The sequence below is a fragment of the Dioszegia hungarica genome (genome assembly GCF_025882075.1).
Source record: "Dioszegia hungarica strain PDD-24b-2 chromosome Unknown MKK02contig_5, whole genome shotgun sequence".
In the NCBI taxonomy this organism is placed as follows: domain Eukaryota; kingdom Fungi; phylum Basidiomycota; class Tremellomycetes; order Tremellales; family Bulleribasidiaceae; genus Dioszegia; species Dioszegia hungarica.
In genome coordinates this window covers 1-255,200 of record NW_026515767.1, presented here as the reverse complement: position 1 = coordinate 255,200, position 255,200 = coordinate 1, and the positions used below count along the sequence as shown (strand labels likewise).

The 255,200-nt window shown below is 57.0% G+C and overlaps 98 protein-coding genes across 98 annotated transcripts in view; 55 read left to right on the top strand and 43 right to left on the bottom strand.

Moving 5' to 3' along the window:
* The window catches only part of MKK02DRAFT_35765 (alpha-glucosidase), a gene marked incomplete at both ends in the record, with an annotated part of 2,627 nt that extends 1,812 nt beyond the window's left edge, over positions 1-815 (bottom strand). The window contains 3 exons of the mRNA XM_053089261.1: positions 1-579; positions 612-742; positions 796-815. The exon at positions 1-579 is cut by the window's left edge and continues 146 nt beyond it. Of these exons, the coding sequence (XP_052948579.1) occupies positions 1-579; positions 612-742; positions 796-815 (730 nt within the window). The remainder of the gene's footprint in view (positions 580-611; positions 743-795) is intronic.
* A 663-nt stretch (positions 816-1,478) lies between these two features.
* Positions 1,479-3,430, top strand: MKK02DRAFT_41828 (maltose permease; the record flags this gene model as incomplete). Its single annotated transcript, XM_053091720.1, has 6 exons — positions 1,479-1,642; positions 1,688-1,862; positions 1,991-2,237; positions 2,280-2,612; positions 2,658-3,011; positions 3,057-3,430. 6 exons carry the CDS (start codon positions 1,479-1,481, stop codon positions 3,428-3,430), a joined length of 1,647 nt encoding a protein of 548 aa, XP_052948578.1.
* A 121-nt stretch (positions 3,431-3,551) lies between these two features.
* Positions 3,552-5,892, bottom strand: MKK02DRAFT_41827 (KRI1-like family C-terminal-domain-containing protein; the record flags this gene model as incomplete). The annotated part of the gene is made up of 7 exons (XM_053091719.1): positions 3,552-4,049; positions 4,096-4,275; positions 4,319-4,444; positions 4,492-4,813; positions 4,859-5,083; positions 5,124-5,853; positions 5,886-5,892. 7 exons carry the CDS (start codon positions 5,890-5,892, stop codon positions 3,552-3,554), a joined length of 2,088 nt encoding a protein of 695 aa, XP_052948577.1.
* Positions 5,893-6,137: 245 nt separating this feature from the next.
* MKK02DRAFT_21860 (trans-hexaprenyltranstransferase) lies at positions 6,138-7,609 on the top strand (the record flags this gene model as incomplete). The annotated part of the gene is made up of 2 exons (XM_053086480.1): positions 6,138-7,226; positions 7,271-7,609. 2 exons carry the CDS (start codon positions 6,138-6,140, stop codon positions 7,607-7,609), a joined length of 1,428 nt encoding a protein of 475 aa, XP_052948576.1.
* A 318-nt stretch (positions 7,610-7,927) lies between these two features.
* On the top strand, positions 7,928-10,353 carry MKK02DRAFT_31116 (uncharacterized protein; the record flags this gene model as incomplete). The annotated part of the gene is made up of 4 exons (XM_053088214.1): positions 7,928-8,463; positions 8,502-9,010; positions 9,085-9,359; positions 9,424-10,353. The coding sequence occupies 4 exons, from the start codon at positions 7,928-7,930 to the stop codon at positions 10,351-10,353; spliced, it is 2,250 nt and encodes a 749-aa protein (XP_052948575.1).
* A 730-nt stretch (positions 10,354-11,083) lies between these two features.
* Positions 11,084-11,746, top strand: MKK02DRAFT_41824 (uncharacterized protein; the record flags this gene model as incomplete). The annotated part of the gene is made up of 1 exon (XM_053091718.1): positions 11,084-11,746. The coding sequence occupies one exon, from the start codon at positions 11,084-11,086 to the stop codon at positions 11,744-11,746; it is 663 nt and encodes a 220-aa protein (XP_052948574.1).
* A 415-nt stretch (positions 11,747-12,161) lies between these two features.
* On the top strand, positions 12,162-12,626 carry MKK02DRAFT_41823 (uncharacterized protein; the record flags this gene model as incomplete). Its single annotated transcript, XM_053091717.1, has 1 exon — positions 12,162-12,626. One exon carries the CDS (start codon positions 12,162-12,164, stop codon positions 12,624-12,626), a length of 465 nt encoding a protein of 154 aa, XP_052948573.1.
* A 579-nt stretch (positions 12,627-13,205) lies between these two features.
* Positions 13,206-15,193, top strand: MKK02DRAFT_21861 (Met-10+ like-protein-domain-containing protein; the record flags this gene model as incomplete). The annotated part of the gene is made up of 9 exons (XM_053086481.1): positions 13,206-13,411; positions 13,461-13,549; positions 13,596-13,691; positions 13,742-13,819; positions 13,872-13,936; positions 13,989-14,099; positions 14,199-14,435; positions 14,500-14,982; positions 15,050-15,193. 9 exons carry the CDS (start codon positions 13,206-13,208, stop codon positions 15,191-15,193), a joined length of 1,509 nt encoding a protein of 502 aa, XP_052948572.1.
* Positions 15,194-15,375: 182 nt separating this feature from the next.
* MKK02DRAFT_22107 (fungal-specific transcription factor domain-containing protein) lies at positions 15,376-19,259 on the bottom strand (the record flags this gene model as incomplete). Its single annotated transcript, XM_053086518.1, has 17 exons — positions 15,376-15,454; positions 15,529-15,867; positions 15,920-16,246; positions 16,308-16,387; positions 16,438-16,581; positions 16,633-16,738; positions 16,806-16,875; positions 16,944-17,205; positions 17,253-17,379; positions 17,426-17,596; positions 17,646-17,727; positions 17,777-17,846; positions 17,896-18,465; positions 18,519-18,647; positions 18,695-18,758; positions 18,805-18,816; positions 18,862-19,259. 17 exons carry the CDS (start codon positions 19,257-19,259, stop codon positions 15,376-15,378), a joined length of 3,030 nt encoding a protein of 1,009 aa, XP_052948571.1.
* Positions 19,260-19,974: 715 nt separating this feature from the next.
* MKK02DRAFT_41820 (putative ATP-binding cassette transporter) lies at positions 19,975-22,712 on the top strand (the record flags this gene model as incomplete). Its single annotated transcript, XM_053091716.1, has 9 exons — positions 19,975-20,491; positions 20,696-20,882; positions 20,946-21,027; positions 21,077-21,165; positions 21,236-21,323; positions 21,378-21,552; positions 21,607-21,764; positions 21,808-22,439; positions 22,496-22,712. The coding sequence occupies 9 exons, from the start codon at positions 19,975-19,977 to the stop codon at positions 22,710-22,712; spliced, it is 2,145 nt and encodes a 714-aa protein (XP_052948570.1).
* Positions 22,713-22,743: 31 nt separating this feature from the next.
* MKK02DRAFT_31111 (uncharacterized protein) lies at positions 22,744-23,529 on the bottom strand (the record flags this gene model as incomplete). The annotated part of the gene is made up of 3 exons (XM_053088213.1): positions 22,744-22,992; positions 23,113-23,279; positions 23,352-23,529. The coding sequence occupies 3 exons, from the start codon at positions 23,527-23,529 to the stop codon at positions 22,744-22,746; spliced, it is 594 nt and encodes a 197-aa protein (XP_052948569.1).
* Positions 23,530-24,029: 500 nt separating this feature from the next.
* MKK02DRAFT_22026 (DNA repair metallo-beta-lactamase-domain-containing protein) lies at positions 24,030-27,141 on the top strand (the record flags this gene model as incomplete). Its single annotated transcript, XM_053086502.1, has 10 exons — positions 24,030-24,239; positions 24,360-24,797; positions 25,007-25,353; positions 25,413-25,533; positions 25,585-25,663; positions 25,713-25,839; positions 25,885-26,369; positions 26,420-26,779; positions 26,837-26,951; positions 27,009-27,141. The coding sequence occupies 10 exons, from the start codon at positions 24,030-24,032 to the stop codon at positions 27,139-27,141; spliced, it is 2,415 nt and encodes an 804-aa protein (XP_052948568.1).
* A 707-nt stretch (positions 27,142-27,848) lies between these two features.
* On the top strand, positions 27,849-30,956 carry MKK02DRAFT_31109 (uncharacterized protein; the record flags this gene model as incomplete). The annotated part of the gene is made up of 6 exons (XM_053088212.1): positions 27,849-27,864; positions 27,909-28,951; positions 29,016-29,326; positions 29,413-29,830; positions 29,873-30,206; positions 30,631-30,956. The coding sequence occupies 6 exons, from the start codon at positions 27,849-27,851 to the stop codon at positions 30,954-30,956; spliced, it is 2,448 nt and encodes an 815-aa protein (XP_052948567.1).
* A 615-nt stretch (positions 30,957-31,571) lies between these two features.
* Positions 31,572-33,911, top strand: MKK02DRAFT_41817 (uncharacterized protein; the record flags this gene model as incomplete). The annotated part of the gene is made up of 2 exons (XM_053091715.1): positions 31,572-31,789; positions 33,053-33,911. 2 exons carry the CDS (start codon positions 31,572-31,574, stop codon positions 33,909-33,911), a joined length of 1,077 nt encoding a protein of 358 aa, XP_052948566.1.
* Positions 33,912-35,305: 1,394 nt separating this feature from the next.
* Positions 35,306-37,203, top strand: MKK02DRAFT_41816 (uncharacterized protein; the record flags this gene model as incomplete). The annotated part of the gene is made up of 2 exons (XM_053091714.1): positions 35,306-35,422; positions 35,476-37,203. The coding sequence occupies 2 exons, from the start codon at positions 35,306-35,308 to the stop codon at positions 37,201-37,203; spliced, it is 1,845 nt and encodes a 614-aa protein (XP_052948565.1).
* An 837-nt stretch (positions 37,204-38,040) lies between these two features.
* Positions 38,041-39,137, top strand: MKK02DRAFT_13311 (uncharacterized protein; the record flags this gene model as incomplete). The annotated part of the gene is made up of 6 exons (XM_053085530.1): positions 38,041-38,180; positions 38,235-38,338; positions 38,418-38,555; positions 38,697-38,789; positions 38,888-38,959; positions 39,019-39,137. Coding segments are annotated over 6 exons (666 nt in total), but the record flags the coding sequence as incomplete, so codon positions are not given.
* A 1,077-nt stretch (positions 39,138-40,214) lies between these two features.
* MKK02DRAFT_35759 (uncharacterized protein) lies at positions 40,215-42,901 on the top strand (the record flags this gene model as incomplete). The annotated part of the gene is made up of 4 exons (XM_053089260.1): positions 40,215-40,303; positions 40,504-41,808; positions 41,851-42,019; positions 42,068-42,901. The coding sequence occupies 4 exons, from the start codon at positions 40,215-40,217 to the stop codon at positions 42,899-42,901; spliced, it is 2,397 nt and encodes a 798-aa protein (XP_052948563.1).
* Positions 42,902-44,806: 1,905 nt separating this feature from the next.
* On the top strand, positions 44,807-46,670 carry MKK02DRAFT_35758 (putative exopolyphosphatase; the record flags this gene model as incomplete). Its single annotated transcript, XM_053089259.1, has 3 exons — positions 44,807-45,374; positions 45,410-46,590; positions 46,644-46,670. The coding sequence occupies 3 exons, from the start codon at positions 44,807-44,809 to the stop codon at positions 46,668-46,670; spliced, it is 1,776 nt and encodes a 591-aa protein (XP_052948562.1).
* A 98-nt stretch (positions 46,671-46,768) lies between these two features.
* On the bottom strand, positions 46,769-48,017 carry MKK02DRAFT_21690 (uncharacterized protein; the record flags this gene model as incomplete). The annotated part of the gene is made up of 5 exons (XM_053086450.1): positions 46,769-46,922; positions 46,973-47,169; positions 47,219-47,442; positions 47,476-47,839; positions 47,883-48,017. Coding segments are annotated over 5 exons (1,074 nt in total), but the record flags the coding sequence as incomplete, so codon positions are not given.
* Positions 48,018-48,645: 628 nt separating this feature from the next.
* Positions 48,646-50,880, top strand: MKK02DRAFT_21958 (dihydroxy-acid/6-phosphogluconate dehydratase; the record flags this gene model as incomplete). Its single annotated transcript, XM_053086491.1, has 8 exons — positions 48,646-48,712; positions 48,767-48,937; positions 48,983-49,265; positions 49,312-49,388; positions 49,436-49,556; positions 49,598-50,001; positions 50,047-50,492; positions 50,536-50,880. 8 exons carry the CDS (start codon positions 48,646-48,648, stop codon positions 50,878-50,880), a joined length of 1,914 nt encoding a protein of 637 aa, XP_052948560.1.
* Positions 50,881-51,365: 485 nt separating this feature from the next.
* Positions 51,366-52,725, top strand: MKK02DRAFT_41809 (voltage-dependent anion channel; the record flags this gene model as incomplete). Its single annotated transcript, XM_053091713.1, has 3 exons — positions 51,366-51,698; positions 51,743-51,864; positions 51,909-52,725. 3 exons carry the CDS (start codon positions 51,366-51,368, stop codon positions 52,723-52,725), a joined length of 1,272 nt encoding a protein of 423 aa, XP_052948559.1.
* A 147-nt stretch (positions 52,726-52,872) lies between these two features.
* On the bottom strand, positions 52,873-55,458 carry MKK02DRAFT_35754 (Aldehyde/histidinol dehydrogenase; the record flags this gene model as incomplete). Its single annotated transcript, XM_053089258.1, has 12 exons — positions 52,873-52,991; positions 53,058-53,220; positions 53,283-53,286; positions 53,343-53,820; positions 53,917-54,034; positions 54,083-54,111; positions 54,165-54,441; positions 54,504-54,582; positions 54,635-54,686; positions 54,754-54,949; positions 55,013-55,156; positions 55,216-55,458. 12 exons carry the CDS (start codon positions 55,456-55,458, stop codon positions 52,873-52,875), a joined length of 1,902 nt encoding a protein of 633 aa, XP_052948558.1.
* A 315-nt stretch (positions 55,459-55,773) lies between these two features.
* Positions 55,774-56,485, bottom strand: MKK02DRAFT_41807 (uncharacterized protein; the record flags this gene model as incomplete). Its single annotated transcript, XM_053091712.1, has 6 exons — positions 55,774-55,851; positions 55,898-55,979; positions 56,025-56,058; positions 56,121-56,178; positions 56,256-56,373; positions 56,466-56,485. The coding sequence occupies 6 exons, from the start codon at positions 56,483-56,485 to the stop codon at positions 55,774-55,776; spliced, it is 390 nt and encodes a 129-aa protein (XP_052948557.1).
* Positions 56,486-56,789: 304 nt separating this feature from the next.
* Positions 56,790-59,224, top strand: MKK02DRAFT_41806 (uncharacterized protein; the record flags this gene model as incomplete). Its single annotated transcript, XM_053091711.1, has 5 exons — positions 56,790-57,453; positions 57,499-57,842; positions 57,921-58,366; positions 58,418-59,051; positions 59,105-59,224. The coding sequence occupies 5 exons, from the start codon at positions 56,790-56,792 to the stop codon at positions 59,222-59,224; spliced, it is 2,208 nt and encodes a 735-aa protein (XP_052948556.1).
* An 85-nt stretch (positions 59,225-59,309) lies between these two features.
* On the bottom strand, positions 59,310-60,091 carry MKK02DRAFT_41805 (uncharacterized protein; the record flags this gene model as incomplete). The annotated part of the gene is made up of 3 exons (XM_053091710.1): positions 59,310-59,720; positions 59,766-59,889; positions 59,946-60,091. The coding sequence occupies 3 exons, from the start codon at positions 60,089-60,091 to the stop codon at positions 59,310-59,312; spliced, it is 681 nt and encodes a 226-aa protein (XP_052948555.1).
* A 207-nt stretch (positions 60,092-60,298) lies between these two features.
* On the top strand, positions 60,299-61,435 carry MKK02DRAFT_31098 (uncharacterized protein; the record flags this gene model as incomplete). The annotated part of the gene is made up of 3 exons (XM_053088211.1): positions 60,299-60,410; positions 60,529-61,216; positions 61,303-61,435. 3 exons carry the CDS (start codon positions 60,299-60,301, stop codon positions 61,433-61,435), a joined length of 933 nt encoding a protein of 310 aa, XP_052948554.1.
* Positions 61,436-61,746: 311 nt separating this feature from the next.
* On the top strand, positions 61,747-62,659 carry MKK02DRAFT_31097 (uncharacterized protein; the record flags this gene model as incomplete). Its single annotated transcript, XM_053088210.1, has 5 exons — positions 61,747-61,788; positions 61,844-61,952; positions 62,020-62,473; positions 62,527-62,577; positions 62,629-62,659. The coding sequence occupies 5 exons, from the start codon at positions 61,747-61,749 to the stop codon at positions 62,657-62,659; spliced, it is 687 nt and encodes a 228-aa protein (XP_052948553.1).
* Positions 62,660-63,189: 530 nt separating this feature from the next.
* MKK02DRAFT_31096 (uncharacterized protein) lies at positions 63,190-63,979 on the top strand (the record flags this gene model as incomplete). The annotated part of the gene is made up of 6 exons (XM_053088209.1): positions 63,190-63,247; positions 63,373-63,418; positions 63,471-63,500; positions 63,548-63,662; positions 63,714-63,800; positions 63,863-63,979. 6 exons carry the CDS (start codon positions 63,190-63,192, stop codon positions 63,977-63,979), a joined length of 453 nt encoding a protein of 150 aa, XP_052948552.1.
* Positions 63,980-64,169: 190 nt separating this feature from the next.
* MKK02DRAFT_41801 (uncharacterized protein) lies at positions 64,170-65,012 on the bottom strand (the record flags this gene model as incomplete). Its single annotated transcript, XM_053091709.1, has 3 exons — positions 64,170-64,188; positions 64,246-64,300; positions 64,358-65,012. 3 exons carry the CDS (start codon positions 65,010-65,012, stop codon positions 64,170-64,172), a joined length of 729 nt encoding a protein of 242 aa, XP_052948551.1.
* A 429-nt stretch (positions 65,013-65,441) lies between these two features.
* Positions 65,442-68,227, bottom strand: MKK02DRAFT_35753 (acyltransferase ChoActase/COT/CPT; the record flags this gene model as incomplete). Its single annotated transcript, XM_053089257.1, has 8 exons — positions 65,442-65,635; positions 65,779-66,043; positions 66,161-66,351; positions 66,495-67,014; positions 67,066-67,348; positions 67,413-67,472; positions 67,538-68,013; positions 68,087-68,227. 8 exons carry the CDS (start codon positions 68,225-68,227, stop codon positions 65,442-65,444), a joined length of 2,130 nt encoding a protein of 709 aa, XP_052948550.1.
* Positions 68,228-68,797: 570 nt separating this feature from the next.
* On the top strand, positions 68,798-72,721 carry MKK02DRAFT_21752 (uncharacterized protein; the record flags this gene model as incomplete). The annotated part of the gene is made up of 17 exons (XM_053086462.1): positions 68,798-68,884; positions 68,932-69,012; positions 69,097-69,226; positions 69,264-69,494; positions 69,546-69,661; positions 69,723-69,827; positions 69,885-69,986; positions 70,030-70,144; positions 70,253-70,311; positions 70,427-70,687; positions 70,814-71,136; positions 71,240-71,415; positions 71,582-71,706; positions 71,763-71,854; positions 71,918-72,107; positions 72,200-72,440; positions 72,498-72,721. The coding sequence occupies 17 exons, from the start codon at positions 68,798-68,800 to the stop codon at positions 72,719-72,721; spliced, it is 2,658 nt and encodes an 885-aa protein (XP_052948549.1).
* Positions 72,722-73,389: 668 nt separating this feature from the next.
* On the top strand, positions 73,390-75,018 carry MKK02DRAFT_41798 (uncharacterized protein; the record flags this gene model as incomplete). The annotated part of the gene is made up of 2 exons (XM_053091708.1): positions 73,390-73,523; positions 73,581-75,018. The coding sequence occupies 2 exons, from the start codon at positions 73,390-73,392 to the stop codon at positions 75,016-75,018; spliced, it is 1,572 nt and encodes a 523-aa protein (XP_052948548.1).
* Positions 75,019-75,216: 198 nt separating this feature from the next.
* MKK02DRAFT_31092 (uncharacterized protein) lies at positions 75,217-78,122 on the bottom strand (the record flags this gene model as incomplete). The annotated part of the gene is made up of 12 exons (XM_053088208.1): positions 75,217-75,348; positions 75,413-76,840; positions 76,877-77,010; positions 77,064-77,065; positions 77,117-77,158; positions 77,285-77,358; positions 77,421-77,606; positions 77,680-77,731; positions 77,792-77,811; positions 77,836-77,897; positions 77,945-78,074; positions 78,108-78,122. 12 exons carry the CDS (start codon positions 78,120-78,122, stop codon positions 75,217-75,219), a joined length of 2,277 nt encoding a protein of 758 aa, XP_052948547.1.
* A 1,497-nt stretch (positions 78,123-79,619) lies between these two features.
* On the bottom strand, positions 79,620-80,749 carry MKK02DRAFT_21857 (D-isomer-specific 2-hydroxyacid dehydrogenase family protein; the record flags this gene model as incomplete). The annotated part of the gene is made up of 2 exons (XM_053086479.1): positions 79,620-80,346; positions 80,388-80,749. 2 exons carry the CDS (start codon positions 80,747-80,749, stop codon positions 79,620-79,622), a joined length of 1,089 nt encoding a protein of 362 aa, XP_052948546.1.
* A 586-nt stretch (positions 80,750-81,335) lies between these two features.
* MKK02DRAFT_35751 (Sec1-like protein) lies at positions 81,336-84,270 on the bottom strand (the record flags this gene model as incomplete). The annotated part of the gene is made up of 14 exons (XM_053089256.1): positions 81,336-81,496; positions 81,550-81,871; positions 81,920-82,027; positions 82,080-82,236; positions 82,294-82,382; positions 82,433-82,592; positions 82,661-82,828; positions 82,886-83,022; positions 83,072-83,386; positions 83,431-83,564; positions 83,610-83,699; positions 83,747-83,896; positions 84,042-84,167; positions 84,243-84,270. 14 exons carry the CDS (start codon positions 84,268-84,270, stop codon positions 81,336-81,338), a joined length of 2,145 nt encoding a protein of 714 aa, XP_052948545.1.
* A 290-nt stretch (positions 84,271-84,560) lies between these two features.
* On the top strand, positions 84,561-88,996 carry MKK02DRAFT_21854 (armadillo-type protein; the record flags this gene model as incomplete). The annotated part of the gene is made up of 20 exons (XM_053086478.1): positions 84,561-84,663; positions 84,712-84,773; positions 84,841-84,927; positions 84,985-85,056; positions 85,108-85,329; positions 85,381-85,602; positions 85,653-85,967; positions 86,070-86,168; positions 86,222-86,328; positions 86,372-86,526; positions 86,584-86,746; positions 86,813-87,030; positions 87,106-87,401; positions 87,599-87,826; positions 87,892-88,073; positions 88,155-88,282; positions 88,347-88,480; positions 88,553-88,619; positions 88,668-88,756; positions 88,877-88,996. 20 exons carry the CDS (start codon positions 84,561-84,563, stop codon positions 88,994-88,996), a joined length of 3,069 nt encoding a protein of 1,022 aa, XP_052948544.1.
* A 353-nt stretch (positions 88,997-89,349) lies between these two features.
* Positions 89,350-90,125, bottom strand: MKK02DRAFT_41793 (tRNA intron endonuclease; the record flags this gene model as incomplete). Its single annotated transcript, XM_053091707.1, has 4 exons — positions 89,350-89,718; positions 89,812-89,891; positions 89,972-90,053; positions 90,105-90,125. The coding sequence occupies 4 exons, from the start codon at positions 90,123-90,125 to the stop codon at positions 89,350-89,352; spliced, it is 552 nt and encodes a 183-aa protein (XP_052948543.1).
* A 314-nt stretch (positions 90,126-90,439) lies between these two features.
* MKK02DRAFT_41792 (thiamine diphosphate-binding protein) lies at positions 90,440-93,326 on the top strand (the record flags this gene model as incomplete). Its single annotated transcript, XM_053091706.1, has 10 exons — positions 90,440-90,679; positions 90,971-91,075; positions 91,176-91,223; positions 91,349-91,427; positions 91,689-91,945; positions 92,319-92,539; positions 92,864-92,949; positions 93,024-93,130; positions 93,186-93,258; positions 93,316-93,326. The coding sequence occupies 10 exons, from the start codon at positions 90,440-90,442 to the stop codon at positions 93,324-93,326; spliced, it is 1,227 nt and encodes a 408-aa protein (XP_052948542.1).
* Positions 93,327-93,994: 668 nt separating this feature from the next.
* On the top strand, positions 93,995-95,907 carry MKK02DRAFT_11795 (uncharacterized protein; the record flags this gene model as incomplete). Its single annotated transcript, XM_053085515.1, has 7 exons — positions 93,995-94,084; positions 94,247-94,451; positions 94,593-94,760; positions 94,825-94,963; positions 95,026-95,115; positions 95,191-95,752; positions 95,815-95,907. Coding segments are annotated over 7 exons (1,347 nt in total), but the record flags the coding sequence as incomplete, so codon positions are not given.
* A 430-nt stretch (positions 95,908-96,337) lies between these two features.
* MKK02DRAFT_41790 (putative aldo-keto reductase) lies at positions 96,338-97,623 on the bottom strand (the record flags this gene model as incomplete). The annotated part of the gene is made up of 8 exons (XM_053091705.1): positions 96,338-96,370; positions 96,421-96,540; positions 96,611-96,724; positions 96,797-96,940; positions 96,988-97,214; positions 97,269-97,315; positions 97,368-97,492; positions 97,582-97,623. 8 exons carry the CDS (start codon positions 97,621-97,623, stop codon positions 96,338-96,340), a joined length of 852 nt encoding a protein of 283 aa, XP_052948540.1.
* Positions 97,624-97,894: 271 nt separating this feature from the next.
* On the top strand, positions 97,895-99,851 carry MKK02DRAFT_22140 (tubulin-tyrosine ligase family-domain-containing protein; the record flags this gene model as incomplete). The annotated part of the gene is made up of 8 exons (XM_053086526.1): positions 97,895-98,076; positions 98,121-98,423; positions 98,471-98,542; positions 98,589-98,802; positions 98,844-98,924; positions 98,974-99,372; positions 99,480-99,729; positions 99,790-99,851. 8 exons carry the CDS (start codon positions 97,895-97,897, stop codon positions 99,849-99,851), a joined length of 1,563 nt encoding a protein of 520 aa, XP_052948539.1.
* Positions 99,852-100,371: 520 nt separating this feature from the next.
* MKK02DRAFT_31086 (uncharacterized protein) lies at positions 100,372-101,472 on the top strand (the record flags this gene model as incomplete). The annotated part of the gene is made up of 5 exons (XM_053088207.1): positions 100,372-100,519; positions 100,567-100,637; positions 100,674-100,767; positions 101,044-101,103; positions 101,159-101,472. 5 exons carry the CDS (start codon positions 100,372-100,374, stop codon positions 101,470-101,472), a joined length of 687 nt encoding a protein of 228 aa, XP_052948538.1.
* Positions 101,473-103,057: 1,585 nt separating this feature from the next.
* On the bottom strand, positions 103,058-104,340 carry MKK02DRAFT_35746 (putative cysteine synthase; the record flags this gene model as incomplete). The annotated part of the gene is made up of 4 exons (XM_053089255.1): positions 103,058-103,154; positions 103,218-103,449; positions 103,505-103,849; positions 103,902-104,340. 4 exons carry the CDS (start codon positions 104,338-104,340, stop codon positions 103,058-103,060), a joined length of 1,113 nt encoding a protein of 370 aa, XP_052948537.1.
* Positions 104,341-104,931: 591 nt separating this feature from the next.
* On the top strand, positions 104,932-108,847 carry MKK02DRAFT_9599 (uncharacterized protein; the record flags this gene model as incomplete). Its single annotated transcript, XM_053093712.1, has 15 exons — positions 104,932-105,232; positions 105,288-105,573; positions 105,632-105,802; positions 105,855-105,889; positions 105,937-106,013; positions 106,059-106,124; positions 106,177-106,198; positions 106,244-106,325; positions 106,384-106,451; positions 106,504-106,605; positions 106,657-106,898; positions 106,947-107,046; positions 107,096-107,215; positions 107,265-107,418; positions 107,674-108,847. Coding segments are annotated over 15 exons (3,000 nt in total), but the record flags the coding sequence as incomplete, so codon positions are not given.
* Positions 108,848-112,263: 3,416 nt separating this feature from the next.
* On the bottom strand, positions 112,264-114,468 carry MKK02DRAFT_21665 (uncharacterized protein; the record flags this gene model as incomplete). Its single annotated transcript, XM_053086447.1, is given in 8 exon segments — positions 112,264-112,336; positions 112,471-112,545; positions 112,560-112,907; positions 113,000-113,104; positions 113,232-113,597; positions 113,883-114,063; positions 114,213-114,358; positions 114,419-114,468. Coding segments are annotated over 8 exon segments (1,344 nt in total), but the record flags the coding sequence as incomplete, so codon positions are not given.
* Positions 114,469-114,891: 423 nt separating this feature from the next.
* On the top strand, positions 114,892-115,906 carry MKK02DRAFT_41783 (uncharacterized protein; the record flags this gene model as incomplete). Its single annotated transcript, XM_053091704.1, has 6 exons — positions 114,892-114,913; positions 114,980-115,056; positions 115,138-115,188; positions 115,247-115,377; positions 115,469-115,701; positions 115,770-115,906. 6 exons carry the CDS (start codon positions 114,892-114,894, stop codon positions 115,904-115,906), a joined length of 651 nt encoding a protein of 216 aa, XP_052948534.1.
* A 1,317-nt stretch (positions 115,907-117,223) lies between these two features.
* On the top strand, positions 117,224-120,259 carry MKK02DRAFT_41782 (uncharacterized protein; the record flags this gene model as incomplete). The annotated part of the gene is made up of 6 exons (XM_053091703.1): positions 117,224-119,617; positions 119,681-119,737; positions 119,797-119,818; positions 119,862-119,911; positions 120,033-120,138; positions 120,210-120,259. 6 exons carry the CDS (start codon positions 117,224-117,226, stop codon positions 120,257-120,259), a joined length of 2,679 nt encoding a protein of 892 aa, XP_052948533.1.
* Positions 120,260-120,775: 516 nt separating this feature from the next.
* Positions 120,776-121,669, bottom strand: MKK02DRAFT_41781 (frataxin-like protein; the record flags this gene model as incomplete). Its single annotated transcript, XM_053091702.1, has 3 exons — positions 120,776-121,132; positions 121,232-121,349; positions 121,425-121,669. 3 exons carry the CDS (start codon positions 121,667-121,669, stop codon positions 120,776-120,778), a joined length of 720 nt encoding a protein of 239 aa, XP_052948532.1.
* Positions 121,670-122,571: 902 nt separating this feature from the next.
* On the top strand, positions 122,572-123,231 carry MKK02DRAFT_41780 (uncharacterized protein; the record flags this gene model as incomplete). Its single annotated transcript, XM_053091701.1, has 1 exon — positions 122,572-123,231. The coding sequence occupies one exon, from the start codon at positions 122,572-122,574 to the stop codon at positions 123,229-123,231; it is 660 nt and encodes a 219-aa protein (XP_052948531.1).
* A 1,488-nt stretch (positions 123,232-124,719) lies between these two features.
* On the bottom strand, positions 124,720-128,646 carry MKK02DRAFT_22063 (uncharacterized protein; the record flags this gene model as incomplete). The annotated part of the gene is made up of 13 exons (XM_053086511.1): positions 124,720-125,839; positions 126,081-126,216; positions 126,264-126,415; positions 126,463-126,530; positions 126,585-126,814; positions 126,865-126,918; positions 126,971-127,072; positions 127,125-127,143; positions 127,194-127,233; positions 127,279-127,355; positions 127,410-127,726; positions 127,780-128,086; positions 128,137-128,646. The coding sequence occupies 13 exons, from the start codon at positions 128,644-128,646 to the stop codon at positions 124,720-124,722; spliced, it is 3,132 nt and encodes a 1,043-aa protein (XP_052948530.1).
* Positions 128,647-129,432: 786 nt separating this feature from the next.
* Positions 129,433-133,317, bottom strand: MKK02DRAFT_35743 (uncharacterized protein; the record flags this gene model as incomplete). Its single annotated transcript, XM_053089254.1, has 12 exons — positions 129,433-129,503; positions 129,549-129,702; positions 129,827-129,948; positions 129,995-130,912; positions 130,962-131,707; positions 131,780-132,217; positions 132,268-132,407; positions 132,459-132,517; positions 132,572-132,800; positions 132,879-133,016; positions 133,147-133,219; positions 133,262-133,317. The coding sequence occupies 12 exons, from the start codon at positions 133,315-133,317 to the stop codon at positions 129,433-129,435; spliced, it is 3,144 nt and encodes a 1,047-aa protein (XP_052948529.1).
* A 2,768-nt stretch (positions 133,318-136,085) lies between these two features.
* MKK02DRAFT_31075 (uncharacterized protein) lies at positions 136,086-137,272 on the bottom strand (the record flags this gene model as incomplete). The annotated part of the gene is made up of 4 exons (XM_053088206.1): positions 136,086-136,261; positions 136,300-136,338; positions 136,460-136,930; positions 137,035-137,272. The coding sequence occupies 4 exons, from the start codon at positions 137,270-137,272 to the stop codon at positions 136,086-136,088; spliced, it is 924 nt and encodes a 307-aa protein (XP_052948528.1).
* An 831-nt stretch (positions 137,273-138,103) lies between these two features.
* On the bottom strand, positions 138,104-138,897 carry MKK02DRAFT_31074 (signal recognition particle, SRP9/SRP14 subunit; the record flags this gene model as incomplete). Its single annotated transcript, XM_053088205.1, has 5 exons — positions 138,104-138,199; positions 138,257-138,493; positions 138,589-138,695; positions 138,749-138,821; positions 138,868-138,897. 5 exons carry the CDS (start codon positions 138,895-138,897, stop codon positions 138,104-138,106), a joined length of 543 nt encoding a protein of 180 aa, XP_052948527.1.
* Positions 138,898-139,138: 241 nt separating this feature from the next.
* Positions 139,139-140,437, top strand: MKK02DRAFT_35742 (FRG1-like family-domain-containing protein; the record flags this gene model as incomplete). The annotated part of the gene is made up of 6 exons (XM_053089253.1): positions 139,139-139,253; positions 139,324-139,406; positions 139,481-139,662; positions 139,740-140,141; positions 140,237-140,365; positions 140,419-140,437. The coding sequence occupies 6 exons, from the start codon at positions 139,139-139,141 to the stop codon at positions 140,435-140,437; spliced, it is 930 nt and encodes a 309-aa protein (XP_052948526.1).
* A 336-nt stretch (positions 140,438-140,773) lies between these two features.
* On the bottom strand, positions 140,774-142,158 carry MKK02DRAFT_21988 (domain of Kin17 curved DNA-binding protein-domain-containing protein; the record flags this gene model as incomplete). The annotated part of the gene is made up of 5 exons (XM_053086495.1): positions 140,774-140,914; positions 140,957-141,421; positions 141,605-141,934; positions 141,983-142,050; positions 142,101-142,158. The coding sequence occupies 5 exons, from the start codon at positions 142,156-142,158 to the stop codon at positions 140,774-140,776; spliced, it is 1,062 nt and encodes a 353-aa protein (XP_052948525.1).
* A 213-nt stretch (positions 142,159-142,371) lies between these two features.
* On the top strand, positions 142,372-144,043 carry MKK02DRAFT_21846 (putative glutamate-5-semialdehyde dehydrogenase; the record flags this gene model as incomplete). Its single annotated transcript, XM_053086475.1, has 4 exons — positions 142,372-142,551; positions 142,611-142,881; positions 142,931-143,253; positions 143,450-144,043. The coding sequence occupies 4 exons, from the start codon at positions 142,372-142,374 to the stop codon at positions 144,041-144,043; spliced, it is 1,368 nt and encodes a 455-aa protein (XP_052948524.1).
* Positions 144,044-144,876: 833 nt separating this feature from the next.
* Positions 144,877-145,940, top strand: MKK02DRAFT_21926 (NmrA-like family protein; the record flags this gene model as incomplete). The annotated part of the gene is made up of 2 exons (XM_053086485.1): positions 144,877-145,147; positions 145,216-145,940. 2 exons carry the CDS (start codon positions 144,877-144,879, stop codon positions 145,938-145,940), a joined length of 996 nt encoding a protein of 331 aa, XP_052948523.1.
* Positions 145,941-147,281: 1,341 nt separating this feature from the next.
* Positions 147,282-149,271, bottom strand: MKK02DRAFT_41770 (CRAL-TRIO domain-containing protein; the record flags this gene model as incomplete). Its single annotated transcript, XM_053091700.1, has 9 exons — positions 147,282-147,704; positions 147,760-147,888; positions 147,956-148,019; positions 148,076-148,106; positions 148,159-148,243; positions 148,309-148,366; positions 148,425-148,532; positions 148,662-148,882; positions 149,086-149,271. The coding sequence occupies 9 exons, from the start codon at positions 149,269-149,271 to the stop codon at positions 147,282-147,284; spliced, it is 1,305 nt and encodes a 434-aa protein (XP_052948522.1).
* A 295-nt stretch (positions 149,272-149,566) lies between these two features.
* On the bottom strand, positions 149,567-150,170 carry MKK02DRAFT_41769 (uncharacterized protein; the record flags this gene model as incomplete). The annotated part of the gene is made up of 3 exons (XM_053091699.1): positions 149,567-149,607; positions 149,654-149,797; positions 149,852-150,170. 3 exons carry the CDS (start codon positions 150,168-150,170, stop codon positions 149,567-149,569), a joined length of 504 nt encoding a protein of 167 aa, XP_052948521.1.
* Positions 150,171-151,204: 1,034 nt separating this feature from the next.
* Positions 151,205-152,121, top strand: MKK02DRAFT_41768 (putative nascent polypeptide-associated complex subunit alpha; the record flags this gene model as incomplete). The annotated part of the gene is made up of 3 exons (XM_053091698.1): positions 151,205-151,596; positions 151,836-151,996; positions 152,102-152,121. The coding sequence occupies 3 exons, from the start codon at positions 151,205-151,207 to the stop codon at positions 152,119-152,121; spliced, it is 573 nt and encodes a 190-aa protein (XP_052948520.1).
* Positions 152,122-152,534: 413 nt separating this feature from the next.
* Positions 152,535-153,992, bottom strand: MKK02DRAFT_41767 (uncharacterized protein; the record flags this gene model as incomplete). The annotated part of the gene is made up of 5 exons (XM_053091697.1): positions 152,535-152,679; positions 152,747-152,927; positions 153,058-153,279; positions 153,431-153,610; positions 153,677-153,992. 5 exons carry the CDS (start codon positions 153,990-153,992, stop codon positions 152,535-152,537), a joined length of 1,044 nt encoding a protein of 347 aa, XP_052948519.1.
* An 860-nt stretch (positions 153,993-154,852) lies between these two features.
* On the top strand, positions 154,853-155,821 carry MKK02DRAFT_31067 (uncharacterized protein; the record flags this gene model as incomplete). Its single annotated transcript, XM_053088204.1, has 1 exon — positions 154,853-155,821. One exon carries the CDS (start codon positions 154,853-154,855, stop codon positions 155,819-155,821), a length of 969 nt encoding a protein of 322 aa, XP_052948518.1.
* An 869-nt stretch (positions 155,822-156,690) lies between these two features.
* Positions 156,691-157,584, top strand: MKK02DRAFT_41765 (uncharacterized protein; the record flags this gene model as incomplete). The annotated part of the gene is made up of 1 exon (XM_053091696.1): positions 156,691-157,584. The coding sequence occupies one exon, from the start codon at positions 156,691-156,693 to the stop codon at positions 157,582-157,584; it is 894 nt and encodes a 297-aa protein (XP_052948517.1).
* A 1,178-nt stretch (positions 157,585-158,762) lies between these two features.
* On the top strand, positions 158,763-161,402 carry MKK02DRAFT_31065 (uncharacterized protein; the record flags this gene model as incomplete). Its single annotated transcript, XM_053088203.1, has 5 exons — positions 158,763-159,626; positions 159,890-160,087; positions 160,258-160,323; positions 160,489-161,317; positions 161,359-161,402. 5 exons carry the CDS (start codon positions 158,763-158,765, stop codon positions 161,400-161,402), a joined length of 2,001 nt encoding a protein of 666 aa, XP_052948516.1.
* A 3,161-nt stretch (positions 161,403-164,563) lies between these two features.
* Positions 164,564-165,175, bottom strand: MKK02DRAFT_14584 (uncharacterized protein; the record flags this gene model as incomplete). The annotated part of the gene is made up of 5 exons (XM_053085545.1): positions 164,564-164,617; positions 164,739-164,785; positions 164,849-164,917; positions 164,991-165,059; positions 165,121-165,175. Coding segments are annotated over 5 exons (294 nt in total), but the record flags the coding sequence as incomplete, so codon positions are not given.
* Positions 165,176-165,757: 582 nt separating this feature from the next.
* Positions 165,758-167,855, top strand: MKK02DRAFT_22016 (uncharacterized protein; the record flags this gene model as incomplete). The annotated part of the gene is made up of 4 exons (XM_053086499.1): positions 165,758-166,096; positions 166,229-166,379; positions 166,441-167,033; positions 167,175-167,855. The coding sequence occupies 4 exons, from the start codon at positions 165,758-165,760 to the stop codon at positions 167,853-167,855; spliced, it is 1,764 nt and encodes a 587-aa protein (XP_052948514.1).
* Positions 167,856-168,485: 630 nt separating this feature from the next.
* Positions 168,486-169,574, top strand: MKK02DRAFT_31062 (uncharacterized protein; the record flags this gene model as incomplete). The annotated part of the gene is made up of 1 exon (XM_053088202.1): positions 168,486-169,574. One exon carries the CDS (start codon positions 168,486-168,488, stop codon positions 169,572-169,574), a length of 1,089 nt encoding a protein of 362 aa, XP_052948513.1.
* Positions 169,575-170,336: 762 nt separating this feature from the next.
* On the top strand, positions 170,337-173,996 carry MKK02DRAFT_31061 (uncharacterized protein; the record flags this gene model as incomplete). Its single annotated transcript, XM_053088201.1, has 6 exons — positions 170,337-170,961; positions 170,994-171,262; positions 171,319-171,347; positions 171,612-172,634; positions 172,672-172,924; positions 173,073-173,996. 6 exons carry the CDS (start codon positions 170,337-170,339, stop codon positions 173,994-173,996), a joined length of 3,123 nt encoding a protein of 1,040 aa, XP_052948512.1.
* Positions 173,997-174,902: 906 nt separating this feature from the next.
* On the top strand, positions 174,903-176,978 carry MKK02DRAFT_41756 (glycosyl hydrolase catalytic core-domain-containing protein; the record flags this gene model as incomplete). The annotated part of the gene is made up of 6 exons (XM_053091695.1): positions 174,903-175,280; positions 175,349-175,523; positions 175,729-175,935; positions 176,153-176,388; positions 176,630-176,771; positions 176,896-176,978. The coding sequence occupies 6 exons, from the start codon at positions 174,903-174,905 to the stop codon at positions 176,976-176,978; spliced, it is 1,221 nt and encodes a 406-aa protein (XP_052948511.1).
* A 910-nt stretch (positions 176,979-177,888) lies between these two features.
* Positions 177,889-178,801, bottom strand: MKK02DRAFT_41755 (uncharacterized protein; the record flags this gene model as incomplete). Its single annotated transcript, XM_053091694.1, has 5 exons — positions 177,889-177,921; positions 178,159-178,212; positions 178,282-178,551; positions 178,677-178,700; positions 178,769-178,801. The coding sequence occupies 5 exons, from the start codon at positions 178,799-178,801 to the stop codon at positions 177,889-177,891; spliced, it is 414 nt and encodes a 137-aa protein (XP_052948510.1).
* A 265-nt stretch (positions 178,802-179,066) lies between these two features.
* On the top strand, positions 179,067-180,997 carry MKK02DRAFT_22038 (uncharacterized protein; the record flags this gene model as incomplete). The annotated part of the gene is made up of 10 exons (XM_053086505.1): positions 179,067-179,309; positions 179,363-179,493; positions 179,557-179,694; positions 179,749-179,826; positions 179,902-179,958; positions 180,012-180,079; positions 180,183-180,296; positions 180,408-180,511; positions 180,636-180,757; positions 180,961-180,997. 10 exons carry the CDS (start codon positions 179,067-179,069, stop codon positions 180,995-180,997), a joined length of 1,092 nt encoding a protein of 363 aa, XP_052948509.1.
* A 594-nt stretch (positions 180,998-181,591) lies between these two features.
* On the top strand, positions 181,592-186,403 carry MKK02DRAFT_41753 (uncharacterized protein; the record flags this gene model as incomplete). Its single annotated transcript, XM_053091693.1, has 4 exons — positions 181,592-184,261; positions 184,309-184,545; positions 184,605-184,802; positions 184,856-186,403. 4 exons carry the CDS (start codon positions 181,592-181,594, stop codon positions 186,401-186,403), a joined length of 4,653 nt encoding a protein of 1,550 aa, XP_052948508.1.
* A 179-nt stretch (positions 186,404-186,582) lies between these two features.
* MKK02DRAFT_41752 (uncharacterized protein) lies at positions 186,583-187,893 on the bottom strand (the record flags this gene model as incomplete). Its single annotated transcript, XM_053091692.1, has 5 exons — positions 186,583-186,650; positions 186,700-187,327; positions 187,427-187,560; positions 187,723-187,763; positions 187,841-187,893. 5 exons carry the CDS (start codon positions 187,891-187,893, stop codon positions 186,583-186,585), a joined length of 924 nt encoding a protein of 307 aa, XP_052948507.1.
* Positions 187,894-188,350: 457 nt separating this feature from the next.
* MKK02DRAFT_35736 (UDP-glucose dehydrogenase) lies at positions 188,351-190,887 on the bottom strand (the record flags this gene model as incomplete). The annotated part of the gene is made up of 14 exons (XM_053089252.1): positions 188,351-188,469; positions 188,643-188,753; positions 188,806-188,831; positions 188,881-188,992; positions 189,065-189,179; positions 189,233-189,340; positions 189,394-189,722; positions 189,844-189,911; positions 189,957-190,049; positions 190,098-190,169; positions 190,230-190,397; positions 190,573-190,594; positions 190,698-190,715; positions 190,854-190,887. 14 exons carry the CDS (start codon positions 190,885-190,887, stop codon positions 188,351-188,353), a joined length of 1,395 nt encoding a protein of 464 aa, XP_052948506.1.
* A 3,188-nt stretch (positions 190,888-194,075) lies between these two features.
* On the top strand, positions 194,076-195,303 carry MKK02DRAFT_41749 (uncharacterized protein; the record flags this gene model as incomplete). Its single annotated transcript, XM_053091691.1, has 9 exons — positions 194,076-194,192; positions 194,320-194,340; positions 194,387-194,483; positions 194,581-194,683; positions 194,738-194,750; positions 194,817-194,891; positions 194,952-194,961; positions 195,067-195,205; positions 195,288-195,303. The coding sequence occupies 9 exons, from the start codon at positions 194,076-194,078 to the stop codon at positions 195,301-195,303; spliced, it is 591 nt and encodes a 196-aa protein (XP_052948505.1).
* Positions 195,304-195,605: 302 nt separating this feature from the next.
* Positions 195,606-199,884, bottom strand: MKK02DRAFT_31052 (uncharacterized protein; the record flags this gene model as incomplete). Its single annotated transcript, XM_053088200.1, has 14 exons — positions 195,606-195,608; positions 195,661-196,246; positions 196,314-196,438; positions 196,493-196,675; positions 196,736-197,146; positions 197,203-197,286; positions 197,343-197,669; positions 197,721-197,825; positions 197,881-198,289; positions 198,343-198,437; positions 198,490-198,568; positions 198,618-198,718; positions 198,766-199,448; positions 199,515-199,884. 14 exons carry the CDS (start codon positions 199,882-199,884, stop codon positions 195,606-195,608), a joined length of 3,561 nt encoding a protein of 1,186 aa, XP_052948504.1.
* An 852-nt stretch (positions 199,885-200,736) lies between these two features.
* On the top strand, positions 200,737-201,546 carry MKK02DRAFT_41747 (uncharacterized protein; the record flags this gene model as incomplete). Its single annotated transcript, XM_053091690.1, has 1 exon — positions 200,737-201,546. The coding sequence occupies one exon, from the start codon at positions 200,737-200,739 to the stop codon at positions 201,544-201,546; it is 810 nt and encodes a 269-aa protein (XP_052948503.1).
* Positions 201,547-201,752: 206 nt separating this feature from the next.
* On the bottom strand, positions 201,753-202,858 carry MKK02DRAFT_21635 (putative aldo-keto reductase; the record flags this gene model as incomplete). The annotated part of the gene is made up of 5 exons (XM_053086442.1): positions 201,753-201,909; positions 201,977-202,222; positions 202,270-202,594; positions 202,641-202,673; positions 202,723-202,858. The coding sequence occupies 5 exons, from the start codon at positions 202,856-202,858 to the stop codon at positions 201,753-201,755; spliced, it is 897 nt and encodes a 298-aa protein (XP_052948502.1).
* A 325-nt stretch (positions 202,859-203,183) lies between these two features.
* MKK02DRAFT_21843 (uncharacterized protein) lies at positions 203,184-207,577 on the top strand (the record flags this gene model as incomplete). The annotated part of the gene is made up of 9 exons (XM_053086474.1): positions 203,184-204,389; positions 204,474-204,686; positions 204,726-205,711; positions 205,758-205,781; positions 205,828-205,983; positions 206,042-206,570; positions 206,641-206,839; positions 206,906-207,243; positions 207,386-207,577. 9 exons carry the CDS (start codon positions 203,184-203,186, stop codon positions 207,575-207,577), a joined length of 3,843 nt encoding a protein of 1,280 aa, XP_052948501.1.
* Positions 207,578-207,999: 422 nt separating this feature from the next.
* Positions 208,000-209,676, bottom strand: MKK02DRAFT_41744 (uncharacterized protein; the record flags this gene model as incomplete). Its single annotated transcript, XM_053091689.1, has 6 exons — positions 208,000-208,261; positions 208,680-208,875; positions 208,930-208,978; positions 209,050-209,144; positions 209,238-209,573; positions 209,628-209,676. 6 exons carry the CDS (start codon positions 209,674-209,676, stop codon positions 208,000-208,002), a joined length of 987 nt encoding a protein of 328 aa, XP_052948500.1.
* Positions 209,677-210,548: 872 nt separating this feature from the next.
* Positions 210,549-212,620, bottom strand: MKK02DRAFT_41743 (major facilitator superfamily domain-containing protein; the record flags this gene model as incomplete). The annotated part of the gene is made up of 9 exons (XM_053091688.1): positions 210,549-210,578; positions 210,636-210,890; positions 211,010-211,054; positions 211,101-211,474; positions 211,523-211,882; positions 211,928-211,994; positions 212,050-212,104; positions 212,154-212,250; positions 212,305-212,620. The coding sequence occupies 9 exons, from the start codon at positions 212,618-212,620 to the stop codon at positions 210,549-210,551; spliced, it is 1,599 nt and encodes a 532-aa protein (XP_052948499.1).
* Positions 212,621-213,211: 591 nt separating this feature from the next.
* MKK02DRAFT_41742 (uncharacterized protein) lies at positions 213,212-214,315 on the bottom strand (the record flags this gene model as incomplete). Its single annotated transcript, XM_053091687.1, has 3 exons — positions 213,212-213,389; positions 213,458-213,739; positions 213,801-214,315. The coding sequence occupies 3 exons, from the start codon at positions 214,313-214,315 to the stop codon at positions 213,212-213,214; spliced, it is 975 nt and encodes a 324-aa protein (XP_052948498.1).
* A 576-nt stretch (positions 214,316-214,891) lies between these two features.
* Positions 214,892-216,217, bottom strand: MKK02DRAFT_41741 (aldolase; the record flags this gene model as incomplete). The annotated part of the gene is made up of 5 exons (XM_053091686.1): positions 214,892-214,955; positions 215,005-215,116; positions 215,177-215,864; positions 215,917-216,053; positions 216,100-216,217. The coding sequence occupies 5 exons, from the start codon at positions 216,215-216,217 to the stop codon at positions 214,892-214,894; spliced, it is 1,119 nt and encodes a 372-aa protein (XP_052948497.1).
* A 606-nt stretch (positions 216,218-216,823) lies between these two features.
* Positions 216,824-217,905, top strand: MKK02DRAFT_41740 (putative orotidine-5'-phosphate decarboxylase; the record flags this gene model as incomplete). The annotated part of the gene is made up of 3 exons (XM_053091685.1): positions 216,824-217,015; positions 217,103-217,214; positions 217,385-217,905. 3 exons carry the CDS (start codon positions 216,824-216,826, stop codon positions 217,903-217,905), a joined length of 825 nt encoding a protein of 274 aa, XP_052948496.1.
* A 578-nt stretch (positions 217,906-218,483) lies between these two features.
* Positions 218,484-220,372, bottom strand: MKK02DRAFT_31044 (uncharacterized protein; the record flags this gene model as incomplete). The annotated part of the gene is made up of 7 exons (XM_053088199.1): positions 218,484-218,895; positions 218,994-219,124; positions 219,168-219,449; positions 219,631-219,652; positions 219,910-219,927; positions 220,056-220,235; positions 220,269-220,372. 7 exons carry the CDS (start codon positions 220,370-220,372, stop codon positions 218,484-218,486), a joined length of 1,149 nt encoding a protein of 382 aa, XP_052948495.1.
* A 456-nt stretch (positions 220,373-220,828) lies between these two features.
* On the top strand, positions 220,829-221,431 carry MKK02DRAFT_21837 (uncharacterized protein; the record flags this gene model as incomplete). The annotated part of the gene is made up of 1 exon (XM_053086472.1): positions 220,829-221,431. A coding segment is annotated over one exon (603 nt), but the record flags the coding sequence as incomplete, so codon positions are not given.
* A 7,112-nt stretch (positions 221,432-228,543) lies between these two features.
* On the bottom strand, positions 228,544-230,602 carry MKK02DRAFT_35733 (putative ubiquitin fusion-degradation 1-like protein; the record flags this gene model as incomplete). The annotated part of the gene is made up of 8 exons (XM_053089251.1): positions 228,544-229,084; positions 229,291-229,734; positions 229,783-229,916; positions 229,974-230,101; positions 230,150-230,182; positions 230,232-230,314; positions 230,368-230,515; positions 230,572-230,602. 8 exons carry the CDS (start codon positions 230,600-230,602, stop codon positions 228,544-228,546), a joined length of 1,542 nt encoding a protein of 513 aa, XP_052948493.1.
* Positions 230,603-230,876: 274 nt separating this feature from the next.
* MKK02DRAFT_21750 (t-SNARE) lies at positions 230,877-232,145 on the top strand (the record flags this gene model as incomplete). Its single annotated transcript, XM_053086461.1, has 6 exons — positions 230,877-231,202; positions 231,264-231,304; positions 231,351-231,454; positions 231,509-231,668; positions 231,763-231,864; positions 231,904-232,145. 6 exons carry the CDS (start codon positions 230,877-230,879, stop codon positions 232,143-232,145), a joined length of 975 nt encoding a protein of 324 aa, XP_052948492.1.
* A 667-nt stretch (positions 232,146-232,812) lies between these two features.
* MKK02DRAFT_41736 (uncharacterized protein) lies at positions 232,813-233,668 on the bottom strand (the record flags this gene model as incomplete). Its single annotated transcript, XM_053091684.1, has 4 exons — positions 232,813-233,013; positions 233,060-233,066; positions 233,117-233,481; positions 233,537-233,668. 4 exons carry the CDS (start codon positions 233,666-233,668, stop codon positions 232,813-232,815), a joined length of 705 nt encoding a protein of 234 aa, XP_052948491.1.
* A 1,571-nt stretch (positions 233,669-235,239) lies between these two features.
* MKK02DRAFT_31039 (uncharacterized protein) lies at positions 235,240-236,755 on the top strand (the record flags this gene model as incomplete). Its single annotated transcript, XM_053088198.1, has 4 exons — positions 235,240-235,431; positions 235,482-236,309; positions 236,362-236,463; positions 236,519-236,755. 4 exons carry the CDS (start codon positions 235,240-235,242, stop codon positions 236,753-236,755), a joined length of 1,359 nt encoding a protein of 452 aa, XP_052948490.1.
* Positions 236,756-236,904: 149 nt separating this feature from the next.
* Positions 236,905-238,358, bottom strand: MKK02DRAFT_21954 (uncharacterized protein; the record flags this gene model as incomplete). Its single annotated transcript, XM_053086490.1, has 5 exons — positions 236,905-237,363; positions 237,431-237,545; positions 237,632-237,733; positions 237,790-237,958; positions 238,085-238,358. The coding sequence occupies 5 exons, from the start codon at positions 238,356-238,358 to the stop codon at positions 236,905-236,907; spliced, it is 1,119 nt and encodes a 372-aa protein (XP_052948489.1).
* A 590-nt stretch (positions 238,359-238,948) lies between these two features.
* MKK02DRAFT_31038 (uncharacterized protein) lies at positions 238,949-240,981 on the top strand (the record flags this gene model as incomplete). Its single annotated transcript, XM_053088197.1, has 10 exons — positions 238,949-239,066; positions 239,116-239,154; positions 239,211-239,337; positions 239,398-239,724; positions 239,772-239,858; positions 239,945-240,016; positions 240,067-240,122; positions 240,188-240,288; positions 240,344-240,895; positions 240,943-240,981. 10 exons carry the CDS (start codon positions 238,949-238,951, stop codon positions 240,979-240,981), a joined length of 1,518 nt encoding a protein of 505 aa, XP_052948488.1.
* A 1,112-nt stretch (positions 240,982-242,093) lies between these two features.
* On the bottom strand, positions 242,094-243,822 carry MKK02DRAFT_31037 (uncharacterized protein; the record flags this gene model as incomplete). Its single annotated transcript, XM_053088196.1, has 5 exons — positions 242,094-242,141; positions 242,277-242,390; positions 242,436-242,793; positions 243,088-243,228; positions 243,425-243,822. The coding sequence occupies 5 exons, from the start codon at positions 243,820-243,822 to the stop codon at positions 242,094-242,096; spliced, it is 1,059 nt and encodes a 352-aa protein (XP_052948487.1).
* A 246-nt stretch (positions 243,823-244,068) lies between these two features.
* Positions 244,069-245,928, top strand: MKK02DRAFT_41731 (Pex12 amino terminal region-domain-containing protein; the record flags this gene model as incomplete). Its single annotated transcript, XM_053091683.1, has 6 exons — positions 244,069-244,203; positions 244,266-244,374; positions 244,428-244,570; positions 244,640-244,747; positions 244,899-245,063; positions 245,161-245,928. The coding sequence occupies 6 exons, from the start codon at positions 244,069-244,071 to the stop codon at positions 245,926-245,928; spliced, it is 1,428 nt and encodes a 475-aa protein (XP_052948486.1).
* A 672-nt stretch (positions 245,929-246,600) lies between these two features.
* On the bottom strand, positions 246,601-247,441 carry MKK02DRAFT_31035 (uncharacterized protein; the record flags this gene model as incomplete). Its single annotated transcript, XM_053088195.1, has 4 exons — positions 246,601-246,666; positions 246,851-246,901; positions 247,014-247,133; positions 247,283-247,441. 4 exons carry the CDS (start codon positions 247,439-247,441, stop codon positions 246,601-246,603), a joined length of 396 nt encoding a protein of 131 aa, XP_052948485.1.
* Positions 247,442-248,870: 1,429 nt separating this feature from the next.
* On the bottom strand, positions 248,871-249,952 carry MKK02DRAFT_41729 (uncharacterized protein; the record flags this gene model as incomplete). Its single annotated transcript, XM_053091682.1, has 4 exons — positions 248,871-248,989; positions 249,577-249,770; positions 249,824-249,835; positions 249,912-249,952. 4 exons carry the CDS (start codon positions 249,950-249,952, stop codon positions 248,871-248,873), a joined length of 366 nt encoding a protein of 121 aa, XP_052948484.1.
* Positions 249,953-250,326: 374 nt separating this feature from the next.
* On the top strand, positions 250,327-252,767 carry MKK02DRAFT_31033 (zuotin; the record flags this gene model as incomplete). Its single annotated transcript, XM_053088194.1, has 5 exons — positions 250,327-250,708; positions 250,936-251,022; positions 251,253-251,544; positions 252,034-252,382; positions 252,501-252,767. 5 exons carry the CDS (start codon positions 250,327-250,329, stop codon positions 252,765-252,767), a joined length of 1,377 nt encoding a protein of 458 aa, XP_052948483.1.
* Positions 252,768-254,545: 1,778 nt separating this feature from the next.
* MKK02DRAFT_31032 (uncharacterized protein) lies at positions 254,546-255,166 on the top strand (the record flags this gene model as incomplete). Its single annotated transcript, XM_053088193.1, has 3 exons — positions 254,546-254,635; positions 254,688-254,924; positions 254,974-255,166. Coding segments are annotated over 3 exons (520 nt in total), but the record flags the coding sequence as incomplete, so codon positions are not given.
* Positions 255,167-255,200: the final 34 nt, after the last annotated feature.

Below are 255,200 nucleotides of genomic sequence, written 5' to 3'. Positions count from 1 at the left end.
GATAGAACGGAACATTCTTGTACGCCTGTTCCGAGCTCGTCCCTCCATCCGCATTCCACATCCCTACATTCTGCCCATTCTTGATGAATGGGCCGAAACGCTCGCCCAGCCCATATATCTTCTCATCTACCGCCAAGTCCATCTCATTCAGCATGAAGCGGACCCATCCTCCGCTTGTGCGCTGGCCGGGTGTTGTATTTTGGTGGAGAGGCTGAGCGGCGTGCAGTGTGGAGAGGCAGGAGGTATTCGACATGCTGGATAGGGTGTAGTGGTATGGGAGATCGACGACCGCCTGGCCTTTCGTCTCGACGGACGTAAGGTGAGGAGTGGGGTTGGCCGAGTCGGTAAAGGTCATCCCGTATGTGAAGGGCTTGGTGTTCACGCCGACGGAGAGGGTGCCAGAGGTAAAGGAGACCAGGTCGGGATTGGATACGTCCGATGTGGTCTCGAAAGAAGGAGGAGGACCATCCGGATGTAGCTCGAAATGCGGACCAGGGTCGAGCTGACCTTGATGGTGCTCCACCGTCACTTTGAGGACATCCGCTTGGGGCGAGCTGACGCGGACTGTCAAGAGAGCACCTGGGATTAGCAATGTCCTCTACTGGGCTTACTGTTGAGGGTATCACCCCGCCTGCCAACATGCCGCGGTGCTACGATGTACTCGAGCCCAGCATTGCTAGCTTCGAGAACTTCTACCACCTCGACACCACCTTGAAAATCCTCCCCAATAGGGCGGCGCCATCTGGACCATCAGCTGCGGCCTGCTTGTCGACCAAGCGCTCACGAATGACTCACAATCCGTCTGTGAACTTCATCTTGCTTTATGTCTATTTCTTGCCCTGGTTTATCGGTGGTGCAGTAGACGACTACTCAGGTATGATTTCAAGGCTCGCGATACAGCCAGGATTGAGAAGTCAGTTGATGATGGTGGTCAGAGTCGCCTCTCGGCGCATCGGCCCCGACGTGCTCTCGAGAGCGGCTCTCCAAAGCCAGCGAGCCGCTGTCAGCCCGTCAAATCTTCAGCTCACGCTCTATCGGTGGATCATCGGCGGAATGGGATCTCCGACAGAGTGGGGGAGGCATATGCATTGACAAGGAGATCATCTCAGCAAAGCCGACCACCAGCTGCGCGAGGTGGTGATCGGGTTTCGGATTCGGGGCTCCGGACCTCCGGGCTCCGTATGTCCGGATCCGGATATCGCAACAAAGATGCGCCGCGTATATCCTCTTTCATCTTTCCCGCCTTGTCCTCCTCTCTGTCGCATCGCACCACGCGGACCCATGCTAACGGTATACACGCGCTCACCATGCTCTTCAACCGGGCAAGACCAAAGCAGAAGTGGGGGACTGACCGTATACCGCCCGAGTATCGAGCGAGCGCGCAAATACCACACTGACCGTTCATCTTTGCCATTGGGTATATGGGGCACCAAGTCCCTCTCTCATGCCCCACATCTCTCGCTAATACGCCTTACACAATGGCGGCAGTATCACACAATCAAGACGCTCTCGCCGACAAGTTCGACGTCAAGGAGCTCAGCGGGGCTGCTCAGGCGGATGCCAATGAGCGAAACTCGACCGTTTGGGAGGCGTGGAGGACGCACAAGAAGGCTGTACTCTGGAGTATGGCTTTGAGCGGCGCGTGAGTCATCGACAGATCTACCCCGTGGGACCTGCTAATGCGTAGCTTGATCATGGAGGGATACGACGTGACGGTCGTCGGCTCATTCTACGGCCATCCTGCTTTCCTCAGGCGCTTCGGCGTCCCGACAACAGGGAACGACATCGGATATGCCATCCCGGCACCCTGGCAGTCGGGTCTTTCCAACGGAGCCTCAGCTGGTGGCATCATAGGATTGTTCGTAAGTCGTCTCTCAATAGGCTCGGTCCAGGCCCCTCACTTCATTTCACGAGGGGGGCCGACTTCAACGCCGAAGTCGATCGAGAGGCTTGGACCGCGCCTAGTCCGTCAAGGCTTTGCTGATGATAGATCAACGGTTGGGCGGCGGATCGGTACGGCCCTAAGATAGTTATGGGAGCGAGCACAATAATGCTCACCCTCACCATCTTCCTCCTCGTTTTTGGCGACTCGCTCGGGATGCTCGTTGCCGGCCAAGTCCTCTGCGGTATCCCTTGGGGCGTCTTCCAAACTTTGACTGTGGGGTACGCCGCAGAAGTCTGCCCTATCCAGCTTCGTGGTTACCTCACTGCTTATGTCAATATGTGCTGGGGCATAGGTACGTGTATCCCGCGTCATCTGGAGCCCGGCTGACCGACAGGTATCCTCCTTTCCAGCGGTATCGTCAAGGCCACCCTCGTCATCCCTACCGACCTCTCCTGGCGCCTCCCCTTCGTCCTCCAGTGGATCTGGGTCATCCCACTCTTCAGCATCGTCTACTTCTGTCCGCCCAGTCCGTGGTGGATGGTCCGTAAAGGCCGCCACGACGACGCCGCAGCCGCCGTTCGGCGACTCACCAACCCAAAGTACTTCTCTGAGGAGGACGTCCAGAACTCGGTGGCTATGATGATCCATACTACAGAAATGGAGGCCCAGAACCAGCACGGCACGAGCTACCTCCAATGTTTCCGCGGCTTTGATCTCAGGCGGTCCGGTAGGTCTTCTTCGCTCGTGCAGTAGCGCTCTGGCTGACGAGCAGAAATCGCGATGATGGCATTCACGATGCAGATCCTCTCTGGGCAGAGTCTATGCGGTCAGGGTATCCAATTCCTCCAACAAGCGGGCATATCGACCGACCTCTCCTTCTCGCTCAACATGGTCCTCAACTCGATGTTCATCATCGGTACCGCGACCTCTTGGGTCCTTATGGGCTTCTTTGGCCGCCGGACACTCTACACCTCGGGCATGGCCTGCATGTGCATCACTCTCATGACGATCGGTGGCCTGGCGTTCTACCCGTCCAATGAGGTCAAGATGGCCATGGGTAGTCTGTTGATCATCCTCAACTTCATCTATAACTGTACCATTGGTCCAGCAACCTATACCATCATCGGTAAGTACACACCACTCTGTAATCGAGACGAAGCTAACGAGACAGGTGAAATATCATCCACCCGCCTCCGCCAAAAAACAATCGTCCTCGCCCGAGCTTCCTACAAAGCCATCAACATCGTCGCTGGGATTCTCAACCCGCGGATGCTCTCCCCTCTCGCGTGGAACCTCGGACCCAAGACTGGTCTCGTATGGGGATCCACTGCCTTCCTCTCCCTCATCTACTGTCTCCTCCGCCTGCCCGAAGCAAAGGGCCGGTCCTACGGAGAACTCGACATTCTATTCGAGAACCGGATTCCGGCGTGGAAGTTCAAGACGACCAAGGCTGATCAGTTTGGGATGGTGCGCCGCGGCGAGGCGGTCGAGGAGGATGGCAAGTTGGCTCAGGAGGTTGCTCATGTGGAGGGGGACCGGAAATGAGCGGGTACAGGGAGGCAGAGTTAGCTTGGGAGATTGTTAGCTTGGGACTGTTGACTTGGGATGTATTGGTTCTCCCCGTCATTGATGTCCGTTACTACAAGTTCATGTGCAAGATAGCAATCTACGCTACCGCCGCGCCATGCTTGTTCTTTCTCCTCTTCTTCTTCGGCACCTCCCCACTCCCTGCTGCCACCGTCACCGCAGGAGCATTCGAAGGCGCAGCTCCCCCAACCGCACCCTCTCCTTCCCCAGCTACCGCCGCCTTCCTCTTCCTCTCATTCTTCCCCATCCTCTTCTTCTTGGGCGCCGCCTCTCCACCACCGCCAACTTTCGGCCACCCCTGATCTCTCTCCCTTCCACCGCCCACTTTCTCCTCTTTGGCAGGAGTATACTCCTCACCCCACCTCCGCTCCTTCAACTGACTCTGCAAATCCTTCACCCTCTTGCCCAGCCCCTTGCTCGCCGCGCCGAGGCCGGAGGACCGATATGGCGCGAGATGCTTGACCGACATGATTTGGTTCAACTCGGCGTCGGTCGCGAGGAGGATTTCGGCGGGTGAGAGGCCGTATGCGAGGGGTGCGGACGTGGTGTAGTGGAATCGAGTGGGGAGGTCGCCAATCTATATATGAGCTGTCTATTCACCTAGTAGGGAATCGTTAGCTCACCATATCCTCGTGGTCTAGAGCTTTGTACTCTTCCATCGCCCGCTTGAGCTTTTCCGCGCGTTGCTCGACTGTCAAGCCTTCTTCCTCATCCTGGACATCCTTGTCCTTCTTCCCCTTGCCCTTCTTGTCCTTCTTGGACCGCTTCTTGGTTTCGGGCTCGAGACCGATAAAGTCGGCATCCTGAACATCAGCTATGACCCTCAAAGTGGATAGAGTAGCTTACCATGTTGACCGGTCCATCGTCCTCCAACTCATCCTCCACCTCTTCTTCGTACCCCTCATCTTCATCCTGTTCATCTCCTCCATACTGCACATCCTCATCATCGTCATCCCACGTCGGCTTTTCATCCTGCTCATCAGCTCCATACCCTGCGTCAAAATTACACTCATACTCACATCATCGTCCCCCTCCCCGCCCAGATCCCCACTCAACAACCCGCCCACCACTCTCTCCCACGTATCCTCATCAAACTCCCCCTCTAGCACCTCTTCGACTTTCGCCCATTCCTTCTCCCCGACCTCCTTCCTCAGCGCCGCCAGCTGGGTGTCCATCTCCCTCCTCTTCTTCCCTTTGGTCTTGCGCGCCTCTTCTTCCCGCGCAGCCTCGGCGGCGGCTTTCCGTTCCGCTCGGGCTTGACGCTTGATCTTACGGGCGTCGTCCGGTCTGCGGACGAGCGAGTCGATCTGACGTGGATGGGACATGATCTCGGCTGCTCCACTGCGGGATCAGCCAGGACTTCCGACATGGGATAGACAGACGTACGGCTCTTCGAAGCGGAAATTATACTCTGTCTCAAACTCCTCAGCCTTCTCGTCAAACTCGTCCTCATCTAGCAGACCCCAGGGATGACTAGGTCCAGCCGCAGACTCCGCCTCCTCTGACTCTTCCGTCTTGGCCCGGACAGCTCGTGGCGGGTCCAGCGCCATATCCGCATAGTTGTGATCCCCTCCGTCGGCCTTGTCGACCCATCCTCGATTCAGAATGAAGCTAGCCGTCAGCTTGACCAGGATACAAAGGGAGAGCTCACTTCATCAAAAACTCATCATCCGCCTTGGCCTTCTTCTGCATTCGTTTCTGCCGCTTCTTCTCACTCTCCTTCTTGACCTTCTTCTCCCCCTCCACCTGCTCCTCTCCGGATGCCTCATCCTCGTCCGCCCTGACAAACGAAACCGCCTGATCCCCCATTCCCAGCAATCTCCTAACCTCCTCCTCTCCGCCTCCCATCTCCAAGAGGAACTGACTGTACCCATCATCCTCCTTCTCCACGTCCGCCTGATCCTTCTTTACAGGCACAAACTCCCCCTCATCCTCTTCATCGTCCGCGTGAAACGCCTCGATTGCCTCTTTGCGCAATCTCCGCTGTTCCTGCGCATACGGGATAGGCCGCCATCGATTCTCCTCTTCCTCCGCCTCTTCGTCTACTCGTCCTTCGAGGAGAGCCGCCCGGTGGTGATCTGACAGGAGGTACGGCTTGGCCTCCCACGGTCTAGACGTCGGCGCCTTGACGCCTCGACGAAGCGCCTCGGCCGTAGCCTGCTCCAGCTCTGTCTCGAGCACATTCTCGCCTTCATATACGCCCTCTCCCCGTCGGATCTTTCCTAGTGTCCGAAGGATAGCGGCGTCTAGCGCAGGCGTGAGGTCCGCGCCCTCTTCATCCTCCTCGACGTCGGTAGAGACGTCGGATTCGTCCGAGACTTCGTCGGGAACATTGGGCTTTCGGCACCAGTGCACCGTAGGGCGTTGATTACTAGGTCCAGCTGAGGTCAGCTATAACCTACCGTGAGCTTACCTTGCATAGTGATGATATGTACAGAGGGAAGGTGTATCTCGAACTTTTGTATGAGAAGAGTGGAGGGATGACGTGGTATTTTGTTCTAGTGCTCGATGACGGTGCCGGCGGTCGACCGTCTTGCTCCGATCTCTACTGAAATTTCAGTCTACACCTATAATTCATCTATACAGCCTATCTTGACTATACACACAGCTCCAACAGCCACGCAAGAGCTACTGCAGAGCCTGAAAAGCGGCAGCTGTGGCGAAAATGCTGTTTCGGTCAGGCGCACCTGCGCTGAGAGCCATCTCCCGAGCGTCCGGCTCATCCTCCACACTACCCCGATCCCTCCCTCGCTCACTCCACTTCTCTTCCCCACCTCAAGCTCCTAATCCGTCCTCCCGGTCAGAATCAGCCTGGGCGGCAGCAACGGAATCCGCCCACTCGGTCCTCACTCCCCCTCCCTCCTCAGCGGCACGGCATGACCCCCTCGCAGCCATCCACGCCGAAATAGGGTCGCTCAAAGACTCGCTCTTTCAGCTCCTGGGATCATCACATCCTGCCCTGGACACAATAGCGAAATACTACTTTCACGCCGAGGGGAAACATCTACGGCCACTCATTGTCCTGCTCATGAGTCAAGCGACAAATGGGCTGGCCGGGCCAGGATGGACGAGGGCAAGAGAAGAGGCATTGGCGCAGTCGGTGGATGATAGTCTGACGGTGGAAGGCGGGGTGCTGAACGACTGGAACCCCGAGGTGTCAGGAAGGGAAAGCGGAGCCGTGACTTTCGGAGAACCCTTCAGAATACCCAACCTCGCGCCCCTCCCCCCTCGCCTCAAACCTACCCTCCAATCCCTCCAAACATCCCTCGACGACGGCTCTCCCCAGATCCTCCCTACACAACGGCGCCTCGCAAGCATCACGGAGATGATCCACGTCGCTTCATTACTGCACGACGATGTGATCGATACATCACCATTACGGCGCGGTCAGCCGTCTGCGCCGAACGAGTTCGGCAACAAGCTCTCAATCCTCTCGGGAGACTTCCTGCTTGGCCGGGCATCGGTGGCGCTGGCGAGGCTGGGGTCGAGGGAAGTAGTGGAACTGCTGGCGACGGTGATTGCGAATCTGGTGGAGGGGGAGGTGATGCAGCTCAGGGCGACAAGCGAGCCCGAGCGGATACCCACCAAGAAGGGGTTCGAGGACTATATGCGCAAGACATACCTCAAGACGGCGAGTCTGATGGCGAAGAGCGCGAGGGCGGCGGTCATATTAGGTGGGAGTGGGCGGGGGGAGGCCGAGTGGGTCAAGGAGGTGGCATATGGGTATGGAAGGAATCTGGGGATTGCATTCCAAGTGAGCTGCTTTCTCTGGCTATATCGGTCCCGGCTGACGTCCAGCTCGTTGACGATGCGCTCGACTTCCTCCCCCCAGATCTTTCCCTCGGCAAGCCAGGAGAAGGCGCCGATCTCAAGCTAGGTCTCGCAACCGCGCCCGCCCTGTTCGCATGGGAAGAACACCCCGAGTTAGGTCCGCTCATCCTCCGGAAATTTTCAGAATCAGGCGATGTCAAGATGGCGCGAGATATAGTAGGGAGGAGTAAAGGACTGGAAAGAACGATGGATCTAGCGAGAAAGTTTGCCGGCGAGGCGAGGGGGATGGCGGAGCGTTTACCGGAGAGCGAGGCGAGGGGCGCATTGGTGGGATTGACGGAGAAGGTGGTAGATCGGGTAAAGTAGTAGATTTTCTAGATGGACAGGAGGGGTCGGTTGTCTGCTGGAGGTACTGATCGGGTATAGCTGATCCGATCGAGGGTGCGAGCGGCCGGCTAGGTCTATCCGAGTCCTTCCTTCCATCCCCTGTCTCCAGCTGACCAGCTGAAGCCAGGATCTGACATCAAAGGATAGACACCCCTTACGCGTTTCTGTCGCTGATCCCCTGCTCTCCTGACCACAAGCTGCCCATCGTGATCGTTCTGGCTTTGCCCACCCACCCACCTGCCTCGTTAGACCATATAATCACTCTTGGCATTAGCAATACCTAATAATACTTTCGACATGGCAGAGCCAGTCCCCAGTATCCCTATCCCCATCCCGCCCGTCGACCCCGTACCTACCTCCTCTATCGCCCCTCCCGCCCCGCAGCCCGAGCTCGGCAAGGAGATGACAACCATCATCGAGAATGGTCAGACGGTCGTCCTCCCCGTCCCGCGCACGAACTCCGACCACCCGGCTCAGTCTGACCATGCGGAAGGATGGGCCGGGCTCGGCAATATGGGGATGACATCGACGCCTCCAGGTGGGCCCGGGGTACCGACACCGACGAGTCTTGTTCCCGTTCCTGCGCCATCAGTGGCTGCTCCCGCGGCGCCTGCGGATCCAGGTCTGCCTCTTCCTCCTCCGGCTGCCGGGACGAGCAGCGCAGTTGTGCCAGTACCGGCCCCAGTACCGTCCTTGCCGCCAGGTCAGCTGGTGCCTGGAGCGCCCGCTGCGCCGACTTCCTCGACAGCCGACGCGGTATTGCCGCCCGTCCTGCTCAATAATGATAAGCCTAGCGTTCCCGTGACCACATCTAGCAGCAGCAGCAGTACCAAGTAAGCCGAGCCCGCTCAGTTGGTGGCTACGAGACCAGCGCTAATCGTATCAGGCCCAACATCTCACCCTTACCCCAAGCCCCAGTCTTCTCCGACCCCGTGGCGATCAAGCCTTCCTCCTCCCGTCTTCCTCCGCCCAGACCGAGCTCATCTACGCGGGACGTATCCCTTGTCCCCGGCGGACCGAGCGCTACCTCCTCCTCTGCCTCATCTACCTCAAAAGGCGCTTCGGCATCGGCATCGGCCACCTCCTCGGCAGTCGCAGATTTCCCGTTTGTTCCTGTCGCGCCCAGTTCGAGTAGCCGGACGCGGACAGTCTGGGATGCTATGGGCGGCTCATCATCTGGCGCAATCGAGAACGTAGCGGCCAAGCCGACGACGAGCAGCAGTGCCCGTGCCCCTGGCCCCGTCCCCATCCCATCTCTCTCGACCTCGGCTACGATGCTGGATGGAGTCAAGGCGGGGCAGATAGCTTCACAGAGCGCCGGGACCGGGCCGGTCACAGTTCTGGTGGATGCTCCACCTGACGTTTCTCAGGGGGACGCAGGTGCGTATCTCTACCTTTCCTTCTTTCTTTCTCTGACTCCCTTCTCCAACTGTGAGGAACTAGCTGACCCGCAGCCTCCTCATCTCAGCAACCCATCCCATCTCTCCCTCCCGCGGGCTCACCGGAAGAAGCCAAAGTCCTCGCCGTCGTATCCTCCACCATCACACTCTCCGGCTCCGCCGCCGTCGCAGCCATCAAAGCGGGCGCTACGCAATTGGGCAGCGGTGGCGGGACGACGAGCAACAGTACGACTGGAGACGACGGAGGACTAAGTGGGTTTGCGATCGCGGGCATTGTGGGTGGCGGGGTGTTGGGATTGATGATTGTCGTGGTTGTCTGGTATAGATGGGTGAGTCATTCTTCCTCTTTGGTCAGGGCGACGAAGGGACAAGGGCCGAGAGCTGATCTTACAGCGTAAGAAGAGCAAAGACAAGGACGATGAGCCCAGTCAGGACATGACGGAGGCACAACGACCCGATACGGCCTTCTCGTTCTCTGACGACCCCGTCACGGCGAGTACGGGCCGGATTCGCCGGGGTACGATGCAAGCTGCTCAGCAAGGCCAGGGACCGTTTGATGATCGGTATCAATCCCAGTATGGCGGCGGGTCGGGGTATCAGCCTCATCAAGATGGGGAGCACGACATCCACGCTCAGCGGGAATACACTCAAGGAACTGATCAGGATGGGTATCCTTTCCCTGCTCAAGGTACTCACGATTCCGCTCCTCACCCTCACGTACGTTTAGAAGGTCAAGATGACCTAAACGAGCTATACGGTTCCGCCATCGAAGAAGAACAAGCCCGTCGAGAACTGACCAACCCCTTCGCACCGCCCGTCCCGCCTCTTCCAGCGTCGGTACGCCAGTCAGGCCTTTCTCGACCAGGAACAAGCTATACCGACATCTACGGGGCATACGAGTCCCGTCCCGCCACTCAAGTATTGGAGGATCGATACTCCCACCGCGCCCACCCTCCGCGCAGGGAGGATGATGATGATGACGACGGGGATCTTCCAGCGCAAACACCAGCGACCTCGTCTCTCCTTCCTTGGCTCAAGAAGGATCCAGCACCACCGCCGCCCGTCCCGGCCTTACCTGCTCCGGCGAGACGACGGGGAAGGGAGGAGAGGGAAGAGAGGAACCTGGATGTGCCTCAAGATGTGGGTATAGGCGAAGGGGAAGGGGAAGGGGGAGGTAGGGAGTACACGAGGTATGAGTCGAATGTGGCGGGTTTGGGCGCGAGAGGGGGTCCACCCCCGAGACCGGCGAGACCTGTGATGGCGCAGACGCCGGCGTGGGCGGGGGCGAATGAGTTCAACGTGATGATACCTGGTTTCAGGTAGTGCTGTATACGTACCATATGATATCGTGCCAATGGAGTACTGATCGCTCTGCCATATATCTTGCGGGCGTTTGTGAGAATGTTCATGAGCCCAGCGCTTGTTCATGAGCCCAGCTCTACGCTGCCTCTGCCAACTTGCAGCATGCGACGCAACCGCGATGCACGGAGCCCAATCCAGGCGATTTCCCAGCTGAGATTACCATTGTGGCAATGTCGGCTCCCAGAACGAAGCCAGACACACTGAAGCGCGGTATTGAAGAAGGAGTGGCCTGCTCAGGTTCGTTGTCTTGCTTCAGGTGATGATCCGGAGATTCCCTACCCGGAGCCAGCGAGCAGACCAAAGGCGAGCCATGACTGGCCTCCTGAGGACCATCCCTGACTTCCATTACGGCGACTATCTACAAGGCGCAGGCCGCATATCTTTCCATACGACTCATCCCATGCATATTCTGCGACGAGGGCCGACACAGACATAGGCGGTGGATGGGCCATCGTTTGCGCGGGCGACAATCTGAAACATTTTGAAACCCGGAAGCAAATAACGCGCCGGGCTGGACGCGACTCTGAAATTTCACTCAACCTTGCCTTTCCTTTCGTCCATTCAGTCCACCTGACCACTACCTTGACCTTCAGCAGATCCTGCTGCTACTCACAGGCCCTTAGTCGCGCCAGCTGAGGGTACTCCCTCACCGCCCTCATAAACATTCCCGCTCTTACCGCCCCTTCCCATCATGAGCTACTCCTCCGAACGTGGCAAACGTCCCCGCCAAGACGACCTCCCCTCTCCGTCCAACCCCATCATCACAGCCCATACCATCTCCCCTCTCCCCCTCGCACAGTCTCACGCGCTCCTCCTGGAGCTCTCCACCTCCCATCCCTCCGCCGCACCCGTCATCGCCGCCTACATCAACCGCTTCACCCAAGACGAGGCAGCCCGCCGAGCCAACGCCCCCTCCGTCGACTTTGACCACTACTCCAAGTCCATCTGGAAGGCTCTCAACATCACACATGCCAGAAAGTCCGGCTCCAAGCAATACGAGGCGGCTCATGACATCGCGGGCGATATCGACGACGCTGTACGGGATATTCTCAGCCGGGTCGCCCAGTCGGATCGGTATGCTACCCGCCTCTCGGCCTTCTCCACCATGCGCAAGGTCTCCAAATCTATCATCACCTGCGGAGAGGGCGAGATCCGGAAGGTAGTGATGAACAGTCAGGCGCCTGGGAGTCTGGCAGAGGGGATGGAGCGGGTGCTGGATGCAATGGAAGCCAAGGGGGAGCTGCAGGGGTTGAAGGACGAGGGGATGGCGGAGAAGGTGGCAGAGCTGGATGTGGAGTATGGGCGGTATGGGATAGAGGAGTATAAGGTGTTGTTCGAAAAGCTGTCCGGGTAGTGTCCAAGAATTTGTTCTGATTGTAGTATAGCGGATCGGTTGTGTATGGGTGGAACACTAGTCCGGTGACATGTGGTGATCGGCAGCTCATGTCTTCCGACGATTCTGCTCACATCAGCAGGCACCCATGTGCAGTCCAGAGTGACAGACGGACGACCGGCTTCACTCTTCGCTACCCCGCCACCCGGCCAAACTCCACATTCCTCAAGCCAAAGGAGGAGTTCCGACGCGTATCTCAGCAGATCTCAGCTCAATACTCTGGCTTCTGGACACCTCCATCCACCCCCATACCCTGCTACTCCTCTGTCTGTACGAATCCGTCCTAAAGGTGAGTCACCTCATGAAAAAGGGTCAGGAAGCGGGTCAACAGTCTGGCTGACCTCCTGCAGCGTGTCTTCGGCCCGTAAAGTAAGAGATGGGCTTCTCGAGCATCACACGCCCCGTCAGTAACATCATCGGTAGTCTCGGCCAGTCCAAGAGCGCCGGATCGGTACCCGAAATCCTCGCGGCCGTCAAAAAAGCCATCAAAGAAATTCTGGAAGGATGTAAAGCCGACCCATGTTATGATACCCGGCGGTCTGCATTCCAGGCCCTCCTCGGCATGGCGGAGCAGATCCTTCTGATCAAGGACAAGGAGCGTCTTCAGGCGGTCATAGATAGCGGCCCTCCTAGGGAGATCGATGGTGCGCTGCATGAGGTGGGGGAACAGGTGGACGAGGAAGAGGGGGAAGATCAGCTGTTGCAGGGAGAGATGAGAAGCCCGGTGAAGGATTTGGCGAGGAGGTATGGGGATTTGAATGAGGATCTCTTTGAGAGCCTGGTGGCGCAGATGTCGTACGATCATAATGGGTGTATGGATGACGATGATGATTACTGGTAGGACAGCCGCTAAATATCTATGTAGATGGACGGCTCGTTGTACGTAGCCACATCAGCTACCATGAATAGACGGACCCGCTGCGCGAAGTATGTGGCGCCTGGGCGTCTCCCTGGAGCCATACTAAAGGGACCATTGACCACCAATTACACAGTACTTGGACAGAGAGATGTTGGAGGAGTAGGCGAATCATGAACACTGGGCCTCATTCGGCTAATTGTGGTAACATCCTCAAATCCTGACCCCATCGGCCATCCGTCCGGCTGATGAGTGCTGCTCCCCTTCACATGCTCGACGCACTGCCGCAGGCCTTGCAGGCTGCCGCTTGCCCTCCTCGATCAGCTCTTGATCAGCTTCTGACAGCTGAGTTACCTTTACGGCATCGTCTTGCGGAATGAGGATCAACAAATTTCCCTTGACTCGCGCTCTCCTCCTTGCCGTTGACTCTCTTGCACTCCCAGCATAGATTCACTCGCCACAGCGCAGCCTATGCGCCTTTCAGGTAGTCTGAGAGCCACTAAAAGCCTTTGCACTATCCTCAAGCTCGACACAAATCGGCCGGTCTTCGCATTTCACCGCAAGATGTCCGCCGTCGCCTCGTCCTCCAAGTCTCCGGCGCTGAAGTACCCGCCGGAATCGCCGTCGCTTCTCCCCAAAGCATGCCTCAGCGGAATCAAGGGTCTTCAGAGTCTGGATCCAGCGCGATTCGTCACGCGCATACCGATCTTGTGTGCTCGAGTCGATCCGGCAAAGGTTGCCGAGTTGAAGCGGCATCCTATGCTTCGAGGGTGAGCTCTTTCAGACCCCACTGCGACGGTTGTGTGGCTGATCATCTAGGCAGATCATCGACGTCAAGCGGATACCGTCCGTCATCCCCATACCTGGCAAGCAGGAGAAATTACTCCGGCTAAGAGTGGAATCGGAAGGTGGGCTCGTACGCTTCTCTCGTTGGGGATAGGACCTGATGTTCAGACGAGCTGCCAGCTACCGTCCGGGAATTCTTGCTTGCCAAGACGGAAGGGTTCGAGAAGGACGTGCTGGAGCTAGGATATGACTACTGGAGTGCATGTGCGCTATCTTAGGCTCGCATACGGCGGGACGCGAAGCTGACGAGGTAGCGGATGTCTTGAATGCTATTCTGCCGGACACGGCCACCGGAGACCCGCCTTCATCTTTCACCCAGACTGGACATATAGGTGAGCTCGTTTGTGGCTACGGGTGCGATGCGTGCGCTGAGCTGACTCTCAGGACATGTCAATCTCCGAGACGAATGGTTGCCCTATAAGCACCTCATTGGACAGGTCTTACTGGATGTAAGCTTCGATGCACGTGTCTTCGTGGCAGTCACAAGCTGATGTAGGATAGAAGAATCACCAGATGCGCACGATCGTCAATAAGCTGGACACGATCCACGCCGAGTATCGATATTTCGATATGGAGGTCTTAGCTGGCGAGCCAGATTTCGTAGCTACAGTGGTACGTCTACCATATTGCAACCTTCCTCCCCGCCTCTCCGAGGTCCCCTCTTCTCCTATCAGCATCAGACACGGTCTTTGAAGTAGCGCTGACTCTCAGAACGAAGGCAATTGCACCTTCACCCTCGACTTCCGCTCCGTCTACTGGAACTCTCGCCTCGGCAACGAACACGACCGCCTCGTCTCGCTCTTCGCCCCAGGGGAGGTCGTAGCGGACGTCATGGCTGGTGTCGGACCTTTCGCTATCCCAGCAGCCAAGAAGGGATGTCGGGTACTAGGGAATGATCTGAATCCGGAGGGCGTCAAGTGGATGGCTGTCAATCGGGAGAAGAACAAGGTGAGCTACTGACTTTCGATACCTGCACAAGATCGGCTGCAGAGGGGCTCAGCTGATACAGTAGGTCCAAGCGAATCTGCGCGTGTCCGAGACCGATGGCCGAGCTTTCATTCGGTCTGCGCCATTATCTATCTGGAACGACCCCTTCCCGCCTGTTCAGATCCCTACGTCCCGGAAGAAGAGGGAAAAGGCCGCTCGGCTCGCGCGTACCGGCGATTCTTCCACCTCCACGTCAGATCCAGCTTCAGCCGACGCTGTTTCCCCATCCTCATTACCACCACCACCGTCCGTAGCCGCGCCCTCCGCTTCAGTCCCCTCAGCGCCAGCGCCAGTCGAGCCGGAACGACAAGAAGTATCTCACTTCGTCATGAATCTCCCCGACTCGGCGTTGACCTTCCTCGACGCGTACCGAGGTGCCTACAACGCCCTCGCTTCGGAAGCTAAGGCGGACGGGTACGATCCCAGATCTGCCAAAATGCCTATGGTGCATGTTCACTGCTTTACGCGGGAGATGGAACGTCCCGGCGCCGAGAAGGACATCTGCCAGGTCAGTTCCCGTCGTCCTCTTGCACTCACTCTCGGAATCGGGGTCAGGATCAGAGCTGATCTCGCAGAGAGCCTCAAAGTATCTCAAGTACCCGCTCGACATGTCTGCTCCAGAGCTGAACCTCCACTTTGTCCGCTCCGTTGCGCCCAACAAGGACATGTACTGCCTATCGTTCAGATTGCCTCGGGAAGTGGCCTTTGCGCGAGATTAGCGTGCGATGCATCCTTTGGAGATAGCTCCGCTCTGCTACAAGATGGCAAGCCCGATGACCAGGTGTACAAGTCTTCCTGGTTCCACATGATCCCCAAAGAGATCCGCACACTTCCCCTCCGACACTTGGTACACGCTCCGCTTCTTTCGTTCCCTCCCTGCTTTACAGCGCGACGTTCCCTCTCAACTCGCCGGGGATGTCGCCCGACTCGCCTGCCTACTTCCCGCACGGGACTGCGAAGGCGTATGCTGTGCCGGCGTACTATACCATCAGCTCTTGTCCCTCTCCACTCCATGTCATTTTTGTCTGCCCGGGATCGACAGAGGGCAACTCACATGATCCCACTCCCAAACTGAGAATGCAACAACCCCCCACTGAGCGTGATCTGCCCCCTCCCGAACCCAGGCAACAGCATGCTTCCATCCCACCCATCAAACCCATCGCTCGACATGAATGTGGGCAGGTACTCTGCCCAGCCGGACGTATTGTTGGTCGGCGGGGGCGCGCCGGGTCCGCTGGGGCCGCCACCGCCGCCGAGCCCGTTTGCGTTCCCGTTCCCGGTAGAGTGGGGGGTGTAAGCTGACGAGGGGAGATTGTTTGTAAAGTGGGAGAGATATGCGGCCGAAGGGGAGTTGGCTATTGATTCAGAGGGTCCAGCTGCCGAAGGTAATATCCTACTTCATCAGTCAAAGCTCCGACCACATACAGAAGAAGAGGGATGCGCACATCATATCACCACCTTGAGGGATAAACGTAAAATGCCCAGGCTCATCCCCGTGCTGTCCCCAATTCGCCACATCCAAAAGCGCCGGATCGAGCCCTTCCATCCCCTCCACATCGTGATGCCCCACGCCCGGCCCAGAGCCTTTCGTGAGCGCCGGGTCAATCGTGCCGTTCATGCCCGGTGATCCGGGTCGGGACGGGTGCGCGGACGGCGGAGGCGGATTTCGGGCCTCTTTCGTCTTGCGCACAATCTCGCGGATGAAGGCCGAGTAGATGGCGGGTTGGTGTGAGGGGTCAGTGGCGCATGCTTCGAGGTTGTCTGCCATTTCCCTGGAATGTCAGCTTGGTCCTGCGAAGTAGTCGCATCGTCATCATGAGAACGAGAGCTTACGTGACGAGCTTGAAAATAGCTTCTTCGGAGTCATGATACGTCCTCAACTCGGGCTTTAGGAGCTTCAATAGCGATAGCAGCTACCTCGTCAGCTCCTTGTTCCTCCGTTCGCGGTGATAGGCGAGCTTACAGCGTAAGAACACATCACAAAGTTGGTGTCCGGGACATAACGCAAGTACCCCGAGGGGACAAACGCATCCTTAACGATCGTGCACACCCGCGTAGCCGCCTCGTACACGTTATTGAGGAAGAACGAGATGTCCATCCGGGAGCGCTGTTTGTCAGCTCGTTCACCTCCTAGAAGCTGGGGGAAGCAATAGCTCACCTCCAAGGCGTTCTCGAGACCGAACGAGTACAGCACGAGCGAGTGATACGAGTAGTAGAACTGGGCGCGGGAGTCCCATTCAAAGTGCGCCGGAAGGTCCATCTCACTGATATATCAGCTCGACTCTGGATACCCTCAAGCGCGGAAGATTTAGCTGAGGCAGGAAGACGTACCTCCGCGGAGTGTTCCACTCGACCATCCATCGCCTCAGCTCCTCATGCGCCGATCGAACAATCATCATATCTGCCCGTCAGCCTTGACCCTCTCCCGCTCTTTCCTCTATCTCCCTTCCGTGATAGAAAAAGACTCACAATCCGCATCTGTCCTCAGCCCATTAATAGTCGTCGTACTACTGTAAATACTATCGATCGCCCGACTCATAATACTCTGCAGGTACACATACCCCGCTACGGGTTTATCACTCGACAGCGAGAATCGTTGATTGTGCCACTGCCCTTCGCACGTTTTCCGGATGATATAGTCTTCTCGGACAGTGTAGGGTTTGCCCATTTGGGCAGAGATGGACCGGTCCAAGATGAAACAGTGGATCCAGGTACGTTCTCTATTGATGATCTGGGGGTCAGCATCTTCCCAATAAATGACCAAAAGGAAGGGCTGACCTCGAGATCCCTCGCTCGGCCTTCTTCTGTGTCAATATCGCACGGCACGCTCTTCCGGTGCAGGTTGAGATCGGTCGCCATCCGGATAGCCATACCCAGCATCATCCATGTCCGATCCTGCTCAAACCTGGATATCAGCCACAGTCCAGCTCCCAGCGAAAGAGCCAACTGACGTCTTCTCCGGCCCGAGCGTCCAGAGACTGAGCAGCAAATACGCCTGCACGACCTCCACAGACTTGTATCCTCTGCTAGGTACCTCGAACGCCAGGCGCTTGGCGTAGGACGAGAGCGAAGTGTGCAGCTCGGGCTTTTTGGTATAGTGCCGAGCGGCAATGGCGCAGATACTGCACATCAGCAAGAGCGGAAGGATAGGCGACAGAAGGCTTCGCTTACACGGTACAGAGGAACTGAGATCGCTGGATGACAAGTTCGGGTGTATGGAACTCTCGGTAGAGCATAGGAACGTGCACCGCCACTGTCTCGTCAGCTCGCTCCTCTACGCTTGGGAGGAGTTCTTGACTGACAATTATCGTAGTATAGCGTGAACAGATCGTTGATCTCTTCCCGCGTAACGATCGTCAGCAGCTCGGGTAACTGACCGTCAGCTACGCCCCAATGGTACCGTACGGATAGGATGGCTCACCCTGTTCCCCGGCGGTCCCACGTGCACTCCCACACCAACCGGCTTGAAGTAATTCTGACTCGCCAACCCACTCTCCTGACTGACCGCCCCCTCCCCTTCCTTCTTCCCTTCCTCCCCCTCCTTGCTCTCATCCCCCTTGACCTCCCCGCCCCTCACATCACTCAGCATCGCCCGGTTCACACTCCCCTCTCTCAGATGACTACTCCCATTCCGTCCCATACCCATCGGGGACCGTCCATACCGCCCCTGTTTCCCCTGCGTATTTTGCAGACTCGCCTCCGCGAGCAGACCGAGCGGGGACAGAACGTTATCGGGAAGCGAATGCAGCCTGGGGGAGAGTTGGGAGTGGGCCATATGTGACATAGCGCCGTTACCGGATGATTCGCCATTGTAGCCTTGGACAAAGGTGTCGGCGTGGATAAAGGCGCGGTTCATCGCGACAGCGAGGGTCGGGATGGTCGCGGGGGAGGTGTAGGAGGTGATGAGGTTGATGGTGTCGGGCTCGGTCACGGTGCCGTGGAGGGCGGTGGAGAAGGAGTTTAGGGAGGGTTGGTCGATTGCGCTAAGCGCCTGCAGTGTCAGCTGGAAGCTCAAGCACAGCTCAACAGTCAGGTGTGACATACGGATCCGATGCCCTTCAAGGCAGCTTCCATCTTGGCCATTCGAGCCGCTAGCGCTTCATTCTTCCGCGTGCTCCGCTTGCCGCGGTTGGATTCTTCAAAGATGCACTCGTGTCCGCCTGATTTGCACCGCTAGACAATCAGCAAGAAGCAACATCTCGAAAGACATCAGAACTTACCTTGCAAGGACCACCCGGACCAGACGTCGCATCCGGTATACATCTCATCTTGATCTTGCGACACCTATAAGTCAGCTTACGCTCGGACAGATCTACGGTTTGAAACTCACGCTATACACGCCCTACACAATCAGCTATGCCCATATCAATCATCAGGCGCGACTCACTTGGACCCCCTCGTCAACTTAGCCTTGACCTTCCCATCCTTCCCCTTCTTCTTCCCACCCGCCCCATCCTTCTTCCCTCCCGCCCCACCCTGCCCCTCTTCGTCCTCCTCATCCTCATCGTCCTCTTCCCCATCTTCCGCCTCGTCCCCATCCGAGCTCCCATCCAGCCCCGAGCCCGCTACTTTTGCCCGCTTGTCGCTCGATCCGGGCGCATAAGGGTCGAAGGCTGGTGGATGGACCGACTGGTGAAGCGGGGAGGGGTTCTGCGGGGTCGAGAGGTTTTGGTATGCGGATGCGTAGGGGTGAGAGGACCAGTCGTCCGGCGGTACGAAGGTTTGAGAGGTGTTGCCGGAGGAAGGCGGAGCGGGGTTGGAGGCTGACCAGGTGCGTTTGGACATGCTGGGTCTGAGGAGCGAAGGGGGCGAGGGGGCGAGTTGGTAGCCGCTATCTCGGGAGCGGCTTGTAACTCTTGGCTCAGTGAAGCGCGTAGCTTGTCACTGCCTGAGGCGGGCCTGCTGACGCTTACGGCTGGTCCAGGAGGATTCGCAGTGTTGCAGCGTCAATGAAGTATTACGACTCGCGGTATCCTTGGTAAGGTACGGTTGGTGAAGCGTGAAGGGGTGGACGCCTCGGTTAGCAATTGTGGCTATTCGTTTAGCTTTTACCGGCGTTCTAATTTCAATAGTCAGTATAATCCATTAGTAATAGGAAATCGCCGTTAATAGATCTGGAAGCGGGATTAGCAGGGGGTGTGGCACTGCCAACAGAACGGAGAGTGAGGAGAACTCCTGGCCGGGTTGCCGTAAGAGATAGCCGGTTCTTGCGACCGCGACCGCTCACGACATCGCGCATGATCGCTGCCAGTACTTGCGCAGTGTATACTGATTTTCACTGACCCATACCAGTACCCAGGCAGCTCTAGCAGCTCAGAGGCTGCTCCGAACCTCGGGCCTCGCGAACAATTAACGGTCCATCGGGCTCGCTGCGGCAATGAGCTTCCTCGCTGGCCCGAGCCGTCTTCGCCCGACGATCTCTCATCATCCTTGGTGTGAGGTATTGGCGAGCAGACCAGCTCGGTTTGCCTCTACCCACCATCATGACCGAGCCATCAAGATGTTCCACATACGACGCCAGTCGTCAGCCGTTGCCGGGCCAAGCGAGGCATACCGCTCCCTTCGACCCCGAGCGACTCCCCCACCCTCCCCCCACCTTCGATACCTACATACCTCCTCTGCCACGTCATACCGGCACCTCGCCCCTACCGACCCTCCTTCCTCCCCTCCCTCTCGCTCTCCCTCTTCTTCCTCTTCCTCGCCGTCCCTACCCTCCCGCCCCACCCCACCCCTAACAGTCTCCCCCGTCAACCCCGACGCCCCCTCCGCACCCACCTCGGACCGCTCCCAATCCGCCGCCGACTGGCGCATCATCCGCCGACTAGCCATCAATATCTGGCCCCGCGACTCCCTCGGCACAAGGGTGCGCGTCCTCGCGGCCCTGGGGCTGCTCGTTGGGGGTAAACTCCTCAATGTGCAGGTGCCGTTCTTTTTCAAGGATATTGTGGACAGTCTGAATGTGGAGATTACGGCGAATACGGGGGTGTGGGTGCTGGCGGGGGCGAGTGTGGCTGGATGTGAGTCAGGCTTGCGTTGTATAGAGCGACCTGGGTGAGGCGAGTGGAAGGAAGGAGCGAGTGCAGTTGGAACAAAAGGAGAGAGCCGGGAAGACTCGACGGGGCAAGCGAGGAAACACAAGGCGCAGACGGGGCAATGTGATCGCCGAGAGAATGGGAGCAGAAGCGAATGAGCGATCGAACGGATCCAAGCTGACATCATAGACGGAGCAGCTCGAATCCTGACGACCTTATTCGGTGAACTCCGTAATGCCCTCTTTGCATCCATAAGCCAATCGGCGATCCGTAAAGTCGCCAGGGAGACGTTCGAGCATCTCTTGAATATGGACATGAAGTTTCATCTGGAGCGGCAGACTGGTGGTCTGACGAGGGCAATCGATAGGGGAACAAAGTGAGCTCGTCGGGTACCGCGATCGGAGACTGCGTATTGGGGTGACAGGGGCTGATCGGAAAGGGGAATCTCGTTCATCCTGTCGAGTATCGTCTTTCATGTTATCCCGACTGCGCTGGAAATCACGATGGTGTGCGGTATCCTCGTGAGCTTCTCCCAGTGAGAATGGAGATGGACTTGAGCTGACAAGCCAGTCGTGGAAGTTTGGCTGGGACTTTGCGGGGATCACCGTCCTCACTATGGCGCTGTACACTTGGTATACCGTCCGGACGACCGCATGGAGGTCAGCTAAACAATCCCTTCTCCCTGATGACTTTGATGACCCAAAGAGAGGAAATGAAGCTGATGGTCAGGACGCAATTCCGTAAAGAAGCCAATGCGGCGGATAACAAAGGCGCAACAGTAGCTGTGGACTCGTTGATCAACTATGAGGCTGTCAAGGTCAGCTTTCCCTCCCGCCTAATGTATGATGCGGGGATGATAGCTGACTCTCAGGCATTCAATAACGAGCCGTTCGAGACGAAGCAATACGACAAGACGCTGGCGACGTACGAAAAAGCATCGGTCAAGATTGCTACCTCGCTCGCGACGCTCAATTCAGGGCAGAACTTTATCTTTAGTTCGGCGTTGACGTGTATGATGCTCCTCGCGGCGCAGGGTGTTGTCAAGGGTGAGTTGGATTGTTTCTGGCACTCGCAAGAGAGGGGATCGGGCTGATCGACAGGCACAATGACGGTCGGCGATCTCGTCATGGTCAATCAACTGGTCTTTCAGCTATCCCTCCCCCTGAACTTTCTCGGCACAGTCTACCGAGAACTCCGTCAGAGTTTGATCGACATGGAAGTCATGTTCAACCTCCAATCTGTTGATGCAGCTATCAAAGTGAGTTCTCCCCCATACTGCCCCCGGCTCAGCTGACAGCCAGGACACCCCCACCTCCCGTCCGCTCTCACTCAAAGGCGGACAGATCGAGTTCCGTAACGTCTCCTTCGGCTACCACCCCGACCGGCCCATCTTCCGCAACCTCAACATGACCATCCCGGCCGGCTCCAAAGTCGCCATCGTCGGTCCATCCGGGTGCGGCAAATCGACCGTCTTCCGTCTATTATTCCGATTCTACGATTCCCAATCCGGCCAGATCCTCATCGACAACCAAGACATCAAATCGCTCACCCTCTCGTCTTTACGCAAAGCGATCGGCGTCGTCCCGCAAGACACTCCCCTGTTTCACGCGGACATACTCCATAATATCCGGTATGGCCGGCTGGACGCGACCGACGAGGAGGTGTATGCGGCCGCGGCGAAAGCCAAAGTGGCGGATACGATCGAGAGGTTGCCGGATAAGTATGCGACGAAAGTGGGGGAGAGGGGATTGATGATTTCCGGCGGAGAGAAGCAGAGGTTGGCAGTTGCGAGATTATTGCTCAAAGATCCGCCGATCTTGTTTTTCGACGAGGCGACGAGCGCGCTCGATGTGTATACCGAGACGGAGTTGATGAGGAATATTAATGAGGCTTTGGTCGGTGGTGGAAAGACGAGTGTCTTCATTGCGCACAGGTGAGTTTTGCGGGGCAGTAGATGGTGTAAGGGGCGGAGGAGAGCTGATGGGCTAGATTACGAACCATCTCGGATGCGGATCTGATTATCGTGTTGCAGGAGGGACAAGTCGCGGAGCAGGGAAGCCACGAGGAGCTGTTGAAGATTGAAGGAGGGGTGTATCAGCGTTTATGGACGGCGCAGTTGAGCGAGAATACGAGTTCTTTGACGCCGGCGGGGGCTGGGACAGAGGCGGAGAAGGAAGAGATCTTGGTAGAGAGTCAGAAGAAGTAGATCATAGAGTCATGTCATCTGCTCATCACCTCTACTGTTCCCCTATTCTCACATCCTTCGCCTTCTCCTCCAACTCCTTCACTGCCTCTTCCTCCGCCCCCTTATCCCCTTCTTGCGCCTCCTCCACCTCCCCCGCTGTCATCTTGATCTCCCCTTCTCCGTCCGTCCCGTCCCCTTCCGCCTTGAAGAGGTAGCCTTCTATATAGCCCGCGATCTCTTCTTTGCCCTCCCCGTGGAAGAGCGCTTCGGTGAAGGCGTCCCGCTTGGCTCGGTTCTGCTGCTACGTGGGGTCAGCCTTATTCCTTCATCACGCTCGCCTCCCGTCTAAGCTGTCTCCGCGGCCCATGACCATCGAGCGAAGGGGGATTACTCCACTTCGCAGCTTGGGTTAAAGACTCACATGTAATAATGGTAATCCCCCGCCCTTCTCTTCTGGCAACTCCGACAACAGCTTGACAACAGCCACTTGGTTGTTCAAGATAGCCCAATGTAATGGTGGAGATCCGGCAGTATTTGTCTGCTGGAGGAACGAAGGTGGGAGATGGGGGAGGAGGGCTTGTAATATGTCTGTTGGGGTCAGCTTGGCGTCCACTCGCACCATTCAGGAAGGTGCGGAGGGCATAGCTGAGGGGGACCCACCGATATGTCCGTTGGCACAGCACATGTGCAAAGCCGTATTTCCCCTATTATCCCTAGCTTCCACGATGGCCTCCTCTCCAAACTGGCTGATATACGCCTGCACCTCCTCGAGCTCGCCATATCGGCACGAGAGGAGGAACTCGTCTGATTCTTCCGCGCTGGGCTTTGTCGAAGGCATTTTCGCTGTTATTCCGAATTCGGTTATAGTATATAGTGGGGCTTAGGACAGTGGAGGTGCTGATTGGAGGTCGGGTGCGAGGGAGAAGTAAGTCGGATGCTCAAACTTGTGCTCAAAGCGCTCAAAGTTGGCTTGCTGGCCTGAGTGAGCGGCAAAAATCTCGCTTCCGTCGGAACCCGATGAGGACCATTACGTCACTGGTTGACTGGACGCGCTCGACGATCTTCAGCGCTTCAGCCAGCGACACTTTCCGCCTTTCTGCCTGCGTACATCATCTAGCCATAGCCATGTAGACCAGCTACAATATGGTCAAAGCTACAGCACCCAAGAAGAAGCCTTCCGTAGGCTCCGGATCAGGATCCGGATCTGGCTCTTCCATCCTCAACTTCTTCGCCAAGGCTCCGGCTACACCAACTACTGCCGGTCGACAGGCCACCCCTGCGTTCGTCAAGGTCGAGGGCGGGGGTCCAGCCAAAGTACAAGGACAGGAACAGGGAGTTATGCGGACTAGCTCAGCTAGCAAGAAAGGAAAGGAGAAGGAGGTGTATGGCAATGAGGCAGATCCTGTCGTCATCAGCGATGATGAGATGACTGGTGATGCTTCTTCCGTCGTGACCCCTGCACCCAAGGCGCCGGTGGTGAGGAAAGAGAGCGGATTGAAGAGACGGAAGATGTCTCCTCCCCGCCCTTCACCACCGCTGCCCTCGGAAGTCATCGAGTTCGATGATGATGGTGGGATGTTCGAGGAGTTGGAGTCACAGCCTCAGGCTGGGCCTTCTCGTCCCCGGCCTCGGCCTCGGTCGATCTCATCACCGCCGCCACCGGTAAAGCCCCCTCCGTTCGCCAACGTACCGGACTTTCAGCCACCGCCGACCTGGCCAGAGATCATCAATACCGCCCCGGACCCTGCTGAGGAAGAGGGCGAGGACGGGGACGAGCACGATAGGGATGACGACTCTATAGCGGGACGGGATTACGATCACCTCCTCGACTCGGACGATCCTGACGAGGGGGACGAAGGAGACGGGGAGGAGGATGCTGATGGGAATCGATGCGAAACAACAATCCTGGACCTGGAAGAAGCAGAAGCGGAGGAGATCGTCCCTCTTGATCAGCCACCTGGACCGCCGGGTAGGCGTCAGCCATCCCCAACGGGCAGTATAGGTCTGAACATGGGCGGGTTGAATCTTGATATGGAGTGGGGAGAGGATATGGAGGAAGGTATGGGGATGGAGGATTTCGGAGCGGAGGAGGGGTTTGATGGCGAGGTCAGAGAGACCGAGGGGGTTATTGGGAAGAGGAAGACCAAGAGCGGCGCGGCTGTACCGGCTGGGAAGGGGAAGGGAAAGAAGGCGGAGGAGAAGGTGGATAAGTGTCCGATGTGCAGGATGAACATGAAGGGCAAGACGAACACCGTAAGTATCACCTTGCAAACTCTGCTTCCCGTATACTCTGAGCTGATTACTAGGTGGTCCAGAAACACATCAATTCGTGTCTCGACACCTCCTCCAAATCCAACTCAAAGTCTAAACCCACTTCCCGCCCCATATCATCCTTCAACGCCTTCACCCCTCGTCCCTCCGCCTCCCCCTCGCCCCCTCCCGACCCAAAAGCCGGCGCCGGTCCCAACGCCTTCTCGGTCCTCATGTCGGGCCACAAAGAGCGGGAGCAATGGAAAGACGCCGAGATTGACCTGAGTCGGAATGGGACCCGGATAGCCGGGAGGCGGAAAGCGCCGTTCTACAAGGTCATGACAGGGATGCCGGTCGCTGTGGATGCGTTCAGGTATGGGGCTGTTCCGAAAGTGACAGCTTATCTGTTATCGTAAGTCTCGACCGTTGGCACAGCAGACGAAGGGAGAGAACTTGGGGCTGATCAGGTAGACACGCGCACTCGGATCATTATACGAACCTGTCAAAGAGCTGGACGCACGGTCCGATCTATTGCTCCAAGACGACGGGGAATCTGATTATACATATGCTGGGTGTCGAGCCGCAGTGGGTGGTAAGTTGGTTGCTGCCATTGCTTGGTATGCGGAGACAGCTGACTCTCCAGCATGGTCTAGATGAAGATATCCCGTTCGAGATGCCCAATACAGGAGGAGTCAAGGTGACCGTCATCGAGGCAAATCATTGTGAGCTCCAGAGCGTGCAGCAAAGGGAACGCGTATGCTCATGTTACAGGCCCCGGCTCGTCCATCTTCCTCTTTGAAGGTCCCCAGACCGTCAACGCCGGTGATGGCGGCTTCCGCTCCCCCTACGTCGGCTCCAAGCGGATCTTCCGTTACCTTCACTGCGGTGATTTCCGAGCGTGAGCATCTTCGTTTTCACCTCGCAGCCCCAGCTCACGCTCTAGATGCCCCAAGATGGTCCTCCACCCCGATATCGCCCGCGCCAAAATCGACACGTGCTACCTCGACACCACCTACCTCAACCCCAAATACTGCTTCCCGCCCCAACCTCAAGTGATCGACGCGTGCGCTCAACTCGCCCGGAAAGTCGTCGTTGGTCTCCCTGACACTGCGCCCCCACTCGTCGACCTCAAGCCGCCCATCTTTGACCAAAAGCCCGATCTGGATGATAATGGGGATGTCAAGCCCGATCTAGGCGGCGGAGTGGGCAAATTTGAGCCGGTACTTGCTGAGCAACAGGCGGAGGAGAGGGGGAAGGCGATGATGAAGGATTGGTTGGTCAATGTCAAGGCTGAGGCGGGTGGCGGGGACACTAAGGATGGCGTGAAGACGGAAGGGGAAGAATTGGTGGAGATTGATAGGAAGCCGAAGGGGCGGACTCTGGTGGTCATGGGTACCTACTCAATCGGGAAAGAACGGATCGTCAAGGGTAAGCTATCTCTCGCCTCTTTCTCTTCAGGCATAGAGCTGATATCCCAGCCGTCGCCAAAGCCATCGGATCCAAGATCTACTGCGACCCCCGTAAAAAGGGTATCCTCCTCTGCGAGACGGATCCCGAGCTCCACTCGCTCCTCACGTCCGATCCACTCGACGCGCAAGTCCACCTCCTCCCGCTCGGCAATATCCAGCTGGACCGGATGCAGGAATACCTCGTCCGTCTCCACCCGCACTTTGATCGCATCCTCAGCTTTCGGCCGACAGGGTGGACATATTCCCCGCCGGCGGGCACGGATCTGATGCCGGATGTGAATATGGTGATTCGAAGGGATCAGAGTCGGTGGTTTACCGATGCGAGTCTGAGGCCTATGCGGGGGAGCTGCAGGCAGTTTATGATGTATGGTGAGTCGGCATATAGTGGGGATTGGGGAGGAGAGTGAGAGGATGGAGCTGATGAAGCAGGCGTACCGTACTCGGAACATTCGAGTTTCTTTGAATTGACTTGTTTTGCGTTAAGTCTGCCAGGACCGGATGTCAAGATGATCGCTACGGTCAATGTGGGGAATGAGAAGAGGTGAGCTACCCATACCACTTGCACTGAGGGCATGAGGTATAGACGCTAATTCTAAAGCCGGGCGAAAATGAAGAAATGGTTCGAAAAGTGGCAGGCGGAAAAAGCGAAGCGGAAAGAGAAGAAGTTGCCTGCGATTGTTGATTACAGGGATATCACATATGTGAGTGGGGCTCTTGCTGACTGGGAGTAAGGGAAGGCTGTGTGAGGTGGCTGACATCGCAGTGGTAATCGCTCAAGCTGGATGTTTACTCGGACAGGGCCGGAATATTGATACTGACCGTTCCTGCTACTGATACCGCTGATATCTCTGTGTATCCGGGATCCCCATTTGCTGGCTGCACGAAACGTGGCATGACCACAGCTCCATCTCCTCTGTCCTGGCCATGAGCGCGGGTCCATCTGCAAGGCCACCCTGGCTCCCTGCCTGCTTCATATGTCCGCTGTTCGCCATATATATGGCTTCACGACGTATGCGTGTCTGCGTCATGCATCGACAACGACTTGCTTTGAACGCTAGTCCTGCACCCAGTCTACCGCGTGCACTCCCCTCTGGTAGGTCATGGGCCTCATCAAACGTCGGGCGGCGGTAACGACAATGAGACGTCTCGATCTAGATTGGTGACACTAATGACGCGTATGACTGCTTCGTTGCTGCTAAATTCAAACGCGATCGGTCTGCCTCTCCTTTCTGCTGACAGATTCAAACGCGATCGACCAGCATATCCTTTGCGTCGATAAATTCAAACGCGATCGACCAGTAAATTCAGTAGTCCTTTCAAGCTACGCCCCTGCCTCCAGGCCAACCAGGTGCTCGAGGCAGGTACAAAAGGCCGCCCTCCAGCGATCGATATCTCGCCACCACTCTGTTCGATCACTCATCAAGAAGACTCCCCACAGATGAGTGCTCTACGAGGTAAGGCTGCCGGACATTGAGCACTGATGAGCACTGATGGCCAGATCAATCCGACGACAATGTCAGCACGGCGAGCGTTGAGAGCGTTGATGGCCCTCCAAAACTGACGCTGACGTACTCACAGCACGAGGGGTCAGCTGATGGTGGTGATGGTGTCTGCCAGGTCATACAATTACCATCCAACCAGGAGATCATCAACCGCATCATCTCGCGGTGCAGCATCAACGGCAGCGGGCACATGTCGATGCACCTCAGCCTCCTCACGCTCCCGGGGGAGACAATGGATTCCGCTATCAACCGGTACAATCAGAGCTCTTCCGACAATCCGGACTTCCTCAAGTTCACTACAGCTACCCATAGAGACTACTCATTATGGGAAGAGGTCGCCAAGGATCATCCACTGGTTCACAAAGACACGCAGAAACCAAACGGGGAGACGTGTGATGTGGGCATCATCGCTGTCGTACCTCTCCTGACCCTTTCAAGCTTCGGTGACGAGATCTGCGGGTCGATGATTGGCGATGTCACCGACCCGACCTCAATCCAGGTGGCAAGCAAATCCACAGCCACGGAGGAGTTTGTACGACTATGGAGGCTCAAGGGCGCTGCGCCAAACGTTGAGTTGCAACTTTACGATGTTCAACCTCTCCCTCCATTGAGTGACACCAATCTGGAGCAGCGCAGTCACGGCTTTGCCAGCCCAGGAAGCACGACGCAGGAGCAGGACGCGGACGAGCTGTCGAGGCCTCCTGCGTGCGACGCGGCATCTGGACTCTCGGATCATACACATGATACGCTCGAGAAGACTTCAACCCAAACGTGGATGTCCGAACACGCTTTCCAGGCTGGATATACTCCGCTCGCGGGGGTACGCTTCGGTGGCGAGGAATACTCCCTCCGTGGACCGATTCCTTACGACAAGGACACCTGGGTGTGCAGCCCGCCTCGAGTGTTTTTTCGACTGACCATTGGGGCCGAGGAGTGGCGGGAGGCGGTCCCTGTGCAACGCGATGATGGGCAACTTCTGATGTGGATGGTGGAGAGGGTCGCATGTAGCGGAGGGATGAGTTTATTTTGGCCGGCATTTGTTATTGTTGATGACACACTTTCAAGGATTGCTGACTTGATATCTGACCGCTGCTACTTCGTAGTTGCCCACAGCGCATTATCTGGTATCCACCTCGGTCGCAGGCGACGTGCAAAGGCACATACCCTCCCGTTCAGTCTTGAGCGGCACGTATCAGCCTTCCCAAGCACTCAAATATCGCCCAAGAAGCACCAGTGTAGGCATCTTCAGGTTTACTGATGAGGCAATATCACGCCATATGAGTGGTACCGTCACGCCGCCCTTCGAGAGGGCCAAAGCCACATGGAAACCGTCATTTAGGTCAAGGATCAAAGGAGCGCTCACTCTTGCTCACCTATTGTTCCGCCAGGTGTTGCGCATGCCGCGGTCATCGCGGTGCTAGCGTCTCTTCTACATCACTCTCCTCATTTCTGCCACCTCACACATCTGGTTCCCCTCATCTACCCCGATCATTAGCCCAGGACGCAAGAGCACCGTTACAACGCCAAGAACATGAGCCCATACGCAGCCGTCATTGAGCGAAGGGGCAGACTCCCGAGTCGGAGCGTCAGACCGCGATCGGATCGCCAACCCCTCGTCACCATCACCCAAGAGGATCATACCGCCGCAGATGTCATCGTCAGCTCATACTTCTCTGACCCTCTGCCGCCCAGCGATGATCCTTACATACAGGCGCTCTACGCAGAGCACTTCCCCGAGGAAGGACGCTTGTATGACTTCCATCCGGCACCCACTGGTCTCGACACGCACTTCGCCTTGCGAGACGTCAGTGCTCGAACCAGATCGCACATCTACCCCGTTTGCCCGACCAAGATGTTCCCGGCGAGCGATACCAGACGGACCGAAAATCTTCAAGGCTCAAATTTCCTGCTGGGAACGGTGAGAACTCTGGCAGAAGTGTCTGACGCGATGACTGCGCAGTCCTCCGATTCAGGCTCAGAAATGGCGCTCTTTGACCTGAAGATCCTCCCCGAATTCAGCAGCATCGGCTGGGATCAGTTCGGCGATGGTCTGGAACGCTTTGCCGAGTTTCCCGCGGTCAAGCGCGGTGACCCAGGGAGTCTGGCGATCGTTCTGGAACCATTCCAGTCCCACGACCAGCGTTCCATGACGCTCGCTGAAGCGTTCATGTCTGCCGATCCCACCACCGGAAAGAGGTACATGCAGACAGTCAGGGACAGCGGGAGTCTCAAGAGCGTCAAGACTGCCAGCCTGGGATCAGCGTTCGTCAATGTGGTGTACGGCCCAGGAGATGGTGAGCGAGTACGCAGCAAGCAGCCCTGCGAGATCCGGATGGGTCTTCACTTGTTTCCCAAGGAGGTGTGACAGGGTGACGAGAAGACAATCGATGGCCGTTCGAGCGGGTCGTCCACCCTTTTGGGGTCGCTGAAGAGGAAGCTCACGGGGAGATCTAGCTAGCTGCCAGATATCGCTTGAGATCGACGGCAGCTGTCAATGTATGTGTGCGACTGATCACGATGAGGTCGATATAGTGTCGCGATCACAGTACTTTCGATAATAGCGCTATCGTGGTAGATCAGATTCTATCATCTTCTAGTCTGAACGAATGCGGCAAGGCAGATCGTGAAATGCTTCATCGCGAGTAGCAGCGGAATTATACTTCAGAGTATACTCGTCGCTAGCCTAGCTGAGTGAATCGTGTATGCGTAGCGAGCCAGGCCGTGGCAATAAGGCCATAACGCCTGGAGCTGAAAAGCAGGAGAGGCAGAGGGAGATGCGTACAGACGCCAAAGTGGCAGGGTGGCCTGTCGCGTCAAATGGGACCATCCAGCTGCATTCTGATGACTCAGGGCGATGCTCCCCTCGAACGAGAGCACATATTACGGTGGCAAGCGAGTCTTTGAGTGATGCGCGGCAGCTCTCTCTGGGTCGCCAGGGTGGCGAGTCCCCCACCCTGTCCATCAACGACGATGTCTGTCTCGCTTACCAAAGACTCAAAGGAGAAACGGTCACGCCATATGGCTTCGACATGTGCAAGGTGTAGCATGAGAAGGCGCCCTCCCTCTCTTCCCCTTGTCTACGAACTCGAACTGCATCAAAGAGGGCGCGATCACGCCATATGACCTCTAGAGCTGCACATCGGCGCAGAAGAAGGCACGCTGCGCGATCTATTGGTCTTGCAGATATCCTCTATTACCTTACACACCGCTGCCATATAGGGCCACGCTTTGATCTGCTAATTTCCGCCTTCAAGAGACCCACTCATCGATCCGAATACAATCCAGCCCCCCTCGACCATCTGTTCAAACATCAACATCATGGCCGATCTTAGCAGGGAGCGAAGGGTCAGTTTTCCGGTATGTTCTCTCCCTCAATCCTCGCGGGCTCTACCCTGTATGTCCCCAGCTACATGGAGCGAGCCCATGTCCAGCCACATTCTCGGGGCGACCTGGAGCGGGCTGTTGACAAGATGCGAGACACCCTTTCCACCAGGGCTCAGGATGGTCGCGTCGGTGAGAGGACCTGGGCTCTACTGAAGACATACAACCATCGAAGCCAGAGTTTTATGCTCGAGCGTGATGACCTTGATCGCTATTTCAAGCGCTCGAGGATCGCCAAGCATTTTTCCGGCTCCTCGTTTCCCGTCATTGTCGTCGACATGTCGTCCCGCTCGGGCGGGTCCCGCGGCGTTGCCCTGGAGGTGGATCCTACGCGCGGGAGCACGCAGCTTTCCGCCGCCCTCACCGACTACCCCGTCAAGACGACAGTCTGGGAGGACGGTGCAAAGATCGAGATGGATGCTCATCTCGACTTGTACCCCGAGTTCCTACTCGACTGGGAAGACTTTGGACCTGACGCTTTTGACAAATTCGCAGCGTACGTCGCAGATCATGGCGATCCTGCTTCACTCTGCGTGAGACTCGAAGACATTGACGTCGAGGACGATCTGTCGCGATCGCATGACCTTCGGAACACCCAGACGATCTCACAAGCCTTCAGCCAGACTTCGAGGGACAGCGATGAACCGGTCATCAACGTCAACAAGAGGGGCAATGGTCTCACGAGTGACAGAACTCCGCATTTGGGGTCTGGGGTCGCCTTGCTTCACTTCGGTGACACCTTCATCCGCACGCGCTCGCTCAGGGTTCCAGTCAGCCTTACAGTACAGATCCATCCAGAGGGGCCTTCCGAGACAAGCACGAGTGAAAGCGTCAAGAGAGTGGTGAGAAGTGTGCTGGCCGAGTTGGGGAAGCTGGTGTCGTGATGGATCTGTGCTTTCGTAGGCTCTGAGGATTAATGAAATGTATATACATGTATACATATGGCGTGACGAGTACACAGCGCCAATCCGGGACAGAAGAAAGAACCTGAACCCGATGGCGTGAATCACATGACAACTAGTTGTTAGACGCGTAAAAGCTGGATCGAGTCCTGAGCATCTTACGCCACTTGAAGGCCTGGTCTTCTGCCTCGTTAAAAGCTGTCTCATACGACGCCACTCTGATCACATCATACTCCTGATAGTCCCATCTGGATATTCCAACGCCTTCAGGCCAGTCTAGTCGTCGAAGAAGACGGACGACAAGATCAAGGCTGGAGTGAGTCGTGTCTTGGGCGAATCGGCACTCTGATACATTGTGCTGCCCCGTGTGCCGTCTTCTGGCGCCTCATGCATGATGTGACATGATCGCGGTAGACGGAAGGCGCGATGTGTGACAGACGCTATCTCTGCACTAAGAAGCAAAGCAAGAGCACGTGCACTGCACAACACGACATCGATCGCGGTAGGGCTGCGAGCGCACCTTTCATCTTTCGATCTACGCCTATCGGGACGTGCGCACAATCGGCGTTCAGCCCGAGCAGCTCATGGTGTGATTTTTGATGACACATAGCCGTTCCTTTGAGTCACACCGCGACAAAGCACACCATATCGGCCAGCAGGCGAAGGGGCGAGCGGGCGTGGAATATATAAACCGCCTCTCAAATTGCAACCCTCACTCATCACTCATCCTCCGTACTTCCGTTGCAAGTCTATCAATTCCTTATGGCTCCTTCCAGCAACACCCAAGACCCTTCCGGTCGCAGCCAAGGACCAGATCGTCGAGGAGGGTTCGGGTCCACGCACCACGACCAATCCAGTCGCACCGCAGCCACACCTCTCGTGGACGGGCTATCCCCCTCTCAACTCGCGCAGCATCTCGGCGGTATGGAGCGCGAGCTGTCCTTCCCTATGCGCGACATCCCTCTCAACCGTCAGACGCCTTTACTGAGCAATTTTGGCTCGAGGGAGTCGTTCAATCTCCCTGATACTCTTCTCGACACCGAGATCGACCTGGTGAGACTGTGTCGAAGCCTGCAGCACTGGACTTACCCGGTGTGCGTGGACCGCTTGCTCATTGACGAGGGTGGGCACACGGTGTCCAGACTGGACTTGGGCCTGGATTTGTCCTGCAGCAAGGCCGAACAGAAGCAGGAAATGGGTCGGGTCAGGATCAGCGAGAAGAATTCCACAAGATCCAAGATCGAGTTCGTGCCGGAGCTTTGGCTCGATCTGTCACAGGGGCTCACCGGCTGTAGCTCGGTGGACTTTGATCCCGCCGCATACAAGGCTCTCACAGAGCATCGGCTCGCCAAAGGAGATGTCAAGTCGCTCCGAATGCGAGTGGGGGACATCGTCCCCGTGACCGAGTCGATCAAGTTCTCGGAAGCATTCAGCCAAAGTGACGCGCGCCAAGGTGGCGGGAGAACAGTCGACATGGTCAAGGACGGAAATGCTTTCACTGCTACGCGGAGAGTCCCATTGGGGTGGGTATACAAGGCTACCCTGGCGTTCGGACCGCCCCGCGAGGGTGCCACCATCTTCAAGTCCTCGAAGGATTGGACAGAGCTGGACCTTGTCCTGAAGCTGCGCCCAGTGTCGAGGGTGAGCCCCAGCAAGTACGGTGACTTGTTGAGGCAAACCAGGAGAGGCCTGCGGAGTCTGATCGAGAACATCTAGCACGATGTCAGCGGCGTGATATGCGCATCCCTTGTCCTGTGTCCATCGATATGCATGAATCTGCTCTTGCCATTATTGTACGTGTGCGCCTCGCCCTGCTTGGCCTCGTCTTTGCAGGTATGGCGCCACTCTCAGCGTGCCACAATCCTCGCTCCCTGTGTCGTAGATGACACGTGGCTTTCCGCCGAGAACTCGCCGGGCCGCACGATCGTCCGCTTCCGTGCCTCACTCGGCGATATCGGCTTTCCGGCTGATGATAACGTTCTCGTCCGGTCCGACAATCATCCGGTGTTCCCGACCCCATGATCGACGCTCGAAGCGTGGCGCTTAAACGGGTTGCCGATGCCGTTTACCGCTCCGAACGGTCCGGAGAGGCTTTGCATGTGCTTGCTGCGGCGCCGGGCCTGGTGAATGTGTGGAGCCATCGTCTGTGTGGGGTTCAGCATGCAGCTTCCTCTTGTCTTTGTCCATCCTTCATTCTGTCAACTAGCTGTATCCTCCTCTGTTGTCTCTACTCGTTGTACTACCCCATGCTTGGTTGTACTCGCCCCGAACGATAGCATTAGCCATAGCGATAACCGCCCCTACCCGCCTAATTACGCGATAAGGCTTTTTCAACCGCCTCGCGACTGCGCCTGCCTCTTGCTGCGATAGCAAAGCCCAGCAGAGGAGCGAAACTCCTGTGCATACAGGTCTCGTCTACACTGCATACACGGTTCACCGGTCCTCGCTTCACTTGGAAGGTCGTCCCATCCCCCACGTCCAGCGGCCTCGCGAGACGTGCACCGCTCGGAATATCCACGCGTCATCGCCGCACCGGTGACTTTGTATAAAGCACCTCCTTTGGTCCTTCCTACCTCGGCGGTCAATACTTGCTTTGTCGCGCTCGCCACTAATACTCATACCCACTTTCCCATTGTCGACTACATCTTCAACAGGAGGACGAAGTCAATAATCAACATTGACATCGTCATCGGTCACCACACCCAAACTGCGCATTCGCATTTTCGCCGCCTCGGTAATTTCAACCCCGTGATCGGTTTCATCCTCCCCCCTTCATCGACCAGCCCTCCAAATTTCGGTTCAGTCCCGCGCAGACTGTTCGCAACTCATCTTCCCCCTTCATTATCGCATGTCTACCATCCAGCGCTGGAGGTAGCAAGTGATACTGTGTACTGGCGTTACTAGGAGAAGGAGACGGGAATAGAACAGGGAGTTGTGTGTGTCGTCGTTGGTGTTGTGGTCTATTTGGTACGTCATAATTTCCCCCCAGCCTCGTTTTTTCGACCCGCCGCTTGCGCCCCACACACACCCAAAAGCCTCTCTTTTCTCTACTCCGCCTTCTGCCAGAAAGAGCAGCTGTCTGATACCCCAGCTCAAAGCACCTAGCCAAAATGGACAGCATGTTCTTCAATGACTACTGCATCGTGTGCGACCGGGCGATTGTCGCGCCAAAAGAGCCGGACGTGGTCGTGCCAGTCAAGAAGAAGGTCGCGGGTGGGATGATCAGGGTGAGCTTGCCCCTTCACATTCTCGTGTTGTGCTCGCAGGACTGACGCGCCAGGTCAAGAACCCAGATGGTACAGTCACCACACGTACCGCCAACGGGACAAAAACCACTCGTCCCCCACTCAAACGCGGTCCAAATTCAGCGAATCGTCTCGCCGCCGTCGCCGCTGCAAACAACACCAATGTCCCCAAGTTCCAACCTCTCACTCGGTCCAAGACCGCCGATCCTGCCCCTCCCAAACTCTCAGAGCGGGAGAGAGATCAGGCCGACTCTCCGGAATCGGCCACTCTCAAAACCCCTGCATGTCCCCCAGCCGACAAGGACACCTCCCCCTTCGTTTCCCCCATCTACTGCTCGCGCGCATGCGCCCAGCTCGAGGCGGACCGGTCGTCCGATCTTGCCCGCAAGATGTCATACGACTCGGGACTACACCTCGTAACTTCCGGTCTACCCATCTCTGGGTCCGGCTCGCGGAAATCACCATATGGTCCCCCCTCCCCTCTCTTCATCTCAGGCTCGGAGAGCTCGTCCTCGAATCTCGAAGCGGACGAGGCGAGACGCGCGGCCGAAGCTGCCAGCTCGGCGCCAAACGTGCAGTCCTTCTTCCACATGCACCGGAATGCGGATGAGGCATGGCGCGATGTCAACCGTCAACGGCGATCATCGGTCCATCCCTCTTTCCGGCCCAATACCGCCGCGGCGGTCGAGATGGCGCGGAACCGGACACGGTCCACGTCCAGTTTCTCCGCGGCCGGCCCGTCCTCGGACAGTCTGCAGATGATGTGGAACGGGGAAGAGCAGTTTGGGCGGTCAGTCAGCGGAGCGGGCAGGGCGAGGCGGACGCCCGCTACAGAAGTCGCGCAGCCCGGATGGCCGATCGCTAGCTCGCTGCACAACACTACGGCACCGGTCGCTATCCCCGCGGAATTCGGATCGGCCCCGCAACACACTCTCAACCTTTGGCATTCCTACCATAATGCTCTCGCGCGGGATAGTATCAATATCGGGACTGGTACCTCTGCGCGATCATCTATCTCCCACCCCCATCCCCACGCACTCGGCTCGACTCCCACTCCTCCCCCGCAGAACCCCGGTCTTCCCTCTCGGCGCCCTAGCCACACCACTTCTCGGCGGCCAAGCCACACCACCCCCGCAGGCTCCACGACCCTTCAGCGTCCGATGGGGGGAACGATTCGCGCCAAGTCCAAGACGGACGTCACGTGGGATTCGTTTGGCCTGGACGAGGTCAATGCGTCCAAGAGAAGGCAAGAGAGGATTTCGGGCGTGGAGCAGACGGGACGGACACCGAAGCAGACCATCCAGGTCGGGGAGAGGGGATTGACGATTCAGTACTCGTCCCCGCCCAAGATGGGTCGGAGGGAGTCTCACCAGCCTCGCACTCAGTCCACTGTCGCGGTCTCGGCGGCGGAGACCCTACACCCCGGCGCACTGGCTATTCCCCAATCGGCTCATGCGGGCTCGGCAACATCTCCCGGTCGGACACCTACCAACATGCACCCTCACCGGTCCAATACGGATATTCCGGACTTGGCGGCCCTTCGGCTCGGCGCGACCTCGTGTGCCATGTCCAGCTCTGCCAATGCCAATGGTACGGGGACTGGGACTGGGAGCACGCAAGGGACGTCGGGACCCAAGCCTACGTGGAACTGGAACAAGTGGGAACAGGCGGGCGGGAGAACGTATACTGTGCCAGAGGGGCTGGCGAGGGCTACCAAGGCGAGTGCGAGTCAGGGGAAGGCGGGGTTGTTCTTTTTCAAGTAGGGGCGAGAGTGGAGGGCAGAGAGAGGAGGCCGGGGAGAGGGGACTGAGGGATGATGAGGAGGAGGAGGATATGGCATGCGAGAGATACCACCGGTCTCGAAAATACCAGTACTACCAGCCAAACCGACAAACAACAACCTAAACGACCGACCACAACCATATCAATAGCCATCACACCCGCCACCACATCGTCATCGTCACTATGTCTATAAACACCCATAACATCATCGTATCGGTCCGGCGGGAGCCATATAGGAAGAGGGGGATGGGGAGAAGAAGCGGGAAGAGACTCAGCGAGGCAAAGCGAGAGAAAGAGAGTTGTAGTCTATAGTCATACATAGGCTCGTTGTAGTCTAAAAGCACACCATATAGCATTGTCTAGCATAGCATGTATCGTCATCATCAGATTGGGTCGTGCATGGTCTGACGTCTGCTACAGCGCTGGGTGAGAGCTGGACGAAAAGGCTCAAGATGATTGGCTGTCTTGGTGCCACATTCACGTGAGCCGGCGAAGGCCGCTGCCGCTGTCAACCTTGGTGGTCGTGGTGGTGAATCCGATCGACCATGGTTGGTCCACCCATACCTTCACCCTATATCCTCTAGCATATCCATTTAAGCCGAGCGACCTAGCGGAGACATATAGGCGTACAGCGTCTATACTCTTCTAGACTCTCCCGAGAATCCAGCTCGGATTGGACAACTCCCGCCTCTAATCCCCAGAAAACACGAGGCATCATGTCCCGCTCGATCCGCCACCTCCTCCCCCTCGCCCAGGCTCTCCGGGCACCTACCGCACCCCGCTCGCTCTCCCTCGCGACGCGTGTGTCCGTAGCCTCGCCCGCCTCATTCCGATCCCTCCACTCAACCCCCTTCCGCCTCCTCGCGACCCCGCAGACCGGACCCCAGACGGTCTCGTCCGGCCCTATAAAGACGCCCAACCCGTCCCAGACTGCTAACGCCACGGGCGCGTCGGCTGGGTCATTGGGGAACAAGGGCGGACCCGGATCGGCTACGGGTGCAGGACAGGGGAGTGCGCTGGGTACGACGGCGAAGGCCGAGTATCCGGATTACAGTAAGGGGGAGAGTGCGCTGGATAAGGCTGCGCAGTTGTTCTTCTTTACTGAGATCTTGAGGGGTGAGTTTTTTGCTTGCAGAACGAGAGAAGGAGTGGGGTCGAAGGGATTGATCGAAAGAGGGCGTCAGCTGATGGAGAGGAATGTGGATTGTGCTGGAGCAATTCTTCCGACCGCCTTATACCATCATGTACCCGTTCGAAAAGGGACCGCTGTCCCCTCGATTCCGTGGTGAACACGCACTGAGGAGGTATCCTAATGGCGAAGAGCGGTGCATTGGTGGGTTTTCCTTCTTCCGCTTCCTCTTCTTCTCCCTCCATTTACACACTCAACTCCACTGAGATGGGATGCTGCTCGCCTTTCAGCTTACTTAAACGTCCTTCCGTCATTTGGATCGTGGAGAATAGCTGATCAATCTAGCTTGCAAGCTCTGCGAAGCTATCTGCCCCGCACAGGCTATCACGATTGAGTCGGAGGCGAGGGAAGATGGGTCCAGGCGGACGACGCGATACGGTATGTTCTCCTCAATTCACCTTGACGCGCTCCGCATCTTTTCTTCCATCTCAGCTGTGGCATTCTGCGTGGAGCTCTGCCCGTAGCTGACGCTGTAGATCTGGATATGACCAAGTGTATCTACTGCGGCTTCTGCCAGGAGGCTTGCCCGGTTGACGCTATCGTCGAGAGTAAGTATCTTCTGGATAGATCATGGCAGGAAGAGGTCGTTGTGCTGATCATTCTTCAGCCCAGAACGCAGAGTACTCGACCGAGACCCGCGAGGAATTGCTGTACAACAAGGAGAGGCTGTTGAGCAATGGAGATCGGTCGGAGGCGGAGATTGCTGCAAACTTGCAGGCTGACCACGTGAGTTGATGTTTCCATCTTTCGTTCCCGAAGAAGAACCAGCAGCTGACTTTGGATAGTTCTACCGTTAAGTTCTCACTCGTGACATGAGGGAATTGGCGGATGTGCCAGAGGGAGCAGGGCGGAATGGGGTATGGGCCAGCCTTGGGGTCCTGCCGTTCATATTGTGTGAGAGCGCATGTATCCGGGGTTCCTATTTGAAGGATTGCTGGCGCCGTGACGTCGACGGCCGGTATGTGGCAGACGATAGGCAAGGACTGCTCGCAAGGCCCAAGCTGTCTGTGCCATAGCTCGCGGCTTGCGCAGCGGAGCGGTAGATCTCCAATTCGCTGGTTCCGCCGGAGGGTGGCGAAACCTTGGCACAAAATTTGCTCGGCATTCCTCGGCACGCATCACACGACCATCGGGCCCCGGCGCACGGTCAGCATCTGCCTATCTCCTGCTTACTTGCTGGACAATGTCTTTGGCAGCAGCAGGGTCAAGCGTGCACTGCAAGATAGAGCTGGAACAGCGCTCGAATGCCGTGGCGGTAGCATGCAAGAGCCGCAGAGTAAGCATGAAGAAGCCGAGAAGGAGAAGAAAGGCGGATTCAGTTGCGTCATCCCATCGACGTCGGCCGCCGGCATGGACAGTCGCGTGCACAGTAGTGTCACTTTGGGTGACATTCCATGCTGACCTTGAGGCTGAGTGCATGAAGATTTGCTAGCCCTTGCTTGACTTACCTCTTATCCCATTGCCAACCTCGCTCAGACCATCTCAGGTGACAAGTCTCGACTGGAAAAGTTGACGTCTGAAACCAGCGATCCATTTGTGCCGGAACTGTCTCGCCGCCGCTCGGGCGAAAGGGAGATTCCTTTATACTCTACGCATCTCACCTCGGTCAAACTTCGACAGCGTCATCCATCTCACAAGCGCTAGCGGTCAGCAACACTCAGCACTCCGTATCCCGAGGCGCGAGGCGACGGCCACGTAGCGCTTTCCTCACTCCGCTCCGTGCCAAGCACCTCCTGAGAGTGTCGCATCATCGCTTGGTAAAGGTACCAAGTACAGGCACCAAGGAGGATGAGCAGGAACAGCATGTCCGCGTCGCCGGAGCGGGCATCCGTCGGGAACGTCGCATCAGGTCTGGGGGAGGGCACGGAGGCCGAGGGTGCGGATGCGGTCGGGTGAGTCTGCTTACCAAGATGCTGTAGAGGAAATGTGCTGATCTATCTCTCTCGCTTCACCTCACCTGTCCCGCACGTCCACTTCCTTTGTATCCTCCGCCTCCGACCCAACCGCCTCCTTTCATCCTCATTCCCCTCGTCCGATCTCTCACTCGACAAACAACACCCCACTATTCTCTACATGGCCGTCCACCTAGCAGACCAAGCACCGTCAATACATCACCTCCATCCTCATCCTCAACTCGTCAACCCCGTCCCAATCGCCTTCGATCCCGCACCTCCACATTCTCATCCACTTTTGCCCCTCCTCTCCCCGCCCTCATGTCGCGCGAAAACTCGTCAGAGGACCTCACTATCCTCCTCTCCCCTCCCTCCGCCGACCCCTCGATGCTCTACGCCGAAACCGAGGCCGGCCCGTCCAGACCGCGGATGGCACGCCAGACGTCCAAGACGCTAGGAATGACCTCGCCCTCTCGGCCCACGGCCACACTGGCGCCTATACGGACGACCAGCTACTCTGCCACTCTGGCCCCCAGGAGCCCTGTCTCTCCCGTTGGGACGGGGCAGAACAAGCGGATAGGGCTCAAGCGGCGGATCTCCACGCCACTCGTGGCGAACCTTCAAGTCGCAGAGGAGGAAGCGGACGTTTACAATTCCATGCCAATGTCGGTCCCCGCACCCTCAAAGCCTGAAGTGCAAAGTCGGGCAAGGGCCACATCGACGAGTTTCGTCAACCCCTCCTCTATCCTGCAGAACGCGGCAGCTACTATCCCTGTTGCCACATCGCCCGTCCGCCCAAAATCGGTCCTACCCCTCCGACCACCCCATATCGCACTCCCCCAACCTGCATTCTCCATCACTCCCGCTTCGCCCGATGAGGAACCTCTCCCCCCTCCGTCTATCTCCATCCTGGAGCGCGCGTATAACACGACGGAATCCTCCCTCCGGCGCTTGACATCCATCTTCCGCCCGCATTCCGATCCGTCGTACACTCGAACTAGGCGCGGATCGGACGATGGGGACTCGGAGAAGGGGCTAGGGGACGATGAGTCTGCGGAAACCACAGCGAGCTCGTCTAGCACCCGAAGGAGCAGCGCGGAGAAGGGCGGATACTGGGGATTGTGGGCAAGCGAGGAGAAGCCTGATGGGGAGGGGTACTTTTCGCTCCCGCCTACACCGCCAGAAGACCTCTCGACGTCAGCGGCTCGGTCGACCGAGTTTGAGCTTGCCCTGCTCGAGGCGAATGGAAAGATCGCGTCGTTGCCGACACCGGCTGTGTCGGCGCATTCGCTCAGTCGGCGCCGGGGCAGTCCGGAGCGTGCGAGAATGAGGGGGAGGGCAAGCGAAGGGTGGCTGAGGGGTGTATTGACAGGATGGGTCGGTGGAGCCGGAAGGGGCAAGACGGGCGCTGTGATGCGGGAATTGGGATGGATACTGGGGGTGTTGATTCTGGGGTTTATGGCGAGCTTGGGAATGGCGTTATGGCTGTTGAAGGGGTTACCAATGTGAGTAACGTCTTGTTGCGATTAATCGTAGCTGACGGTCAGAACAACGCTCCGCCACCTCCCCAAATCCAGTACCGACCTCCAACTCCTCTCCGCCGAGATCAGGACATATATGAACTCGAGCGATGCAGGGTGGTGGCATACCGTTCTTGTCCTCACGTTCGTCGGGTGTTGGAAACACGCTTGGTCTGTACCAGGAGCTATCGTCTTGGTAAGTTCAGTCTCGTTTTGGCCGAGCGGAGCGATGACTGACGCCCAGAACATCCTTGTGGGGTCACTCCTCTCCCCTCTTCCCGCCGTCCTCCTCCTTACCATCATCACAGCCACCGGCTCGCTCGGGTCGTACCTCCTCTCCCGCCCCCTCGCGCCCCTCATCGCTGTCCTCTTCCCCAAACCCCTATCCCTCGTCCGCGCTGCCCTAGCGCCCGACTCGACACCTCCCTCATCCCTCAATCCCGCCGCTCCCACATCCACCGAGCATGTCACTCCCATCATCACAGACCCAACAAGCCCATCCAGCGGAGGGAGCGTATGGCGCCGCCTCCTCATCATGCGCGCGATGGGCTTCGTACCCTGGTCAGGCATGAATGTCGCCTGCGGCGTCGTCGGCGTCGACTGGCGGACATTCTGGTTGACTACAGCGGCAGGATCGGCCAGTTGGTCCTATACCACCGCGTCGATCGGGGACCTTCTCGCTCGGCTCGCGATCCCCTCGGCTGGCTCTACTGGGACGGAGACGGAAGGCGAGAGTCTGACGGGGATGTTGAGGGATCCGGTCCTGTTGGCGAAACTGGCGTTCTTGACGGGGTTGACGCTGGTTCCTGTGTTCCTCAAAAGGAAGAAGGGACAGGCGGATGCTGCTGCCGCGGGAGAGGGAGAGGAGAAGGTCCCGCTGGTTCTCAACTCGGAGACGCCGTTATCGCCCACCAGTCCGAGCTCAGCGCTCGCGCAGTCATTGGCGAGGTTCACGCCTACTCCCGCGGCGTTTGATATCCTGAGTTTTGGGCGGACGATTGTTAGGACCGGAGTGGGGGCGGCTGGCACGGGGATGAGGGCGGTGGGAGGTGTGTTGGGAAGAGTAGGGGGCAGATAGGACAAACATCGGGCGTATGTTGGGGATCAGGTTGTAGCTATAGTTATGCAGAGAAGGAGGATGGATCTGGATCGCAAGAATCATCTCATATGGTGCTGCGCTCGACCTGCCTTGGATGGAGGCTGGCGATCTGAAACCCGGAGGCTTTAACTTGAAACACGCTACCCCGCACTGCATGTCATCTTGTGCCTGGGGAATGCGCTCTAGTGAGACTTGTTGATAGCTTACTATGTCACGCTATAAAAACTCGACTCGAGGTTAAGGGGCGGGCGGTGCAAACAGTAGCCCCATACTGCTTATCTCCACCATTGCTCTACATTCTGACCTCTACTTCTGCTGTCTCTATAGCTTAAGCTGTCAAAAGCGTAGGTCCAGTCCAGTCTTCCGTCCTCCTCGTTGATGCTCGCGCGCGCGTATCCAGCTGATCGTGACAGCCACCCAAGTTGTCACCGCCCCATACCATCACATACCACAAACTGCCATGTCGCTCATCCTCGCATCCCTCGTCGTGGCCATAACAATCTCCCTCCTCCCTCTCTTCCCCGGAGAGGAGGACGAGGTCATCTACCTCCGAAGCTGCAAGCCCGGAGAAGGATGCCAGAAGAACAGGTCGCCCAAGGATTGTGGGTGTTGTCTGGGCAAGGCGGAGGAGGGGAAGACCAAGGAGGAGGTGAAGAAGTGAGCTCATTGACGCGCTCAGAAAATGTAAGTAGATCCAGGGAGACTGGGCGAACATACAGTACGAAGGACGAGAGCTCATGGAGCAGGTGAATACTAGATGAGATACGACCTTCATTTCGAACACCTATTGTAGCTTTACTTTCTCCAATTCTGTCGACATGCATACGCCTACGACATGTCACGACTGTGCCAAATGACAGTGACATATGCCTTTCGCCCTGTCTATACCGACTCCCCAGCTGACAACTCTTCGCCTCCCCAGTTCTCGGCCCAAGGTCTATCATCTCATTTGCCGCGGTTCCCGCAGACGGAGTCAGCCAGCTCACCATCACTGATCATCCTCGTCCGAGCTGGTTGACGTCCCACTGTCACTCTCTCCCTTCTCATCCTCCTCATCCAATTCGTCCTGTAGCCTCTCCCTCAGCTCCCCGAATTCCATCACCCCACAGTCCCTGCACCGATCGTCCAGAGCTTTCAGGTCTGCGATGACGTCCCCGATATCCTCCTTCCTGCTCCTCATATCGTCCAAGATACTCTGCATAGCCGCTTCCACCGTCTGCATCATCGCCGGTGAACCCCCTAGCGGCGGCGTACAGGTGAAAGGCGGTGGCGCCGGACACGCGCTTTCCGCTGGGGCTGCCTCGGGCGGGGCACCGGCGTCAAAGCGAAGCGATCTCAGGGTCGAGTGAGGCGGGGATGGACGAGGGAAGCAGTAGGGTAGTGGCAGCGGGACCAGCGGAGGGCATGAACGATGGTTTGACGAGTGGGCGGGTGAGGTATAGAGCGATAGATGGTGGTGTAGTGCGTGTTGAGTAGCGGGAAACGGCGTCAGCTGACCAGTTCTCTGTGCACTTTCATGCGCTCGGCGAGGAAGGGTTGAATGTCCGGATGAGCAGATGCGAGCTCGAGTAGAAGGACGTAGGCTGAAGTGGCAGATAGAGTTGAGACGGTTTCAGTATTAATTGGGAGGAGTAGTGATGTGGTTCACTCGGCGTAGATTGAGGTGTGGAGACGCTCATGGTGTGTATTGGTATGTACGCAAGCAAGATGTTTGGAGGACGACAGACAGCTTGTGTCCCAGGCTTTCAGATTGTCAGGCTTTCAGATTGTCAATTTTGATGTGAGGAATGAGGAGATTAAGCCAAAGAAGCGAAAAATTTGCACCTCCTCGTTCACCTCTGCCCATCATCTTCATTCATTACCGTATATGATGCAGTACGCCAAATGCCTCATTCGCAGGTAGCGTACACCCCACTCCAAAACTCCCGCACTCCACCTCGTTTCGGCCTGCAATTACCGCGCTTTCGACCGGCGTGTCTCGTATTTACGCTATTTTTCGGCTCAGTGCCGCTCATACTTCTCATCCTCGCCTTGGTCACCTTTATCACCCCCGGCAGTCAGCTCATGCGCCCTTGCCTCCCCTTCTCCCTCAATCGCCTATCTACCTCAGCGCGTACACGGCTCAGCTGTCCCGCTCGACTACAAGCCCCCGCCCTTCCTTTGTCCCTTACTTCAACGTTAAAGCCGATAACCCTATCTTCCACCGCTAGACCATACTCCACGATGCCGGCCCCAGATAAGGAGGTGAAGCCGCCTGTGTCTAGCGCAGACGTCAAGGCGGGCTCGAGTGGAGAGGCGGCCAAAACAGCAGGAAGGCTGCAAGCAGGGGCGGACGAGGGTACGATGGGTCGGCTGGCGGGGTTCCTCGAGAGCCAGAAGAGCGAGTTTCTGGCGGATCTGAAGGACGGCAAAGGCAAGGGATGGGTCATGGTTATGGGCAATGAAGCTGGCGGTATGTCTATATAGCATCTTAAGCTGATCGCATAGACCTCGACTCCCTCGCTTCCTCTATTGCCTTTGCTCAACTCGCGTCATCCCTGCTCGCGGTCCGCACCATCCCCCTCTCACTCACCCCTTCGTCCCTCATGTCCCTCCGCCCTGAGAACCTGCTCGCGTTCAAAAACGCCCACATTCCACTCTCGGTCCTACTCCACCCGGAGACCCTCCCTGTCCCTACAACGGACCTCGCGTCCCTCGGCGTCCGTTTCGCACTCGTGGACCATAACCGCCTCCTTCCCCAGTTCGTCCCATCGTCAGGTGATACCACGGGCCTCGTACATGCCGTCATCGACCACCACGACGATGAGGGTCTTTACGAGGACGCCGAGATCCGGATGATCAAAGTCCCAACCGGAAGCGCGTCCAGTCTGGTCACCAAGCACTTTATGCCGCAGTGGCAGGCTGCGTTGGCGGGCCCGGCGGGAGCAGCGGGCTCGCCCATCCCGAACGAACTGGCAACGCTGCTCATGTCTGCTCAACTTATCGATACGCACGGTCTTAAGATCAAGGAGGGGGGCAAGGCTACACCCGTCGACCTCGACGCGGCGGCGTTCCTCTATCCCCTCACCCCATGGGCGGCTGGCGACTCGGTCACTTCCTCATCACTCTCCACATCCACTCCCAAACCGCTCGCGGAACAGAACTCCCTGCTGTCCGAGGCCAAATTCAACGTCTCGTACCTCTCGACTCACGACCTCCTCTTACGTGACTACAAGGAGTACACCCTCCCCACCGCCTCCTCCTCTTTCCCCAACCTCCGCGTGGGTCTGTCTACCGTCCCTCTCGGCCTGAAAGATTGGCTGGAGCGGGACGGAGACTGGCCGACATACCTCGCTGCCGCAGACAAGTTTACGGTCGAGCGGAACCTTGATGTTGAGGGCGTCTTGACGACTTTCAAGAGCAAGAAGGGCAATTCGAAGCGGGAGTTGTTGCTGCTCGTGAGAGTGGGTGGGGCGCTGGATGATAAGGCAGCCAAGAGGGTCATGGCGGAGCTGGAGGAGGGACTGGCGGGTAACGAAGAGTTGGGGCTGGAGCCGTGGGAGAAGAAGGGGTGGAAGAGGTTTTTGAAGCGCGAGGAACGACACGGGCTGGATGGGGAGGGGCGATATGGTCGAGTCTGGACGCAGGGGAATGCTGGGGCCACGAGGAAGAAGGTTGCGCCTATCATGGTGAGTAGATTGTCTCCGGGAAGAAGTCCGGGATTTCGAGCTGATGGGTACAGAGAGATCTTGTTGCCAAGCTCCAGTGAGCAGTTGGAAGCGGAGCAGCCAACGGATCTGAATAATTACTGTCATATAGATGGGGATGTGTTTTACGTGCTGGGTATGCTCTAGATGTCTATATATTCTATATTAACTTAACGTCCGCCTTCTTTTCGCACTCCGCCTGATGCCCACCCTCGAACACCCAATCCGCCCTCTGACATTCCCGGGAACAATATATCCCCCAATCACACCCCGAACACCGGTACGCGGGAGAAGGCGCTTGCGGGTTCATGCACCTGATACATCAGCTGCTGGCCCTCTGCAAATCGGACACCACAGAGCTCACCATCGACATAGCACGGCACCGTCATATGTCCCCTTCATCAGCTGCTTCGCCCTGTTCAGATCCCACCAGTCCCGCCGGGTCAACTTGTGCCATACCTGCGGTTTCTGGTATGGGTTGTCTCGAGACGTGTGAGTGTACTTGAAGCCATTCCGCTCGCACAGCTTGACGGAGGCTTCGTTCCCCTGCAAAGGGTCGCACTGGGGATCAGCTGGGAACCATGGGCGTGACCATGCCTACCTGACATACCTTGACTTCCACGCAGCCGACATCCTCAATCGCAAACCTGACTACCTCTGCAAATGCCTCGCGCATGATCCCCTTGCCCCAGAGTTGCGGATGGATTTCGTAGAACATATCGGCGGTAAGCTCGGCTGAGGCAGTCTGGTCGAACGACGGGTGCGTCAAAATCTTGCGAGATTTCGGGAGGAGATTGGCTGTTTTTGAGCAAGTCAGATCAAAAGCTATATTGCCTATCCGTCAGCTACGTCTTGGTGACGACGTACCGATATAGCCCTCAGCATTGGTGATCCGATTCTCCCGTTTCAACTTGCTTCCATCTGCCACCGTCACATCCGCAGGATTTCTCAGAGTGATAGCGAAGAAGTACTGCGGCCGGCACTTTGACTGCTCGTCCGGCGCAGGTACACGAGGCATAGACGCGCGAACATAGTTCTGCAAGAACGCATCCCGGATGACCGACTCGTGTGGGGACCCGTACAGCTGCGTCCGTTGAACGATGGGCTCGGTCTTGATCCGCTTGATGGCTGCGAGGTCGGACTCGCTGACTTGGCGAAGGATGAGCCGAGGAGTGTGGAGTGTCAAGGAGGAGCATGACGGAGTCCGCAGGAGTTTGAGGCTGGACTTGAACTGCATCGTCAGCTCGGGGACCGCTTGGTAGGGATAGACGTACAGAGGCATTGAGAAGACCGTACGGTGGGATATGAGCTGTAGGCCGATTCGAACGCAGCTCCTTTGACCAGTAAGCTTGCTCCTCTGTCGTCTCGAGGGGTCGAGGTGGGAGATCAAGCTCGATAGGTCCAACCTGAAAGTGTCAGCTGCTGGTCCAGCTCTTACTGAGTAGCTTACCGCTTTTTTGGGCTTCTTCTTCTTCTTGGAACTGCTTTTTGGCTCGTCTGAATGATGGATGACAGCTGATGATATACCCGCGTGCGACACTCGCGGCTCAGCCTTAGCCTCGGCGATCAGTCCATTGGCGGGAGGGCTGTACGCGATGGCACTGAAATGACTTGCGGACCCAGCGACAACCGCCGACGTCTTTTGGCTCGTCATCTTCTATGAGATTTACAGATGATGATGCCACCCAAGAGGAAACCGCCCCCTCGTGAGTAGACATAGGTGTATCTGATGCGGTACTGTTGCAAAGGGAAAGGTAACAAAGGGAGAAGTTCGGTCGAACTTTTGATGAGGAATGTGCGCACGGACCAGGGCTTGTACGTAAATGCAATCAGCCACAGTACGTAATACACCGCTCGGGCCGAGAAAGGGCCGAGAGCCGTTTGTTGCCGCCCACGCTGACTTGGCTGCGAAGACCATCTCAGCCTATATCATTGGTCACCTGCCTCTGTACATCTCTCCCCCACCTGTGCAGCCACCTCTCGCCGCTGTCGATAGCCCCATTGGCCTCCCCTCGTACCAACACGACCGTCACCAATATGCCCTGCGAAGGCTGCACCTGCGGTCGAGCCGAAGCTGCCCCAACCGGTCGCGTCGAAGCTGGCGGTCTGGCCGGTGCCGAGCAACTCCTCAACCAGGAGCAGGCTGAGGCCGGACAAGACTTGTATGCCCTCCGTGGCTCGCGTTCATTCACTGCTCCGGCCGAATGGATCGAGCCCGTAGAGGGGATCGAGCCGGCCGTCCCGCTCAGGTCCAAGAAGTGGTTCAATGAGCCGGGAGACGATATGGTCGGATGCTATGTCGAGCGCTACCTGAACGGCGGTCTCACCTGTAAGTCTCTCATTCAAGCTCTATAGACGCATGCTGACCCGATAGCTGGTGAGATCATCGCAAGACGCAAGCCCATCATCGGTATCGCCCAGACCGGGTCAGACCTCGCTCCCTGCAACTCACACCACGTCGTTCTCGCCAAGCGGGTCCGAGATGGTATTCTCGCTGCTGGTGGGACACCTTTCGAGTTCCCTTGTCATCCCATCCAAGAGACCGGGAAGCGGCCGACAGCAAGTCTCGACCGGAACTTGGCATATCTCAGTCTGGTGGAGGTGCTTTATGGCTACCCGCTGGACGGCGTGGTCCTCTTGACTGGTTGCGACAAGACGTAAGTGCAAAGCGCGAAACTGGGAGGGCTTTGGCTTATTCAGTAGTACTCCCGCTCTCCTTATGGCGGCTGCTACTGTGAACATCCCAGCGATAGCTATGAACGTCGGGCCCATGCTGAACGGTAAGCGCCGCCTGATATCCGGATACAACCAATGAGCTGACTCTCAGGCTATGCTGGCAACAACCTCGTCGGTTCCGGCACTGTAGTATGGGACGCCCGCAAGGCGCTCTCTGAAGGGCGCATCACCGACGCCGAGATGCTCCGCTTCGTGTCTACCTCTGCCCCAAGGTACGACTCATTCTCCGTCTCATAGCACAGCTGACCATTAGTGTCGGCCACTGCAACACCATGGGTACCGCGTCCACCATGAATGCCCTCTCAGAAGCCCTCGGTATGGCTCTCCCGGGCTCCTCCTCCATTCCCGCCGTCTACCGCGAGCGTGGCGCATGCGCATACCAGACCGGAACCCGTATCGTCGACCTGGTCATGCAAGACGTCAAGCCATCCGACATCATGACTCGCGGCGCGTTCGAGAATGCTATCGCTGCGTGTACGGCTATTGGCGGATCGACCAATGCGCCCATCCACATCAATGCTATTGCCAAGCACATCGGTGTTGAGTTGGACTGCGATGATTGGCAAAAGGTCGGGCATGACTTGCCGCTGCTGGTCAACATCCAGCCGGCAGGCAAGTACCTGTGCGAGGAGTATCATCGCGCCGGAGGTCTACCAGGTCAGCTCATCCGAATCTTCGTATGGACAGAAGCTGACTATCCAGCGGTCATCGCGGAACTCCTCAAAGCGGGCAAACTTCCCGCTCCCGACGCAATGACGGTCTCTGGCAAATCCATCGGCGACAACTGCAGGGACGACTTTGCCAACGATCCGCGCGTCATCATGCCCTTCGACAAGCCCCTCATGGCCCAGGCCGGATTTGTTCACCTCAAGGGCAGTCTCTTCGACAGCGGTATCATGAAGACCTCGGTCATCTCTCCTGCCTTCCGCAAGCAGTTCCTTGAGAACCCCAATGACCCCATGGCGTTCGAGGGGCCCGTGGCGGTCTTTGAGGGGCCAGAGGACTATCATCACCGGATCGAAAACGATGAAAGTATCCACGAGGGTACGATTCTGATCATGCGGGGTGCGGGACCGATAGGATATCCGGGAGCGGCGGAGGTGGTCAACATGATCCCGCCTGGGCGGCTGATCAAGAAGGGTATCGAGGTGAGTCTTCTCGCTATTCTAATAGGACTTCATTGACGCCCAGCTCCCCTGTATCGGTGACGGCCGCCAATCTGGAACATCCGGCTCCCCCTCCATCCTCAACGCATCCCCTGAAGCAGCTACCGGCGGCATGCTCGGTTATCTCAAGGATGGCGATGTCGTCCGTATCGATCTCCTCAAGCATCGGGCGGATGTCAAGATCTCAACAGAGGAGATTGAGAAGCGAAAGAAGGAGATGGGGCCATTCAAGTTCCCGCCGAGTCAGACGCCGTGGCAGGAGATCTTTAGGAAGGAGGTGGGCGAGTTGAGTGAGGGGATGGTCTTGAATGGGGCGGTCAAGTATCAGCGGATTGCGCAGACATTTGGGGTACCGAGGAGGAACCACTAGGCGCGAGGGGGATCTTGTATCGAATATGGTATTGGCTGCTCTTGCTTCTGCCCACTACCCAGAAACTCATGTCCATGGTATAGACATACACGCGAAGCGGTGCTGCGTACCTGTACAGCTTGCTGATCTACCATACAAGATATAGAGCTCAAGCATACAGCTCAGTCAGAGGCCGTTCGCGGGAGCCTGTGACTGTACTTGTAACGTCCACATTCCTCAGACCCGATTCGGACCGAGACAATCGCCACCCAAAATAGGATTCGGAATCGCTATTCCGAACTCACTCTTCATCATCGTATTCCATCTCTCCGCTATTCGGACCTGTACTCTTTTCACCGAGGGCATCGGGAGGCATATAAGGGGAGCATCATGAGTTCCTTCATCTGCTTCCCTTATCGAAAATGTCTATATAAACAACTACCCTCCCTCCCAGCGATCAAGAGATGACCTCGCTTGACCACACTTCGACCAGTCATCTGGCCGCCATGCCTAGACCCCCACCTTGTCCCTCTAAGACTGCCCGATCCATCGGGCAGCGTCTCAATCATGCCTGCCTCCACCTCACACCCTCCTTCTTCTCCCTCAACATGGGCACCGGTATCGCCTCGATCCTGCTCTACAATTTCCCCTACCCCGCCGAATGGCTCCGCATCCTCGGCATCATCGTCTTTGTCCTCAACGTACTGGTGTTTGCCCTACTGGCGGGCGGGAACCTGGCGCGGTACCTGCGATTCAAGGGGCTGTTCAAGGCGACCGTGACTCACCCGGTTGCGGGTATGTTTTGGGGAACATTGCCGATGGGCTTTGCTACCATTGTTGTGAGTTTGCCTTGATGACTTGAGAGGACATAGCTGATCAGCAGAATATGGTCGCGTATGCGTGCGTGCCGGCCTGGGGATTCCGATGGGCCCAGCTCGCGCTTGGGCTTTGGTGGATCATGGCGCTGCTTTCTGTGCTGGTCAATCTGGGGATGCTGTTTGCCATGTACGCCTCCTCTCATCATCACCATAGCCCGGCTGACAAGACAGGTTCACTCGTCAAAAGCACACATTCGAAAGCGTCGCAGCAGTCTGGCTGCTCCCAATCGTCTCCTCGGTCGTCGCGGCCGCATCGGGCGGGGTCGTCTCCGCGGCCATTATGCCCTTTTCACCCTCCCTCGCATCGAGTACCCTCGTCGTCTCGTACATCATCTGGGGCACCGGCGTCCCCATCGCATGCTTCATCATCGCTCTCTGGCTATATCGTACCGTGATCGGCGGCGTACCAGCGACAGCCGCCCTACCCAGCATGTTCCTCCCTCTCGGACCATGCGGGCAGGGAAGTTTCGGAATCATCCTCCTCGGTCGTACAGTCCGCGAGCTTGCCTACCAGCATGATGTCGGGCTCGCCACCCCAACCTCCTCTCCTTACGCCTCCACATCGCTTCTCGGCGTCGCCGACGCCATCTATGCCGGTGGGCTCATCACCGGCCTTGTTCTCTGGGGCCTGGGCCTTTGCTGGTACCTCCTCGCGCATGCCGTCATTATCGACCATGTCCTCCAACGACCCAATCGGAACTTCTTCGCTCCTTCCCGCTTCTCGGTCGGTTTATGGGCGTTCACCTTCCCCATCGGTGTCTTTGCCACAGCTACCAATATCCTCGCGGTTGAGCTTGACTCGTCCGCCTTCAGGGTGATTGGGGCGTTCTTGTCGGTCCAGGTGGTGGTTCACTGGCTGTACGTGTCGGCATTGACGCTGTACAAGGTGGGGGATGGGAGCATCTTTGTGGCGCCCGAAGTGGCAGCGATGGAGGGGAAGGTGTCGAGGCGGTTTGGGCCGCAGCGGGAGGATCTTGAGAAGCAGTAGCGTTCCGTATCTCCGTTGTACCCCTAGTAGTGTATCACCATGAATCGACGGATCCTTCGTGTAATTGGGAACTAGGCCGTGTAGGAGTGTGTATCTATTCCTCGCTTATCGGCCATGGGAGGAGACGGCGATCTCCCAGGTAATGGCTCATGCATTGCGAATTAGCTTCCCTATTCCGCCCACCCTCCTCCACCCACTCCCATAAAACATCCCCACTAAGCCATCCAAGAACCCATACGCTTTGTCGGCATTGACAAGCGGATAGTCTACAAATGTCAGCTTGTATCTCATGCCTTGCCTGGCCAGCAAGTGTACGGCACGACCCAGCTCACCGACTGGCTTGGGGATTGGCGTGCGAATCCACGAAAAGAAGCGATCTTCCGTGATAGCTTTGACGGCGCACAAGGATCGCAGACCTTCTTCTCCGCCGAAGCGGCCGTGTCCGGACGCTTTGACGCCTCCGAATGGCATGGCTTGGTTCAGGTAGAACACGCCCTAAGTTGTCAGCTATCACGTCTAACAGCAATGGTCCGTCATCGGGGGCCGGGGAAGCTCACAAAGCTATACATATCAGCTTCAATTTCCGCATCATCTGACTGTAGCCCAGCATAGCTCACTCATTGATCGAAACCATCCCACACTCCAGCTGCTGCGCTACCCTCCTGCACTCCTCCCGATCATCCCCATACACCCCGCCCCCTAGCCCAAACCTGCTCTTCTTCATCCACCCAACAGCCTCATCCACATCATCATACGGCACCACCGTCATCACCGGCGCAAACAGCTCTTCCTTCGCCACGTCCATATCCATCGTCACGTCCGTAATCAGCGTCGGCTCAAAGTAGCTCGCATGCGGGAAATCGGGGTGAGAGTAGGGTTTCCCGCCAGTCAAGATGCGCGCGCCGCTAGATTCGGCCTGGGCGAGGATGGTCTGTAGGCGGGCGATGGGGGCGTGCGAGATGAGTGAGGAGAGATCGAGGCCTGGGCGGAGGGCGGAGATCCGGGGGAGCATGATTTCGAGGAAGGAGGGGACGAGGGAGCGGGGGACGAGGAAAAGCTCGATGCCGATGCAGTTCTGGCCGGCCTGTGTGTTAGCTCAGATGCTTAGACGTGAGGGAATGTGCTGTACAGCTTGGCTGGAAAAGTCAGCTTGCGTCGCGAAAATTGAGGTGATGCCAGCTTACAATGCACCGCGTAGCCAAGTACTGGCGAATTGCTTGAGATTGGCTGAGGGCAGCAAGAAAGCAGGATCTTTCCCGCCCAGCTCGATGCATGTTGGGACCATGATCTCCGCAGCGGCCAGGGCGACCTTTCGAAATCAGCTCGGTGGATGGGGCATAACTAACAGAAAGCTCACCTTCTTCCCGACGGGTTCACTGCCGATGACTATGGGTATCAGCTGTGCTTTCCTCCCGCGGGTCCAGGACTCTTCAACTGACAGGTGATGTGCTGGACAAGCGGGTTCCTCGTGATCGTCTCTGCGACATCCGGCAGACAGACAACCAGCTGGACGACCTCCGGGCTGATCCCGCATGCTCTGAGACACGCCTTGACCCCGCCCATATACCACAGGCTGGACCACGCGACCTGTTCGGAGCACTTGACAACGACGGCGTTTCCGGCAAAGAGGCCGGCGAGGATGGGGGAGAGCATGTTGTGGAAGGAGTAGTTCCATGAGACGAGGGCAAGAACTGTTCCGAGGGGTTGATAGTGTACCTGAGGCGTCAGCTATACTCTCATCGAACGCAATGTTGGATAGTGCGAGCGAGGCAGCTTACGTGCGAGATCTTATGGGCGAGCATGAGGTTGGTAGGGCGCTTGTTTGGCGAAAGGGTCGTTTCACCATAGCTGAGAAGCCTGAAGAGCATCAGTTTGGTCTTCCTCGAGGTGAAGGTAACGATAAACTGACCAGTCAATCTTGGACAGGACCGTCAGAATCTCCCCAAGAACCGCGTCGACGCCTGACCTGTCAGCTTCCATGTCCAATTGCACGGGACGAGCTACGCCAGCTGATGCTTGGCTACTCACGTATCTTCCCAGTGTCCCTGCAGGCTACATCGACAATTGCGTCCATATCCCGCAATATCCACGCCTTGATACTACGCAGGAAGCTTTGACGCTCCGCGAAAGTCGTTGCTGCCCATGTTGGCTGAGCGTTATCTGCGCGTTGGATCTGCTGTGCGACATCTTCGGCCGAGAGGAGCGGTAGAGTCGTCAGGTGATACTGAGCAGTCAGCGTTCGTAGACTCATCGGCCTGCACAGCGGCACCGAGAGTGGCAGACATACTGCAGTTGAGGGGTCATAGCAAGTGATATGGGACCGCTGAGCTCCGTCCTTCGAGAAAGAAGGAGGCAGCAAGGACTCATCTTCCAAGTGGGAAGATATCGACGGAGTCTCGATGACTCGGCCTGTCCACTTCCTGCTGGCTTCCTATAGCAATCAGCTATGCGTTTTGCGCCTGATGGATCCGGTCACCCGAGCCAGCTCACTTCAGGTACCGGCCAGTGATACGCTCGGATTTCCCTAGCTCGCCGATACGTATACAGCCTCCTACCCCATATCTTCCCCATATACAGCACGACCAAAGTAATCGCGAGCACATTGACCGAGCGGGGGAAGGGGTGATAGTTGACCGAAGACCAGATCTCGCCCAGTGTGATATTTGCGACGCGAGCGAGCGCGCTATCCCACGCGGAGGAAGCGCGTCCGAAGTGCTCTGTGAGCGCCAGCATGGCGGGCCAGGCAATGGTCTATGGTGTACAATATCGCAAGGATGATGTAAAGAGGTGAATGCAAAGGGAGGTTGCGAAGACAAGTTGACTTTTCGAGCTCGGACCACCTCCACTTTGGGGTTGACAGCGGTCCGGGCTACCCATTGAGTGGGGGCACTGCTGGGTCGGAAATCCAAGAGCAAAGCCCCAGGCGGTGCTCGGGCGAGGCTTGTTCTCATCTTACTAATAATATTTGTAGCTCAACACGTGAAGTACGTAGCTGATCTGGACATCACCCTCCCCTTCGGCCTTCTACCCGGCCAGGCCTGTACCGCGCTATTCCGTCTTGACAAACTCCGCTAACCTATCCTGGTCCAGTATCTCGCCCTCGACCAGCCGAGCTGTCTCCTTCCCCTGCAGAAGTCAGCGAATAGGTCCTAACCGTCAATGATAGGCTCACCTCCTCCAAGCGCAAGATGGTCGGCACGCTCTGGACGTTCCAGTGAGACCGGGCGTGATTTGTTGGCGTTCTCCATCTAGACCTAGGTCAGCCAGTAGCTCGCGATGTCGGCGTATCTGTAGCTTACTCAGCCTTCTCGCCGACCCACCAGATGACGGCTTCTGCGAGGAATCAGCTTGCTCGTTCGAGCCTTCTGGGCAGCCTGAGGTGCTGCTGTACCCACTTGGCTGCTTGGCACCCCCAAAAGTGGCCTTCACGATCCCCTCAACATCGCGGCAGTCCTATATGAGTCAGCTACAGCCGCCGGCACAGCAGAGCTGGCGCAATTGCCCGCTCATTACAGCGGGGTGTGGCTCACCGGACACCACATCTGTTTCGGCTGCCCATTTGGCCCATCTACTATGGACGAGTAGAAGATCAGGTATGTATACTTTGGTGCTGTCGGCCCGCCGAGCTGGTTCAGCACATGAGGATAGCTACCACGTCAGCACAGGCCTAGCCCGCTCCAAACAACCCAAGCCCCGAAAGTAGGGGAGGGGGTGCCGGGTCAGTGAATCAGCAAGCCCACGGAGTGTAGTCGATGGGCATCCTTGGATGTTTTCCGATGTAAGAAAGCTCTGATCAGTATCTCTGCCCAGCTACGACTGGGCGGACGCTAAGAGTCCCGTGTGAAGAAGAAAGGACGAGCGAGACAAGAGATGGTTGAAAGAGGTGGATGGAGTTCCGATCAAGCCGAATTTGCCTGAAAAGTTGTTGTTGACATCACTACCCTCACTGTTCGTCCTTTTCGCTCCCCTCTGTCAGCCTCGCGCAGTGCCTATCCTGGGCAATTGGCAAAGGCAGCGTACTGCTCTGCTTCCCTTTCCCCTCGCTTAGGCGGTCGCTAAGCACGATGTCGAACCTAGGTGAGACAGAGGCTGGGCCCTCCACCCGCTCCCTCCGTTCCCGCTCGCCCAACAAGTCCGCCCCCTCATCTCGTCCGACCCGAGCCCGGCCTGTCGAGTCCGATCCTAGCTCCTCTCGTACTAGGGACATGGACTCTCCAGTGCTCGGCAGAGGTCATAATCGTCGTCGGTCAGCCCAGAGCCCGGTGTCCGACCATACCACCTCTTCACGCACCGTCCAGTCAGGCCCGCAAGGTAATAGCCTGTCACCAGTCAAGCGACCTCGGCGGACAGACTCTCGTCGACCTGCGGCTGAAGGCTCGTCCTCCGCCTTCCCATCAGGACCGATGAGCGGACCCTCAGACTCCCCAGTCGCCAACGATGCCGTTCTGGCTGCACGCGGTTCAAGGTCCTCCAGCCCCTTGTCGAGCCCGACCAAGACGCCCATGGTACCTTCGCCTACGCCTGCTTCCTCCTCGGATCGGAAAGGCAAGGGTCGGGCTGTACCATCTGCTCCTAGACCTGGCCGAGGGAGAGGTGCTCCATCTGCAGCGGCCGCAACCACGGCCGAAAAACGGGTCCTTCCTGCCCGGATCAGACGGGCGGCAGGGGGCGGCGCAGAAGGCATAAGGGGCCTGGAGGAGATGATTGTAGACTGGCTAGAGCGCTGGGGTATGTCGTCTTCTCTTCAAGGCATCACTGCCCGCTGACTCATAGGTGAACCACTGGAAACACCCCCAGACGCGCTCGTTCTACACCTGACCACCCTCCCTTTCTCCCTCATCGAACCTCCCGTATCCACGTACACCGAGCCACAGCTAGCCATATCGGATGTCACGGTCGCCTCGGCCTCTGGTGGCCCGTCGACCGCTTCCAAGTCTGCCCAAGCGGTCGTTGACGCCCGCGAGCGAATCGAGGTGCCTTCGTGGGTATTTGTCAAGGCTGGAGAGGATGACAAGGAGGAGGCGAAGGATGAGCTGGAGACGATGCATTTTGGAGGAGTGGCTGGGAGGGGAAGTGCAAGTCCGGTGAAGCGGTTGAGACACGCTACGGCCGAAGCGGTGAGTCCAATGCATGTCCGGCCTACATCCACGACCTCTCCTAGATCTGCTGTATTGAACCGTGCGCTGATCATGCAGCCCCTCGAAGACACGTCCGATGCCTACTATATCGCCCTACACAAGAAGTACGAAGTCTTCGAGCGGCGCCAGCGCATCCGGGAAAAGGAGACGCTCCAGTTTGAGCGATATAGATTGCGTTCCCGGATAGACCTGTTGCGGGGAATGAGCAAGACGTCCTGGGCTGCCGTCGTCGGTGTCGTCTTATCGCGGTCTGCTCTGGCTCCGCGCCCCCCTCCGACCGTCGCCAAGCCTATGGGGTACGAAGAGGCAGTCGTCGCCGTCACCGCGCCGAGCGAGGCGTCGGGGTCCGAAGGAAAGCCGGCTGAGGCGCAGGTGGACCGATGGGCAAAAGGAAGGGCAAAGCTGCAAGAAGAAGGGCCGGACTGGTTGAGGGATACATTGGTGCAAGAGGGGGAGGAGTTGATGAAGCGGTATGATCAGCTATTACCCGCCGAGCATAGGAAGTAAGTTCGCATATCTTTATATTGTGGTCTGGGGCGAGAGCTGATGTGCAGAAATCGAATCACCGACAGCCCCGCCCCATCTATGACATGCTCTCCTTCCCTCTCACCTCCACCCGTCACGTCCAATCGTGTCGCAGCGCTCCGCGATCCCTCCGCTTCCCGCCGTCGAGGCCAATCACCCGCATCTACTACTTCCGTCACACCTCGGCGGCTCCGGCTCACACTCAAGGCCAAATCGGACCCTGAACGCACTGCCCAAGCGGATCTCGAGGGGGAAGGTCACGACAGCGGGCGGAAGAGGAAGCGAGCGAGTCGGGTCGTCTATGCAAATGACGGGGCGGAGGAGGAACGTCAAGAGGAAAAGGCTGTATCGACGGGGCGGAGAAGGCGGAAACCAAGTGGGTCCGGAGACTATATCCAATCGCTCGACGTTCCCGCTAGCGCCGAAAAGAAGGCGCGGCGCTCATCACTGCGCTCCTCGACGCCGCTTCAGCCGGCCATGAGCAACGAGGACGCCGGCTCTGTCCCCCCTCATCCGCCATCGTCATCTACAGTCCGGTCGAATGCCTCGCCCTCAATCAGCATCAGGATCAGCCGATCATCGCTCGCTCGTCCTGATGTCGCCCCAGCGCCAGCTAGAGCGGAGGAGACCAAGCCAGCACGGTCTCTCAGGTCATTCAGAACGGTGAGGCTGTGATTGATGCTCTCAGTTGCCGATCTCATAGCTGACGTGTACAGCTCGTTGACGATAGCCGCCAAGGGCATCCGTCCGCGGTGATCGAAAAGGAGGACATGGATATTGATATGAGCTCAGACGACCTCAAGGAGCTGAGGGAGGTAGAAGCGGCGGTGCTGTAAGACACGGTCTGGAGTCTAGAGTCATGGTCCTTGCTATGTATGTACAACGGTATTCTATGGTACTGTCTGTCCTGTCTCTATCGCTCTACTGATCCTTCCTTTCCCCTTCGCCCGCTGCCTCCGCCCCGCGATGTGTCCGTTCGAGGAGCCTGATCATGCTCGGTACACAACACGCTGCCCCGCCACCAAAGACCAAGATGAGGAGGACGGCGGGGATAGCGGTCCGGGGGAGCACGCCGAGGATGAGCGGCTCGAAGACGAGGTGGAGCGTTGTCTCCCATTCTTCTGTTCCGGTATCCGCTATCTTAGCGAGCTCGGGACGTAAATCTGGTACAGGATGAAGGAGAGACGCCAGGTGAGAGAGAACGGGATAACGGATAGGATAGATGGGTATAGGGGCGGACAGTGGACTGGCGAAGATGATGAGAAGGGCGGAGTGATCTCCGGGGATCGTGGAGTTGAGGGGCCGGAGTGAGAGGTCAAATCTGGTAGGAGACTGCCATGTCAGCTTGATGGCAAGAAGAGATATGGAGGCACTCACGGATCCGGGCCAGGAAAGGCGAATCGTCCAGTCTGTATAGTCCTCTTCGGGTCTGAGCAGCACCGACAGCTCTGGCTGACTTGATGATACGCTCAACGTGAGCTGCCGCGTCGAGCTGTCCAGCCTTGTGCATCAGTAAAGAGCACATTAGAGCAGACATCAGTCAGTGGCCAGACTCACTTATACCTTGTCCCAACATTGCCCGCAGTGAGTGAGGCGGGGGGGAGGGGGAGTCGGAAGTTACGGATCTCGGTATCGGCCAGGACCAGCTGAGTGAGGAGTGCTGCACAAAGACAGCATAGCGCCGAAGTCGAAGGTAGACGCATGGTCCTTCCACGTCTACGTGATGGGCACTAGTAAGTCTGACTGAGCTCGCGCACTAACACCGAGACTATAGGCTGAAAGTAAGAAGTGGACGAACAAGGTGGAGGAGCAAATCCACAACATTTCTTGACTTTGTACATCTTCTTCTATCTAGCCATCATCACCGTTCCCCCTCTCCCAACTACTCAAGCGATCGCGAGACGATAGAGATGGACGCACGCTCCCTCCTGCGCGCCAAGAAGGCCGAAGCGCGGATAGAGCACCCGTATGCTGCTTATTCTGCTCGGGGAGAGTTGAGGTGTTCCGTTTGCGCTGTCCCAGGTCAGTCTTTCCCTTCTAAAGCGGATGCTGTCGATCATTGTCCTCGCTGTCGCTGAGAGTCGAGGCTGGCATCCAGCCCAGTCATTTCGGGCGCGAACCATATAGCTGACACCTGCAGTGAAGCAGTGGGACGCCCATCTGTTGACAAAACAACATCGGACCTCGGCCGCGCGAGAAAAGGCCAATCAAGCAGCGGCAGCCAAGAAGGCCGCCTCATCTGCAGCACCTGCTAAGCGGGACATCTCGTCTTCTGGCGGAGACGAAGAGGGAGGGGCCGGCCCATCAGCCAAGCGTCCGAAAGCGGGTCCGGCGGGGCTGCCAGAGGGGTTCTTCTCCAAGGGGAATGCTCCCGTTGAGGAGGATGACGACGAGGAAGAGCAGGTGGAAGAGGAACACCAAGGACTGGGGTCCAGTGCCGGGGCTGGACCGTCTACTGCGACAGGGACAGGCGGAATACAGCTGTACGCGGAAACGAAAGCTACGGGTGACGGCGAGCTGGACGACTTCCTCGCTTCTCTCTCCGGACCGACCGACCCTATCTCCGAGCCTGCGGAATACGCCATAACCAAATCATCTCAGCAAACCCAGGCGCAGGCGCGTAAGAATGTACCACGGTATAAGGAGGTGGAGCCCGGTCAGGCGTCATATGAGGCTGCGCCGGTACGGAATTTGCCAGAGGGGCAGAAAGAAGCGGAGGCGGAACAAGCGGTGGAGCCGGAGGAGACGGAGAAGGAGAGGAGGGAGAGACTGGCTAGGGAGGAGAGGGAGGAGATTGTCAGGCGGCTGGAAGAGGAGGAAAGGGCCCAGTGAGTGTCTCTTGTGGCTAGATGGGACGGTGAGGCCGGCTGGGCGGGCAGATGTTGGGGGAGGGGCTGAGGGCTGACTTGTGCAGGGAAGATGCGGACTCTCGGGTGTCGTCTCTGAAGGAACGAATGGCGCTGCTGAAGAAACGGAGAGAAGCCAGAGGCGGAGCAGGGGCAGCGAAAGGGAAGGGGAAGACAGCAAATGGGGCAGATCATGCATAGTCGGGTCAAGTGGGGTCCCACTAGCTTCAGCGCATCAACTCGCGTGCTAGCTTAGATAAACCAGTCTCTGGCACCATAGCGAAGCTTTGACTGTCTGAGCTGGACAAAGGTCCAGGACATCGCAATCAAGCAGCCTGCACCAGCCTGCACCTCATTCCGCGAATTTGTTGACATCGTCATCTTGCCCTTGTCTATCATCTGTTGCCCCATCTATCTAGCTCTCTTTCCGCCTTGTACTTGCCGGATCATCTCATGTCGTCCATCTAGTCACAGCCGGACTTTCTCGCGACTCTTGGGAAGCTACCGAAGCGATGGGATCCGCCGCCTCGGCGTTCGATCAGAATACCGGCCCCGTTCGTCCATCCTGTCTAGCTGGAGCTTCCTGGCCGACCCAGCTGACTCTAGCAGACAGTGCTCGTTCCTGAAGGCTACGTAGCACCAGCATTCCCCTCGCTGTACATACCCACATTTATCCGAGGCAACGAGCAGGGCGGAATATTCCTGTACGATGCGGAAGGTTAGCCTCCACTCTTCACACATCTCCCGCATCATGACAGTCTGGGACATGACCGCTGAGCCAGTAGCTATCTGGCGCTTCACACTCTACTGGACCCTCACTACCATGTGTACGACTTTCCTCATTGCCTCCCTTATCGCCGTATTCAACCTCTCCCGCTCCATCCTGCATCGACCCCACTCTACCCCCTCAGCCGCTCAGAACGATATACCCCTCAAACCCCTTTCCTCTACTCCTCGAACTCCTTCCGCACTTGGTCCGTCCCGCTCTCCGCGTCCTGCCTCCCCTATTACGCCCTACACCCCGTCCGCCCCGCTCCTCAGTACCGGCACTACTGCCAGCACACACACCGCTCCAGCCCGCCGGACTCGCGCTCGTCGGAAACGACCACCGTTGTGGCCCCTTCTATTACTACCTATCGGCGCAGTGTGCGTGGCGGCCGTGATAGCTGTCATATCAGCGACGGTCATTGGATTTGCTTTGGCGGCTCTCTATTCTGCTGGAGGGTTTAGCATGTCTACGTGAGCTTCGACCTTCGGACCGTTTGGCGACATGGAGGGAGCTGATAGAGCAGGTGGGTACCGTTCTTGTGGGCTGTCATCCAGGTGCTTGTTCTTATCATATCGTACGTCGCCCGGATAAGACAAGCCAGAAGATCGCGAGGCTGACCCACCAGATCATACTCGACCTTGACGAAAATCTTGTAAACTCCCGGGCCTTTTGTCGCTGTACGACCGGTTGTACCTTATCTCGCTCGCCTCGGTAACTATATCGATCGATCGCCGGCTCATCAGACTCCTGGCTGACTACTGAATATTTTCGGTTCAGACACCGGCATTCTCAAAGTCGGAGTTCCTGTCATGGCTTAGCGACCGTCGTCAAGGTCTACTGAAGACCGAGCTACTCGAGTAGCTGGCTGGGATACCAATAACCAAGTCACTGATGTCATTGCGACGCTGAATTCAGCTCAGTGATAGCTACTTCTCTTAGCTGCGCGATATAGCCTACCAGATGCCGCTTGTCTCCCCCCCTCGACCTTCAATACTCGTCATCTATTTTCGATTTCGCTCATTTCGGATCTCACTCCTCGCCGCTGGTTCGGCCGCCTTGATGGCTCTTCGCTGTTCTTGATTGCTACTATTCTCTCTCAGTTCACCTATACGACCGCTATCCGCAGGTCGGACTTTGCCTCTCCACCTTCAGCTTCAGTATCTCCCAACCGCTCTCGGAGGCAAGGATGGGCAAACTGATCTGGCATCAGTGGGCCAGATTGCTGGCCATGACGGCAGCAGTCTGTACGTTCTCTTTCTCGCTTGAAACACTGTATGAACACACGCTGAGGTCCTGCAGATATGGTATGGGGTGAGCCTCACGAAACAACACCGTCCCAGACACTGCCAGAGGTCCAGCTGACGTTAAGCGTCCCTCTGGGCATTCTTCTATCGGAAGTTCTTCTGGGACTTCGTGTGAGTCATCTTAGTTTGATGGACACCTGAAGAGGCGATATTGATGATACAGAGGCGGTACCCTGGGCCCCACCGGTCTCATGTGAGTCCTGCATCTCCTTCCGTCCCATCGTCCATACTGATGTCTAGACCAAACTCGACCGCGAAGGTATTCAACAAAGTCATCATCGATGTCCCTCTATTACAGCTCATGACGCTCTTCTTATCGATGGGTACTCTGGCGCTCGAGTATCCTCTGCCTCAGGTAAGTCCTGCCTGCTCGCTCAATGTCAGGGCCGAGGGCTGAGGGCGATAGGTCAAGGGTACAGCCGCGTACCGGTCCCACCTCGTCCGTATTTCGGCGTATCTCACTGCTGCCTTTACAGGTTTCCTGGTATACCAAGTGAGTTCTGATCTTGCACGAAAACAACACTCGAAAGTTGTGTCTCTCAGCTGACGTGGCAGACGTTTGACTGCGCACTGTACTACTTGATCGCCGCGATGGCGTATACGCGCTCGATGTTGCTCAAGGAAACGATCGGCGGGGCGGACGGGGCGAAGCGAGGCGAGAGTGCAGCATAATGGTCCGGCCCACTGAGCAGATCATAATGATGTCAGGGCAGCGATATGTATACGGCAAGTCACCCTATCTCGGGTGTAGACTCGATGGGAATCTGGGGCTACTGTTACTAACGCTGACGCCGGCTACGCAACTCCAGCGTGGGTATAAAGACAAGGGGTATCTGATGTACTCATACGCGTTGGACAGCTATCAAGCTCCACATCGGAACCTACAACATCAGCATGGTCCCTCCTCACCTGAAGGTTGCACTGACCATTTCATCCACGCGTGCTTCTCGGCAGGCAGCGAGCTGCTGGAGAAGTCTCCAATCATCGGCTGATCTGTCTCTTCAGCTTGGTTCCGGGATTATCGGCTCAGACTCCGCAGCGTTCACTCACTCTTCCTCCCCATCTCCCGGCCCCAGCGATCAGTCCGCCTATCCCCGCCCACCGCAATCCCATCACCGGGTATCCCACCCTGGATCACCCCCTTCTTTACCCCAACGCCAAACCACCCCTTCTGCATCCCCAACAACCCCGCTCGGCCTTGATCCTCATCTTGCCTCCCTAGTCCTGGTGCCGTCTGGGCGCGGGCCCGATCAGACTGCATCTCCTCCCTGAGTTGCTTTTGGGTCAATGCGATGGCGGTAGGGTCTCGAGCTTTGTAGCTCGGCGGAGGGATTTCGGAGCTGGATCCAGCACTGGCAGAGCCCCAGGGGCCGAGAACGACGCCGGCGAGCCAAGAGCGATCATCTCCTCCTCCCTGGGAGACCACATTCTGGTTGCCGGGTCCCGAAGGGTTGGAGGTGGAGTGAATCGTCACCATGGGTATGGGCTTGCTCTTGACTTGTCCCTGGTCCTGCGCTAAGCCTGCAGTGGCCAAGTCGACCTGGCCTTTGCTGTTCGAGTCAGCAGCGGCCGGAGTGACAAAGCTCGAGTACGAAGGTAAGGCAGCCGTGAGTGATTCTGCGTGTTTCTGCAGTTCGGCAAGTGAGGGGACAGCCGGTAAGGTTGGAGGCGAGGGAGCCATGAGTTTGAGCATCGTGAACGACATCCTTGACTCCGGTGCACCGTAAGATCGGTCGATAATGCAGGCCCTGCCGAATGAAGTTAGAGGGGGAGCGACCACTTGAACAGCAGTTGGCAGTAGGGCTCCCTCTTTCGACTGTGGGCACTATACCGCGTCAGGAGAGAGCACAGAGGAAGTCGTATCCATCACGCACATCCTTTGATCGTTCCCCGCGCACGCAGCTTGACGCGCATTGAGCTTGAGGCACGGAGGTATAGGGACCAGGGGTGAAAGGAGTCAGTGTCAGTAAAGGCTGACTGAGGCGTGTAGGTGTGTAAGCGTGTCAACAGAAGCCACGCGGTACCTCGGCGTCAGTAGCGCGAGGTGTCACCTTCGAGCCGACTCACCAAACCTACAATGCCTACACATAACAAAGCAAAGTCCAAACCCACACCTTAGCTCCCGTGCAGCCCTCTACAATTTAGCCTTGGGTATATCCCCCTTCCCACCCGCCCCCACCCCCGCCCCCGCCCCCGCTGACGCCTCACACACCCTCCGCATATCCCTCAACGCCTGCGCAATCTGATGCTTGAACCTTGCGACCGATGTGGACGGTGCCGAGTATTTACCCTCAATCCCGAATTTTATCAAGCAGGGTCCTGCCAAGTCTGCTCGATCAGCCGAAAAGGATCCTGCCTGCATTGTCTCTCATCGATCATAGACTCATGCGCCCGTTTCCCTTTCCCGATGCACCACGTCCACCGACTCGTCCTCGACCACACCGTCAAGCACCCGAACTCCCAAAACTCACAATTTATCCCATACCCATCCGGCCACCCCGTCCCAAACCCCGTACCCATAAACTTTCCACCCGCGCTCAACCCCGACGTCGACAACTTCCACTCTTGACTCTTGGCATAACATTCATCCTCAAATAGTGCGTGCGTCTCGCCCGCGCGCAGGCGGGTCCGGAGACCCATGAGGTGCCGGTCGTACCCGTGTCCGTTGGACGAGGTTTTGGTCAGAGCGGCGTGGGTCTGGGTTGCGGTTTGGAGGAGGGCGTAGCGGGTTGCGTCCTGCTTATCAGTTTGTGTCCTACAGGGTGAACATCCGTCATATTCGTTTCAGTATCCGCAGATCACACTATGAGATGCGAACGTGGGACAGCACTGGAAGCCCAAGAGGTGACTCACATCCGCCTTATCATCCTGCATACTCTTGACCCAAGCCCGACTCTCCTCGCTCAGACTCCGAATGACGTCCGTCCGACCATGCTGCATCGCCCGTGTCGATGCCGTCTCGTACGTGGCCGTAGCGTACCCTTGGTCTCGGAACCAAGCGAGCTGCAGGGCTTGTTGTACGAACGCGTCGGGACTGAGCTTGGCTGTGATTTCAGCTGATGCACTCCGATCGCTTCCATAGTGTCTCCGTATAAGGGGATGAGAAGGAGTAAGAAGTGGAGCACACGCACACCCTCCTCGCGCCTACGCCCCCTTCGCACGCGGTCACTTGATACCTTGCACTCACCATTCTTCTTGATCCACTCCACTCCATACTCATTCCACCACAACTGACTCCCCTCGCTATCCGCCACAATAACCCTATTTCTCTCCCTACACGCCTCAATCTCCTGATCCATCGCTTCGTCAGTCACCCAATCACATCTCGCCCATCCCTTATGTCCCTTCTGTCCCTCTGCCCCCTCTCCTATCCCAAACTGAGCCGGATCGACCGGTTCCGCCAACACATACTCAATCACAATACTCGGAATCAGCGCATCGACCGGCGAATGCTCCCCCAATATCCCCGCGCGGCCATTCGTCTCTACAGGGATCGAGATGGGCTTGTCGAACCACCGGTTCCCACCGCCATTGAGGCCCGCCGAGACGTTCCGGACCTGCGCGTCGAGCGGGCCGTGTCGGAGCGGGTCGGAGGATGGGAGGGAGGGGAGGGTGTAGGTGTCGAGCGAGAGGGAGATGAGGGAGGTCGAGAGGGAGGAGAGGGTGGTTCGGTTCGAAGGGGAGAGGAGGAGGAGACGTTCTCGGTTCTACGGGTCAGCTGTCAGCTCGGGTTCTTCCGAAGAGAGATGGCTGCTCACCTTGGTCCATGTATCCCGCTCGTCAGCTGTAAGAATGCCTACAGCCTTGGCCTTCTCCCCCGCGTCGATCCGGGAACGCGCATCATCCACCGCCGCCTTGATGTTTTTCTCAATCACGCCGACGGGGAGAGGGGCGGGGATCTCCAGAGGCGAAGATACGGGCGCAAAGACGTCGATGGAGTAGATGAAGTCGTCGATCATGAGGGAGAGGTGGGTCGCGGTAGGGGCGGCGGTGGAGAAGGCGTCACATCCCGGGAGCGGGATACGAGAGAAGTTGAAGAGGCTGCGGATCAGCTACAGCTACAGCTCTCGCGGAAGCGAAGCAAAGGTAAAGATGAGAGACTTACTGTCGGTACTGTTCCATGCAGAATGGCCCGGCTTTGCTTGAATCTGGGGGGATATCCTCCCTATCGTATCAGCTGTGTATGTTGACAAAATGGGTGGAGGATACGCCAGCTGCACCCAGACTCACTTGGCCAACCTCTCCCTGAACTCTGCAAACCTTCTCGCCATCCAGCTCGCCTTTCGCACCTGCCACTCCGTCACCCACTCCCGCTTGACGACCTCCTCGTACCCCCCAATCCTCTCCGGCTTGGGATTGGCATCCAACCAGTCTTTCCCCCCCTTTTGCGCTCCCTCCGCTACCGCCGTCGTCGGGCTCGGATCTGGCGTCTCCATACCCCCGCCCCCTTCGTGGGTTGGAGGAGCGGGATCATTCGGATCCGGTGCGAAAAGCAACCACCAATTCGAATTGATCAGCAGCGGGGCTCGCCAGCTGTGGTACGCTGGCCCCAGCCATAGCGTGTCGTTCAGCCATGAATTGGGGGATATGTGGTCCAGGTCCAAAAGACGTTCTTGGAGGGTTCGACCGAGTCCGCCTGGGGCGGAGAAATCGCGCGCGAAGAGACGGCGCTTTTCGAGCTCTTTTTTGAGGCCAGAGGGGCCGTACTGCGGCTCAGCTATGGACAAATTCGACACATAGGGATACTTTGAAGTACGATCAGTACAAGACAGAACATACCTTTTGCTCAAGAACCGGCACTAAGCTCTTGAGATACCCCTCCAAGCTCTTTTCGAGCTCGGGGACGGGCAAGCGAGGGAGACTCGGCTGTAAAGAGTACGTTTTGGCCTGTCCAGGCTTGACGCGGGAGGTAGCGAACATCCTGGCTGTTGTTGGCTTTACATGAATTAGGTGTGGCGACTGTTGGAGAGCGAGTGACCGAAGAAGCGGTCGGGCAGTCGGGGTCGGGGTGGAAGCAGAGGCAGAAGCGAAAGCGTGTCTATACACAGAGGTAGCAGCTATTCTGGGGGAGGTGAAGGGGAGCATTATGACTGGGACGCCTCTACCGAGGAGCTGATGATGTATGATGAATAGATGAGCATTTGAGTAAGGTTAGATGTGTTATAGGTGTGGGGGTGTGAGACAGCTGTGGACGCGCTGAACTTTATGAAGTGGACCAAGCTCCGGTTAACTTTGTTATTGATTAGCCGGACCTTGGCTTCATTAGAAAACAGGTTTGGTTCCGCTAACTATATTAACTCGACGACAAAAACTACCAAAGGGAAAAGTTTTTGAGGGGGAGTCGGGACCCCACTCCGCTCCGCTAGAGTAGCTCCGAGCGGACGCGCCTGGACTCGCGGGGTAAAAGTTCCTTCTCCTTCTCACACCTTCTCTCACTCACCTGCTGCTGCTCACTGATACCAAGGCAACATAGCAGCCTCCGCCGCCAACATGCAGCAACTCCTAGAGATGGGGATCCCGGAAGGAAGAGCGAGAGCCGCGTTGATTAGAGCAAAGGACGACGTGATGGCGGCTGCTGTATGTCGGCAGCTAGCATACGGATGTCAGCATAGCTGATAGTATAGGAACGCGTCTTCGCTGGAGAGTTTGATGATATCCCGTCAGATGATGAAGGGGATGCCGGACCCTCTGCACCAGCACCAAAGGTATGTCTTATCCTCATCCAGGGGTGCAGAGCTGACATGCAGTCCCAAAGCCCCGTCTCGGCCTCTGCCAACCGCGTCGCCAAGAGCGTCGTCATCAACAGCGCCCACTCAGACCAGGACATGGACGAGGAGGATTCAGGAAGCGAGGCGATTCCGAGTGAAGATGAGGACGTCGACGGAGTGGAGATTTACGATGGCTTTGCGGATAGCGACGGTAAGCTTCCGTACCCCTGTCTTTGGAGGGACAATAGCTGATATCATAGATGAAGGAGGCGAGAAGCTCCGATCGGACCCGTACGCCGGCGTATTCTTCTCCAAAGACCGGTCCGAGAAGATTATCGAAAGCAAGGCCAAGCCTGTTTTTGTGAATGTGCCTAAACCGCTTGGCGTAGCCGCGGAGGGGGCGGTGACTAGACGGGCGGAGAAGGTGTCGGTCAGGATTCTGGGGAGTGGGGAGTGGATGTCTGGGTGTCCCGAGGCAGGTGAGCTCTGAGACCTCTTTTTTTGTGGGAGTGTAGGAGCTGATATCTCAGGGGAACAAAGCCATCTTTTCCAGCTGTACGATAAGCTCGCACATGACGCCGTCCCCTGCGCGCATCAATGCGGATACGAGTTCCACCGCAAGCCTCAGGACTTCTTTGCTGTCTTTGTGAGTTGCCCCCCCTCCGATGTACGACGAATCGAATGGTCGGTCCAAGCTGATCCCCAAGCCCGACTTCCCGATGTACCTCGCGCACGTCGCTTCGATCGTCAGCGCCATCTGCCCGTCCTGCGCCCAAATCACCTGTTTGGCGTGTGGCGGACGCTCGAACCACGTTGCGCCAGGTCAGGCGTTCTGGGCGGCGGCGCTCGCTTCTGGCGCGGAGACGGAGGAGGGGGAGAAGGGGAAAGGAAAGGGCAAAGGGAAAGCCAGGGGCGATGGCGAAGGAGCAGGGATCGAGGTGGAGTCTCTGCTTCATTGCTCGGATCTTCAAGTGGGCTTCCCTTTTACTCAAGAGGGTTGAAGCTGACATGAAGGGCGCAATCCTCGGTGTCGGCCTCCACATGATCGAAGAGTCCTTCTCCGAGAAGAAATCCCAGTCTTCCAACTCGACTACCGAGACCCCTCCGGCTAAACGCCGTCGAAAGTCCGGTATCCTCGCTGCAGCACAGGCGCAGGCGCAGGCCCAGTCGGACCAGGACGAAGACGACGATATCGAGGTGGATGATTATGCGGATGGAGTGGGGTTGGGAGTGGGAGGTAAAGGTGGGAGGAGGTTGGCGGCTGGGACGGGGTACTCGGGGGCTGCGTCTGAAGATGTGAGTTTGAGTTTGGACTGGGCTCGAGACTATCTTCGTGGGATCACGTGGACTACGTAGGGGGAGCTAGGAGAGCAGAGAGGAGAGGGAAAAGGGTAGAAGCTGACTCCTCTAGCGCACCGGCCAAATCAAAGCCCAAAAAGCCCAAATCGAAACTGACAAGCAAACATCCCTCCTCCTCTCCCAAGTCCAAGTCTACCTCCCGCACCCGAATCGCGCGTCGGGCCTCAAGAGCTCGGACCACCTGGTGCATCCGACGGCGCTGGCGCATCTGCGGAGACGGAGTGGGTTTGTGGGGGACCTGTTGAGAAATGATAGTTTGTTGGATATGAGTAATCGGGGGGAGTTGTATCGGTCTTTGTTTGACTGGTTGGAGGTGAGTTTGTTCTTCTGCAGAGACAAGGCGAGACAGAGGGGAAGGCCACAGAGAAGAGGCGGGGAAGGGAAGAGGGATGAAAGGAGGGTTGCAAATACTGTATGGGACACAAGCTGACGCTTACAGGTCGTATCCAGCCACGAAGCCCTCGCGTCCATGCTCGCCATGCCCCAAATGCGGCCCGTCGCTTCCGAACCCACCCCGCACCCCGAGACTGTGACTACGACCTACGAGGGCTCTCCGTCCCCGCGCGAACTGCTCGAGTATATTGTCATCCAGGCTAGAGCGGCACTCAAGGGGTTGTCGGCTACAAGCGGGGTGGAGGCCGAGGCCACCAAAGAAGTAGGGGAGGATGAGCTGAGGATGAGTGTGAGCGAGAGGAAGAAGCAGCAGGAGGAGAAGAGACGGGAAATGATGGGTGATGAGAATGAGATGTTGTTGGTCTTCTGGTGAGCTCTTGGCTCTTAGCTTTCCTGGGTCTTTACACGTGCAGGCTTCTGGCGCGGTCTTGAGAAGGGGATGAGGAACGGTGGACCAAGCTGATGACGCTAGTAATCGAATCATTGCATCCGCAGCGACAATCGACCGAAGTATTGTCGAGACCAAAGGGAAAGACTTTGTGACGCGGATGCAGGCGAGTTTGCCGAAGTTGCCAGGAAAGGAGGATGAGGCGGGGGATAGGGTGGTGGCGGAGTCAGGGGCGACGGGGGAGGCTATCATCAAGATTTGTGAGTCTTCCGGTCTTCCGGTCTCGCCAACTCCCCTTGTCCCGCTATCAGGTTGTTCGATGATTTCATGGCATCTCCCTTCCCAAGCCTCCTCCCCCGGTACAGAACCCTACTTCTGCTCCATTTTCTTGCGCATTCAGACCCAGAACTATGGCTGATCCCGCAGACGAAGAATGGGCCATGAAGACCCGATTCCAATACGCCGACCTGACCAACCCCGCCTCGACCTCGACTGACGGCGTGACGTATCGGCATGCGTATAATGCCCAGATTGTCGCTCTCGAGTCTCAGGTCAGTCGTCCACCGGTTCTTTCGGCCGTTATTGCGCGCCAAAGCTGACTTGGCAGAGCGCCCCAAAGCGATCTTTGGCCATTGCCAAAGAGCTCGCTATTCTCACTACGAGTCTTCCTGTCGCTTGGCACTCTACCATCTTTCTCCGGTAAGCTAACACCACGTGCCCTTTTTCGAGCGCTAGCAGTGAGACAGCAGCTGATACGTTCAGGGTGGACGAGTCCCGCGTCGACTGCATCAAGGCGATGATTGTCGGACCTGAAGGTACACCCTACGAGAATGGGTGTTTTATATTCGACATCTTCCTGCCTTTGCAGTACAACCAGTCGTGTCCTGTGGTGAAGAGCATGACGACGTATGGTGGGCGGTATCGATACAATCCGAATTTGTATGCGGATGGGGTGAGTCATTCTTCCCTTCTTCCTTCTTTCCCCGGCTAGCTTTAGGCTATGTGCGGGAGGAGCTGATTCCCTGGACTCGGCTGATCCCTCAGAAAGTCTGCCTGTCCCTCCTCGGAACCTGGCAGGGCCCCGGATGGATAGCCGGCCAATCAACCCTCCTCCAAGTCCTCATCTCGATCCAGAGTTTGATCATGTGTGAAGAACCCTACTGCAATGAACCGGCCTGGGCGAACGATGCGGGCACGCCCCAGGCGAAAGCGTACGATGCGAATGTGAGACGGATGGTGCTTGTGGATGCTATGGCCGGGAATATCAAGAACCCTCCTTACCCATGTAAGCTCTTCTCTTCCTTCTGTGCGTGAGAAAGGGGAGTGAGCTGATGAGCGCCAGTCGAGAATGAAATCCGGACCCACTTTCGCCTCAAAGCCCCATCGATCCGCCTCCAACTCGAGAAATGGGCGAAAATGGACGATGGGCGCAAGACCAAGGGAGACCCGGGAGAACCGGCGGAGGCAATTGCGATTGCGGAGGCTGTCAAGATGACGCCGTTCAATCACGCGGCGGAGGCGTTGAAGGTGTTGTTGGGGAAGTTGGAGAAGGGGGAGGAGATTTGAGGTGCGGGGTGAGGTGGGGTGGGGAGGCTGGGTGGGGAGAACGTGGAGGTGGGGTAAATGTGGATGACTTTTTTTGGGTGTGATTGGGACGGGGATTGAAGTAGACAAAGCATAGATTGGCTGTGTATATCTCGACCGCATCATGCAATACTATGGGTCCTTGTCTACCAACTGGCTGAGCCGTAGCTGTACTTGCAGCTGTCTGCATGAGTTCGACGCGTCCGCGTCAAAGACACGACAAAAGCGCCACATCCCTGCCGTAATATTTTTGATTTCCTTTCCTTGTCCCTGAATGCTCATCCAACGCGTCTTCGTCACTTCCTTTCCTTCGTTCTCCCGCCTTCTTCTCTTCTGCCTCTCATCCTCATATCTTGACGCTTCCCCTCAGCGCTCAACATCGGCTAAGGCTACGGCTCGTTCGGTCCCGACGTACGCGGCTTCTGGCAAGCTCGCCCCTTTTCTTTCAACCTCAACATCACCGCCGAAGACCAGCGGTCCCGGTCAGCGGCGGAATTATCACGATCGGCTGGTTGTCTCACCCACCCAGTCTCGGTTTCAATCTACCGTCACCAAACCGTGCTCCCGCCAGCATCTGCAACCATCTACACGCTCATCTTCTCTGTTTCTTGCGACGCCAACCTTTATTTCCGGGATAAACAAAGGACAGGATGTCGTCCCCTATCTCAGCGACTGGCGGCTGGTCCGCGCGTGTCAGTACTAGGGGCACCGGAGGGGCAGGAGGGATGGAGGCGCCGAGGACGGCAGAGAGGAAGAGACGCGGACGCGGGGTGGATGTTGTTGCGTGAGTATACGTCCTGCAAGGCGGACGCGTTTGATGGAAGGAAATGCTGACTAGCAGCCTTCCCACTCCCCCTCATTCTCGGTCAAACACCCAACTCCCCACGCCCGAGACGATCCGTCAACCCCGCAAGTCGCTTCCTTCCCAAAGTCAAGCGACATCCATATCGGTCTCTTTCCTCCCCACGCCGCAGACCCTTCCTCGGCATCGTAAATCCCCAACTTCGAACGTCTCGCGAGCCCTCTCCCCAAGCGGCCAAACAACCTTCATCCACTCTGCGGCGACCACAGACGTGCCCGTTGCGTCTGGACCTCGGCGCCGCCCGGGCTTGACATTCGCACAGCAGATGGGGTTGCTCAGTACGGCTGCGCCAGCGTCGAATGGGAATGGAGGCGTGTTTGGTGGAAGGCTAGGACAGGGGGTGGGGATGGGCGGGGGACACAAGTCCGGGGTGCATCGGACGGTGGATGTCATTCCTGTGCCTGTGCCTGTATCTGGAAAGGAGGGGAATCGACGGGAAGAAGGGAATCCATTCTACGTCCAACCTACCAGCCGGACCGCGGCGGGCTCGAGCTCAGTGGCGGCGGCGGCGCCGAGAAGATCCCCACGGACGGTCCTTCGTACGTCCCTCGGATCAGCGTCGGCCGGACACCTCCTCTCCCCCCCTGCCGACAGCGACGAAGAGGACGAGACCGCCGGTCCCTCTTCGCCACTCGCCAAGCGCGCCCGCCCCACTCTTTCCCCCTCCACACCTACCTCCCTTCCCCGCTCGACCCATACCCGTCTGCAAGCCCCTCCACCTCTCCTCCCCTCCCCAACCCCCCGCCGATCCCCACGCCAACTCGCCAAATCCTCGGCGCACGCCCAGATGCTCGACGAGGCACACAACCCCTTCCTCGCTCGGCCGTCGGACGTGCACCTCCCCCGCCCCAATCCATCCGGAACGGACGAGTGCGACCGGCCGTACGTCACCTACGTGTTCCGGGGGAGCAAAAAGGTTTTTGCGAACCCCTTTATGCGGCCCGATATGCCCTTCCCGCCTGCGCTCCTCCGGCCGGAAGATGAAGAGTATGAGGAACATCCGTGTCCCAAGCCTAGGCTTCTGTGGCCTACTTCGGCCAAGCCGGCGGTACGGGGTGGGGATGTAGAGATGGGAGAAGAGGAAGAAGTCGAGGTCACGCCCTCTCCGCCCAGCTCGCCCGTCATGCAAACGCCCAAAACGAACCGGAGGCGCGGGTTTGTGAATGCCGATCGGAGCCTCGAGGTGGGGACGTTCGATCCCCCCTCCGAGGTGTATAGCGACTCGGAGGATGAGCGGGAGAGGGTGCACGCCGGGAACGGGAAGAAGGGACGGGGCGGTGATGGGGACGAAGGAGGAGGGGTGAGGCGGGGGTTGCTCTTTGGGCCTGGAGCGATGAGCTCGGGTATGGGAAAGCGGGCGGGGGAGGAAGTGGTGGTGGATAGGGATGGCAAGAAGGCGAGGACGCTGAGGATGTAGATGGACCAGCAGTTCTTGGTCTTGGTGGATTAGGTGACCGCTGTCTGGGTGATAGATCCCGCTGGTGGAAGTAAAAGGTTGTGCAAAAGGAAGCCCGTCTTGTAGCTTGATGCATTATACAGATCCTAGTTCTAGTCTAACCTTCTCACAGATCGACTGACAATCCTCATGTATATTCCGGCTTAGGCTCAAGCGACCCTACTGAAGCCGCCCCGTCATCTCCGCTAGAACCTCCTCATTGACCAGATCCGCCAAATCCAAGTCATCGTCTCGACCGGGATGCAGCCGCGCATGCAGCGCTCGGAGGAGGTGTACGATGGGTTGTGCGTTCTGCGAGGTCAGCGCTCAGCTGAGCACGTATGGAAAGTGGCAAGATATCAAATATCGGACGTACCTCCACAACGAGTCGCTTGGCCAGGTCCAGATCGTCCCCTACGAGTGCTATGTCCACGCCACCACAGCCTACTCGTGCGACTCCCTCTCCATCACTTGACTCCCGCTCCTTCCCCATCGTCATCGCCGCAGTCGGCGCGCTCACGACCTGCCCCCTCAACCCATCCGCCAGACCCCCTACGACTCCTCTCAACCGCTCTATCTCCTCCCGCAGCTCCCCCAGCTCACTCCGGAACCCAGGGAGCGGGAGCGCATCGACGGCGAGCCGGCCAGCTTGCACGGGATCGGGGCGGGAGGGGTATGGGCAATAGGCAGCCTGGACGGGCGGGGTGTCCAGCTGCGGTCGGGCGCCAGGTCGTGGATACGGCTGGATCTGCTGATGCTGGGGCTGGAGCAAAGTCGGGGCGGGCTCAAACGCCTCCGACCTATCTTCATTGAAGAAGTCCGGAAACAGCGCATTAAGCTGCGTCCGGACATGGCTCATCCATTCCTCATCCGCCTCTCTCTCCGCCAGTACCTCCCCGATCCAGCCTTCCTCCTCCGATCCCTCCTCTGCTCCTTCAGCGTCGTCATCGCCCGACTGGACGTCATGCTCCGATACGCTCTGAAAGCTGCTTTCCGCATCCGGCTCGACGAGGTGATATACCAATGACTCGTCCACCTCATCCTCATCCTCCCTTCGGTCACCGGCATTCCCGCGGCTGATGTCGGTATGATATTGGGAAGAAGTGTCGCCTCGGGGAAGAGCCACGACATTGAGATCAGGGAGGGGTGTGTGAAGCTGGTCCGACCGAGGTGAGGCTGTCGAGGGGGGAGGATGATGATCTTCTGGGCCGCCGAGAGGAGGGGAGCGTACGTATACGTGACCGGCGGCGGGGTTAGTCGAGTGTGGAGGGGAGGAGGAAGGAGACGGAGGAGGCGAAGCAGGTAAGAGCGCGTACTGCATCGCTCCGCTGATGACTCGTTTCCCGGCTGGTTTGGGCGAACTGTATGTGTGGGGTTTGTATGACGAAACCGAGCGATATGGTGCGCCAAAGCTTGAAACGCGTCCAGCTGGGACGGCCCGCTCCATAGTCCTCCCTGCTGTCTCCACCTCGGTCTGGGGTCTCGCCGCATTCCCACTGCTCAGATTGTGCTGATCAACCCGCTCGCGATACTCCTCCACTTCGTCCGCCGTGCGCCCTCTGTCTCCTCCCGCAGGGCTATCCGGACCCCCAGAGACAAGTCTGCGCGATGCCATCGATGCGAACCTCGCGCTCGATAGCGTTGGCGTGACGGAGACCCATCCGGCAGGTTTCCGACTCGGGATACGCGTTTTGGGCGGAGGGGAGGGAGGAAGAGGAATGAGGAGTGGGGATGTGAATTTCTCGAGGGTCTCGAAGTGATTGAGCGACATGCTATCCGATGGGCGGTCTTTTGGGCGACAGTACTGCAGTATGGGTAGAGAGGTAGACGCAAGACTTACCTCTACGCGGTCGAGTGACGAGTTGAGTGAAAGGGGCTTACGGCATAATCTGAAACGCCAAAGGGAGGATGAAACATGCCTCGCCACCCGCTGTCGCACGCGCTCGTTGTATTGATAGATCAATCTCCTGTTAGCTTGTAAATTAGCAGCGGTACGTATTCGGATACAGCCGCGCAGAGTGACTGACGCCTGAGTCGGTCGTTGGTGGTGACAGGCAGGTCGATGGGCTTGGGTACTTACTCGCCAGTCCCCGAGAATTTAGGCCACACACGACTGCTCCAGCTACAAGATCTAGCAAGAGCGCAGATTGTCAGTGACTCTGCATGAGTTCGCATGGCTTATACGAACGCTCTTGAGTACCTGGCAGCACAAGATCTGACTTTCCGTGCATGCGATCCAGAAGCTTACATATCGCCCAAAATGTCCATATACCGGTACCAAAGACCCTGCGTCCGCTGGTCCAGCTGAACTGTCTCTACCAGCTGCCCTCATCGGCCCGCGCCTACTAACTCAATACAGAGAAGCGCCTCTTCCCCGAACGTACTGCATCCCCTACCTGTGAAGCTCGTTTGTTCCGTAAATTTGCGGGATCCAACTGACGCCGCTCCACGGCCCGTCGTCTCTGACCTTGGGTATACTGTGGAGATGCGCAGGCCGTGACCGGACAGAAGGATCTCAAGGGCGAGCTCGGATCTTCCAAGTTCCCCTGCTGCGAGACGAAATTGCCGGTCTGCAAATGTCAGATCGGGCTTTCACGCGTGAAGTATGAATGACGAGATGTATGTCTTGAAGAGGGGGCTTACCTGTACATCGTAATTACAAGTCAGCGAGGTCCCAACACTGCGCTTGATATACCTGTATATGTCAGTCTAATGTTCCTACAGGTCATAATGCATAGGACCAAACGGTACTCACTGGCACCTCTGCACGGGGTCCTGACCATTGTCATACTTACCTACAGTCTCATCAGAAAGCCGCGCGCCAGACTCGACTGTAGGGACCGGGCAATTGTATAGAAACACTGACGCCATCAGCGATTGCGCTCGATGGATGGCAGGATGTAATCACCGTAGGCTTGGACTTCCGCAGCAGACCTCCTCCTGAAACTACCACCCGCGGAAGGCTGAGGATTCCGTCCATTGTTGATAGTGGTTGCTGGACAGGATGCGGGATCACCGGTGCTCAGAGTCAATGCTGTCTGGACTGTCAGCGATGTCTGCTTTCGACGCACCCAAATGGCCGACATGTCACGCAAGGCCAATCAAGAGAAGAATACATTGGCTCACGGTACCGCTGCCCGAATAGGAACAATAACGCCCGTCGTATCTGGCAGCCGATCAGCAGCCAGCACACCCATCGAGGGCAAGAATCAAGCACATGAGATGGGAGAAGAGAGAGCATCAGTCCAACTCACTGGCAGTACATAGTCACACTGTTCTGGCCGGTCAATTTGTAAGATGTGTCCACGTAGCGCAATGTAATTTCTTTATATCCGAGTTGCGAACCCGTGTTCTGCTGGGTCACAGGACCTGAAGTCTCCGATTAGCACTAGGGATTGCAAGCTTCTTCTCAGCGAGCAAAAGAGCTTACAGAGGGCAGAGTAGGCTTGCAGAGGTTGTTCACCGGCCCGACAAGTCCACTCCGACTGGCCGAGGGCTAGTGTTGAGGTCAGTATGAAGAAGTTGATGATGTTGAGGAGCATGTTGAGCAGCTGCGACTTGCGATGTGAGTGAAGCGGGGTCGAGACATGGTGAACCGGCGATACAAGCCATACATAGAGAGGATTTGAAGAAGATTATGAACGGTACCTGTGTGTTAGCAATACTGCCCGAACCGGACTGGGCCCGCACTCCTCCGCACTCGTGCAGGAATTAGCCGATACGGCATGAAGCAAACAAGGAGAAACAGCTGGAGAACCTTGTCATGCTGCTCCCTGCTGCCCCGCACCTGCTCCGTCTCGCTCAATGGTTGCTCAATGCTCCGACGAGACGTCGACGCTCGGCGGTGCTTGGCGGCAAATCAGGGTTAGCCGGATGCGGTAATGATCATTTACGGCAACCCGAGGACCGAGGTGAGGAATGTGAACCTCTGGCCGAAGCTCCGAAGAGAGGGGAAGAGAAGTGGAGGACAAGCTCTGAGTCTCTCTGCGTCCGTCCTTCTCCTTGTCATTGTGATATGGAGATCGTTCATGTATTATTATCAGCAAGCTGTTCAGGAGGGACGTGTAGCGTGCGGCCGGAATGACTGCCGTAGCAGAGGCAGAGGCGCCAGACCTCGCCAGACCTCCTCGTCACGCGCTGGTGCACAGTGCGGTGTTGTGTCCCGCCCAGATTTCCGTCCGCCCTCCATTCAGGTCTCGATATGCCTACATCTTACAGCGGCTGACAATGAGGCCGTCGGCCGCCGAGAATCTAAAATGGTGTCAGACCCACCGCTTCACATGCCAGCGATATCGTTCGGCCTACTTAAGATCGCTGCATCCCTGCCATCGCTCCTCACCTCGAGTCTTACTATCAGCTTCCCCACCACGAGTGCCGTTAGCTACCCGTGTGTGAGGTTCACCGTCGCTGCTCGGCGGCGGACAAGACTGAGACTCTGCAGCAGGTCCTTGAGGTCCTAACGGTTGCCCCTTGCCTACATTGCCGGTCGCAAAAAGACTGTAATTGTAAGGATCATGTCTTTCATTTCTGCTGTTAAACATAGCCCCGAATACTCTGGCCGGCTTCTAGTCCGGTCGGTAGGGTTACGCTAATCTCCACTTCACCTCCTCCCCCTTGACGATCCTCCCCAATTCCTCCCTCAATCCCTCCCACATCGCCCCCAGTCCTGAGTCCCCTTCGTACGAGTAACCCGCATGCGGCGTCAAGACCACCTCGCTCCGTCCCTCCTGACCCCACTTGACCGTCCGCCATCTCGAATCCAGCGGGAGCGGCTCCTCGTCAAACACGTCGATGCCCGCTCCTCGGATCTTCCCCGCCTCCAGATGCTCCAGCAGATCCGCCTCCTTGATAATCGGTCCCCGCGCTGTGTTGACCAGCAGAGCCGTAGGCTTCATCCGCTCCAGATCCGCCTTGATGACCACCCCCCTCGTCCGCTCTGACAGCAACAGCAACACTGACAGGACGTCCGCCTGAGCAAAGACCTCTTCCTTGCTCACCGCCTCAAAGTCTCCCTTCTCCAGTCCCACCTCCACCGCTGCCGCGTCCGCCTTCTCTTGGTTGAGGTTCTCGGACCAAGCGATGACCCGCATCCCGAATGCAAGCTTGGCGATTCGGCCGGTACCTTTGCCTAGGCGGCCGAGACCGAGCAGACCGAGCGTCTTGCCAGCGAGGAAGGTGTTGAGTGGATTGGCATGGAGCCACTGCCCAGCAGGGAGGAGGGCGTTATCGCGAGGGATGTTGGAAGCGAGGGAGAGGATGAGGGACCAGGTGTGCTGGACGGTCTGGTTGAATGAGGCGGGTGTGCCAGCTCTGACAATCAGTGTTTTTCAGTGTCAGTGGTAACTACTCACGGTAAAGCTCTAGCCGGCGTTCCGGTGAGAATCACTCCTGTCTCTTTGCAGGCATCATTGTCAATCCCCAGGTTCCGCATGCCCGTCGTAAGGATAACCTTCAGATTTCCGCCCTTCCCGCTGCTCTCTGCTAGAGCCGTGATGACCTCTCGAGAAAGCCGCGTCCGTTCCCGCATGGTGATAAGGATGTCGAATGGCCGGAGTCGGGATACGAGCGGCTGTGAGCCGGCCGTTGATGCGAGCGTATCTGGGAAGGACGTGAGCTCCACGGTATCGAGGAGGTCCCCGAGGTAGCGCTTGTGAAGGCCATGATAGTCATCGAGAACCGCGACTTTCAGTTTTACGTCCACTTCGATAGACATTTTGGCTTGAGCAGGGCACTTGTCAGGGACCAATGGCTATATGTACCGTATCTGGGCCAAGATGTACACTGTAGCGAGAGGAGAACATGGTCTCATCGGTCGCAATCCCGGATATAGCCGGCGCGAGTATAGCCGAAAGATCCGATGAGGAATGAGGCGCGGCAGCTAGAGTTCTTGAACAATGACATCCTTGCATTCTATCCTGCTCTTTACAAAAGTCTACATTACCACTTCATCTTGCCCAAAAAGCTCTTCTTCTTTCCTCCCTCTTCCCCTCCCTTCCCCTCCTTCCCATCCTTCGTACTCCCCCTCAAACTGCCCAAACTCAACCTACTCTCTTTCCCCTCCTTCCCACCCAGACTCAAATTGCCCAGTTGGCTATTCAAACCCGCAGCCGAATTGAACGAGTTGGGTTGGGTGCCCATCGCTGGTCTGCCGGGCGCGAGGGATGAGCCTGACCCGGGTGCTGGGGGAGGAGGGGCGAGGGAAGGGGGTCCGACGGGTGGTTGCCAGTATTTTCTATCGATGATCCTGATCATGTCAGCTCTGCCTCTCCAGAAGAATGCCATAGAGGGAGGTTGTAAGCTCACTGTTGATATGTCACCGGTCTACCCGGTGTTCTACTCCCACGTCCTGGCGACTGGGGATGTTCCGCCACCCCATTAGGCGGATTGCATCCTATTCCCCCTCGTCCGAGACTCTTCAGATCCCGAACGTAACTTTCGGGCGTGACGACATGTGTTGATCCTGTCCCGTCAGCCCCACCTTGTCTCCGCTCATCATACCAACGGAGGACTTACCGATATAAATCTCCTTCCCCAAACTCTGCCCAACAGCGTACGCCAACCTCATCTCCGAATACGTCATCCCGCCCGCTACAAACATGATGATCCGCTGTTTTCCCTCGGTATTCATTGCTCGTGCTGAAGGTGCTTTGTGCCATGTCGGTCTGGCAGATCTGAGCGAGCCAGAAGAGCCGGGAGCCGGACCACGGGTGGCGGAAGAGGCGGGAGCCAGGCGGCCGCCCGAGCGCATAGAGGCAGGGTTGGAGGAAGAGGACGATTCGGGGGCGTCTTTGGTGTATGGGAACAGGGTCGGGTCTAGGCGATTATAGTGAGAGTCCTGGATATCAGCTGAGGCGCTCGCAAAGCCGAGGAGTGCGGAGCTCACCTCGAGAATCATCTGTACGACTGGTCTGAAGCGAGACAGTTCAAACTCCCCCTCCGAGGCGTGGTATTTCTGCTTCAGACGCGAGCCTTTCGACTTGTCTTTTGGGTCCTATCTGTCAGCTCTATCTCCTACCTGTACGCGTGGGAGACTCTTGACTCACCTTCACTACCTTCGCCCCGAGCCAGACCAGATTGTTCACCGAGTCCTGCTCCGATAGACTCAGCCTGGCGTGCTGGAACAGCCGCCGCCTATCCTCGTCCGCCACGCCTTCCCGGAAGAGGATGTACAGCGCGATGATTCGGACTTTATCTAGCGATCTACAACGTCAGCTCAAGCACACCTCTTGACTCAAGAGATGGAACAAAGAAGCTCACGCTAAGGCCCGGTCATCCAGTAATGGCACCATCTCCTCCACGAGATTCTTGGGTGTCTTGCCCTCGCTAGTGTAGCCTGTCGCACAGCACTACGTCCGTCAGCTACGCCGCGCACACAAGACGCCAGATTGTAGCTGACCTGTTCGACATTCGCAGCAATGTTGAGATGTTTCTTCTCAAACAGCCCCATACACTCTTGCGCCATCTCAAGATGCAGCGAGTACTGGTCTCGCTGAGTCTGGAACTGCGGGAGAGACGCCATCATATCTTTCAGATCGTTGATACCTACTTGACCACCACTATCAAGTCAGCTATCTGCACGACTGGTCACATGCCGATCTCTCAGAGTCAGTCAGCTGACACTCACTTGTCCGCAAACCCCGCATGTTCCTGCGCGAACCGGTTGAAATCCGTCATTAATCGATCAATCGCGTCCTTCATGTGTAGATGTCGGACCGAGACCCAAATCGGATCATCGTCCGTCAGTTCCGCTTCTCGATTTTCGGTTCCGCCGACTGTATTTGTGTACTTGTACCTGCTCGTCAGCTCTTGCACTGTGGTAACAACCGCGATCGCAATGTATGTAGCTCACTTGTACTTCACCCCTTCCTCGACCTTCAGCAGATCATTCACCATCGCCTGATACCAGAACTCATGCAGCAGCGGCGCGACGGGGTCCATAGATCGGTCCACAACGAAAAGCAGCGCTTTTGGCCGACCTGACGCGGCCTGTCCAGGTCAGCTCGTCGGCTCGTTGCTCCTTCACAGAAAAGCTTACCGGGAACTCTGGGTTATTGACCATATACTCGTCCAAATCCGCCTGCAACTTCTTTGCAATCTTCCCGCTGATATATTCCGGTTTTGACGGTCCCGCACTGCCTCCTGGAGCCTGACCGGGGCTCTGAACCCGCTGTTGACTCTGCTCGGCCATCGCAGAACGCCAGCGAAGACTTTGTGTCTGTTGTGGTGGAGGTGCGGCGAGCGAAGAGGAGCCGGCCTGCTGGTTCGCCAGTGGGCCGAGAGGGGAGTGGTGGGTTGGCTGATAGAATCGGATATGGGGGTTCTCGTTTAGGGTAGCGAGGAGGTTGAGGAGCTGATCGTCAGCTTAGTCTCAGGCAGGGAAGGGGGCAAGCTTACGGTGCGACTTGTAAACTCCACATCGTCCTCGAATGCCTCGAGCGCTAGGTCGGCGGCTGCTGCTCCGCCGATATTACCGAACATGGTGAAGAAGGACGATGGCTGTTTGAGGGAGAAAACCCTATCTTCGAGAGCTGGCTATTCAGCTATAGTCCGCGAAGAAGCTCCATTTAGCTCACCCCAGATGTTGCAGTACAGCTCTGTGAACGCGCGGAGCACATCCTGGGGTATCGAGCTCGTCAACTTCTGCGCGAGATAGTCAGATATACCTGCTTTATCAGCTAATCCATACGATCAGGTACGGGGACCAGCTTACCGTCGATGAAGAAAAGATGTGCCGCCTTGTATGTCCTCCGACCGAGGGAGAAGTCGGCGATGACTCGGTCGACATTCTGGCTCGTGGGCGTGAGGAGGTAGACCGCTTCGATACCTTGTGGATGTCGGGGAGAGTGGAGTGGTTCGACAGCTATCCGATGAGCTTCTGCCTTGTCTCTTGCATTATGCGCTGCCTTCAGGTTGCGTCCCGGTCAGGACGGCCGTTCCGCCCCGCTCAACTTCTTGCACACCGCATTCCTTGTCAGACGACCAACCGCGAGACCGGTAAGACTCACAAGTAACATTCTGCTGCAAGATCTCAATGTTCTTATACACCGTATCCAGCAGAGCTTGGGAGTGATCATCCGTAATAAGGATCTTCCACGTCCCCTTAGGTACACTGTTCAGTGCCGAGGTGAAGCCTACGCGGTGGTCAGCCGAGCTCCCTCACCGCGTCCGCCACTGGCCCATCCTCGTCTGGGCAATTATGCACTCACGAGCTTTCAATAGATCTTTGAGAGGCATCGCGATCGCGCAGCTGCTGCAGCTCGATGCTATGAGTGTAGATGTGGTATGTTGACAATGGAGAGCGGTAAGGTCGTCATCGCCTCCCCCCTCGGTCTCCCCACAATTACCCCCGGATCCGGACTCAGGTTAACAAATCCGGCAGGAACCGGATATTCCGGCTTATTTACCCCTTGTTTCAGAATTCTCACGCGAAGAGGGTTGTCAAAAGTTCAAAGTCTCGGATTCGCGTCTCCACCTCTTACCTCTTTACCTTCATCCCTCCACTCGGTCAGATATAAGCGAGCAAGATGGACCAGCAAGTCCTGCAGGTGTTAAGGGAGACTTTATCCCCTGAAGAGGCTGTCCGGCAGAACGCTGAGGTCCAGCTGAAACAGCTGTTCTTCCATCCTGGTCAGTTACCACGCAGGTTGAGCACCGGGCGAAGCTGACTTGATGTAGAAGCTGGGTTGAGCTTGTCAAGGATATTGCTCGCGCAGGATGTGAACATTGCGCAGAGGCAGGTACGTGCAGCTAGCAAGCCCATTGCATTTGCTGCGGGAAATGAGACTCATAGCTGATACCCTTCAGTCCGCTGGCGTACTCTTACAGCAGTATATCCTGAAGCACTGGTCTGGGATCTCGCACGTTTTTGAGGACCCTTCAACGCCAAATGAGGTGAGCTCGTCGACCCCCTCTGCCGTTGCGCCAGGTGGACCGAGCTCACCACTCCAGATCAAAGCTCAAATCCGACCCATCATCTTCTCTGGCCTCTCCGACCCGCAACGCAAAATCCGCATGGCCAGCGTGAGCTATCTACCCACCGTTGTCCTCAATACGTTTTAAGCTGACCTCTAGGCCTTCGCCCTATCTACCATAGCCCGCTTTGACTGGCCTGACGAATACCCCGACCTTCTCTCTTCCCTCGTTGGGCTCCTCCACACGGGTTCCCCTGTATCCGTGCATGGGTCCATGCGGGTCATTGCCGAATTCGTCAAGAATGATCTGAGCGAGGATCAGTTGCTTCCCGTCGTGAGGGACTTGCTTCCTGCTTTACTTCAGGTCTTGGGCGACTCGAACGTGAGCTTACACCTTGGATGTGTGCAGTGGAAGGGACAAGCTCATGGACAGACCCACTCATATACCACCCGCTCGGAATGCGTCGCCACGTTCCGCCAAGTCCTACGCATGCTCGAGACGGTCCGCGAAGAGCACCCCGCGGCGGTCAAGCAGGCTCTAGAGGAAATCGGGGATATCTGGTTGGGCGCTTTCCGGACTTTGTTGTCTTTGAACGCCCGAACCGAAGTAGAGGCGAGCTGGGACAGCCTTGGGCTCAGAATAGAGATATTCCGCGTGAGCTCCCTCCTTGAGTACCACTGCCAAGGCCTTCGCTGACTTTTCAGACCCTCACAACAGTCCAATCCTCCTTTCCCCGCCTCCTAACCCCCCATCTCCCCCTCTACCTCTCCACCACACTCTCAAACCTCACCTCCCTCCTCCCCACCTTCCAGACCTACTATCTCTCGTCCGCGCCCGACGCGCCTGAACCTCCCTCACCTACATCCGACGCAGGCTTTGTGGTTCCCAAGAATGACCTGGATGATATGGCTTGTGCGGCCTTCGACTTTGTAACGCCCTTGGTCAGGCTGCCAAAGATGAAGGGGGAGATGATCAGTGGGGAGAATGGAGAGCGGGCGGGAGGTTTGGCGGAGGGGCTTGTTAGGTGTATTCTGGCGTATACGCAGGTGACGCGGTCAAATGTGAGTCGCGGAACAGCAGATGAACCGAGTGCGGTGTAGATGATGAGCTGATACACGCAGGAGGAAGAATGGCTGGAAGATGCAAACGCGTTCGTCATGGACGACGATGAAGAGACGGAGCAGTATGGATTACGGACAGTCGGCATAAATCTCATCGGAGTGAGTTATTGTGAGCTTCCCTCCGAGCAATCGTACTGCAGCTGACCGCACAGGCCATGATGGACAAGTACCCGCGACCTATCGCCCTCCTCCTCCAATCCCAGACCCAGCAGATAGTCTCCGAGTCCGCTCAGCTGAGGCAGCAAGGCGTGCTGGAATGGTCAGTTGGATGCTCATGTGAAGCTGGATCAGCTGACGCCTAGGTGGAAACCCCTCGAAGCGGTCCTCGCTACCCTCGGCGGACTCTCGGACGATATCCGAGATCGCCTCGACAGCGAACGCGAATCCGGCGAGGCTGCGTCGATCGACCTCGGGTATTTGTTTGATCAGGTCATTCCTCGATTGCTGGATCAATCAGGTAAGCTATCGCCTTTTCCCCTTTTGAGATTGTGGCGGACACAGCTGATTTCCACAGACACCCCCTTCCTTCAGGGCCGAGCCTTTGTATTCGCCTCGCATTTCGCCTCTCTCCTCCCTGAACACCTGGCGACGCAGTACCTCGCCGCGGCAGTCTCGGCATTGCAGAGCGAAGCGGTCAGTATACCGGTCAAGATCTCCGCGGTGAAGACTATCAAGAAGTGAGCTCCAATCCACGGCCACGGACTAGCTTCCGCTGTTACCAGTTGACAAGCTGACACATCCAGTTTCTGCCGTTTCGTTCAGCCCTCTATCCTGCATCCCCAAACCCGGTCGATTCTGTCCCTCCTCCTCCCTTTACTCGGCCAAACCACCGGCGAGACGCTGTACCTCCTGCTTGAGACCGTCCGGGCCGTAGTCGGACTGGACCAGGAACTTCTTACGCCCGATAGTGTCCTGGAAGTGACGGATCGGATATATGAGACCTGGGAGGCCAATACTTCAGGTCAGCTACCGCCTCTCCTCCCTCCGCTCCCTCCGCAATCCCTTTGATATCAGGACAACAGCTGACACCCCACAGACCCAGTAATCACAGCAATAACCGAAGAGCTATTCGAAGCCCTCGCCTCCCGCCCCCTCCTCGTCGGAACCATCGTCACTCGTCTCTCCCCACGCCTTGCCGCTCTGATCGGGACTCGGCCGGACGAGGATTGTATTCACGTACCGGGCGAGGCGGTCCAGCTTGCGAATTCCCTGATCAGGTCCCGGGGCGGCCCGGTAGAGGTCGATTTGATAAATGGGGTGACGGGCGCGGTGGTGGGTGTTTTGGCGGGGACGGACGATATGGACGTGATCCAAGTGAGTTCCTCGTCACTCGTATACGGATGAGGGATCATCCGGACTCATGTGAGGAGGAAGAGAGCTGATGAGGTAGCATGGGATGGTACACTTGACGCTGATCATCCGGAAAGACTGTGAAAAGCTCATACAATGGTATGTCCTCCCTTGGGCGTGGGCGTCTCATCTCACCTCCCTCAGCCTTGAGGTTCATGGTAATCCACGATGGACGCAAGCTGACCCCTAGGCACGCCGCCGACGGCACACCTGGCCTCACCGCCCTATTCCACCTCCTCGCTCGCTTCCTCTCCCCCTCATTCTCCGAGTCCGGCGGGATATTCACAGGCGAGCTCATCATGCACCTGTTCCGAAAAGCGGGGGGCAGTATTGGGGATGTGTTGCCGGGGCTGTTGAGGGCTGTAGTGGGGAGGTTGGCTAGTGCGAAATTGCCTTCCTTCATCCAGGTGAGCTTGCTCGGTTTACATTGACCTGGATGTAAGGGAGGGAGTGGAGAGAGCTTACAGACCAGAGCCTTGTATTGCCGTTCGCATACCTCTTCGAGACGGAACATACCGTCTCGACCATCGACCTCTTATCGCAATTCTCGGTGCCCACGCCTGATGGGTCCGAGAGGGGCGCCTTGGACTTGGTCTTGAATGCGTGGTGTGAGACGTGCGAGACTATCAGCGGGAGCTGGAATATCCGGGTCTCGTGAGTTTCCTTCTCTTTACTACCGTCCACGCCCCGGCTCGATTCGGACCTGGAGGAACAAGGAAGAAGCTGATCCTCTAGCGATCTGGGGATGGCCAAGCTCTTCCTCCATCCTGATCCCCGCGTGAGCGCGGTGGCGGTAAGAGGGGAGATGATTGTCGATGCGAGTAATCGAGACGTGATCATGACGCGGTCTAAAGCGCGTGCTGGTGAGCTCTCACGTTTCCCGCCTTTCTATCAGGGGAAAGAGCAAGAGCTGGCGCTGATATATAGCGCCGCCAAAGTATACCCAGATCCCATTCCCCGTCAAGGCGCTCAAATTGCTTTTGAAGGACTTGCAAGCTCTGGGCGGGAAGAAGGGTAGCGCCGGTGGGAGGGACGATCCTGAGATTGAAGAGGATGATGGTGTATGTTTTACTCTCTCAGCTGTGCCGGCCCGGAAGATCGGAAGAGAATGAGAGTGAAAGCTGATAGTGCAGGATGAGGACTGGGATGACGATGATCCATTAGGCGATGCAGGGGAGGACGAGTTTCAGTATCTCTCTTGTAAGCTTTAGTACTCGCTTTGATGTGAAAGAGAGCTGACGGGAATAGCGTGGTTGGAGAATGGACAAGGGGATAGTGATACGCAGGATGATGATGAAGATCTCCGATCGGATCCTATTGCTCAAATCGACCTCAGTGTGCGTATCGTATCACCTTCTGTGTCTTGTTTGCCTTGAGCTGGCGAGGAGCGTACTATTTGAGCGCTGGCGGCTAGCGGCTAGCGGTGGACACCCCAGAGCTGATGGCTGATGGCTTAGGCGCACCTGACGGATATCCTCCGCGGATGTTATACGTCGAATGCGAATGGGATGCATGGGATGGTGGATGGGTTGACGGAGGGGGAGAAGGGGATCTTGAGGGGGGTTTTGACGCTATAGATGGATTCGATCTAGCGCAGGAAATCTTGGAGCCTCATTATAAGTAGATGCATACTATGTGATACTGCTTATACTGACCGGAAGCTCGAGCCACAGCAGGCTTCGCTACCTATCGTGATTGTATGTGCGATTTACAGTTCCGCTGTCGCGGGCGTAGAGAGCGAGCAGATCCGACGTGGTTGGCGGGTCCGAGACGCCTATCCGTCCAGCGCCGGTGAACGACGAAGGAGGGAGGAGGGGCTCCATCCCAACCTAATGGTCGCGCTCCGAGGGATGTGGCCGGCCTGTCCAGAATGTCCCCAATGCAGCTCCTTTCCTTGCCCCTGGCACTCCGCCCTGCTCTCTCTCCCCGCTCACTCATCCGGAATATCCGCCGGCTTCTTGATCCCCTTGCTCAACTTGTAGTACACGACGGTAGAGTCCGAAGTGACAATCGCGAGGTATATCGTCTCCCTGTCAATCGACTCGTTGACCTCCGCCGCCTCCTGCCCGTTGTCCTTCTCCTTCTCCGTTGAGCCCTCCCCCGTCTCCGCGTCCCCGCTTGTCACCCGCCGACTGGCCATTTCCCGCTGCACTTCCTCAATAGAAGGAACGAGGGGATCGTCCGGCACTGGTATAGCCGAAAAAGGGAGGGAAGCGAGCGTCGAGTAGATGAGTTTGAGGATGGAGGGCTTGAGGGCGGTGGTGTGCAGTGGGAGGGGGAGGACTACGCGAAGTGGGTCCTGCTTGGATCAGCTGTGGAGTTCAGGATATGCACGAAGTCAGGTCAGCTAAGTGAGAGCGAAGGTCAAGGTCAAGGTGGAACATGGACTGACCTGCCGTTTCTTGTGCCCTAGGATGACGGCCCATTCTGTGCCTGGGAGGACGAAGGCGCGGAGGTCATGCCATTCCACAGCTAACGGAGTCAGCTGAAAGGTCATGAAGCACGAGAGTGGACGGAGTTTGATCCAGCTGGAAAGCAGAATATAGGCGTACAAAGCGAGAGGTCCTTGTATGAGGTGTACAGAGAACCGGCTTGTAAAGGGCAAGCTTCAAGGACGGGGAGCAAAAGGGTTCGCTGCAAGTGTGAGCTACTGGTCAGGTCACGGAAAAAGTCGGTATAGCTCACCAGAGGGTCTGTAGGTACCATCTTGACTGTTGCGCCGCTTGTGACTGCGCTGTTATGCTCCTCGAGAGTACTGTAGCAGAGTGAATGTATATGATCAGGTCGTTGCTGCTGCGCCAAATATTGTTATTTCCCCCGGAACCATCGACAGCATTCCTCGATGATACAGTAGTCCGGATAAAATACGGAAACTCCCACTACCCGGAATAACCTGTCACCCGCCCCGTCTGATTCCGCTCCCCCACGCGACTGAGCCAGCCAGAGCCGTTCCGCAGAAAGAGATCCGCACTCAACTTTCTTGGTGTCCTATCTCTCTCCACCTACAGCCTACAGCAACCATGGCATCCCGATCCATCTCCAAGCTCATCACGCCTACAGCAGCGAGGGTACTCCGCCCAGCTTCAGCGTCCATCAGTACCTCGTCCACCGCCGCGGCGGCCAGCTCAGTCGCGAGGCTCACAGGGAGGAATGCGTTGATTTCGACCCCGATGGCGAGGGTTGGGAGGGCGGAGCCGAGGTTTTTGGTGGGTGAGGGAGGGAGGCGGGCGGCTAGTACGGAAGAGGGGGGTGGAAGTATGGTGAGTTCAGGACTGGGATTGGATAGGTATCAGGTAAAGGGGGAAGGGGGAAGGGGAAAAGGAGAGAGAGGGAGGGTGGGGAGGTAAGGTCAAAAGGGAGGGGAAGGGACCCGGAGGGACAGGGAACGGTTCGGGTTGATGAGGAAGAAGGTGTTGTCTAGTTTATGAAGGAGGGCGGCTATGGGACAGGAAATAAGCCTGTACTATCGGTTGACGAACCATCCGGCACCACCCATCTCTTCTCTCCTATGTCCCATCCCTGCCTTTACCGCACCTCGGCTAACTCTTCAGACCGTTCGTGAGGCCCTCAACCTCGCCATGGAGGAAGAAATGATCAGGGACGAGACTGTTTTCGTCATTGGAGAGGAAGTCGCACGGTACAATGGTGCTTACAAGGTGAGCTATGCCTCCTTCCTCCTTTTTCACTATGAACATCTTCTCCCCTCTCAGAAGAACAGTGGATGTTGTTTGCATACGGGGTAGGGCTAATGGGCAGATCACGAAGGGCTTGCTGGATAAATTCGGAGAGGACCGAGTGATCGACGTGAGTCTCGTCTAGATCTTGATACCACTCTCTATCATTGCCGTGCCATGCGCGCATGGAGAATGGAGGTCGGAGATTGGAGAGATATGGTGGTGGTACGGGCTTGAGCTATGCTGATCCACAAGACACCTATCACTGAGTCGGGTTTCGCAGGCATGGCTGTCGGTGCGGCCCTTGCTGGTCTTCGTCCAGTGTGCGAGTTCAGTAAGTGATATCCATTAGCCGAGTGGAAAGTTACGGTTTTCTGTTGGTCCGCCTCTTCCCTCATAGTTGGCTATCTCTTCTTCACCTTCTCTTCTCTCTTATCCTTCTTGTGCACCCCTTCTTCCGTATCGTCGGGTTTCCCTCCCCGTCCCTCTCTTCCGTTTCGTCGGACTCTCCTCGCCCCTTTCTTCCTGGCTCGCGTTCGCTCGTTCGCTCCCTTGCGCGCTCCACGCACTCCCGAACTCGCTCGCTCACGCCCAGTGACCTGGAACTTTGCCATGCAAGCCATCGACCAAATAGTCAACTCGGGCGGAAAAACCTACTACATGTCGGGCGGAAATGTTCCCTGCCCCGTCGTCTTTCGGGGCCCGAACGGCGCCGCCGCCGGTGTCGCCGCACAGCACTCGCAGGACTATTGCGCGTGGTACGGCTCCATCCCCGGTCTGAAGGTTATCAGTCCGTGGTCGGCTGCGGACTGCAAGGGGCTGTTGAAGGCGGCGATTCGGGATCCTAACCCTGTGAGTTTGGTTTGGAGTTGGAATTGGAGTTGGGTCGAAGGGCGGAGAAGGAGTTGGAGAAGGAGTTGGATCAGCATATGGACCTGATAGTTGGAAGTCGAGGAGAGGGGTGAGAAGGAGATACGTGGGGCGATCGTTATATGGAAGACAGGTGGGCGCCACGTTGGGACAGGTGGACTACTCCAGTATATCTGGCTGGCACCCCCATCCAGCTGTCTCATGCCTCCTGTCTTTCTTCTCCACCCTCTTCTCTCCTAGCTTTCAATATTTCCTATTTCCTTTTCTTCCACCGTTATCCATTCGTCAGCCCTCATCCCTCATTCGTCGCTTCGTCCCCCACCACCACAATCTGCGCCCGCTAACACGCCCACAGGTCTGTTTCCTCGAAAACGAACTCCTCTACGGTGTTTCCTTCCCGATGACCAAGGAAGAAATGTCGGCCGACTTCCTCTTGCCGATCGGGAAAGCAAAGGTCGAAAAGGAAGGGACGGACGTGACGGTCGTGGCGCACAGTAAGATGGTGACGCACAGTTTGGAGGCGGCCGAGATTTTGGAGAAGGAGCAGGGGATCAAGGTGGAGGTTATCAACTTGCGGTGAGTCTTGGGTCTTGGTGTTTTTGGGGGGTCTGGGGGAAGGAGGGGTCTGGGGGGAAGGATGGAGAAGGAGAAGGGCTAGGTGGTGGAGGAGGTGCGAGGACTAGTCTGCGGGATTGGGAGAGAAGAGTGGAAATGGAGAAGGCCGGCTGAGAGATGCGGCTGGACAGTGGACATATGGCGGGTTGTGCAACCTTCCCCTTCTCTCCTCCCCTCCTCCGTGGAAGATCTTGTCTCGACCAGACCGGACTGGACCGGGCTGGATCTGACCGCCGCGCTTATCTCACAAACATCAACACAAAGAAGCAATGCTGATTCCCACAGCTCTATCCGACCCCTCGACATCGACACCATCATCAGGTCCGTCAAGAAGACTGGCCACCTCGTGACCGTCGAGGGTGGATTCCCAGGTCAGTCATAATCTTCCTCGCTAGGCAGTATCGTATGAGATGGAATGGCCTGGGCACAGCTGACATCTCCGCAGCATTCGGTGTCGGATCGGAAATCATTGCCCAGATTTGCGAATCCCCCGCGTTTGATTTCCTCGATGCCCCGCCAGAGAGGATCACGGGTGCGGATGTGCCTACGCCTGTGAGTTTACACCCACTCTAGCAATTGTAAAAGGGGATCAAGCTGACATGGCCAGTACGCAGAGTCACTCGAGACGATGGCGTTCCCTGATACTTCCATCATCACCAAAGTCCTCAAGCGACACTTGTGTAAGTTACCTGTTCTGGTTCTGGTACTGAACGATGACGGAAAAGCTGATGTTACAGACCGTCAATAGGTGCGAGGACCGGAGACTGGAGGGTGGAGCGTGTGATTGGGATTGAGGCCGACGTTGGCGTAGGCGTCGGATTTGGGGATCAGGGCTGAGGTGAGGATGATAGACTGGGATAGATACGGATATGCATTGACTACGCACTACGCCCCGCCCCTCGTTCGTCTGCGACCGGTAATCAAGGTCGACGTGTTGAAGCTTGAAGCCAGAGTCTGGAGAGGAGAGATAGTAAGCCGGGTAACATCTGCATGCGCATATGCGATGCCGAGAGGGCGATCACCAAGCTTCCACAGCTTCCACGGCGGTCAGCGTTATCTCTTCCATATCTCGGCTTGTCTTTTATCTTCGACGACAGTATCGCCATCTCCGAAGGCCCTGCAGCGCTAAACTCAGCCCTAGCCGGCACAAGAGCCTCGCACATCGGCACATTGAACAAAATGAGGTCCACGCAATACCTCATCGAAGCGCTCTTTCTTATCCTCGCCACCGGGCCCTCCCTTTCGCTCGCGCTTCATCCGAGCATCGCTGGCGCTATCGCTGATAACACCGCGTCCACATCATCATGGAGCGTCGACGATATCTTGGGGTCATGGCTAGTGCTGGATGCTCGATCGCAAGATCCATCGCCATCGCCAGTGGAAACAGGGGCGACGGTGGAGATCCCGATTCCGGGAGTTCCTGCTGCTGCGGGAGGGAGCAGTAGGGGGTGGTTGGAGCGTTGGATGGCTTTGGGGGGAGAAGGGGAGGTGGTCGTCGAGGTAAGTGTAGGCTCTCTTTGCCTGTGTTTCTGCTCGAGAACAAGGGGACATGTACGGCTTGGATCACCAAGACCAAGACCAACGCCAGAATCCCCTATCCCCCGCCCATTATCACATTCAAACAGAGCATCTCGCACGATTCCAGACCACAGCTGATACATCTCCTAGCTATCATCCGGAAACTTGACCTACCCACACCGACCCGCCGCGTTCCCTACACACCTCCCCGCCATTTCTCGTCTGCCCAAATCAGGCCTCCTCGTCGCGTTCACCTCTCTTCCCAATTCCACTCTACCGACTTCTGCGTTCACTGCAGCCGCAGCCGCGGGCATTAGCAGCGGCTGGCTCTTCCCCGGATCGGGATCCGGATCGGGTAAGCCCCCTAAGACCCCTCCGGCAGCTATGCAGGGCTGTCTTCCTGCGGCTTGGCCACCTATCCGCTGGACCTCCCTTGCGCCGGTATATCGTCGGAGGGGAGCTGCCGGACAGGAAAGGGGAATCACGGAGAAGGGAGTCAAGGTGGTACTTGTCGAAAGGGGCGGATGTGACTTTGCGACTAAAGTCCAGGCGGCGCAAGAGAGGGGCGCGGGGGCTGTTATTGTGGGCGATAGGGCGGACGAGGGGGAGAGTGTGGAGGAAGGGAAGAAGAGGACGGGGGGTTTGATTACTATGTTTTCACCAGGTACGTCTTGCCCTCTGGTCCTGCAGTGCCCCTGGAAATGACACCCCAAGCTGACTTCGCGCAGAAGACACGGACAATATACATATCCCGTCGGTGTTCGTCTCAAGGGCGGCGTACCTCCAGCTCCTGGATGTATTGGATTCGGCGAGCGGTGATCAAGAAGGGGTCTGGATCGATATTGGCGATGGCGCGGACGAGAATGCGTAAGCTACCTCTATGCCTCATGGCGGGAATACCGTATAGAGCAGGCCAGCTGATCATACAGTACATTGGGCGGAATGCTCTCATTTGCTTTGCTCATGCCGAGCTTGTTCTTGCTCGCTACGATCGCAGTGCATCGCGTTCGAGTGGCCAGGTAAGCTATTCCTCCTATACGAAGCTTGGCCATCTGCAGGCCATTATCCGCTGTGCGACATAGCTGACACCTCAGGCAAAAGGAGCAAGACCGTGCTCCCGCCCAAGTCGTACTCTCCCTCCCAGAAAGGGTCTGGCAGCCGGATATTGTCTGGGAAAAAGAAGACGATACGCCGCTCGTCTCCCCCTCCCGCCCCGATCCTCCATCTCGCACACCTTCCCGAAAAGCCTCAACCGAAACATCTATCACATCCTCGTCCTCGCCCGCCCGCCCGTCTGCCTCCCGCACGCCATCGTCATCGTCTTCGGGCCTCGCACCCCCGCCCATCTCTTCTCGGGACATCATCACGCCTCCAGCTGTAGAAATCGCCGATCCATTCAATATCACACCTACCGCCACTCCCACTGCGTCTGGATCCGGCTCTGGCTCGACATCGAGTCGGCCGCCGGCGAAACGGACCAAAAGCAATTCGACGATCACCGCCGCGGTCAGTAAGAAACGGCGATACTTTAGTAAGGACGAGTGTGCGATCTGTATGGATGAGTTCCATGCGGGTGATATAGTCCGGATACTGCCGTGTGGGCATGTGTTCCATAAAGAGGAGTGCGATGAGTGGTTGATGAAGTGGAGGAAGCTGGTGAGTGCCGTTCCCCGACCAACCTGGACCGACTGTAGGGAAGGATTGGAGCTGACCAACAGTGTCCAACATGTCGAGCAGACGTGACTCTCCCGCCAGGCGCAACACCCCCCGCAGCCAGCCGAGGAGCCAGGCTGACCCTTGTGGACGGACTCGGACACGGAATGGCTGGTGCTGGTGCTGAAGTAGAGCAAGACGCAGATGATCGGGGAGAACGCCTGGAAGGGCCAATCTTTACGGCGGGACGATTCTTGGGCCGGTGGATTGGCCGCACGAGGGGTATGTTGTTTGGTCGAAGAGGCCAAGCGGGGGATGCGGCGATGTTGGGTGAGCGGACGGCGTTGATTCGGCGAGGGAGCGGCGTGGAGCGGCGGGGTGAGGGGAGTGTCTAGACTGAGGCCGGGCGTACTGCATGGGTGAAGGGTTGTATATACGATTAGGCAACGATATTTAGGACGTAGACTCGGATCATGTACCACCTCATCTCCTTGCACCATCGGTGGATGAGCGCGTATGTTGAATGTGCAAGACATGATTCTTAGCTCGACAATAGACAACTACTTGCATGCAGATATCCAGTCCCGCTTATTCGCAGTCGACAACGTCCCAGTCCGTCACCTGTCCAAGTCAGCGTGTCTTGGCACCTCACAGAAGAACGATGAGCTCACGAGGTACTCGTCCAGCCCATTCAGCTCATCCATCTCATCCTTGCTCAGCTCAAAGTCGAAGATCTGCGAGTTGGAGATGATACGCTTCTGCGAGACCGACTTGGGGATGATGATCGTGCCCTGGGAGTATCAGCTTACAGACCTCCCGGCTCTCAGATGAGAGGCCTAATTTGATGGAATAGAAACTGACGTGCTGCAAGCCCCATCGAAGCATGATTTGCGCCTGATCCTTTCCGTGTGCTTTGGCGATCTTCTGCACCGAGGCATGGTCGAATCGCATAGCGCGAGCCAGCGGTCCCCAGGCCTGTTGTATCAGATTTTGCTCCCAAGATCCCTTTATGCTGAGACACAGCGTCAAAGACGAAGCAGAGCTCACCTCAAGAAGAATGTTGTGCTTTTGGCAGATCTCGACGATGTCCGGGTGACGCATGAACGGGTGCAGATCCACCTGGTTGACGGTAGGAAGGGGGACACCCTGGTCGACGAACTCCTGGATGTGCTTGACGCCAAAGTTGGAGACCTACTTCGTGAATTCTTGTCCCTGTTCGTGAATAAGGACAAGCTCACCCCGATAGACTTGACGAGTCCTTCTTTCTGCGCATCCACACACGCCCGCCAGACGTTCTTGCGCATCTCCGGACCCCCAATAGCCGAGTGCATGAGGTACAAGTCAAAGTACTCCAGCCCGGCGACTTTGAGCGAGTTCCGCAGGTCACGGAGAGTCTCGTCGTAGCCGCGGTTGGTCTTGAGCTTGGAAGTGAAGAAGAGGGAGGAGCGGGGGGTGTCGCTCTCTTCTACGCAGACGTCAGCGGCAGCCGGAGGGTTTTACTGGGATAAGAAGAGCTTACCCATGTAGTCCAGCATGGCCCGAGCAGAGGGTCCTTCGTTCTCATACCTGCCTGTCAGCTATCGCTCCCTGACAGAGTCTCATGGAGAGTCCAGCTTACCATTCGGCAGTATCAACGTGCTTGTACCCCGCCTCGAAAGCCCACTTGCACGCCTGATACGTCTGCTCATCGTCCATCTCGTATACACCGAGACCGAACTGCGGGATGGTGTTCCCATCGAGCATCTAGAGTATGTTCAACACTGGACCTTATGTGAAGGGGTACAGAATGGCGATAGTAGGATCACGCCATCAGAATCTCAATATGGACTGACCTTGACTCGCCCGTCGAGCGAGGTGACAGTTTGAATCGACATGGTAAGATCGGAGCGCTCTTAGATCGTAATTTTTCGGGTAGACTGTCTACGCAGTATGCTAAACTGATACTCTGCGGGGTAGCGCCGGCTGCTGCTGCCTGCTGATGTAGATAGATGTAGAGCAAAGAGATCAGAGGACAGGGTTTGAGTTGCTCAGCTCAGCTTCCGGCGGAACGGAAAGTTTTCTCAACTCCACATTCCTCAAGCCAGCTCACCAAAGTCAAAACCAACCTCAGTCGCCCATCTACACAACCAATCTACCCCGTACACAATGGTAGAACCACCCGCCTCAGAGGGAGAGATCTCGCCCAACACGGTTCCTTTGACCGCCTTTGTCTCGTTCCCCTCGCCATATACCCAGAGCCTCATCGTGAAGGCCCTCATATCTTGCCTGTCCTCCATCTCCATCTCGCTCCTCCCGCCAGACGACGAGGATCCACCCCGGCTCCAGTGGTCGGTCTATCATTATTGTATCCGTCATATTTCTGATCATACAGGGCCGACTATGACCTCATCTCATTCGACAAGCCCCATGCCTCGCCCTCAACCCACCTCATCTCTTCCTACATCTACCGTAAAGCCCTTATCCGGAAACATCAACTTCACCTCACTATTACCGAGTATCTCGCGAAATGCGATCATCGCGGCGTAAAGAGTGTACTGAAGGATGGAGGGGTGCCAAAGGGATGGGTGGTAGACTTGCAGTTTGCGGATGAGCTGGACGAGCTTTTGATGGATGATTTGTATGAGTTGGCCGAGGGGATGCAGTCGAATGAGGAGAAGAGTGACGCGGAGAAGAGGTGGGCATCATCTCATTTTAAGCTTCTCACGGGAGCTGACCTGACAGCTGGTACATCCTGAAGCCGGGCTTTGCCGATCGTGCCCAGGGTATACGGATGTTCTCCTCGGAATATGAGCTGTAAGTGGTGAAGCCTAGCTTGAAATCTGTAGCTGAAGTATGACAGGAGAGCTATCTTTGAGTCTTTCGAGCCGCCATCATCAGACGAGGAAGATGAGGATGACGATGATGAGGAGGCGGGTGCGGAAAAAGGTGATGAGGAAGATGTCGAGGCGTTTGAGCGGAGGCTGGTTGAGAAGACCGCCAAGATGGGTGTTGAAGATGAAGAAGAAGGCGGGACGGGCGTGATGACTTCACAATTGCGACATTTCGTGATACAGGTGAGCTGACATAGTCCGTGACTGCAAATGAAGCTGACAAGCAGGAATACATGCCTCGACCAATGCTCTTTGACATACATCAAAGCGAAGCTACATCTGAAACACCCTCAAAGGGGCGTAAGGTAACTATCGTCCTGTCTGCCAGTGGATATGGATATGGCTAAAGAGCAGTTCCACCTCAGAGCCTACGTCCTCCTGACCGGCGACTACACCCTGCATCTCTCCCGCACCCTCCTAGCTCTCTTCTCTTCGGACGCCTACACCCACCCCACCTCTTCCACGGCATACGATGACGACGCTCTTCGGCCCCATCTGACCAATACCTGTCTGCAGACGGATGAGCTGGGCCAGACTATCCCGGATGAAGAGCTGGTCAAGCTCTTCTGGGAGCTGGAGGGGTTGGACGCGCTCGCTCTGGGTGCAGACGGGGAGTACGGCAGTGAAGGAAAAGTCGGGAAGGAGTGGTTGAAAAGTACGTTTGAGAAGGTGGGGGAGGTGGTGGCGGAAAGTGTGAGGGCCGGGGTGGAGTGTGGGAGCTTTGGGTTGCAATTGATGCCGAATGCGTTCGAGGTACGTGACGATAATCGCGGATGTGACAGTCATCGCGGACGTGACGATGACCGCGGACGTGACGATAATCGCAACACGACGTGGTATAGCTTGAGCTGATGAGCTAGATCTTCGGCGTCGACCTCCTCCTCTCTTTCCCACCAACATTATCTTCAGATCCTGCCGACAATCAGCTCCCAATACCGACCGTCACTTTGCTCGAGTTCAACGCTTCGCCCGACTTTGTCCAATCTGGAGACCGCCTGAAACCGTTGTTGGCGGATATGTTCAAGGGGGTCGTACACCTTGCCATCGCGCCATTCTTCGGTATACACACAAGGACTCCTGCCGATGATGAAGAAAGGGAGACCCGAAATGGTCAAGGAGATACGGGGGTTGCTGGCGTGGTGAGCGGCGGGGCTAGGCAGCAGGGTCCAGCCGGGGACGTGATGGGCTGGAGAAAGATTGGGGAGGGCCAAGTGCGTGGGCCATCAGGATGACAAGGGAGTCAAGTGAGATGCATTGCAAAGAAGAGCCGGGACCGGCTGATCCTCCTACGCTGACGGGGTCGGGATGCCAACAAGATGATCAAAATACTAATACTGATGTGCGTGATGTACAGCCGTCCTCATCAATCTCGGCTGCAAATGCCTGATGAGTGAGATGCCTCACTCATTAACAAATGCATGGCGTATAAACAATAAAAGCAAGACTCCTCGTTTCGTCATTGCGACGGGTCTGATCAAACACGATCACCATGACGCTGTGGTGAAAAAGGGTGGAAGCTAGATCGATGGCAAGCGAAAGAGAGGAGATCGAGGTGAACCAGGGAGGACTGGCGCACAGGAGAGGGGTATGAGAGGGATACGAAGAGTGTGCCGAGCCGTATAGATGTCGATGGGAGTAGCACCGAGTGTCGAATGGCCAAGCTGCAGGTGAGACAGAGCAAGAGCTACATGAACATGTATGTGGCTAGTGCTATGTACGGTGATTGACGATCTATCCAACGCTTAGCCATCCATGGCTCTCGTCAGCCTCGCCTGTGTGCTGTGCACGGACCTCCTCATTCCTCGTTGTGTGGCGGAATTGTATCAAGCCTGCGCTTTCCCCACACCGCTCTTCTCCTTGCATAAGGTCTTCAGTCCTCAAGTCCTCAATTGGTTCACAAGTGCATCACATGATACATGTCGTATAAACAAGCCGCTACCTTGGTAGTCTCATCCGTACCGGCCTATCCCCGACTCGGCCCCGAGGGCCCTGGTGAAACGGAGAACAGGATGAACTCGGTGGGTGAAGCGTTGCTCGTCAGCTGATCAACCCAGAGACCGTTGTTGATCAGTCCTGCAGTAATCAGCTCTTACCGGCCTGACTCGCGACAGATAAAAATGACACTACTCACCCTGCTGTCCTTCTTCAGTGAGTGCGTGTATCGTGCCCTTCAGGACTCCGTGAAGGACGTGAGCCTGCTTCTGGGTAATGGTTGCCTCTCGCCAGAGTTCAGGAGCCTCTGTCTCGAGCTGTTCGGCCACGAGCGTCGCGTACGCATGGAAAGCCCTGTGAAAGTCGCGGCCCGCGGTCGAACCATCAGCTGACAGGTCCCAATCGAAGTAGCGCATGGCCTGATCGTCGAGCACAGTGTCCTCTTCACCGGTGACCTGTGGGAGTTTTGACAGGAGAGTAGTTCCGAAGAAGTGGAGCTGCTTCAGCCGCTGTTTCTCCTCATCGTCTTCAGTGTTCGTCGCACGGTCCTTCGTGAGTCGTAGTGCTCGGAGAAGGGCGTTCTGAGCGGCTGTAGTGACCGACACAGGTGGCAACGTCGGCACAGGCTCGGAGATAGACATGTTGTATGTGATTATTCAGGGAGACTTGGACGATATCGGGGTAGCTAGAGGGACGAATATAGCATGTGAGGGAAATATGAGTTCTTATGTGCGCCGTCCACGCTGGGAGTGGGACAAGGACCCGAGAGGTTTGCAGGAAGGCTCATTGGCCGCCCGCCTCGCCAGTGATGCCCAAAGCGGTCGTATAGATCTCGCTTCAAAGGATACAGTCTCGTGGAGATTTCCAGCACTCCAGTATAGTCAGCTTTTTGCGTACCCTCAAGGTCAAAGTGAAAGGTAGTCCCGCGCAATTCACACGTTAGATTGAGCGGAGTCGACTGCGATTTTCAGATCTTCATTCGTGCTGAAACGCAGTCGAGCTGACCGTAGGCTGTCATCTGGTCGGCCAGACAAAGGACAGACTAAATTGCATTCAGCTTATCTGCGCGAAGTGCGCACGTGTGACGTGGGTCATAGCATCCGGCTCCAGGCTCATTCGATCCAGTAGTCATGCATTCTTGTCAACGAGCGCAATGCCCAGGCAGAGACAGCTGACGCACCAACGTCAGGTACCTAACTCATGCTTGTCCCGCTCAGTACTGGATTCAGTCACTCTGCTACTCCGACCCATCTCAAGCTTAACCAGGTTTATATCAGCTCATAACGCAGGCTTGGCGCAGTAGTCATAGGTTGCCATTTACAGCCGTAAGACATACACAAGAGAATCACATGAGTGGTATATATCAGACTTCCATGTCACGTTCAGTAGACAGCCAAAACGATCCGTCGCTCAGTGACATCAGTCCCATCGTCGGGGTGAGTAGTACGCGTGTCCCTGTCCAGGCACATTGCTTGAGACTGTCGAAATCAGCACCATACATGTCTGTCTAAGACAACTCACCCTCTTGCTGGTACGCCAGCATCTGAATCGTCTGGTCCACAATGGCAGTAAAGACCGTCGCGTCCTGTTGGTGGACAGAGGAATTGCCCCACGTGTCCCGTCCGCTGAATTTTTCAATGACCGTCCCGGCTTGTTCTCGGTAGGTTGCGCCGAATCCGCGGTCCCATTCCTCGGACTTTTCGTGATGCGCCATTATCGCGAATACTCTGTCCATCTTGCTTTTGTCGAGCCAAGTCATGTCTTCCCCAGTATCCGGGAAGACATTCAGCAACCCCTGTACCAAAGTCTCCGTGTTGTAGTCTTCCCGGCTTGCCGCTTGGCCCGTTTTCAAAGTCCGGTCGATTCTGGCTTTGACGTCTGCCAGGCCCTTGACAAGAGCCTGATACTGCTGCTTCGTGACGAAAGCATTGGGCAAGATGGGCGCGTAGGCCGCAGACATGATGATATGGATGTGAAGGTGGACCGTGCGTAGTGGAAGGAAGGGGTGGGTGTTTGAGACAAAGGACAGAGAGACAGCGGCGCCCTTTATATGTCCACCGAGCGAGGGAAAAGGGGATACCCGCGTGAGCATGTCAAAGGAGTTTCCGACCGATATGGCGAGCAGGGCTCGACACGCTGTTTGCGCAGGTGCAAAGGAAGGTCAGCAGTCAGATATGGCAATCGAGATCCAAGGTCAAGGGCGTGTTACGGGGTTGTTCACATAACGGATCAATGCGATGCTCAGCAAGGGATGATTGCGTGTCAGTACATAGGCAGATCAACGCCCACTTATTGCGAGGATGGAAAGGAAGACTTGCGATGAGGCGGTGCGGCCGAGATCTTCAGGTCAACACGCGTTTCGTCGACCCACAAGGGATGGGGTGAGGTGCTGACGAGCTCCGTGAGCATTAGTCAGCACCGCAACGATTAGCACTCCCATCACAGCATGAAGCATGAGCGGCGTCCGCAAGACACGTGAGTACCATACCCAAGCGTACACAATACATCATGGCAGCACAACGTACTTTTGCAAGTGCTCCGGGATGTGCTGGAGGAGCCCCTTGCTCTCGAGCCATACCCGCGAGAACAGACGAGCCTGGTATCTGCCTTATCAGCTCTTGGCCTCCTTTGACTCCATACTCCAACAAGCGTAGCGCATGACTCACCGATAAGCCCCATCACACAGAATCGTCACAATCGTCTTTCCCTTGCCCATCTTCCTCGCCAGCTCCGACGCCGCCCATACATTCAGCGCCGAAGACGCGCCGACATAGATCCCTTCCTCATGCAGCAGGCGGTAGACCATGTTGATAGAGGCGGAATCAGGAACGTGGATCGCTCCGGTGACGAGGGAGATGTCGCCCTTGAGGTTGTTGGTGACTCGGCCTTGTCCAATACCTGCTTCATCAGCTCCAATTCCCTAGTCGGGCCACAAAGGGCAGGTGAGACTTACCCTCAGTGATTGACCCATTCCCTTCCCTCGCAATCTTCCCATTCTCCACCAAGTGATATAGCACACTTCCTGGCGGGTCGGCCAACCACCCCTGAACCCGCCCGTTACTCTTCTCCGTGAGGTACCGCGTCACACCAGCCAGTGTCCCTCCGGTCCCGGTGGCGCAGATAAAGGCGTCCAGCTTCCCGCCGTCGGTCTGCTCCCAGATTTCCGGACCGGTAGTGAGGATGTGAGCTTCCCGGTTCGCGGTGTTGTCGAACTGGTTTGTCCAGACTGCGTTGTCCAGGGACTCGGCGTAGCGCTTGGCTTGGTGGTTGTAGTTCTGGGGGTTGTCGAATGCGACAGCTAGGGAGTCAGCGTGGTTCACCAACGATGAAGCCAGAAATGATGGACTGACCAGGAACAGGCCGTACGTCCGCACCCAGCATCCTCAAGAGATCAATCTTCTCCTGACTCTGCGTGTCCGGCATGTAGATGACACACTGATACCCTTTACTCCGACAGACATGCGCCAGCCCAATCCCCGTATTCCCCGCTGTCCCCTCAACGACCGTCCCGCCTGGCCGGATCAGCCCCTGCGCCTCTGCATCCTTAACAAGGTACAGCGCCGCCCGGTCCTTGACCGACCCCCCGGGGGACATGAATTCTGCCTTGGCAAGGATGTTGCATCCCGTCTCCTCGGACAGTCGGTTAAGCCGGATAAGCGGGGTGTTGCCGACAGCCCCGACGAATCCTTCGACTTCGCGCCCGTACCCTGTGACTGAGGTAGCGTAGGATCGGGCTGCGACTCGTGTGCGGAGCACGGCGCGGAGTGTGGAAGTGGCTCGGGCAGACATGATGGTGATGAGCAGGAGGATGAGTGAGAAGGTCAGCTGAATCAGTCAGTTTGTGTGTTTTCCGAATTCTGGAATCAATGGCCAGCGATGTCGCCATCACAAGTGGAGGTTTCCATCGGAGCCCCACACTGAGACCGGAGTTAGGGGCTATCTCCGTTGGCTCATACGAAATGTTGGCGCGAGACTGCTCGATGCTAATAAAGGGTACTTCACTTGACCATACCTATAGCAGCGCCACTAAACACCGCCTTGATCATGCTCAAGAGGAGCTGGAGAGCGGCCTCATGCTCTCGCTGCGTCGCCCAGAGTCGAATCGCAGTAGCACATTTGCCCTGTCCGCCAGCCGAGAGCTCGGCGCAGGCTGCCCGTCGGTATGCGAGTCTCGCCAGGCCGACCTCGGCATGTCCTCATCGGGTCTTCGTCCAGCCCAGCATCAGAAGCTTCTCTTCGTCTCCTACTATAAGAGCTGCGAAGATTCTGGAGGGGGACAACGGGAAGGGCAAAGCGCTCGATATGGAGGACTTTCCCCGGGACCGGATCAGGTGAGCTGTGTGCCGCTGATATCAGGACTGCAAGCGACAGCTGACCCACAGAAACATCTCCATCATCGCTCATATCGACCATGGAAAGTCGACCCTCGCCGATCGGCTACTACAGCTGACGGGCACTCTGCCCGCCTCGTCCAGCCCGCAATTCCTCGACAAGCTCAAAGTCGAAAAAGAGCGGGGTATCACCGTCAAGGCGCAGACGGTATCGCTCATACACACGCATACGGACGGGGAGCGGTATCTGATCAATTTGATTGATACCCCTGGACATGTTGATTTCAGCTATGAGGTCAGCCGGAGTCTAGGCGCGTGCGAAGGGGCGCTGTTGCTCGTGGATTGTACCCGTGAGCTTGCCAGTGCTCGTCGCGTGCATAGTCAGAGCTGAGCTGACACATTCAGAGGGTATCCAAGCTCAGACCTTATCGGTCTTCCATTATGCTGAAGAAGCAAACCTTACCTTACTACCGGTCATCAACAAGGTCGACCTACCACATGCGAGCCCAAAGGAAACGTCCGAGCAAATCGCCGCGACGCTCGGTCTGCCCATGGGCAACCACGTACATATCAGCGCGAAGAGCGGTCTGGGCGTACCGCAGGTCCTGACATCCATCATCGACGAGTTGCCGCCTCCACCTCCGTCGGAAGAGACGGACGGGCGATTGCGAGGACTGGTCTTTGATACATTGTCAGTTATTGGCAGCTCTCCGATTTTCAGAGTGAAGCAGATCCAGCTGACAAGCCAGCTACGACCATTTCCGCGGTGTCGTATCCCTCGTACGGCTTTTCTCTGGGTCCATACGGAAGGGTGACAAGGTCCGGTTCCTCCAAGCGGGCAAGAAATACGATGTGCTGGAGGTAGGGGTGCACAATCCGGAGGAGGTACCGGTTGACGTCCTCTTGGATGGTCAAGTAGGGTAAGTAGATGCCCCTACATGGATAGCAAGGCCACTAGGAGCTAACTTTCAGATACGTCGTCTGCAATATGAAGAACTCAGATGAGGGTGAGCGGGGCCGCTGAGATCGTAGAAACGCATAGCTCACTTTTCAGCACACATTGGAGATACGATCTGCCACGCAGACAAACTTGTCGATGCCTTGCCCGGTTTCAAACCGATGAAGGCTATGGTATGTCTCTCACTTCTGCTTTGCTCTACTCAGCTGATTGTCCAGGTCTACGCCGGCGTCTTCCCGGTCGACAGTGGCGATTTTTCCAAATTGGAAGAAGCAATCGAGAGGGTAAGCTTTGAATGTGTGACTCTCCTCTAGCGCCCAAGCTGACTCCAACTAGCTGACCTTGAATGATCGCAGTGGTGAGCTGACCACAGGCCTCTGGCATGGATATAGCTGACGCACAGTGTCGATACAACGTGAATCATCAGCAGCGTTGAGCCAGGGTTTCCGACTCGGCTTTTTGGGCACTCTGCACTTGGACGTCTTGTAAGTCTGGCTGACTAGCCTCTTCATGAAAAGTGGCAGAACGGGGCTGACCTCTCAGCCGACAACGCCTGGAAGACGAGTATGAGTCGAACGTCATCATCACCTCGCCGACCGTACCCTTCAAGGGTAAGCTGAGACTAGTCTATCGGTCTCCTGAGAATCATCTGACTTGTTTCAGTGGTGTATAAAGACGGCCGAGAGGAGTTCATCTCCAACCCCGCAGACTTTCCAGATATCACCGACCCCAAAGCTCGCGTGGCACACATCGAGGAACCAATGGGTTTGTCCAATCCACACCTTCTGTCTCCTCGTACCTCAGCTGAACTCGCAGTGGCCGCGACGATCTTTGTCCCCAACGAGTACATTGGCGAGATGATGACCCTCTGCGCCAAATACCGAGGTATTCAACAGGAATACCGGATCCTCGAAAACTCGTCCCGAGCTGTCTTGCGATACACCCTCCCGCTCTCAGAGATCGTCACCGACTTCTTCTCCGAGTTGAAGAGCGCAAGTTCGGGGTTTGCGAGCTTTGATTATGAGGAGGCAGGGTATCAACGGTCGGATCTCGTCAAGGTAAGCTGAACCGATCCCTGGGACTGTGTATGAAGCTTACCAGACCAGCTCAATATGATGCTCAATTCGAAACCGGTCGACGCGCTGGCTATGGTCGTACATCGGAATGCGGCGGTCGCTATCGGTCGAACGTGGACCAAGAAACTGCGTAAGCTTCCTGCCACCTATCACCTGCGTGGCAGTAGCTGACAATACAGGCGAAGTACTACCTCGGCAATTGTTCGAGCTCGCGATCCAGGCGGCTATTGGTACGAAGGTAGTCGCTCGAGAGAGTCTCTCGGCGATGCGCAAAGACGTCACTGCTGGTCTTTACGGAGGTGAGCTGACTTCCCTCTGTCCTTCGAGGGGTCCAAGCTGACTGGTGAGGGCACTACGAGCGGAAAATGAAGCACCTCGAAAAGCAAAAGAAGGGCAAACAGCGCCTCAAGCGGCTTGCGGGGAACATCGACGTTCCGCAGTCTGCCTTCTTTGATGTTCTGTCATCGCGCCCGCGAGGGTATTCGACGTGTGCCGTGCGGCGGTACAGCTCCTCCGCTATTCAGCTGGAATCAAACTCCACTGATAACGGCGATTACTTCCCTAGCCTGCACGACGAGCCCCAACATCGGTCGTACGACATTGCTACGGGATCTGTACGAACTCCCGCTGAGCCCGCTCCTCGCGTTCTCGGAAAGGCACCTACCGCTCCGGCAAGCGGCGATGCCCAGCACGTCCCTCCTTCCGCCCACCTCCCTGGTGATCTCGAGGAGTCCCATCCTACACCGCCCGTCATTAGGCCCGTCCTCCCCGCCGCTGACCTCGCCGCCTTCCTCCCGCCTCCTACGGACGAGTCAATTTCGCTCTCATCCACTCCCGCCCGCCAACTGGATCCTATTACACCGCACGAGCTCCCTCCCCAAATCCGTTCCCAACAACTCTCCAATCTCTTCGTTCTCGCTTCCAGCTCGACCGCCACCTCCACCGAGATCTACTCGGCATGGAGCAACCTCTACCTCTCCGCTCCCAATACCCGCCTCTTCACCCCTCCGGAGCTCATGACCATCCTCCGCGGGATGCACCGGGCGGACCACCGAGGCAAGCTCCGAGATCCGCACGCCGCGGCACAGCGGTCCGGGATAGTCAAGGATGTTCTGGGGGATATCTCGCCCGGTGTGGTTGGCCGGGCTGCCCGCCAGATCCTTGTGGCGGAGTTGCAAGCGGAGGCGTACAGGAAGACGGTCGGGGCAAAGACGTTGAAGGAGGCGGAACGCAAGGTGGCCGTGGCGTACCCGAAGGGCTTCCCGTCCGCTCCGTATTGGAGGGACAAACTCGTCATTATCCACTTGATCACCCAGATCTTGGCGTTGGCTGCCAAAGTACCGGATGGGGATGCCTTCGAGCGATGGATGGAGAAGCGGGAGGCGGCAGGTGGGGAGCCGGACGGACATATCTTCACCCTGCGGCTCTTGCTTCTTGCAAACCAGAAGAAGCTCGACGCGTTGATCGAGGCGTATAACGACGGGACGCGACCAGCCATGACCAATACCGGACTCATCTTTGGTGCCAACAATCACCAGATGGTCACTCTCAACCTCGTCCTCTGGCACCTCGCCATCTCCGAGAAACACTGGGACGTCATTGCCGGCGCATACCAGCAACTCCTTTCCCACACGCACGAGCCCGAGCTCGCTGATACCGACACCTCCTTCCTCTCCCCTTCCTCCCCTCCCTTGCTCGCTCTGCTCGTCCCCGCCCGCCTCCGTCCTTCGCGCGATACCTACTCCATCCTTATCCGCAGCACGGCGTACCAAGGCGACCTCGCCGCTAGCCTCGAGGTCATGCGGCATATGTTTGGGGACGGGTTCGCGCCGCACGTCCCGGAGTATATGGCGCTCTTTGAGGGGTTTGCGCGGTATGGCGTCATTTATGATGGTCCGCGCGGGAAATTATCGGCCATGTTCCCCAAGTTCGAGCATATCGCTCCTGCTGGTCTTGGCGGAAGCGGGGCTCGGGGTAAACGGGCAGATGCGGGAGGGATGGGAGGAAGGATCGGATCAATCTGGACCAAAGGTCTCTATGGCTCCGGGGATCAGATACCCCGATTCTCGCCTGACTCTGACGATGATGGGTACCCCGGGGATGGTGAATCGCTATGGACCTCGGAGGCGCTGTATCACCTATTCGAAACCTTCCTCACTCTCTCGCCGAGGGCGCAGCACAAGGCGGCGCCCTCGGCGAAGAATATGTGGAATATCGTGTTGGCGTTTGCGAGGGTGCAGGGGAGTGATGTGGATGTGATTGAGGAGGTATGGCGGAGTCTGGAGGGCAAGTTTGGGCCGCTGAAGGTTGTCGTGGGGGATAAGGGGGGATATGGGGTCGGGGATGAGGAGGGGGAGGGAGAGGATGTGGTGGATGCGGTAGTGGCGGAGTTGGCGGGCGGGTTGGAGGGTGAGGAGGTGCTGAATAGGGAAGGATGGACGGGGTGGAGGACGGACAGGAGGTTGAGGAGGCTGGAGGCTGCGCTGGAGAGGGGCTGAGACGGGTGCTGGCGATAGCCCGAGAGTGATCGAAGTCAGCTGCTCGCTCCCGCATTCGCTTCGATAGCCGAAGTCGTATCAAGACATGTATCACATTCAATATCAAATTGCACACGCAAAGTAGAGTAGAGCCAATCAGCATCTACATGGGCCGCATCACCAGGTCCAGTATAGAGCAGAAATCACACATCGAAAGCCAAAGCGCCAAAGTAACGCCCGAAGAGCCGCTACTGGAAACGCGCACCTTGCTTCTACCTCTTGTCATCAGTCAGCGGGACTCGTTCTTGGCAACTCATATTCGCTCATCCACCCGGTGATGTTTGAGCATGGCCGAAGGGGTGGACTCGAGCGCACTCACCACGAAATACTTCCCGCGCACCTCCACACGCACCATCTCACCGCCTTCTGCCTCCTCCCAGAGCTCGCCATTTCCAATCACCTCACTCATCCGCTCGATTGCCGCGTCCAAGGTCCTCAGGGTAGCTTGATGCGGGGCTCGACTGGCTTCTCGCTCTTCCTCCAGTCTCGCGATCTGGTTCTCCGTCCATTCGAGTTGGGCGCTCAACTTCGACTCCTCACTCTGGCCCGCAGTATCCGCACGAGAGTAGGTGGACATGGTTGGCGCCCGGAGGAGGGGTAGAGCTGCCGGGTAGTCCTTCAGGAGGCCACAGTAGGAGGCATTGCTCTCGGCCGGGACAAACTTACCCTCGCTGTTCTTGGTGGATGTGCTCGTCAGCTGCTGCACGAGTAGGTTGGCTGTCTCAGCGGTGGCGAGGACGTTTTGGGCCCGCTTTCGGAGCAGCCTAGAGTAGTCTGCTTTGTCTGCAGCGAGCGTCGAACAGGCAGTGTCCAGCGCGTTGTTGAGCTCTCCGACAAACCATGCAGCAGTGTCCTTCACTGTGTTGATCAGTATCTTAGTAAACCAAACATCGTGGGAAACACAGGTGAAAGTCATTCTTGGAACCCGAGTACTGTGAAGCTACGGTGGTAACTGAACATAAGTGAAGCTCACTGTTTCGCGAGTGTTGTCGGTGGATCAGGAATTGAATGGTAAGCCCGAGTATCGACGAGAGAAGGATGGGTGAATCAGAGATAATGTAGAAAAGAGAGGGGTAAGGCCTCGGCCCGTGGCTGCTCAAGCGCTCAAGTAGCGCCGCTGACCCCGAAAACCTGTAGCTCGGCAGTCGAAACACCTGTCGACGGCGAACCTTTGTCCCTACCCCCGCCTTGGGTCCTAGCCAATGCCTCGCTGGGCGGAGCCGAGTATGCCGGCGGTCCTTTGTACCGAATACTCTCGACCATAGCTACCGTCATTACGCACGTGGGTGGCAATGGCGCTGGCTGCACAAGGGAACGTCTTATCCGGCAGGCTAGGGGTCAGCAGGAAAGCAGAGCATAACTGATGTCAGGGTACGTCTCACGTAAGAGCGGTACAACGTCAGTGAGGCCGCGGCCGCGCTTCAGATCAATGACGCAGTCAACCTGAAACATATAAGCGGATGAGCCTCCCCAGTCAGTGTATGAACATTCATCAAATCCGACTCTCAGTGCACAACAGCTTCGCATGGTTCCCTGTCCTGATCAACTTCCCACTGCTCCGATCCGCCTGCGATTGACTGCTCATCAGCACCTAAAGTCTGACGGTTCGATGCAGGATCAGTAGGGAGGTCATGCGAGTATGCTTCAGATATTGGTGAACTCACAGAGTCTCGCTTGTCCACATCCTCATGTCCCAAGTCTGCGAGACCAAAGCGTCGAGGAGCGGGCCGATCGCTGACCGTCTCCAGGCCCCTGCACTGCAACAGCGCGTCGTTTAGCGCCGGACCGGATCCCCTCCAAGAGTCCCGCCGTAACTTGTACAGCGCTCGATTCGCCGCTCGTCTCTTGACCTCTTCATCAAGCTGGCGGTCAATCCACTTGAGCTTGTCCCGTCGCGCGGTAATCACATCAGCGGCCTCATCACCCAGGTAGACGGCATCCGAAGGGTCGGTAAAGCCAGTGGTGTCGGCAGTGTATTTGCGGATTAGGTCCCTGTACGAATCGGCTGAGGCGTGGGTCTCCAACTTAGTCGCCGCAGTATTGCAAGCCGCCGCCCAGCGGGTCAGGTTGTACTTTTGGCCCGCTACAGCCGCGGCCGTCTGACTCCGATCCTCCTCAAGTACTCCAGTGGAGAACGTGCATTCATCCGCCAACTGAATTCTGAGAAGCTCAGCGTCGACGTCATCCTCGGGGGTGCGATCGAGGTCTGGCTCCTCCAGCGTCAACGCGTCGAGACCTTGGACAGTTTGATCGGGTGTCTCCACTTGTACATCAGTCATACACCAGATACAGAACACCGAAGGGAACCATGACTTACTGATTTGAAAGACGAGCAGTGATGATTTGCTGGAAGTATAGGACAACGAGATACAAAGTGATCTTGGATAGAACCGTGAGGTATGAGCGGAAGTGCAGGATGATGTATGAAAGTAAGAGGTGAGGAGTCTTGTCGATCCCTTAAATAGTCTCGCAACCCGGGTGGCCACCGACTTCAGACGCTCATCCTCGCAAATCCTGTGAGTCTTAACTTCTACTAGCCTTAGACGCTACGCCGTGATAATGATACGTCAGAATGTGTGTGACACCTCGCGATCCCTTGTCATTTGCCCCTTGAGCCCCAATGGCGATACAGCCAGTCCGTGCGATGTGGCATAGGAGTTCAGTAATTGTCAGCACCATCAGCGTTGAGGATCAGCTGGAGACTCAATGGTGACATTATACTGATCGTCAGTTACCCCTGAGCCCGCCCGCCCAATACTAAGCTCCATAGTCACCCAGCAGCCGCTGGTTCGACATGCATTCTACCCTACCTACAGATCCATATCCTCCTCATCGTACGCCTCCTTGATGAGTTTATAGATATATGATGGCGCGTGATCGCCCCTGTTCCGTCAGCTCGTGCCTCTGCACTGTACAAGTACTATCTCCCGGCCGTTTCCCTCTTCCCTCGCCTCTTTCCCCTTATCCATCCCCTGCCCCTCCCTCCTTTCTTCTTCAAAAAAAAGAAAGAAACCCACTCATTCGTCACAAAGAGATCCACCAGCTCCGGCCTCACATACTCCCAATACGCACTCTCAACCTCCACCCCTTCCCTACACATCGAAACCAATTCCTGGCCCCCATCCCCTCCTCCCGCCCTCCTTCTCCTGCGCTGGCGGCGAACGCACTCCCACCCTGAAAATCCAAACTCCCATGCTCGAAATTCATATTCCAAACCGGCGCAAACTTGTACTGTCCCGTCACCACCACCACCGGCTTACTGTGCGCTCTCGCGGCAAGGACGGCGGACAGCGATCCGGAGAGACCGAATAGGCCGCCGTTGGCCAAAACCGAGTGGCAGCCAATGACGAGTTTGGTTATGCGGGGCATGAGTGCGTGGAGGGAGGAGTCGGGGATGAGGAGGGTGGGGATGCCGTTTTGGGAGAGGGAGTGGGAGAGGCGGTGGCCTAGGTGTCTGGGGGTCAGCGGGCGCGAGCGGTCACAGTCGATAAGATCCAGAGATGGAGATCAATGGTATGATAAAGGTGCGAGGGGATGAGGACTTACGAAGGTGCAGATTCCGCAACGATGACTGTAAACTTGCGATCCTTGAACGCGGTCTTCAAGAACGCCTCTACCGTCCTCGAGTATCCCAGCGTCAAGATAATCTCGCTATCGAGTCAGCTACACTATTCCTCATTTCCCCTATTCAGTCTCCTCTCGTTCCCGCCCGCTCCTTTCCTTCCACTCCAGCTCCTGACAACCCCCTCCGCCCCGCCCGCCCTCGACCCAAACTCACGAAGAATGCACATGCTCCCTCGCCCCCTTCGCCACGTCCTCATGCGTCGTCTCCAACTCCCCCATCACCTCCTCTATCGCCTGCAGGAAGACCGGCTTGAGCTTGGCCGACTGCCGCATAAACTCCTCTGGGTCCAATCGGGCCGTCATCTGGCCCGGCGTCGGCGTCTCATACCCCGTCTTCCTCAACTGCGCCGCAAAGCCCTTATTCGCACTAGCATTGGCATTCGCGCCATTGAGATCGTCGGCCGAGTTGACTCGCGAGGTCTCGGGGGAGAAGAGCGGCGTACGGCCCGAAGACGGCGATGCGGAGGTCGACATGGTCAGATTGGACATACCCAGTCCGAATCCGGCCAAGCTGCTGCTACTCTGTCCTTGGCCCTGACCCTGATTGCGAGCGGCGGCCACAGCGGCGACAGCGGTCGAATTGGCGATAGAACCGGTGCGTTCCAATTGACTCTGAGCGGCCGAATGCCGGTCGACCATGAATGTCGATAAGGACGTTTGGGTATGTGGGAGACCTGGACGAGCGCCTTGGCCCTGTCCCTGTCCCTGTCCGGCTCCGGCCGCTTGTCCAAGGATGGGCGAACGGGGATAGCCCGATCCCGAGCCGGACCGAGAAGGCGCAGGGGAGGACGAGGCGAATGCGAACCCGTCAGAAAGGAAGTGGCCTGCAGGGGCGAGGATCCCGGGCGTTTGGATACCGGTATAGGGTGTCTGAGGGGCGGAGGTGCTGGGTGTGGTAGGGATGTGGGAGGCGGCATGGGCGGCGGCGCGGTATTCTTCTCGGATGAGACGGAGGATACGGCGGATGATATTGCCGGATGCGAGTTCTGGGGGTCAGCACGGGGTTCCTTTGGGTATACTGTGTATTGAGGAGTAGGGAGAGCTTGCAGGTCGAGAGGAGCATGAGAGTTCCCGGAGCGTAGAAGATAGCCAAAGGAATGAACACGATCAGGCGAAGATATACACCAAGACATACCTTTCGGATTCGCCTCTGCCAACTGCCTCCCCACGAGCTTTATAAGCCCAATCAGATACTCGAAGTTGGCATATTTCGATGATCGGACGACCGTATGAATGAGCACCGCCGTAGCCAGTGCGACATTGAGGGAGCCGACAGTTTGCCTATTCTGGATTAGCAGGCGCCCTTGCTCAGGTCCCGTCATATCGGAAGGACAAACTCACCTTCTTCGGAGAGAAGTGACGAGCTGTTCGACGAGCTTGTAGGTTGGGTCGTTTGGAGCCTAGTGATCAGTTGACTTCGCAGTCGAGGGAGAGAGCGAGAGCAGGGACACACGAATTTGTACCCCCCTACTTCGGTACTCCTCATCCGAGAATGTTGAGCCATGATTCCAGCTGGTTCCCGACTGTCCAGGTCGTATTTTGAGTGTTGGAAAGCTGATTTGTGGAGCTTCGAGGACTGCCGCTGCTATAGATGCCTGGAACGGCAGATGTGAAGCTAGGGGAAGAGGTCAAGTTGGACATTTCACGACTCGGGCTCAGCCAAAGGCCACAGAAAGGTGCCGTAAGCAAGACGGTGATCGTTCCAATCTCCGTCCGCCATGGTGCAAGCAAGCTTCGAGCGCGATGATGGTAGCTGCGTATCGCTTCATCGTCCCAACAGCCTCCTATAGACTTGCCCGACAAGAATAGGCGGGATGGCCTCCAGCTCGAACATTGGTGAGTTGAGACTGGCTGAGAGGGAGCGGATGGCTATCAGGGAACGAGGCAGCTAACGACGCGCAGGACCTGTGTCGCAGCAGTACGCCGCGGCGGCTACTGTCCCGCTCATCAAGTCTCCGTCATTATGGCTGCCCAAGCCAGTACGTCTACCTCTAGCATCCACCTGTTTCTCGTTTTCGAAGCTATACTGTCGGCCTCGAGATAATCAGCTGATCCTCTAGATCGAGTTACCGAACGACATCCATCCCTTACCTGAGGATATCACCGCCTATGTACGCTTCACTTTGCCCCTCGCGACACCTTCGTGATTACGCCAAGCTGATCCAATAGTTCGTCTACCCCTTCGCTCTCGAATCGCACGTCCTATCCCTCCAACCTACCCCGCATGACGCGATAGCCGAAAGGAGGGCCAGGAACGCTGCGATCCTTCTGCAGCGGGAACAAGAGGAGGAGCAGAGAGAGTGAGTACACTTTTACTCTTTGACTATCACCGTCATTCTATTATTATGGAGCTTCTGGGCAGTGCGTAAGGAGGACTAAGCTGATCATCAGACGCGCCGCCCTGCACCGCATGGCCCCAGGCTATCACCCCTCGGGTCTGCTCGTACCCCTCTCAGCCTCTCCTGCAGCAGCACCCGCTCCTCCCCCCTCCTCCATCTCAGCTCAAGCCGCCACGCCGGCAGCTCAGCCGGTGAAGGTCTCTTCGCTCATGGACGACCTGGAGAGTCTGTCTTTTGCGGAGCCGGAGCCGGAGCCAGCGGCAGGGAACGACGCGACCCGGACCGGTCAGCCCTAGACCATCGTCCCTCGGTATCGGTCGCCGAGCTACCAGTCGTCCAGCTATACCAGGCAGCTATCCTCTTCATCACGATGCTCTGCGTCACCTCCCTCAAGGCGCATACGGAGATCGCCGCCCCGGTGAAAAGGCCCTACCAGGCGGCGTGCAGGGGAAAAGGGCGGAGATTGAGGTTAGCAGGAGGTGAAGCCTGAGTGTGCAGGGGACAGCAGGAGGGGAGTGTTGATCGGAGCGCAATGCATCTGTAGTCGTAGGCATGAACCTCGTTCTAGTCACTTCCCTTATAGTGCGGGTCTTAACTGGGGGGAGTGAAAACAAACCCTGTTGGCTGACGTCAGAGGAACCAAGTGAAACACGCGGAATGTTTCAGGCACCATCACCACCACCTACATCCCAAGCTCCGCCTGTGTATTCCGCCGCTCCGCATCAGGTCCTCCGATCCTCCGAAACCCTCAAAACTCCGTCTCAGTGTGTGTCGGAGCATCAGAGCATCGGAGCGTGGGATGATCGGAGCAATGCGCACAGACAGGTACTGATGCCTCCATACTCGGGTGCCTACATCAAACGACTAGCCTGTCTGAATGGCATCAAAAGCGAAAGGAGGGTTGGGCTGCTTTTGAGCCTCTTCATTCAACGCTGTAGCCTGTAGCTCGCGTGCCTGAACGACACACAATCTCGCGGAGATAGAGAATGAGGACGCGATACGGACGCGGACGCGGCGTACTCTAGGTGGAGATGACGTGATGCGATGCATGCGATACCCAGAAAGAGCGCTCTCGAATGTGTGACTGAAACACAGATCTGGCTCGGCATACCTCGGCCCCACCTATCCATGAGGATCATCGGATCCGACACGGGCGACACGGGGCCAGGTTCCCATAGCCATAGATCTGCGCGTCGGGAACGGAATTATGACCTCAGCGTTATGTGTGTGGCGAGATGCAGATGGTGAATTGGGGGGATCCCTTTGAGTTGTGTATCGTCTACTTCTTTCGGGTGTGTCGGACACGTTGACGAGAATATACCAGGTGACTTACTTTAGCTATCAGCTATCAAGCTCCAACCCCCCTCCTTTCCCTCGTTCAACGTTTAAGCCTCGCCTCTGTCTACACAAGCATCAATCACCTGATCCTCCCTCTCCTCTTCCTCCTCCGACACGTCTGTAAAGGACTCTGCCTGCTGAGGCGGGTCAGATCCCCGTCCCCCCGTCAATCTCTAATTCCAACCTTTAAACTTTTGCCTATATAGCCTATCCATCTTGCTCCTTCCCCGCCATCTCTTGCGCCACCCCACCTGTCTGCTGTATGGTAGTAGTACTACTCTGAGCCCATATCTCCTGCATCGTAAGTATTGTCCCCTTGTATATTCCTGCCACCGAAGCTTATTCTCCAGCCACCACCGTCGCCTACTCAACTAGGCTACACACCCACCCACCCAACCCATCAGCCTCGACTCGCCGGCATCCTTACATCCACCCGCCTCATCTCCCTCTTCGCCACACCAGTCATACCATGTCCCGCCAACTCCCCAACCCCGACTCCCACTGCCCCATCCTCATGCCCCAGCGTATCCGGTCCGGCGTCCACCTCCCAAATCCACTCCAATCTACCGGCTCATCCGGTATCCTCCAAGCACTCGAGAAGGACCAAGCGACGCGACAGCCCGCTCGTCAGCGCAAGACCACACCGCCCGTCATCAAGGGCTATGTCCCGCCGGATCAACGACCTCTACCGCCCGTCATGAACGCTACAGCCCCGCTAGGGCAAGCGGTATCGTCTATCGGCTCCGCAGCATCGGGCGGAATAGGTACAGGTACGAATGACAAGATGGACAAGAAGGGCTTTGAGGAGGTGTTTGGGGTATCAGTCGGGCTGGCGAAGCTGGAGGAAAATGGGTGGCTGGCAGCGCAAACTCAAGCAGGGGGCGGGATGGCGGTAGGATGGGATGGGTGGACAGGATCAGGACCAGGATCAGCACCAGGATCGGGAATGGGGTATGATCAGCCCATAATCTACGGGATCGCCCAGCCGACATATCAGCTCGACTATACCTACACCGGGTCGAGCTCAAGCGGGGTCGGGATCGCCCATACCTCTTACCCCTATCCCCCAAGTCGACCTCGGTCCTTCCCCGCCAGCGCCAGCGCACAGCCGGACGCGTACTACATTCCTCCCCCTCTCCAGCCTCCTCAGCTTCCCCAGTCTGGGGCTTACCTCTACTCGAACCATCAGTACAACCTCCAGCTCGGCATACCTCAGCCATTCTTCGTGCAATGGGACCAACTCTACCTTCCTCCTTCTCAAGCCCCCGTCCTCCCCGGTCCTGCTCCAGGTTCCTTCTCCTTCCCTGCTTCCACCCAAGCACCCACGGTCCTCCACGCCATCGTCCCCACCCAGACCGCCCCACCACTTCCTCAACACCCACCTCCGTCGACCCTCCGTCCCTCCCAGCGTACCTCATCGACGAAGCGCCATCGCGTCCCTACCCCCATCTACATACCCTCGCAATCCCAGCCATTTCCTCCGGCTCAGTACGTGCACCAGCCCCCTACGCCCGCTACAGGCCTCACAGACACTACCTTCTGCCTCACCGCGGCCCTTACCCACCCCGGTTCCGGATCGGCGAGCGGCTTCGGGATGCCCGCGCTGTCGTATGGAGGCTTTGCGCAGGTCCCAACACAGCGCCAGGAGCAGCAGCAGCAGCAGCAGCAGCTTCCGCCGCCGCCGCCGCATACCCCGTCACTCCTGACGCCGCCGGAACCGTCCTTCAACTTCCCAGCTGCGTATCCCACCGCCCCCTCGGAACAGTCCCGCCAGCACCCGCAGCCCCAGCATTCGCAGGCCCATACCGGAGGACAGCAAAGTCAGCCACTCACCTCTTCGTTCGACTTTGAAACGTTCTTCTCGCTCGACTCGACCTCGGCGCCGGCATTCGGCGATATCGGAGCCGGAATGGGAATGGGGAGCGTCAATACGGCCGAAGCGGTCCTTCAGGGCGTTCCATACCCCATCGCCATATCCATCCCCGACCGAGGGCAGGGGCAGGCCCAGGGTCAGGCTATATCGTACCCCTCCTATCCCATAACGCTCTGGGCGGACGTAGATGGGGGCGTACCCGACCTGATCCCCTCTCCGGGCGACGAGGGGTTCTTCGGGCCTGATGGGATCGCAGGCAGCGGCAGTGGTGGTGGTGACGGCGGAGGCCAGAGAGGTCTCAGCTCGGCCGTCAACGGCGGGATGGACGCGATCTTTGGTGCGGCCTACCCAGCGGGCACTGTCGTCAGCCAGGGAAACGGCATGACGGTCGACCCTGCGCATATCGCCCTCTCCTCCACCTCGGCTCCGGCTACCGCTGCCCCTGGACCCCACAAGACGACAGGGCAGGGACGTACCGCCAATCCCGGCCCCGGCCTCGCTCTGCGCGCATCTTACCTCCTCAGCCCTTCCGCATACCCCCGACTCGCAATGTCCGAGGGATGCGACCCATACTCCATCCCTCCTGGTCCCCTCTCGGATCCCGCCATCGGCCTTCCTCCTCATTCGGCCGGTCTTGCCTCGACTCTACCCCCTTCCTCTGCCTCAAATTCCAATCCGGGTCGGTACCACTCGGACCCACTTCCCAGCCCACCACCTATCCCCCGAGAACTCTTCTCCCCTCCGCCCACGGCCTCGTCCGTTACTTTGTCCAGCAAGAAGCCCAAGTCCAATCCCAAAGCGATATACACGTTCCCGAAGGAGTACGCATATGCGGACCTTATCGAACCGCTCGCGCCGCCTCTGAAGTCGAGGTATGGGCGGTCAAAGTCGAGGCGGGTCTCGACGGCGGCAGCGGCGGTAGTGGATGTTGCTGGCGGAGGTGGAGGAGGCGAGGCTGGTGGGCGAAGGTCGAGTGGGGCGGGCGTGTTGGTGAGTGTCTCTCTTTGTTTGATGTGGTTTGAAAGAGGTATATGACGGAGCTGACGAAACTAGGAAAGGTTCGGATGTGATGAGTGCGAAGATACATTCTCGAGGCCGAGCGATATGGAGGTGAGTCTTCCCGTTCCCGTCTGGATTATCGGGAGAAGGGGAGAGAGCTGATAGTGTAGCGTCATAAAGCTAGGAAACATGGTCAGTACTTGTCCTATCCATAGATCCAAGCTGATTCAGGTAGTCCCTTATGAGAAGTGGGTATACGTTTGCGAGCTCTGCAATGAGCGCTTCGTGAGTGTCCATCCCTCGATACCTACCTTCCCTCTTCCCTGTTTCTTCTCCGCTCCCTGCACCCTCACCATACTCGCATTCCTAGTTGCTTATCGCTGAGAGCTTTCCGCTGACCCCATAGTCCCGCAAAGACCACCTCATACTCCATGCCAAGCGGATCCGGTGTCCCGCCATGACCAAACCAGACGGAACGAGCGGCGGTACCCCGTTCAAGCGTCGTTCTAGCGGTATGTCCTTACCTCGCCCTGCACCCTGCTAAACGTCAAACGTCCAGTAGGAAACAAGCTGATCATTTTAGCGCCATACTCGGCTCGGTCCGATAGTTATCGGTCGCCTGGAGCTCCTTGAGCCTCGTTCACCCGCTATCCATCGATACCCTTCCCCTTCGCCATATCCCGTATTCCAGAAATCCATCAGCCGCCAGCTGCACCTCACCCAGGAGTTACCTCAGTCCCTTCCTCTCGCCGGCCACGCCTCATCTCGCCTCAGCTCTTGCTCTTCCCTCTCGCCATAGTATCGCCATCATCGCCAGACCGTGCCGACCGTACCATGTTATCATCATCACGGCTTGCCCGCGTCACACATCATCATCAACACCATCATCATGGGTCAGTAGTTCTATATTGTAGGTTTTCTTTCCGTATCATTAGCAAGTAGCCAGTAGGTCTTGGTGACAAAAAGTATTTTGGTGGCAAATCAGAGTCAGGGGATATCTATACCATCAGCTTCCTCCTCTTCTCCTAGCGATTATTGGCCCGTCATATGTAGTATGATCTTGCGAGACGTACCCATGCAGACCCCTATTATGACAGACTTCAGTACTTCCCCTAACCCTGCAGGCCTCCCTCATCACACCCTCGACGCCTACTTGATCCCCACGCCCGTCCATCCCTCACTTACATCCTTCCCCACACCCAACGTCCTCAACTCCCCCTCCACAAGCCCACCCAGCGTCACTCCCTTCTTCCTGAAATGGGTCCATGCGCCTCTAATTTCTCCTTCGTCCCCTCCGCCTAAACCTACGCCGCCGGACGAAGCCGCCCCTCGATCCGATTCTGAGCTCATCGGTCCTGTGGACGAAGGGTTGACGGGTGTGGGGGCGATATACCCGAACCGACTCGGACCGGAGATGGGGGAGGAGATCCAGATTTGTTGGTTGGGCGGTTGTTTGTTCAGGACGTAGGTGCCGTGTGGGGGGATGGAGAGGGTGAGGACGCCGGACTGGGGGTCAGCGTTAGCTCTTGCGATCATTCCCCTTCTAAGCAGTATCGGAGGAGAGAGGTGGGGAAGGCGGTCGCAGATGGATAAAGAGGCACATACACTATAATCCACCTCCCATTTCTCCCTACCCGTCTCCTCGCACAGGGCCCCCAGGTTCTCACTGAGAGTCTCCATATCCTCTTCCGAGATACGCTCGTACTCTGCCTGACTCAGTTGGCTAGGGGTCAGCTTGACCCAACCTACTTTCGGAGAAGGAGATGAGGCTACAGTGAGGGCAGAGAGGATAGCTTACCTCGGTACGGGTTCTGGCTCATTGCCTGATTGAGGCGTACTGCTACTGGACCATCTGACTGTCCCTGCCGTACTTGCTGAAGATGCGAAGGGGGAAGCAAGGGATGTCCGGCTGATCGAACGAGATGGGAGGGAGGCGATCCCGCGGGTCGATATAGCTCGAGGACGGACGGATCGAACAGTAGATTTCGAGCTGCCTTTGGAGATAGCGGATCCGAAAGCGCGTATAGAGGGTCTGGCGGACATTGTGTATACTTTTGTGTGTCTGGTAGAGAAGGCCAGAGGTAAGAGTGAGATCTCGGTGAGATCGCGAGGTATGAGGAGCTAGGTCATTACGTCACTTTGAGACATCACGTGATCAGACGAGCTGAGAATGGCCGGTGGCAAACGCAGATGTGGCACCTGCACTACTGTTAGCATGCCTAGTCTCCCGAGGTTGCTTCACGGGCAGAGGTACTGCCAGAGAGATGGATGTGTCCTAGAGTCCAACGTAAGACATATAGTCGAGCAAAGGGCTCTCAGTTTGAGGACAAGGTCGTCAGGCGCCGGCGCAAGAATCGAGTACTTGCAGCGCCTGGCGATGAATCGTGGCTGGGCAGGCGCTGAGCGGTCGCTATGGTCGGTTCAGATGCTCGCTGGCCGGCCGATAGACTCGCCGATTGGCTTGACCATATATCGGCACGTTGAGGCCTCATCTTCAACAGCCAAAGGACCAAGGTCCGGGAAACAAGCCAGTGGGACACTGGGATGGGGGATATTAGGGAAGAAACCGGGAGACCGTTTGACCCCCAAATCCTGATAGTGTCTCATACGCTGAGTCAGCGCACTGACGATCCATTGGTTGCGCTAGCTCACGGTATTCTGCGGCTAGAGATCTCCTTTCGCGTCTTACCTTTGAATCTGCGTCGATGCGTTTCGTGCTGGCAGATCCGTTTATGATATTCCTTTGTGCCTACCCCTCGTCGCGCCATAGTCCCACTCGAATCGCTCGCCTCGCGAGCTACATAAGGTGTACTTTTAGTGTACTATTCCTCTCTACTCCCTCCAACATACTTCGATCTCTCCCACTCCCGACTTCTCCGACATCCGACATCCCACATACCTTTGACCTTTGACAATCATACATACAAACCCCTTCCTATACCAGGATGTCTTCCCTTTCCGATGCCCGCTCCCGCGTTTGGCGTATGCCGCCTGTCAACATCCCCGGCCATGTCTGTCTGACTTCCCCGACTGGTCGTCGTTTGGGAAGTCATCCTGACTTTCCGGGGTCGACCGTTCAGTTGGACCACCTTTTCGTCTTCAAGAAACCGGGAAACACTGTGGATGAACTTGACATTGACACTACATTCATCGCCGGAACGGACAACAAGGGGCTGGACGAGATGACTGATGGCGAGCTGAGCAAGAGAGGATGGCCCAATACAGGCGGTCTGGATGACAAGACTGTCAGTACCAGGGCTACTGCCTTTCAGCAGATGGCTGATGTCCTACGGGACGGTTCCCCGGACCAGTACATTTCGGCGGAGCAAGCGATCATGAGTGCCCTCACTGAACTTGGCCTGACCGACGTACTCAGCCTGAAGCCGGAAGACCCCTATAGTGCAGTGCCAGCACCCAGCGGAGTCGCCATGTTCTTCCAGGGGGATGGAGGTTTCGAAGTCAAGGACGAGGAGCGCAGACTCATCGGTGTCAACGCCCGATCGTGTATCTCTTACAGTCCCGAGTCAAAGCAGTGGGAGAGCGGCGTCTGCATCCATGATTCAAGATTGGATCGTCTCGACACACAGGAACAGGACTGGCCGTGAACAAAAATTTTGTTCATGTTCATGTTCGACCGAACAATTGTTCATGTTCGAACATGAGCGTCCACTGCCCAGGTAAGACTGTTCGTGTTCATGTTCACTGTTCAATGAACAATTGTTACCACTGTTCAACAATTGTTCGACTTGTTCAAACATGCCGAACCTTTGTTCGAAAAGTTCACACTGAGCGAACAAATGTTCTATTGCGCAAACAATTGTTCTCACAGTTCGCCACCCGACTAAGGCTCTTCTGCTAAGGCGGGGCAAGGTGAGCGGGAGCTTGAGCGGGTGGGGAAGTGCGGATAATTTTGAGCTCCGGCTCCTTGACGGAGCCTGTCAGCGTCCCGAATCACACTCAGAGAGGCAGACAGCAGCACACAGCAAAGGGGTCAGGGGGGCTTAAAACTTTCTGAAACAGCCATAGCCGTGTGTTTCAGGAGCTGCTCAGACCTCCTGCTGGGCGAACATCGAACATACATGGACATTTGTTCGCTTTGGTGGACAATTGTTAGCGGGGATGAACATTCATGAACAGAGACGAACAGTGTGAACAACTGTTCAACATTTGTTCATGGGGGTCGAACAATAAGTTCATGTTCATGTTCACTCCGATGCCGCCTCTCTGGAGAAAGTTTTTGTTCATGTTTTGTTCGAACAATGAACATGTTCATTAACAATTGTTCACTTGTTCGGTTGTTCACGGCCAGTCCTGCACAGGAAGCCCGCTTTGGTCTTGCTACCGACATACTCGCGACATACCTGCAGACGAGTCCCACGCCTGGCTTTCCACCAAGTGCCGATGAGAGGTATGATGGCATTCACCCGTGGCTTCGAGATGAGTTGGTGCTACAGGATCTCAGACTTTCAAAGGAATTTGGCGACAGCACCGTAGCCGGATCCAGCTGAGGCGCCTACCGCCCTGAGACCCTTTGATCCAAATTTCTGATGGCTACGGGTGGGGCGATATTGTCTATAGATGATCTATCTTGCAGACCAACGATGTACCTGATATTCCTCATACGCCTCACGGCCGGCAAGGGCGTTGTACGAGGCACAGTAGAGGGCTCACACGTGTCACGGACAACCGCAAAGTACGAAGTCGGAAGTCAGACTGACATGCGGTGTACCCATGCCATCGCGGCGAGTGATTCATGATGTAACAGCGACTGGCCGAAACATCCTGTATATCAACTTTGGTCATCAGCCTCAGCCACACGCCCAGGAAGAACAGCTCCAAGATTGCGGCTGGAGGTCCGGCTCCTTCCTCTATCCTACTGGATCTTGCTTCGTTGATGCTACGATCATCGTACAATGCTGCTTCATCGTACAGTTATATCGGTCCACAGGATACGGGCGGCGTAGATATCAGTCAATCAATATATGGTCATCAAGGCGGGGGCATAAAGACTTCAACATAAGGCATTTATTTTGTACGATGAGTAAGCGGTCCTCAATGAGGGTGGACCATATTCAAGCTACATGAACCCTACTTCAGACGAACCGGTGACTCTCGGGCGGGCCGAGATAGCTGTACCCCCTCTGCTTGATCCCACCCATGTCCACCCAGATCCGCTCCACCACCAACCCGCTCGTCATCCCAAAGAGGCTGACCGTGTGCCTTCCCGGCCTGTCCCCATCCTTCAGATCAAAAGTCTGAGTGACATTCCTGACCTCGGTCCGGGTGACCTCCTCCCAATCCTCCGGTACCGATCCCGCATCCGGCTGAGTTCCGACGGGAGGAATGGGGTGGATCTCCCTGTTATCGCCGTCAAAGCCAAGGCCGAACGCGAGCTCCTTGCCGAGCTGGAAGTTGAAGGCCGGGCCGAGCTGGACGGTGATCTCGACGGTGTTCTGACCGGTCCCGGTGGTCCAGATGTCGTATTGCGCCGAGGGTCCGGTCCCGACCGTAAAGTTGACGTCCGACGAAGGGTACATCTCAATGCCGGAGAGAGAGCGGCCGTACCACTCGATCTCGTGGAACTTGTGGCCGTCGACCGAGGAGTCACGCGTCCAGTGAGCTGCCTCGATAGCGACGTAACCGTCTCCCTGGACGTGACCCTTGAAGTCGGACGGAGGGGGATTGGGCTTGGAGATGGGGGTGGAGACCGTGGCGTTTGACCCGTCCGACGCGGCAAAGTGGACGGTGGCATTGTCCCAGTGCGTATGGTTCCCCTCGCCGGCGCTGGGAACCTTGCTCCAGTCGATCGAGACATAGACGCGCTGGTCGGCCGAGCCGTCCTTCTTGATCTTGCCGTGGGCGGGGTGGACGACGAGCCAATCAGCCGAGGGAGTAGCGAGCCAAGTGGTATCTTTTGGTCCGGCTGCCGAGACGTCCACCCAGCGTCGAGACGCGCCGTACGGGTCCATGCGGTAGAGCTGTGGGTCGCGGCAGTCAAAGTGCTTGGGGCAATTGTAGAACCCGTGACCTGGCCAGGCGCCCATGCTGCTCTCGACCGAATAGCGGACGTATGCCGGTTGAGCAGGCTTGGTGCCGTCCCAACGAGGAAGGGATGGCTCGTTCTCCTGGATGAAGGAGAGAGGGGGGACGGTGTTGCGAGGTTTGTGGAGGATGTAGTGGGGGTCCATGTTGAGATGAGGCTGGCTCAAAATGCTGCAAGGTCAGCTCAGGCCTCGGCAACAAAAGGTGTACACGACGTCATTCTCCACCTCCTTTGAAAGTCGTGGACTCAGAGTAGGGTACGGGAGAGAATAAGGTGGAGTACAGGGCCATGTATGGGGGTCTGGGATGCAACAAGGTCACTACCCGCCAGGATCAAGAACAGAAAAAAAGGGTAATATTGCAGTGGATGACAGCAAAGAGAGCGGGGGCGATATAAAAGAAAAGAACTCACTGGTTCCACTTTCCGTGCAGCATGGTGTGGTAGACCTCAGTCAAGTTGTGGTCCTGCTGAAACTCCTTGATGGCGCGCTCGGCCATGCGGTTGGCGGAAGTCCGACCTTGGTACGCGTACAGGTTATTCCGACCGGCTACACCACTTAGCTGTGTTGGAAATGGGGAGATCTGCTCGACTTACCGGCAATGTACATCCGGTTGGCATGGGTGATAAGCGCAACGGGCGCATAGACGACCTCGAAGAAGGCGACCCGACGAGCCTTCTCGAGGCTGTGGTACACCTTCTCCGCTCGTGTAAACAGGTCGTCCCATGTACCCTGGACTCGCTCGGCCCTATTGAGTTAGCAGGTGCCAATTCCACGCCAAAGGGGTATACGTACTCTTCGTAATTGATAATGGACCAAGATGAGACATTGTACAGCTCCGGCTTGAGCGAGGCAGTGATTTGCTAGAATGTCAGCGAAAGTTCACACGAAATCGCAGGTGCGGTGTCTGAGCTTACCGAGTAGTGGCCCATGATGTCCGCAATCTCGTGGCTGTGCTCCCCTCCAAACTCCCTCGCAGCCCAAAGCCTCAAAAACTTGGTCACCGAGTTGATCGGCCAGGCGTCAAAGTCGTACGCGAGGTGCATAAAGTGCTCAGCGGGGAGCTCGTGATGCTTGACGTCGCCGACGTTGAGGATCCAGATATTGTTGGTACGGAAGGCGTTGGCAATTTGCATCTGTTCCCAGGCTGTAGGGTCAGCTTCGGATGTGTCAGTGCAGGTCGTAGAGCAGACTTACTCTTGGCCAGGTTGATGGTGTTGATCCACTTGTACTGGGTCGGCCGACCAACGTCTGCGACATCAGCTGATGATCTCCGGCCGGGAGTGGAGGGACGGCAACTCACAGTCGGCATGGTAGTAGATACCGCCACCAGCAGAGTGGGTGTGGTTGAAGGGCAGCACACCCATGATGTTTCCCCAGTTGTCGTCGGAGAAGAGGGTCGTCACTGATCCGTCAGCTCACGGTCTTCGCACGTCCATCCAGAAGCTAGAGCTGACCATCGTCGGGAATCTTCATCTGGAGGGGTCAGCTTGGATATCCACGACAACATGGGATCGGAGACTTACGCCTTGCAGATAATAGCCTTGGACCTCTTTGTAGAGCGCCCTGTACTGTCAACGTGTCACCCTGACATCAAGAGGAGCTACTCACCAAGCCTGAGGAACCGCCTCGCCATCGTACACCTTCTTCAAGATGCCCTGCTGTTTGCCAGTGACCTCTTCCAATAGCTACATCGTCAGCTCGAAGATTTGACCTTGAGACCATCCCGCCAGCTGACTCACCTCAATACTAGCTCCAGTCAAGGGCTCGTCACCATCACCCCTCAGCCCCATTGTAAACACTGTGTCCAGTCCCTTTGCCCGCTCCGCGCCATAAGTCCACCACTCGGTCAACTTCTTCTCGTTCTTCTGCCAGTCCCAGTCGCCTGTACCCTCAAGATCCCATTCGGGCTTGTTGCGAGACATGGGCTCGTGGTGCGATGTACCCATGACGACGCCCATACGGTGCGCAAGGGCCTGATTCGGACCAGCGAGGGGTTCTTTGGGAAGGCCGTTCTTCTGGGGGTTGAGGCCATCGACGGCGAACATGTTGACCCACACTATGGAGTCAGCTATCGTCCTGGAGGAAAACGATACGGGGATATAAGCTTACTAGCAGGCCACATAAAGTTCCCCTTCATCCTCAGAACCGTCTCGAACATCCGCTCGTACAGCCCAACCTGGAACGGGCTCTCGGGATAGTCGATCCCGAAGAAGTCCTTGGCCCAGTTCCACATGACCGGGAGTTCATCGTTGATGAAGAGACCGCGGAACTTGACGGTCGGCTCGCCGTGGGCGCAAACGGAGGACCGGTCAAAGGCGATAGCGGAGCGTTTGGGGATCGAGACGTCGTCCCACCAGTACCAAGGGGAAACGCCAAGTTGCTCCGAGAGATCGTAGAGACCGAAGACGACACCGCGCTAATATGTCAGCCCAGCAGCAATGGGGTAGTCATGGACAAGCCACTTACCCTGTCCGAACCGGAAATGACCAAAGCCTCCTCGAGGTTCCGCGCCTTGTCAACCACCCTGACGTCAAACGCCTCCCACTTCCCCTTCATCTCCTCGACATGCTCCAGTCCCATCCCGCCGACAAGACCGCTCCCGGCCGAGCCGACCATGATGCACCGCTTGGTACCCTTTGGCAAGGTATTGTTGTATAGGTGAGGTCGGACACCCGTGACCTTCTCGACGTCCCGCGCGAACGAGGCTGCTGCAAGATGAATCGCGTCATCATCCTTCGAGTCGAGAAGGAGGGGAAGCGCGAACTTTTGGCGTGTCGAAGCAATGAGGAGGTCATTCGAGTACGATGCAGGTTCGATGGGCGAAAAGACCGCTTGCTGCTCGGCCGTTTCGAGGTGGTGCGGGCGGGGATGACCGCCTTCTTGGGGGAAGGTGATACACTGCTTTTGGCCCAACGCGAGCGCTTGTTGCGCTCCGAGGAGGATAGAGACCCCCGCGAGGAGGTGGACAGCAACCATGGTGCTATCTATGTGCTGTAAGTGGGACAGATCGAGGGGGAAGAAGAGGGGAAAGGGAACTCCAGTTATAGCTGGGGTCGGCGAGCCGGCGCCGACGACCGACCGGGCCGGATGACGGCATGCCCGTTGCCTTGTGCTTCAGCTGACAGGATCATGATTCATCGTCCTCGCTTCCAGGCGATGGAGTCCGCGAGCCATGAACAGGTCAGTGCTCACGCGAGAAGCAAACAGAAGCAAGCGAGAGGGACAGACAGGGCATGAAAGTTGGTCCATCTAGCACAAAAAAGCGAATACAACGAAGAGGTCGGGCATGATTTAGTAGTTACACGATTGATACAATACACTGGGTGGGGTATGAAGCGAGTAGTGAGGGCGGCCGCGGGATGGAAGAGTCGGAGAGCCATCTCGAGAGCCTGACGAGTGGTGTTGTGTCGAACGTTGACCGAGAAAGCCGAAAATCCCGAAATGAGCGATGTATGATCCGCGCCGGATGAAGATGTCCGGGGAGCTAGGCGACCCGCGCGGTAGCTGGGATTGGAAGCTGGGGGATAATGTCTTGGTTGGAGTGCAGTGGAGGGGGTTGAGGATGACGGAGAGATGTGTGAAGCCCGAGTCGGCTGTACACCGCCGCGACCAGGGTGCAGTTGAGGGGGATGGTGGCAGTCAGATGGGGGGTATCGATATAGGGGGTATAGCCGATGATAGGTATATATGGGCGAGATCGTAATATGCTTCGGCCCCCGGCAGGTCACTGAGCAGCCGTTGACCAGGTGAGAGGAGGGTCTGTTATGTAGGCTTGGTGTCCGCCACCATCTTCTGACGAAGGGTGTTGAGCCTAGTACGGATAGGGTTGATAACTACTGATCAGCTCTCTATCATTCAAAAGGAGTCAAGATGCTCACCCTTCTCCACACTGATCCGATCTTCCTCCTTGATACCTCCCCCATCATACATCGCCTCATCCAGCAGCGCCATCAGCAGCCAAAGGGCATTCTCGTACCCCGCTTCAGCGACAGGCAGATCGCCCTGCAGCTCTGCAATAGCTCCCTGGCGAGACTGATGAATCAGCTGAGATCACATCGATACACCATCGAGGCACGTGCAGCTGTTCAAGGAGGCTGGAGGGGAATGGAGAAAAGTCTGGGGATGATTGCAGCAGGCAGAGCAAAAAGTGACCTACCATATCTCTCGCCTTATCATGAAGTAGGCGCTCGACAAATGGCAGCTCCTCGGCACACCTCAATTTCGCCCATTCGGCCTTTTCGTAGCACTCGTTGAATCTTGCCCGGAGCCACTGAACCACTACCGGGTCAGCTTCTTGGCCATCCCAACCATTCACGAGACTCACTCTCGTTCAGCTCCACTCCCGCCTCTCCCACAACCCCCGCCCTTTCCTCCCAATACCTCTGAATCATATTCGTCCCCTTAACAATAAACCCCAGCGCCTTGCAATACAGCACGCACGCCTCCCCAGCCGCCAGCTCCTGTTCCCTCAATCGCAACACTTCCGAGTTGGTCGATGACGAGCTGCTCTTCCTCCGAATCGGATTATCCGCGAAAGGCGAAGACGACCCTTGTACCTGTGCCTGAGCCTGCGCTTGAGCCTGCGCAGGATCCCGCGAGAGACCCGTGACGTCCCTACGGCCCTGCGCGAGGGTATTCCAATTCCCCAGCCTAACGTCACCCAGCTCGAACAGCGCAAATGCCTTCCGAGCGAGGTCCTCGACGGCCTTGAGCAGCTCTTCCTCTGCCGGGTCCACCTCGGCCGTCCCGCTCATTCTACGCCCGGACGATGTTCGAGGTCGGAAGTGGGGCCGGTTCGTAGCTCGCGCTAAAGCTATAGCGGCCGTATTTGCCCCGTGACCAATCATGCGGATAGCGGTGTTGGTGAGCGCACGAGCGAGCGCGCCAGTCTGGAGAGAGGACGGTGAAGCGCTCAGTCGAGAAACGAGGTTCTCGGGCGAGAAGCCAGGTGGGAAGACGGTCAGGCTAGGCTGGGGTGGGTGAGCGTGGGGAATTGAAGAAGGGCGAGTGAGCGCAGAGGAGGATGGGCGGCGGAGCGTGCTTGGCTGGACAGCGAAGGGAGGAGTGGACGATAGGCCGGCTGGAGGGGAGTACGAGTTCGGGATTGGGGGAGCCCGGTCCGAGCTTTGGCTAGAAGGGGCGGCGGAGGGTTTGAGAGCGGATACGGGTCGGGTGACGACGCTGATTCGGGAGCTGGGACGACGGACCAGAGCTTGATTCACTCGGGATGCTTGATCGAATTCTGTACAGTCAGCTTCTGATCCGACAAGTCGAGAAACCAGGAAGCTCACCATCCGCGAGCGCATTAACCTCGACCGTCTGCTTCTCCACCATCACATATTCCCTTCCTACCACCTCGCTCGAGTCCATGCTCTCATCCTCCACACCCCGCGTGATCGGAGGCGTAGACGCCAGCGGAGATCCCTCCGAGACCCTCGTGCGGCCAAAGGACGGCGGCTGATTTGTCGGGGGAGTGACGGGCGTGGGCTCATCCGGACTGACCCCAGCATTACTGATCCGCCGATTTGACGTTGGCTGCCGATAGTTGGTGAGCTCTGCAGCAGGAGCTTTGGGTGTTGTAGCTGTGCTTGAGCTGACGGTAGGCTGACGAGGGGGTGGATTGGGGCGAGGCGGAGCGGTGGGAGACCGAGAAGGAGGGGGAGGATCATCGCTGACGTAGTACTTGGGCTCGCTCCGCCTTACCGGTGTCTGCCGAGGTGCTTGCGCGGCCTGCCGAGGCGCGGGTGTAGGCGAGGTGATGATCGGGGTGGGAGGTGGAGATGGTCTGGCACGAGGCGTAGGTGAGGTGTGCTGGATGATTGGCGGGGATGCGGGCAGGGGCCGGGTGTAAGGTGTTGAGCTTGGCGCAGGAGGAGCAGGTCGCGTCGGGGTCAGAGCCGGCGAAGGGGCAGGTGCCGGAGCGGGGTTCAACGCCGGATCCGCCGTCGTCGGCTGCTTAACATGGTGTCCTGTCCACTCTTCAGTAGGCATCTCCTTCTCCTTCTCCTTCCTCCCGACGGCCGCATTGAACCTCGCTCTCTCCCGATCTACCGCCTCCTTCAGCCTCTGCTCGGCCTCCACCTCCCTCGACCGTCTCATATCCCTCGACCTCCGCATCCTGTCTCCCACCGAGACCGACACTTCCGAGCTGCCCTCCACGCTGAGCAAGTCCGGAGACATACTGCTCTCCCCCTCCGAGCTCATGCTCTCAGACATGAACCCGTCCCATACCCCACTCTCAAAGAAAGCAGGAAAATCCATCCTCTCCGCCGGCTTGCGCTTGAGGAGCTTGCGGATGAGCTCCTTGATGTCCTCGCACGGGGGGACGCCGACGGGTTCCTTCGGCTCTTCTCCTGGACGAGTGGACTCGTCCGGGAATTTAATGCGGTCTTCGCCTTTTTCGATCCGCCGGAGAAGCTCGACGTGGTTGTTGGCTCGGAAGGGGGGTTTGCCAACTGCCATTTCGTAGAGCACAGCACCGACCGACCAGAGATCGGCTTTGGCGTCGTAGCGCTCATATCGGAGAATCTCGGGAGCCATGTACAGACTGAATGGTAAGCTGTTATCCGCCTTACAGATTGCAGCGTTGTAACTTACGGAGAACCGCATAGTGTCTCAGCCATGGCTGCAGCAGGCAATATTCGGGCAAACCCAAAGTCGGCAACTTTGAGCACCGGTACACCCAGAGGGTGACCATCCAGGATCTCCGCGGGTGTAGGAGGCTGCATGAGCAGGTTCTGTAGGATCAGTAGCTGCACTCCAGGAAGTCGACCTTGAAGTGGCCTCACCTGAGGCTTGATATCCCGATGTATCAAGTTCTGCCGCCTCAGGAATCGCAGAGCTCCAGCTGCTTATCAGCTTGGCCCTTTGATGAAACAACGTAAAGAAGAGGAAAGCTCACCCAGCTGACCCAGGAAACACCGCGTGACGCGCTCCTCAATTCCCCCGGCAGCCGGATGAGGCCAGAACATCTTTCCGTTCTGATCGAGCGATAGCGGACCCTTTCCCGGGAACATGCCTGGACGAGGTACAAAGTCGAGGGTGTCGAGCTTGCCGCGTTGCTTGATGTAGAAGGAGAGGTCGGAGCCGGTGCAGTACTCCATGACTAGGTAGATGTGCGAGTCGGATTTCTGATGTTGTTAGCCAAGTATCTCCAGACAGGGATAGCGAGTGGACCCCGGCTGGAGATTAGGAGGACGGTAACTCACGAAACAGTCCTCCAGGCCGACGATATTGCGATGATTGATCGCCTTCAAGATGTTGATCTCGCTCTCGAGATTCTCGAGCAGCTTGGCGGTGAGTTTCTGTCGGCTGACCGCTTTGATAGCGACAAGCTGGTGCGTCTTCTGCTCGTGTACATGATGAGGAGCAATCCAGGAGTGTCAGGCGGAGTCAGTGTCGAGGAGGGTAGGGGCAAAGGAAAGAAGGCTTAGTCAGCGGATGAACCACTTTGGTATGAGGATGGGAGATGCTCACGGTTCGATACGCTCTGTGCACCGTAGCGAAGCTCCCCCGCCCAATCTCCTGGCCGATATGATAATTCCCTAGCCTTTGGGTAGGACCTGCCGATGGGTCCAAGGCGGATGCTGACGAGCTGCGGGCATGCGGTGCAGCTACCCCGCCGGGCGGTGGCTGTGATGGCAGCATAGGGGCAGGATTTGCCTAGTAGTGATAGGGACACTGAGGTAGTGTGGGGAGTTAGGGACGGGGGTGTAGGTGACTGAGTGAAAGGAGGCCGCGTCGAAGGGCCTAGAGCGAGATCGAAGCTGATGTAGGGATTGATGCGCGTTGGAATGTATGATGATCGCTCCGAGGTCTGCCGCTTGGCTACACTCGACGTGCTTATTCCCGGCCCCGATCGCGTCCACCCCGCTCAGTCGATGACCGCTTCGAAGGAGTATCGCGTTGATGGGGCCAGATAGCGCGGTGGCCGCTGAATGGAGGGAGTTGGCCGCTCCTCCTTGCTACTGTATTCGATTGTGTGGATTCGAGTCGACGGGGGAAGGGGAAGAGTAAGCTCGAAGCTCGAAGGGAATGAAGGTAAACGGAGCAGTCTGAGACAAGAGGAGAAGGAAAGGGAAGGGGAGGGAAGGATGAGGTGACGATAAGTGAGGTGCGAAGCGGAACTGCGGGGCCGCGCGGGGGGTGTCCCTATCGATGCGGGGTAAGCGATCCGATCTTTGGGCCTCTTGGGTGGTCAAGCTATATACAAGTACAAAAGAGGTACAGAGGAGAAGAGAGGATTGTGCATCGATGATACAGCAGGTCCAGCTGACTATCGAGCAGCGATTGCGCGATTGACCCGGCAGAGGGTGTACGACGTGTACGTGATGCGATCGAGCGACGCGATAAGCAGAGCTCCGCTCCGGGCGGGGGACGGGGATGAGGGTATGTTTCAGGCTGAGCTCATTGAGAGTAAAGAGGTTTGAGTGCGCTTTGTTGACCAGTCGATGGGGCGCATCTGAGATAGAGGTGATAAGGCAAGATCGCGCCATGGAAGGCGAAGGAAGGGTGGATGATCTGCCGATCACGTCAGTGTTGCGTTAGCTCGGTGGCGATAGCGTGCTGATAGCGCAGGGACTGCGCAGGGATGGTCATGGGCAGATTACCATACATTTAGTACATCTAGGCTCAACAGGGCGAGGCAAGTATATATGAGGCGACTCAAACGAAGGTCAGTAGCAACCATTGTAGCCTGGCAGTACCCATCGCCCTGGTCAAGCCTCAGCTTGCACATAAAGGAAAAGGTCTATACATCTCAAGCGACTCAAACCCAAGCGATGCTAGTAGCATATCCACAACATGACGTCAACGAAACTCGTCTCACTACGCACACCTCTGATTGCCTCATACTGTATAGCCTCATACGCGTCGCGCTGATAGCTCTGAACCACCTCGGACGTCCGTGTGATGCTCCTATTCGACGTCCATGACCCACTCATCATCATCTCCACCAGCTTCTCCATTCACGTTCACCACCGAAGGCTGCAGTCCGTTTCGATCTGGGAGCGCTGACTTCTGCCCTCCGACGTACTTGTCAGTACCTGCGTCGGATACCGCCTGTCTGCCGACGGCTCCGAGTGGCTTGACCTTGGAACTGAGTCTCCCTTTTCTCCGAGGCTGCTGTTGGTCACGGTCTTGGAGTCCCTTGCCCTTGCGATTCCCTGTTCCACGCCCTTGAGATAACAGCGAAGGTCCTCGGCACGTCTGGACAGCAACGGGCGAGCTGCCTCGAAGACATCGTTAGAGTGGCTCGCTCCGGTTCGGATGGGGTCAAGAATCGAGATGCCTTCCTTGCCACTCCATTCCTTCAAGGTATCCGCGACAGCCTTCTCTGACTCCTCATCGATAGTAGCACCAGGTGATAGCTTACCGATCACGCAGAAATGGGTCCATGTGCATGTGCAATCGTCATTCAAGAACATCGCGGGGGTCACGCGCCTACATTGGAACACGGAAGTATCGAGGGAGTACAGCACCGCATTATTCGGTAGCTGCGTGTTGTCCGTGAGCCGATCGTAGTCGGCATCGGTGTGCGAGGCGATGTTCGACTTGGTGAAGGAGACTTCCCAGGCTGGCCGGTCCAGAGCAGCGGTGGCGAGCCAGAACCGCGCGTCAGGCTCTTGGAACAGCTGATTCGACAGATCTGTTGCTTTCTTGATGGCTGCGCTGGTGTTCGGCTTGGTCTGTGCGAATCGCGAGATCCACTGCGACAGCAGCTCCCGACTGCCGAGATCAGACGCGGGACGAGATTCCAGGCCGACACGCGGCCATCAGCGTCGAAGGTGATGCGAAAACTTCGATCGAGAATCACTGGCGCTGAATTTCCCTCTCCATTCGCAGAGTCCTTAGGGGTGAAAGAGTCGACAGTGAGGGGCAGGATCTTGAGACCGATTGCATTCTTCCCCTGGTCCTCTGTGGCGGACAGGATCTCCACGTACGAGTACATGCTGTCAATGAGAAGCGATTAGGTATGTGAGGAGTAGATATGGAATGAGCTTGAAGTGCAAAATCGAGGATAAGAGACAACGCGAGGGGAATCTGGGGATTCCGCCAGGTTTGAGGCACACGAGACCAGAATGATCTCCATACTAGGCTGCACACCCAAAGGATCTACATTAAGGGAGCTGCGCAATCTACTGTATGGCGTGATTGTTATAGGCTCGCGCTATCCTTCAATGTGGCACTCGCATAGGCTTGACAGCCCTTCCTTTCAGCCCCCTACGAGGCGCGCTGGCAAGGTCCATCACCCTCTTCATATATCATCGCCGATGCTCAGATACCCAGTAAAACAGTCTCGCAGATAAAACGCAATTACCGCCCGCTCTCAGCGCCACTTTCGCATTTGCCACCGCGCGTTCCTGCCACCCTAGAGCACATCGTTCAATTTAGAAGTTGTGCCTGCCGTGGATCTACTATATGCTCAGAAACCGCTCGCTCGGAGACTCCATGAGATTCCAGCTGGGCCTGACTAGCGCAGCTCTCTTGTGCAACAGGTCTCGGCGGCTGAAATGAGTGGCCGAGCAAGCAGTCTGGCGGGTTTCATCTGCTGGTGGCGAGATAACCGAGATGAGGAATGAGGTGTTCATATCTGTCCGATATCAACCAGTCTCACATCACAAGACCCACCTGCAAACTCTCGGACTTCAGGCAGAGTGGCGCTTCTGGCTGGGAACAGCCTTGATTATAAGTTTGCGTTCACCATCGCACCTATATACATGTATCAGTACGGAATGTGATGTGAAATCGAGTAGCTATCAGTCATGAATACTCTCCCCGGTAAGCGCACATGTGTCGTCCTCTTCGGCCGCGTCGCCGAGCGAGTCGCTGCTCGACGCAACATTCTGGCCGCTCGCCACCTTCCTCTGTAAGCTCGCAAATAACGCCTCGAGTAGCTCCCCGCCCTCTTTGCCGGACACCGGGATGTATCTCCCTTCTGACATCCATTGGTGCAACGCCTCAGGGATCGGTGCGGTAGATTCCCAATCAATGGATCTGTCAGTATTGAGAGGGAGGGCGGAAGGATACCACAGCGTGTGTCGAGTATCGACAACAAGAAGCGGGGCCCACTCTCGGCCGTCGTACTTGATGGCATTGTCTGATGAGTGAGGCTTCCGGAACGCGGCAAGCACCCTCCCAGTGTTTCGTCCTGACTCTTGATCGGTCTCCTTGTGAGGTTCGGTCCAGATTCCAGCCTTGAACGTTTGTGAGAGGACATTTGCCCACAGAACCTGGTCTGCTCGGTCACTGGCTTGCCAGTCTCCCATGTCAGCCTCATCCTCAATCAGCCACCGGTCCGCGATCGTAGACGCGTGCTCAAACGGTTTGCCGGTGGTCATAAGTGGCCACCGTCTCGCAATGAACCCTGAATGCCTTTGTGCTCGTTGCCATCTTCACCTTTGAACGAGTGCTTGGCCGTCTTTCCCCCATGGATGAGGGTTCCGGTTTCTTGATCGAACTTGAACTCGAAATGGCGTTGGAGAAAGACACGTCCTCCGTCCTTCAAGTCGACGTAATCGACACCTTGGCGGCGGAACTCGAGAACACCGGTATCGTTGGATGTCGGCACTGTGCGCTTCAGGGAGTTCAGGTACTGAGCCATGGCGTAATTGGAGTTCGACTTGTGGATGATAAGAGGAGAATCGACACAATGTGGGATCCCGCTTTTGGCCTGTTTGGGCCTTGTCGGGCCTGAAGTCGAACCAGCTGTGGTGTCCAAAGGAACGCTATCAAGGGATCAGGTCACCAGCGGAAAGCATGGCGAAAATTAGGCGTGCGTTAATACTCGTGTGAGAGCCGTTAGGCTCGTCAGCACCTGTGGATGATTTGCACATGCGCCAAGGTACTTATTTAGCCAGGCAGTAAAGCAGAGTGAGGAACGTATTGAACCCAAGTCCGTAACTCGCAAGAGGTACGAGATTGAGGCCAGCATCGACTCGTCAGCTTGACCAAGATGGTGATCCACCATGAATTATACGATAGACTGATCCTGCACCAGCGTCATCAAGGCCGCGCAAGCCGCCACATCATCAATCACTCTCCCTACCATATCTCCCTGATACACCGGTCTGTGTGTAGCTGTGCGAAACCTCAGGTCTCAAGCTGATCGTACACGCTCTCGATTGATTTGTCGGCCACAGGACCTGCTTATATCGTTGTCCCTGAACGAGACATCTCCTGCCGTTCAGAGGATATGCGAGCCTGTCTTCGTTCGTAGCTTGCCTTTCCGATTGACCAATGAGTCAGCTCTGGCGAGAACGATGGTGATGCTGGCGGGTATATCGCACAGGCCGAAACTCAACAGACAGCGTCAGCTTGCAGCGAACATGGGTAGCTGGATCAGCAGTGTAGTCAGTCTCCCGACATGAAGTCATCAGCCGCCCGTTTCCATCATCCTTCCAAGCTCAGTTACCGACCGCTATCTCTTGCTTCCTCATACACCGCTTATCTTCCCCCCTTGCGCCTCCGCCCGTAATTCCACCCTCTCCCTCTCCGCCTCCTTCTTCAACTGCGCCTGCACCTTTCTTTGCTAGAAACATCAGCACCCATCCCACCGATCCCCTCCCACTCTTGGACAAAGACTCACCCTCTGCCGTCTCCCCGCTCCTCTCTTCCCCTTCACATCCCCAGTTGCCGCCCCCGCCCCAACGCCAGCCGTCGTCCCCAGCTTGACGTCCACATAAAGCTCCTTCCTCTTCCTGGTAAACAGTTCCGCCTTTGCCTTTTCCTTCTTCTTGTCCCGTTTGCGCATTTGAGGCGCCATGGATGCTTTCAGAAGGGAGCCGTATCGGGCGTGAAAAGTAGGGAGGGAGGATGAGGGGATCTGCGTGTCAGCTTGAAATCCCGCGTACAGGCTATGGCAGTGCTGTGGTCTGTGGTGGTGGCGGTAAGAGATGAGGAGGAGAGGCGATGACGTACTCGGGTGGAGTACTTGGGACCGTCTTTCTGGAAACACCGTAACAGGACTTCATATTCTGATCCGCTCGCTCCGTCCACTTCCATCTTCTCCTCCTGGCCCTGTACGTCTGATGCGTCAGCCTGATCTGGCAATGACATGCACGAGTACGACCTAGCTCACATCTCTTGTGCGTGAGCCATATACTGCCCTTTGTAGAGGGCTCAGCGAAGCATTGGGTCAGACGACCGAGGAACTGGATTGTCAGCTTGGTTTGACTCCTGGCGGGATGAGAAACGTACCTCGTCGGGCGAAAGTAATTCTGTGGGCATTGTGTGGCTTGTGCGGTGCTGCTGAGAGGTACTGAGAGGTGTTGCAGGTGATATACTAGGGAGCTAGGTGAAGTATGGTAGATAGAGCAATTGGTACATAGAGCCAATTGTAGGTGGAGGATATTTTGATTCCGCCCCCCACTTACCCACCCAACTCGACCATCTCTCCTGCCTGGGCCTCGTGCTTCAGTGCATAGCATATACTGATTCATACTCATCATCCACTTCTGGCTGTCACGACATGCCCAGCAAATTACTCTTCAAAGGCGACAAGCCAAAGAAGAAGAAGCGGACGCACAAGGAGACCGAGGATGATGGGGACGATCTGGCAATTATGGCCGCTGGGGATCCGCGGGGTGCGTCTTAGTCTCGAGATCTACAGTCTCTGGAGGAGAACTTTGGTCGAAAGCGATGCTGACTGTATAGGATGGGTTTTCCCGGAGGACATACTAGAGATCAACGGTCCGAGCTACATCATCCTTCCTACCGAACCGCTCAGCTGTCTTGCAGTACGTCTTCCACCTTGGCTTCCCCCAGCTCTGCATCTGTCCTATCTGTCCAGAAACATCGACTGATATTTCAGTGGCATCCTGCTGCTCAAAAAGTATACGCCGCACCAATAGACCTCCCTCAAGCCCCAGAAGGTCATGACGAGCTCTCCACCGCTGAGATCCTGTCAACTCTGGAACCGACCGATGTGAATACCGTATGGGTCGTCAGTCGCTTGAGCGGGAGCGAGGACGTCATCAGTTTGCGGAGTAGCTCGTGCGTACTCTTCCTAAACTCCCGCTTGATACACCGAAGAAAAGTAGGCGGGGCGGGCACCAAGCTGATATCTATAGCGGGACCTTCCTCTCTGCCCCGCCATCCGGCGTCTTATCAGCCACAACCCCCTCTCGCGGCCCACTCGAAGCTTTCGTCCCTCTCCTCACTCCCGCTTCTTCCTCCTCCGGCTCCTCATCCTCATCAAGCGCCTTCCCGACTCTCCACCTAAAAACAAATTCCCTCACGTTCCTCTCTTCCTCCTCGGCCGCCGGTCTCGGATCGAAGGTCGAATTGCGTGCCGACGCAGATACAGCCGGTGCTCAAGAAGGATTGAGGATCAAGTGTCAGCGCGAGTTTGTGCTGCGGGCGAGGTTGGAGAAGGAGGATGCGAAGGGCGGGGATGGCGGATCGGGGAAGGTTAGGCGGATGTTGGATGGGGGTGCGAAAGCTGGGAGTTTGGAAGATGAGATGAATAGGAAGTGAGTGTCCCCTTCGCTTTGATTGATGAACCTCATCCGGCGGGGAAGAGAGGGGATGGCGTGACAGCTCGACGAGGACAAAGCTAATGACATAGTCGCGATGCTCAGACATGGGGAGCTGGCCGAGTTGTGGTCTCCAAAGGGGACCGGAAAGAGGTCAAGAAGGCTCGAGCGGAGGGTAGATTGGCAGAAGCGATGCTGGACCGGAGAGCAGCGATGAAGAGGTACGTCCATCTCCCTCCCCTCAACTATAGTCGAGTAAAAGCTGACCGGACAGTGATCGATATGCCAAATAGAAGTAGGAAACGGCACATAGGTATAGATGTTGTACAACAAGATAACTGAAAAGTAATTCAAAGTCCCTCGTCTCCTCCTATCAACATAGTACAGCCCTGATACGCTTGACCGGGATGGGCCTTATCCAGCCAGACCGGCCCAATCCCTTTATCTTCTCTTGCTCGAATCCCATTCCCAACCCAAGGTCAGTAGATGGCCTACATCTCGCTCTGATCTGTACGCTATGCGGGAGATGAAATGGTATCTATGCAGATGTTGTACAACACGACAACTAATGGCCTAATGGCCCGTACAAACTACTTCCCAAGTCTTCCCCTCAGTCCACTAACCCGGACCTAGTACGTTCGACCGAGATTCGGTTTGCTCGTCCTCACCGGGCCAATGCCTCCATATCCCCCTCCCCCACTACCGTTCCCGCCTCGACCCCCCTTCCGCGCCTGATCCTCCCGCATCAACCTCTCCGCCTCACTCGTGTACTTTCTCGCACCACCTCCACTACCCATCTGCGTCCCAGCTACGGACCCATCCCGATCCCGATCCCGGTCACCATCTTCCGCTTCCGCCTTGACTTTGGCCACCTTGGCCGCCTTGAAGACGTTGACCGGTGCAGGGCGTTTGAGGGGGTTGGCTATCGACAGCGGCTTTATGTCTGCGCCGGTACCGAAGCCAGGCCGAGCGCCTCCGAATGATAGGGATGTCGATGTGGATGGTCCCGCAGCTGCTCCTGCCGAAGCTACCTCCTCCCTGGATTCCGCCTTGACCGATGGCCCAGCCCCAGCCCCCGCCTCGCTCTTTACGCCAATAGGAGCAAACGACAGGGTAATCTTCTCCCCTTCCTTCTTGACGAGGTCGGCATCCATCTTGGCGGCCTCTGCGAGCCTGACGGCTTCTTGCGCCTTGGCGCGCTCGATCTGTTCGGCTAGAGAGTGGCGTTCGCGCTCTTCGCCGTCCATTGTTGCTCGGTCGCGTTTTTGTAGGGCCGCCTGAAGGGTCAGCACTTGATCTTCACCGGTCAGAAGCCTTGGAAACACCCTGCCCTCCCTTCATTCCCCGAGCATCGGGCTATTTGCCCGCTCTGCTCGAAGCTCTCGCAACACCTGTCCCCTCCCCTCACCTTCCCTCTTATTCCCTCCTCTCAGCCCCAAAATCCCAGAAGAACAACTCACCTGCTTCGACAGTGTCTCCGGCCTATTATCCACCCAACTAATCCACAACCCCTTCTCGTCCTCTTCGACCCTAACCAGCCCCGCCTTCCCAATCGTCGCCACAAACCCCGCGAGCGTGACCCACCGCGTCGAGTTCATGTGCACATGGTGCTTATCCTGGATATACTCATTATAGACCTTGTTCGCCTGGACGCGGTTCGTAAGGTGGCGCGTGCGAAGGAGGGTCATGAATTCCGATTGGAATTGGGAGGAAAAGTCGGATATGGCTGATCCGGCTTTGGGGCCGAGGAGGAGGATTTTACGGAGGTGGGATTCGGCGCGGCAGTGGGCCTGGGTATCAGCCAAGCACAATAGGAGAGCTAGAAGGAATGGACTGACCTGGAATCCGTTCTCGTCTCGACATTGTTTCTCGCATACTTGACAATACCACCTCAATCTCCCGAGTCCTACCGAATTAGCTCTCACCTCAGCGCAGATAGGAAGATGCAGAGCTCACCTTTCGCCTTGATAGCGTTCGCTGCGGCCTTTGTGGACCCTGCTTCTGCCTTACCCATACTGACTTGGGATAGAGATATAGTATCGAGGAGACAGCTCGAGTTGGGTGGCGACAGCAGCCAAAGGGGGAGAATGGGGATTATCCAATCTCCGAGGTATATCCGTGCGTCCTTGTTGGTCGAGTACTCGAAAAGTCAGAGCCAACTTTAAAGGCAAGGCCAAGGGGGTATAGACCGCCCATCTCTCATCTATCCTATCTAGAACACAACAGTATGGCAGACCAATCGTCCAGCTCGAGCCCTGCGGAGGGTATCGCACTCGCCGCTCGCCGGGCATTCGAAGCGTCCCAGCTCGTAGACCCCTCCGAGCGGAATATCGCCCTCGAGGCGATCAGGCGGGTACTACAGGAGAAGAAGGCGGAGGTGCTCGAGGCGAACCAGAAGGACATGGAGGTGAGGCTTCCCTCATGTTCTACTGATACTACTGACCGAGTCTTTGGCTGACGACATAGGCCGCCCGGACCCAAGTCGAAGCTGGTAAACTCTCCCCGACCCTCTTATCCCGGCTAGACCTCTCCCGTCCGGGCAAGTTCGAAGCGATGTTACGGGGTATATCGGATGTCGCGGCCTTACCGCTCCCTACGGGTCAGGTGACATTTGCGAAGGAGCTGGGACCGGGATTGGAGCTGCATAGGGTGACGTGCCCTATTGGGGTGTTGTTGGTTATATTCGAGGCGAGGCCGGAGGTGGTGGTCAATATTGCCGCGTTGGCTATCAAGAGCGGTAAGCCCAATACTCGAATCGTACAACAGGGGTCCAGCTAATACCCCAGGAAACGCCGCCATCCTCAAAGGCGGCAAAGAATCCCTACACACCTCCGGCCTCCTCTCCGCCCTCATATCCTCCGCTCTCGCCCCCACCCCCATCCCCCAAACCTTCATCCAGTCCGTCTCGTCCCGCGCCGACATCCAGGGCCTGCTGTCCCAGGATCGGTATATCGATCTGGTGATGCCAAGAGGAGGGAACGAGCTGGTGACGAGTATCAAGAACTCGACAAGGATACCGGTGATGGGCCATGCGGATGGGATATGCGCGGTTTATGTGGATGAAAGCGCGAGGGAGGGGACGGCGGTGAGGGTGGTGGTGGAGAGTAAGGTGAGTAGAGATTTGATCTGCGAGGTGCGAGGTGCGCGAAGGGTGTCTCCCTTGCTCCATCCTTCTGATTTCAAGGACCGCGATACTGGCGGGATAGGAAGGAGATGGATCGGCACACAGGACAGGCGGGAGATGAGGATTTGCGGAGACTCGCAGACCGAATGGTGGTAGAGGAAGAAAGTCAGCTGATGTCCAGACCGATTACATGTCAGCTTGTAACGCCGCCGAGACGCTGCTACTACACCAATCCATCCTGCCCACTCTTTGGCCCAAAATCGCCGCGGCTCTCATCGCCGCATCCGTCACCCTCAAATGCGACCCCCCATCCCTCTCGGCCCTCTCATCCCTGTCTTCCGAGCTCATCACCCCCTCGTCGCCTGAGGACTACACGACCGAGTTCCTCGGCCCTACTCTTGCGGTCCTCACCGTCCCCTCCACCGCCGCCGCCATACAACACATCAACGCTCACTCTTCCCACCATACCGACTCGATCATTACCGAATCGGAAGCTTCGATGTCGGCCTGGGTCCGCGGGCTGGATAGCGCGAATGTGTACGTCAATGCGAGTACGCGGTTTGCGGATGGGACGAGGTATGGGCTGGGGACGGAGGTCGGAATTAGCACGGGCAAGACACATGCTCGAGGACCGGTGGGGCTGGAGGGACTGTGCATTTACAAGTACGTCCTCAGGAGTAAAGCCGAAACAGGGAGCACAATTGGCGATTATGAGGGCAAGGATGGCGCGGGATACAGCCATAAAGATCTACAATGGGGCGAAGCTCCGTTTTAGATGTATGAGGATGCTTGAGAAGCGGAGGAGGGAGGGGAAAGGATCGAGTGCTCTTGTTATTGCTTCATCTCGCGCTTCCTGTTCCGGGGACCAAAGAGCGGGAGAGGGAGAGGGAAAGGGAAAGAAAGGGGAAGGGGAACTGAAATATGTTTACCATTTTCATGTTTCGCCACTTGCTCGGCGTCTTGATGCGCCGCAAGTCGCGAGTATGGGGAACGCGATGTGACCTGCCAACCCAGAGAAGTATCCGGGACCTTGGGGGTCTGCCCACCTGCGTACGGGGACTGTTCGAAGGTCTGAACGGCACTGGCGGTTGTGTTTGCGGAATCCGGCTGGTGTGGTTTAAGCCCACCACCTGCTAGCTGACTGCAACGGAGCCGCAATATTGCATGTTGTCGTTCGTCTGGAGAGTAGGTGGGAGACTGGAGACTACCGGGTTTATCTTTTTGGGTGGCTCATCCGGATAATACGGAACCTGTCTGGATAAGCTGGACTTGCTGGAGGAGACCAAGTGGACGATGTACCATGCCTCGGCCTGTCATACTTTATTCTTTTCGGATCTGATGACCGCCGCTGGGATCGAGAGCGTCGCAGATACTACGTTACTGCCACGCGTCTCTCAGTAGTGCGGATAGGGGCGAGAACTGGGCGACCAGGATGCATGCGCATCGCAGATCACAACTCCGCATTCCTCGCTGATGACGTACGCGTGCTGCGATTGGCACGTCTCCTTTGAACCTTATGCCTCCTCTCATCTACCTGCTCATTCTCCACTATCTTCTGAGTCCCTTACATCCTACCTTTCATACTTCACACACTGCTGAGGACATAGTATGTCCTCCAAGCTCGCCATCTTCCCAGCCGCTGGCGGTCTCGGCGGCGCGACCCTGTCCCACCTGCTCGGCACTTGCAAATTCGACCCCTCCTTACTCGTCCTCGTCGCTCGATCCCCTTCCAAGCTCGAAGAAGACCGACAGCGCGGAGTCACTGTGCGCAAGGCGGACTTTGATGAGCCTGCGAGCTTTGAGGGCGTATTCGAGGGTGTACAGGTGCTAAACCTAATCTCATATCCCAGTTTCCAGCACAAGCACCGCTTCAAGGTGTGTTGTCTTTATCAAGAGTGGTTGTCGACGCCTCGATGTTGTGAGAGTCAAAGCTGATAGAGCAGGTAGCCAAAGCCGCCATTGACGCCGCAATATCGCAAGGCGTCACACACATCTTCTACTCCTCACTCGCTTTTTCCTCCTCTACATCCCCGGACAAATCGCCCGCCTTCTCCCCACACGTCATGCTCGCCCACCTGGACACTGAGGCCTGTCTCCACTCTCTCGCCAAAGCATCTACCCCAACATCCCCGTTCAGCTACACCGTCATCCGGCAAGGTCTATACAGCGAGTCCTTCCCCGTCTACACGGCCAACTTTGACCTCGGCGCCGCATCCTCCAGCTCGGAACAGGACATCCGGATCCGGATCCCGCATAACGGAGGCGGACCTGGTATACCTTGGGCGAAGAGGGATGAGCTTGGCGAAGCTACCTCTCGGCTGCTAGCGTCCTACATATCCAATCCGAAGGCATTCCCTCACATCAACGAGTCCATCACCCTCTCCGGTCCCAAGGCGTACACGCTCTCTGAGACGGCGGAGGTATTCTCGAGAGCCACGGGAAAGACGGTCAATATTGAGGAGGTGTCGGTGGACGAGTATGTGGGGAAGAAGGGAGTCGGGTATGGGAGTACGGATACGAATCAGTCGACCGAGATGGACAGGTTGTGGGCAACTGCGTTTGAGGGCGTGAAGAGGGGAGAGGCGGCGACTGTCACGGGGGATCTGCAGAAGTGGCTGGGAAGGGAGCCGGAGGCGTTCGAGGAGACAATACGGGGGATGCTATCTAGGTGATAATCAGTGGTGTCATCAACACCTGGACTAGAATGTCAACGCGGTTTAGCTCGCCCAAGCGTCTTGCAGCTGTCCTGTCCCAGCATCTCCAGTCGGTATCTGAGCAACCGAGATCCAGTATCAGGATGTAGATACGACTTGGTAAGGCATATGACGATACGATTCTGCTCATAAGATCATGAAGATCTCCCCTACAAGATTATCGCTTCTTCCCTTTCCCGCCCTTCCCCTTCTTCCCAGCCGCTGACGCAAGAGGTATCGGTACAGGTGGAGGTGGATCCGGCGCGGGCGATGTATCCGGTAGCCTAGACGGACCAGCTTCGTCTGACGTCGACGAGACCGATAAGTGCCGCATGTTGGAAGCGAGTGTCCCGAACTCCGCCTGGATATCTTCTAGAGGCTGCACCTTGGCCCGAGCCTTCCCATTGCCTATTTCTATATCATCAGCAATCTACTCCCTCCTCTCATCTATCCTGCTTGAAAGGAAGAAAGCGGCCGGACTCACCTGAGCAGTGCTCCACCTGATGCGCCGCCATAGACCCCACAGCAGCCATCATCCGCTCCATCTGCTGCATCACCATCCGATTCACCTGCCCTAGCTCCTTCACCACCTGCGACAGCTCCTGCACCATCCCGAACGTCTGCTGAGTGACGTGTGTGACGTCCACCAGGTTCTTCTCCAATAGCGATACGCGCGTGGTGAGGGCGTCGATACGGGTGTCGGTATCTGAGCGGAGCTCGGCGATGACATTGGCAGTGTACCGGTCGAGGCGGAGCGGAGCTGCGCCGGGACGCGGGGAAGGCGTGATTGGCTTGGAGGGGGCGATGTCGTCTGTATGGGCATCGGCCATTATACCTGGAGACGGAAGAGGGGGGAGAGGAGGAGGGGTAGCGCACAAGTCCTGCTCGTTCAGTCTATGCGCTTTGCTACAATACTTTCCAGCTCTCCTACAAAAGAACAGAGCGAGAAGGGCTGATACTCACAGTCTTGACCCGTATTCCTCCCCGTGAACAAGACCTGTAGATACCAGAATGATAACAGATGAGAAGGAGAAGATGAGATGAATGGGCGAGGATCTGCAGAGAGATTTCAGACTTGCTCGGACGACTTGTCGGCCCCGAAATCCACCAGTTTGTCTGTCTGACTGACTGTATCCTCAAGGCGACAGGCATAGCTGCGAGGTAGCCATGCCAGGCTGCAGGGATGTGATGATGCATCACAGTATGTAGCGAGTACAGCGTTTCACCGGCTGTATAAAAGCAATCTATCACTGTATACCCTCCCCGCGCACCTAAAATCCCTCCCCTCCCGAAGCCTCCCGCACACTGACAACCTGTTCCCTACTTCTTCTCCCCATCCATAATCGACTTCGCAATCTCCTTCTCCTTCTTGCTCGGCGGGTGATCGAATACCAGATCCCCCGCCGGCGGCCCAGGCTTCGTCGCAGCTTCCGGGATCTCCTCTCCGACCGCCAGCTTACTCGTCGCGCTCTCCAGTCCCGTCTCTCCGGCGCCACTCGCCGACCCGCCAGACAGGCCCGGAGTCTGGGGTGCCGACTTGAGCGTGTTAGCTCTCGACCGCAATTTGGACGGAAGGTTCTCCTCTCCGTGCGGAAGGGCGGCTTCTTCGGGATTTTGGGTAGTGTGTCCGGTAGTGACCGCGTCTTTGTGCGGGAGGAGTCCGTCCGAGGCGGCTTTGATACCGTTCCCGAGAGGTGGGATCCAGGCTTCGCCCTCGTCGTTGACCCGAGTTCCGTCTGAGGCCTATGGGGTCAGCTTCTGAACCACTCACGTGCTCAGCACAAGCGAGTGAGCTTACGAGGTTGCAGAATTTGGTGAGTTTTGGCCAGTACGTGGCGTAGTCGTATTCGAGGTTGTAGGTCCCGCCGAACTCAGTATCGAGATGTTCTGGGTCGACGAGCTCGAGCATGTTGGGGTTGAAGCGGATCTGCGGGATGAGCAATGTTCTCCAAGCACTTGCGTCACCATCTGCCGAAAAGAGAAGAGGGACACACCTTCTCGCGAGTAATGGGGTCCATAAGGGGTGTGATACCAGTGAAGAATGCGTTCATCCACCACCTGAAGATGTCAGCTCTTCCAAATGCAGAGAAACTCGCGAGCAGGAGAGGGCTCACGGCATGTTGGTGACAATACCCCTCCCAAGACCTGGAAGATCAGCTCAATTCCCAAGGGCGGCACTTGGGAAAGATCAGCTCACGCTCGACATAGTGGTTCTGCAGAATACCCAACACTTTCCGCCCAGTTCCGATCGAAGGTGTAGATGAAGAAGTAGCGGATTTGTACTATCCATATCAGCATTTGCCATCTTGCCCTCAATTAGCAGCCTGGAGCTGGACGTGTGACTTACATCGACGATGATGCAGACTTGTTCTTGGCCCGGAGGAGCGAGGTCAATGGCTCGTTCGCTGTCGCATCAGCTCTGGCCAGGTACCAAGCGAAACCTTCAGCGATCGGCTAGCTCACAGATTGTAGATAAGATGCCTGATCTGTCGGGGGCTCGTCTCAGTGTTCTCCCGTCCGGGACGCATGTAGATGATCGGTCGAGCGTCCTTGTCGAATCCGGAAAGAATACTGTGAGCTCAGCATGATCCTCATGATTTGCCGTGGTGATCTTGGCCTGCTCCACCATCGCCCGGCTCGTATCGATCGCCTTCCCCTTCACACTGTGCCCGAGCCTGAGGCCTGAGCAATAGAACTCACATCTTTCCCGTCTCCGCCTCCACGCCCACATCTTCCGGGCTAATCAATTCCGGCTGAAACTCCCTTCTCCACTCCATCGTCCCCTTGATCCTCCGCTTCGCTTCGTCCAACTTCCACTTCCCCGCGCGCATATACCGCGGGTGCGTCCCGGGGTCCGCGAGGAAGCGTAGCTCCCAAGGATAGTAGGCGTCCGATTCGGGAAGGATGATGGAGGTTGTGTACTGAACATCAGCTGAAGGTCTCGGATGAGGGAGCAAGCAGCGTCGTTCATCTGTACCGCAAATAGCAGAATAGGTAGAGAGGACTGGAAGAATGCCTTACTTGCTTGAGCTCCTCGATCTGCGATTATCAATCAACTACACTTTGTTTGTCATTAGACTGTACGTCGAGGTCGAATTTCCCAAATATTGAAATCAAATCTCACCTGCTTCATCTGACCCTCATCATACGCCCACTTCTTGGTCGGTTTATTCCCCTCGAGAGGAGTAAGGAATATCTCATGCGTTCCCGGTCGAGACTCGTCCCCGCGCGTAGGGCCGCCTTTCCCGTGTGCCCCTGATGTGGCTGATGAAGCAGCCGAGGACTTTTTGGAAGAGAAGAAGGAGGACATGGAGGCTGCTTGACTGGCTGTAGTAGGGGAACGTAGGTATATGTAGGAAAGCAGAAAGATAAGACGATTGAGTGGAGCGGTCCTCGGCCGAGCCTCAGCCAAGAATGCCCTTCGGATTTCGCCGAAATTCAGCCGAAAGAACCTGCAGCGAGGTCCGTGCGTCCAAAGTGGGGGAGGAGAAGGGTGTGGTGGGGAAGTGTCCGTGAATGCATAGGGGGAAGGGAGGAGCTAGGGTATGTAAGATAGATAGAGGTGAGAGAGAGTAGTCCAGTAGACACAGCGATTCACTTTCCCTTCACAAGCGGACCGGTGCGTCGCAGCAGGTCCTCGAACCGCCTGCTCATCAGCTCGAGTCAAGTAAGCGCAGGGAGTGGGAACTGACCCTTGACTGTATTGCCCGCACAGGTGACCTTGTTTGCCACTAGCTGTACACCTGGATCGCTGACGTATTGCGGTCCACCACTGCTCGCGAGATCGTAGGTGTTGCACTCTTTGGAGATGGGGTCGTAAGTGGCGGTGTCGCATGCTGAGGTAGGTAGGTCAGTGTGTGTGTGCCGAAGACATGAGCGGATCGACCTACTTTGGAGGTTACAGCAGCTCCGAATGCATGTCTCGAGGGACGACTGAGTGACCGGGCCGCTAAGGTGGACAACATTGGGCGGGACGCCGGTGTCCGCGTAGACGGCGTGGTTAGTCTGGCCCGACATGCTACAGAAACCGGAACAGCAGGTCGAGCAGGCGAGGCAAGAAGCTGTATTTTGGCGTCGGAGGGGGTTTTGCGCGCGAGAGACAATGGAGTCCCGGGTGGCTTGTTTTAGCGGGGTGGAGGTGGTAGGAGAGGCCAGAGCGGGGAGGGAGAGGGAGAGGAAGATGAGGATCGGGGTGATGATGGAGCGCATCCTGGCTGGTCGGTGTTGAAGCAGTGAGGGAGAGGCAAAGAAGGTGAGAGAGGGATGACAGGCATGGCTGCGGGTATCGAGCCACTTTATACTGTATCAGCGTCAAGGTTGTAAACAAGGAGGAAGATGGGAACCGAGGCTGAACCGAGATTGTGCCCCTGGATTACGAAATGGAGGTATGCGACTCCTGTGGCAGCGGCGTTTCGGCCCACGCGCAGCCTCGGGACTCGGGTGGACAGCCGGCATGTCTAGGACATGCCCGATGATGACTTTGCCGAACGGCAGACTGATCCATCGAGCAAGAGAGACCTTAGCACCACCGGCACCCGCGCACTTGGGCATTCGCTCCCCCAAAAAAGACATCCAGACCCTTCAGGCGAGCCCCCGGATAACGGCCGAATGACGGATTACTCGGGACCCGCAGATCCCACCCGCTGCCTAATTAGGATATAGGCCGGTTGAGAGCATGAGAAGCCCTACCGACCGACCCCAACAGCGTTCAAATTGGTTGACGCCATTCATGCTTTCGAGGGCCCCGACAGAGCCTGCAGAGCTGGCCTTCGAGATCCGGGTGGTAGTGGTGGGTGGAGGCAAAGTATGGAAGACTCGTCAGAGGCGTCTTTCGGCGTATCGCGATTGTGACGATGTGGCGAGACATGGTTGGTGTCAACATGTTTCACGGCGGCTGCTCGGCGCGGAAGCGCGCGTTAGAAGTGGGCTCCTTGCCGCCTTGGGCGATATCATATGACTTTCCGCGTCAGAACAGTACTGGACTGCCATCGCAGGCTGCGATGAGCTCGTGTGACAGCTGACTCGTGACATGGTCGCTGCATATGATGGATGAAGAAGCTGAAGAGGCCGAGAGGGCTGTTTGAGGAATGAGGTGTGATTTCTGCATGACGTGTAATTCTCCGTTGGTAACAATTTCCCTAAACTCGCCCCTGAACGTAACCACCTCGACCAGCTTCCTCCACCCACTTCACTCCCTTCACACCTACAGCCTATACCTTTCCTCACACACCCACCAGCCCACCATGTCCATCGAGAACCTCCACATCAACGACGCAGAGGACGACCTCCCCGCAGGCGCGACCGTCGAGCTGCACTCCAAGCCCGAGCGCAAAGCCCGCAAAGCCCTCGAGGGACTCGGCCTCAAGAAGGTGCCCGGAATCCAGCGCGTGACGCTCCGTCGGGCCAAGAACGTCCTCCTCGTCGTCTCGTCCCCCGAAGTCTACAAGGCCCCCGGATCGGACTGCTATATCGTGTTTGGCGAGGCCAAGCTGGAGGACCCGTCCTCGGCTGCCCAGATTAGCGCGCAGCAGCAGCTCGCGGCGAGCAGCAGTGCGGCGCAGGCCGCGACGCAGCAGGGAGGGTTCAAGGATGGCGTGCCGAAGAGTCTGGAGGAGTTGATGGAGGATGGGGATGAGTGAGTTGCGTTTCAGTCGGGAGCCTCAAGGGGGGATGTAGTCGGAGGTTGAAGGAGGATGGAGCGGACCTGCTGCGACGTCGAAGGGGAATGACTCAGGATTGCCGGAGAGACGGAAGGGGCATACTCTGACGCTTTTCCTCCCTTCATTCTCCTTCCCTTATCCCTCTCATCACCTCATCAACATCTTCCCCCACCTTCTCCTCGCCCTCACCTCTCCTCTCACTCCCACCAAGCAGCGCGCCCGACCTCGAGGCCACCGACAAGCCCTCAGCCAGCGGCAGCGGCGAAGTCAAAGTAGACGAAGAAGACGTCAAGCTCGTCGTCGCGCAGACGGGGTGCTCAGAGGCCAAGGCGAGGGAGGCGCTTCAGGCGGAGAATGGGGATTTGATCAATGCTAGTGAGTTTGGGGTTACCGGTAGGGAAATGAAGCGGGAAGAGAAGCGGGTATCGGAGACCGGACGGGATGTCAAGGGAGCTAAGGTGGATATGTGCTGATGAGCAGTCATGCGTATCGGATCGTAAACGAGCTTCGGATCTGACGGGGTCGGAGGAAAGAACAGGTGAGACCCAGCTCTCTTTACCGTCTGCTGCTTCTTTTGCGCTCGGATCCCGTGATCAGTAGCAACTCAGCTGACCCTTTAGATCAAGTGCTAGTCGCCGCACAGCATATGAAGGAAGGTGTAGAGTAGTATCAGCCATATGCAGATGCTTCCACTCAACCTCGACTGCACTTCGGGACATCTTTCCCGGAGCTCACCAGGGCTCACTGCTGTGTCCTGCCCTCATTTCACCACGTCTGCTGGTACAGATCGCGCCCTCGGCTCAGCGCCCTGGCACCGCTCAATATAGGGGCAAGCGATACTATTCATACAACAGGTAATTATAGCCTGGACCCGCCACACTCCTTTCACGACCTCCGCTCACTATCCTCTCGATCAATGATGATGATGTTTCCCCTTGCCCGACTTCTTGACTGGCTCCGCTATACTCTTCACCGCCTTGCTCTGCGCAACCCACTGCTTGAATTGCCATTGCATCGGGGCGATCTTTTCTGACTGGCCGGGGTCTCGCGCGAATGATCTAGGAGTGTCAGCACTGTGTCCAAGCCTCGATCGCCATCGCGAATGCAGGGGAAAGAAGGACTCACCCCTCATAACACGCCCTATACTGAGACCACATGGCCTCCCCAGTCGCTTCCCGATGTTCCGCCGAGTAAAAGTCTTCCTTGCTCAGGCCGAGCGTCTCCACTTGGACTTTGAAAACTTTGGCCATATCCGAAGCCATCTTAGCGACTGTTGGGCGCTCAGCGCAGATGTACATGTCCCGACCTGTACTATTAGCCCTTGTCCTGTGATGCGAAATCGGTCTTATGGCTGCGGGGCGAGATTCGATGTGGTGGAGCGGAGGCGAGGAGGACGAGCTCGCGAGGATCTGAAGCGCAAGGAGAGGTATACGTACCGATCCATTTCTTCGGCTTCTTCAGCGCAACCTTGACCCAATCTCCAATCTGCTCCACCGCATACCCTGGAATCTCACAGTCATCGGGCGCCGGGATCGAGAGGATGAGGCCATGGCCGCACGGAGCGGGCGCGAGGAGGTCCCATGCGAGGATATCGGTATAGGGATGTGAGGTGTAAAGGAGGGTGTAGGGGATGGTGGTGGCTTTGAGGTGCTCGACGACTGTGAGTCAGCAGAAAAATCAAGTTGTCCGAGACGTATTGCATGTAGAGGTGTTAGGTAGCGGCCGGATACCTTGTACCACAAAGGCAAACAGCAAGAGGGAGTTGGAAAGTTGGGAATGACGGAAGGGTGCACGAGAATGAAGACCCACCTTTCGCTTTACTGACATACGTCGGTACTACCACCTCTGGCGGCAGCTCGTCCAGAGCCGAATAGACGATATGAGGTATGCCTGCCTTATGACATGCTTCTATAGCCGCTATGGAGAGCCGTACCTCCAGCGCGATCGCAGCGGTCATATTTGGGCCGATATGGTGGAACGTATCCAAGACTGCGCATCAGTCGCCTTCCTCTCGGCCTGACTCGTTTCTCCACTATACCACAGCCTGAAACTCACAGTCCATGCTCACAAAAGCCGCACTCATCCCCTCTAGATGCCCCACATAACTCGCAGGATCTGCCATATCCCCTTCTACAATCGTCACTCCCTTATCCCGCAGACTGTGCGCCGCATCCGAGTTGGGAAACTTGGTGATGGCCGTCACTGTGAAGGCACCGTCTGTAGCCAAGGCATCAGCGACGGACCGGCCTTGGTCTCCTGAGGCGGTGAAGACGACGACGGGGATGGAGGAGGGGGAGGAACGGGCGGCGGAGGCGGCTGGGGCGAGGGGACCCAGGATGGCCCGGTCGATTCGGGACATGAGGGCTGCCATTTTTGCGCAGGAGACAAAGGGGGATGGGGGCAATAAGCTAAGGCAGGTCTAGGTCGGTTAGAGCGAGATGCAGCAGGAGAGACAAGTTGAATTGAAGATATTTTGAGCGGTCAGAGCAGACGAGGTTCAAAACAAGGATGACGTCACTCACGTGACTAACTTCAGCTGCCACTGCCTGGTCTGCTGCTGCTACCATGCGGTTCGCTGGGTGCAAGCGGGGATACCGCGATGTTGTGAGGTGAGCAGGTTCCGAGCAGCAGAGCGCTCATCAAGCGACGGACTCCATGAGCGTTGGTGCCGGTGCCCTCGCAGGTCAGCCAGAAACCGCACGACCGAAACACACCGCCACCGCTCGAATTTGCCACCCGACTTTGCCACCCGAGTGCTACACTAGCTCACCCTCTCCTCCTCACGCCTTATCGTCTGGCATGATCCGGCCCGATTATGGGCTTCCAAGCAGCCTGAATCTCGCCAGAAACGCCGTGTACGCCGAAGGGAAAGGATGGGGGACTGCTCAGATCTGCAATCTACCAGGCACTTTCGTGTTTGAATTTAGCTAAAGTACACTCTCGGCTCGCTCGCCGTGATAGGCTTATCTTTGAGCGATACAGTCAGGGGTATAATGAAGGGTTGTCGCGGGATCTTGGTGTGTCACTTCGCAAAGATAGGCTGTGAGATCGATCTCTAAGGATGGTTCGCTGTTGAGGTCCGGCCGGATTCGGAGTCCGCTGGACGACTGCATGATAACCTGGGCGAGTGGAGGGATATAAAAGCAGGTCTCGCCACCGCTGACTTCGTCTTTCGTACCTCTACCTGGATCACTAAACCGCGCTCATACTCCCTCCACACTATCGTTCACCATGTCTGAGCGATCCACATCTTCACCCGCGCCTCTTTCCCCTACGGGATCACTGCCTTCTGCTGCCCCTATCCGCAACGCGCTTCGGGTGCAGACGTCGTTCCCGTCCCTAGGACTCGAGGACCCCTCGTCAGGAGAGCATTCTCCTGCACATTCGTATCGGGAGTCGACAAGGCAATTCCCTGTTCCGGACTATGCGAGCAGGGACTTTTCCTTCGTTTCACCCCCTCGCAACCCTGACGCTACCAGGTGGCGGATGGAGCTCGTCGAGCGCGATGACGAAGAAGGAGGGGAGAGCGGAGGCATCCGCTGGACACTCACGGCGGAGCCGTCTGCCTTGTCAAAGACTCCCATCCCCCGCAGCGAGCACTTCCTCGGCACAGGGTTCGAGCTCGGCAGCGAAGAGCATCGGGCCTGCGCCGCCGCCGGGTTGGCCTGGGACTGGGCTTATCCCCACGACACCGTCTATTGGGAGATCGAGCCTGGAGTACCTGCAGTACTTGACCAAGACTCTGCAAAACAGGCACTCTGGCAGTTCTTCTTGACGGTTGGAGACACAGAGAGCGCAAAGTCGAACAAGCGTGTGCTGGTGAGGCCTTTGGCAAGGGACCACCATGAGGGGCAATACTTCCGGCATGGCCCGATTGTGATCGACTCCTTGAGGACACTCGGCTGCATCACGCAGTCTGTCGACGATGAGGGAGCAGCCACCGGCGAGCCGACAGAACACCGCGGGATCGTATTGGGTTCTTTCTATTCCTGCGCGACCACCTACTGTCCCGTACCCAGTGGTGTATTCAGTCATGAAGCGCAGATCACTGACCCGCCCACCGTTATCACTGTCCCGGGACCCATCAAGCCGCTCTTCGTCATGCTACCGCCCTCAAGATCATCTACTGGCTCGAGCGGGACCGGACCGGTTGGAGAGACCGCCACGTTCACCGGCAATGATGCTGAGGCGGAGGATTGAGCAGCATCGGCGGCGTGAGTGAGCCTGAGATTCGAGTGGTCGAGGAAACGTGTCATTCCGGACGAGATCTTGCCATGTGAATAGCGCTTATCCAATACATTTCCATGCAAACATGATATCTCCCTTGCTGTGATGTGGTATTGATGGCAGCATTATTAGTTCATGGCAGCACTGTGACCTGTACATCATCATCGCGTCATGTTGCATCTACTCGGTCGTGGCGGCCTCAAGCAGCCTCAGTCGTCGCGTAAACTTGGAAGCGAACGATCACGTAGTTGTAATCCAGGAGGGCCGTGTGCGTGGGCCAGCCAGCAGCTGAGTAGCAGCAGATCTTAGATTTGCCACCCGAGTTTGCCACCCATGTGCCACACTACTCGAGGTCACTCCTCTGCTTCACCTATTGTCGCCTGACATGATCCGACCCTGTCGGGCTCCTGAGCCTTCCTAGATCTCACTATTTGCGCCGTTCTCGCCGAACGCAAAGGATTCGAGACAGGTCGAATCTGCAATCTGAAGATCAGATCTGGCAACTTCGTGTTTGAATTTAGCTAAAGTGCAATCTCGGCTCGTTCGCCGTGATAGGCTTATCTTTGAGCGATAGAGTCAGGGTTATAGTGAAAGGACCAAGCGCCTCGCAAGTGTGTCAGCGCGCAAAGATAAGGAGTGAGATCGATTTCTAAGGATGATTTGCTGGTGAGGTCCGGCCGGATTGAGCGTCCGCTGGGTGACTTGATAACGACCTGGGCGAACTGGAGGATATAAGAGGCGCCACTTGTCTCCCAGTTCTCCTAGACATTACCTCAATTCTATCCACATACTCGTACTCAGACTACTCCCTTCGTGCACTACCCCTCACTTCACTTACTACCATGTCCACCCAACTTGGTTCTTCCGTGAACCCTGTTCCCTCTTCTCTTCCAACGTCCAGTCTGCCCGACGACTTCGCCTCTGAGCTACCTCCTCCCCCATCAGGCGGTACATGGGGGTCAGCATACTACTTCTTCGAAGGGGCATCCGATCCAGCTGTTCCGCCGCCCCCGCCCCCTGGCGCGTCGACGTCCGCGACTGAGACCTCTGTCACCATGATGGACATTGGCCCGCCGCCCCCGGATCCCATTACTCAGATCGCCGGGACCTGGTGGAGCAAGCCAGTACTTCCGACGGGCACCGAGGGCTTGCCTCCCAAAGCTGAGTACGTGGTCAGGCCGGTAGACGTCTACTGGAAGTCTCAAGAGGATATGGACCAAAACCAGCCACTGCGGAAATTCACTGCCCTCGACAAGGCCTTTCGTGATGAGTTGAGCGCCACCGTCACAGAATTCTGGAGGAGCTTCCTTCCCGACCTTCCCGAGGCATGCGAAGTCGAAGGAATCTCCGGGGCCGACTGGGCAGACCTGGCGGGGCAGATGATCTCCACGGCCGGGGCAGTGTCAACACAGGAGAGGCCCTGCTTGAGTATTCGGCCTGCAGCAAACGCGACGAACACATTGTCGAGTGACGGTACACAGCACATGGAGCTCGAGGCCGGATTCCATACCCAAAGGGTCACAGATTCTCCGGCAGAAGATACAAGATGCGTGGTCGGAACTCTGTATCTGGAGCGGGCTCCTCACACGAACGACGCGGGCGCGGAGGTTTCTGACCGCAACCGTTCCAATCCATGGGTCTTGAAGCGGATCGTGGCAGTTAACCCTTTGGCGCCCCCTGCATTCGACTCCGATGATGAGTTCACTGATATGACTGTTCAAATGACGGCGGCGTGACTGGGGGTTTTGGCACATAGGTACTTGTAGCTTACGCTTTGTGATGGACCCCGAAGATACAGTTCAGTGAGTATGAGCGCTGCTATGACTGCTTCACGACGTCCTTAGACATAAAAGGTGCCGCGGCCATCCCCACCGTCCACGCATGAAGAAGCGACTTGTGGTCTGGAATGTTCTGGAGCATTGCATCTCAGCCTGCTCACAAAACATCTCGAAGCGCCAGACCGGTGGAAATTGGCTAATCAGCCGGTAGACCTGCGATCTGCTCATCGCTTGATTGGGCTTGTCTTGGAGGAGTACGGCTGAATACGGGGCGCGGAGTCTCCCCGTTCCATGGGGATGATTGATGCCGCTTCACTTGGTCTACTGGACTGTGCGCCAAGTATCGAAGATATGAGAAGAGTATACTCCACTTATGATCGATCCGTAGCGCGCGTAGAGCCTCAGCGGGCTCGATCTCAAGCTCAATATCACAAAGGTCTTTTAGGCATGTGTTCAAAGTCTCACTTCGAACTCGCTACAGCAGGTACCACCTATCTTGCAACTTGCATCTCTACATTGGCCACCCGAGTTTTGCCATCCGCATCCCCTCGGGCCTCACTCAGATGCCGACAACCTTCCAGCTCAGGCATGTTCCGAGCCGAACCAAGACCCGACGAAGAGCAGAGACACGGAAATTCGGCGCTCTGGCCGAGCAAGGGACGCATGACTTTGACTCCTTTCAGTGGATCTATAGCGTTCGTGTTTGAATCTATAGCTTTCGTGTTTGAATTTAGCTAGAGTGCGATCTCGGTAGACGCGGCGGATCGTGATGAAAGGACAAAACGTCCGAAGGCGCCAGATCTGCTCAATCGAGATCGCGATAAGCAGGGATCCGCAATCTACTGTCTAGATGAGCGAGATCTCGCGTTTCAATCTAGCTGTTGATGATATTCGGCAGGCTCGGGGAGATCTAGGCGCTATCAGCTCGAGATCTAAGGGGGGCTTTAAAAGGATTACAGGCCATTTGGCGTTACGGCCCTACTGTGGCGCAGGAGCGGGGGGTCAGGATCCTTTGTGCTGGGGTATATAAGGGTGGATTTGCCACTGACATTCCCCCCTCGGTACTTCATTTTTCCCTTCCTCTCAGCTCCCCAGCATTCGCGCCACATTTATTCCACCTCTTACTCCACTACGCGATGGCTGAAACATCCGCAAGCAGCTCGGTCCCCCGGCCCATCCTCAGCATTGTCACAGTATCACCTGCGTCCACCCAGACTGCTCCCTCTGCCTCTGCTCCGGAATTGTACCCGAAGCTGGTGGATCTGTACCCAGTCTCCCCTCCCTTGCACACTGCCAAAGATCGTTCCACGGCCTACGTGTGGCGCAATCGACTTCTTCCGACCATTTACGCTGAACCGGTTCCCGTACTCACTGTGACTTCTGTCAACAGGGACGTAATTCGGGACGAGGCGCCTGACGAGGTCTACCTTGGTGCCGGATTCGCGGACTCAGGTCATGATGAGAACATTTTCGACGATTTCCGGGATTGGTGGGTCAGGAAGTATCCTGCGGAAAGAGTCTTCGGCGAGGACGAAGCGCAGTGCGACGCGGCATTCCAGGAGATGTGGCGCTCCAGCGCGACGGCAGCCCTCATTGCATTGGACGATGCGGAGCTCGGGCGGACCGTCGTCGTACAGCCCTGGGCCGTCACGCAAATGACGCTCTCCGAAGACGTGGACTCGTCACCGTTGATCAGAGTGAAATCGTTCGGCTGCTCCACCCAATTGCTGAACCCAGAGGAACAGACCAAGACCACCGATCCGGAGAAGCAATACCGTTTCAAAGTTCTACGCTGCCATGATCGCAATGAGTATTACTCAACAGAGGTTCCCACGGGCTGGGTCGAACCTGACGTCCCAGTCAAAGTCTTCGCAAAGATCCCTCCGATCTGGTTTGCTGTTGCTCCACTCAGGACCACGGAGGATGCTGCTCCCCAAGATACGGCTGAGGACGACGGCGAGGCGAACTCGCTGCAGATCGCGGAGATGTCGTTGGAAGAGGTGAGCGAGGGGGTTTAGCGGCTGTGCACGGCGGATCAAGTTTTGCAACCGAGGTGGATGTCATGATTCTGTACATAGCTATGCAAGGTCTCATCAGTGCAAAGCGGGCACCGTCGTGGATCATCGTGATGCTCTGAGATTCTCCTCTGCAAGCGGCTTATGACTGTACTCTCCTGGGTAGACGACCTTGATTGCCACCCAATCTGCCACCCGTTTCTTCAGGTCGAGAGCCCGTGGTCAGACGTATCCTGCGGCTGTTACAGTCTGAGGCTAAAGCTCAAAATCTATGCAATCCAACTTGCCGAGGAACACAGCGTCCTCCTTCCCTGCTACGAACGAAACGAAGGCCGAACCCGCCGCTCAAGAAGGACGCTTGCCACCCGTATCTGCAGCCTTGGTTCCGGGGAGGGACCGTCCCCGCTCGCCTACATGTTCCTGTATTACTAGATCTATCCGAGCTCGTGCGTCAACGCGAAGGCCTAGATCTCATGGTAGGCGCCGTTTAGGCCGAAGGCAAAGGATCTTATCAATGGGATCTCTCAGCTGATAAGACGGATCTGTGTATTTCGTCTTTGAATTTAGCTAGAGTACGACTTCAGCATCCTGGCGCTCGATGCTAACTTGGGTCAAGATCCCCCAGGAGGTATCTCGAAAGGAGTTCATATCGTCATGGTGTCTCAGCATACATGATAAGATTGTGAGCTCGATCGCTATCCATCCCTTGTCTGGCGAGGTCCGGCCGGGTTGAGATCCAGACATGATCGAGTAAGGTGGGGGGCGGAAATCGGGCTATATATCGTTGACCCCGCCACCACTTTCTCCTTGACCAGACTCCACCAACTTTGCTTCCTCTCCATTTCAGCCACCGGCCGACTCACGCACTATGAGTTCCACAACCGCTTCCGATGAGCAATATCCGTACGTTCTGCTTTCCGATCGCCGGGTGAGATACGAATACGCGACCTACGTCGGACAGCTTCGCCGCCCACCCCCTCCCCCACCTGAGCCCGTGCCTGAAGATCATCGCCTACCTGACGCGTCGTGCATTATGGGGCCGCCGCCAGATCCCCCCAATTACGTTGCAATCCCTGTCGATGGAGCCCGGTGGTGTCGAAGGGTGCTTTTGGACGAGAATGACCTCAGCGCCAAGCCCAAGATGGAGCTCACGGTCGAACCCTACCTCATGAGTTCGGAATGGACGCCTGTATTCCAGCGCGGGGATGCACCTCTGGTCAAGCCCAGCATCGAATTGTCTTGGGCGGAGGACCTCAAGAAGACCTGGTGGAACTCTCTGATGCCAGGAGAAGACATCGAGGGGCTGGATCGTGAGATGATTTGTGACGCACTGTGGAAGCGCATGGTCCCCTCGGCGGAAGAAAGGAGCATTTCTCTCAATCGCAACTTGAGGATTCGTGCTGTGGCTCGTCCTCCACTCACCACCACGACCCAAGATGGGAGAGTCACGACTGTGGAACTCGGATACAGCACTCAGCCCCTCGGAACCGAAGCGCCCAACACCCTGCCAGAGACGATCCTTCACCAGATCACCTTCAGATCGGGTCCGGCCAACTCTACCACGGCCAAAACGTGGAGTGTCAATCCGGCAGAGATCACCCAGGCACTCACTGAACTCATGGCTGACTTGACATCGAGAGAGGCGGGAGGTTTGGCTAAGGACGGGTCAGCGAGAAGTGATTGCGCAATTGGCACTTCTTCCGACGACGACGACAAGGGAGCTTTAGGAGGATCGACGAAGAAGGGATTCTCGGCTCCTAAACATATTAGAGCGCGACGTTGATAGTCAGTGAGAGGGGAACAGGGTCAATGTACTGATTCATGATCCGGATGAGCTTTGACGCAAGACCCTTGGTCCCGCCCCAAGTGAGCTCTTGAAGCCGCGGGTCCGACAGGATAGAATCAGCAAAAGGTGAGCGGACAGGCCATGTACGATGGATGTGAGTCAGCGTCTGGTCAGGTCGACGGGACTACTGCTTGGATCTTGCCTCAGCTGACATGAGCACATGCACGCAGACAGATATACACATACAACCTTGTTTGATTGATCATCCCTCCCCTCCCCTCCCCTCCCCTCCCCTCCCCGCTTTTCCCTCTCCCATCATTCGAAGCTGCACTCTGATAGACTATGACCCGCATCTGCTTTACAGATCTCCCCATTCCACAGCCCCTCGCCCTCCCTAACCACCCCAAAACACTTCGTTATCGCTGATATCCTTCAGTACTTCCCATCGCCGTCTTGCTGCTCGTACATATCGTTCGATTGGAAGGTACCGCCGCCACCGCCAGCGTACTGCGATCCTTGACTTGATGCGAAGCCGTCACCTATAGCATGAAGTCAGCCTCATCCCCTGCTTACCTGGCTGATAGACAATGAGGTGAACTGAGTGGAGGGCAAGATCGAGGAGAAAAGTAAGGTGAGATGAGGTGAGGTAAGGGGTATGGTAAGAAGAGTGTGGTGAGTATGAAGCCGCAACGGGAACGACGTACCGTTAGGGACAAAGCTATTCGCCCTCCCATTGACCGGTAATCCCGCCAAAGCGCTCCCCCCGGGCGCCCGAGCCAGACCGAACGGCCTCACACTCGCCGACCTGGAGCTCGAAGCCATGGCTGATGAAGGACGGGCATAGGGGTGAGAAGAGTAGGGCGTGCTTTGGCCGTGCGTGTCTGAGAGGCGGTATTTGCTGTAGGGATCAGCTATAGCCTGATAGTCCGACCCGATCTGGATTGGGTAGCTGATCTGAAGAGTGCGACTTACTCGAGATTGACCCGAGATGGCCCAGAGCGAGACAAACGACCTTCACGCCCCTCTCGACCCTCGCGTCCCGGCTCGGCCGTAGCTGGTCGGTCTGTCGGAAGGAGGGTGAGACGATTTGAGCTGGGCATGGCGCGAGGAGTGGTGAACTGGTCGTGCCCGTTCGTGCGTGTTTCGCGCCTGATATCGTCAGCTTTATATCCCTCCCCAGCCCATATCCACGAAGACGTCACGCGGTGTGATGGAGCTCACGATCGCTGGTTCGCCAACTCCATCTCCATCCTCTGGATACTCTGCGGTCCCGAATCCGAATAGCCCATATCCTCCCCTTCTTCCGCCACGGGCGTGAGCGGGTTAAAGGGCTGGTGTGAGAAGCTCGAGAGTGGAGGGGGAAAGCGAGGCTGATGTTGAGTAGAGCGGAGCTGTTCGAGATCCCTGGCGGATCAGCTAGAGCTCGACAGTACCACTCAAAAGGGCGGTAGCTGAACACTGACCTCGCCAATTCCTCATTCTTCGCTTGAGCCTCGGCCAGCTGCCCCTTGACATCCGCCAGTTCCTTCTTCATCTGCCCCATCTTCTGCAGTTCCACCTTGACGAGCTTGATGTTCTCCTATTTGATGTCAGCTATGCTATCACCTATGCTGGCGCAACCAACAGCTCACCTCTTTGCGCTCATCCGACAATCGGAGGAGCTTGACAAGCCGCATAAGCTCTTGCGTTTGGAACTGATACATGAGCTTTCATCACCAACGGAACAGGGTGAGGACATCCTAGCTCACCGAAGAAATAGCCAAACTCCCCACTTCCAGCTCCTGTACCGTCCGCTTCAGACTCGCAGCGACGACAGCGACGTTGTCGGTCGGATTGCCGAACCATGAGCGTAGGTCTGGATGGATCTGTAGTTTCAGCTCGATCTCTGTGATGTGAAATATAAAGACAAGGTAACTCACATTCTCGTCGATCAGATACACCTCTATCTCTTCCTTCTTGCACCTTGTACATCTCCCTTTTTGGTCTGAAAGGTCAGCTCGAGCCATGTCGCTGAAGTCGTCAAAGACCTTCACATGCCGTGGAAAGCTGAGGACGAGGGAGGATGTGAGGTGATGAAGAGACTCACGATTGTGTTCCCTAGCTCCACACAGCACATGCCCACAACTCGTCATCCAGAATTTCCTATCCGCCTCGCTCTTACTATAGAATGGGTGTCCGCTGTCATGTCAGCTGGCGACAGAGGATTCGCAGCAACTGACCATATACTACACGTCACATAATCCAGAAAGTGAAGCTCTTCCACCCCGCCTTCCTTCTCCTTCCCCTTGCCCCCTGCTCCACCAGCTATAGAGGGGGTCGTTGATGTGACCCCGAATTCGTCGTTTGGGTTCTCGACCTTCCTACTTGGACCTGACTTTGACATGATGAAGGCGATGAAGAAGAGTAGAGAGTAATGCTGAGGGGCCGAGGGGTCGAGGGGAGCAGAATGCGGCAGGAGGGAGGAAGCGATGGGCGATGAGCGGTTCGAAAGGGAGAAGGTGGTGCTCGAGCCCGCTTTGTCCCGCGGACGACCGAGCGAGGACCGGTGCCTGGATACTTGAGGCAGTACTGAGAGCTAGGTAGTGAGCTGTATAGAGTGAGGGGTAAGTGATATAGGTAGAAGGAAGGAAGAAGGAAGGTCAGAGTCGCGTCGAGTGAGGTGAGGGGTGGTTGACCGAGGTGGAGGTCAAAGCGGCCGCGGGTGGCAAAAATGGAGTTATCCCTCAATCTCCGCGTCCCCGCCATTCCTTGCTTGCGCCTCCTCCCTCTTCCCTCGCCGGGGTAACAGCATCATCGATGCATGCTATGTATCTGCTCATAATAAGATCAGAGCTAACTCGGGAAACGACACGATACCTCCTCCCTTTCCTCCCGCGTCCCGTCCATCGCACTCGGTGGATTCTGTGGGAAGGTCACGCCTAGCGCCTAGTCCTAGTACGCATCCCCTTCTCGGCCTTCTCGGTCGAACCCCATTGACTGGAGTATCTTATCTCGGATGAGATGGTCTCTTTCTCTCCGTTTCTGAGAGTCAGGACTGTCCTTCCATAAGCAGAAAGGGTGAATGTCGGCAGGCGGGCTGCGAAGAAAAAGTGGAGAAGAGGAGGACACGTACAGCTTCATCGGCTATTCTCCCTTCTATCTCCTCTAGCGCGACTTGCCGCAGAGGCAGCATATCCTCCGCTATCAAATCCTGGACTGTCAGCTACCTTCCCCAGCCCTGAGATCCGTGGTCCACGCGTGCCTCCCACAGTCGGCGTAGCACCTCTTCCCGCCTCTTACTCCGCCCCGCCTAAACATAGAGGAAGACTCACAACTTCTCCCAAAGCGACAACATTCTCTCCTCTTATCAATAACACCCCTGTCCAATGTCAACTTCCGCTTCTTTTTGGCTGTCCAAACCCGCAGTAGAGGCTAGACCAACCTAAATCTCGGTCCGCAAAGTCCTGTTTGTGATGTAATCTCTCCACTGTTGAGTCGATCAGGAAGTTGGCTATGGATGTCAGCTTCTCCTCCATATCCAGTCCTCAGAGTGAGGCAGGGGAAGTAAGGGATGAGCAGCTCACCGAATTGATCATAGCTCCGGAAGACGCCTATCAGTTTCCTCCCGTCTCGCAGGATGACCAGGACTTTTTCTGTCAGGTCAGCTCGAATCCCTCAGACACTGCGGCACATCTTGGTGATAGGTAGACTGACTATCGACCAAGTCCACTAATGAGCCCGAAGTCGTGAACGGGATCAAGGCATCCATGCTGGAGATGTCTCGTGAACCAGCTTCTCGATGGATACAGCTTGCTTTTTCGAGCTTTCTTTTCGCTCAGTATGATCACTGAGCACTGAAGACGCGCTGTGAGAGGTACAGAGAGGAGGTGTAAGTAAGGTAGTATGATATGCAGAGGTACAGACGACTTAGGGCATTGCGGAGAAGGGTCGGGCGGTGGGTGCATGCGTGACGTGGCATTCCTCAGCGGTATCGGCCTCCACTCCGTGTCCCTCGAGCGGCCAGCTGTCAGCGAGATCGACTCGACCCTTCCTATGTTTGATGTCCTCCATTCATAGATCATCTTCACACTCAGCACCATGCTCCTTACTATCTAAGAGCTGAGCTGTTTCTGATCGCCTAGCAATACTCATTTACCCCGCCAACCCGCTTGCTCGCGCTCCCGACCCCAAAATGATCACTCGGTTAGGAACCAAACATACCCTCGACACTATACGCCACTTATCTTTATCAAGCTACTGCGCTCCAATATCGGCTTGATTGTTCAGATCAGTCATCATTGCTCCTTCTTGAGCGGCCACCGTCTCGGTGCTTCGCAAAGCGGCGGACAAGATGAGCCCGGTCGCTCTGACTAGCCCTTCCTACTTCGGGGTATCGCCTAGCCTAGGCCAAGGGCTCAAATGCGACCCCTCCCGGCGTCCATCTCCATGGACGGACCTTGCGCACTCCTTGTCAGAGTCGATACTCCCTCCCACCCCACGCTCCACATCCACAACCACCACCACGCCCGCCGCTACCGGCCCCTCTCCCTCCCCTATCCCCTCGCGCGGATCGCCTACTCCAGACTCCACCCTCTCCTCCTCCGCCCTTCGCGAATGGGACCGGCTCCTCCTCGAGTCCTCCGGCAATGCTAAGCGACACCACCTCATCCATCCTCCCCCTCAAGCCCAGGTTCAGGCTCGGGCCTCGCCGGACTCCCGCGTCCAGCGCCCCGGAGCCCAACGGCGGGTCAGCTCGTCCCCTGCCGGCGGGAAACTGAGGCACGCCGAGAGTGACGGAAGTCTCTCGGCGTCAGCGCCGAAGCTGGCCGCGGAGAGGGATAAGGACGGGCATATCGAGTACAAGCTGAAGCTTATCGATCCGACGCCGGATCGGTTCGAGCGGCTGGTCACGCAGATGCTGTGGAGGTTGAAGCAGGGGCGGAATGAGGCTATCTATGAGATTGGGTTGGCAGGTGAGCTCGCCATTATCTTCTTGCTCTAGGCCATGAAACGAGTAGCTAGCTGACGAGACAGACGACGGAACAGTCATCGGCCTGACTAGGGCAGAGATGGACGCCTCCCTTCATACCCTCGAGCAAATGGCGGCAGAGGTGGGAGCTACCGTCCTCATTCTCAAAGAGATCGTCCTATGCTCTTCGTCCGTCCTTCCGCGCCACTCCTCAACGTTCGGCGAGACCGAGACGGGTACCTCGCCAGGTCTATCCTCTATCTCGCCCTCGGCGCTCAGCCTCTCGTCGGACGTAGACGCAGGAGGGTGGATGGTGCCCCGCCCCGACCTGGACGCGGCGGGTCAGCCGAGGAAAGGGACGAGGAGTATAAGTCATGGATCGGCGGGATGTCCGTGGAGAGATGGGAAGGTGGGAAAGAGAGGTATGGGAAAGGTGATGGTGTTTGATCAGGCGGAGTTGGGGAATGGGGGAAGTGAGGATGGATCGCCCTTCTCCCCGTTGGACTCGGACGGTGGGAAGGGGGATAATGGGGAAGGGGACGGGGACGATGATATCCCTCCTTTCCACCTCGACCTCGATATCGACCTGGAAGTCAACCTCGTCCCCGCCCCAAATCCCTCTCCTCACGCCCATCCGCGCGACCCCTCGGACCCAAACGTCAATACCCCCTCCCGACCTCCTCGGACCAAATGGAAACGATACCGCCCTCCACCCGGCTCCACTCCCAAACCTCCTCAGCCCCCACCGGACCTCTCTCCGCAGACACTCGCGGCGCGTCAAGCCAAAGCACGCACCAAGGCGCTCAAATCTGCAAAGAGGAGGGAGGCGAGGAGGTTGGAATTGTATAAAGGGGACGGGACGAATCCACTTTGGACGGAGCAGATCATCTCACACCCGCACCAGCCGGCTCGGCCCTCTACACTCCGACTGGCTACGCCTGCCTACCCGGCTTCGTCCTCTTCGTCCTCGTCGGCGCTGGCCAGTCCGGCCGATCCGGACCCGTTCCTCGTTGATCTATTACACGTCCCGCTCGATAATCTTTCGTTGTCGTTTGCGGACGTAAGGACGGTTACGGATGCTTCGTCACCTGCTTCTTCTGTCAGCGATGATGACGGGAACGACGGTAGAGACGGCGATGATGGGGATGATGGGGATGAGGGGGATGAGGGCGATGACAGTGCGGAGTCGCTCACCGAGTGCGCTACTTCCCCTCCTCTCCCCACCGGCGCACTCGGCAACACCATCCATCCAGCCACCGTGTCCGGCGTCATCGGACAACTAGGACCGACGATCATCATGCCCCGCCCGGGCTTCGAGCGCATATGTGTCGAGGCCCTTGTGGTGCGCAAGACCGCCGAGGGGGTCGCGGGCGTGACGGAGTGGTGCGAGGATGGGGATGATGCGTGGGGGTTTGGAGCAGATGGGGATGGGGAGGAGGGGGAGGTGGATCCGGATGATGGGTGGGGGTTGGAGGGGTGAGGGGCGAAATATGTTGGCTCAGCGCCGTGGGGGGAACCTCGGGGTGCGAGGGCAGGATACACAAGGGGAGGTCGAGCTGCTGGACAGGAGGAGAAGAGGGGATGGGGCAACCAGCAGGATGAGTGGGGACTGGGGAGCTGGGGCTCTGAGGAGCTGGGACGCCGGGGGAGAGGCCGGACAGATCTTGGAGGCATGATCCGGGGAGATGGGCTGTAACTTGGTTTGATACCATAGGGCATGGGTTGTACTTTGCATATTCCACATTCTGATGGTACCACTACTGACCCAAGATTAATCTGACCGCTATACTGATGGGGATGCTCCGCGAAATACATTCGGCTCAGGTGGAAGCTACTTTGACTCTCTCATGTCTCCTCGGCGATCGGGGGTTGCCACGTCCAAGTGGAGCCCCGTTCCACTAGTACTCTGAATCGCGAAAGCGACTCCTTTGTTCGGGCTCACCTTTGATGAAGCGTTTGGCGGAGTTCACAGAGGACTGGACCGCATACGACGTTGGGCTGAGGCGCAGGAAGGTCTGTCCGCCCTCTGTACTTATCACTCCTCACCTCTTCGGTACCGATTCGATCACCACCCCAACATTGAGCCAAGACTGCGCAACAAGCCGAGACTATGCCGGAGTGGAATGAAAGCGAGGACTACGATCCGACAATGCCGTTCAGTCCTACGGACTCGAATTGGGACAGAATGTTTCCAAATTCCCCTTCCGTCCCTGTCGATGCCGAAATGAAGATGCTTGATCAGTCCAAGGAACAGGCGGAGGGCATGGCAGAAAGTATGCCAGACGAGTCTGCGCTGAGCGGACAGAGCGTGGATGGCAGCGATGACGAAGGAGAAGACGACCGGGGGAACATACTTGATTGGTACAAGGAAGCGACTACGTTGCAGCTGCGACAGAAATATGATGCGCGATACATGAGACGAGCCTGTGTCACTTATCTGACGATAAACGAAGAGGCGATGGTGAGGCAGGTGGAGGGGACCATCCTGGAAGGAAGGAGGAGGGATGTGGAACCCCTCCTCACGGCCTGCGAAGAGATTTGGAAGTCCAGATCCGCGAATCCCACCGGGCGCGGGCGAGAGGAGATCACGAGGACCACCCGCGATGGATTGCAGAAGGTGTGGACGACCACCAGTACGGGAGCGTTCGTCTTCAGCAGGAATCAATTGGGCAAAATCGACTGGCCCGTTCTCACTTGGGACATCATTGATGACAAGAAGCTGCAGCTCATACCTCTCACACAGAATGCCCACCATGACCTGTTGACTCCCGACCAAATCGAGGCCCTGGTGACGCAGCAAGCAGACGGCGAGTTGAGACCCTGGATCGAGATGTACAGAACTCTACGGATACGGGCACTGCGGGCGGATCGCACTCCAGGCCAGACGGAATGGATCATGTCGCACCCGACTGCGAGTCACACCAACGACGAGAGTGAGCTTTCACGCCTATCTGGCAAAATCAGATCGGGAGCCGCCCTTTCCATCGATCACAGCCAGGTGGTCTGGAAGGACGTCCGTGACAGCAAGGTTTCGCGAGAGACACTGCGGAAGACACTCGCGCTGGCCGAAACGTACGTGGCCCAATGCTGCGCATCTGAGACCGACCACTGCCCTGACAAGCACGTACTGAAGACTTCCCGTCGGGGATTGCTGAGCCTCACGGTCAAGGACGAGCCCCAGACTGGGACGGCAGGTTAGGGTGAAAGGGGGGAAGTGGGATCTTGAGGTCGACAGGGCCGCGGTCTCACATGATAGAAAATGACGTGTCTGGTTGTGTGTATGAATTCGAGGCTGGTAGTTGATGGAATGTCATGGAGTTGGAATGCGCTACGAAGATTAATGTATCTGATAAGCTCATCGAGTATCAGCTGAAGACCCCCAGACCACTGACCGAAAGTGATGTGTATATCCGGCCCCAGATCCGCCGCTCAACCTGACCCCCACATATTCCACATTCCGCTTCCGGGCTTTACAGTTAGTGTCGCCACTCTCAGCTCCTCCACTAGTCAGCCATGAGGTGCCATACTGCTCGCTGATGTGGCGAAACACTGAAAAGCGATGTTCCTTTGGCATCCTGCGAGCACGCCATCGGCGGACTCCCAAAGCATCCCTGTTCAAGCACATTCGACAGGCCTTGCTGGTGTGGGGGATCCAGCGTCCCCTTTTCTCTACTCCAATCTCTTCTAGACTGACACATACGCCCAATCACACGAAGGATACAGCTCTGCAATATTTGGCTCAGCCTACGACTACGACCAGATGACCGAGAACAGTGCTCCAGGCCGAGAAGATCGAATCGAGTTCAATCCGGAACCGTTCACCTTCGAGGAATTCAAGAAGATCGCGAGCGGGTACCCGGATGATCCAAACTCGACTGAATTGCCCTAGCTGGCAGACACTGATGAAGACCAAGCGCTGTACGTGCCGGAGATCTACAATCTGACACAAGATGAGGAGACGATGGATGACAACGAGGTGCCTTCAGACCGAGTTCGTCCCCAGGGGAAGGCCCCTACGCTGCGCCCCGAGTCTGAGAACGCAGAATGGATGAGAAGAGCCTGTCTTCAATGTCTCGCGGCGTACGATCAATCGTGGGGCTTGTTGTCGATGGTCTTCCTGAAGGCGGGCACAAAAATCACAGCGGACGATCAGGACGTCGATTCCCTTGACAAGATGTGCAAGGAACTCTGGCGGGCAAAGGGCGAGAACCCAACCGGACTCCACCCAGGACGTGTGGTGGAGGTGACAATCGATGACGAAGGCATCGAGACTGCCACCCAGCCCCTGGACAGCACCCGGGCGTATGTCATCAAGAGGGATGAGGATGGAAAGCTGGAGTGGCCGCTCTTGGCTTGGGACGCGATCACTTTCCGGGCTGTCAAGCCCACCACGAGACCTGACTACACGCTCTTGACGCAGTCTCAGAGGGAGGACCTGGCAATGCATGGTGCAGATTCAACGATGAGGCCATGGAATCTGATGTACCAGACAATTGAGGCGGCCTCCAAGGCTCGCGCCTCCGTCAAGAAGAGCAAGGCATCTTCAGGCTCTGCCTCGACCTCGGTGGTAAAAAAATCAAGGGCAGGTGGCGAAAGGCTTCGGATCCTGACAGCGAAGTCGCGCAGCTGTGGAAAGAGATTGCAGAGGATTCAAGAGGCCTTCCAATCTTTCAGGGCTCAGTGGATTGGGACAAGGTCTGTTCAAGCAATCATTCTCTCGAGCTACTGGAGGGGTTCCTGGAGGAGACTCAGCAGCTCGCCGCGAAACAGTCTGCCGGTTCCGACCTGGACAAGGCGTACTTTCTGATGTCGCGCGCCGGGGGCACTGTATATACCATCAAAGCGCCGCGAGACTTCTTTGCGAAACAGACTGAGACGGGTGAGGCGGTGTGAGGGTGAGTTGTCTCCTTACTGCACGTAGCGAGACGGTCGCAATTGTGTAGCTCTTGGTCGGTATGGAAGTTGTCGATAGGTACGTATCCCAATGCATGGCGGAGTTGAATTGAGACCGAGGTCTGCATGTTGGGTGGCTAGACGCGGTGAATATGGTCGTCGAGGGAGCTGCAGGTATTCCTGCTGATCCTGCGTGCTGCTCTCCTTTCTTTGTCATCTCCGCGTGTCCCGCCAGAACGGTGTGCCAGATCTGTTCATCTTTTTTCATTTCGTCATCTTGGGTCTGTACATATCCTACCCAGTATCCTCGTACCTGAACAACAATACAAGCCATCATGGACAGCAACGAAGAGCGGACTACTGATCGTCCAATCCCCTCCCCTCACTCCTTCGCGTCAGATGGCCCAGGAAGCGACGTCGACTCGTTCCTACTTCCTGAAGGTGATGGTCAAGAGCTGATGCCATCTTGGGCCTTTGAGTCGGCCCCGCCTCAAAGCCCTTCAAAGAGCGCGGCCACGCTCGGCGCAATGGTGGAAGAGAGTCGGCCCTGGGAGCTTGCCGAACAAACCATTGCGGAGACAGGAGATGCCGAGTCGAGCGGAGACCCTGAGTCGGGCGTGAATGACGGACCCACGCTATGGGTGGGTCCTATGTCAAACCCGGATGTGGAGCCTGACCTGAGGGTCCAAGACACGGTGAATAGCGGGGATGGAGACACGACTTCCGGCACGATGGGCAGTGGTGAAAGGTCTGAGTCCCAGCATGAGGGCGAGACTCAAGCCACGATGCAGGCTCCCCAGCAGCTCCAGCCAGCTCTCGAGGGATTCCCGGAGAGGAAGATGACCCTGTGGGAAACCCGGGCTCACAAATCATCTTTCTTGATGTACCTTACCGAGATGGCGGTCGCCGCTACAACAGACTACAAGATCGGCGAGACGCCACAGGATCTGGACCGACTGAATGAATTGTGCAAGGATGTCGATGCGACCTATGGTAGCGACGAGACAGCTGCCTCGCGCAGAGACCATGCGAGGCTGATGTTCGTCCTGAACGCTCCACCTGGGGGCGAAATCACATGGGAGAAGCGCCAATACCGCGACGTGGACTGGACCAAAGCGAGTGTTCTGAATCACACGGGGCACCCCAAGGATGACCGACTCGAGGCGGACGAGCGTCAAGAGCTGGACACAATCCTTCAAGACACCTCTCTTCCGCGGTGGGAGCGGGTCTTCCGGGCGGCAGTATTCAGGAGAGGCGTATCGACGTCCCGAGAGAAACAGCGACGGGAGGATGCGAAGAGGAAGAGGGCAGCCAGTGACGCGCTACCTGCAACAGGGGCATCGAAGCGGACCTCAGCGAAGGGCCAGTGAGCTTGAGGGAGGCGGTGTGATATGTATCGTCAGGTTTAAGTCCTTTCTGCTCTCCTTTCCTCCATCGCCTAGGGACCATCCGAGCGAGGCCTCAAACCTGCGGGAGGAACTCGAGCGAGAAGAAGGGTGGTGCAAGTGTCCTGCCACTTCTCTCATTCTTAATATGGAGCTGTTCACATATGATCGTTCAGCCGTATCGGTTGTTTTGAAGCCCCGTCGACCTTCTGACACTAAGGCGAGGGATCGCTGCGCTCCTTTGTCAACTGTTCCCTGGAGCACGCCATCAGTACATAAAAGGAAGCAGTATCGAGCACGTTCGACGACCTTACTCGCTCAGTCGTCAGTGTTCGTGTTGGATGTTAACTTGAGAGTTCGCGAACGACCGATATCTGACGTACTCCATATCCATATCGAACGATTCGCGATCACAAGAGATGGACACCGATGCCGGCTCCTTTGAAGGGGACACCAGCTTCTTGCACGTCGCCGCAGGACGATCAACCACGCAACACGAGCCCACCGATGCTGAACTGGAGGAGCTGTTCATGGCCTACCCGGCCACTGACGTTCTGGATCGAGGTGGAGTGGGTGGTCTGGAAGAGACTGACGCCGGCGGCGATCCTGCTGAGCTGAGCGGCTGCGAGGGCATGCGCGGTGCTGAGTATGTGTCAGAGGCGGACACCGCGCTCTACGCAGGTCACGGCGAATCGTCCACGGCTATCTCCAGCAGCAATCTGTCCGAGCCGCTGAGGAGCAACACGCCGACGCATCCGCAGAAGACGGCGAGGACAAAGGCGCGGGCGTCGCGTCGCGCCATTCCGCGAGACTCAGCGGTCGTACCAAGGTCGAGGATCAACCGACCCATCCGCCTGTCCTCATATATGCGCTGGCTGACCGATATCAAGGTCTGCATTACCAAGAGCAGCAAGATCGGGCATACAGACGATGACTTTGTGAAGCTCGAGCGCCTGTGCAGAGAGGTCAAGGCGCACAGAGCAAAGGTCATCACCGACAGCGGCGGCAACAGCGACGACACCCCAAAGGATGTTATGGCTCGCGCGACAATGGAGTCATACGTTCTGGATGCTTCTCCGGAGACCACGTGGACTTGGACACGACTGGCCCGGAAGGAGATCGACTGGGACAGCATCCAAGAACTGAAGAATGTCGGCCGTCCCCAAAATGACCTTCTCACGTTGGATGAGCAGACCGAGATGGCCGGAATACAGCAGAGCGCTACATTCCAACCTTGGGAGAAGCTGTACGAAGCTACGATGCTGCGGAGGCGGTCTGCAGCGGCTCGGCGAAAGCGGAACGTACATGATGGGAACGACGAGCCAGCTCTTGGCACGGCGTGAAGGGATCGCGATGCCTGCGGATTGGGCCTACCCATTCCTCGATGGACACCGTGTCCATGATGATGTGCCTTTGCCTAATCTCGCATCTACTGTACCTTATCCAGCCTTGTCCAGCCTTGTCCCCTCTTTCCCACTCTGAAACGAGGCTCTGCCCACCCCCTTCCTTGTCCTCATGCATGAAACCTCCTCTTCTTACCGCAAGTAGGAATTCTTGGCCTACCGCCACTGACCCACCCCGCCACATTACCCTGAAAACCCAACTGACGCGTCTCGTCACGTCCAACAACAAGTGATCGACGCGTTGTGCCCGTTGCCCCTGAAAAACGGGGGTGGTGTGTCTCATCGCACAGACCTTGTTCTCGCCAAACATTACACTCTGATCAGCCCCTTGAAAAAGACGGGTCATTGCGGGACAACGACTCTCTTCCTTCTTCGTTCGTACATACTCTACACCCACCTACCCCACCTCGACTACTCGCACTCGACCACTCGACAATTCGACGGCCGACATCGACATCGACAAGGTGAGTGATTGTGATGGCTGCGATGGGAAAGGGGAGGGAATGAGGGGACCGAGCGGCGAAACTTGTTTGTGCATTGCGTGTGTGTGTGAAAGGGGGTTGGGTGGAACGGACCGCCTCGTTTAAGTTGGGGGTCGAAGAGTCTCGGGGTCTATGCTATGCTATGGAGCTGCCCCCTTTCTTCCTTTCCTTTGACATTCCTTCCCCCCTCTTGTCTCTCCTTCACAAACAAGGCCCATACACCTACCTCTCTATCACCATTCACTCACCCGTCTACGACCCCAGCGAAAAGTTGCTGATCGACTCCAGCACCCACACTCATTTATCCACGCTCTTTACCACCCCTCGACAAGACCCAACACCACCACCCACCAATCACCGCACGATGAAGACCTCGGCGCTCGTCCCCCTTCTCTGCCTCCTCGCGGGCGCAACCGCCTTCCCCGACCACTCGAACGCGGATGCTCTCGCCCGCCGCCTCAATCCCCGCAGGCACCACTCGTCCCAAGTCGAGCGCATGATTGAGAATATCAAGCGCCAGGAGGCCACCTCGTCCGACGAAAAGACACTCGCCGGGAAGCGTATCGTCAACAAGCGCGGTCAGACCTGTCGTGTCCGCCCCGCTGCGGCGTCCGCCTCGTCCTCTTCTTCCGCGGCTCCGTCGGCTACCTCGTCCGACGCCGCCGCGGCGTCCAGTGCTGGTGCGCAGGCGGATGTCAACATTGGCGGTGTCCACATTGGGGTGCAGGTCGGTGGCAATGCTGTAAGTTTGGCCTCCTTTACCATTTGGACGGTGTTGTCCTTCGTGATAGGGACTTGGCTGATTCTCAGCCCGCTTCTAGCGCCTGGTCCGCCCCGTCTGCCGCTGCCTCCCCCTCCCCGGCTCCTCAGCAGCACACCCCGTCCCCTCCCGCGTCTGGCGGTCTGACCCCCAACGGCAGGAAGGCGGGTATCTCGGCCGGTGATGCGCTCAAGGAGTTTGAGAACCAGATTGGATGGTACTACAGTGAGTTGAGCGGAACGTGAAGCGAGTGAAGCGAGTGCAGTGAGGTTGAGTTGTGCGGGTGAGGGAGAGGTGGACGAGTGAGGCCGAGCCGAGGTAGCGAAAAGGGAGCGAGTCAAGTCCAGCGCGGAGTACAGGGAGCAAGGCACAGTCGCCGAGCGAAAGGACGGGCGTTACCAGATCGACCAAGGGCAGAGCTGACTCACAGACTGGGCCCCTACCGACCCGTGGCAATCCTCCAACAAGGTCCAGTTCGTCCCTACACTCTGGGGCGGTGGATCCGCCGATTCGACGGACGCTGCGCGTTTGATCGACTTCAAGGCCATGTCGTCCACCCCGACGTGGTTGATTGGCCCCAACGAGCCGGATTGTGAGGCTGGGGGTCAGATGTCGGCCGGGATGACGATTGATGCGAGTGAGTTTGGATAGGCTGGACTTGTTGTCTCTCTACCTACTCTTCTCTTCCCCTCATCCACCCATCTCCAGAAAGCTATCAAATTCCCACTCTTCATCTCCTTTCTCTCGCTATCCTTCCCCTCTTTTACCCATCTTTCCAGGCTCAACCCCGCCCCTGCTCCCCGTTTATGCCGAGTGCTATATTCTTCATTCCGGTGGACAGGCTGACCCTCCAGCCGCCTCGCTCTGGAACGAGCTCATGGCTCCCAAGGGCAACGCTGGCGCCATGCTCCTCTCTCCGTCCATGTGCAAGCAGATGGCCGAGGACGGCTGGTTGGGTCAGTTCCAAACCAAAATCTCGCGCGATTGGGATATCACCAATGTGCACATCAACAAGAACAACATGGAGGGTGTCAAGGCGACGATTGATTATTACTACAACAAGTACAAGAAGCCGCTTTGGGTTACCGAGGTGAGTTAGCAAACGAAGCACGCGAAGCGTGCGGATTGAGCGGGGAGAAGGCCCGAGCGGAGAGAGTGCAGGTTGGGAGCAGGCGAGCGGAGCGAGCAGTCGGGGCCTTCTTGGACTATCCTCCACTATCCCTTCTTTTCTCGGCGAGCGTAGCGAGAATATCAAGAGTCGGGCGGTGTGGTTGGATGGAGCGCAGAGGGATACTCCAAGCAAAATCTCGAAAACTTAGCTGACGCCCCAGTTCGCTTGCGTCAACGACAACCCCAACTTTGTCCCCTGCACAGACCAAGGGCAGATCAACCAGTTTATCCACGATATTGTGGATGTGCTGCAGAATGATGGTCGGGTTTACGCTTATGCCTACTCGAACGGGAACGGGCTTGGTACGTTTCACGTCTTTTTCTCCGTCCCTTCTCCATCACTCTCCCTCGTTGTCCCCTCCACTTTCCTTGGCTCAGCTGGCACTTTCCCTGATGCTAGTGCATGGACGCAAGCTGACATCTGCAGGAAACGTCTGGCCCCTCTGGAACAACGGCCAGCTCTCGGAATCCGGAAAGGCGTACCGATCCGCCCTGAGCAAGTACTACTAGGCCAAACCGATCTTTGGGTTGGCCTGGTAGGAGAGGAGTGGTGGTGGGGTTGAGAGGAAGAGGAGGTGGAGGTGTTTATGCGGGAAACGAACGAGACGACCTATGGACATTCCGCCCCCTTTCCCTTTCCCTTTTCCCCTTTTCCTTTGGCTTTGTTCCGATTATATACCCCTGATATATCTCTAGTTTCGATTCGACGATTCGAATAGCCTTTGGTTGTGGATAGCTTTTGACTCTGACTTTGGCGGATAGGCGTAGCGGGCAGCGATGAGGGTGGATGGCACGCTGGTCGCGGTATGCATGCTCGTGCTGCCTTGCCTTGTCTCGCCTTACCTTGGCTCGCTTGAGTCTCTGGGCTTGAGCTTTTGGATGTGAATCCACTAGTTGGCTCGTGCGCAGACCCGAGTCTGGTCGGGCGGACAATAATTCTCAATCGTGAATTGCCGCTGGTCCAGACGCGTACTCGTACGCGCAGCCGGGAGACGATGGGTTTCAACGAGCAACGAGCAATGAGACGCAGGCAGGACAAGCGAGCGTTGGCGAGTAGAGCGTAGAGTCCTGGGCTGGTATGAGGAGGGAGACCGGGAGGAACAGCGGGAATTGCGGAGTGAGCGTGAGCAATGAGGGAGGAGGGCGAGTGAGGTCAGTATGTGCAAGCCAAGGTGGGTCAGGGGTGGAAGGGGTGAGTAGACCTGCGGCTGGGGATGCGGACGAGGACCGTGAGGAAGAGGTATGTGAGCGTTGTCTATAGCGCTTAGGGTCAGATCGAGGAGACAGGAGAGGATATTATGATGTTGATACATGCCCGATATTGTACAAGACTGTGAATCGCTGATTTAGCATGTAGCTCTAGTTTGTGAGGACGGCCGTTCAAGCCTCCGGTGGTGCATGGGCGGAGATGGGAGCTGGGTTAGGCTTGTTGTTCTCGTTGTTGGCTGTGGAACTGACCTGTCAGCTTAGGTCGAGGGGAGAGCAAAGACGTCCAGTGAGAGAAGGAGACGAGGAAGGGATGGTGAATCGGGTAGGTGGGGTATTGGGGGAGATGGTCGGTGACAGGGCGAGTATATTGGCCAGGAAGGAGGGAGAGGATCGGAGAGAGCTGACGCGAGAGGACGAAACAGAGAGGATGGCGGGAAGGAGGAAGAAGGCAGAGACGGAGACCAAGTAGAAGGGGACATACGATATCTTTCAGCTGGGTATTTGCCTCGTCGAATTGTCTCTCGAGATATTTGGCCTATTCCGTCAGCATCTCCATCCCGGCAACACTCCTTCGGATTCTGATCTTCCTCGACAATAGACTCACCTTCTTCGCCAACACCCCAATCTCCTCATTCAACTCCCTCTCCTGCTTCGCATGCCCCGCATCCACCTCCTTCCTCGGCACCACCACAAACATCTTACCTACGCCCTTGAACGTCTGTCCTTCTATCCCTGCCCCGTCCCCCTTATTCTCGCCCGACGGGGCGGGGACGGTTGATAATTGGCGGATGGTCAGTTGGAGGATTTTACGATCTTTTTCTTTGGCTTGGATTTGGGAGCGGACGAGGGCGAGGGCACGTTGGGAGGTGATGGCCTGGATGTCAGGTTTGGATCAGAAGCGCCGAGTGAAGCGATTGGCGGGTGAGAGAGTGGTTTAGTATACGCCAGCGAGGGAGGCGGAAAGGTGCAGCGAAGAGAAGAAGGAGGGGATGGACCGACCTGATTTTGGATCTGGGTGAGGATCTGGCTGATTAGCTGATACCCAATTTTTGCGAGGCTTTCAGCGGAAAGAGAAGGAGGACTCAGCTTACCTTTCTGAGTGTATCATCTGATAGATTGGACATGTTGGCTATAGCTGAAAGAGTATAGTAAATACAGTGGTGGACCAAAGCTATGGGCTGGGTCAAGTGAAACGCGTCGACCGTGGGAAAGTCTGCTTCAGCCCGGTCCAGCCAAAGACCTCCACCCGGCTCTTCTTCTCCTTTCCTCTCCTCCTTATCCACCCCCATCTTATCGTGAATATTGACTGTGTATATCGCCCTGCCCTACCCTCCCCTCCCCTCACTGCCTCATCGAGTATTCACCGACTCTTGCGCAGCTCAAGAAGATATGAACATGAACCTCCCCACCGTCTCTCTCACCGCCTTCCTCGCCGACCCAACGGGGGAAGAAGGCCTCCGCCAAGCCCGCCTAGCGGCCGAAAGTCTCATCCTGACAGGCGCGGTCATCGTAGCGGACGAACGAGCGAGTAAAGGGGCGAACGATAGGTTTTTGGACTTGTTTGAGGATTATTTTGCTTTAGGGGATGAGGAACTTAGAAGGGATGAGAGGCCAGAATATGGGTATCAGGTGGTGAGTCCGAGTCCAAGCAGCAAGGGTAGAGAGGCTATGAGCTGATAGTCTAGGGAGTGACGCTGGAGAATACCGAAAAGCCAAAATGTAGCAGTGACGATGAGTGTCAAGCGATCATTGCGCAGTTGGAAGCAGGGGAGAGACCGTTGGATCTACTGGGTCACAATGCGGACCCCAAGTGCCGGTGAGTCCGCGTAGGGGATCGCAGGAGAAGACAAGTATCGGGCTGTTGTGCTGATATCTGTAGCTTCTTCCACCGCATGTCCAAGCTCCCGCCCTATACTTCTAAATTCGACATTTCCGAAATCCCCAATGTCACGCCCAAAGCGTTCGAACAGGACTGGGCGGGCAGAGTGGACGAGTGGGGCTTGTGTATGAAGCAGGCGTGAGCGCACCGCTGTACAGCCGTGTAAAGTCGGGGCAAGAGCTGATCAGATAGGGTGGAAGGCGTAGCTCGGATGGTTGCTGCCGGTTTAGGGCTGGAGGAGGATACGTTTGTCCAAGCGGGTCAATATGGGTGAGCTGCTCTTCCATCAGAGACTCATCGGAGTGGCTGCGCTGCTGCTCGAGGGGGTATGTGGCTGATGATTAGATCTCACCTGCTCGCTCCGACGGCTACCAATCTGGATAAGTACGGCAAGCTCAACAGGTCAGTTGTCCTTCGTGCTACAGTCTGGCATGATGGGTCGCTGACGGAGATAGCATCTTTGCGGGCTTCCATACGGACCTGAACTTTCTAACAATCCACGGACAGTCCCGATATCCCGGATGTAAGCTTTTTCTCCTCACTTCCCCTCTCAATCAACCACGTTCCGCTGCCTTGGGAGCAGGGGATCGGGTGCGAGGACAAGTCGGAGTAAGCTGACGGCCTAGTGCACATTTGGGCTCGGAACAATGGGAAACGTATCCCCGTCAAGATCCCACCGGGGTGTTTACTCGTTCAGGCGGGAAAACAGATCGAGTGGATGACGGGTGGACTTATCAAGGGTGAGTCAAGATTTCCGTCTGAACCAAGCAACGAGGAAATGCAGGTCCAAGCGAGGCACGAGGAGACGAGATAGGAAAAGAAAACGATAGAACCAGAGCTGATGCGTACAGCCGGGTTCCATGAGGTCGTATGTACCCAGGCTACGCTAGATGTTATGAAGCGGAGGAAGGAGGAGAATCCAGATCGGCCTCAAATTAGGATATCGTCTACTTTTGTAAGTCACGTCCCCTTCTTTTCTCTCTCCTCTCTTTTCCGTTGGGTTCTTGATCCGTCATTTCCAGATGGCCTCGATGGCGCCGGGCGCCGAGTCAAAGGGGTCTGCCTTGCTGATCGGGCAGTTCTGGCACCTCTCGCCTGATCATCTCCTTGTGCCCGTGCCGGCGCTACAGGAGGAGGCGGAGAAGCGGTTTGGGCAACAGAAGGAGTACGGGGAGATGTTGGTGGGGGATCAAGTAAGGAAGTAGGTCTCTTCTCTCGATTGGCGGTCTCCCTCCTTACTGGTGGTCTCTGCACTTCCCTCCGATCTTGCTCTTCCCTCGAAAGACCTTCTCCTTTCGCAATACTGCCATCCAAACCACTCCCCACTCCCTCCTTCCGCCGAAATCGACAGTCCCGAGACCTTTATCAGGCAGAGTCAAGATTCACCCGCTGACGCTATGACAGAGAATTAGGTCTTATCGCATTGATGGCTCCCGAATAACCACGCGAAGCGGCATGCATTAGGATCCGCCTTCAGCCTGTCTACCCGAGACATGTCCGCTTATTCTCGCTGGAACTGACATTTAGGCGGAATGAAGCGAATGAGGTAAACGATGTTTCAGATTGCGTGTTTCAGAATCATCACCCATCATTCCGACCCCCCGGCTCTGTACTCTTGTTCGGAGGGCATGAGATCATGTCGGGATGAAACGCGAGTACTTGCTTACTGTACCGGCGGTTGCGAGGGGTTGGATTGCCGGGCCGGCAGACGGTACAGGAACAGAGATGAGGGGGGAACAAGCCGGGGGAAGAGATGATGACGCCAGGGGTAAAGCTGGATAACATTGAGACATGGACTCAGCCCCGTCTTACTAGTGTTTGGAAGGTGGGCTATGGGGGATGAGGGGGATAGATGGGTGGGATCGGCGTTGAGATCGGGTCTTACGCTTGGAGTTTGAGAGTTGGGTATAGTCCTTTCTTCCTTCTTGTCTTCGGCTCGGTACCTCTCAATCCCTTACCCTTACCCTTTCACCTGTACTTGCTCTGTCTTCGTAACACAGTACAGCAACAGCTCACCACTCAACGTAGAACCAGCATGTCTACCCAGCCGACTAGCACCCAACCCTCTCTCAACCTGGACCTGGACGACCTCCCCGCCCCGGTCCGTCCCCACTCTCGTCCCAGCTCGCGCCTCACACCCCCCAACTCCTCCTCCTCCCGCCTCGACGCCGATTCCGCCTCCTCCTCCCCTACGCCCCCGCACGGCACACCCCGGCGCCTTCCGCAGGCCTCGCCCCCGTGCGCCCGTCTTCGCCTCATCGCGCCCGCCCCCGTGAAAATACCCCCTACGCCGCCATTTAACCCGGCCGGTCGAGCGGGCACGTACAGCCGTCATACACATTCGACTAAACCCAACACCGCGGCGGGATCGCCGACCAAGCGGCAGAGGGTAGCTGGAGCTGGATCGGGAGCGGGCGCTGGAGCTGGAGCTAAAGCTGGGGAGACGGAGCTGTTCAGAGCGGTATCGGTGGGGTTGGGGATGATTGTGGCGGCGGATGCGGGACTGAATGATGGGGAGATGACGGCCGAGATGTCGGATACGGACCCTTTTGACCTAGAATACGCCTTCGCTTCGCCCCCCGTCGCCTCGCCCACTCCGTACACCCTCGGCTTCTCCTCGTGCCCTGCGCCCGCGCTCACACCCGTATCCATACCCATACCCATCGTGCTTGGCTCAAAGCAGCGCACGTCCTCTCCCCTCGACATCCCAACCTCCAATATCCGTCCGCTCGCCCACCGTCAAAGCTCCTGCGCTACCGACCGGACCGAGTCGACCCAACCCTCATTCTCCACCTCGCCAGTCTACCTCGCCGGCCCCAAACCTGCACCTGCACCAAAGCTCAAAGCCTCGGCATCGGCGTCGGCGTCGGACCGCGCCTCTCTTCCTCTCGGTAATGGACGCGGTCGGACCCGATCGAGCCGGACGGTCCCTGATGTCCCTGACGAGATTCTCGACGAGCTCTCGGACTCGCGGCACTCCGCGCAGTGGTCCGACGAGGACGCACGCGCGCCGACCCGGCGAACAGGGGATGAATTGCTTTCGCCCGGAGCGTTTCTGGCTGCTCATGTCCCCCGGCCGGTCTTGGTCCAATTCCGAGATGTCTTTGGCGCGAACGATACATTTGCGCCACACCTCCCGGCGTCCATCTACCCCTCGTCCCCTGCTCATAGCCATAGCCCCGCCAGAGCCGTCAACAACCCCAGTCCGGGCAGTACTCGTCGTCCCTCTCCACACGCACCTCGGTCCCCTGCCCCTGCTCCCGCACCGTCACTCCCCAACCCATCTCCGCGGTCCCCGCCCGTCCAGCAATGTCAAGGTCAAGGTCGACTCGGCCCGTCTCCCGGTGGAGTCAGTATCGCCGAGAGCTTCGCCACGTTCGGCGTACACCGGAGCGACAAGACCACCACGACCACGTCACGGCGGGAGAGGGAAGAATCGGGCGCGTCAGACGCAGACAGCTTTACATTCTCGGCGTACCACCTCGCCGATGATGATCCCGTCCGGGAGATCCAACAGCTGCAGCTGCCGCCCAGTCCGATCAAGATGGGGCGGACGCAGTCCGCTCGGCCCGTCTCGCGCTCGGTCGTTCCTCTCCACTCGGCGACTCCCCGGTCTGCGCGCCCCGTCCGGCCCCCGCGTCCCTCCCAGGCTGGTGTTGCTGCTCCCGCCGACGCACAAGCACTCCTTCGGCCATTCATGGGCCTAGAGGACGCAGCGGCAGACGCGCGCGCGGACTACCGGACCCGCGCTGAACAACCGGGCTGGGTCCACCCTTTTGCGCGATCGGCGACCCACAGTCCAGGATCCGGATCAAGCGATGAGGGGGGAGAAGACGAGCTTGTCACTCCGGAGCAGCAGCCGGGTGGGGCGCCTCTCAGCCTCGTAGGCCAAGGTCATAAGGAGGAGGACTTTGGCACACCCACCCCTACTCCGAGGGTACGAGACGTCATGGTGCCGAACGCCGGATTGGGGCTCGGACTCGGTCTCGGACTCAAGCTGCCCCTCGCGGAGAGCACGTATCGCCAGCATCAGCACCAGCCGCACTCGGCAGGATCGGACTTGCATCAGCCTATGCACAATTCCTCGGGTGCTCGGACAGCGGCCGATACCCGGCCCACTCCCGCGCGCGTCCCCAAGATGATGCAGGTAGACTATGAGCTCGCGCTCGCTGCTGCGCCCTCTACATCGACGGACTCGCTTCCTCCTCCCCTCCCCCTCAGCAAATCGGTCGGTCCGAAAAAGTTCAAATCGCTCGCTTCGCTCCGGAAACGTCTTCCTTCGAGCCGCGGTGCTGCCCCTCCCCCTCCCCCTCCGGTCCCGGTCGTGCCCTCCCTCACCGACTCACAATCTGCCACCTCACTCCACTCGCTCCCCTCTGCGGAGTTTGCCAGTCTTACGGGCAAGCCTACACCTTCGCGGCCGACTACAGCACAGCGGCAGCCGGCGAGCCAGGCCAGACCGGCTTTTGGGGAGATCCGAGGTGATACGCCGCCGCCAACGGGATCGAGCGCTGCGTTCTCGATCAATTCGGGCTCGGGGCTGCTGGGCTCGAGCGGACAGGCGCCGGTCGTAGCGGGCAAAGCTCTGCCGGACGTGGGCATCAAGCGGGCGGAGAATGGCTGGACTGGGGGATTGAAGAAGGATCTGGTAGTGGAAGGGATGACGGTGCGGAGGGACATGACGTTGAACCTCTGGGTGGATCAGGTGAGTTTCTTTCTGCTCGTTGATGTGGACGGTCGCTGATCATCCAGGAAAACTGCCGCGAAGTCATCTCCACACTCCATCCTATCCGGTATCATCAGCCCGACTCGACCCGTACCCGCGCCCTTGAACGGATCGCCGATATCCTCCGCGAAAAGGAGACGATGGATCACCTCGAGGAAGTCATGAATGATAGTAAGGATGAAGGGGACGTGTTTTGGGATGAGGGGTGTGTGGAGTTTGGGATGAATCCGAGGAAGAGGGATCAGTGGGCTTTTACCTATGGTGTGAGTGTAACTTTCAGCTCAGATGTCTAGCGGGTGAGAACTTTGGCTGAAGCTCTTAGGCGCTCGAGTCTTTTCCGTCCCTCCGACGGGTCACGATGGAGGGCAAGCAAAATTACGACTTCACATCCCGGATCGCTTCACTCAAGCATCGAGAACCGGGGATCTATGCGGTACACGGGGAAGAAAAGGGCGGGGCGAGGTGGAGGTTTAGGTATATGGTCTATATACCTCCTGCTGCGAAAGACCCGGGGGACAGAGTGAGTTGAAAAAGCCTCTTTCTGGGCGGTACATGGCCATCGCTGATGATCAGGTGATTGTCCCCATGTCCTTCTATGCCACCATCGCCTTCCTTCGCGGAGACCACGCCAGCAAGCTCGGTTTCGGCAACATGATCGGCAAAGCCCTTCGGTCGAATCTGCACTCTGAAAAGATGGCGACCCCCGAGCTCTCATCGTCCGCGCATGAGTCGGCCGACTACACCTTCCCTGCTCGCGCGCACGAACGGCTCCAGTCGGCCGCTTCTGCCAAAAGCAACATCTCAGACGTCAGTATCCAGCACAAGTTGATCGAGGTACAGGTCAAGGTGGAGACGTTTGTGGATGGCGGAGTGACGCCGCGTGCTGTGCCAAAAAGAGAGTATCGGCCGAATACGGCTGAAAGCGGCGGCGGCGGCGGTCGAGGAGAGATGCGGCCTTTACTGCCGAAGATGGCGACGGAGCCGGGGAGTGCGAGGTCGCCTCGGCCATCGACGGCGCAGGAGCCTAGACGGGTCATGCCTCTCACGTCGCTCGGTAGTCCGTCCAATATCGGTGCGGCTCGAGATGCCAACTCGGTCCAGACCCGCCCGCCCCTCCGCGTCCGACCAGGAACGGCAGCTCCAGCTTTCCCTGCTACGTCCCCGGGAAAAGGGGAGAAAGTCAGGGTCGCCCCTTTCCTCTCGAATGAGCCGCCCACACCGTCCACTCTCCTGCCTCCTCCGTCTGCACCGCCAGCGCACCCCGGCCGGCTATCCTCCGCCTTTGGCCGCGCTCGCGCACTCACCTCCGTTGGCTCTCGGCCCCACACACCCCTCTCTGCGCCCCTTCCCGCTGTACCGGAACTCCCACCTCAACCTCTGTCCGCGACAGCTACCGCCTTCGCCAGCGGTATCATGCGCGCCAAGAAGAGCCTGTCTTCCCTCCGCCCGCCCAGTCGACCGGGTACGGCCGGACTTCCCATCTCGCGCCCGCTCGAGCCGCCCTTACCTACTTCTGCATCGGCGGGAGCACTCGACATCCCCTCTTCGGGTCGATTAAGGACGAAGAGCAGTAACTATGCTTTACCGTCCCGAGGTGGTAGGCCTAGTACGGCTGCTGCTGCTGTACCCAACACGGCTGCCTCGAACGGTCCCGCCGTACCTCCCAAAGACGGATCCCACTCGGCGTCCCTCTTCTCTTCATTCCCCTTCTCACGCTCATCTCGACCATCCCGACCATCTACCGCCAACCCCACCTCCTCTTCGGCCAGTGTCGTCCCCCATACCCCCGTCCGACCCCCTACAGCCCCAAGCTCCGGCGTCCAAGCGCTCAAATACGGCTTTGGCTCGTACGTCGACACTCCGCCCAACAACGGGGTCACGTATTCCGCATTGGCGATGCAGCAGCTCGAGGCGAAACGGACGCCGGGAACGTTTATGCGCGAGGCGTTCGGAAAGGACTATGTGCCAGTTGGTAAAGGAACGGGGTTTGGGCTGGGGCCGAAGCACTTTGAGAGCCGGCAGATGGATCTGAGGATGGATAAGGGGAGGAAGGGGGAGATGAGGCGGCCGAGGACGGCGACGGCGGATGGGAGGGCAAAGGGGGCAGGGAGCATGATTTAAGCTGTGCGCATAGCTGGGTAGAGGTGAGGGTGGTGTGCGATATCTGAGGCTATAGTAAGGTCCGGGGTCAAAGGTCAGAGGTAGTATAGTTGGTCAGACTACTTGATATACATATGATGCTACTCGATACCATAGTTGTACAACTGATCTGCTCGCTGCTCCCTGTCCGCTAGCGCTACTTATCCTCTCCACATGCTCTCAAGAGCGACGCACGTCTCACTGTTGGAGGCGTATTCTCCTCTGATGGCTATCCTGGAACATTAGCAGATCTCTCTCGCACCAGCTGAGATACTCACGTTGTCTGGAGGCTTGGCGGAAGTCCCATGCTCCGTCCGCTCCAGCTACTGTAGGCTTCTCGCCGTACACACCAGATATGTCCCCCACCTCGTACTCGTCGTCTTCTGTTGTATCTCCATCACCTTCCGCCTCATCCCCATCTCCGGACATCTTATGATCCATCACCAGACCCGTCCTCGATCGCTTCACCCATCCTGCCGCCTCCGTCGAGGCTCCTACACTCATCGTGCGTTCTCTCTTCTTACCCCTCTCCATCTCGACCAGGGACTGTCCGCCGACCCGCTCCAGCTCGGTTCCAATCTGATACGCCGGATCTTCCGCGTACGGTATGGCCACAGTCGCTATACTGTTCAAAGAAGTTGGCGACTCGAGTCCGCCAAGTGTGGCGTCCGCCGCTTTGTCATAGGGGTCGGTAAGGGAAACGAGCGTGGATGTTGATGAACCGGATACTGATGCTTCCGCTGAGCCTTCCCCGGAGCCCAGGTCGGAGACGGACGCCGAGATGGAGGCGGTCGAGAGGATGGCGGCAAGGACTGGCGATCTGGGAGGTGGGAGCTCGAGGTCGAGTGCCAGATGAGGGGCATACTTGGCGATCAGTCCCGCTGAGAGAGGGGTCACGTGGGGGTTCTGGGGGATCAGCTCCTGGCCTACTAGTCAGGATGTCAGGGAGAGATGATCGTCGCTACGCAGGGAGGGTTTATAGGCAACGCATACAAGTAGACCTACCCTTCTGTCAAGCGCTTCAAGATCATACATCCCCGCCAGCCTGTCCCACATGTCCGGAATCTCCATTCGGACTCGGGTACGCTGATATATCTCATCCTGGAGTTTGAGGATGAGGATGTGTTTGTGCGCCCCGACTGAGGGATCAGCTCTGCATTCCAAGGGATAGCCCAGCGTATCATTATCCAAGGAGGTATGAGTGCCGCAATGGACACCCGCATTCGCACGTAGGTGGCATGATCCCCTTGATGATAGGCACATAGGGTGACGCTTAACGAGGGTGGTATCAGGGAACATACCGGGTCGGGTACGTATCAGGCAGCTCAGGAACGCTATATCGCTATCCTATCAGCTCCTGGTCTATCGCACCACACGCCAACCTCACAGGGTTGAAGAAAGGAAGGAAATCCAACTCACAGCTGCACCTCGCTCACTTCCTCTTCCTCCCATACGGGCGGACTGACGCTCATCTTGCTCTTTGCTCACAGTGCCGAGGTCACGCTCAGACACACAGGCTACTGTGCTATGGTATCTCAAAAGAAGGGAGATATGAAGTAGGAGTGAAGGAGGCCGAGTGAAGGGATGGCTATAGGCTGGACTTGTGGCTGGCGCCGAGGTGATCAACCTCCACTTTTGGGCAGGTTCCGTCGGAACAGAGTTGGGCTTGGCATATCCTTGCTGCTCTTGCTAAGACTTGCTCCGGCTCTAGTCATAGTCGAAGGCCGGGGAACACTGGCGGCTACCTGGCGTCGTAGCCAATGACACAGCAAGGGAGCAACAGAGACCGAGATGCGAAAATGATCTCATGCCATCTATATCCCCATCCAATCTCCGATTTCTACCAAGACCCAAATTCACAATCCCCATCCCCATCCCCCCAAGAACCGACACAACCGCAGCCGCAATCGCTAGCGAAACCGCAGCCGCCTAGACCCGGTCGCCAGTGCCGATAGTAACGACCGTGAACCCAATCTTCTGCAGCTTCTTGCGGTCGAGCATGAGCCGGCCGTCAAAGACGAACGCGGGACGGGGGCAGTTGGCGTAGACTGGGGGATGATTAGCTTGTGTCCTTGGCTCATAGCCCCGACCGACTTCATCAAACAATGCCAGTAGCATGCAGTCCCCTTGTCCGAGTCTTCCCTCTCGACGATCCTGTTCGGCCCTCCCCACCCATCACCTCATAACCCTCCTTCTCGATGGATGTGAAATAAAGACTCACTCTTCTCCCAATCAAGAGTCTTGAACTCGTCCCACTCGGTGCAGACCACAATAGCCTCGGCGCCCTTGCAAGCGTCCTCCGCGGATTTCTGGATCGACACGTTCGGCTTGACTAGGGTCGTCAGCTTAGTCTCACCTAGCTTTCCCTAGGAGGCACGACTTACTAGGCTCAGCCGGGATCGCTCCGTAACTATAGCGTCAGCGTTGTTCCTCTATATTAGCGAGCGAATGCAGCTCACTCGGTAAGATCCAGCCAGATCTGGTCTTCTCCCACTTGAGGATCATAGATCGTGATCCGTGCCTTCTCCGACAAGAAGTGGTTGGCGATCGAGATAGCCGGGGATTCACGGGCTGCATTGTTAGCATGCGTCCAAACGCCCCTGTACTTCTTTTCGGCTACCTGTGAGGCAGTCCGAAACTCACTATCACCCGTGTCCTTCTTGAACGCCCAACCGAGCATCGCAATCTTCTTGCCAGTGATGGTGTTGAACAGCGTCTCGACGACCTTGTGGGCGAATCGGTCCTTCTGGTACTCGTTCTATGCGGGTCAGCTGTATGTCACCGACGGAAGGAGTACAGCAAGCAACTGACCATCTCAACGACGGCACGCCAGTACTTGGCGACGTGCGGCAAGTGGAGGGATTCCGAGAGGTACACCAAGTTGAGGATATCCTTCTGGAAACAAGATCCACCAAAGCCCTATCTCGTCAGCTAATTTCTTGGCCGACCGGAGTCCAGCGGAGACAACTCACAACAGAGGCCTTGAGGAACTTGGGTCCCACCCGTGTGTCCTTGCCGACGGCATAAGCGACCTCGTCAATGTTGGCGCCGGTCGCCTCGCAGATCGCCGACAGGGCATTGACACTCGAGATACGTTGCGCGAGCATCGCGTTGGCCGCGAGCTTGGAGAGCTCCGAGGACCACAGACCGACAGTGAGAATCTGGTCCTTCTTGACCCAGTTCGAGTAGACGGCGGCGAGGGATCCGCAGGCCGAGAGACCCGATTCGGTCTGGAGGGAGCCGATGAGGACTCGGTCCGGGTTGAAGAGGTCGGCGATGGCGGTGCCCTCGGCGAGGAATTCTGAGGATCAGCGGTGAGCGGGCGATGGGTGATAGGAGGAGGGTAGAGGAGGGTAATTGGAGAGGGAAGAGGAGCATATCAAGACTTTGGGTTTGCATATTAAATGAGATGTTTAGCTTACCGGGGTTGGAGAGAATGTCGAATGTGCATCCGGGCTTCGAGTTGGCCTCGAGGATGGTGCGCATAGCACTGCTCATCAGCGCAGTCCCCGTCAGGCTGCCAGACTCCACTCACTCGGCAGTCCGGCACGGCACAGTCGACTTCTCTACGACGATCTTGCTGGAAGTGGACACCTCGGCAATCCGGCGAGTAGCCAACTGGAGGTAGCTAAATGAGTCAGCTTGCGCCCTTGTCGATGAAGGCCTGGAGGCTCACTTCAAGTCCGCGGCGAATCCCGCTCCGATACCGGACTTCTTGGTGGGGGTGTTGACTGAGACGAAAATGAGGCTAGCATATCAGCTTGATTCTCCGGGACTTCAGTCCAGTTTCGCTAGCTGGTAGACTCACTCAGCCTCCTCGATCGCCTTATCGACATCAGTCGAGAAGAACAAGTTGCGCCCCCTCGCCTCCTTGACGACCTCATCCAACCCGGGCTCATAAATGGGCAGGTTGTCCGAGTTCCACGCGTCTATACGCGCCTTGTTGAGGTCGACGATGGTGACCTGGATGTTGGGGCTGAGAGGTCAGTACGAGCTCGGAACCCGCGGTAAGGTTGGTTTGGTCAGGGGAGTGATGGGGAGGTTGAAAGTTGGATTTACCACTTGACAGCACTGTACGGTCAGCTTGATCCTGCGTCGCAAAGTCTCATCATCGACAGCTACACAGGGGAGAAAGCTGAAGGATCACTCACATGACAGCACAGGTAGGACCGCCTAAGTTGAATCAGCTCAGCGAAGGGTATTGGATGGGCTCTTTAGCAGCGCTCAGACCGCACTACGCGGCCTGAAGAGCTCTGAAAGTCAGAGTAACACGTACCGACATATCCAGCACCAACTGTGAGCCATCAGCATACGTCCCTCAAGCAGCATCACGTCCTGATCACGGAAAGTAGCAAGGGATATGTTGATGGGAGTTGTGGAAATATCCGACGCGACTGATCCGTCCTTGAGAGAAGATGTGGGTGATACGCACTGCAGCAGATCTTCTTGACGACAACAGGAGCCATTCTGACTGATTCTCGCTACGTAGGAAGGTCGGATAAGGTAGATAGAAGATGGATGAAAAGATGGAGAGAGAGAGAAGAGAGAATCTAGACGGGAGCGCGGTGTCGAGGAATGTAGCCTCCACTTATCAAAGTTACTCCTTTCGGACAATTTCTACTATTCGGATCAGCTTTTTCAGGGTCAAATCATAAGCGTTTCAGAGTTTGGCTCTAGGTGGAGATGGGGACGCGTCGAAGCGCATCAAAGCATATCTTCCCTCTGCATCGTACTCTCGTTCAAGCTTATACCTCCCAGTCTCCTCGCCGATACCGGGAGGGGTACGACTCCCCTCATCATGGGCGCGCTGCAAAGGTGGTACAGGAGTGAAAAGCGCTCACTTACTGATCACACATTTCCGCGCGCAAGATCAAGGGGCAAAGGACGGGGCGATCAGTGCCATCACCCCATCAAAGGGCGTCCGAGCGGGCATAGCTTTATCCTTGATGGGCTCAGCGATAGATCAAGTCGTTTCCTGGCCGAGTCCTTTGACAAGCATCACTACATCACTGTTGTGGTGGGCTGCTCTGTCCGGGATGAACGCAGCGTAGCACGGTGGTTTACAACTTACAGCTTGGAGCTGAGAACGCTGGCGCTGAACTTGCCACCTATGCCCGGCGTGGATCAGGCTAAGACCTTGACCCTATAGCGTGGGCGACTGGCTCTGAATATACTGGTTGTGATGGTCGGCTAGTAGCTACTGCTCGCGCCATCAACTTCTCAACTCCCCCATTCGACCGGTGACACGTCCTCCCTTCTGAAGACCTCTGCGCTCAAATTTCGACTCCATCATACGCTTGCCAACTTTGCCAACTTTGACTGACTTTTCTGTCGTCCTGCTTTATGATGGGCCATCGATGGACGCTGGCCAGGCTGATATCCGCTGCGCTGCTCTCCCCAGACTGAGGTAGAGGTCGCGAGTTAGAGGCCCCGTGACAGTCCGGCAAAGATTTCGTAGGGCAATTCACAGCCAGGGACTTTGTCCCACCCTGGCAAGAGCATAGTCCGCCTACTGCTATCGGTCATGTATGTTTGGCGACCCGCAAACACGTCGGAGACTATACACGCGCACACGCGTCGGAGATGAAGACAACAAGAGTCTCCGCCGATTGCTGCTCTACATTACCAGCATTGAAAGGAGTGCAATCTAGACCTGTAAGCCAGTGCATACTGGAGAGTCCGCTCGCATTCGCGGCTTTAGCGTCTCAGATTCTGACACCGATTCTGACAGTATATATATAGGCGCTACGTACCGCCCGATTTCGTTGACCATCCCTCTGCCATCTCCAATCCACGTGCCACACACAAAGACCCTTATCATCACGCGGCAATACAGACATCTCTGACCATGCCCGACATCGATACAGTGGACCTCTCCACTCCAGAATACCGTACGCAGGTACACAAGGATCTCACGGAGGGCGCCACCGATTGGGAGGCCGATCCCGAAAAGTCCGATGATGAAAGACAGGGAGCGAGCATGATGCTTGACTGGCTGTACACCAACAAACCGGCGAAAGTCGGGGAGTGGTCCGCGGTGCAATGGGCGACAGTCGAGGAATTTCACAGAATTCTCTTCGGGGAGCCTTCCAAGGCCAGCGGGGCCGCGGATGAGACGGAAGAGCCCCAGATTCCTGAGATCGCTGACGATGCCGCAGGCGAGACGGAATAGGCGCACTGTCGAGGAGGAGGAGTGGTCTCAGCCGTGTACACTTGGAGCCGATGCATGATCCATTACTGTCTGTTAGCGCGGACGGTACTGCACGCCCGGACTCGAAAAAGCTATCTGTCCCTTGACTCCCTGAAGTGCTACCTCGACGTCACTCCGGGCCAGATTGAGAGCGACAGTGGGGGCTTGAGATCTGGGACAATAGCGGGTCGATATGGCGGCAAATCTTGTATCGACTCTGCACAACACAATGCCTGACAGAGAATCAGCTACCATGCTAGGTATTTCGTTCCTTCTTATGCGCACAGTTCTCAACATCGTCCGCGCTAAGAGCCCATATGCGACCTGGCCAACCAGGCACCACCTCGTCGGGGAAACGCGAGCGATAGTAAGACGAAAGCAGAAGTCCGCCTTGACGGCCGGGAGAGGTGGGGGCGTCATCCTTTGACATACAATGAGTCTTATGGTCTGGACTCGAATGGGCAAGTATAGGCAAGCGAGGCGTTTCATCCCATCTGCACCGTGCGAAAAGCGAAAGGAAGTTGAACTGCAAGCCAAAGTCGTCAAGATGTCAAGCGATGAGAGGCGCAAGATTAGTCTGAATTGCGGTGTACCCTTGTGTTAAATGAGCCTTTGAAGTCTCATGTTCGGACACCGCGCGCTAATTCCGGTCTACTTGGTATACGAGTATATGTAATTACTTTTTTCCCCCGGCAGACCTACACTCTCCCTCTCTTTGCCACTTAGTTTTCATACACATCGAAATCCGACCTATACAAGGCAGACAACCCCTCAGACATCAATCCATCTTACATCATGCCCTGTGTCGATACCCTTGACCTCTCCACACTTGAATATCGAACCCTGATATATACGAAAATCACGGGAAGAGCCACTTGCATCGAGAATGACCCGACAAGTAACGCTGATCAGAAGGAAGTGGCGAGCACGATACTTGATTGGATGTTCAATATTGATCCGGCAAAACTAGCTGCATGGAGTGCCGAGCAGTGGTCAACCATCGAGGACTATCATGGGGTCCTTTTTGAGGAGCGCCTGCCCCCAGAGGTCAAGGATGAGAACGCTGAGGTCGCTGGGTCAACCTAGAGTACGAGGGCGCGGGCGGTTCTATCGGGATTACCAGGCCTGATTGAACAGAGTAGCGGATTGCTTTCGTGCAGGGGTTAATGTATACAAACGCTTGATTGAGTGATGATGAATACAGGACCACGAGGCCGTGTAGGCTGGCATGCACAGCACGAGCACTGCGCAACCGCCACCCTGTCCGCCACTTCTCCGCCCCATTCCTTGAGCCAGGCACGGTTCGAGCAGATCGGTGACGTAACTGAAACGTCTCAAGTCTTCGCATATCGATTGTGTTGGTGAAGGTGTATCATCTCGCGCATCACCTCTACCTTGATCTCTATCAGAGCGGATCTCATCCTTGTTCATATCTGATCACCTCTGCTATCTGAGCGCAGTGCGATGTCGAGGGTGCTACTTGGCCGCTTTGCGAAGTTTTATAATGGCGAATTTGACAGACGACCAACGCGGACGTTGATCGTGACGAACGGTATCCTCAACTCTGTTGCTGACTTATGTGTGAGTCTGACCATCTTGCTATGGAGCATGATTACTCGGAGGTGAAAGGAGGAAGGGTCCACCGATCTTTTCGAAGTACCAGATGGGGTGAAGGGATCAGCTGAGAAGACCGAAGCTGACAAGCCAGGCCCAAGCATCTGAACAAATAGTGAGCTGGCTGCTATGGCCTGGCTGCGTACTATAGCTGATAGCAGCTATACGACGCAACGTCAGGCGATCCAGTACCACGGTATGACCCGCTTCGTACCTTGCGCTTTGCAGCGTACGGAATGGCTCTCGGTCCTCTTATCGGTATGTCCTCTCCTTCCCTCTTCTTCCAGCGCTTGAAAGACCTTGCGGGGGTCATCTTCTTGTATCCTGTCGATAGGTAGCGTGCTGACGATATCAGGGAAATGGATGCACCTGCTCGAGACGAGAATACCAATGCGCATGGGCAAACCAGGAAATGGGCTACAGCTGTTTAAGCGAGTACTAGCAGATCAGGTCATCATGTGGGTTTTGATTTCGCTAGCTTGCTGAGGGAAATGGTGGGGCTGACTGTGTAGGGCTCCAGCAGGTGTAAGACCATATCACTCCACTGGACGCCTCCGACCGATGATAAGAGAGATAAGCTGATCCCGACAGATGGCGCTTTTCGTGGCGGCTATGGGGACGATGGAAGGCAAAAGTGTACAGCAAATCAAGGACAAGTTTTCCGGCGTGAGTTGTCGTCTTTCCCCTCTCTGCGTTGGCGGACGGGCAGTAGCTGATATCGTACAGATGTACTTCCGTAAGTCCTGAACCGCGTTGAAGCTATCACCCTTCCCCATCCCGCGCCCCCATTGTCGCTCTGGAGCTAGCTATCTCCTGAAGCAGAATTTCGCTGACATCACAGCTGGTCTGATCGCGAATTGGAAGGTCTGGCCAGCGATCCAAACAATCAACTTCAAGCTTATGCCGCTCGCCTACCGGGTCCCATTCCAGTCGACCTGCGGGATCGCATGGACGGTGTTCTTATCATTGCTGAATAAGAGGTGAGCCTTCTCCTACTTTCCTGCGGGCGGAGCAAAGGGCTGCGCGGCTTGAGGGGAGTATGAAGCAGAGGCTGATAGTGAGCAGTAAAGGCGGATGATCGCGAGAGGGACGATGACAACCATCTTGCGGAGGCAGATGCAGGCGGCAGATAGGGTGCCGAGCCTGACAGAGGAAGACCTAATGAGACCATCGGTATGCATGTAGCTATAATCATTTCCTCCTCAGAGTCCGTCAGTGATCATCTAGATCCTGCATCATCATATCTACTAATGTATGTACAAAACACAACGTCCATGTCCGTCCTAGGGATGTATGTACAAGGGAACGGCGTTGCAGTTGGGGAAGGTGAGGGGGAGTCGAGACATCAAGATCAAGACGCCGGAGCAGGGGTAGTGTTGATCACTGATCGATCAGCTTTGTCTACCGACCACCAGTCATAGATATTATAGCTCACCGGCTTCACGTCGGCTCCAGCAGGCGCAACCGAGACTCCCACGAGACCCTTGACGAGACTACCCAATCCCTTCGCCGCACCCAGCAAGACACTCCCGTCCTGACTCTCGCTCAGGTCCATGTCTTCCCCATCTGGCCCATCTTCCGAACCATTCCCCTCGCTATAGTCGTCCTCGGCATCCTCGCTAACCTCGCTAGCCCCTCGCCTCCCACCGAAGTGGACTGGCTCCTGCTCTACCATCGGCGAAGGCGGGATAGCGATCTTGGACGGAGTGAGGTCCCGCATATCCGCCAAGAGGCTCTTCTTAAGCGCCGGTTCCGGAGTAGCCGTAGCCCCAGTAGAGGCCGGGGACGCCGGGCTCGCCGGGTCGAGGGTGATGGCCGAGGGCTTCTTGGGCGAGGGGGTCTCGGGCGCAGTGTAGGTCGATCCGCGGGCATGGCTCTCGGTAGCGGAAACGAGGGTAGGATGGACCTCGGAGACAGCGGCGGCAGGGAGGACCTTGGGAAGGGTCGCGGAGGTCGGGGCGGGAGTGGTGGCGGCGGCTTTCTTGGCGGCAGCGAGCTGTGCTTGGAGCTGCTCTACCCAGCTATACATGTCAGCTATATCCCTTCTGGCCGGTTAGGATTTCGAAGAGAAGGTGATGAGGAGCTCACTGTTCCAACTGCTCGACTTCCTTCTCGTGCTCCTCCTCGGCCTTCTTCAGCTGCTCCTCCACCTCCGCTTTGGGCACCATACCGCCCATCTTACTTTCGGCGAGCTTCAATTCCACTTCCCGATCCTGTCTTGTCAGATCTGCCCATTGATAGTCATCATCGAGAAGAAATCAACTCACCTTCAACCCCTTTCTAAGTCCCTCCATATCTTCTGTCATCTTCACCTTCTCCGCCTGGGCCTTCTCCTCCCTCATCATATCCTCCTCCATCCTCGCCTCGGCCGCCCGGTTGAGCTCCGTCGTATGTTGTCCCTGAAGCTCCTCAAGCGACAGCTGGAAGTGCGACTTGTTCATCTCTAACACCTGCTTAATCAGCTCATGTCCGCTTGCAGTGCGAGCTGTTTTCCGCGATCGTGAACTGACCTCTTGCGTCCCCTCCAGCTCATCCCGGACCCCCGCCAACTCCTTCAAAGCATCCTTCAATTTCCCCTCCAGCTCCGCATCCCCTTTACTCACGCTCTCCGCCTTCTTTCGCGCGCCGTCCAGCTCCTTCTTCAAACCCTCAATCTCAGCCTGCATCTGCCCCATTTCCTCCTCCATCTTGGCTTCCGCCCCATTCTTCTGCTTGAGCTCCACCTCGGCTTCGTGCAAGAGCACCTTGAGCTCGCCGACTGCGTTCGAGTGCTCAGCTATGAGCTGCGACATGTGGGCCGCGTGGTTGGCCGCGGTGGACTTTAGCTCGGCTTCCTGTGCGGCCGTGAGCTGGGTGTGGGTATCTGCGAGCTGGGACCGGATGGCCGAGAGCTCGTTGGCGTGGTGTGCGTTCGCCTTGGCCTAGATGCGTCAGCTAAGAGACACATCCCGAGGTAACCATGGAGAGGCTAGCTGACCTTGGCGTCCTCCAGAAGCGCATCATACTTCTCCTTGAACTCCCCCTCCTTCGCTTTGATATCATTCTCGAGCTCCCTGACCGTCTACAGATATCAGCTCTACTCTCGTACCACACCCGTCAAATGGCCCGTCGACTGACCTGCTTCATCTTCTCACTCTCCTCCCGCGCGAACACCCGCTCAGCCTCCAGCCCATCCATTTTGGCAGCCATCGTCCTCTCCCTCTTCTCCACCTCCTTCAGCTCCTCCCCCGCAGTGGTAATCTTGCCCTCTGCGACCTCCAGAGCAGACTCCAACTCCTCGATCCGAGCCGTACTGTCCAAGACCGTCTGCGAGAGCTTCTGGTTCTCCGCTTCCGCCTCTTCCAGCTCGGACTTGAGGCGCTGGATATCGGATTCCTGGGCGGCGTGCGTGGTTGTGAGGGCTTCGATACGGTTAGAGAGGGTGTCGCGCTCGCCCGAGAGAATCTAGCCTGTCAGCTGATGTGACCTAGACATGAGGGGCATCTGACAGCTGACCTTGTACTTGTGTCGATACTCTTCTATTCCGGCGGTACTCTTCGCCAGCGTAGATTCCAACTCTCGAGCCTTGCTCTTCGACCCGGCAAGATCGCGCTCGTGAGCCTAACAAGTCAGCTCACCGATTCCCTGATCAGCGAGTCGAGTCGACACAGCGTACCTCGTCCTTGCCACTCAGCTCATTCATCAACCCCTCGACCTCCTTCTCCTTCTCCGCAACCTTCGCCTTCAGACCCTTCATCTCCGACTCTAGCTGCTCCACCTTCCCCTGAGTCTTCTCCGTATCAAGCATAGACCGCTCTGCCTCTTCTTCCCCCTCTTTGATCTCCCTCTCCAATGTTTCTCGCTCCTTCTCCACCTCGCCCAACTTCGCCTGTATGCCCGCGAGCGAGATAGCATGCGCCTCGCGCTCAGCTGTATACTCGGCGATCTGGCGCTGGAGAATTCCGACCTGTTCTTGCGCTTCAAGGTGGGCTGTGTTGGATGCGTGGAGCTGGTCTTGGGCGGCTTGGAGCTGTTGAAGCGCGTCGGCGTGCTGACGGGAAACGGACTGCACAGCAGCAGTGAGTCTGAGCTGCTTAGCTGATACACGGCCAGCAGTACAGCAGATGCCAAGGCTCACTCGGCGATTTGTTGCTCTACCTGCTTGGCCTGAGCTTCGCGCTTTTCGTCCGACGCCGCCAATTCCTTCGCGTGCAACTCTTTCAGCTCAGCGATCTGAACGTCAGCTTGACTGCTCAGCCGACATGGAAGGTGTTGACAAGCTCACCTTGGCTTCTTGCTCCGCGATATTCTGGTCCGTAGTTCTAGCATGCTGATCTTGCAGTTCGTGAAGCGCTTGAGCGTGACTGTGGTGATGAGCTCTGTTCCAATTCGGCTTGAAACAACCCAGCTCACCTCTTTTCAAGCTCAGCCCTTTGGCGCTCATGATGCCCATCCTGACCCTCCGCACTAGCCTTTGCCTCTGAAAGAGCAGTCTCCAACTCGCCAACCTTGATCTGTAATATCAGTTGATGCTCGCGCGGTGTGAGATCCGCTAATTGACCTTGAGAACCTCCACCTCTTTCTCCGCAGCCTCCTTCTCCTCTTTGGCCTTCCCTAGCGCCTCGGTCTGACCCGCGGTTGAAAGTTGCCGAGAAGCAGGCTTGGTGCTCGTGGAGGAAGCGAGGCTTGTCCGGCCGGGCGCTGCCGCCCGGGGAGCTACAGTAGTCCGAGCGGGAACGACCGACGCCTTTGCTCGTACTGGAGCAGTGGTAGTCGTTGCACCGCCTGCAGCTGTAGCAGTGGCCGTCGAGGCTGAGCTACCGGTCGGACTGGCAGTGTCCCGAGTAGCGGCCTTCGCCGACGTAGAGGCCGGAAGAGAAGGCTTGGCCGTACGAGCCGCAGCACCTCCAGCCGTCTTTGTCCCAGCCAATGTGGTCCGGACGTGGGCTGTCCCCGCCTTGGCGGACTCGGTAGGCTTGACAGTCTCGGCCGAAGCGGGCTTGGTGAGCGTCGAGACCCGCGCGCGGACCCCTGGAACGGCCGGCTTGGTTGCGGGAGTAGTTCCGTTTGACGTGGTACGAGCACTAGCCGGTGTAGTCGTGCTGGAAGAGGGAGCCTTGGAGGTGCTGGAGCCGAGAGGAGCAGAGGGAACCGGCTTCCTCGTGGGAGGTGCGTGCGAGACGCGAGGTTGGGTGGTACGTGCAGGGATAGGAGGTTTGGGTGAAGCCGCTTTGGGCGAGTGACCTATATTGTCAGCTGTGGTCTCACGATAAGTCTATACGGAAAGCGATTCGGACCGGAGCAGCTTACCAAACATCCCAGTCTTCAATACCCGCTTCACCTCCCCGACCTTGCCCTTGAACCCCCCGTGCTCCTTCTCTGCCTTGTCATCCTTCTTCGGCCCCGCCTTGGTCCCCTTGAGCTTCGGCGGAGACTGGAGAGGCACCTCCACCTTCTCCCAGTCCGAGTTACTCTCGCTGAGTGTCTCGTGTGGCTCTGCAGCGGGAGCGTCCGTAAGGGGTGCCGGAGGAGAGGAGGTAGGAGCGTCCTTTGGAGGTGGGATAGGCGAAGAGGGGCGAGAGAGCCTCATGTTGGCAGTCTTGACGGGGTCTATGGGCGGAGCAGGGAGGATAGGAGCAGATACTGGAGGAGGTAAAGAGGAAGAGGAAGCCTCCGCCATGTTGACACTGATAGAGGGGGTTGAATGGGCGAGTGAAGGGGTCCGTGCGAAGTGGTCGAGCTGGGATGGGACGATGTCCGGAGTCGCTGCAGTCTAGCGAGTAGTCGGCATGAAAGCTCTGTATGATCTCCAGCTTCCTTATGAGTGCAAGAAAGCGCTATAGAAGCTGTTGTTGGTGTGAGTGTGAATGGGAGAAGGGGCAATCCGCGTCTTGAGTGATTTTGACTTTGGGTGCCTGACTTCGGATTCTGAAACACGCTTACGTACAGATGTTTTGCTTCCGCCGAGTGTGGCGTTTCACCTTGCGATATGGGAATGCCGGAGAGGGCTGGCTATTGTTGGATACGTGGGGAGTGGACGTCGGGATGTACACCACCAGGCATCTGCGCTCTTGCGCTCACGATTCACCCCCCTCCACTAATATCTCCACCGACGTCGACACTGCCCTGTTGGCACAGGCTCTCGGCCGCTGCCTCGGCCGAACGGATCTTGCAATCCTGAGCAGCTCCGCCAACTACTCACCGCTTGCAGGGTCGAAAATGATGTGCAATCCTCGGACAATACTACTGTGGTCTCAACGGTATAGCGAGCCAGATGGATTAGTGACCTGGGTTTGTGCTCAGTGGCACCACGTGGACAGCGCCGCTCGAGGCTCCTTGGAGTTTCGCCACATTCGATCCTTTCTCACACCTTCCCTTCAACCTCCTCCCTGTGCCTGAACTGCTCCAGCTCAGTGATCTCCTGGAACAGAATTCCCTCCTGTTTTGTTCTTCCCACTCATCAGACCAATTTCAACCGACCTACCCTTACAACACAAATCTGTCAACTCATACCCGGTCCACTCTTTCCAAGATGCCCGCTCGCTACCTGATCGACAACGCCAACGCTCTTGCGCTGCAGCTCTTACCAAACCAGGTCCCCCTGGTCCGCCTGCAGAAAGAGGACGACCGCGAAGTTATCCTCCACCAGACTGTGCTCTGCGGGACGGGCAACTTCACTGGATGCATCAACACGAACAACCATCAATCCACTTTGGGCACTACCGATGTAGACTATCGACTGGCTAAACGCCTGAATGAACTGGCGGGAGACCACAGCAGGCTTGCGACCTACAACAGCCCCTCTACGGTCTCCATTGCCGGTGGTCAGCTCCTGAATGATCCGGACGCAACAGGATGGAGGGGTGCCTACCCGTGCACACTGAAGCGATACACCAATGCCTACACTTCTGGCAATGCGCGGCTGGTACAGGGACCGCAGGTTCATGGATCTGTGGACGGTCTGACCGATGAGGTGCTGGCGTACAGGGGCGACAAGAGGATTGCTGGGCAGGGGAGCACTGAGCTGCAGCGTCGGGGAGTCGATTTGAGGGCCGCACTCGTCCTTCAGAACGATGGGGTATGGCGTCAGAGCTTCGTGAGGGGCTTTTCAACGGCTTCGAATGAGGACTGCGAGACCGCCGATCGCTTGGCTGCGGAATGGCTGGAGTCGATCAAAGCCGAGGAAGACACGCATGACTTCACTCACAGTACCGTGGGAGCTGTCCACCAAGCCCTTTACGGTCGTCTGGGCAAGATGACCGAGTCGATGGAGTCTTATATCCAATCTGCCGAGACCGATGAGAGCAGGGGAAAGAGCTGGCGTAGCTGGATCAAGGTGTGAGGGGCGTCATGAGCCTACTGGGGTTTCGCGAGGGTAGGGCCATGCTTTGAACGTACCTAGTCTATCGAACCGGGCAGCAGTGTGAGTACGTGTTAATCAGAGTATGTATCCAGTTCCATACCCCTGCCCTTCGTAGCAGCTTTTCCATAGTTTCCATGTGGTTCATCAGTAAATGTGTCAGTGCCGCCGTTGTGCATACTAGCATATCACGCTGAATCTACAGGATTCCAACTACACGCCCCCCTGGCCCCCTCATCCAGCCCATCCAAAGCCTCCATATCCTCCTTATCCAGCTCAAAGTCATACACGTCCGCATTACTCTGTATTCTCGCCGGCGTAACGCTCTTCGGCAATGGCGCAAATCTACGCATCAGCCACATCCCCCCTTCCTCGCCTCTCAGCCTGTCTCCCGCCCGAGAAGGTGACTCACCCTTTCTGCAGACTCCACCGTATCAGTACCTGACCCGGCCCCTTCCCCGTCTTCTCGCATATCCTCTTCAAGACCGGATCATCAAACCGCTTCGCATCTGCCCGTACGAGCGGGCAATACGCCTGAACGGCGATCCCGTATTTGTCGCAATAGTCGACTATATCCCGCTGTTGACACCAAGGATGAAGCTCAATCTGGTTCACCGCCGGTCGAGGTTCTGGGAGCGCTTCGAGGTGCTTTACCCCACTATCTCATCAGCTGAATCCTACACTCCTGTGCGATGATAAGCTCACAAATTAGATACCCCAATATCCCTCGCCCAACCCTCCTTCTGCGCCTTTGCTAAAGCCGCCCAATTCTGTGCTCTGCCCTCCGGACCTCCAAATGGCGCATGTATGAGAAACAGATCCACATACTCCGCCTTCGGCTCATCGGGCCGGACGTATGGGTTGTTCCCGGTATAGCTGCTCCCTGCGACTTTGTGTAGTGGTTTGAGCGATTTGCGGAGGACCGAGTAGACTTCTTCGGTCGAGTGAGGAGTGTGAGAGGGCATGTACTTGGTAGTTATAAAGAGAGAGGAACGGGGGGTGGAGGTGGAGGAGATGGCTTTGCCGACGACTACTGCGTCAGCTGGGCGTCCGATCGAGCCACAGGTCTGGCTTACTATCTTCATTCCGGTATCCTTGGGCGGTATCGACTGATGTGTCAGCTTGAGAGGGGAGACCATGTATTCCTAGCTGACGCACTGTGCTTATACCCTGCTTCTACCGCACATCGGACCGCATCATAGCACTCATCCCCTCGGGACTGATACACCCCGAGACCGAGCCGCGGTAGGCTCCCATTCTTGAGCTTGATGGTGCTATTGATCGCGAGAGACATGATGGAACGCATGGAGCTTGTTAGTGCTGATCGTGAGTATGGCCGGACTGTCTTATTGGGGTACGGATGCTTCAGCTCACAGCGGCTGAAGCAGGTCCGGACCTCGGGCATCGGGCATTCCTCATGCCGGAGTTCGGGGCTGACTCCGTGAAGCACCGTCCGTGCGTCAGCGCTCGCTTGGGTGGTGGGTGGGTGAAAGGAACGAGGAGGTAAGACATCCACACCTGCAGCATACATCTATAGCACAAGTAAAGAGAGGATACGAGCAGCGGTCGCTGTCTATCAGATCAATGAACTAGCCTGGCTCGCTAGCGATCGAGCAGAAATGCCCTCGGCCGAATCATCCACCTCCGCCACCCAGACCCCCGCTGGGTCCACCCGGCGCCATCCCCTTCTGCCCGCCTCATTCTCCCTTCGCCGACCTCCTACTGTCCGTAAAGCCTCCAATCCTAAGCTTTCTGTCATCTTTGCCGATCCGTCCCTCTCGCATGGCGCAACTCCCTCTCGGCCAGGTACGCTCGCTAGCGAGGATGCCCTCGCCCGGCAAATGAATGCCGGTGGGCAGGACATGGGGTTGAGAAGCCGGAGAAGCAGCTCGGCGACGATACGGACGATGCGGAATGGGAGTGGAGTGACTAGTCCTGGAATCGAGGAGGAGGTGAATGAGGCGGGTCCGTCGACGCCGAGGGACAAGGTGGAGGAGGGGAATATGGTGATGATGGGATCATCAGCCCCGGATCCAATTGCCGGAGTCATGGAGCAGGGATCAGTAGGGGAAGGGATGGCGGCGAGACGGCTGAATCCTAAGCAGTCCAGCTCGTGGCTGAGGTGGAATGCTCCCAGTGGGTTTCCGAGGTCACGGGCACCTTCTGTCGCGGGGTCGATGGTGGACAAAGAGAAGGGGAAGGCGAGGGACGATGAGGCGAGAGATGCTGCGGTCGGAGTATCTTCAAGCTTTGATGAGGCATCGGCGCCAACAATGGATACATCGGGACCTTTTGGTCCTTCAGCGCCCATCGCACCGGTCGTCGAATCACCAACCGACCTTATCCCACCCGACCCGCCATCAGCCCAACCTCCGGAACCGTTCATCCCAGCAGCGACCATATCAAGGCGGACAAATCGGCGGAACTGGTGGAGTCGGACCGCCTCTCCTGCCCCTTCTATACGGAACGGTCAAGGGAGCGAGGCAAAGGCGGCATCGCTTGAAGTCACGGCGGAGAATGGCGGTGAGGCACCCTCGGACCCCGTACCGGCGCCAGCTCCGTCGCTCCCAACGGCTGATGACGTATCTACACCTCTTCTCTCGTCTGATCCGACATCGGTCTCGGTTCCTCCTCCTTCCGTACCCGTACCACCATCTCCCGCTCGGGCGGCCGACTCGCAAACAGCTTCCATACCGGCGTCACTGCCCGTCCCAGGCGGCTGGCGGTCATACATCTGGGGCAACCCCTCCGCCCCTCCACTCCCTCCGGGCGAATCGACCTCTGATGACAATACCGTCCCTCTCGTCCCAGACGCGCCTGGCGAGGTCGCCGCTGCGTCCGCTAGCGATGCTCATGATCTCCCTCATACCAGCGCTGGGGCAGACACGGATAGCGCAACCCGCGCCGAGGCTACGGCGGCATCAGCTCCACCTGCCGCAGTCGCAGTCAAACTCGCTGACTCAGCGCCGTCATCCACCGACAATCCATCACCACCAACAGCTCCAGGATCAGGCTGGGGAACAATCCTCTTCTCCCTCGTCGCTCCCCAAATCGCCGTCTCTCGGTCACTGGACTCCGCAACGCCGTCACATCCCGGTACATACCCCTCTGACCCTCCCGCGGTCCCATCTGCCACCGAGATAGCCGTCAGCCCAACAGAGGATCAACGGCCAGAACCAACCTCCTCGAGTCCCTCTGCTCCGCCCAACCCCTCCATCCCAGGTCTTCCCAATCCCTCGCCATTATCAACTCACTCCGACACCCTCTCCACACCGGACCTCGTCCCTTCATCGGAAGCTATGGCTCGGAAAGCCTCTTCTTCTTCAACAACGGGATGGCTTAGCTATCTCGCGTACCGCTCCACTCAGAAACGAGTGACGGATGGGTCGGTGCGGTCAGGCCAGACGGGGGCGGGGCGGAACAGCAGCGAGCTGGGGGAAGAGGAGGTGATGGATCTATCGGCGGATCCAGAGTTTCCAGCTGCGGATCTGTCTTCCGGTCAAGCAGGAGCAGGGATCGGGGCGACGAAGACGGGCGCAGGCGACAAGGACAAGGACAAGGACAAGATGCCACCTCCCAAGACTATCCCCAACAAAGCGTCTTCGGCCGCCCTTACCGTCCGCGGGAAACGCCTATCGAACTCATCCATCCGCCCCACTGGTACTCTTACTCCTCTCTCCTCATCGCCCAAAACGGCCGGACCAGGGATACCCGATCCGAAAGGCGCACCCACCTCCTCCCCTCGACCAGCTAGCGTCAAGTCTTCCGCTCTTCCCACTCCGTTATCTATTCCAGCGCAACAACCGAATCTCGTCATTCCTACATTTACAACGACGTTTGATAGGCCGCCGAGATCGTTCTTACCCCTACAGTCACCGGCACAGGAGGGCCCGGCGGCGGGTACGACGTCGGCGCTGGCTTGGCGGGCATTATCGGTTGCGGGGAGTTACGTGTATGCCGGGGATAAGAGCAAGGGGAAAGAAAAGGCGGTGGAAGTGGAGGATGAGAGCAAAAAGGAGACGAGAGGTTTGAAGGAGGGGAGAAGTGTCGGTGGGGATTTACCGAGACGGATTGGACTTGGAGGTGGGGATGCAGATGAGGGTTGGCGGAACGTCAGAAGAGTGGTTGTTGTCGGTGTACATGGCTGGTGAGTTGTTCCTGCCTGATCGATCCGGGTCCAGCTGATGAGATAGGTTTCCTGCTAAGATGCTCAATTCGTCAGTGTCCAATATCGGCGCGGTAGTGCTATGGCTGATGTACCAGTGTGATTGGCGAACCTACCGGAACATCACAGAAGTTCGCCAATATGATGGGCGCGGCGGTCAAGCAGTTCTTTACGGAGCAGGGGATCGAGGATGAGATCCGGTTGACGTTGATGCCGCTGGAAGGCGAGGGTACTATTGATTCGCGGGTTGATCGGTGAGCTTGCTCGAGCTTTCCTTTCTGTCTGATCTGGAATCCTAAGCTGACCTTCGAGCCTGTACAAAGCCTACCTCTCCAATCCCGCCTGGATCAACGACCTCCGCCGTGCCGACGCCATCTTCTTCGCAGCCCACTCCCAAGGCTGCATCGTCACCACCCACCTCCTCTCGCGCATGATCGCCCAAGGCCACATCCGGACACCCCTCAACGCCGACGCCGTAGGTCGGTGCGAATGGGCATTCGGACCCGTCGGTCTCGTACCCCCCGAATCGGCCCGGCGTCGATCTCCCCTCTCCCCCCTCTCTTCTTCCGCCTCCAAGACGAGTCCACCCGGCAGCGAAGGCGGATTCCAGAAGGTCTGCATGTTGGCGATGTGCGGCGTCCATCTCGGCCCGCTGTATAGCATCTCGACGAGCAATGTGATTCAGCCATACCTCCAGTGGTTTGAGAATGCGGCGGCGAGGGAGCTGTTTGAGTTCCAGGAGAGCACGAGTGGCGTGAGCGTGGCGTATCAGAAGGCATTGGGGATGGTTTTGGAGAATGGGGTGAAGGTGGTGTTGCTGGCTAGTCTGAACGACCAAGTTGTGAGTTGCGCTTGCCTTGGTGATGAGGGGTCAAGGGGGAAATCTTGTAAAGGCAGCAGCTGATGAGCAGGTACCCATATATGGCGCCTCATTCTCCACCGCCACACACCCACTCCTCCTCCGCGCCCTCTTTGTCGACGGGGCAAGCTACTCCCAGACCGACTTTATGACCAACCTCCTTGCTTTTGCTTTCATGCTCCGGAATGCAGGGCTGGACGACCAGCGCCTCATCGAACATCTCAGCGAAGCTACTGCTGGGAGTCTGACGGGTAAGTCCAGCTGACCCATCATCCCCGCTTACGTATGCGGGAATCAGCGATACAGCTGACGATCAGGTGTGGGCCATTCATCGCCATACGAAGAACCTCAATGTTACGCCCTCGCAGTCAAATACCTCTTCCTATCCGGTCCGTCACAACCTGTCCACCATATATCACCTGCAACCTCGCCCTCCTCGCCCACCTCCCCGACGTCATCCCCCTTACAAGCCCTACGTATCGAGCCCTTCTCCGCCCGAGATACTCGGAACGAATACGAACTCCCCTGGATTATGCGCGCGCTGGTGGACAGTCCGGAAGTGAAGGATCTGTTCCCGGGGGAGTTGAAGGAGTTGAAGGAGGGAGTGGGGGCTTGGAGGCCGGTCACAAAGGTATTGAAGGAGGTCAAAAAGCGGGTGAGTCTAGTTTCTGCTTTCTAGGATCGGAGGGTTCGGGAGACGCAATAGGGGTGGGATACAGCCGGAATGGTCTAGGCGGATCTGGAAGCTTCAGGCTGGAGAGCTGGGCAAAGGGAAGGGAACAACGCTGATAGTATAGCTCGAACCAATGGCGGGACGACAGTCGAAGTTGAGACCAATCCCGAACTCGCCGTCGTCGGCGTCGCTGAGTACGCTCGCAAGTGTTGGAAGTACGGGGAAAGAAGGTCAGTGTCGTGAAGAACATCGACTGCAGTGGGTCGAGCTGACTCTCTCAGCTGTATCGGGGATTGGCTTAAAGCGTGACTGGTAGACATACGGATTTTGGTCCATGGTAGAGTTGTATATTTGCTGTACCACGGCCGCTGTCGAATTCGGACGTTAGCGTTACTAATACCTGCTGATGCCAGACTATACTGATGTTGAACCTAGAACGCACATCGTCGGCCGTTACAGACTACAGCTATTGCCCGACCGACACTTGTGGCGTCATTGATGGGTGCTGCTTCATGAGGAATCAGTGACGGGCTTCCAATCATCGGCTGATTCAGGGTCCTCTCTCACCAGTCCGGCAAAATGCAAGCTTAGGTTCACAGCAAAACAGATGCATATTCACAATATCAGATCCAGGCATACGAAGAAGCAGCAAGTCCAATCAGCTATGCACAGAACAAGAACGATAATCTATTGAGCCAGACACAGAGACACACACCCAAGTTCGAAGCCGAGACCCCATCAAGACCTTGCCCTCTCGGCCATCCGATCCTGCAGAAGCAGAAGCTTTCCCGTCATGCTGGCGACACGCCATGAATACGAGTCGTAGTCTTCCTTGATGAGGTACAGGATGGACTCGCCGTCCCCTTTGCCTCCCGAGGGGTCGGCAATGTTGGCGCCGTCCACGGTAGCCGTTGCGAGACTTGGGGTCTGATGAGCGTCGAGATCAGTGACGCCCCTCGCTTTGACCATTGCCACGTAACTGCGCAGCCCAGCCATGGTGCTGTGTACGTCAGCTCACACCGAAGCTGCGTACTCAACAGTCCGGAATAACATCACCTTCGCAGGTGCAACATGACCTGTTGGTCTTGCACGGCGCTGGCGATCACTGCGAGAGCTGCCTTGCCCCCTTGGAATTGCCTGCAGCAGTTGTCATCGCGTTGCCCAGTGCCAAATCTGGCGTGAACGCCCCGCCTGATCTCCCCTGAAGAGCCTTGAGAGCTTCACAGGCGGTCTCCAATGCTCTCGCGCTCACAGTGTCAGTCGAGGCCACCTCGCTCAAGTACAGGGAATACAAGCTCATAGAGTCTCGGCCTCATTGATGCTCATGCCGATCACATTTGCCGTGGTCAGCGCCCGAAGCTCTGTGTTCTCTTTGAATCGTCTATCGCGTCAGCACGACGTCCAGCCAGGAAGCCCACCTGAAAGTCATGTCCGACTCGCCACTGGCCGCACTCAACGAGAGAGACACTTTGTCGTCGCCGAATTGCACGTGGCCGAAGTCTTCCTTGTCATCATCACGCTCAATCTTCTCGTCGCTGAGCCTCCAGAACGACTGGCCGATCTGAGCCTGGATTGTCTGGAACAAGTCAAAAGCTGGCCCGGCGTTCATGTGGTCTGCCAAGTAAGCGCGACTCGACGCTTTCCTCACGGATCTAACAACCAACTAACAGGCTTTTAGGTCTCCCCAGATCTCCTTTGCCCGCTTCGAAGACGCATCCTGAGTGTCTGCCCAAATTCTCTTCGCCCGCTGCTCTGCTGCCATCTGAAGAGGGCTCTTTGAAGGCGTACTTGCGTGCCGCTGCTGTTGACGGGAGCCGGTGGGAGACCTTGGGACGGTACCTGAACTGGATCGCCTGTTAGACTCTCGAACAGCTGTTCGTAGCCTGTGGCGTCAGTCTAGCTTTGGGGCCTGCAGTACTCGCCGGCAATCTCGACTAGACAGAGTCCGATGATTCCAGAATGGGCATACGACTGACCTGTCTCCTCTCTGGTGTCACTGTTGTTGCTGCTGGTACCAATACCATTCCAACCATGGGCATTGCTGTTGCTTTGGCTGTTCCGCAGGGCACCTGACTGTGTCGGATAGAACCGGCTGAGGTCGGCGTCGGGGGGGATTGTAACCCCCGCAAGGACCTTGTCGTCCAGCCAGACTTTCCCAGCTTTGATCTCCACCTTGTGACTCGGACCTCGTGCCCAGCATTTGCCGCCGATGTATGTTCCCATCCCGTCCATTCGGAGAGAGCCACAAGGGGCCGTGGGCGACTCAATCCTCGGCGACATCCACGTGTTGCGGCAATTGTCAATGTAGGTCTCTGCAAGCCCTCTTTCAGCTTGTAAGCCAAGAAGAGGGGGAGTGAAAGACTCACTGTGACCCACTCCTGTCGTGGTCTCGTTGATGAAGAAATTGCCTGACATACTCGAGTAGTGTGAGTTCTGCGTGAAGTTCTGCGCGAATTCTGCTTGTCAAGTGGTGGGTGGCAAAAGTGTAACAACGCTGTGACTGTGACGGGCGTTGCGAGCCTTTTATGGCCCTGCGACGTGCAATGCCACCCTTGTAGATCCTTGTAGGTCGTATGGGTGTAAGGATCGCCGGAGAGCACGTGAAGCAGCAACGATCACGCCATCACGCCTTCTCGTGGGCTCACAATGAAAGGGAGTCACTGACTCACTCCTGAGTGAGCACCGTATTTCAATCGTGGGCTGTACAAATCACCAACGGCCAGATCGTCGAAGGGCTTATAAAAGGATACCCAGCGGGCTTTTGGCGATGGTGAAGCGTCTATCAGAAGCAGATATCCCCCTGATACTCGTGAGTCTCATTGCCCCTCTGCCATGAAGGGTCGTGCGTGCGCTGCGCAGGGGAAGTAGGAAATGCTCGATTGGGACCCCTTGGAGCATGACTTGAAAGGATCTCAACCAAGTGATCGTGCAAGAGGTCTGTTAGTCGGGCTTGGTGGGTTACGGATCAAGGGAACGGCGAGATCTGTAGTTTTGCGATGGCGTGATCCAGCGTGCACGCCGATGCCCGAACGCAAGTTCACGTCAAAGGGCAGCTTGCAGATGGACCATGGGAGCGCCGATCGAGTATTTTTTGGGGGTCTACAGCCCCTTGTCTACTGTCCCCGCTCCCCATAAACAAAAAAAAGCGGACGAGCCTTTCCCCGATACCGGTAGGGGAAAGTAAGTACGGGTCATGGATTATGAGTGTGAGTATCCAATACTCTGTGCATACTTCACCTATGACTGCTGACCCAAGTCACTGCCTCGCCAAACGATGAGCAGACCTGTTATGTCCCGAGCGAGTATACGATATACAACTGGCATATCAGCCCTGCCCACGACCTTGCAGCATCAGCTGAGAATTTGGAACTCACCACCCAAGCCACCACAATCATACAACCCAGCTGCACGCCCACAATCCCCAAAACCCTCTTGGACACCTTCCACCCCTCCAGCTCCGGCGTCTCTCGCCTCATCCGCAGCCTGACCTGCTCGGGCTTGCGTAGAGAGTGGTTGAGCCATCGACCGTCGAGGATGTCATATACGGGTCCCCAAAGGACTTCGACAGATTTGATGGCAATGAGGAGGTAGAAGACGCGGTCGTATGTCTGGCCAGGGGTGCGGTCTTGCTGTAGGAGTCAACTGGGTCCCAAGCACGGAGAGCTTGATGAGAGGTAGAGAGAGGATGTGAGGTAAGAGCGCAGATGTATGGGAGCAGCGATGAGCGGAGAAGGGGAAAGAAACGCACGATAGCTCCAGCGGCAACTTCGAGAATAGTAGTATTGCAGTTTTGCTGTACAGTCAGCTCTGGCCTGAGTTGAGCACCCATAAGGACTCACGAAAGCCTTCCAGATCCCGAACGCCGTCCCAAGATATCGGTCATCCCCCACCAGCACCGGTATAGCCGCGATGAACGTCAAAGCATTACTCGTGAGGGCAAACGAGCTGACCATGATCGGCGCGAGAGGGTGGACCTTGGTGAAAGCAATGAGGACGAAGACGACGATATACAGCGCAGCGGTGCCCGACACAAAAGCCATTCGCCAGCCGTACCTGTCGAAGAAGGCGCCGACGAGCGGTGTGAGCAGGATGGGGATGACGCCCTGGATGGACGAGTTGTAGCCTGCAGCGAGGGTGGAGGTGCCGCGGGTGACGGTCTGGACGTCGGCAAGGTTGGAGGAGTAGACCGAGACAGCGGCGTTCTGAAAGAGCTCTGCCATATCAGCTATACCCCGCTTAAAAGATCAGAACCTAGACTCACGTGTACCGCACAAGATCCAGAAGAATTTGGGCAACTTGGTCAAGTATCCCGCGACGAACCGCCTCCTGTCCCAACCTTCCTTCTTGCGGGCCTCCCGCCCCAGCCTCGGTCGGTACTCGGCCGGTACCCTCCGCTCGAACGCCCAGTACGCGATGCACAGCGCCAGATTGGCTGCGCATGCCATGGTCGGGATCCAGAGTGCCCAACCCCAGAATCCGTTGATCTGGGACATGGGCACCGCGGCGGCGCGGGAGAAGATAGTGGTGACTCGGTTCCAGGCGATATCGAGAGCGAAAATAAAGGCGATGTAGGAGCCGGAGAACCAATGCGCAAAGAGCTTGTTCTGGGTTCCTTCGATGACTAAAGGTCAGCCAAGGCATAGAATAGAAGGGGATGAGGACATACCGGTAGATCCGAGTCCGGCGATAACGCGTCCAGCGATGAGTAGCTGATAGTGCCCGGTATGCGCGGACTGTTTTGGTCAGCTACAGTCTCGAGAGGCAATGTCGAGTATGCGGTAGACGTACCGAGGATGCAATGACGTTGCCGATCAGGATGAACACGCTCGAAAGCATGGCAGCACTGAGTCGTCAGCGCACTCTCCGCAATCATGGCAACCGGGATGACCCACTAAGTAGCACCCCAATAATCGATACCAATCCCGCCGATGATGGGTAGGATCGTATTGATGAGGTTATCCGCAGACGCTATAGCGCCATACTGCGCATCTGTAATGTCAGCGCGGGGAATCCCTATGCCTGAACTACTGACACGATACATACTGTTGATCTTGAGCTGCTTGACTAGCGTGCTCTTGAGCGGCCCCAGGGTACCCTCGGCGAATCCGCTTCCAGTCGCAAAGAAGATGATCATGCTGAATGCTATCCAGCGGTATTTTTGCGGGATGTATGCCGAAGTTTCGGAAGACGTGTCGTCGTCATGTTCCGCCTTGGTATCATGGTCGACGTTCTGGGCGGGGGAGGCGAGCGCGCCTGTAAGAGTGAGAGCGGGTAGAGTAGATAGGTGGGCCTCGACCGGCGAGGAGTTCTTGTCGGAGACGTCGGACAGGCCTTCGAGGGCTTTGAAGTGGGTCGTCATCTTGGGCGGTTAGTTTCAAGTCCCAGATATAGATGCGGATGAGGTAGAGCAGTGAAGTGAGCTTACCTCTTTATCTGATAGCAAGCGAAAACTTGCTCGTCCGAAACCCGACCGAGCTGTACTTGGCTCCGGATGCCTCGAGCTGTTGATTCCGCGTTATGACCGCCCTCGCATGAAGTTCCGAGCCATTGCGTGTTCCAAGCGAGAGATGCGAAGAGGAGTTGAGTGTGAAAATTGCCTCAAGGGGGAGTTTCGCTTATCTGATAGAGTTCGGAGGCAAATAAGTTTCGGCCGAGCGGGCGACATGGTTTATCCGAGAATCAGCCTCTGAGGAATGCGGAGTGTGGCGGAGCGAGTATGGCAGCTCTCGTAGCGCGTACACCACAAGGCAAGGGAAGGGCCTGTACGGAGGATGGACACTCATGACTTCATGCTACTTCTACAAATGACGGACATAGATGATGATAATCATCACCGTATGGGTGCGTCAAAACAGCACTGTGAAACCCCGAAAGATGAGGGAAGAAACGCTGCTGCGGCCTGATCAGTTCACTTCGAACCTCTCAACCATTCCATCCAAGATGTCGACTTCTAGCTCTTGAACTTCTGTGTCGGTACTGGCGGTCTCTGAGAGGGCGCATCTTCTTCGTCAGTGTCCAGCACGTCGTCATCGTCGTCGAAGTCCTCGTAGGACCATCCGTCATCGTCGTCATCATCGCCATCATCCGCGTCGTGGACGTTCGTGCCAAAGTAATTGGTTTGGACCGATCTAAGCTCGTCAGATTTGACGCGCTCAGAGCTGCCATAGATGGTGGCTCTCATGGACAGATGACTTACCCGAAGGTGTGGGTAGGACCGCCCCTGGAGCCCTGTCCCCTCCGTCTGCCTGTTTGCCCGTTGTGGCCGTTGACACTTGCAGCTAGACTTGCCGCCCCTCTTGTCACCTTCCGCACACCATCCATGAGTTTTCGGAAATCTGCTCGCTGATCGGCAGTCATGGGCTGAGAAGCAGATCCTCCAGTCGTGGTATGTATGTTCCCGATCATGATCCCATTGTTGCCCGAAATGTTGGAAAAGTCGCTCCCTTCTTGGTAGACATGGCCGTGTTGAGCAGAGGTACTAAGCTCGTCAGCGAAGAACATACATGTAACAGCCCAGAGTTACCGAAATCGTGACTGACCCAGACGTGAAGGTGCGAGACTTCGTCGTCTTCCGATTCATACCTCCCCGGCGCCCGGCGCCCCATCCTCCAGTATTCATCCCTGGCCACGCCCCAGTCCCAAACCCGAAGCCCCCGCCCATCCGGCCTAAGCCGTCCCACAGATTCTGCATCCCTTCGTCGAACCTTGTCTGCTGCTCCGGATCTAGCGGGCTGCCTGGTGAATGATAATAGGAAGTACTGGTATCCCCAGAGCCCCCATCGCGGCGAGCGGAATGGTTTTCGGTAATGATCTTGACACCGTCCTGGACATTGTTGAGCCTTGACAATTTGAGGTCCTTGCCGTCGACGCTCACGCCGGTCTGGGTGACGGCGATGGAGAGAGAGTCTCCGGAGATCGCTTTCTTGTCGACTCCAGACCTGTAGGTGAGTCCCTCAGAATCGGTCTCGAACGTCGCAAACGGGGTCTCGATGGTGGCATCCACGAAGTCATCGTGGTGGTACCGGCCGTTGTAAAGTTTGATGTTGTGGACCATGGCTGTGAGGGCAGATCTGAGCGACTTTGCAGGTGTGTGATGAACTGGATAATCAGTGAGACTTTGGGGTACCCGGTGGGAAGTGTAAGTGGCAATGCCAGAGCGCAACACCAAGGAAGGCGTCCAGTGTGCTGGTATACACCACACCCAGAGGCTCAGCACGCCATTGAGAAAGGATCAGTCTGGGGCACATTCTAGAGCCGATCGTGAGTTCTAGCACTTACAGCGTGAAAGGACTGCATGTCAGACACGTATCAGCTTTACTCCTGGAAACGGGGTAGATCCAGGGAGGGCGGTACATCAGGGGATATGCTGTGCTTAACCTATGCAGGTAGCAGCGCAGAGAACGAGATTGCGTGCTCCAAGCAGCCTTTCCGCTCTGGTAAGCATGATCCAGGTGGTCGCTGGGGCGTCAGTATCCCCTTCCCGCCTGATGATAGAGCGGGCAAGCGAGGTAGTTCCAACAGCCGGAAGCGCATGAGTGATGAGCAGGATCAGCACAAGACCGTACTCCAGCGTCAGCCTCGTCCCCCCCGTTCACCCAAGTCCGGACGTGAGTACTCGCTGCCGCCAAATCTAAGAAGCCAGTAGCATCTGCCGAATGACTATTGCTATTCTTGCTTCGCACTCCTCGAAAGCTCTATCCCATCAGCTCCGTACCCAGCGAGCGAACATGGAACCTGACTTACTTCACGGCATACTCCAATTTCCGGCTGACCTCCTCGTCGCTGCGTATAGCTTCATCCAGCGCAGCACCGTCGTCCGCTAACCAGTCTGTATCGGGGATGGTGGCCACCGGCACTGATAACGGGTCAGCCATAAGGCCCTGAGCTAGCAGCATAGACAGTCGGAAGAGCTTACCTTTCTCTTTCCCCTTCCCCTTTGCCTTCTTACTCCCCATCTCATCATCCAGCTCCATTGGCTGCAGAATCGCTTCATGCTCGTCCAGAACCTCCGGCATAAAAGTCGCCTCGTTCTTCCCTCCCGCTAGCTCCTCCATCACCTTCCCTGACAGGCTGATATGGTCCACCCCCAGCGTGCTGACCGCCAGCGCCTCCCCAGGCGTCACTAGGTTCATGACCATCACTTCTGGCCGGTGTCCCTTGATCCCCTTGCCCGCTTTCTGCACCATACCCTCATACGCATCCACGATATCCCTTATCACGCCGGACATAGGATGTTCCATCCCCGGATCGTTGTACGCCCTCCATGTGCCAGGTTGGAAGAGCACCGCCATGTCGTTGAAGTAAGGCGCGACGTAAAGACATCCCGCTTGTTCCGCTGCAAGGGCTTGAGGGAGGGAGAAGACTGTGGTGGCGCAAGTCCGTATGCCTGACTTTTCGAGCTGAGCGGCAGCTACCATTCCAGCGCCAGTCGCTGGGATTTGAAGACATATGCGGCCGGGAGAGATACCGTCCCAGGCAAAGAGGCGTATGAGGCGATGGGCGTGGAGGATGGTAGATTCGACCGAGAGGGCGTGTCGAGGGGATACTTGAGCATGTACCCGCCCAGTCAGGTGGTCAAGTGTGAGTTTCGATATCGTCACAACCTGATGTCAGCACGGACCAGAGGGGTGCCGAGGCGTATGGCTCTAGACTCACCAGCATATCTATAGCCAGCTCTATGGTCTCATCCATGTCTCCCTCCGCCTCGGTTCTAGCTCTTGCAACAGCTCTTCGCACATCTTCTATATGCGTATCGCTCGCGATAAGAGCAGCTAGTACCGCCGGGTTGCTCGCTAGGCTTGTCAGCATTGGCACACATACGAGTCAGCGCGTACTCACTCATATCGCAGAACGGGCCATACTTTTCCGCTAGCTCTGGACTGAGCTGGTCAAGATTTGCCGAGAGCCTCGAGCGGAGGAGGGAGAGAGCGGACATAGCAGCTGTCGATGGGGACATGATGTACGTGTGATAGATGGCGAGCAGTAACCACCGCATCGAGGCGGGCGGGGGCTGGACAAGGTGGAGGGACGCAAGTTCCGTTGGAAGCCGGAAAGTAATTACGTAACCAGTTTCAAACTTTTTCTTTCGTCAAGAGCGGTGGTGGCCAGTGGTGGTGTGAACAGCCAGCCCTGCTCCTCATATGCGCATGCTTTGACTATCAGCTCTGTATAGAGTACAGCCGTCATGATACCTCGGGAGATGCAATGATGACTGCTTGGACACCAGCTCGGGTGGCCGAGGGAAAAGGAATGCGGAGCAGATCGTGCCTTGAACAGGGGTGGCCGAAGATCTGGTTTCATCTTTGCACGTCATCCTCCTTTCGTCTTGTCCCGTCTACTTTGGCCTGTATCATATCCGCACGTACAATTCTGCTCGGGACGCCGCTCAGTATCCAGCTGACGCCCTCCTCGTCCGTGCCAGGAATAGCTCCAACCCCGCTTTGTCCTGCGCAACCGACCCCTCAGCAGCTCGCCCGTCTCCGCGGTCCTTTGCCTATAAAGAAGCTATCCACTGGGGTCACCCTTGTCTTTGTCGATATCACTTGTCCAATTAATATTCACCATGTCGCCGCACCCGTCTACCACCAAGACGTACGCCTCGCGCGCCGAGCTCCACTCCAACCCCACAGCCAAGCGGCTCTTAGGGATCATGGAGCGAAAGCAGTCCAACCTTTGCGTGTCGGTGGATGTGACGACGGCGGAGGAGGTATTGGAGGTGGTCAGGAGGGTCGGAAAGAGCGTCTGCATGGTCAAGGTGAGTTGAGGCTCTCAGGAAAGGATAGCAGGCGGGATGGCGAGAGCGAGGGGAGGCCAGGACCTGGAACTCGAGCTGATCTTCCAGACCCATTGCGACATCATCTCGGACTTTTCAAAGGCGTTCGTGGACGAGATCACGAGGCTGTCGGATGAGATGGACTTTATTATCTTTGAGGACCGCAAGTTTGCGGATATCGGTGAGTACAGAGTGTCTCGCGCAGGTGGAGAAGCTCTGTTCACCACCCCCCTTTCACGGACCTCCCAATACACTCTAGCTTTCTCCTCGTTCACTCCTTCCCTCCCATCCTAGTCTAGCTGCCTCACCCTCCAGTGCTTAATATCTGTCTCGGACTTAGCTGACTCTCAGGCAATACCGTCACCCTCCAATACGCCTCCGGCAGCCACACCATCGCCTCCTGGTCCCACCTCACCAACGCCCACCCCCTCCCCGGACCAGGCATTATCTCCGGCCTCGCCTCCGTCGGTGTACCCCTCGGTCGCGCCCTCCTCCTCCTCGCCGAAATGTCAAGCAAGGACAACCTCGCGACCGGCCACTACACCCGCGAGGCCGTCCGTATGGCCCGCGAGGCCGGACCCGAGTTCGTCGTTGGCTTCATCGCCATGTCGCGCGTGGACCAAGAGGGAGCGAAGGAAGGGGAAGACTTCCTGGTCATGACACCTGGAGTGGGGCTGCACTCGGCGGGCGACAAGATGGGGCAGCAGTACAGGACCCCGAGGGAGGTGGTTTATGACTCGGGGTGCGATGTGATTATTGTTGGAAGGGGAATTTATGGGATTAAGGGCGGGGAGGAGAAGGTCAAGGAGGAGGCGGAGAGGTACAGGAAGGAGGGATGGGCGGCTTACGAGGAGCGATTGGGGAGGAAGTAGGCGGAGAGGGGAAGGAAGAGGAGGTGGAAAAGGGTCAAGAAGTGTCGCAAAATACCTATTTAGCTTACCGTCCGTGTCGTCTCAAAGCTGTCGTCCCCAGTATATACATGTGCTGCTCATAAAGCGTTCTCATCGATGTGCATAACAGTGGAACACGAGCATGTAGCGGACCACTAGCCTAGCCTAACGTCTTGGTGTCCAGACAATTGCACAACACCACTCAAGGTGATGCTTCTCTGCCCCTCAGTAGCCTTCGGCGCGTCATGTTGCTCAGTCTCCGCGCCCTCAGCCTTTCTTCTTCAGCTTCGTCCGTGAGTATCGGGGCCGTCCCGAAGCGAGGTCCTTTGCTGGGGCACAGAGAGATTGCCTGTGCGCGAGACATCTCACTACATTTCAGAGTGTCCAGCACCGACGCCGACCTCCTCTTCCCGTATAGATGACTGTATCCGACAATATGTATCACGAGAGCAGTATCCCCTTCTTCCGCGGTATCGCAGGATTCTGCACTTTGGTCACTTGACGGACCATGATTGGTGGCGTCAGACCGGCCGAGGTCCGGCTGCTGTCTTCGTCGCAAACTAAATTCTGCTTCCTGTCGCTCTACGCTCTCCAGAAATTGCAGTGTACTGGGGGATCGAGAGTCCATCAGGTCCCCTATTCCAGCGGCAAATACGACACCTGACTGCTGCAGCCTCCGCTGGAGTGATTCGGCCCGTTTCTTTCTTTCGGAGCGCGATGAGCGGGTCGTAGTGAACGGTAGAGGCCCTTTTGCGGCCCCGAGTTCTTTTCGCTGTTGATAGAGTCAGCGGCAGCTTTGATGAGGATCGCGAGGAAGACGGTGGCGGATCGAAACGGAAAGCTTGCTCATCCTCATCCTTGTCGTCTCCACGCTCCACGCCTTGTTCGGTGCCAGGCGTCATATGAGGTGAGGTGGCAAAGTCAGGTATATGGCTCATCAGCGCAGGCTCTCCGTAAGCGGACGCCGAGTCGCTGCGGCAGTCTTCAGGTTCGAGACTTCAGGCTGCACAGTTGGATTGCCGTTGCTTCCCGTTTCTGTCGGGGCGGACGGCGGATCTGCGAATGCTGACCTTCCGCCTGCAGTACGATCACCATGGTAGGAGGCGTACTCTTCGTTTGGGTCCGGGTGGCAAAAGAGCGGTCTCATCGGCTCATTGTTCATGGCTGGACTCGGAGTAGGGCGGGATGGAGGCCAGGGATCCTGCGACAAGCTACCGCTCAGTGGAGTGAACGAGGGAACGTACGTGGTGAGGATCATCAGGCGGTCGGGTGGCAAATTCCTGCCTCCCCCTCCGAGAAGCACCGTAGGTATAGTAGCTGATTGTATTGGGAAGTGCGAGGCTCTCAGGCCAGGGCGCCAAACCCGCCGTGTTCCATCCCGCCAGGGTATCATCTCGGGTGGCGGGGCGGGAGGAGTCTTTCGTGCTGTACTGGTCGCTGCATGCTCCGGTAACAGCTTCGACCTGGTTCTCTGCAGAATTTGGGACGGTCAGCATATCGGGCGAGTGCGAGAGAAATGTATACAGCTAATCGAGTATGCAGCACATCAGAAGATGAGACAGTCATGCCAGTGACAACAGCCTCTAGGAAGAAGGTCAGAAATCGAGCCCAGTGACCCTTCCCTTGCCCGCAATCGAGCCATCGAGCTCGCTAACTTCCTTGCGCCACAAAGGAGTTGGTGGCGCAAAGATTATGTGCGAGACTCACAAGTGCATCGTCCGACATGGAGCTATGAAAGTCGCCGCTTGGCTGCTAGATACCGGCCTGCCTCTGCCATGGGGGAATGAGAATTGGACACAGGCCCCCACGACAGCGCACGCCTGTGACGGTCACGCTCTCTCGCCCAGGGCGCCGGCCGCTTGCGAAGAGTGAGTGCAGAGTGATTAGGCAGCATCGAGATCATGAAATGGGCACAATGCACAGAGGTTTCCAAGGGAAGAGGGCTGACGGGTGCGACTCATAAACTGCTATCTAGCTAGCACTTACTTGGTACCTTGGTTGCAACTGCACATCTTCTACTGTCCGTATATACGAGCCATATCATTGCATGTAGTGTACCTCAAAGTTGCTTCACAGGCTGCACATCTACACGCAAACTCAACGCCACCCATGTGATCTAAATCGTCCATCACCAGTCTCGTCCTGATCTGCCCGCAGAGGCCCCAAGTCTCCGCTGCTCAGACCTCAGTCGCTTGTTGTACACTCTCTTCTGCTCAACCTTCTTCACCTCCTCCGCGATCGTAGGAGCAGTGACGCGCCCAAGTGTTCGTTTCTTGGCACACACCGAGATCGCCATCGTACGAGGGACTTCACTGCACTTGAGCTTGCTTCCTTCCGACGCTGACCCTCGAGCTATACTCGTATCGACATGAACAACAAGGACAGTGTCTGCTTCCCCCACTGTGCCATTGGATACCATACTTGGGCCGTTGGACGGTCTGGAACGCATGGTGATGGACTGATCAGTGTCCAGCCTGTTGAAAGGGCGGTGGCAGGTGGTTCCATGTCTCGCTTGTGTTGTAGACTAGTCTTGATAGGGTAATGACTCATTCTAGGTAGTTCACTGTCTCACCATAGATCTAAACATTGTAGCGCAGTATATAGGCCAGCCTGTTTGTAGTTCCTAGAGTCTTTGTCGCTTTTACATACGACTGAAGAGCTCTAGGTAAGTCTGCTCTTATGAATCGCTTTTACATACGACTGAAGAGCTCTAGTTCGAAAGTCAGCGACCTTGGGTGGTTTTCATCAGATTATGAGACCCTGCTTTTAACGGCATACTACGAAATCAAGCACACCGTGGCAACCCGACCGACACACCGTCCCGTCCGGCCCACACACCACTCACACACACACGTCCTTCACACACACTCTCTCCCCTCCTTTCACTCCTCATTCCTCGGCAGCCATGACCGACCAAGTCAGCCTGGCCCGCAACTTCGAGCGGGTCCCGAAATTAATCGGTATGGAAAACTTCACGGTATGGCGTCAACGGATCGTCTTGGCGCTCTCCATGTCCGGTGCTACCGGCTTCGTCGACCCCAAGGCGCAACTTCCGGAAGAGGAGGAGGATATGGAGGAGTGGGATGTCACGGACAAGAAACTGGCGGCTGCCATTTTGACCACCCTGGATGAGGAGATCCTCACGGCACACATCGACTTGCTGGATTCCACAGGGCCGTTCCGGGCGCGGTCCATTTACCTCGACCTGGCCAGCATCTACGGAACGTCGGGGCCACAGTACTCATTTGCCAAGGGGAGGCAGTTCATCGACAACAAATGCGGCGAGGCGGACAACGTCGAAAACTGGGTCAATCAAGTCCAGTCGCAGTATCGGGAGCTGAAAGTACTCGATTTCAACCTCGATACGCTCCTCATCAACGTCCTCCTCAACGGGCTACCCTCGCGCTTCGCGGCCTTCGTCGATTCGGTATGGACCACCGACAGCCACCTCACCGCCGAGGCCCTGAAGATCAAAATTCTTCAGGTCAACTCCGGTCAGCTCAATCGGGTCGGTAACGCGGCCAAAGCCCTCGCGGCTGCTGCATCGGTGACTCCCAGCGGGGACGGCGATCTATTCGCTTTCTATACGGCGCTGGCAAAGGCGGGCAAGGCGCCGAGCGCGGAAAGCCCGTGCCTCCGGTGCGGATCTCCGGACCATTGGGTCCTCAAATGCCCTCAGCCTGCCCCGATTCCCCAAGAGGCCAAATCGGGCGGAAAGGGGAAGCGGGGAAAGGATCGCGGCAAAGGAGGCAAGCGTCAAGACGGTTCCGCTCACGTGGCCGTCCAAGCACCTCCTACCGAGACGGCCGCCATCGCTACGGTCTCGGTGCCCACCACGGACGCGTCGCCGGAAGAAGTCCTCCTCATCGCTTCGGCTCAGGTCGACGCTTCCGGAACTGTCGCAACCTCGGTCGCTCTCTTGACTCACTCGTCTTGCTGGGTGATTGATTCAGGCGCTAGCGAGCACATGAGCGGTAGCGATACCGACATGTTCAATATCCGGCCGCTCCCTCAGCCAGTCCGAATTTCAACGGCCGGCGGCGCGGTTCTCACCTCTACGTCCTTTGGGTCAATTGCTCTCTTCAATCGGCTCGGCGTGAAGGTCACCCTCCAGCGCGTGCTGTACATCCCCAATCTTGGCTTCAATCTTATCTCGGTGTCCCAGACGGACGCAAACGGGGCGGCGGTAATATTCTCGGGCGGAGAATGCCGGATCGAGAAGGCCGGGAAGTATGTCCTTGGCGCCAGGAAGGTCAATAAGGTGTACCTGGCGGACCTCGGAACGGAGAGGAAGTTACCGGAGCTTAACGGTATTACGCTCGCCCTTCCCGCTTCGGTCGACTCCACCTCGCCAAACGCGCTCAAGTCGGTCGGTATCAAGCCCACCGGATCCAAGGCCAGCTGGCCCGTGTGGCACCGTCGCATGGCCCACCTCGCCGAGCCATCAATGAAACTCCTTTTCGGCCAACTCAGCACCGGCTGCTCTATCGCTCGGTCACACATTACCGACCCCTCTTGCGTATGCGAGGGGTGTATCATGGGCAAGCTCGTACGCCCTCCCTTCCCCACCAGCGAAACTCGAGCTGAAGCCGTCTTAGATCTAGTCCACTCGGATCTCTGCGGACCGATGGGTGTAACATCGGTGGGAGGGGCGCAGTACATGATGGTGTTGGTGGATGACAGGACGCGATATACCTGGTCTTTCTTCCTCAAACGGAAGTCGGATGCATTTGAGTGCTTCAAAACATGGCTGGTGCAGCAGGAGCGGGCGACAGGGAGAAAGTTGAAGGTGTTCCGAACCGACAACGGCGGTGAATTCGTCTCTCGCGAGTTCAACGGGTACCTCGAGTCGCTCGGCATCACGCATCAGACGACAGTGCCTTACTCGTCCCAACAGAACGGCGTGGCGGAGCGGGCAAACCGCACCATCGTCGAGCGTACCGTCGGTCTCCTCTTTTCGGAACATCTACCTTTATCGCTCTGGGCAGAGGTGATGGATACGGTGGTTTACCTCAAGAACCGCTCTCCATCTCGCTCGCTCGGCAAGTCTACCCCCTTCGAGGCACTCCTCGGTTCTCGCCCAGACTTATCACACTTACGTGTCGTCGGGTGCGCGGCATGGGCGTTGATCAGGAAGGAGGCGCGGGAGAGCAAAGTGCACCCGCGGGCGGTACTTTGCGTACTGCTTGGTTACTCGGCCACGCAGAAGGGATACAAGCTGTGGAATGTCGCGGAGCAGAAGGTGCAGGTGTCACGCGATGTCACCTTCGACGAGTCGGTCTCGGCGCAGCGCCTACTTCGTGCTCAACCCTCATTGGCCGAACTCAACACTGCCTTCCTCCAGCTCGTCCGACCGTCCTCGCAAACTCGTGATGTCAATGTTCCGCCAGCATCAGGTCCTCCCACCGATGCAGACGAAACAGGGGAAGATTCGACCATCCCTCGTCTCGGGCGTCCAGCCCGACCGGCACAAGTGGCGCAGCATCAGCAGGAGGTCCCGGGAGAAGCAGATGAGCTCGAGTCAGTGGGAGCAGATGGAGATGTGGGAGCAGACGATGGTCCTGAAGCAGTGGGAGGTAGGGGATGGGCGTACGAGCCGGATCCTCGTTTCAATCGGGATGGAGCACCCTCACCAGACCTCGTCGACGACCATCCTGGCCCCCGCACCCGCTCCGGTCGGCACTTCGGGCTAGCTGCCTCGGCAGCAGACGAGTACGAGGCCGAACTCGCAGACTTCCTCGGCCGGCCGGACGATCCAACTTGTCTTCCCTCGGATCAGCACCTCCCAAACTGGCCGAGTCCGTATTCCCCCTATGAGCTGGTCGCACTCGCGACCAAAACCTCTTCCACCGCAGAGCCGACGTCGTGGCGTCAGGCCATGAACTCCCCGGATCACCAGCTCTGGCATGGTGCGGGATCGGCCGAAATGGGCTCGCTCGACAAGGCGGACGTCTATGACCTCGTCCCCCGCTCGCAAGCTCGGGGCAAGATCCTCAAGAGCAAGTGGGTCTTCAAGGAGAAACTCAAGATGGACGGACTGCTTGAGCGTCACAAAGCTCGAGTGGTGGCTCGGGGAGACATGCAGAAGGAGTCGGACTGCCTCGAAACGTTCGCCCCGGTCGCCAAGTTTCAGACGCTGCGGACCATCTTCGCTCTGGCGGCTCAGCACGACCTCGAGGTACACCAGATGGACGTCGAGACTGCCTTCCTTTACGGTCCTTTGAAGGAGGAGGTGTACATGGAGCAGCCCGAGGGGTTCGAGCAGGGGACCAACATGGTCTGGAAGCTCAAGAAGGCGCTGTATGGTTTAAAGCAGTCACCTCGAGCTTGGTGGCGGGAGCTGGACCGTACTCTCAGAGAGCTGGGCTTCACTCGGACGGCCTCGGACCACTCGCTGTACGTGCGTCGTGACGAGGGCGGACTAGTACTCGTCGGGGTATATGTCGACGACCTCACGATCGCCGCAACCCGAGGGGACACTCTGGATCACTTCAAGCTGGAGATGTCGAAGCGGTACAAGATGAAGGACTTAGGGGAGATTCACTACATCCTCGGTCTTCAGGTCAGGCGTGATAGACCTAAGCGGTCACTCCATCTCTGCCAAACCCAGTACATCGATACCATCCTCCGCCGGTTCGACATGGACAACTGCAAATCTGCAAAGTCCCCTCTCCCTGCCAAAACCATCCTCTCTCCTCGTACTCCGAACGAACCAGCGGCGGATGGTAGACAGTATCTTCGCGCCATTGGATCCCTCATGTACGCCATGCTCGGTACTCGTCCCGATCTCGCCTTTGCGGTTGGCCTCCTCGCTCGCTTCTCAAACGACCCGTCCCTGGCTCATTGGGAAGCCGCAATGCATGTCTTCCGATATCTCAAGGAGACACGTACCGTCGGTATCGATTACTCCGGATCCAACGGGGAGCTCGTCGGGTATAGCGATGCCGACTTTGCCACCAGCGACCCCTCTCGCCGACGGGTCACCAGCGGTTACGTCTACTGTCTCTGGGGCGGGCCTATCAGCTGGCAGTCAAAGCGTCAGCCCTCGGTGTCACTCGCTACTGGTGACGCGGAATACGTCGCCCTGTCTCAAGCGGGTCGGGAAGCCCTCTGGTTCAGGTCACTTCTTACCGAGATCGGATTCGCTCCCACCCGGCCTATCGTACTCTACGGGGACAATCAGGCATCTATCTCCATCGCGTACAACCCTATCGGTCACACTCGGTCCAAGCAAATCGACGTGCGGTATCACTTCCTCCGCGAGATCGTCGAACGCGAATGGATCGTCATTCACTACGTCCGCACGACCGCAATGGCAGCAGATGGTCTGACCAAGCCTTTACCTCCGGTTGTATTCGCCAGATACACTCAGCTCCTCAACCTCAAGGTGGCGCCACAGATCGAGGAGGTATAGGGCAGTGGTCTGGACGCTCGCATGGAACAGTGGGAGTGTTGAAAGGGCGGTGGCAGGTGGTTCCATGTCTCGCTTGTGTTGTAGACTAGTCTTGATAGGGTAATGACTCATTCTAGGTAGTTCGTGCTTCAAAACATGGCTGGTGCAGCAGGAGCGGGCGACAGGGAGAAAGTTGAAGGTGTTCCGAACCGACAACGGCGGTTTTCATCACAGCCGCTGTCGGGATTGAAACTCGCTCGCCTTCTTCTTGAAATCCTAGAGGTCTTCATCGTGCGGGAGAGTCGCGAGTCCAGAAACGCCCAGGTCCCAGTGCCAACCCACACATCGGACGCTTGTAGCTGCCGCTTCAACTTGTCGGCTCGCTGCTTCCTGGCTGCAATAACCTGAGCGGACTGAATCGGAGACCTGGACTGTCTCCCTGGGCGGTCGGTCTTGCTCGTTCCTGAGGACTTTGCCTGCTGTGGCAACGAGGACGGAAGAGAGCTGGCACAAGGCGGTGTATCGACACTCATCTCGTCTTCGTCATCATCATCAGTGGTGGGGGAGAAGCTCGACTCTAATTTGGGAAGAGGCACATCCTGATCAATTGAAGCGGTACGGTCCCGTGAGGCGCTCCTAATGGCCTCATCGTAAATAGAGCGAACATCCTCGTCGTCAGCGGCGTGGGTTTGCGAAAGGGTCGATCCTACGCTGGTCTGCGGGGAGAGGACTGGCTCCGATATTCCCCGGTCTGGATTCGGTACCGGTAAGGGCTCGGAGGATGGCCAATGCCGATGTGTTGTGAGATAGTAGTGTGACGGGACCCAGAGTCGCCCATCTTCAGTACTTTCAGCCGGTGGGTATACAAAATGGGAGTTGGATATGGGTGAGCCAGCACTGAGGTTGTTCGTACCGGATGATGTCCCGTCGCCTGTCCAGGGCGGCAGTCCTGCAGTATTCCAGTCCCATAGGATATCGTGTCTGGTGGCGGGATTGTTTTTGTATGTTCCAGTGGCGGCTTCCTCCTGCGATCTTGCAGGATTTGGAACGGTCGACATACTGCTGGGTTTCGAGATATGAGTATACGACTGACCAAGTATGTAGATCTCCAGATGATGAGACTCAACAGAGAGAAAGTCAGCAGAAGGAAGTTCAGAACCCAGGCTAGTGAACATTCCCTTGTCCTTGAAATCGAGCTAGCTTGCTTCTTTTCGCCATAAAGGAGATGAAAGCACAAAGGCGTGCTGTGCGTTTCGGCTTGAATATGCGCTGAGTGCGAGAGGTCGACCTCGTGGTCTGTGGCTGTGCGCGGGCCCTGATGATGGTATTGTGTAGATCAAATCCCAGGACGAGCTTAGAGGTGCGACATTAGAGATGTCAGGCTGGATTACAGACAGCAGGGGAGAAGCAATAAGCAGAAGGAGCCGAGGGTGGAAAGGTGTATGGAGGGGTCAAGAGGAGATGGCTGAGGGGTCTATCTAGCTCAGCTGTCTGTGTGCCTCGATTCTAGCTGCTCGACTCGTGCTGCCCGTGTATGGAAGTATCATCAGTGCATGTAACGTTAATATTCTGCGAACTCTACACATGTACAGTCATACTACGCGTATCGACCCCAATATCAGTCCCATGTTCCGACGGCGTCGTCAGAATCAACCCTCAAGTCTAAGCTGCCGGGTTTTCCACAGCTTCATGTACCCCCTGTCACGATCCCTCTTCTGCTTCACCCTAGCCGCCTCCTGAGCGACCGTGAGTACTTTGGCGGCTCCCAGTCGGCGTCCACTTCCCCTATGACACATAGAGATCGCCGTCGTGCGAGAGACTTCACTGAACCTGAGCTCGCCTTTTTCAGATACTGAGCCTCCACCTTTGTCGATATGAACCAGAAGAACGATGTCTGCTTCGCCCTGGACAGTACTGGATGCCATACCGTCTCCATCGGACGGTCTGGTAGGGGAGATGGCAAAACCACCTGAGTCCAGCTTCTGTCCCGCTCGAAAATCACGCTCCTGTCGTTCAAAGTCCTCGAGATACTCCAAAGCACTGGGACAACGAGAGTCTAAAAAGGCCCACGTCCCAGTGGCAAACATCACACCAGACTCCTGTAACTGTCGCTTCAGTTGATCCGCCCGTTGCTTTCTGAGGGCGCGTTCCTGGGCGGACAATTTGGGACCACGTTTTGTCCCGCGAAGGTCGACCCTCGCCCCCGAGGACTTTGACGCTGGCTTCGATGATGAAAGAGAGCTGGCATGAGGCGGTGAATCGACACTCATCTCGTCTTCGCCCACATCAGTGGCCATGGACACCCTCGTCTCAGAAGTGGAACGGGGCACATACTGTGGTGAATTGGTCTGGTCCCGCAAGGCGCTCCCGGCGCTCGGCTCATAGTATGTCGATGGGCCATCCTCGAGCTCCGCCTCGTCGTCAGTGACAAAGAGACCCGGACTGCTGGTTCCTACGACTGACTGCGGGGAGAGGACCGGCACCGATATTCCACAGTCGTCACTCGGTAGCGAGAACGGTTGGGATGATGGCCAATGTCGATCTGTTGTAGGACAGTGCGGCGACAACCAGAGTTGCTCATCTTGAGTATTGCCGGCCGGCGGGTAGGCAAGATGGGAGGTAAGTAGGTCATCGCTGAGATCGTTGGTACCGAGCGATGGCCCATTCGTCGTCCAGGGCGGCAGTCCCGCAGTGTTCCAGCCAGTCAGTAGCTTAGGGAGTGAGGCGGTGACGGTGGCGGTATCTGCTGATTTGTGGGTCACATGGGTATCTTCGACGAGCAGACTCTTCCTCTTACCACGCGAGTCTGAGAGACTGGTCAAGCTGGTCGGATGGGCAGTGACTGTATCGAGTGGAAGCAGCAAGAAACTGGGTACCTTGTGGTGAAGTTGAAGGGTCAAAGGTCAAAGGGGGGGAGTAAGGAGCACGCGCATCCTCAGCTCATGATCTCGATCAAGCTGTGAGCAGCCAAAACGATACTTCCCTTGTTGCCCATCGAGTCTACCTGCTTCTGGTCGGGCACAAAGGAGGCTCGCTTTGGCGCGTATAAGCTAGACCACGTCATAGGATACCATCACCCTATACGATGAGTTGCGGGCTAAAGACTTATAAGTAAGATCAGCGAGTCAGCCCATCATGAGATATACTATACACGCCCCCAAGACCCACTCCCATCGACTACTCGCTGACCCCTACCCTCCACACCATCATCTACGACCACAATCACCTCAGTCCGAATCCACTTCGATATACACCTCATCATCATCACTCTCCATCTCCCCATTCTCATCCCACTCCTCCTCATCATCATCGTCCATCATCGTCGCGTCGATAATGTCATCGGGTTCCGGCTTGGACTGCTTGGGCTTCTCCTCCTCCTTCTTGGCCCCTGCACTCGCTGCTGTACTTCCCGCCGCTTTTCGGAGAGTATTCCCCGACCCCGATCCGAACTTGGCCCACGGATCCACCTTCTCCTCTTTCTCCTCCTTGACGCCTGTTCCCGAACCCGAGCCCGAAGCAGAGGCCGAAGCAGGCTCAGCGGCCTTCCGCTTCCCCTTGAGCGTAACCCCCTCGCCTCCGAAAGAAGGTTTGGACTCTTCGGCGGCAGCGATCTCTTCGGCGGTAGGTTTGGGCTTGGGCGCTTTGGAGTGGTCGAAGGGGACATAGGTGTACCCGAAGAAGAATTTACCGGGTGGGAGGGAGAGGACGGCGGGGACGGCGCGGTTGGGGTCGGAGGAAAGGGAGTCGGGGGTGATGATGCGGGGTTTGCTGAGGGTCAGCCTGGTCATTGAAAGCAAGAGAGGTGAGAGAGAAGGCGCGTGGAGGAGGACGATGTGGGTGTGAGAGGTGTAGAGATTGTGGGAGGTGTTGAAGAGGGGTATGTTGTGGATCTAACAGTGATGACCGTCAAGGAGGAAGAGTCCGCATTGAGTCGAGACAACAAGCGCACCAACGCCGAAAACAGCCCGACTCACGCATTCCGAATGATTGTCGACGACGGATCCACCTCCTCAATCTTCTTCGCCAGCCCCTTGCCCCTCACTTTCCGCCCACTCAAACTCTGCCCCACCCCCATAAATACCTCCGACCCCCCTGCCTCCAGACTCCCTCCTTCACCGCCCAAAGAACTCCCGGGCCGACTCGACCCCGCCGACGCGGGCGTCGTTCCTCCCAGATCAATCTTCAGCTTCTCCGCCATGGTCGGTATCGCCTTGGGCTCGGGGCGTGGGGGCTCGACATATCCCTTCGGAACGTCAAAGTCGACTTCGAGGTCCGTATCGAGGACGGAGATACCCCCGTTGGCATCGGTAGGCGGTTGGACGTCGACGATGAGGAATTCGAAGGTGAGTGAGTTGTAGGAGATTTCGATTATGGAGCCTTTGGTTATGACCGAGTAGGATCGGAAGGCGGACTCGAGGCTGAAAGTCAGCTATGTCCGGCAGGTGGAGCATCATGACATAGCTCACACTGCTCGTGGATCTGAGACCTGCTCGAAATCCCTTGACTGGGCTTGAACTTTGACGAGCTTGCCCTTGACCGGCATGACGGTACCCGTGAGCCGGATCGGGTCGCCCTCGTTCAAGTTGAGCGATTTCATCATCTGCATGATCAGCTCGAGGTGTCCCTTAGAAGAGTAGGAGTCTGATAGATAACTTACCCATGCTGGAAGATGTACAACGCCCTCGGAAGCGACGAACTCCAGCACACCGGCGTAGGTATTGTACGCAGCGGGGTTGCGGGGATTCCGGAGGTGGAACGTCCATGGACCGTCAATGTCAAGACCAGCTATTTTGTCAGCTACATCATCACTTATCTGCGTATCTGTAAACTCACTTAGTTTGGCGAGTGCCGAAGGAGGCATGATGACTGTCCCATCAGCCACATATCCCTCTGATCTGCCCCCAATCAGACCTACTCTTTCCACCGTACAACACCTCAGCTCGCTCAGTCCCAGTCATCACAGCAGCAGAGTACGCCTTAAAATAGTCATCGTACGCGCTAGACAGTAAGCTCTGCTCAGGTAGCCCAAAATGTAGACTCTGATAGCTTACCTGGGCGGCGCGGCCATCCCGAACCCCCCAAACATGTTATGTCCACCTCCATATCCACCACCCATCCCGCCTCCCATTCCGCCCATCAGCTGCGCGAGGATCCCAGATGGTCCAGCATGAGCCTGCTGAGGTGGCTGATAGTCGTTGTCTACCATGATCAGCCAGAGTCACAGCCGAAGGAGGGCGTCGAAGGGGATGACGAACCGTCATCGTCGTCATCATATCCGTGGTTCATCTTGACTGATTCTTTTCCTGTTACTGATGCAGTTGTGAATGAGGCTCAGGCGACCTCTGCGGTGTATAATATTGGTGAGGGTTAGTACGAAGTAGATGAGCTGGATGGGTGTATAGAAGGTGAACTTGGACTGAGCTGCGCTGCGCCATCGTCATCAGCTCTGCAGATCCTCATTCCTCAAACCGGTCATCACCGCCACCCACTCACTAGACCCACCTTGACCTTGACTTGCCCTATATCCATAGCTACCTTGTACCCTATAGCTATACATCAGATGTATCAGTACGCAGCCTACGCACCTCGCACACCTCCATCATCATCGTACACGCCCTCTCCCGCTCCGACTTACCCGTCCAATCCAGCCGGACCGTCCAACGCCCCTCAAGCGCAACCCATCACCCGCTCCCGAACACTCTTCTACCTCTCCGTCCGGGATAGCTCTGCCACAGCATCGGGATCAGGATCGAGGAGGAATGGTCCAAGAAGTAGGAAGAAGATTGGTGAAGGGAGAGAGTATGGGAATAAGGTGGATGTAGGGGATGATGAGGAGGAGAGGCTGATTGGAAGTGATGAAGGGGGGAGGGGTGGGCTGCCACCCAGGTGGTGAGAGTATCTATCTGGAGAAGGTGGATCAAAGCTGATGACATAGGGTGGATATTAGTGATGAAGTTGAGGAGATACTAGGGCGAATATCACCCAAAAGTGCGCTCTTACCGCTCAAGACCCCTCGGTCTAGCTGATCCGGTAGTCACGGCTCTGGACAAGCTACACTCCAAGCACGTCTTGCCGGGCTTTACAGATCGTACAGCCGAGGAGCGAGAGATAGAAAGGCAGACTATCGATATCACACGGGTAAGCTTCATCCCGTTCTGGCTTACCTACTGTGCGACCTTGGCTGACCCGCAGGACTTTCGGAAATGTACCTCCCTCATAGGCTCTATCGCTCCAACAAGAGGTGCCACTCGCGCCGAGGTCACTACCGCGAAGAATGTCCAGCGGGGACTGGCAGGAAAGGTACAGGAGATGAGCGGGATGTTTAGGAAGAAGCAGAGGGTGTATATGCAGAGTGAGTTTGACGGCGGAGCTTTGATCCCACCTTTAACCTCAACCTAGACGACGTCAGGATGACAGTAAGAACTGAGGCGTAGCTAACACTGTAGAGCTACAAGGACACGCCATCAAATCCAAAGACCTCCTCGTTGCCTCAGGCGCTATCCAGCTCAAAGGTCCCGACTCATTCGACGAACTAGCAGAGGACGAGCGTCTCTCCTCTCTCCCTCCCGGCTCCTCTTCTTCGGGAGGCGGATACCAAGCCCAGTCCCTCGCTCAAGCACCCATGGCGGTCGACCTGGACGTATCCACTCGGACGGCCGAAATTACCCAAATCGCCCAATCGATCGGGGAGCTCGCGGAGCTGTTTAGGGATCTGGGGAATATGGTGGTGGAGCAAGGAACGGTGTTGGATTCGGTGGAGTATAATGTGGGCGTGACGGCGAGGGAGATGAAGGGGGCGGTGGAGGAGTTGAGGGTTGCGCAGCGGTGAGTTGGTGTTCTTTGAGGGGCATGAGGGGGTGGGTGGGCTTGATGGTGCGGAAGGGCGGAGAGGATTGGATGATGGTATGAGGGCGGGTGAGGACGATCAGTGTGAGACTGCGGCAGTGGAATCGAGGAGATGCTGGGTTGGAAAGGAGTGCGGAGAGTGGACTACTGGGCATACCAAGCGGAAACGAGCTGAGCAACAGGTATCAAGCCAATACCGGCCGACGGAAATGTATGCTCCTCCTTGTCCTCCTCATTGCAGGGATGATCATCGTCCTCATCTACAAACCTCGCTCTTCCTCCTCGATACCAGGCCCATCTTCTCCGACATTATCATCGCCCATTTCGGCAGTAGCAGCGGCGGCTTCAGCTGTATCGACGGAAGAAGGGGGAAAAGGGACAGATTTAGGAAGCGTGGCGGATGCGGTTGCTGGGGCGAGGCCGTGGATAAGACCTCCGAGTGTGCCGGGGTATGGAGGGGCTTTTGTGGCGGATAGTGAGGAGAGGCGATCTGGTATACTGGGGCGCTATACTCGACATCCCTGAGAGCAGATGAGCTCAAATAGTGATACATGTTGTTCATTAATGCGCGATAGACTCCTCCACATCTGGCTTGCTCTTGTTCGCGCTGCTACTCTCCCCCGTGTCCGCCTCCCTACGCAAGTCACGAATTATCTTTCCTGCATACTCCTCCTCCCGTCCTTCCTCTTGTCCTTCTCCACCATCACTCCCATCCCCTGCACCCTCAAAGTACTCCATGCGGCGCCTTTTTCGGCGTGAACGAGCAGTGTCCGCCCCTGAATCCGCTTTCTTGGGTCGAATCCGTCTCTTTTTGCGTGAAGGCTCGCTTCCGGGGATATGAGTCGTGTAGACTAGATCTTGTAGACAGTCTGGCGCCAGTTCAGTAGACGCGCTCACAAGGAGACTGTAAATCAGCACTATCCACTGGGATCAAGACACGGTCATATGACTCACGGGTCGCCTTTTACCAACCACTCGTACTGCCCTTCCGCAGAGTCCGCTCCACCGCCAACGCTGCACAAGTACCTCCTTGCCTCCGTCATCTCCTTTGTCTCCGGACGGTGCAGCTCCATTGTTGCCGAGATGCATCGATGCGGTAAGGGGAGGAAGTAGTTGTAGGGTAAGGCGATCCGTAAGGTGCGAAGGACATAGGCTTGCACGTCTGCGAGGTTGCAGTAGGCAGTAATGTTGTTCGCCCGCAAGACGGTCCAGGTCGGCGGAAGGAGAGGCCAGGGGCCTATCGCCGGGATGATATACAGACGGCAGTGGATGGACGATGGTAGCTTGGTGTCGAGGCTGGTCAGGCGCACACCTCGTGTCTGCTGGTCAGCTGGAAGCATCACCTCATTAAGAATGCCAGCTTCCGGTACGTACCACCAGTTGCTGTCGCAAGTCGTGTCCACTCCACTCGACACTTTCAATGTGGGGGATATCGGCGTCGGCGATGACAGCTGCGTGCTTGCTAAGCGGTGCCAGGCGGCTTACTGCGCGAGAAGGGAGGGGCATGATACGAGATGGAGATGAAGCTGTTGTTGAGATTCGACAAGTAAGGAATAGGTATTAACAAAACATGTACTCAAGGATGATGGAGAGAAGGATGAGAAAGCCAGAAGACGATTTGCCGCCGAATGGCTGGTTGTTTACATTTTGCCGCGCACTCGCCTAGCACGTCATGCAGTGGCGGGATCGACTTGCGAGGACTTGTTCTTTGAGCACTGCGCATGCAGGTCCATCTCCAGTACCCCGTTGCATGGGCCAACATGGTGGACAAAAGATTTGGTATCCCGATCCGTAGATGTCGTGTCGATTTTGCCTTGATTCGCCCCTATCTGCTGCCCGTCGTATAGTTTCTCTAACCGCTCTTCTGTAGTACTCTGAGGATCGCCTTCTCATTGCATAGTTCTCGCATCTCTGCCGCCTACACGTGGGTAGTGCACCGTCCGTCATCTGTCGGGCCCCATGACGAGTGTAAAACTCGCTTGAACCATCTCTAGAAGATCGGTAGTGGTACATCCCGGAAGACTTTTTTGCGCCTGCATGCGTGGCTGATCCAGTTGAATGGACATTCGCGCAGACCACCGACAGCACTGGGCGCTCGTGCTCATCTTGGCGACTTTCGGCGTTCCATGATCCCGCGTAAATGGCGGAACATGCTCGACGCAGATGAACACAACAACGCGGAGTGTCTCCGCCTCTCACGCGCCCTGCCTCCCTGGTTCCTCGCTGGATAGTCCCGCTGAAAGGGTCCGCGCCTTCGGGAAAGACGTATACCTGATACCCGAGACCGGAGCTTGGCGATATGGTCGAGGAAGAGGTTCCAGGCGCCTAGTTCAGCGGAGAGCACTGCTTCATGATGAGACGGATCTCAGTGGGCGATGCGAGCCGAATAAGAGTGAATGACCTGAAACATGAGGTAATTTGATTCCTCCCGTGTTGATCTGGAGGAATGTTTCAGGATGACGAGGCAAGCAGGTATCGAGTCGGCCAGAGTTGATAAGCCCGTTGGCTGCATGAGAGCGAACAAAGTCTTCCTGTACAGAGGAGATATCAGCTTCGACCAGGTCAAGTCATAGGTATACCAAGCGTTCCGGGCGACAGAGCGAGAGCGGACTATTTGCATGCGCAACAAGCATGCACATTGGGGTGGAAACTGGAAGCAGTACCAGGCACGATGTCTCATCGGTCAGCTGAACAGTGCAGCACCAGCATCGGATCCGCTGTCTCTAGTGCGCTATCGACTAGACGTGGAAGATGCATCAGCTGTGCAAACACGGCTATGAGGGATTTATACCCGCCTCCAGCTCGCCACCTGGTTTGGCGGTCAACAAGTGCTCAGATCGACTCCGCTCTACAGATGCCCGCCTCTATGCAAAGCTCACTTCCTGCCTCTTCTATCTTCCTACCTCTTCTCTACCTCCTCTTACACATCATCTGGCAGAAGCTCCATCCAGCTCACCCCGTACCTTCGCGCCTAGCCACCACCTTGACCTCGATACACCGCAAATCAGTACATCCCACCCCCATCCCCGCACATCTACTCTCGTCCGGTCGTCAGTGCATCGTCTCGCACACTCAACATGTCCGACTATGCCAATCTCCCAATCTTCCAGATTCTTGCTGCGGAGGCCATGCATGCGGCCAATATACTTCCACTATCCGCGGCGGAGGGCCAGCTCGTCAGGGAGAGAACGGGTATCAAGTATGTGTTTACATTGATGGACGACGAGAGGCTGGACAGGTTGCTGGTAATAAGGATCGGACGACTAGAAGTACGTGCTTCCAGCCTCATCAAATGGGTATAGCTTAGCTGAATAATCAGGCTCACGGGCTACGCGTCCTGGGCACCGACGATGAGGTCGCCAACTCCCTCGCGGAGACGGTCCGCGTTCGCCCGGACGGCGTTGACTGGCCGGCCCCTATGAGGGATTGGTCCGAAACCACTCACGGGGAGCTCATCAAGGCCATCGCCGTCCAGGACTACTCTTGGCGGCTCTACAACCTCGCCAAAGCTCGACTGCCGTCCGACTACCCCTCCTCTATAGCTGAATTTGGCGAACTCGCCCTCAGCTCGCCCTCGTTCGCTGCAGCCTTTCTCAACATGACGTACCCCGGATCCATCCGCGCCGACCCAGCCTTCATCGCAGCCGTGAAAGGACTGGTCGCTCCCGCGCGAGCTCTCGTGAGCCTCGCCACCAAGGGCCGGGTCCCCCGTATGCCACTCACCGACGTCCCTACGCCCGTCAAGCCTAGGGCCAGCAATCGACATCGGCGCGCCCCTCATCCTCCCCCTCCCGCTCCACTCGCACCCCCTCCTCCTAACCGAAAAGGCAAAAACAAGCGAGATCGGTCCCCTACTCCTCCGGCTCCAGCCTGTCGTCAAGCCGCTGGCAAGAAAATGAAGGAGGACGACACCTACACCGCATTCCGGGAACCCTCTGTACCTCTTTCCGACACTACGGAGGTATCCATTCACTCTGCTCCCTCGCCCCCGCACGTAATCGACGAGCCCCTGGAGGATGTAGAGATGGAGCAGGTGGAGATTGCACGCGTGCGAGAGTGCTTTGGTGGGCTGAGCAAGCTGGGCGATGACGATCAGCGGGAAGAGGCTGGACGTGAGATACAGGTGGAGGATATGGACTGGGAAGCTGTGAGTCAGAGCTATTTCGAGGTTGCTTTTTGGTTCAGAGCTGACTTTCCAGGCTGCTGAGTATGTCGACGAGGAGGGTCTGCAGCATGGCGAGGTGATTGAGCCGGAGGATGATGAGATTGGGCCGTTGGCGATGGTGATTTGGGAAGACCCCGTGAGTGCTACTATAGCTGGGTGCTGCGTGCTTTGAGCTCGTGCTGACCTCACAGCTTCGTGTCTACCCGGTGCTGCCCATCGTTGAGGTCGGGGATCCCTGGGAGCACGTCGAGGGGGGTGCAGCTGAGGAGGAGGATGTGCTGGAGATCCCTCGCCCGCCCGCCGAAGATGGACTCCCGCGCATGGCATACCACGGTGACCGACTCCATGCGGGCGACATTCGAGATGGGCCTATTATTTACCGCGTCTGGATCGAAATCGTCGTCGGCGAGGTCGAGGAAGAAGAGTGAAGCCAAGGGATCGTCTGGGGGAGATAGGGGTCTGCTCTGTCTTGCATGTTTGTCTGTTGCCAGTTGGATCCATGATGCGTAGTTTGTAGTCTGGTCCGCCATGACCTCGTGTGCCTCGTTAGTCAGTCACGTATGTAATGCATTTGAAGTCACATCATCGCCCATGCTACTCGCGACCACTCCCACCATCCGCCAGGCCAAAGAGAGCCGTCCACTTCCGCCTCCTCAAGCTCTCCTCCTCGCCAGCGAGTCAGAATTCGCTTGAAGAAGCCAATCTTGACTTGCCTTCGCTCATCCGAGCTCTCCACCACATCCATGGGCCCTGCTTGGATTTGATCTGCAAATGCCACGATCTCTTCTAGCCACGAGATGATCTCCTCCTCGGGGCAGGCGGGGCAAGCATCAGTCAGGTTTGGGACGGTAGGGGAAGCCAGGACGCAAAGCGGCTCGAGGGTGAAGAGGGTGTTGTGCCTCGGTCGGGTACCCAGTCGATGGGGCGGGAAGAGGGTATTTGCGGGGTCAGGATGAGTGCTGATGATCTCCTTCATGATCTTCCGAGCATGCCCCACTGACTCGGAAGGATTGCTGATCAGGAGATATGTAGCAAGCTGAATGGAGAAGAGTGGTCAGTGACGTTCATATGGCTATCAGATGTGGCGAGGGTGATGCACTTACTGCAGCGTGATACCATCTGCTCATCTTTCGGTGCAGCTCACTTGCTTCTCGTCCTTGAGCACCTGCGCGCAACCATGTGATATGTGCGTCGAACCATGAGAGTACGCCTGGGTAGCTGGACATAGTGGCGGGTAGAAGTGGAAGAGCTTGAGCAACGAGAATGAGGTATCGGGTCTGCAGAACGAGTCAGTGGCGGGCTACGGAACGAGTAGGGTAGCTCTCACGGCGATGATGAAGCCCGCATTTCCCTCCAGCGGCTTCTTGTCAGGCATGCACTGCGAGTACTCCACCTCGGGTAGCATACTAAGCGGTCAGCGAACCATCTCTGGGGAGTTCAGGGAAAGGTCGATAGAACTCACCGTGTAGCATCGTCAACGAAGAACACCCTCAGCAGCTCATTGATCCGCTTCAGACAGTCCCCTTGAAGGTCTCCATCGCTACTCAGAAGATGCTTGTAGCCAAGAGCCAGGGTGTGGACTGTCATTGCCATCGTCTCGAGCTGCTTCTGACACTGCGGTAGGTCGGCAGCTTGGGATATCAGCTCCTGATGAGTAATTTCATGTTTTACCACATACCAGGATTCCGCTGACCATCGCGACGCTCTGTAGGCTGATTAGTAAGCTGCACACTAGGCTGAGCATACGTAGCACTGACCGCACTTTCCGTCCTCAGTCAACCACCAATATGGGGAGAGCGAGAAGAAGTGATTCTTGTTCTCAAGCGGACTGCAGGAGAGCGTGACTGAGTAGACATCGCGACTCTGACTCAGACGCTGACATTGCTCCTTGAGCAGCTTGCTGGCCAGTGGAGACGGATTGCATGTAGGGGCAGGTGTGAGGATGACCAAGGGGTGGCGAGGTACTGCCTGATCCGCAGGCGCCGCGTGAGGGAGACCCGATGCTGGGTAGGGCTCGCTTGATGTACTCATGTTGGCCAGAAATAGTAATAGAGAAATGCGAAGCGATAGGTCGGGACAGGCAAGCTACCAGGTCATTGCACCTCGTCGTCGCTGGCAAGCTCTAGGACAAGAAGGGGCATGGTCTGAAAGGAAGGTCGACAAGGGATCATGTCCCCTTGGACAAGCGCAGAAGGTGCTGGAAGCTCAGTGAGACACGTATTATCGTTGTGTACATACAGCGCCGTCCATGTGACTACTACCCCAGCGCATGTCGCCTCATGCACCGTCCACGACGGCCAATCCCCACACCGCCACACTCAACCGCCACACTCGCCAAACCGCCACACTCCTCATTCCTCATCCACGTGGACCTTTCGGCGATGGCCGCCAGCCACTCAGCCAAGCTCTGACCTCCACTCAGGAAGTCCACTCATCTTCTTCTCCTGCTTTGACTTTGTTCTTCATCCTCCTCTCTCCCTCATTTGTACTTCATCCTCCCCTTCTCCTCTTCTGTATACATAGCCATTCCCTTATATCCCTAGACTTCAGCTTTCCCCCTTCTCCCCCTTCTCTGCTTCTTCCCTCAAAGTAGTAGCGGCCACCTTCCTCCGTCTCACAGGATGGGCGCTCATACCTTCCCCTCCTCTCCTTCTCCCCTCGGTACCGCCTACACTCAGCATACAGCTGCTGGACATGAAGGGAAGCAGCAGATCAGGCTCTATGGTCTGAGCGAGAGTCGTGAGTAACAACCAATCTCAGACCGATCAGCTCTCGCTGATATTTCTAGCTACTACTCCTGCTCTTATTGCCTTCTTTTCCCAGATGGGTAAGCTTAATCCTGCATGGCAACTGCCAAGTATGAGCGCGAGCTGACCCTTGTAGCTACGGTCTGCGGAATACTCCTTCACCCCGATGGTCCAGGGAAGCAATGGGCGCAAGTATGGGTCCGTGGGGAAGAAGAAGCAGAGCGGTGTATGAGGGCTCAAGCTCAGCTGGGAGTATCAGGAGTGTGAGCTTCTCTGACTCGCGCAACCTCTGATTACAGAAGGGAGAACAGCTGACGAGATAGCTCAATGTCTCGCGCTCCTTCTCAAGCTCCCCCGTCTCACCCTCAAAATCCCCTTCCTCCTCTCTTCGCCCAAACGCCGGCCCCTTCCGCCTTCCCTCCTCTCTACGGTCCTCTCACTATCCCTCAGAAGACTCCAACGAGGTCCCAAGCGCCTTTCATGAGCGAGCTGGCCCTTCATCGCCTTCCTCCAACTCCCGCGAGCTTCGACAGGCCGATGACGGTCCCTCTCCGTCATGACCTCTCTGGGATGGGGTACCGACACCTCGACCCGAGCGGGCCTCTGCCGAGGAACCTGTACATAGTGGATCTCCCGCTAGATATGACAGAGTGAGCTATACCCGTGTTTATCCTCGCACACAGCTGACATCTTACAGAACTCAGTTCCGATCCCTTTTCGAGCAACACGGCGTGGTCGAGCACTGCAAGTTGCTCTCTCAGCTGGACGGCATGGGTCGAAGACGGTGAGTCGCTTACTCCACGAATGTCAGCTCTTGTCAGCTCCGGCTTGTACGACTCGAGCAAAACAGTGCCCAAGCTGACATAAAAGGGGCTTCATCCTGATGGCCTCGCACCGAGAAGCGCTGGAAGCTATGCGTGGTATGAATGGTCGTATTATCGAGTCAGTCAAGCGGGTGGCCGCTTTGGGTGCGACTCAAGCTGATTCCTCAGGGGATCCAGGATGGACGTGTCATGGGCGCTGGTGCAGCGAGAAGCAAGGCATTTTGGTGCAGTTGAGCTTACCACAGCCGATAGGCGGTCTTTGTGTATGGCAACCAGCTGACATACCCAGGTATCGGAGCGATGCCTAACCGGGTCATCCATCCGCCGGTTCATCCCATCCGGCGCGAGGTCCTACCTGCGGTCGACGCAGCCGTTATCGCTGAAGGACTGGTGAGCTTACACGATTGGACCATCTCGCTCCCCACTAGTCCAGCTGACACTCCAGGACCCCGAGTTCTTCCCTTCCGCCAACCTCATCCGAGAGCTCTTCTCCACTTTTGGCCCCATCATGCAAGCCTCCATACTCACCTCTTCACCCGATCTCGGCCTCACCGCGCTCATCCAGTTCGAGCACGCCACGTCGGCCGACCTCCTCATTCAGGCGAGCGGGATGGTCGTTGGGTCGAAGCGCATCCATGTTCGGCCCTTCCAGCGCCAACACCACCAACCGGCTCAGCTCCAGTATCAGCCGTATCAGCTCCCTCAAGAAGCCTACCCGGGCGCTCCTCAAGCTCGATACTTCTCCGACCCGCCAACTTCAGCTGGTCGACCTTTCCAGCCGGTGTCGCTTCATCAAGCAACCTCGTTCGACCCCTTTGGCGCCGCCGGCCTCGCAGCGGATCTTCAGGCAGCTACGGAACGACTCGCCAAGTCTCGCTTGAACGCAGCTTCGTCCCCTTTCGTCCCTACTTTCGGGCAAGACCAGCCCCGAACCCTCGACCAGCAAGACCCGTACCCACTCCACCGGCTCGAGCAGAAGACACCTAGCCCTCGTACCGTCCCCGCTGGCGCCGATATCAAGTCCCCCCATTCTGCTTCTCACAGTTCATCCACCAAAATCTCGTCCTCCACCTCGTCCGGTAGCGGTACGCAGCACGGCTCTCGGTCCAGCAAGACCCGCGATACCTCCGATACTACCGCCAAGGACGAATCAACCTCAGCGGAGGATGCAGCCTTGGCCAAGGCTGGCAGGTTCTCGATGGGGGAGATCCCGGTGATGAGTAGAATGCACGAGAGGTGGTTGAAGGCGAGTATCGGGAAGGATGATCATTGGGTCAAGAGCGCTGCATGGTGTGAGCTGACCATTACCATCGACCGTCCGATGTGCGGTAGTGAGCACAGCTGATCACTCAGAGAGCATGAAGACAACTTCCCTCCCTCCCTCCGATATCCTCCCTGTTCATATCGCGATTACTCCATATCCCAACCTCACGACCTATGCGGAACGAAACGTACGACTCGAAACGACCCACCCTCTTATGCCCTGCCATGTCTTGCGCTTGATACCGGCGCTATAACGACCTTTCCGCACTCGCCCGCGATCCTCACTCTGTACATTGGCGGTCCCGCTCCCGCTCTTCTAGATACCCAGCCTCACCGCATGTGCCTTACTGTGCCATACCACTCTACCCGCTCTCCCCCTACTCTACCCTCTTCTGCGATACCTCACTTCGATTTCGAGTTCCCCGGGACCACTCCACTACTCCTCCACCTTATCATCCGGTTGCCCCATCCCCATCCACCCGCCCCACTCTCGCTCTTCCTCCATACGGTGCACCCGCTCGCCCTCCTCGCTACCCCGCTTCTGCGCTTGCTATCGCCATTCCCATCAGTCTCGACTACCCCATGCGCTCCTCGCCTGTACATCCCCGCATCACTCGCCAACGCCCGCCCGCCCGACCTGGAGGGCAAGATTGGTAGATACACATATACTACACTTATGCATCATGTCTCGGTCGTTGTCTACCTATAGTGCTAGCTATCGTCTCTCGCTCGATGTCATGGTATGCGGAGTTGAGGAGGCCGGATAATTATCGCCCGAACTACACTGATCAGCTGCTGTTTTGATATCTGATGCCCTTAATCGCTCCCAGCCCGCCTTCTTGCCGCCTTGAATCCCTTCCGTCGCGTCCTCATCGTTGCCGATCACCAGACAGATCACCACACTTCCTCGCTCTTCAAGTCCGGCCCCGAGATCAGACCAGTCTAGACTTCCCGTTGCTTTCCTTTCCGTCTTGCCATTCCTATCCAGAGCTCTTTGATCCTGATCTCTTGATCTCCTGATCCCCCCAATCCGTTACGGCCCCAAACTCCAATCAACGCAGCTTATCCCCATCCTCCCCATCGTCACCATACAGAAGAGACATCCAAGGACTCACCAGCCAATCTGCCAATCTCCCACTGACGCCCCCGCCTGCCCCACCAGCGCCCGCCGCCCCTTCATCCTCCCACTCTCCCTGCCTCTTCTCCCCCTTCTCCCTGATCACATTCCGCTTCTCAACAGTCATCGGTCTCCCTTCTCCTCTATATCCACCCACCTCCATTCCCCCACCTCCCCCTTGTCCTTGTCCCCCATGTCCAACCCCTTCCCCACCCCCATTGGCACCACCCCATCCCGATCCAGCCGTCGTAGAAACCCCCTCCGCGACCCTCACGCCAATCATATACTTTCCACCTAAAACCTCACCGTGCCGACGCAAGGCGTACGCGGCGGAAACGGGCGAATTGTACGTGACGACCCACCAGTTCGTGCCGTCCGGTCCGGGGACGTAGGAGGAGACGGCGCCGATGGAGGAGAGGTAGGGCTCGAGTGTGGGCAGAAGGTGGGAAGGGGGACCAAAGATCAGGAGTTGGGTAGTTGTGGGGGATGCAGTGAGTGAGGGGGGTGTAGGGAGTCTGCGGGTCAGCGGGGACAACGGGGCGATGCGGCGGCCAGAGAAAGAGACGACGAGGAGGGAAGGAGATAGGTGATGATGGGGCATCGGAGGGATGGGTTGGGCTGATGGGAATTGTGGGGTAGCTGAAGTGGAGACGATATGAAATGGGATGTAGTTTAGACAGAGGCAGTGGAAAGTCCGGCAAGAAATTCCGGCACCACTCCGCTCCTCCCGCTCCTGCAGCTTCCCTCGCTCTCGCTACGCCTCGCCTCGCTTCCTCGCTGCATTGCGATCAAGTACGACCTGGACTTACTGGTTACTAGCTGCCATGGTAGCTGCGAAGCCTCGGACTGGCGAGTCGCTCGTATCTCGTAGTGAAGCTGTAGGGGGCATGTCCTCGTCGATGACTTGCTGGGTCATTTGTTTCCGGCGAGAATCGCGGGGACTAGCGGCGCTAGATGTCAGCTATACACAGAGTCTATGACAAGAGCGGAGAAGAGGGATAATAGGGCGAAGACTCATGGGATAGAGTAAGGGGTGATGAATAGGAAGATGGGCGGGAGGGAACAAGAGATATCCGCCCATCCTGATTTACACCGTACCTCCCATACAACCCCTTTCCTTCTCTATCTTGTTCCACTGTGACTCACCTTTCACCTCCAAACCTCCCCGTCGGACTCCTTCCCGCCCTCGCGCCCGCCGGGGGACTAGCCACCGCCTCCCCACCCCTCCCACCCGTCCCCTGCCCACTCCCACCTGGACTCATCCCCCCTCCTCCTCCTCCTCCTCCCATCCCGCCCGTTTCCCTCCCGCCCGTATGCCCGCTACTCCCCATGACCAGCTTGCCTGCTGGACTGGCCGCAAAGCTGGGCGCGAACCTGATATTCTCTGCCATCCTCGCGTCTTCCGGATCGAGCTCATCGGCGATGTTGAACCGGGTCGAGCGGTGTTGCGAATACTGGAGTGGTCTGGTAGGAGTGAAGGGCCCGCCTGCGCCCATGGGCGTTGAGCCTGAGGGTGTGGCTGCTGCTTGCCACCAGTCTGACATTGTGTATGCAGCGATGGGAGGAAGTGATTGTCAAGTTGTTGCTGTCTTTGGCTTTGTCTTTGCAGAGTTGACGCGCCTAAAAATGCCACGTCATGCAAATACAGCCGGTCCACTCGAGTAGCCGCAATGTCCACCCAAGTCACAGCGACAACTTTACATCGCTCTGGCCTGCATCAGGATACACATGGAAGCAGGTAAGGCTGTAATCTACTGATCCTACTGATAGTGTACTGATAACGGATCAGGATGAGCCAAGTGGAGCCGCTGTACCCCGCGGACGGCCTGCTAGCGGAGGATCATACCAGGCCATCCCTCTTTGAGCTGCTTGCGGAGGAGCAGCTTAGGGATGTTCTGCATCCTGTAGTCCGATATGTCTTATCGGTGAGCTTACAGCCTCCATACCATCTATAGACTGAAGGTGTGCAAGTAGCTGACCCGCTTAGTACCTCGCCCAAAACTACCCTCGGTACTTCCTAAGAGTGCTCAACCATCACGAAGAGGTCTTTGCGGGCCTGCTGCTCTTGGTCGAGCGATATCACCTGAAGAGGCACAGTGAGCTTTCCTTACTGCCTCGATGGTGATGCGAGAAACAGCTGACACATCAGACGCATCCCTCTCTGAGCACTTCTACGGTCTCCGCCTTGCCCCAGTGAATGGTATCCCCACCCCAAGGCTGGACGCGCTGGATGGGTCAAGACCACCTCGCGGACTGAGCAAGAAGCAGCGGTGGGGTATGCTACTCATCCTAGTATGTGATCTCCTCTCTCTGCTTACGTCCACGAAGCTACACCTCTAGTACAGCCAGCTGACGTTGCAGGTTGGAATGCCGTACCTCCGCGCGCGAGCTCAAGACTACTACGAGCGCCTAGGCGGGGCACGGAACGCCGAGGATGGAGCCGAGCCAGAGATCGTGGCCGTCAGCAGGGTGAGCTTCCTTTCTTCGCCCATACCCTCTCCATCTACCTTGCCGTCCCGCCCGCTAGTCGGAACCCCTCCCTGCTCGTGCGGAGTCGTCCACTCTGGCGGAATCGTCGTCGTCGTCCTCAGCGGTATGCGTAATTGAGCTGAGACCGCAGAAGCAACGCCTCTTCAAGTTCCTGTATCCATATGTCAACCTCGCTTTCGATATATCGCTACTTGGGTACGATATCGCCTACCTCTTCGACCTTTCCAGCGACTATCGGCCTTGGCACCGCGCGCTGGGTCTGCGCATCCGACGTAGAGGTGAGGAGGACGAGTCTGTGAGTCTCGCACTACCCGGCATCTCCCTATCACACATTCCGCTCTCTTGCGCCTCAGCGGATCTTTCCTACCTCTTAGCTTGAGCTGACCCCTTAGCCACCCTCCTCATCCCCCAGCCTCCTCTCCCGGCTCCCACCCCTCCTCCCACCCCTCCTCCTCCTCCTCAAGCTCTCACAGTGGTGGTACTCACCCACCTCCCCTCGACTCCTCCGCCAATCCACCTCGTCCTCCTTCTCCGGCGGTCTCTCGGCGTCTTCCGCCCAGATCCACGCGGGCATCCTCCCGCCTGCAAAACTGCCCATCCTGCCCGGGGCACATAAGAGCCATCTCGGGAGTCTGTCTCCTGGGCCCGAGGACTCCGGACCGGACTCGGAACCGGACGATGAAACGACGACACCCCGAGACGACAAAGCAGGCGGAGGAGGGTGGGCCGTACAGATCCCGACAGAGTCGTATGGTCTTTGCCCGATCTGCGGCCAGAAATGGCAGAACCCGGCTGTACTCCCGAGTGGATGGGTCTTTTGTTGGCGGTGTGGATGGGAGGCGGTAGAGGGAGAGACGGATGGGAGTGACAGCGAGGGCGAGGATGAGGTTGGGCTTGGTGGGCTTGATGCGAAAGGCGAGGTGAAGAAGGTTGAGGGTGAAGGTGGGGACGAAAGGGATGAGGGGTCAGAGACCGGCTCAGCGAGGTCGACAGAGCTGGAGATGGGAGATATCGGGGATGAGGGGGTGAGCTATCAGTCGACAAATGGGCAAGGCGGCAGAAAGGGGCGGAAAGAGAAGAGGGGACTGAGAAGAAGGGGAAAGTGCCCGATCACGGGGGTTCATGTGGGAGAGGGGCAGCTCAGGCGGGTGCTGGTATAGCGAAGATAAGGCCAGGGGGTCGTGTCATTCTGCAACGTGGTGCTGGTGAGTGATCCGCAGCTACATCGCTTCTGCTTGACGTTTCTCGGCAGCGGAGCTGGAAGCTGATCCCTACAGCCAATCAAACACTTCATTCATGGTCATCTACCGACCCGGCGGCCAACCATCCTCGGTTCAGCTCCGATGCTGGTCTTGACACAACGACGCCCCTTCGCTCCCTTCACGCTCGGTCTACTTGGCGTTCTCGGTATAGCATCAGACCATGCATCAGTCGTCATCCCGGTCTGAGGTCAGCCAAGCTCGTTTAAAGCGGCATCGGCCCTCGATGTCCTCGTCGACCATCTCGCCTCGCATCACCATGCCGATTAGACCACGTACGACAGCTGGGCAGGCGGAATCTTGCACGTCGGGTATCAGCGTCGGGTCTATCAGCGTCGCCGAGCGAACGTCAGTGGTACAGCTCGACCAGTACCAGCTCCCAGATCAGCGGGGACAGGCGGAGTATTCTATACAGATGCATCAACCGTATCACTGAGCGAACTAATCTCAAGTACAAGCTGACCACCCTCTCGTACATGTGCTGATCGTTACTGATGACGTCCCTCGGATAGCTGGTACATCGCTCCATCTCTCGTCTTCCCGCCGGCACGCTCGACTGAGATGGAAAGGCGATCACTCCGAGTCGGAGAGAGAAGGGGAGGAGGGGGCATAGATGATGGTCGTACGGCGGAAGGAGATCTGAGGGGTCAGCTTGGGGTCTTGACGAGCAGGAGGAGGAGGAGCAGGGGAAGAAGAGCGGGAATGCCGCTTGGGCATGGTAGGTGAGAACAGTGGAGGTTTGGGTGAGGAGAGAGAGGGGGACAGTGGATATGGAGAGCAACAGGGAAGGGGCGATAATAACGGAGACAAGAGGATAGCTCACCTTCCAGTCGTCCTCGTCGTGGCCATAGTGGTGTACGCCGACGAGCTCAAACTGGATTATCAGCGCAGCACTCTTACGCTACACGCTATTGAACGAGGGGGAGTTCGAGATGACGGACAGGGCTCGGGGACAGGTATGGATGGAGAGCAGAAGACATACTCACCCTGGCGTCCCGCTGCATGGCTTTGATAAGCTCCGTGGACTCCTGGATGGGTACGGTCAAGTCTCGGCCGGACGAGAGACGGATGTTGCCAGCGGACCAGAGGTGGAGGGTCGAGTGGGGCTGGGGGTCAGCTCTGGCATTTGACAGTAGGACGGGCGATTGAGGCAGAGGATGATGAGGAAGAAGACGCAGGATGAGGTGTATGGGAGGTAGCGCAGAGAGAGAGAAGGATGGGGAAGAGGGGAGCATAGGGACCATTAAACACTCACATCCTGGGCAGCCAACCGATCGATGAGATCATCCGCGGTCCGGGAGTAGACGCTGGAGGTGGACGAGACGGACGAGGCAGAGGACATGCTCATGGACCGAGGGAGAGTGGCGAGGAGGGCAGGGGTGGGGCCGCTGAAGGTGGTGTTGGAGGTGGACATCTTGCTGCGTGCTGTTGTGGAGTAGGGGGCTGATTGGTGGAGTGGAGTGGTTGGTGGTGGGCTTGAAGGGATAGCTGGCGGTGAGCGAGATGAGTGAGACGAGTGAGATGGAACAGGGGGAAGAGATAGACCCACCTTATATATCCCAGCTCTATTCACCGCCTCACGACCCCTCCACCCCATCCTGTACAGGCCGGACATCCGGTCTCCCCGTCCGAGCTCCAGCGTAGGGGCAGGCAGTCATCCGCCTAGTCCCCTGAAACACATCCACATCCTTATCGCCCTCTCTCCCTCTCTCCCTCACTACCCCGCCCTGAGGTCCCCGATCGGTGCAGCGAGGCCGGCCAGTGCCTCCCATCCTTCCTCCCGTCCTAGCCCGTCCACACACGTAGATCGAACGTGCTAGTGCAGAGCTGTGTGGTGAGGAGGCATGTGATAGCCCTGTCGTAGGGATAAGCTTAGCTGGATTGACTGGAATGACGTGGGGCGAGGGCAAAGGTACACCTGCAGGGCGAGAGATATGCGGAGAGGCGGGGCCTGCTGATGTGTCTGAGGGAGTGACAGCGTGTGCGGGGCGGACTAGAAGCGACATGTGACCGATCGGTCGGAGGCATGAGCTGGCGAGAGAGGATATGGTTGACCCTCCGAGGGCGGGTCAGAGCGATGGGATCGGACTTGCAGGAGTACTGGATCTACCCCGGCCGGAGCAAGGCGGGCAGGGCGGGGAGAGCAAAGGGCAAGGAGGTCATGTGGTCGAGCTAGTTAGAGTCTAATTCCAGTAAAGGCAGATGAGAGGCATAGCATGCAGATGATAGCTTTGCACCCCGTTTGAGAGGATTGCGCCGGTACTATCGGGGCTCGCGACCGGAGATAGATGGATAAGGATGCGAGGGAGGGAGGGGACAAGGTTTCATCCACACCGAGAGTGTTTCAGCGTTGTCCGAGGTTGTTCCGTCGCCACCCAACTGAAGTGCGTCTACTGGCTGAGCAGGTCGAGAGCATGGTGCAGCTAGGCATAGCTGTTGCTGACTGGAAGCGCGCCTTCCCGGTAGGGAAACGAGATAGACCAGATGCGAAGCTCAGAACGGATCGAGTCGGGCACACCGTCCGCAGCGCCGCAGCGCAGTCAGTCACCTTACTCACCAGGCCGCGGTCTATGGTACACGTTACTTGATTTAGCTTACTGTACATACAGGTCTACGCTCGTCTTTCATGATCCCCTCGGACACCCGACCTTGCCTCACCCGTCCCGCCCCAGGTGATCCCCTCCAGTCCCGATCTGCCGTCCACGGCCGCCTCGGTTCCCCTCCACTTCGGTTCCCATCCACTTCTATTCCGCCCGATGTCCATGACTCCCGTCCCAACACATATCCCTACCCGTCTCCGTCTCCCTATCGATCCCACGCGCCCAGCCGCCAGACGATGCGCACTATGGGTCCTCCCTGATACCCAAGCGCTGCTTCTCCGCTGCGAGCGCAATCTCCCTGGCGCGGATCTCGGACTTGGCCATTGCGGATGCCTGTTGTTTGGATGGGTGGTGGAAGAGGACTGCAGAGTTAGCTAGAATATCAAGCAGGATGTGAGGAGGTGGGGCAGACGAGGAAACAGGACGGGAAAGATCAAAGTGGAGGGACGAATGAGGATAGGGTGACTTAGTATAGTGTGTGAGTGGATCAGAGGGGGAAGAAGGCAGATAGGCAGGAGAATGAAGAGTACGGGAAGCGGAGGGAGTAGAGTAGAAGACGATTCCAGTGTGATTGATGATACCCCCTTCCTCCTCTGCCTCGGTACCCATAGGCAGATCCCATCTTAGACTGATAGCTCGTACCAACTCGAGTCGGATAGTCGTCCACCCCTCCGCCTCCTCCTCAGACGGCACAGCCCTGTCTCTCCACCCAATACACCCAGTTCACTGACACGAAGTTCTCCACCGCGCCCATCCGACAGCTCGATACCGGAATCAACGGTTCCAGCACGCGTTCTTTCCTCCAGAACCTGGCCCTTTCCAGCCCCAGCTCACGGCCTGCCTGCCTCCCCGCCAGCCCGCCTTCCTTCGCCAGTCCACATTCGGCCACTTGTATGCGCTCGCGCCTAGAACCCGACATACCCCACCGAGCCACACCGCCAGTACTCACCGACGATATACCGCTCCATTAAGTGAAATCCATTCAAATGCGTCATTGCCTCCCGCGCATCGTCCGGACTCTCATACACCACATACGCCGTCCCCTTTGTCTTGAGGGTGGAGTCTGTACCGAGGCGGACTTGACGAATAGGACCGTACTTGCCGAAGAGGTCGTATATGTCTGCGCCGGTGATGTTGAAGTTGCTGCAAGTCAGCGAGAGTCAGTGAAGTGAGGGCTGGAATCAGAGGAGACGTACAGGTTCTTGATACTGCAAAGTCAGCATATGCCCGCTCTAAATTGGTACAGGACACCTCAGAAGATACTGGAGAAGACGGGATACTCACAACAAGGCTCGTTGAGCGGCAGCATCGGTCGGCCGCTGCATGATGGCTAGCTCGGACCCGGGCGGGTACCTCTAGACTGGGCGATGCTAGAGCTGCGATTCTTTCGAGCAGACCGATATGACGAGCTTAATTGCTCGTTCTGTCGTGTTGTACAGATATGCAGTACAGGTATAGCTGTTATGAAGCGAGGAAGATGAAGGTATAGACGAAAGGAGTAGACGGTGGAGTTGGGTGGCAAATCGATAGGAGGGCTAGGCTTGCGGCTATCGCCGGATAGGCATCCCACATCACGAGCCTATCGGGCTCGGTTGACCTGATGCCGCGCGCCTACACGCCCTGCTGGACGAAAATCTCTCACCTGAACTTTGCTTTGACTCTTTCCTCAGCCATAGCTACTGCTATACACTCACGCACTATGGCAACACTGACTACCCTCCCACTCACCCTGCCTGCTCTCCCATCGGGCTACTCTGCGCCCTCGTCGTCAGGTCTCTCCAAGCCCAGCTCGGCCCACACTTACCCGGCCGGTCCTTCCTTCCTCTCGTCCGCTCGGCGTCAACTCCTCCAGCGCTCCTTTGCAGAGGATGACAAGCTCGTCCTAGCTCAGAGGAAGAAGGAGGCGGAAGAGGCGTCCAAAGTAGGGGGAGAAGAGCAGTACCCCGGACTTGGTGAAGAAGAGGAGGATAAAGCGACATTGGCGCAGGATCCCAAAGAGTGGAAGAAGCAGGACCACTATGCGGTCCTCGGATTGGGGAATTTGAGGTACAAGGCGACGGATGATCACATCAAGGTGGCTCGTGAGTTGATTCCTTAGATTGAAGGGCTCAGGATGAGGAGGAGGGAGAGAAGGGAGGGAAGAGCGGACCGGTCATCCTGCACAGAGGGCCTTCAGTCTGACCACCGCTGTGATCGTATCCCTATCTTCCTTCTCCTCTATACCTTCCCGGCCGCTGCTATCTCTATCATCGTCTCTGGCCTCCTATCCTGCATATCTCTACCAGCCTTTTGCTCAGCTGACTCCCAGACCGCCGCAAGGTTCTCCGTCACCACCCGGACAAGAAGGCCGCCTCGGGCTCCAACGACGACGGCTTCTTCAAGTGCATCCAGAAGGGTGAGTCCAGTTCTGCTACATTCTTTCCGTGCTGTGTCGGATATGGGAGAAGGATCAGGTTGTATCGGAGAGCTCTTTGGCGGATGCCTTGGCTGGTACCGTACGCTCGTACTCCGTCTGCTGCGCTGGGATATCACTCAACCTTCATCCCGCTACCTACCTCCGACCCCACTCTCACCCCTCATTGCAGCTTCTCCTCTCTATCATAAAGATCCCCCGCTGACCCGCAGCCCACGAGACCCTCACCAACCCCGAGCGCCGACGCCAATTCGACTCGGTCGACGAAGCCATCGAGGACTCGGTCCCCAACCCCGCGTCCATCCCCGCTGGCAAGTACTGCGCCACCCTCGCGCCCGTCTTTGCGCGCGAGGCCCGCTTCTCCAAGGTCCAGCCCGTCCCCGGCTTTGGCGGCGAGGATGCGAGCAAGAAGGAGGTCGAGGGGTTCTACGACTTTTGGTACAACTTTGATTCGTGGAGGAGCTTTGAGTGGCACGATAAGGAGGTGGATGAGGATAGCACCAAGTGAGTTTGTGTTCTTCTCGGTGGCTATTGGCCTGCTACACTGCGTCTCCCTTCTCCTCTCGTCCTCCCGTTTCCTATCTTGCTCTGTCTCACCTAAGCATCATCCTCTCTGTCCCGACCGGAGACCACCCGTACCTTACTCTCAGCTCTATGTTGTCCTCTCTCCTCCCCGTTCTGCCTTGTTCTTTTGCTCTATCCCTTGTATATCAACCTCTCTGCGTGTCAACTGTACCTCCGCACTGCGTCTTCTCATTGCACCTCATCGTCATCTGATCCCTCCCTTCGGCTCAGACTCTGCCGCATCACCTGCTCCTCATCCCCTCCGTTTCCGAACATTAAACACCCGCACCATCCCCTCGGCTCTATGTCGGCCTCTCACCTCCCCCTTTTACCTCGATCTTTTGCTCAGTCTCTGGCATCTCACCTCATCCTACGTCTCCTCATACGCTTTTGCTGCTGTTCTGACCGAGACCCAAGCTGACACCACAGCCGCGACAACAAGCGCTTCACCGAAAAGAAGAACAAGTCGGAGCGTACCCGCCGGAAGAAGGAGGACAACACCCGTCTCCGCGAGCTGGTCGACAGCGTCCTCGCCAACGACCCCCGTATCAAGCGTATCAAGGCGGAAGAGAAGGCCGCTCGGGATGCCAAGAAGAAGGGCGGGGCAGCTGCGGCCAAGGGGCCCAGCGCGGCGGATAAGAAGGCTGAGGAGGACAAGAAGGCCAAGGAGGAGGCGGCAAAGAAGGCTGCTGCGACGCCAGAGTTGAGCAAGGCCGAGAAGGAGGCTCAGAAGAAGGCCAAGGAGGCGGCCAGGAAGAATTTGAAGAAGTGGAAGAAGGTGAGTTGGTCCTTCTTGATTGACTCCCATACATCTGCCCCGTACCATCCCACATACTCCACCCCGTGCTTGTCACTCCATCTCTCCGAACCAGCTCGAGCTATAGCTGACCCTCCAGTCCATCCAGGCCGTCATCGCCGCTTCCAACTACTTCCTCCCTGCCATCACCGCCCCCTCCGCCGCTCAGATCGACGCCCACCTCACCGAGCTCGACACCCTCTGCGACCTCCTCGAGCCGGAGGAAGTCAAGGACTTGAAGGAGAAGGTGGAGGCTGCGGGACCCGGAGAGGGAGCCAAGACGGAGTTGAAGGCGAGGGTGGTCGGATTGGGGCAGAAGGCCGACGGGAAGTTTGTCGAGTTCACCAAGGACCCGTTGGGTGCTTGAGCGAGAGTAGATGTAGATCTAGATTAGATATGATGGGTGCTTCTCTGACTATAGCCTGTACTGCAGGATCCGAGAGACCTTGGTCAGTGAGGATGCCTGTAAGAGGGACACAAGGACAGGGTGGACAAGTCGGAATCACCCCTTCCGGCAGCCGGAGAGTTTCAAGTTTCCACCCCTACTTTTCACTCGATTCGCAAGGTATCCGTTCTACTTGGACATCTCTGTCCCGCTTCCCTGCTTGACTAGCAGGCGATAGGCTTCTGAAAAGACCTCGTCAGTCATGCTCGACACCCACTCACCCACCCACACCCTTAGCTTCAGTGCGATGGCAGTAAGCAACTACCTTCGGACCTCGGCTCGCTTCCTCGAGCAGCTGGCTGTGATTATTCACCTGTCATGCGGCTTAGGGGTGATTGATGTGCATACTTATTGCTATGAGATACAAGTGTTTCTATCAAGTTAGCTACTCACCACCCCTTCTACCCTCCAACCTCCCACATCTTCGCCCTGCTCCTCAACAGTCCCAGCGCCATCCTCCTGAGCATGTACTCCCAAGCTCCGTCCGATACCGCCTCCTTCCATGGGTTAGGGGGCCTGGGGTGATTGATGTGCATACTTATTGCTATGAGATACAAGTGTTTCTATCAAGTTAGCTACTCACCACCCCTTCTACCCTCCAACCTCCCACATCTTCGCCCTGCTCCTCAACAGTCCCAGCGCCATCCTCCTGAGCATGTACTCCCAAGCTCCGTCCGATACCGCCTCCTTCCATTCCATCATCCTTCCCATCGTCCCCTTCTCCACCAAACCGCCCGCCGAGAACACCAACGGTGAGAATCTCCCCATCCCTCCAGCTGCCGCCTTCGCCGTCTCTGCGTCCACCGTGAACAGGTACCGCTGCATCTGCCACATGGTCTTGTCCCATGGATTAGCATCTGCGGGCGGCGCCTCCGTCAACCTGCCCGCCCTCATCTGCCCGACCGACTTGTAGACCTTGTCGCCGAGGATAGAGTACACCTTGACGTCATGCTCCGTCGTGGCGTTCCCTAGCCCGTCCGATCCCCAAACGAGCAGGTCGTTGCGCCGCTGGGACCCGTGGTCGGTCTTAGGGGTGATTGATGTGCATACTTATTGCTATGAGATACAAGTGTTTCTATCAAGTTAGCTACTCACCACCCCTTCTACCCTCCAACCTCCCACATCTTCGCCCTGCTCCTCAACAGTCCCAGCGCCATCCTCCTGAGCATGTACTCCCAAGCTCCGTCCGATACCGCCTCCTTCCATTCCATCATCCTTCCCATCGTCCCCTTCTCCACCAAACCGCCCGCCGAGAACACCAACGGTGAGAATCTCCCCATCCCTCCAGCTGCCGCCTTCGCCGTCTTAGGGGTTAGGGGGTTAGGGGTTAGGGGTTAGGGGGTTAGGGGGTTAGGGGTTAGGGGGTTAGGGGGTTAGGGGGTTAGGGGTTAGGGGGTTCGGGGGTTAGGGGTTAGGGGGTTACCTCTCTCTCTCTCTCTCCGGGCTCATAGTAGGGACGAAAAAGAGGTACGCCTATCAGGCAGCCCTTCTCACAGCTCGTTTCCCCCAAAAGAACAATCCGACGAGTGTGTCGCCCGCTCGCCCGGGGTGCTCGAAAAAAAAGACTGCATACCTCCGAAGCGACCTACTTCGATAGAGTCAGCAACCTGATTACTCCAGGGATTCACGATGTCCGCCACCCGTGCTTATCAGGCAGAAAAAGCCCAAGGATGCCAAGGCATTCTTGACCTGACTTCTTGATGGGTGGTGTGTCGCCGCTGTCGCCAAGACTCGCCCGCTGCCCCCATGGAGCCGCATCAAGCTCTTGGTCCAGAACCAGGATGAGATATGTGAGCTCTTTCGTCCTTGCCCTAGCTTTCCTGCCTGGCGCTGACAATGCAGGATTCAAGCAGGGCCGTCTTCGACTACCCCTTACAAGGGTTATCGGTGACTGCTTCGGCCGAACCTACCGTGAGGAGGGTATGGCTGCGCTCTGGCGTGGTAACACCGCCAACGTCATCCGTTTACTTCCCCACCCAGGTCCCCTTGAACTTCGCCTTCAAGGACTACTTCAAGTCCCTCTTCGGCTTCAGGAAGCAGGATGGTTACTGGAAGTGGTTCGGTGGTAACATCGCCTCCGTGAGTCTTGTTTTTCGCGGGGTTTTTAGGAATGTGGCCTGACTTTCAGGGTGGTGCCGCCGGTGCGACTTCGCCTCCTCTTCGTCTACTCTCTCGACTACGCCCGTACCCCGTCTTGCCACGACAACAAGTCCGCCACCAAGGGCGGTTCCCGCCAATTCAACGGTTTGGTCGATGTTCCTACCGCAAGACCCTCGCTTCCGACGGTATTGCCGGTCTTTACCGTGGTTTCGTCCCGTCCCGTTTGTTGGTATCATTGTCTACCGTGGTCTCTAC